Below are 288,358 nucleotides of genomic sequence, written 5' to 3'. Positions count from 1 at the left end.
CCCTTCCAACCCAAAGCATTCTATGATTTAATGCTCAGAGCAAATTAGATCTACAAGTCAGAGTCCCACCATGTCAATTGTACAGTAAAGCCTGTGCTGGAATTAAAAGAAAAGATCCTTTATAATTAATTCAAACTTACATCCAGGCGAAAGCATCTCTCTTGGCTTTGTGAATGCATATCACTGCTGAAAGCATAGGCAAAGCACACAGGATGGGAAGCTGTGGTCAGAGTGAATCAGCCTTGAGTGGTAAGGTTTGTAGAAGGGAAACTTCACACGTACAAGTTACACGGCAGAAAGAAAGTGTCTCTGCTTGTGGTGGCTGGTTTGGGAGTTTTGCTTGCTACTATTTTATGAAAATGTCTGTGCCTCTGAAATGGAGGCAGAAAGGCTCCAGAGCAGCTAGAGGAGGCAGCAGGAAAGCGCCAAGCACTGCCTCTGGGACAGACGAGACAAAATTTCCAACAAAAAAAGGCATTTCGGCACTGAGTGCCAGGGAGGGAATAAACACAGAGTGAGCAAAGATAGTCCCTGCCATTTGTGTCTTGCCTTGCCAGGGAAAATGGGAGTTTAACTACACAAATACACTGGATTGTGCCAATTTTACCTGGCTCTGTCATCAATGTCTTTTCCATCCTGAGTTTTGAATAACCACGTGTTTTGTATGAACTGAGCATTAGGTCATTTCAATCTCCCCACAGTGTTGCAGTTTACATGGTTCACCCTGTTTTCCTGTGGTGCAGATATGTTGATGCCCTGACTGGGAAAAAAAACAGGCCAATGTGCTTCAAAGTATTTAATGTATTTATCCATTCAGTATCCAGCAAGGTAGACAAATGGGTTTTCCATGTTACAGAGGGGCATGGAGTCCGGGGTGGGGGGAAGTGTTATTAAGTGGTACAGAACTGCATGCACAATATATATTTGTGTATTACTGTATGTGTGGGTTTTCCTAAATAGATGGAGTGGGCTTAGAAAATGTTAAAAAAACCCCACAGCCAGGAAGTCTAAAATTGTGGCTTAAAAATTACTGCAGCTGACAAAATTACCCTTTTAAGTAGAGGAGTCAGATTAGAGTGATGGAGGGAGCCCCTCAGCCCAGGATTGGCATGGACCTCAGTGGAGACAGCCTTTCTGCAGCACAAGGTGCCAAACCCCAAAGGTCTAAGAGCACTGTGAACCCCATCTTGCAAGAAAGTTTGTATTTCCTTCACCTCCTGGGCTTGGCAAAGCAGCTCCCACAGGCTGTGATGAGCCTCACCCAGGAAAGCCAGATGGGCACAACCCATCTTACTGACCTCACCGGAGGTTAAGGAAGGAGCCCTGACCTTGAGCATCCTTTCTCCAGCTGTGTGACCCGCCTTTGTTTGAGAACTTTATTGTTCAAGTCCTGGAGAAGAATAGGCTGTCGCTGGGAACAGATTGCAAGGAGAAAATTGCCACACAGGCAAAAACTGTCCTCATGTCCTGTTTCCAATAGAACCACATTTTTTTGACTGCCTGGTTTCAATAAAAAGTCCAGAAAGAAAGAATTGAAGGGGGCATTGCTTTTCATGGAGTGCCAGCAAATAACTGCAAAAAGTTGCTTGTTTTTAAAGAATTGCATGACTAGGGACAATGCAGGGTGCTTGGGGCTGCACAGACGTGCCAGATTCTGCACCAATTCCAGACTGATTTCTGCTTCTTACTCTTCTCCTTGAAAACGTCTGGCCTGGGCATTTATCTTCATCTTCTAAAGCTTCTCCTGATGCTGGCTATAGCAAGGACACAGTGAGCGGAAGCATTAGCTGCAGCTCGGCTGCTCGACAGGAGTGTTCAGTCACAACGGTATTTCTTTATGAAGATATCGATCCTGGCACTTGACAGACTGCACGCAGGCATGGAGGCTGGTGCCGTTTCCCTTTGGTCGCCGCAAGGTGACGGCGTGGTCAGATGGAATTGCACCAGCAACTCTACATCTTCCGCTTCAAATTTCACTGAATTTGGGCACGCTCTGTCTCTTCTAATAGCCTCAAAATAACCCCGAGACAAAACGTTGCCAGAACATTATACAAAGTCTTGTAGAATTTATGACTGTAAAAACGCCAAGCATACAGATCTATGCTATACATAAATCACATGTTAGGGTTTTTTTCTCATCATTTACCCTTTTCTCCAGTGAGTGCTCTTTGCTTTGTATTTAACTGCTGTATTTGTACAAAGTTAAAGCACTTCTGGGTTTTGTACTCTCCATCACTAAAATAGCGAGTCCCGCAAACATTTCTGCTTTGCACCCCATGGTAGCTCCTGCCAAACTCCCTTTGCACATCTATTCATGCCACAGAAAGTATCACACCTGTTGGCATCTGGAGTGTGTTCGTCATGCGGTCAAGGAGCTTAGGCTCCACTATATAGGAGCTCTTTGCATTTCAAATGCCACTCTTATTTGGAGCTTTTAGCCAAGACTTTACAATCTATTGACAATGTGCTGACACCAGAAGCATTGGCAGGGAGATGTTTTGCCTCTGTTGGGGTGCCAGGAGGCTCTTCTGGTAGATGCATGGTCCATGCTGGCTCCCTTCGAGACTCAGCAGGGAAGTCCCACAGACATAGGCAGTGCTGGGACAAGCCAGGATCCTGTACCCCACATCCCACTGTATGTTCTGCAGGATGCTTTTCCTCTGTGTAAATATGAGAGGACTTTGGAGGAAATTTCCATCAAATCTCTCTGTTTCATCCATCCTAGAGCAGCTCTTTTTTTGTGCTGTTCTGCCAGTTTGCTACAGAGGCATGGATGAGGAGTGACCGTCAGAGTGGTCTTCTGCATTATAAGCACAGAACAATACGGTTTGGTGTCTGTGGGATCAGTTGGGAGGCTCCTGAGGGCAATGACAGGAGAGGCTATAAATACTACAGGCATTTGCCCCAGTTTGGGGCCAGATGGGGTAATGCAAACACCCAGTGCCAGTGCGGTTCTTGTCCCTCTGAGTTCAAAAAGCTTTGCAAAAAGCCCTGGAAAAACTTTGCAGAAGCAGAAGAACAGACAGCAGAGGGATTGCTGCTGGGGGCCCTGCAAAACCACCGTTCCCACTTGGTGGGTTATTGCCACAAAACATACCAGAGAAGTCAGTTGTTTTGAGAAATCCATAGCCATAGGTGCCACTCGGCCTTTTAACTCCCTTGGCTCATGGTTTCCCACCCTCCATAGCCCATCTTGAACCACTGTATAAAACATACCCCCTCTTTAGTGTGTTGAACCACATGGAGGGAGTGGGAGGAAGACTCCTGCTGCATACCCTGGACCACAGATAAATGGAGATGATAATAATAGTGATAAATAGCAATAATAATAGTGATAAATAGCAGTAACAATAGTAATAAATAGCAAAGAAACAGAGCCATGGGTAGGTGGTAACAGGCAGCAGAAGATAACTCTGTGCTTGGCCTTTCTCAGTCCAGGACACAAGCAATGGGGAGAGCCTCAGAGGCAGCATTTTTTCATACACCATTAACAATGTGCAGCCTCGGGATGTTTTTAACCTCTGTGGTCAAAGAGGGGCAGAGTGTAGGAGCTCGGGCAAAATATTCAGGATGGCAAATTGCTGAACTTCTTAGAGGCAATGGTAAGCCTTAGGGATGGTGAGGCTCTTAGAGGAAGAGAAGACGACGCATGAGGGAGGTCGTGATTGGTTGGACCTCATCTTGCTGGGCTCCCAAAAATTCTGACTTTAGGGAATGGCGTGGGAAGGTGTCCTGCCATAATGGGAGAAATAAGACAGCTCTGCCTTGAAATGTCTGGGCAAAGATTAAATGCTACTTGCTGGAAAAAAAAAAAAATGCTGTGATACTGTGCCAACAGGCCACATAGCTGTTCATGTTAAGATTAATTCTTCTCTCTGTAAGCGGCATGGGGCCCTGTGCCTGCCAATTAGCAAGTTTGGGGAATGCATCTTGTGCTGCCTCTCCTCTCCTGCAGCAATGCAGGCCCTTGCTGTGCCACTGCCTCTGATTGGGCTGGAGCATGTTCTCTTCAAGAGGCCGAGAACTCATTGCTCCAATTTTTTTAACATGATTTTATTAGTTCAAAGCAAGCAATGCTTGTTTTAATTAATGAATATGTTTCTCTTTTCTTGCTTCTTGGCTTACTGCCTGGTACTGCGTTTTCATGCCTCGAGAATAAAATGTTTCATTCAAAACAGAATCCTCTTTGTCCCTGTGTGTGGCCACTGCTTGGAGAGGTGAGGGAGCTGGGGAGGCAGCAGCAGTTTCAATTTTGGGGGTGGAGGAGGAGGGAGGGAGAAATGGCCAGGATTACAGAAGATCTGCAAAGAAAAGGCAAGTTTTGTAGCACTCATTGCACTTAACTCTTCCAATTTTCCAAGAGCCATGCTAAATCCTATGTACGCAAATCCTCACCTTAGCAGCTTTTGAATATTCTTAGAGCCACTGGTGTGAATAGAAGTGGAAATTGGCAGGTATATAATCCTAGCCAAATGCTATGTACCTGCAGAGCTTGCTGCAAAATTTTTGAGTAATGATGTGGCACATTTAACTTGTGTTTGCTGACCGCTACTCCCCAGCATCAGCTGTTTTTCACAGTTCTGTCTTAGTTTATCAGCCCTCCTCAATATTGGGCTAAACTCCAAATAAAGCAGGGGAATCAGCTGGCAATTCATTTGATGTGTTACATTTTTTTCTCCACACTTAATTGAGCATTCCACTTCGAATAATCCTCAGCATTAGATTAAATCTCTATTGATCTCATTTTAATGAGCTCACCACTGTGACCAACAGCCCTTTCTCCCGTAGCAGATGGAGATGTGGCCATCTGAATGCGCGGCAGAAATACTTTTGTTTCAGAGGACTGACACCTTCTCCTCTGTATGACTGTCCTTGGCACCCCATTACCCCGACTCTGCAGACCCAAAGCCAACAGATATGTCCTGTTCTTTGCACCATGCCTTTGTGAAATTGCTATTGCGGTGAATTTCTGTTTAAACCGCTGCCAATAACGTCCTGCTTAGAGATTTCATTTCTAAGCAGGGAATATCCATGTTCATCAGTATGAAGGCAGGTAGCCGAAGGCTGTATGTGAGCTCTCTCCTGTGCCGCAGGGAAAGGAGGCGTGCTGGAGTGCTTGCAGCTCCCGACTGCCTGCTTAAGGGGATATATTACAAATTCAGGTCTGGGGCAAATCAATTTTGTGAGCTACAGAATTGATTCCACTCTTGCATTTCACCTTCAGACACCTGCATTTATATTTCCACTTGAGATTAAAATACAAAACGAAGGAAATCTCCCTCTCCTTCCTTATGAGGAAAAAAAAAGTGATTAATGAGGGTTTAAATCCTAGTGACAAACAAATCCTAATGACCCAGCACTTCTGATGTCAAATAATTTGCTGCACCGTGGCATTCTGTAGACTTCATGGACCAAAGGATCTTTAGGGTCAGCTAATCACACTTTCTACCTAACACAGGTCATGGGCATTTTCTTGGTGATTTTTGCATACAGCCTAACAGCTTGTATTTGAACAGAACAGTTTAACTCTTTTTGAAAGACCTTGATGTAAAGATAGCAGCATGGGCGTGTTCTTGGGGGAGAGGGGGAGCAGTGTAGTGCTACGGGAGAGACAACTAGTTTAATTGAAATCTCATTCCCACATGGTTAAGAACTTGTATTATCAAAAGATGTCATATACTAAATTATATTTTAAAGCTGTATGCCCAGTTTGGTAGTGTGTGGTTTTGTGACAAGTGGCATTGCTTAAACACAGTTGAGATGCAGCCACCGAGGCAGAGACGTTGGCTTACTTTTAGCATAAAGTTTGCAATGTGAATTTGCAGACGCTGCCCATGGTAATTTTCAAGTTTGGTTATTGCTTGCTTGCTTTTTTCCTCTTTCTTATCTACGAGAGACAATATGTCTTGCCTCAGCAGATTATGATTAATAGTCATGATGTGTAATGACATTAATTAGCAATAGCTATTGCTAATGATTAATAACAGCAGCTAAGTGAAACCTTGGATGTAATGATTTATTTCATTACTTTTATTGAGCTGTGCATCTGGCAATATTGTGATGCTCTAACGTTTTCAGGGAGGAATGTCTGTCTGGGGAAGTGAAGAGCTGAGAAATGCTTTGAGTGAAGCAAGTGTGTGGACTTGTCCCTCATTATTGCTGCACACAATGACCCACCGGGAAATTTGGTTGCTTCAGTGGGATGGAAGACAGGAGCTCGTCGTGCAATGCGCCATGCAGCTTCAGCACAGGTCCCCTATTGACCATGAGCTCCAGAAGGGTTTGGGAAGAAGGCTGTAATTACTCATGTTGGAACGAGAGATGGGATCCTCTGTTGTGAGGTGTCACAGGGTTCATAACACATAGAAACCTTGTCTGGAGTGTAGGAGCTTTTGTCCTGGTGCTTAATCTCTGTTTGTCCACCTGGAGAGGAATTGCTCTTTCCTTCCACGGGACATTGAGGCCTCACTTCAGAAATGGTGAACTGAAGCCATGTTTCAATTACCAAAGAAGTCCTGCCTTAGAGGCCAAAATGTAAGTTGTGTTGCATAGGTTTTATATAGCTCCTTCACAAGGAAACACTGTTTTAATGTCTGTAATATGTTTTGACATTGGATGGGAGACACGCCAGAAGCACAGAGCAATAATCTCCAACGTTGCGAGGAAGAACCTGAAACAAATTCCAGCTCTGAACATCCCTGCACTTTGGTAAAACTCATGTCAAATTGGAAATGAGAATTCGCAATATGGGCACGTAATTGTTGTTCATTACGCAGCTGAAAGGAACAGAAAGGGCCCCTCTTTAGCATGGCCTTAGTGCCAGTTCCACCTTCTGGGAGAACTGAACTTGCATTTAGATTAAAGTACAATTATTCCTTTTTCCTCCTGCTTCCTATTAATTATATGCAATTTACTCTAAAAAGATCTGTTACTGAGCTAATCTTAGCAATCACCATACTGCAGCAAAAACATTGCACAACACTCTATGTCTGTAAATGCTTCCAGAGATGAAATTTCAAATTTAAAAGCAGCAACAAAAATATCCTGGACCACTTTTACAATTTCCCTCTGTGGAACAAAGGTTTCTAAGAAGAGAAACATTTTCCTTTCCTTATTTATAGTCACTTCTCCTACCGCTGCAGTTGTTCTTGTGGTCTATTCTTTCTAATTTGAGTTGCAGGCAGCATGAGGCAGTACCCAGTTATTTGATTTGTCTTGAATGAGCCAAGCAAACGAATGATGCAGCTGTGTAATAATAGTCAACTTGTTCTGGGCAGGGACTTACAGTCTGGTTTATACAGAAATGTCCAACTAGCTTGAAGGAAGTGTTGGGCAACAGAAAGCTGAGTGGATGGAAACTTTTCAGTTAAGAACTAGTGGTTGGAGTGCACCCCCAGGTAATTGTAATGGAAAGATGGTTTCTGAGCATTGGGAGATCCCGTAGTGTTTAACATGCTACAGATGAGAAAATGAGTACATAAGGAGATGTGAAAAGGTGAAAACCACAGAAAGCACCACTGCCAAAGTTTGACTGACATGAGTCACAAGTTGCTCCTGTACCACAGGCTGGCTTTCTCTGCAGGCTTCATTGAAGCTCACAGACAAGGTTGTGAGAAGGAACCCTGACCTCCTGTGGCCCACATCATAGTTTCTTCAGGGGGACTGGGCTGGCAGCAGTCAGGTAACAGCCACCAAGCGTCACAAAGGACCAAGATGACCCTCTCCACTGACATCCAAGGAGCAAAGGCCTCAAGTATCCTACACTGGGCCCAGTAACTTGCAAACCAGTTCAATCAACTATTTTAGAACAAGGCACTTTTTAGTGATCTTTGTCAAGTGCTTTGAAGACAATTACAAGAAACATCAATTTTTATTGCCTTCACAGCTGGTGATAGCCTGTGACCTGAAAGGTCCAAAGGATAGAGCCAACAAATTCTTCTTGGTTAAAGAAATAATTCTGGTACAATTGCAGTCCAGCCAACCCTGCCTAAGCAGCTACCGCATCCTGAAAACCGGGCATGGGATTCATTTGACTATATGTGGATCTACAGTGTGGGTCCTGAGAACTCAATCAGGTCACCTTTGTAATCAGTAGAGTAAGAGGCACCAGTCAGTTGAACACAGGGTGTAATTAATCTCCCGAAGAAGTCACCTGCATTTGTTTGGGTGAATGGCACCTAGACTTAATGTCAATGATTAGACCTCTTCTAACCATGATAAGTACCCAGACCATTAGTTCAGATCTAGACTTCTTGGGTGACATTTAGTTGCCTTAACAAAGGCGACAAGAACGATGCTGGCTGCCATTGAAGAATGTGGAGGTCTCCTGTATGTTCAGTGTCACATCTGCCAGCCCTGTATAGAGGTCTTGGGAGACAAAGAATATCCCATATGGCACTAGGTATCTAGTACCTAGATAGGCAATTGAATCCCAACCCTGCATTTCGTGGACTAAGGTGATATGAATCATATCCTAAGTGTCATTGTCTGATCTGAAATAATCTTCTTCAAAATTCCTCCGAATGTCCCTAACTGAGGATCAGAGAGGGCACTTAGGGTGACAAACCAGCTAAGGATGGGTTTAGCGAATACTGCACTTCTCCCCACAGTGCTGAGTCCCAGAAGAAGCTTTTGAAAGCCAGGCTGACAGAAGGGGCCCATTTTGCAACTCATGGGCTGCACAGTGGGGAGATGTTCTGGCGCAGCCATGTGCTTTGCGTTTCCTGTTGGTTCATTCCATCCAACCCCCTGGCTGGTGTTTGTGGTGTCATGTTGTCCATACAAAATGCCTTGCTCTCCCCAGGGAATGCAGAAACACTTCAACATCCCTCACTGGGCTTTTGAATCAATGGTGGGACCAATTTTTCTGAAGGTTTTGTGAGTCTTTGCTCTGACACATAAAAATAGATTGTTTAGTGCCTGGAACATAGCTACAACTACAGAGCGAGAGTTTGTGGGGCTGCACATTCTCTGATCTGAGCTTGATGATAAATGAGTACATTAGACTTTGCACTGAATTTCCACACAACAATGCAGCTGGTTGACTCGCAAAAGTAATTTGAAACCAACTTTCAAATTTATTCCCTTTTGCTTTCGGTGCAGTGTGGTGTGCAATTTTTCAGTGGTAGCACTGAGCTAAGTAGACTCAACAAGGGTTAAAAGGGCTTTAAGAAAAAAAGGGAGTCATGTTTGGTCAGGTTGTTATTATCCCAGATCAATCCCTGTAGGATTTATTGGGCAGCCCATGGAAAGTTGTACTGGCACAACTAAGTGGGCAGCACGAGGAGATGTTGGGATTGCTCAAACTGGCATAGCAGCTAGAAAAACTGTTTGCCAGCCTACGGCATAAAGGGAAAGTACTCCTTTAAAGTGAAACCCAGTGGAGTGACTTATCTACTCACTGACTTATCAACTACTGACTTATCCACCCAGCGCACCGTCCCCAGTGCAGTAAAAAAAGACAAAAGATAGTAGAAGGCCAGGTCTTTTTTAGCTTTTGTTGAAAAGTACTTGATACATAGAGATGTTCATGGAAATGTGTTCAAGACTTTTCAGTAGATAGTATGGCCAACTGTTAGGAAACTCCTCAGTGTAATTCATGTGCACAGAGCCAGAAAATGAAAGCTAGAAATGAAAGTGAGGCAAAGCAGGACAAAAATAAATACCTTAATGATTAGTAAAGCTTCAGTATCAGAAAGGATATCGTAGCCTTAAATCTAGTGACTAATAAAAAAACAACTTTTGATCTGAATGTCCAAAAAATGCCTACAGATTTCATATGTGTAGTTTGTTAGATTCTCACCCTAAGATCACTGTGTGAGCCTGATTTTTAGAGATAGCGCAAGACTTGACTTCTCAGAGCTAAGCCCTTTCACACCATCTGAATTAGGTGATCCCCCGTCACTGGGGACTTCTGGAAACTTAGGAGTTCATGGCTGTGACTCTCAAGTGAACTAAGGTAGCCTGGCATCTCCTTTTCCACTGAACAAAGTGCTGAGCCCCACTAGCTGCCTGTAAAACCTCAGCCTGTGTTTCTTATTACCACTATATATGGAGTCTAGCCCCAGTTTAAGTGTAATACATTGAGCTTATTATCCTCATTTTCCAGCACGGCAGAACTGAACACAATTACAAAGCCTCTTAGAGGTGATTTGACTATGCAGACACTCTACAGCCTGCTGATTTTTCAGCCACATTTAGTGCCTGTTGAAGAACAGAAATCATTCTAGGCTGATATTGGAGCCATCTGGTGATGCCTTTTTCAGTCCAGTAAACACTTCTGGGTTCAGTTTAGAGGATGTCAGTATGTAACAGCTTATTTAAGAGCCAAAATGGATGAACATAGACTGGGTGACTATGAAAAACAGATACACCTTGGGAATGCTGTATGAGGGGAGACATGCAAGTGTGAAGCAATGATTATTCCTAACACTAATCCCTAACAGTAGACAGGAGAAACCTGAATAGTTTCTCTTCAAGCATGGGTTAGGGGGTTTAATGGAATTTCAGTGTCATCTCTGGAAATGACAGCAAGCCTCCTATTTTGTGGGATGACTTGAATGTAAAAGTGGATCTGCATTGAGTGGTCTCCTGCTGTACTGCTTGGAGCAGAATAACACCATTGATCAAGCAGGCTGTGGAGGGAGATGCAGCATTTAAAGGATGCACAATGTCTTTTATATATCATTAGGCCACATTGCTCCCCCACAGGTGTTCTTTATCACCACGCAAAGCCCCTGGATCAGCACCATGTCTGACGGAAGCAGGTCACCCAACGCACCTTCTTCCCACACCCCGGCTTTTCTTTAGTCCTTTCCCATCCGTGATGGGACCAGCCTAACTCCGTGGGACTGGCAGCCTCTCATAAGCTCATACCCGTGGCTGGCTTTGCTGTTGGCAGCTCCTGAACTTTCTGTTTCAGGCCAAACTAATTTATGTGAACAATACAACTCAGTGTGGGCAGCAATTTAGGAAAAAACCCTCTTCTGCCAGTGTTTCTAAAGAACAGGAAGGTCTTTTTGTTATTAGTTTTTCTCTTAATTGAAGTGCATCTCCGTAACTTGTATTGACACCGCGTGTAATTCTGACAGTTACAGAAACCCCTTCGCTAATCAATATGATACATGCTCACATATCCAGCTGCTCACATCCCTCCCTGTCCCTCCAGGTCAGTTTTTCAGGCAGCAGATGTGTCCCTGTCACCCCCTACTTCTGCACACTAATTTGGTACGCTTGCTTTCTGCATCAACGCCTGCAGCAGTGCAAGGCCATGCTGAGAGCGGGGAGAGCACTGCAGCCCCTCTTCCTTCAGATTCCTCCTTAACAACTGCCCTTTCCCCATATATCTCCAAGCGGTGAATCAATAGGAAAAACTTCCAGAAAACATTAAAACAGCATCGGCCAGATATTCCCCGTGTCCCTTCACTGCCAGACATTGGAGGCTCTCCCTCCTCCCTGTCTAGCAGACCACTACATTGTGCCTGCGACTAAGCCACATGCTGGTACTTGTTGCAGTCAAGAGCTTCACTTGGTGCCCTTCCATTTCTCTTTTACCGATGGTGGCCCTCGTGCTGTCAAGCACTAATTAGACTGCAAGTTCCCCAGGTCTGCAGTCCTGCCTCTCAGTCTGTGCTGTGAGGCATTCGCATACTTTCAGGTGATGTTAAGCCATAACTAATACTTTTAAAGTTAACTGCTAGAGGACAAGGTTTCAAGATGGTTCTCAGACATTTCATATTATGAGCCATATTTTATGGCAGAAATTAATTCTCACAGTCATTCATGACTGCATGTTTCTTCCCCTTACAGCCCTTTGCTTCTTCCCTGGCATCCACTGTTGTTCTCTGCATGGCATAGTGGTATTAGGAGGCTGAGAATGAGATTTTATTGTATTTTTGATTCTAATTAATGGGTAGCTGTTTTTGGAAAGGATGGTCAGGCTCACCAGGCTGCACATTTCCACTACATCCGTTGTGCTGATCCTGCTGCATGCTGGCACTGGGAACTACACCAGCAAAAACCCTTCTGTGGCATAAAAACTGGAGGGCTCCATGCTGGTTTAGCTCCCTGGACTGGCACAGTGTGGGTCAGGGACATAGTGGTGCGGTGAAATGAAGTTGCAGGATGCATGCCGGGGTCAGGGACAGCATCAGGGAGCCGGACATCCTTCTTGGCAGTGGTTAAAAGTAGGTTGGCTCCACTGTATAATAAAATCACAGTTACCTAGACCCCTACAGAGCTGTGTATCCTGTAACGGCTGCCCTTCAGTACCAGTGTGAGAAGTGATGTATTGAAATTTGTTCAACAAATGCAATCTCTTTCCTTCTTCAGAAGCTAACAGAGCAGGTTATTATTATTGTCACATTTATTTTGTATTTCTCACTTTTTTTTTTTTTCAGTAAGTCATGGCTTACCAATTATCTATTAGCAGCTCATGGCAGATGGGTTAAACTGAACTGTGCTGTCAGTTTTGACTGGACACATGAGTCACAAGTCAAATTTATCTTCTCTGGGTGGAGAAGTTATTCCAGAACTAGCTCTCCTTTGCAGATATTCACAAATGACCTCCACATGCGTTTCCATAGCAGGCAGCTACTCCCTAGGCATTTCCTTCAAATTTGTGTTTATATGAACATTCCTCACTGTGAACTGAGCAAAAGGCAAAAAGTAGCAAACATGAGCTGGAAGCAAGCAGAGACCGAGTGACTGCAGTTCAGGTATTCTTCATTGTGTACAGCTGTACAAGGTTTGCGAGAAGAGTCAGTGAAGCTCAGTATATTCCAGATTTTCCTACAGCAAACCCTGTGTAACTGAGATGAATCACAGCTTGATGATACAGGGATGTAAGTGGCAGCTCCAGCATTTTCCATCCATCCCCTGCTACTGCTGCTTGTTTTCGTATGGCCACTTATTTTCATCTCTGCATTGCTCCCATAGATGCGCAACCATCCCTATGCTGGACAGAAGCTGGGATCTTAAGACAACACTGTGAGTTTTCCACAGGAGAACTTCCTTTGCTGCCTCTGGCTTTCAGGGTAGATTTCCATGCATGAGTGAACAAGGACAGCTCTTTGCACTGCAAAGAGGAGAGACTGTTCTGCATATTGGAATTTATCTCAATAGATATCCGGAAGAACAGAGCAGGCTGGGCACAGGAGATCATCACAGCAGCTATATTTCAAATTCTCCTTTCTCCTTTGCTGTCAATATGCCGGTGCATACAATGTATGCTTTGTACAGGTCCAGCATAAACTGAGTAACACAGGAGTAGAAAAGTCTAAAATTGGAAACCAAATTAATCTAATATTCTCCTAAGTAGGACAGTCATGATTTACAACGCAGTTCGTTCATTTATCAAGCTCCTTATCAAAACTACCTAAGTTTTTACCTACTGGAAAGTTCTTCTAGGACATTTTGGAGGAAGTTGTCCTGCATGGGCATCTTCTTCCAGAATAAATGGGCAAGGCACCAATTTCTCTTAGGTGTCACTTTATAACTGGTACCTTCATACTAACTTTGGGATGATTGCTTGAGAAGAGTGCCTAGAAGAGACTAAAGACTTTGCATTGCTCCTGTTTCTCTGGCGGCAGAGTACAAATAAATTAGCAAAAGGAGATTTTGTATCATTGTTTTCAATGAAGGCGCAATTTTGCTGACAACTCACATTTCAGATTCCATGACCATTTATTGTGGCATTTTCATGGCAGCTATTCTGTGCCTCTGCTGGTATTTTAGACTGTGGTCTGTGTTATTTTAATGGCTTTTCCATTTATTCCAAACAACGCATGGAAATTACTTATTTTATTCTCATCATCATTCACCTACAGTCAAAGTTGTAGGTGGGTCTTGGTCTTCTGAATTCATAAGGCTTGGCATTTTGTTTAAGATTTTCCTAAGAAGTCCTTTATTTTCCCTTCATGGTCACTTCTTGATATATTGGGAAGGGGTTGAATCAAAACTCATCAGAGCCTTGTGTTCAAAACTTCCTACAGGATATGCATACTCCTTACTGAAGTTAATAGGAATGAGGTGTCCAAAGTCCTGGTGAATCAGATGATAGTATTTAGACTACCTCTGCCCTTCCTAAGGGAATGAGATAAGCAGCAAAGTGAATCCTGAGGTCTGCCAGCCTACAGATCCCATCTTCCTTCACAGCAGGTGAGCTCAGGAACCTTCTGAACAAAACCAGAGGCTTCTTGATCTGGTAATCTGAGAGCATCCCAGGGCTGCTGGGAGAGAGGCAGGAGGCATGGCAGGCAACCATGCCATGCTTCCCTTGGTGCAGGCAGGTAGAAGCTCTTCTCCATGACAGGGGACAGTGTGGTTCACATTCGAAGTACTGGGAAGCCGTAATATAGACTCCTGAGGTCATTTATATAAGGACACATTGGGTTACACAACCTTATGCATCACACCCAGCATGTACGTGCCTTCAGGTGTCGCGCTTGTGCTCACCTGAATTACTCAGTCTGACGAAGGTTTGCTTCCTGCACATCTGTGTTCCTGCCAGCAGTACTCTGTAACGTGAATCACTCTGCAGTGTGACAGCTGGTTCCTACCGGTGTCTGCTAAAACCTTTACACCTCTTCAACCTTCCCAGAGAGGTCAGCTTTGTGCTGTGAGCCCAGTGCAATATATGGGAATGGGTTTTGTGAAAAAAGTCAAAGCAATACATTCCTTGGGGTAGCTCAGGGCTCCAGAAAGATCTCTGCAGTCAATGTAAGTCTCAAAAGTGCTAGTGTTTCACTTAATTCAAAATTTTTTAAAACCTAGAAAGGGATGAAATGTACTCCTCATGAGAGGGAAGCATGCTTGTTTACCCTTCAGTGGTTTATTTTTGAGGAAATGACCACAAGGCCCTTCTTGAGCTGTTTAGCAGCTGCTCTTTTTCCATCATTTATTTTGCTTTCAATATTTTCCAAAATTTAAAGAAGAAGAAGTCATAACCCCACCACCCCAGGAAGAAGAGCAATGTGAGACTGGTTAGATGATTTAGCCAGTCCTCTGCTTTACCAGGCAATCAGTGCAGATAAATTGACTGATGAATCTGCACCCTCAAAACCAAAAACCATCATTGAAATGATCAGGAAATAATTCACGTTGGCTTATTCAATGAAACCAAATTGTCACCTGCATGAACTTCCCTCTTAAAAGGGAGGGGGAGGTTTGGCTGTCTAGGAGCTATAAATGTGTTCCTGATTCACTGCACAGAATCATTTCAGCACACACTAAATAACCGCTTTCCCTTGGGGACTGACTGCAACTGGCAGCTGGCAGCAACTAACTTGTCTGGTGCTTCCTCTCCTTGTTTGGCAGGACTCCCATCCCCAGGTTTTTAGGGGATGCGGTGGGAAAGAGGCATTTCCTGCCCCTTGGAGATGTAACCAAAGGGAGACCAGTGCTCATCTTGCAGTTCTAACAACATGGAGAGGACTGACTGCAGCAGGGAATTTTGCTTGTAACATTTTCGGGTAGCTAGAGGAATCCTGCATGGGGAAATGATGCTGCTTTCTGAGTATCGTGCACTCACTTGTATATCTGACTGCAAACAACAATAAACACTAAGAGGAAATTCTGGAAAAAATATCCCAACTCCTGCTCTTCCGGCACCTGAAAGTTGCAGTCTGGAAAATATAGATCCAGTGGGACCGCCTTTGTCCCAGCCTTTCATATTAACATGAGGTCTTATCTCTTCCAGCAGCACAAGAAGCTAAGTGCAGATTGGTATTCTACTGCTGCTTTGTAGAAACTAGTGAAAAATATTGAATTAGTGGGCACGTGGGTAAATGGTGATGTGCTGTGGAAAAGTCAGCATGGCTTTTATAAAGGGAAGTCCTGCCATATGGTCCCACTGGAGTTCTCTGAAGGTGTCAATGAGCCTTTGGATAAAGGATATCCTGTTGATATAACCAGCTTTTATTTCCTGAGACCTGCAGACAGCATCTCTCACTAAAGGCTTTTAAGGAAAGTCAAGGCGTAAATGGGAAGGTCCCTGGGTGAATAAAAAAGGAATGAATAAAAAACCTAGGAAACAGAGAGTGGGACCTCATGGTCAGGTCTTGTGGTAGAGGTTGATCAGCAGTGGTGTCCCCTGGAGATATGCGCTGTTTGCTCAGCAAACTCACACATGAGCTGGAAAGGAGTAGACAAACAGTGAAGTGACAAGGTTTAGTCATGATACAAAACTGCTCCAGATATTAAAGATGAGAATAGACTGTGAAGAATTGCAGAGTCTCAGTGACTGGACGGTGAAATGATGCACAAGGGGAAAAGCAGCCCTCAGGTCACATGTGTTCCTGAGCTGGCCATTACTGGCCAGGAGTGAAAACTTGGGGCTATAATAGACAGTTCCATGAAAATGTCAGCTAAGCATTTAGTAGCAGTCAATAAAGCAAATAAAATGTTAGGAATCACCAGGAAAGGGACAGAGAACAAAACAGAGAACGTTGTTACCCAACTGTATAAATCTATGGCTCTTCTAGCTTGAAGCCTGTGTGCAGCTCTGCTCTCACTTAAAAAGGAAACAATAGAACAAAAAAGATTCAGATGAGAGTAACAAGGATGATAGGAGTACAGAACTACTTGATATAAGGAAGAACTAAATAGGTTCACCTCTTAAATCTAAGAGATGACCAGGATAAATTTATAACATCATGAACATCATGGAGAAGGTGAAGAGATTGATTTTTCATTGCATTTTCCAATAAAAAAATAAGGAAGCAGCAATTTTAAGTAGGAGAGGACAAGCTCAAAGCAAAGGGAAGGAAGTGACTCTTCATGCCTGTAGTTAAACTTTGGAACTTCCTGCCACAGTGTTGTGGGAACTAAAAGCTGATGTGGCTTCAAAAGCATCCCTTCAAGCAGCCTCTTCAAGGAAGAGAGAGAGATTGAGGGTTATTAATATACCGAGCCCACCTTTTCAGGAAGTCCCCGAACTGCAAATGGTTGCAAACTGGGAGTCTGCTTTGTCCAATTCTTACTCTCTTCCTGAAGCATCTACTTTGGCTGATGTCAGAGAATAATTCTTAGAGACAACAGAGACTGGTTCTCGGGCTGCACTAAATCAGGGAATAAACTCATGCACTGACCATCAACACCTTCACAGTAGTTTGAGCATTGCACATTTTTCTCAGCGTTGCTGAGCATTTAAGACCTCAAGGATCTGGCCTAGGCAGCAGACAAAGCAATGATATCAGACATTTGGGTGCTTTTTTCTTTTTTTATCTTAATTCCTAGAGCCTGTGCTCGCCTCACTGTCCTTTGGCCTGTTATCTCCAAATTTTCCTTTCTCCTCTAACAGGAACACCATTTGCAGTCATTAGCAGTTTAAGGGTTTTGCTACTATCCACGCATAAAAAAGGTAGAATTACCACAAAAGACATGAATTCTTAGTATATTATTTCAAGTGCTATATTTAACTAAATTACCCCCTCTTTTGGAATTGTTTGTTATTCCTTTGGTGATAGAACAGCATCCTGTTTGCCTGCACACATTGCAGCTGCAGTTTAGTGAAATCCTCATGGGTTTCTTGAAATAGCTTTATAACTGAAATCTCCCAAACACTGCACTGTACTTCTAATTTATTTAGCCAGATCCTAGTATGAACCAAGACTGTTCCTATCACATTGTTGTTGTTCTTCACAACGCATGCCCATAGTGTTTGTTTAGTGCAAGTGCATTAAAATACCCTGAATTGTGCAACTTTATCTTTACCAAACTATGTGACTCAGATTGGGCAAATTCCAGAAGGTATGTTTGCTTCCATAACCTTAACTCAATTATGCCGCACATCCTATGTGAATAATCCATTGTCAACCACAGGAAATGTGGATCTCGTTGAACTACCACAACCTGATTACAGACAATGATCCATAAACTGGTAGTTCTGAGTAATATTAATCACTTTCCTGAACATTTGAGTTTAGATACATGGCTAGGTAATTAATTCAGCACTAATAAATTTGGAGAGTTTGTAAGTGTTAAATTGTGCCACTGTTATGGCAAACAGCTATGTGTTCTAGTAATATTCCTTGCTTTCTATATTCTACAAGTATTTATCTTCCTCACAAGGAGAGACTGGGAGCTAGGACTGCTTCTTGTTTTTCAGAGAGGTGACTTCACATTGAGGTTTTGTTTTGTAAACACAGAATAGGACTGTGGCCAACCTAAAGCAGGCTTATGGATTAATGATTCTGGTGTTAATTATACCTAATAAAAATTGGGTGGCTTTGGAAAATATCCAGAATCTGAACATCTGCTGCTACATAACAGCAGAAAGCAGAGTTGAAAAACTGGCTGGTAAAAAATCCAGATGAACTAGCCCCCAACTAATTCCTGGGAGATGAGAAACAGATTGGACAAACTGCCAGTGCCAGAGGTTTCACAGTCTTCCTAGGCATCTATCCACTGTCCTCTTCTCTATCAAACAGGTTTTTGTCATCTCTAAATTAACTCTTCTGTTTCAGTTTAAACTTGTTACACCTGACCCACCCACAGGGGACATGGAGAGCAGTTTACATTCTCCCTTTCTGCAGCTACCTTGCCCACTGTCATGTAAGATTCTCTGAGGAACTCTGGGCATGAGAACCTGCCTTCCCTATAAAAAGAGAAATGGGGATGAAGATGTTGGCTGCAATAGATTGATTGTCAAGCATGTTACACAGATATGCAGAGTGGCAGCTTGTTACTCTTTGGTTAATGGTGTAAGCCTAAAATTAAAAGCACAGGTATGGCATATCTTCAATCCAGACTAGTCTCCTCACCCAAGATGTTGTTTCTCAAAGGTATCTGGACAATGAAATCATCTTCATGCAGAGGCTTAAAATTGCATCAAGAATAAAATTAATAAAATAGCAACATCCGTCTGCAGTCCAAAGAAATGAACAGGGGCATTGTAATTTTGAAAGTTACCAAAGAAGAGTTTGCTCCATACTAACACCATCATGGCAAGTCAATGTGCTGGGGTAAGCAACAGTGTATGTCATCTAAGAGAGCAGAAGGACTTCTTAGAAAGGGAGCTAATGACCATGCCTTCTGCATGACAGACAATCTCACATATGGAATCCATTTGGCCACAGGCAGAACCACCCACCGAGCTGATTAGAATGATCCTCAGCTCTGCGGCTCTGTGAACTTCAGCCACTCTGCCAGGACAGATGGGTTTACACCTAGTACTTAAATCTTCATTACCTCTGTCCAGCAGATTAAAGAAAGAAGAAGAGCAAATTGTGGAGATACAAGACTTTAAAGCACGCAACAGCTGACAATACAGGAGATGCTTAGGTTTGTTTGGTATATCTGTTGCATGAACATACTGAGCAGCAGTGGCAGAAAAAGGAGTCACTTCCCAGATTATTAACTGTATTTTGGATCTTATCATTTCAGTGTAAAAAGATGCAGTCCCCAGCACCGATCTATGTATAAGGACAGGAAGCCCCTGTGTCAGCGTAAAACTCTGGACCTGCATGAAGATGAACAAGAGCACAAACTCAGAAAGTGCCATCTTAAGGGACCAGTCTTGGACTGTAAAACAGAAATTACATTGTGAAACGTCATCAGAAATTATCTTGGCTAAGATCTGGGCAAGAACCTTGGAGATCCTTGAAATACTCTAAGAGGGGAAAAAGACACAAGCAAATAAAATGCAGAAGGACTCTGACCATATGGACTGGGGAGTCAACTTTCTCCTTTGCCAGGTGAGAGCAGATGTTATGGATAAGGAGTTGTACTGCCGAGCCACAGCTTTTCTAGAAATTCTGTGTTGGAAGACATTTCCCATGTGACAGGCTCAAATCCTGCATCTCTTTCAGAGTATGTGGGAACTGCCCCTGTTCCTTCTGGCTCCCTTTTGAGCCTCCTTGCAGTGCTTAAAAGTACTGCTTGGGGAACAACAGTGGAAACCAGAAAGGCTGAGAAGGGTGCTAGGTTTCTGCCTGGAGTCGCCTTGCACTGTATATAGGATTAGGGCACTGTACCCAGCGGAGATGGGCTTCCATGTGTTTTCAAATATAAATCTCTTAACCTTATTGCTCATCCACCTCCATTTTTCTTTCCCAGCCCAATTGCAGGATTGGATGTGTGGTCCATGCTCTAGGGAAGAGGGGAACAGTCCTGGGTCTGCAGGCTTCCTGGCATTGAACAGTTTGTGGGTCAGAGAGAAGTGGAGCACCAAAAATCATCACCAATGAGCGGCATTTTGGTGAGTGTGAAACAAGGGAGCTGGGACTCAGTCTGGCAACCTGCAATTTGGTAGCAACTTGTGGGTGCAGTAAGTACATCCTCAGTGCTCACTTGTCTTGTTCCTGCCTCATCTTATCCTGCCCCTTGTTTTTCTCAGTGACATTGTGTTTAACTTTGTGCTTTTTGTGCAGCTAATACTTGGGTTTTTTCCCCATTTTGATGGTTATCACCACTGACACCAGAGTTGCAGAGCAAGAAACCCCAGTGAGTTCTGACTGAGCAGGATTAGGGGACACCAGTAAGTGGCTGGCAGAGACAAGGCTCAGACCAAACACATCTGCTCAACAACTTATCCCTCACACAAGTGCTGCCCTTGCCTCTGACTGAACTTCTAATGAACTGCAAATTGCAAACAAGGTTACCAGCAGCTTATCACTTGCTTAAAGTGCTGAGGATAAAGAAAGGTTGCAAGGAGTTGCTAAAAAATACAGGAAGAGGTAGGAAAAGCGTTCCATTAAAACAAATTAAGGGCAAGGAGAGACTGGTGGTTTCTAGGGTTATACTAAAGGGCTTTGATGAACGGCAGCTCCCAAAGGATGGTATCAATTATCTATTTCTAGCCTGGGTAAACTGGTTGCTGTGTCAGCATCAATGCACAGACAGTTTTTCTGATGTCATCCTCATCCACATTAGAACAGTCATCTCTTCCTTCTCTCCTTCTCCACGCCATTCCTCCCCTCCTCTCACCAGCTTAAAGCTTTATTTACACTCCATTTTTCTTCCTCTTCTTTAACATTTCTCTCTTTTCTGACCCTGCCCTCCCATAACCTCTGTGTACTCTCACTCTTTGCAACCATTTTCCTCCTGTCCTTCTCCTTTGGTTGTGCTGTCCCTGGAATCCTTCTTCTATTACGGACAAGATCACAGCTATCCAAGATCATTTGCCCACTCTTCGAGTCTTTAAGACCGCATCGCTTCAGGGAAATCTGCCATTTGTCAAAAAGGGAGAGGGCAGCGGAATGAAATTTAAGGGCTGTGCTATACAGGATGTCAAATCCAATGGTCACATCTGGCTCTATTTCTGGTATCTTTCTCCACCTTCTCACAGGTCTCGACCTCTTCATCTGGCAGTTTTTCTCTTACAGGGTGCTCCCTGCTGGTACTCCCATCTTGTATCAGAAAGAAAAACATCGAACTTTTTCTCTACCTGCTGCCTTTAACCCCATCCCACTTCCTCTTTCTACTCCTTCCTCTTTTGAACAGTTCCTTCATTTGATACTCTTCTCCCCTCACCTATCCATGCTACTGCTTATCTGTAACTGCCCAGCTTCCCTCCATTACCCTTCTTCTTTCATTTCAATTTCTTTCCTTTGTTTCTTTCTCCACAACCTCCCTACTTGGTTCTCAATGAATTTGTTAATCTAGATGGGAATTGGGCACCCAACTGGCTTTTAGGCCCAGACTTTTCAGGGATACCAAAACCAGGACTGTCACAATCTGTTTTTTCTTGTCGTGACTATTTGCAGAATAGATGTTCAGTTCACTATTTCCTCATATTGATTTCCTCAGCAGCTATTCACAGGGTTTATTCTGTGAATTGATTCAACATTAGGGCTGTGTTATTTCCACCTAGTTGGAGAAGTAATGTGATGCTGTTTCCATTCCCTGCATATTCAAGGGCATGAAAGAACAGGCATGGATATTTGTCTGCAAGTGAAACTCTTCTTAGCCATTCACTCTGAATGTGAAATGTGCTCCCTATCAATGCTTTTACCTGAAAAGAACTTTAAAATTTGCAGAGTTATGAACTTAGACATTAAATATAAACACTAACTTTTCCACTGTTATACCTAACATTGATTAAAATTGGAAAAAAATATTCAGAAGCAGTTATTTTTCATACTTTTCCCTTAACTGTAATTGCTTCTTTCTCTACCCAGACAATAAATCCACAGCAGAGCTGATGATAGTTTCATGATTTCTAGTCCACAGACACTTCCTTCCATGTATGTAAAAGAATTAATAGAAATGGAGGAAAAATGTGTGGCTTTCTTCCCTAAATCAGGTAGATATGGGCTACTGTTTGAACCTGTTTTATTCTTGATTTGTTTACCTCATACATAATAATCTTAAGTATGTTCCTGACATATGGACTGGTTACTAAGGAAAGAACTGGGAAGCCCATTTTGGGTTGGATAGCTTGAGAAAACAAAAATCTAAAGCCAAGCTTGTGTTTAGTCGTAATGGCTACTTAGCCTGAATGCATTTACCAGAAACATATCTGTGGAAACCTTGCCCACAGCCAACCTCAAAATCTACTTTGATTCTGGGTTGCCTCAAGCTGGTATGCCACCACTGTGGTCTGACAGCAAGTGTGGAGGACAGTTAAGCTTCTAGCTCTGGTGCTCTCCTCTACCTCTGTTTCCTCTATGGATGTCTTAGATACTTATATGGTCTCCAGCTTCTTCTAAGTTGAACATTCCATGATCTTGAATAGTATCTTCCTGCCGGTGAAACAGGATGTTCTTATTAATCTCATTCTATGAATATGGAAGTTAAAGGGCTGCTAAGTGACTTGCCCATAGTCATAGATACCACCTACTTCACAGAACATGGCCATCAATTAAACCAGTGCAGAAGCAGCTTGTGGAGATTCTCAAGTGAAAGGCACTCCACAGGGAACAGAAGGGTTTCCTGAAACGGGGAAACCTGAGGGGAGCAGAGAGACCCGGCAGGAGCCAGCGGCCCACCTCACAGCGGCTGAGACTTGGGCAGGGCCAGGAGCAATGGTGGGAGATTTAAACGCAGTGGAATGGAAACCAGCACTCAGTCACGGAAGTGATCAGCTCTGGTGCTGGCACGATCCACACCTATAAAAGAAACCTCTAGGGAGCGCTGCAAATAGGGCATGGCACTGCAGGGTGCTGTAACTCTACCAGGGAGCAATGGTATCCACCCGGCAGAAGGCCATGTCCTCCCTAAACTCTGCACCCGCCTCGACTGGCGCAGCTTCCCAGGCAGAGCTCCGATGGAGCGTGCTGCCGTCCGGGTGTCCGTCTGCAGGCCGTGCCCTGCTCTTACACCAGCGCAGGACGGCAGCAGTGAGCACACCTGCGGGAGGTGTGCCCAGGGAGAGGAGCTCCTCCGCTTACTGACAGAGCTCGGGGAGGGGGCGAGGAGGGCGAGGGGTGTCAGGGAGTCGGAGAGAGACGTAGACTACTGGAACTGCACCCTGCCTTCCCTGGGACTGACCTGTCGGGCAGACAGGACACAAGGTATGGAGGATTCCCTATCCTCTCCCCACCCGGCAGAAGGTGGTGACAAGGTCCTGCCGGCCGCAGCAGGCACATCTCCTCCGTGACTTCCCCACCTTCCCAGATGCCCTTGCATAATAAGTATGAGGCTCTGCAAGTGGAACCGAACAATGACAAGGACGATGGTTCATCTAGGTTGGAGGTGTCGCCAAGGTTAAGTCGGCCTATGCCCTGTGTCAAAACCGCTTCCATAAAGAAAAAAGGATGGGTCATTGTCATAGGAGACTCTCTTCTGAGGGAAAGAGAAGACCCAACATGCCAACCAGACCCACTTCTTAGGAAAGTCTGCTGCCTCCCTGGGACTGGGTTAAAGATGTGATGAGAAAACATCCTACCCTGGTATGGCCTTTGGATTATTATCCATTATTGCTTTTTCATGTAGGCAGTGATGAAGTTGCAATAAGATGCCCAAGGGCAATCAAGAGAGTTTTCAGGGCCTTGGGATGACTGGTTAAAGGTTCAGGCGCACAAGTAGTGTTTTCTTCTGTCCTTCCAGTTTTAGGGAATGATGAGGGAAGAAACAGGAGGACCCAACAGATCAATACCTGTCTCCATGACGGGTGTCACTGGAAGAATTTTGGTTTTTTTTTATCATGGATTGGTCTACACAACACCAGGCCTGCTGGTGACAGACAGGGTACACCTGTCTCAAAGGCATCTCTTTTGTGCAGAAGTTAGCAGGGCTCATTGAAAGAGCTTTAAACTAGATTTGAAGGGGAAAAGGAAAAAACCAGGCTCACTAGAGATAAGCCTGGGGCCAGCATGCCAGTGTTTGAGGGATGGTGTGCTAGCGAGGTCCTTCAGTCTGCTCCATGATGTGCTGAGTACACTGGAGCACATCTGAAATATCTCTGTACTAATGCGTGCAGCACCTTAGCTATCTCAGTGGAGGCAGGGGATAGAGATCCAGGCAACAGCAAAGATGTAAGGCTTGTTGGTGTGTTAGAAACCATGGAAGCACCCCAAAACAGTCCCATAGCAATTAGGGCTTCTCCCCCAGTAAAGGTGGCAGGGTCAATAGTGCAACTGAAGTGCATCTACACCAAGGCACGCAGCATGGGCAATAAACAGGAGGAGTTGGAAGCCATTGTGCAGATGGAAAACTATGATGTAGTTGCAATCACAGAAACATGGTGGGAGGACTCACGCAACTGAAGTGCTCCAATGGATGGCTATAAGCTCTTCAGAAGGGATAGACAGGGAAGGAAGAAGAGGCGGTAGAGGTAACCCTGTATGTTAGGGAGTGTTTTGACTGTCTAGAGCTTGACGCTGGTGATGAAAGGGTTGAGTGTTTATGGGTAAGAATCAGTGGAAAGGCCAACAAGGCAGATACCATGGTGGGGAGTCTGTTATAGACCACCTAACCAGGATGAAAAGGTAGATGAAATATTATACAAGCAGCTGGGAGAAGTCTTACGATCACTAACCCTTGTTCTCATGGGGGACTTCAACCTACCAGATATCTGCTGCAAATAGAATACAGCAGAGAGGAAACAGTCTAGGAGGTTCCCGGAGTGCGTGGAAGATGACTTCCTGACACAGCTGGTGAGTGAGCTGACTAGGGAAGGCACCTCACTGGACCTGTTGCTTGTGAACAGAGAAGGACTTGTGGGTGATGTGATGGTTGGAGGCCATCTTGGGAACAGCAATCATGAAATGAGAGTTTTCAGTTGGAGAAGTAAGGAGGGCGGTTAGCAGAACTGCTACCTTGGACTTCTGGAGGGCAAACTTTGGCCTGTTTAGGGGCCTGGTAGACAGAGTCCCTTGGGAGGCAGTCCTGAAGGGCAAAGGAGTCCAGGAAGGCTGGACATTCTTCAAGAAGACAATCTTAAAGGTGCAGGAGCAGGCCGTCCCTATGTGCCAAAAGAAAAGATGGTGGGGAAGAAGACTGGCCTGGCTGGACAGAGAGCTTTGGCTGGAACTCAGGGGAAAAAAAAAAAGAGTTTATGACCTATGGAAGAAGGGGCAGGCAACTCAGGAGGACTACAAAGACGTGAGGCTATGCAGGGAGAAAATTAGAAGGGCCAAAGCCTACCTAGAACTTAATCTGGCTACTGCAGTAAAAGACAATAAAAAATGTTTCTATAAATACATTCACAACAAAAGGAGGGCTAAGGAGAATCTCCATCCTTTATTGGATGCAGGGGGAAACATAGTGACAAAGGCTGAGGAAAAGGCTGAGGTACTTAATGCTTTCTACAAGAAAGACATTAAGGTGCTGGAGTGCATCCAAAGAAGAGCAATGAAGCTGGTGAAGGGTCTAGAGAGCAAGTCCTGTGAGGAGCGGCTGAGGGTGGTTTAGTCTGGAGAAAAGGAGACTGAGGGGAGACCTTATTGCTCTCTACAACTACCTGAAAGGAGGTTGTAGTGAGGTGGGTGTCAGTCTCTTCTCCCAAGTAACAAGTGATAGGATGAGAGAAAATGGCCTCAAGTTGTACCAGGGGAGGCTTAGATTGGATATTAAGAAAAATTTCTTCACCAAAAGGGTTGTCAAGCATTGGAACAGGCTTCCCAGGGAAGTGGTTGAGTGACCATCCCTGGAGGTATTTAAAAGATGTGTAGTTGTGGTGCTTAGGGACATGATTTAGTAGTGGACTTGGCAGCGTTAGGTTTATTGTTGGACTTGATGATCTTAAGGGTCTTTTCCAACCTAAGTGAATGCCCCATAGTCTAGGGATTTAGATCCTGGCTGCATAACTTTTTTATTAGAGTTTTGTAAAACCTTGGGATTGAGGGAGAAACTTGGCCACAAAATATCATCCTTTAGAGCAGAATAAAATAGGGTCCTGATCTGAGAGGCACTGAGCACACGTAACTCCTAATGAAATCTATAAATGCTGCAGTTTCTCAGCTTCATGTTGCACAGAGGCCAGGCAGCCGAGAAGATCAGTGGAAAACTGGTAACAGAGCCGAGAAGAATAGTCGGTCTGGCTCCTTCTCGCAATGCAACTGCAGAACAGCTGTGTGTTTGGAAGCAAACCGTGATACAGTGGCCAGAAATCTATTCACTGTTCACTTTCTTCTAGGATATGTTTGAACTGCCTGAGCTCCCTCTGCCGCTTTGTCAGGGCAAATAAAAGATATCATGTCTGCACCCGCATGGGGAAGTGAGTAACTCAAAGCCAGGAGCAGCTGCCATATGGCACAGATGTGCATTTGAACTAAGAAAACTCATCTCAAAAGGTCTGGGCTGGATGTGAACCAATATTAATTCCAGGAAGGAGCCATTTGACCCGCCCTACAGTTGCTGAGTGAAATTGATGCTCTTGTCGGTGTCTCGACAAGTGCTGCAGTGGCTGAGGCTCCTGGCGTCAACCAAACCCCTCAGACAAAGCTGCCCCGAGATGAGGTGTCTTCAGCATCCCAGTGTTTCCAGGGCAACCAGAGCTGGAATTCAGATCTGATGAAAGTTCACCAAATCTGAGCTCTTTCAGACATAATATTTTTCACTGGCTGAACTGGCATCTTTCAAAGTTGTTTCTGAACAATGGCTCTAGTGTGCACAGCCATGCTAAGTATCAGCAAGGGCACAATAGGCAGACGTTACACATTTCTGGAAATAAGAGGCAGCTCCTTTGCCTTCAGTGCTGTTATTGTTCCTTAGGAACACAGACATCACTGTACTGTTGGATGCATGGCCATTTGGTGGGATAGCTTGTTTCTGAGAGGGGTTAGTAATGGGGACATCAGTAGAGGGTGGAAACAAGTCCTGATATCCCTGTTTTCCTGATGGTGTAATATCAATCCCCTATATATAATAGATACCAAAGCACTTATCTCCCGTCTGGTTTTTTTTAGCTTTCAGTGTTGCAACTGTATATGTTCCTGTTACCACATCAAGATTTCTTATGTTTTGAGTTTTAAGTAGATTCCAGAGCTCCATGGTGTGTAATTATGTCAAGCAAGTGCTTCTGCTGTAAAATTGTAATTTGCTATTTCTCATCTCTTCAAATGACACTTTGCCATTTTATTATATGAAAGGGAAAACAGGCATTCTTAATCCACATGCCCTAGACTGTTCATTATTTATCACATCTTATCCTTCCCAGATAAATGGCTCCAATCCTTCTTTAGTTTTTTCGTTCATCACTGTAAGAACACTGCTTGTCCCTAAACTCCCCAGTCCTGTTATTTATTTCTGAAACAGTAACAAGCACTGAAGACAGTCTTCCCCAGACAGCAATCACATACATTGTGTAACTGAATTATATAACCCTTCATCCCATCCTTTATGTAGCCTCATATATGTTTGCTTTTTGGATGCAGCCACACAGTGAACACAGTTCTTAACTGACCCTTCTCCAGTAATAGCCAAGGACTTTTTCTGAGATAGTGCTTTCTGAGTTTGTGCGGCACAAAGGCACAGTGAACCATGACAGCTCAGTGGTATAACTCCCAGCTGTGCACATGTATGCTGCAGCAAGTCCTTCCACAGCGATGAGTTATCCCCAAATCTCTAGAAAAGTCTCCCATGTAGATAAGTCCTAATTTAGGGCCACATTCCAGTCTTGAGAGTCAGTTTGGGAAGAATCATGGAGATGCATAAAAGGAAAAATAAATGTACGAGCCTTGAACGTTGCCATGGATAGTGGAACAGAGAGTACCCAAGGCTGGTATGACAGGGTAGCTAAATAAAGTGGAAGTGACACAGTCAAGACCTTGAAACACATAACACAAAATAAAATATTTCCGCAAAAGACAGATCACTCAATTAAAAAAGAAAAAAGCCCAATTTCTAGGTAGAATGAGCTGTAAATCTCTGTAAGAATAGAGACAGCAATGTTCTTCTCAAGTTATGTTGAAGGGTAATAAATCTGCAGGTAATTCTCAGAGCGACTGTTCAGCGTGATGATGGACAAAGGTCTGCAGGGCTCTGCAGCATGGCTTGCAGCTTCTCCTGCTTGTAGCACAGAGATGTAACTTAGAGGAGTATACACCAAGCAAGGCTACTGGGATGCTTTTGGGCACTGCATGTTAGAGGCTGCTGCCTCGTCAGATGGGACCTATGTACTGAAGATAAAGGTGATGACAAATGCATGTGGCCTGCCAGTCCCAACAGACTGCTTATGAGAAAATTTAAGAACAGAAGGTTTCAGCTGAAGCATCTCTGGTGAAGCCCAACAGAGCTTTTACACGCACTGTAGCTGCTTTCATAGTATGTTTAATTATCTGACATCATTTAAATGGCTGGGGAGCTGCAGCTGGAGGGCAAATCAGTGCATCTCAGGCAGACAAGGGGGTGTGATTTCCTTGGGAGCTGCTCAGGACTTAATTTTTCTTAGCAATGTTGCTAAACATGCCCAGGACTGCTGGAATTTTGACTGTTACCACGCTCCTTTGTCCTGCCCTCAGACTGACAGCAGGACAACCCTTTCTTTCTGTTCTAATTAGGAGCCTGTGTGGAAATCGTTATTCTTCTAAGAAGGTGCGAGTGTCAGGGTTGCTCCCTTACGTTGCTGTATACCAGTGGTGGTCTCTGTGGTTGGGGAAACTCCTGCCTACTGTTTCTGAGTCTGGAGGCCATGCCAAAGAGGGAGGAGAGGAACCGATGAGCCTGGAGGGTTTCTCTATGCAATGTCTATGGCCTTGCTTATTGGGAAGCCGTGGATACAACAGCATTTTCTTTAGCAGCTGTGGTAATCCTGTCCCAGCCCATATCTCCAACACAATCTGGTCCTAAAATAGCCTGTTCCTCTGCACAGAAGTAGGAGATCTCATTTTCAAAGCATTTCCTCTGCTGGTAGTCTCCCAGCTTTTACTCATGGTGCTGGTATCCAGTACTGCTGCAGCGAACGGGCAGCGACGCCCATGCAGAGGGAGGAAGGGACCCAAGGAAAGGAAAAAATCCCCCTCCGCCTCAGTGCGGGAAGCAGGCAGAGGCCGCGTGTCAAAAGGCCACCACACAAAAGGCAAGAGGTCCGGTGCTGCCTGGAGAAGGATGGCAGGCGGGGGCCGGTGATCTGGAGGGTAGCTCGGCATAGCCCATACAGGGTGCTTCTGCACATCGTGCATCAGTTCACAACCAGAAGCATCAAGTGCTGCATCTTCCAGGGCCTGGCCAAAAGCCATGTGAGAGGTGACGCAGGGTGCTGCCGGCAGGGAATTGTTCATGGTGGATGGAAAGAAACACATTTGCAAAATAGGAATGAGCCACCGTGCTTACAGCAACAGCTCAGGTAGGAGACTGCCATCTCAGCTGCAGTGGAAAGGGTAACCATGCTTAGTCATATCTGACAGTCATATCTGGAGGAAGGAAATCTCCCAGGTTTTGTCCTGCTCCAGTGTCTTCTCAGGATCCCTAGCTCAAATCCTTACTTTCAGTCATCTTACTCAGACCCTTTGGTCCAGAGTCATTCATCCTTGTCCATCCCATTTCCCTCACCTCATATTTTCAGTTTACTTCACTATTAAGTTTAAGGAACTTAAAGCTATTACAGACAATGCTTGCCACCTCCCCAAAGTGTAAAACTTTACATATATATAGCTGTACATTCTTGTATGTATGACCACAGAGTTTCTGATTTCAGCCCTGAATTTCAGAAGCAAATTCCCCAGCACTGCACAAGACTTAGGTAGATGCACCCCAAATGGGATTTATCTCAAGCCCCTAAAGAGCACACACACATAAATTAATATTCATGCTCTTCCTCTGTAGTGATTTATCTTCATAGAACTGGTTTTGGCACTGTCCGTTTCCTCCACTCTCGGATCCGTCCCTTACTCTCCTCCTGACTAATGTGTTGATATGAAGCTTCGGGTAAACGGCCAAACTTTCATTTATCTGTCCTTTAAACTAATTGTTTCTTCATGGCTAATCAGCTCTGTCTTTACTATGAAAATCTTGTGGTATTCCGTGCTGTTGGGACATTACTGGTGGTGAAGTATTGCCTCTGTATACCATAACACCAAAGAATGTACCATCTTCCTTCTGAGTCTGAACTCCCATGTCCTGGTCCAGCAGAAGCTCACCTCCTCCTTTCCCATCCACCTCCACTGCATGTGATAGACAGGAATGGATTATTCTCCATGGGAAAGACAATATGAAACTCTGAGCTTGCCTTTTCTCTCACTTCCTCTGCTAGAATGATCATCTGAAATATTTTTATAAGAACCAGTCTACTTCCCCAGTGGGTTTTTCTTTTGTAGCAGAAATCACTTTGTAGTAAAGCATGTCTTTAAAACTGATGTAAGGTTTTGCCAGGCTGTTTAAATGCAGTCCAGCTGTCAGAAAACAAACTGCTACCTTTTATAAAAAAAAAAAAAAAATCCACCTCTTCCTTTCCTCCTTCAGAGTCCCTCTCTGGAAAACGTCTGGAAACAGAGTCTAATTACTGGTCCTGAACACAACTTGGTGAAATCCTTCCTTGGCAGAGTACTAGAGCTGGACCTTAAACCAAAGGCCCTACAATCTTGTTAGTGTAGCCAGATCCTTGCTCATCCCACAGATGCTGCTGCCTGGGCAAGGCTGATACAGTCGCCCAGCACACTTTGCTGTGACTATCTCCCTGTAAAATCTGAGAGCAGCCTCAGCAGCGAGGTAGCAGCTGCTGATGGTACAGGAGGGGGATGAGGAATTGCTTAGGAAGTGGTGGGACTTTCGCATCACACCTGAGCCATCTGCATACTAGGGGAAATCTCACCGGGGGTGAGGAGGTGACTTCTTTCCTGGCAAAATATCCTGATCCAGCTGCAGTGTGCAGCATGAGCAGTGAGAGGTGGACACGTCTGGCACTTGTGTGCATCCTTTCGACCTCATTTGCATTTTGTCTTGGCTGTGCCTTGGCTTACAGGGCCTCCTCACAACCTGCAAAAGGGACGTTTCCCTTTGGGTTCCCTTTTCTATTGTACCTCACAAGGTAAGAGTTTCATGGCAAGGACTTTACTGCAGACCCACACAGCAGGAAAATGTTTGTAATGAAACAAAAATAGACTGATGCAAAAAGAACATACCTCAGATTCTTGAAACCTCCCTACATTAGAGGTAGACATGGGCTTGAATTGAATTTTCCAGAAGAGAAGTGATTAGTGCAGAATCATGGAGAACAACTGGGGTGTGAAGCACTCAAGAGCTCCTGGCTGAAGGGAATATCCAGCAACTTTGGCTCTCAAAATGTAAATAGGAAACAGTCACAAAACCTTATCTGTATTTTGCAGCTAATGAAAACACTAGTCTCCCCTGGGAGCCAAATCTTTGCTCCAATTTTAATGCATTTTCTTAGGTTTTCCTTAGCTGTGACTAATTTGTGCTGTCAGGTGTGCCTTTTTTGAAGTTAAAAAGCATATCTGAAGTGCTACAACCTCTATCCAGAATATTGAAATTAGTGAGTACCCACTGAAACCACATCTCAAAGCCTGTCAAGTGAGGGGATGGTACTCACATAGCCTCATGCTCTGCTGAGTGATGGGTACAAGCAATCTCTGCTCCCATGGGAGCATGGAGGCAATTCTTCCCGGGTGGAGTGCTGTTTGGTGTGCTGGCCCCTTGCACTATTTAGGCTGTGCACAAACAGCACTTTGACTATGAAGCACAAAACATTTCAAAGCCAGACTCAGCAAGCAGTTTTATCAGTGAGGCATACAGTGGCCTTCCCCTCCCTGAATCCCAGAGTGCTGGTAATTGTACGTACAGTTTGGAAAACACACTGAATCACACCTACGTTTTGGGGTGCAGGGGGGCCTATATCCTAAAATGGGTCTAAATATATGTAATTACATATAATTAATTATAATTTTATTGTCATATATAACTTGAAAGACTTCACCCACCTGCTTACTATGGCTGTGTTCACATCATGTATTAAACCTGGGCCTGCTGATCACACTGTAAAACCTCTATCCCCAGGCCACACTGCCCTTTAGCCAAGGGTCGAAGGCTTTAGGAGACCCCAGGGTCAGAACTTGCTGGGGTGGGCTGGGATGGCACTGAGCTGCTCCTGATTGCTGTTCAGCTGCTACTTCCTCTGGTTGAGCTGATCCCTGAGCTCAGCTCTGCTCAATGATCCAGGAGACAGAGAAATGAGAGGGCTGGAGGAGCTCAAGCAGACACCAGCCTCAGCTGGGCAGCTTACCCTGCATGGCAGGCTTAATATATAGGGTGGACATACCTTATGGTGCCTGTGACAGATGGAATAACATGGCATACTGAGTTCACGAGAGCAATTCAGGCCACCTGCTACCCACGACTACTAGGCCATGGGGGCCAGGCTCTGCCAAGCCTGGGTAGGTCTCTGAACTGTTGTTAGAAGTCATTTAAGATGCTGTAGTAATATAGTAAGATGCTTAAGTGTGCTGCCTTCTGCATGTAATTTGGGACCAAGATGGCTGTTCCCACCTGTGTGCTGGCAAAGACCAAAAGGAGCTGCAGTCTGTTACCTCAGTAAAACTAAGGAGAGTTTTGATTTAGGTATTCAGTGCCATCTAATGTTGTATATTTGTATATGGGAGGGTAAGCAGGGATTTGGACAAGGGCCAGAGATTGCCAGTTTGCACATGACTTACACTTAATGTTAGGCATGTGACTTGCTGCCTACAAGGCGAGGTGGTGTTTGCATGTAACTGTGTCTGTATTGTCCGTGCAGCTGAGCATAAACAAACGATTGTGCATTTCTTTGCAAACGTTGACCCTGCAGAGTAGGGAGGCTAGTTCCACAAGGGCTGGATCTGTGGCAGCAACTATTAACTCCTTGAAAAGCACAAAAAGGTACAGATGTGTGACATAATTAGCATTATGACAATGAATGTTTTTCTACTGGGAATGTAGCCAGAGGAGGTTTCTTGCTGTCTCCAGAAAGCTGTCAGCCCTTTTCTCTGTGCCCCCTCGACAGAATTTATTTTCCCTAAACAGGGTAATAAAGAGCAGGTTTTGCAAATTTACCTATCTATTCTTGCTTTTTGTCATGGAGATCAGATAAAGACCTAGGTGCTTCCCGAGTACAGCAACAACATATGCAAGCTGAGCAAAAAATCCAGTCAGCGCTGGATTCCAGAGGAAAAGGTTGTTTGGATGTTCTGTGCTGCCTGGAAAGAGACCTTCACAGAGAGTGAAACAGTTGTTGTTTTTTACTGTCAGAGCATTTTCATTCTGTCTGACGAGGGCTGTGTCTTCCCATCTTTCTCTGATGCTGGCTGGAGTTTAATTGCTTATTTTCTGTTTGATTTCCTATGGAGACTTGCAGAACCATGGCACCTGACGGATTTCCCCCCATTCTTCCTTCTCTTGCTAATAATGTTTAAATCTGTTCTCAGTCAAATATGACAGAAAGGCAAAATGTTGAACAGAAGTTCATGCCACCTTTGTAAAAATAGGCAGATGTGTAGAAAATAAAGCACCCGTCAGCATACTTACTGAAGTAAAGGCTAGAAACTCATGCATCATTAGAGAATCCAGGTGGGAGGGACACCTTCTAGGTGGTGCTATTGTGGGAAAAGCTTCACTTGGTGATTTTGCCTCTTTAGGTATGGAAGTCAGCCAATCAGGGCAGAAGTCTCCAGGAAAACAGGATTTACTGGTGCTGGTGCTCAAAAAATTACTTGTGCAAGCTTTACAGGTTGCTAGAAAGACATCTCTGTGTAGCTAGTTTAAAAAAACCTTGCCCACAGCCATGACACTGCTTCCTTTTAGAAAAGGCTGTCAGTGTGTCAACATCACACGCTACAGATGCAGTCTGATCTTTGAAATAATTCATGTACTACTTAATAAAAAATCCAAATTTACCCCTTTAATCAGAGGTTCTCAAAGCACTTTGCATGTATTAGGAAGTGATCCCCATGGAAGCCTTCTCATTCTCATTTTACATAGGAGAAATGTGTGGCAGGCAGGTAGAATGGTTTGTTTAGGGTTACATGACAGGCTAGGAAAGGGGATCCAGCCCTGAAGACGCATGAGGATCATGCAGCAAACACAGTTGTTTGGCTAGTGTGCATCTATCGCATTGCTGCCACGCACTGTGGCCTGGTCCACCTATTCAGTTCTCATGGTTTGATTGCCCAACACAACAGTTTTCAAGCTCTGGCTCTGTAGTGTTTGCAGATGAAGAGCAGAGAACTGTTAAGTCATGTAGAACCAGCTTGTTTTATGTAGCTGTTACACTTCAGTAAAATACATGAAGGCTTGTGGTATGCCAAAGGCAGCAGGGTTAAGGCATGACGATTTCAGTAGCCACTAGCACACAAGAGAGAGATGTAGCTAGCAGCATATACAGCCAACTATGAGTCTTTAGCCTGATCAATCAGGTATAAATCGATACAGCTGACAGCTGAGCCAGCTGACTTTCAACTTTTTTGCCAAGCAAGATTCAAACCTATGTCCAAACTGTAACACACCGGTCACTCTGATGCTACACACTTCATTAAAGATGCCTTCAGTGCTGGTTCTTCTCATACGTGTAATTGTAACATGCGGTGTTTGGCTTATACCTGTTGAACTGTAAACCTCATGGGACCAAATTTCATCTGTAGATTATTTAGGTGTTTACTAAGTGCTTGTTCTTCATACAACAACCACACAGCACTGAAATCCTGTTGCATCACACAGAAGTTAAATACCCCTTAAAGCATCAACCAGTTAATCCTCCCCTCTCACATCTGTAGTAGGCTGGGAAATATGAGATTATGTGTTTCAGCCTCCAGGGAGGTGGCCAATGAAGTGAGGCTGTGGAATTTTCTATAATAAATCATGGACATAATATCTAAAAAATTGCATATGCATTTTTAAATGCAGATTTGTTTATTATTTACTTCCTTGCATAATGAAAAAGTGAACAAAAGGTTTGCTTTTTAAATAATTTTCTGAGCTTTTGAATTCTGTACAAGCTTGTGAATTTGTCCTACAAATGTATGTGTGCGAACTGGTTAGACTGGACAGAATTTGACTGAGAAAAGTGGCAAAGATCTGGATTTTTTGCATTAAGCTCCCCGTATTTTGAAGCCTGTTTGGTAAAACAGGCAGTGGATAGAGAGATTTCAGTCCTTCTGCAGCTGACAAGCACACTTTTCTAAAGGCATTTGTGATATCTGAGCTTTAAAATGGTGATTATCACAGGAGTGCAAAATCCCCAAAAGAGACATTTCAAGCTTTGCAAGAATTAATATTTAAAACAATCAAATGCCCAATGTCATCAGGTTTTCAGGCAAACTGAATGCAAAAAAGTGTATTAACCCATAGCAACTAACAATCCTAGCCAAGCCATGTTTGCCCCATTTCCAGACCTTTGTGGAGTCCAGAGCTTTGTGAAAAGTGGATGGGTCGTTAATGAGAATGGGCCCTTTAGCTGAAGTGACTTCCCGAGAAGTAGGAAATAGAGCTACAAACCCCTCCAGAATCAGAAAGACCTACAACCCTCTCTTTGCAAATTTTGCTGAAAGTTTTTGTGTAAGATTCAGTAGAACCACTTCCCCTCCCTCTAGCTCTGTCAATACTGGCTGTCTGTGCTGAGTGTGATGGGATCGCACTGGGACAGTGATGAAATCTAGACTGGAGGTACCTCTTTATGAGTTTGTGTTATGGAGCTTATGTTTCCCAGCTCAGGCTGGGACATGTCGAGCATTCCCAGGCATCTTGGGAGCCTGGCAATCCCAAACACAAGGATGGATGAGGTGTAGGTTATTGCAGCATCTGGCAGCCCTGGATGACAGAAGATCTTGACTATTCCCTTGACCTAAATGCTAAAATTTGCCAGGCGGGAGATGGTCTGAATACGGCTCCTAGTGGTTAAAAGCACCCATGACATGTTTTATGAGAGTTCGCTAGTGTTTTGAAGCTCTTGGAAAATTGGATGAGTAACTCTTCCCTTTCCCTAGAATTACACATTGTAATCTTCCTTCCTTTTTTTTAAATTTGATTTTTCATCCTTGCTAGAATGCTTGGACTTCCTCTGTAATGAGAAGGATGAAAACCGTGAAAAAAAAGATGCAAACACAGAAAGATGGATAGCACCCTGACTCTTAGCCATCACAGGATAATTTAGGGATGTCATTTAGCCTTTTCTTACCTGTCTCCCCATTTTTTCACTACTGTGCATGTTGCATGTTGGAATTTCAGTCACAGAAGACAATCCCATTGTGACTGAAGCAATAAAAATCTGAAATGAAAAGGTAATCCTGCCACAAATTGCTTTTGAGGTGTAAGACAAGAAACAACAGATGGATACAGTCACGGAGGGGAATTTGAGGCAACAGTAAAGCAATACTGATCAGTGTGATAGGCAGCCAGCACAGGGTATAAGCTGTTACCAAGGCTTCTGTATTGTGGCAAAAAAATTCTAATGACAGATTTGAGAAAAGCTAATGAGAAAGCTCTGTAAATATTTTTGCAAGCCCAAAGCATGAGAGAAAGCATGAAATTGATTGTTTGAACATCTAACAGTAACTAATTTGTGTAGTAAGTATGATACCCATGAATTCATAATGGAGGTTATGAAGGTTAATTCATGAGCATGTCTAAGTGTATTTAAATACCATTGAAGAGTAGAGTATTGTTAAATTAATCATTCCAGGGAAAAGTCTTAGAATCATTTTAAAGAAAGACAGCATGATTTTAAACAGGCAATGAGTGAAGAAATTGGAAGCCGCTAGGCCATAACCTTCTGATATGAGCAGAGGAGGTCATTAACATGAAAATTGCCAAAGGGATTTTTTAGCAATTGCAGACTCTGCTGTATCAGATTGGGTTTTATTTTCATTTGCAGTGGCTAAAATACTGGTTGTGGCTGCTCTGACTTCAGTACTAGTGTGTGTGTTGATTTCAGGAAGTAAAAGATATTTCACTGAGGGCGAGAGAGCTACTTACCTGTGTGTTGCCATAAAAGAACTAAAATACACAGCAAGACTTAGAGCCAGCACATTACTGTCAAAGCAGTTAGCCTATCTCAGCACAAGTGACGTTAACTATAATGAAGGAAGCATCGTATCTAAACCCCACATTTCTCTTAAGCATGTCTCAATGCCACATAAAATTTCATTTTGTTACTATTATTTGAAACAGAAATAACTTTTAAAGGACTCCAACTTTAATCTCACAAAGCTCCTCCAAGTCATCTCCTCACACAGCCCACAGAGGCTGAATAATCTTGGTCTGCTCTCTGCAGTGAAGACAACTGGGAGGACGACTGTGACAAAGATTTTGTATGAGGTTACAGTTATTCGTGACATTCAACAGCAGCTAAAATGTATTTCCTGAAACGCAGATCCTTTGGTTTTGTATCCTTTTGAATTACTGCAAAGATTTTTTTATTATTATTTTTTAAACTTAGGAGATTTTCTCTGTCCTAGTTATAAGAGTTGAATTTGAGATTGTAAAATCTGATCTTTTTCAAGAAGCCTTTAGAAAGATCTTTCTAGTGCAATTTGTGCAAGATGATTCAGGCCTGAGCAAATGTGACCCCTCTGTGCCCTATTCCTGACGAGACAAAAGCAGTCGCCTGCAGCTGTGTCCATCTTGCCCTCAAAGGATTTTTAAAATGCCACTTGACATGCTGAATGTATTGGAATGAATATTTTCTGTCATTACCAATTGAAATAACTCCTGCCTTCTCCTCATGACCTTCAGAGCTGGAGCCCCGTAGAAGAACAGTGTTCTTCCTCTTTCAGACAACTGTTAAGTCTGATCGCCCTATACCAAAAAGGAAGTTTATGACATGGGAAATATTTCCTTGTTCTTAAAGAGAGGTGGTGTGTTAGATGATCTGTGTAGATGTCCTAGGGAACTAATGTAACAAGTCCTAAGCTCTAGTTTCAGGCTATCATCTCAGACATGAGCTCACTCTGTGGCTGTGGACACATGTGTTGGGGTATTTTATCAAGTCCAAATTTTTTAAGTCTCTGTGAAACCTAAAGCAGGATTGTTGAGTCTCAGTGAAAATCAAATAGAAAGTTTTTCCAGGGAATCTGGAAATAGGCCTACTAAGAGTTAAGTGGCGGTGGACAAAAGGAGCTGGGGTTTTCTCAGCTGGAAGATACTGCACATAAAAAGGAAGATAAAAGGAGTACTTTGTGGTGGGAAACCCCGATCTCAGTTGTAAGAAACAGTTCACTCCAAGTAGGCCCTTTGGAGAAGACAGGACTTTTTATTTCAGTCTGTACACATGCTGGCAAGGAACAAATAATTATAGCTTTTTCTCCTCTGTTATGAGCAGTACTAGGGAAGGGAAGTCCACAGTTCACCAGCGTTTTATCTGACTTCTGTTTTTCAGAAAAAGGGTAAGTAATTTTCCCCCCAAGCTTCCTCAGAGATCTCTTTGGCTGCCAAGAAGCCGTGATGGCCATACACTTCCAGTTTATATTGAAAACAACTACGGTCAGAGAGACAGCATTTTTGAAAATTTCTCTTAAGCTACTTCAAACTTAGCATATAAAAACATAGTCAAAATCAGTAGCTACTTCTGAAATTCCTTGCCTCCGTTTAGGATGTGCTTACATTTCAAAGAAAAAATGAAAGAAGAAACTATGCTCTTCATTTCTGCTAAGATAAAGATAAGTCAGCCGGGGTTTTAATAGAGAGAAGAGGATTGGTTTTATCCTCAAGTTTCCCCTTTAAGTATTCTTTTACCACTAACCCAGGTTAAAAACCTCAGTTGCCATGCTCATAGCAGTTTTAGCTCAAATTGTCCAGCCCAAGTTAAGAATACACTCCCCCCCCCCCCCCCCCCCCAAGAACTGAGATATTTTGAGTTATCTTATTTGTGAAATGGTTGCTTCTTACCTGTTCTTTCATGGGTATGCTTATGAGTTAATGCTTGCACAGAGCTTGAAAGAAGTCCTTGTTTATTACATTTGAAGATCAGGAGTTGCACAAAATAGAACAGAGGTAACTGCCTCCATACTTCTAGCCCAGCCTCTTACTTGTCCTGTTCAAAATGTTTGCTTTGAACAGATGGAGCAAGGTAAATAAGCTGGTTAAAAATAAATCCTGCAGAGCTATTGTACCTGCTTTTCCTGCACAGAAGGTGAAACAAAGCAGACAGCTCAGATCCTCAATGTCAAGGCATGATGGCAGCTAACACTGCCTGATAGAGAAGAAACCAGTGCACTGATTTTTCCCATGTGAACTTACAGAAGTGAGTCATGGTGAACAGAGGTGTGGATGCAAGTATTTTATTTATAAACTAGAGGAACCAAATAACAGCATTACTATGCATCATATGGAAAATGCTGCCAGTACTATTCAACTCAAATGGGCTGGCAGGGAAGGGAAATAAATCCAGCTTGTTATTTTTCGTTCATCTGAACTATAAACTTTGTACTAATCTTTCAGGCAGAGTAATTTGCTAGTCTTAATAACTTTTGTTAGCAGTCAAAAACAGGTGAAAAAACCCTATATAATCTAGCATCTTTTTAACCATTCCAATGAGAGTTTAAGCACTGAATGCACAGATGACATCAAGCGTGGGATTTTTTCCTCCTCAGTTGTAACTGGAAAGATGCAGATGTGCAAATGCTTCTTGAGAAATTTGCAACTTCCTATATTTATTTATTAGTTATTCTTGTGTCTCTGTACTCTTGTTAGAACAATTAAGCTGAGGTTTATCACATGGGTCTTTAGGTACTAACTGAAGTACCTAAGCTGAAATCCACTCTAAGATGCTTCTGTTCTCAGTGGTGTCTTCATCCCACTCTCAGTTTGAATCCTGGTCTAAGTTGCTCGACAGTTGTTATGCACAAGAGGTACACTTTCAAAACCAACTGATTATCTTTATATACTGCTGTGTATAAGCAGTATCTACAAGCCTGAGGCAGGACAGGCTGGAGGGAAAAGACTTGCTCTGGTCTGCTAACATATAAAATTAATGGCAGTGGTGCTCAGAAATTCAAATGCTTGTGGAACATCCTTAACTGTCACCAGCTTTTGCAGAGTTGGTTACTTGTGGGTAGTCTCGGGAGACAGGGAACTTCTGGTTACAGAGCTACAATTATTTTCTCATGTCATGTTTGCCAACACCACTACTAGTCAAAAGCAGACCTTTCCGCCTCTGTTTACAGTTTCATGGTCTGCATCCAGGATGTTTGCACACACTTACAAAGACAGGTTCCTTCCAGTAGGACCTTGCATGTCTATGGTGTGTCACAAACAGCTGTCATATCTTTCATATTAAATACATCGATAATAATATAGCATTTCCCCTCTCTTCCCCAGGAAAAGTCATTTTTCCATCCAAGTTTTTTTTACCACCTCACCTCCTGATTTTTCCTATTCTTTATGTGCAGCTAGCGCTGGTGTATGTTGCAAGCAGTGGTGGCTAGATTTGATGTTGCGAATCTAATGTGACACACTTCATTTGGCATTGCTAATTCCTTAGCTGTCATCTGGGCCTGTAACTCTTCTGCAGCTGCTAAGTTTTTGGAGCTTTGCTTTTGTTTGATCTGCAAATGCCTAGTTTTGAAACATTCAAAGCAGGTTTTATCAACACATGCAGGATGAACGCTACACAGTACTCACTAGTAAATGTGTGCAGCCTTTTCCCAAGCTGGTACTTTCCTTATTCCTTCCACCCTCGGTGCTACCAGAAGTATTTTTTTTCCTCCTTCTGGAAAAAAGTAGACACTAGTGAGAGCAGAGGATTAAAAATTACAAAGAAAATAGCTGCAGTGGAGGAAGGGAGATAACAATGACTCCTCCTCACCTTTTTGTGTGAAGTCAATCAGTCCTTCAGTTTGAATTAACTCTGGTTTGCCATCACTTAGTATTGCCTTACTACTGGGTCTTCTTGTTTTTCTTATCCCTGTTAAGAAATAGTCTGTGTTACATTTATGTATCATGCTTGTATTTCTTTACCCAAAAGATCAGCTATGAAAGCAAAGAACTTAAATTGATAATTGAAAGTTGTATTGTTTCCTAATTAAATTAGGAAACTATTAAATGGTTGGAGTGATATTAAATGATTTAAGTAGCCTGTCTAACTGTAAATAGAAAAGCCTTGCTGCAAGATTTTCTTTCACTCATATTTTCCTCAACATTGTATACAAAAAATACTGACATTGAAATCTGTTAGCATCATTTCAATGGTTTCATAAAGAGGAATAGGTTTACAGTTGTAGCATATGACACGTGTATTTTTATGTGTCAGCATTTTATACTGTGAGCGCCAGAGTGCAACACTTTTTGAACTCTGCTGTGCACAGGCTCAAGGGATTTGGTAGTGTCATGACCCAGGCTGGACAGACCAGGGAGTCGTGTTTAATTTGGAATTCCCTTGGGCTAAATTAAGGTGAAACCACACCAAATGATCAGTTAAAGATTTTACTCATGCAGAAGTAAACTGAACTGGGGAGGCATGATAGTAGGTGGCGGGGGTTTCTCACAACAGGAATTGTAAACCGTGTAACCTGTGGTAACCATATACATCAATTCAGGGAATAAGGCGATCCCTCCTGTTGAGTCACGAGGTTCAGAGCAGACCCCCTTGCTTTCTGGACTCCTTCTCAGAGAAGGGCCCAGGGGCAGCTGGATCCACTCCTAGTCTCAGACTTGGTCAACAGTTTTATTTCTTAAAGGGAGGAGGTGTAGGGATTGTGGAAAAGGAAAGAGAGAAGAAGACTGAGAGAGCTAAAGGAAGAGAGAAAGATTTCACCGGTCCTGGGTCCAGTGTTGGTCCAGTCAGCTGAGGGGTCCAGTTCCCGTTGGCTTGCACCCTTGGGGCTTCAGTTTGTGTCCTTTTATCATCCTTGTCCCTCCTTCGGGTGGGCATTCAAACTCATTAGGCTAATTAGGTGTCATGAGTGGTTTGTGAGCCTTTGGGAAATGGGTTGGTGGGCTTGGGGGTCGTTTGGGGCGTAACTTCTCTTTCCCTGCAGACACTGCCATTGTTTGATCTTTGTATCAGAACAGGGAGCTGTGCACCTTCCAGCACGCCCTCCCCGCCCTGTTGCTGAAGTCTGAGCTGATGGGCTTTTCACCTGTGGTTCCTTGCTGGGCAGGGTTTGTTGTTATGCAGAGTTTGTCTTTAAACAGAACTTGCCCCACTGCAATGTTTGAGACATTAACTCTTTCAGTCTCTCACAGGTAGTGATGGAGATCTAGTACAATTGTTAAAGGGCATATCCTGATGCTTTTATGCACTTGAATAAATCCCACTATGAATTCTGTAGTGGTGTTCATGTGCTTAAAGTGATCAGGGCATGGCTGCAATTGCTTCCAAAGTTCAATACCTGCTGCAGTGGGTTTGACCTTGGCTGGCTGTGAAACCACCACCCAGCTGCTCTCTCACTACCCCTCCTCAACAGGATTGGGGGGAGGAATAAGATGAAAAAGCTCACAGGTCAAGATAAAGACAGGGAGATCGCTAACCAATTACCGTCATGGGCAAACCAGACTTGACTTAGGGAAAACTAATTTAATTTATTGCCAATTAAAAATAGAGCAGGATGATGAGAAACAGATAAAACAAAAACCACCTTTCTCCCACTCCCCCCTATTTCCCAGGATCAACTTCACTCCTTCCTTCCCAACTCTTCCACCTCTCCCCTCGCCGTTCAGTGCAGGGGGATGGGGAATCGGGGTTGTGGTCAGTCCATAACACTTCATCTCTGCTGCTCCTGCCTCCTCACGCTCTTCCCCTGCTCCTGCATGGGGTCCCTCCCACAAGATACAGTCCTTCATGAACTTCTCCAGGGTGGGTCCTTCCCGCAGGCTGTAGTTCTTCAAGAACTGCTCCTGCGTGGGTCCTTTTCACAAGGTATAGTCCTTCAGGAACAGACTGTTCCAACATGGGTCCCCCATGGGCCACAGGTCCTGCCAGAAAATCTGCTCCTGAATGGGCTCCTCTCCACAGGCCGCAGCTCCTGCCTGGAGTCTGCTCTGGTGTGGACTCTCCACGGGCCACAGCTTCCTTCAGGGCACATCCACCTGCTCTAGCAGCGTCCTCCATGGGCTACAGGTGGACAACCTGCATCACCATGGTCTTCTCCATGGGCTGATGGGCAATCCCTGCTCTGGCACCTGGACCACCTCCTCCCCCTCCTTCTTCACTGTCTGTGGTGTCTACAGTGTTGCTTCTCTCACATTTTTCTCACTCCTCTCAGCTGCTGCGCAGCTTTTTTGTCCTTTCTTAACTATGTTTTCCCAGAGGTGCCACCGGTGTAGCTGATTGTCTCAGCTGTGTCCTGTGGTGGGTCCATTCTGGAGGTGGCTGGAGCTGGCTCTGTCTGACGCAGGGGCATCACCCGGCCTGTTCTCACAGAGACCACCCCTGCAGCCCCCCCGCTGTCAACACCTGGACATGGACACCCAATACACCTGCTTTTATAAAATGTAGAATCAAAGACAAATTCAAGTTGGAAGGGATCTCTGGTGGTCTATAACCTAACCCCCTGCTCAAAGCAGGGCTAACACAGAAATTAAATTAGGTTGCCCAGGAATGGGAATTTCACCACCTCTCTTTGTCAATTAAAAGGAAGAAAAACTGGATGAGTAGATGACTGCAAGAGTGGAGACTAGAGCCTAATTTGCAATTCAGACTTAGCCATTACTGAGGGCAGCTGAATGCCATGAAATTAGTACTGTGTTTGAAGAGAAATCAGTATTGGCATCCACACAGTTTGCAGTGGAAAGTGTTCACATAACAGCAGTCATTGTTAGAGCTACCATTAACTGCTTCCATTCTGCCTTAGGGCAGAATATGCAATAAGGGTGAGGAAAGACAGAGAGTGAATGTTCCCTAGGGCAAAGACTACGAGTTTATACTGCATTTAGCAAAGTGTGGATCCTGATGGCTTTAGGTACCACTGGAGCACAAGTTCTAATGACTTCTGTAGGAACCATTTTGAGCTCCATTGCCAAAGGTAAGGGTCATGCAGTCTGTAGAGAAAACTACACGTAACTGAAAAAACTGATGACCTCAGCCTCCTTCCTGACACTTTTCTTTCATAGAAACCTTGCATGCTCCCCTGCTGCAAATCAGAAAATGTCCTGTAACCTAACAAAAGGAAAAAATGATTCACTGGGTATTTCCATGATGCTTTTGAGTGGCACTATAGCTGCAGGGTGAAAGCAACATTAACCAATGTTAAGCACTGAAACCAGAGGATACCTATAAACCCCCTGTTTTTCAGGTACAGATAGTTCAGGGTTACTGTCATTACAGGCAATCTGAATACCGTCATCCTAAGGAGTGAGGACAGATGCCTGTCTGAGACTAAACGCTTCCTGCCATGGGAAACAGGATGAATAGGTGAAAGAGAAGACCTGGGCTAGAAAACTCATGGGAAAGCTGTGAAGGGCTGGGCTTGCACTTTCTGCCTTGAACAGAATGGGAAAGTAGAAGTCAGTAGCTGTTGCTTATGCGCTGGCAACCTCTGAATCCATCTCACACTCCTTTTCCCTCTTCCTTGCTGGCAGCTGGAGGGGTAAGCACAGCTTTTCAGAGCTCTGTCATAGACTACAGAGGTAGCTGTGGATGTTTTGTTATCATAGAGTTGGCATGTGTCTGGAGCTGGCTTTGCTGTCTTAAATGAGAGTGGTAGTGAAAGACAATAAGGGGAAAACATTGCCTGATGATGTAAGTGAGATGCGGTTAGAATTAATACGAAAGCAATGCTGCAAAATCTGCATATTTATGCAATCACTTGTCTGGAGGATGTAGCTGTTATATTTAAGTTCTGATATTTATTTTAACTTAGCAGAGCTGAACACCATCTGTACTCAGAGAATAAAGACAAAACAAGCCCATGTTGCTTGGCTGTTGGTTCTGTAAGCTCTTCCGAGAAAAGACTATGGCATGGTTCTGCAGGGCACCAAGCATCAAGTGTTTCAAGCCCCCATGTGGTATCTAGGTGTTAGGAAAAATAAATCAGAGTACAAAAATATTGTATGGGGGATTCAATAGCTGGCTTAGTGCTGAATTACAGATTCTGCTTAGTGCTAAACCTTTTGTGCTGTTTACATTTAAGGTTTGCTTTTTGGCTGAGCTGAAAAACAGAAGGCTTGGCTCTTATTATTTCACAAGATTTGGAAGGTCCAGATCACTCAGAAACTCAATTTGAGGGTTGCCTTCTCCCAAACAAAATTTGTTGCTTTTTACAGATGTTAACTTTGAAATAAATGCAGCCTTTATAACCGTATATACTGTAAATATATACTGCAGCACAGTGCCACTTTTCTCGGCACTGCTTTATTAATAGCCTCTTTGATTCCTTTCTGGTTAACTCAGATCAGTCTCGTTGCAGTAACTCTAAAGATGTCCATATTGCGATTCAGGTTTTGCTCCACATCAAGAGACTGAATGTTTCTGGACAGTATGTAAATAAATTACCTTCTTTCCTTTGAAATCTTTATCATAATTACATGATTTGCAGGGGTAATCATGCATGGCATTATGAGGAGGTGATCGTATCTTGTTTAAGTCAGTCAGGTCTCTACTGGTGCTGCAATATATTGGCAGCAAATTGCTGTAAGAAAGCTTCCGTGAAAAATCTTGTTAAATCTGGTAGAAAACCCGTGGAAATATGAATTAAAGAATAGATTTGGCAGGTAAATCTGTTCATAGATTCATTTATAAACTCCACTAATGTGCTTTCTTAATTAAACAATGCTGCTTTCTTGTAAGTATAGCCAAGGAAAGACAGGAAAGACACAACAAATTTTGTTGAACCAGCTTTAACTGGAAGCATGTATGCTGGTCATTAAAGACACATGGATTCTATCAGTGTACGATCAACTTTTTGACCTATAAGCAACTTGCACTGCCTGAAGAAAGGCCCGAAAAGGAATGCCTCACATGGTTGTGCCAAACTACACATTCCTAGCATGCTTTAAAAATTACCTCTTTTTTGGTGCAATACGAGACAGTGCAGAATGATATATTTCACAATTTATATTAATGTCACTTCCTGCCATCTTTGGTGAAGGGGCCAAAATGCAATCTGCTGAAAGACGTAAACCAGTTTTCCTTCAAAACAATGGCAGAAGTTTAACAAAGAAATACCAGAAATCAATTAGTTATTGTTGTCATGCTGTTATTCGCATGCCTTGGATCAGTGCCCTGCTCTGTAGGATAACGGTACTACACTGAGAGAAATGCCTCCTACCCCGAGGCATTTACAGTCTAAGGTTACAATGCAATAATGAGTTGTGTGGGCTTGATCCTGAAGAACAAACTGAGGACTGAAGGCTTAATTTTAGAAAAGATAACAGCAAGTGAACTTGCCAATACATAAAATGTGGATGAGAACAGAACTAGTAAGAAAACATTGTTGTTTAAGCCTTCGGTCTGCATAACATGAGAACTCAAAAGAAGTCTGTCTCTTTTAGCCAGGACTTAAAAATAAATACTGTCCTCTGTGGAAGTACTAATAAATTTGTTTCCAACTCTAGCTTGGGCTATATTTATTTTTAGTTTTTCATACAAATGTACTTAATACAAGCTCTGAAAATTCTATATATTTTTATATTACATAATTTACCCTCAGTAGGTGAACAGCTTTGGTGACAATATTACAGAAGCTATGAGCACTGTTTTCTGAGTCACTGCTTCTCTTAAGAGGAAGCTTTCCCAAATCACATGTCAAACTCTTTTTCCACTCTAGAATTTAATAATTGCCTTTGCATTCACAACAACTCTTGATAAAATAAAAAGCTCTCTTTTTTCGCAATCACCACAAGCACTCCTGCAACGTATTGTAATAGTACTTGGCAGCTGACCAAACTGGGTTCCTGGTGTTGTGTGTGCACAAACACAGAAAACTAATAGCCACCCTTCAGAAGGATCACCTTACACTAGGAAGGCCACACTTGTCATAAATGGTTTGCTCCTTCTGACACTTGAAAATTGGACATAAGGTTAATGTTTGTGGAATATGAACCTACTTTTATAATTTTCAGTTATTTCCATTTATGTCAGGTTATGCTACTTCACCAAGTTGAAATGTTATATTTTGGTGGTTTTCTCCTACTAGAAGATTTGAAGATTTGAGGTAAATCAACTCTGAAAAATTCTCCAAACACCAAAGAAAGATAGACTGAAATAAGGAAAGATAGCATTAGATTCAGCTGTGCCAGAAAAGAAAGCCTGAATTGCTCTAAAAATGATTTCTTAAAATACCTTTGATCAATAATTCACCTTTGTAGATGAGATATTCTCTCTGCTCTTCAACAAACCAGATACCCAACAGAAAACTGAAATAGCTACTATGGAGGAATAAACAAGAACCATAGACAACAAGACAGTGGGGATACACTGTCAATTAAGTTTTCCAACTCCAAATTTGGCAATTCTTTTTTTAAATATTAGAAGAAGTGCAACATGGAAAACAAGCACAGACTATTGGGTGGTGTTTGTACTACTGCAATTTTTCTTTATATAGTCAGCTATGCAGAATCCACCGTGGCCTTGTGTTGTGGTTTAACACCAACAGGCAACTAAGCACCACACAGCTGCTCGCTCACTCCCCGCTGGTAGGATGGGGGAAAGAGAATTGGAAGGATAAAAGTGAGAAAACTCGTGGGCTGAGATAAGAACAGTTTAATAATTGAAAAAAAAAAAAAAAAAAAAAAATAATAGTAATGAAAAGGAAAATAACAAAGAGAGAGAAATAAAACCCAAGAAAGACAAGTGATGCAAATGAAAACAATTGCTTACCACCACTCCCCAAGCAGTGGCCCCACCGCCAACCTTCCCCCTAGTTTTATTACTGAGCGCGGTGTCATATGGTCTGGAATATCCCTTTGGTCAGTTGGGGTCAGCTGTCCCAGCTGTGTCCCCTCCCAGCTCCTTATGCATCCCCAGCCTACTTGCTGGTGGGGTGGTGTGAGGAACAGAAAAGGCCTTGACTCTGTGTAAGCACTGCTCAGCAATAACTAAAGCATCCCTGTATTATCAACACTGTTTCCAGCACAAATCCAAAACATAGCCCTATATTAACTACTGTGAAGAAAATTAACTCTACCCCAGCCAAAACCAGCACTTTCTGGCAGCACAGCAAGCCCACTCTCACAGTAGAAGTCGCCCCATGATGCCCTCATGCAAATCAGGGATTTTGAAGCAGTAAACAGGAGTTATTTACAAGAAGTTACGTTCTGTCCAGTTTTAGTCGTACGTGATACAGCAACATGTGTCTACTTGCTATATTTGATGTGTCAGGCAATATTTAAATATACTCCTTCTATAGTGATACAGAAGTACACCTAAAAGTGTATGATATGTTTAGCTATGCAAATGGTTGAACTTTGTTCTCTGTCTGCTGCACTTTTAAATCTCTAAGGACCCTTCGATGCAAATAAAACAATATGGGCTTAATTAATTATAGAATCAAAGACAAATGTTGTTTAGAAGGGACCTTTGGAGGTCTCTAGTCCAACTCTTTGCTCAAAGCAGCGATAACTTCAAAGTTAGATCTGGTTGCCCTGCTCCTCATCCAGCCATTTTGAAAACCTCTAAAGAAGATTACACTGCCTCCCTGGGGAACCTGCTCAAGTGCTTAATCACTCTCATGGCAAAAACCTTTTTCCTTATATTCAAACAGAATATCCCTTGCTGCAACTTTCAACTGTTGCCTCTTGTCCTCCCACTGTGTGTCTCTGAGAAGAGTTTGTGTTGCTCTTCTTTATAACTTCTCTTCAGGTAGATGGCAATTAGATCTCTCCTTAGCCTACTGTTATGGCAGCTCTGCCCTTCAGCCTTCCCCCATAGTGGCATTCACAGAACTTGCTGAGGATGCCTTTCACCCCATGGTGCACATTCATGATGAAGATGCTAAGTATTATTAGCCCCAGTATCAAACATTGAGGAATGCCAGCTGTTAGATTTCAAACTATTCACCCCAAACCTTTGAAAAGGATGGTCCAGCCAGTTTTCAACCACCTTGTGCTCCACCTATGTGCTCCGTATCTTCCCAGTTTGGCTACAAGGATGGGAGACTACGTCACGTCTTATGAGGAGGTAAATGACGTCCATTTCTCCCCTGTCTTCCACAGAGTTAGTCATCAAGGAAAGGCACACAGGTAGGTAAGGCATGATTGCCCTTGGTAAACCCATGCTCACCACTTCTAGGCACCTTCTGTCCTTTCTGTGCTTAGAAATGGTTTTCATGAGGTCTTGCTCCACAATGTTGCTCTGCCTGCTAGAGAACGAGGAGCATCAGCATGGAATGCTGTCAAATTACAATGGTCTCACATTATACATAACCATACTGGCTAACGCTCATGGATTCTCTTCTTTGTGTGTTTACATTAGACTGCTATAAAGGATACTCGCTGTATGCTGCCTTATCACTGATCTTCCTGATGCATTTTATATCTGAGGATAAACTAAGGGTCACTTGGAATCTAGTTATTTTATATGGAAAATACAACTGTTTGGTATTCTGGTTGGATCCAAACCTGGATTAATCTTCTTCAACAACCTTGTAATGTGAATATTTAAAAATGAACAACTTATCATATTTCAACAGTTCCCAAGCTTAGAGAAGATTGGTTTTTATACAACAAAGTTCATTTTACTCATGCTGTTTTTTCATAAAGAGAGTGATGTAGGGGCAGCTACAAAAACTTCAACAGGGAAAGTGTTTGGCTTTTAATATGTGTTTCACTAAGGTAACATTAATTACCAGTGAAGTTTACGATATTGTGCTTTTGTCAAGCTATGAACTGAGGATAAATCTTTTCTGAACACAGTGGAGCATCCCAAGAGATTCTTCAGATTCCAGGGACAAACCCAAGTTTACTTTATTAAAAAAAAAAAAAAAAAGGCAGTTCATAGTTATGAATTGTGATATCTGTGCTTATGTATATTAAGGTTTCTTACATTGATGTATACAAGAATCTATTACACAAAAGCTGTTCTACTTGAAATTTTATTTTCTGTATCTGCCTGTCTGTCTTTGTGCACTAATTGACCTCTCCTCTCTCTTGTTCCACTACTCCAGTAATTCCAAATCTGGACTTCTTTTACAGCACTGCAGTAAAAGGACGAATGTTATGAAGTCTTAATGCTACTATAAAAGCAGCTGCAAAATCTCTTTGGCTGCCTGAGATTGTGCCAGATGGTAAAGAACTGGAAGTATGATAAATGTCATGTTAAGCAAGTCAGATTTGAGGGACACATTATACATCCCACATAAATAAAACACTGCTAAACTGACCCTAGAGTGATTAGGTTCAGGAATAAGCTCTTCTGTAGTCTCAGGAATATCCCACAATATCTACAATGCAAAGTGTTTCTAATAGTCAGAGCACTCACATCAGTCTGGTTCTTTGCCAAGACCTGACAGCTTAGTGTTGCTACACTTCTCGAGATGCGGGGGCTTTGACAAAGCTCAGCTCTCCCCACCGCCCCCCATGACGTTCAACAGATATTTTTTTTTCTCAGAAAAATAAAACTACAGCCAGCCTCCTTATCAGAAATATAGAGACGATGAGGAATAAGCGTTGTATTGACACCCAAAGCTATTTCCTTGGGCCTCAGTTATCCCATCACAAAAAAATTATTTGTGTTAATTTGAAAGGTCATTGACGGTACAACAGGCTGAGGATCTTTCCTACTTGGTTGGCTGGAATTCTAACATTTTGTTTCTTTCATATAAAACTTTTTAACCCTCTTGCTGTATTTGTACACAGAGTCCCTGAGAATGACAGAATCATCCAGGTCAGAAGGGACCTCAGGAGATCTCTAGTCCAACCTCCTGCCCAAAGCCGGGTCAGCTGTCAGGTCAGACCAGTTTGCTCATGGCTTTATTCAGTCTCTTCCTGAAACCTCTGAAGACAGAGACGGCACATTTCTAGGCCTTTGCTCCAGTGCTCAACTACTCTCAGAATAAAAACTATTTTCCTCAGATGCAGTCAGTCCTTCCCCTGTTTCAGTTTATGACTGTTGTTTCTCCAGCTCTGGCTGTGCACCTTGGTAAAGAGCCTGGCTCTGTCTTCTTGATGATCTCCCTGTAGGTTCTGGGGCTGCTATTGGTTTCCCTGAAGCCATCTCTTTTCCAGCCCTGTTGCCTCAGACTCTTCTCACAGGGCAAGTGCTTCAGCCCTGACCATCTTGGCAGCTCTCCACTGAATTTGTTGCAGTTTACCTATGTCTTTATCCCAGTCTTGCATATGGTTGTCCTACAGTCCTTTGCAGAAGCTTTTATTAGGTTATGGGATGACAGTGGGGCTAAGGAAGGAGACTTTATTCTCCCCATTAGCACTCTCTCCCTCTCTGGTGGGGCACAAACACCAGGTCACACAACATAGCTGCCCCTGTGTGGTTGGTTATGGCACCCTTCTCTCCCTCCCACATCCTACCCTCATTCACAGTGTGGCTTGATCTATCTTTATGTTTAAAAGATGGCAGACATTAAGGTAATTAATTACAGCCATAATATAAACCAAAGAGTATTCTGCATACAGTCTATCAATCTGATATTTTTGCAGGTTAAAAAGACTGCTATTGACAGTTCTAGGATATGCCTATACTGCACACTGTAGTGCAGGGCAGAGGTACTAGCTCAGGTACTTTAAGAGCATTCCCGGGGTGAAATGGCAGACTCCATTGCTACCTGGTTTTAGTACTTGCAACTACCTTATTCAGAGGTGGCGGAGGAACACGACAAAGCCCTTCAGCATATGTGGACAAACCACAAGGATCTAAGCTTTAAGGGGTGTGTTTCCCTACAAAAGTTTGAATTGGGGGTAACTTTCCATAGCTTGAGGACTGAGGAAGTAGCAGACAGTGGCTGACTTCTCCAGCACACAGGCAGGTACAAGCTGTGGAAAATACAAATCCCATCTGGTGATATGTTGTAAAAACTGGTCTCGTGCTGGCGTTTTTCCATAATGTCAGTGAAACATATCTATGTATTATTAAAGAGATGCATGCTAAATGACAGTTAATGTTGCAGAAAATTTGTATTCTGTTATACCATAAATGGTGGCAGCACAAACCAGACAAGCCAAGTAAAAAAGAAAGAAGATGCAAATGGAACTATTAATAGACGCAGAGATCCCTGAACTGTCCTCCTTTCCCTCTGATACATTTATGCTGAACCTGGTGACCTTTTATAGAATAATATCGGGGTCAAAGTCACTGCACCTAGTTGGACGATACCTGGGACAATAAAGGATTCTCATAGTAGGTTTTTGTAGCATTATTAAGAATGGGAATAAATGTCCGAGAGAGAGGAATTTTAAGACTGTGCAGGGCTCTAGTTTGAAAATAATGATTCAATTTCCATAGTCAGTTACCAAGTGGTTGCTTGGTTGCTAATATCAGTGTAAATTTAGAAAGCGTATTGTCTTGGAATGAAAGAAATATTGTATCTGCCAATATAGATCTTTTTCTGCAGATTCATGGGATTCTCCTGCTTCATTATTCTGGAGGACAGAATATAAAATGAGAAATGCTAAAGCTGGAGAGAATATGTCAGGCTGACCTCCCTGAGTTTTGTTCAAAACAAATCCTTCCCCTGTAAATGATGTTGTTAATAAGAACTGATTTTGGAGACAAAGGGTTTAAAATCCTGAGATGCAACGTTTTTCACGGACTTCTAGACTGCAGAGAGTTGACTGATACATATTAGAGCAGCATACTTCATGCTGTACTTCCTGTCTTCTCTTTGGCTAAAGCACACAGTTCTTACCAGACAGAATAAAGACTTCTTATCTATGCAACCTTGCTTAACATAGACACAGACATATATATTCCTGTGAGCGAGGTAGTGGAAGGAAGCAGTGGTCCAACTTTCAGTTTTCACCTAAGATACTGCTGTGCAACAACCTTAATCATAAGACAAAGAGAGGATGTTGAACTGAATTTGTAGTCCTTACACACATCATGGTGAAACTCTGCCAGAGTTCATGTACAAAGTCCTGAATTAGCCTACATATGGTTCTCAGCACTATTTGAAAAGATGCACAAGCATGAATAAAAATCAGCACTAAAAGAACATGCCTAATAATAATAATAATAATAATAATAATAATAATATTTTGAAACTCCTTAAGTCACTTAGGCACCTTACAGCTTACAGTCCTAGAGCTTTTGGAGAGCAAATTCCTTTCTCAGCTTTACCGCAGAGCTGTTGTTATCAGGTGGTTTTATCATATCCATTGGGAGGGAACACATAAGGATTGAGGACTCAATCCTATATTATGGGTACCAAAGATAAAAGAAGACATGCATGTGAGAGAAGATGCTATAATGAAGATACATTGAATGGCTTTACTATGACACGGGCCAGGATTCATTTCACTAAATAGAATCACAGAATGGTTTGGGTTGGAAGGGACCTTTAAAGGTCATCTAGCCCAACCTCTCTGCCCTGGGCAGACACATCTTTCATCAGATCATGTTGCTCAAAGATCTAACCAGCCTGTCCCTGAACACTTCCAGGGATGGGGCATCCACAACTTCTCTGAAAAATCTGTTCCAGTGTCTCACCACCCTCATCGTAAAAAACCTCTTCCTTATGCCTAATCTAAACCTACCCTCTTTCCGTTTAAAACTGTTGCCCCTTGTCCTGTCACTACAGGCCCTGCTAAAAAGACTCTCTGTCTTTCTTATAAGCCCCCTTTCTATATTGAAAGGCCACAATAAGGTCTTCCTGGAGCCTTCTCCAGGCTGAACAACCCCAACTCTCTCAGCCTTTCTCCATAGCAGATGTGTTCCAGCCCTCTGATCATTTCTGTGGCCCTTGTCTGGACCTGCTCTAGCAGGTTCATGTCTTTCTTGTGCTGGGATTCCCAAAGCTGGATGCAGTACTGCAGGTGGGGTCTTATGAGAGTAGAGTAGAGGGGGAGAATCACCTCCCTCAACCTGCTGGCCACGCTTCTTTTGATGCAGCCCAGGATACTGTTGGCTTTCTGGGCTGTGAACGCACATTGCTGGCTCATGTCCAGCTTTTCATCCACCACTATCCCCAAGTCCTTCTCCACAAGGCTGCTCTCAATCCCTTCATCCCCCAGCTTGTATTGATACTGGGGGTTGCCCCGACTCAGCTGCAGGGCCTTGCACTTGGCCTTGCTGAACTTCATGAGGTTTGCAAGGGCCTACTCCTCAAGCCTGTCAAGGTCCCTCTGGTTGGCATCCCTTCCCTCAAGTGAATCAACTGCACCACTCAGCTTGGCATCTGTCATTCACAAATTTGCTGAGGGTGTACTCAATCCCACTGTCTATGTCGTTGATGAAGATATTAAATAGTACCGGTCCCAGTATGGACCCCTGAGGGACACCACTTGTTACTGATTTCCATTTGGACATTGAGCTATTGACTGCAACTCTCTGGATGCAACCATCCAACCAATTCTTTATCTGCCTAACAGCCCATCCATCAAACCCAAATCTCTCCAATTGAGAGGCAAGAATGCTGTATGGGACCATACTAAAAGCCTTACAGAAGTCCAGGTAGATGACATCTGTAGCTCTTCCCTTGTCCACTCATGCAGCAACTCCATCGTAGAAGGTCACCAGATTAGGTAGGCATAATTTGCCCTTGGTGAAGCCATGGTGGCTGTCTCAAATCACCTCCCCATCTTCCATATGTTTCAACATGTCTTCCAGGAGGATCTGCTCCATGATCTTACCAGACACAGAGGGGAGGCTGACTGGTTGGTAGTTCCCAGAGTCCTCCCTTTTAAAAATGAGCGTGATGTTTCCCTTTTTCCAGTGACTGGGGACTACACCTAACTGGCATGACTTTTCAAATATCATGGAGAGTGGTTTGGCAACTACATCAGCCCGTTCCCTCAGGACCCTGGGATGCATCTCGTTGGGTCCCATGGACTTATGTATTTTCACACCCCTCAGGTGGTCTTGAACCCAATCTTCAATTACAGTGGGAGGGATTTCATTCCCCAGGTCTCTGCCTTGAGGTTCAGGGGCTTGAGAGATGTAGGAAAAGAGATTAGTATTGCAAACTGAGGCAAACAAATTGTTGAGTACCTCAGCCTTCTCCAAGTTTGTTTTCACCAGTTCTCCTGTCTTATTTATCTGGCAGTGTGTGTGGGTGTGTGTGTACTCTTTCTTTAATCTTCCATTTTTGGCCAACGTACCTGTAGAAGCCCTTCTTAGTATTCTTTGCATCCCTTGACAAATTCAGCTCCAGCTGTGCCTTTAGCTTTCCTGATCCCATCCCTACACATCTGGGCAGCATCCCTATATTCTTGCCAGGATCTGTGTCCCTCGTTCCACTGCTTATGCATTTCCTCCTTACACTTTAGTTGGACCAGGAGGTCCTTACTGATGCATGCCAGTCTCCTACCTTCCTTGCTTGATTTCTTACACATGGGAACTGAGAGCTCTTGTGCTCTAAGAATAATGTCCTTAAAGAGCTGCCAGCTCTTTTCAGCTCCTTGAGAGCAGTTTCCCAGGGGGTCCCATGCACTAATTCCTTAAACAACCGAAAGTCTGCTCTCCTAAAATTCAGGGTCCTGACTCTACTCTTCACCTGGCCCATATCCCTCAAGACTGAGGTGTTCATGTCTCAGTATAGGCGTCTACAACTCAAGTCACTCAGAGCTACCTTAAGGGTTGATGGAGGGCAACTCAACCATTTCCATGCAGTCTACAGCATGACTGCCAGACAAATCCCATTCGCAATTCCTAATCTACAGCAGTAATTTGAAAAAGTGAGGGTAGAAGTTTGGAGATGATTTTGGAAGGTATTTCAACTGTAAGGCTGAACACAGAAGGCTGTATTATATCACCTATGAGTATGGGATTTTGAGGGTCGCCTTGTTAAAGCTAGAGCCAGCTCAAGGCTTCTCATCTGATTGGGTAGGTTACATTTTGTAAGCAAGATCGCATCAAAAAGACACAACTTGTAAAATTATTTTCTCCTCTTAACAGAGGCAGTCTAGCTAAAACATAAACACTGTATTTGGAAGATGAATTAGATCTCTATGTCAAGGGAATCTTTAATTATTCAGATGTGGCCCTCAGGTCTGATAAAGCCTTACCCATGCTGAGGATATATCAAGATCAGCAGTTTTTTCTGCATATCGCTCTAAGCAGCTGAGTACCACATCAGATACTTAACAAATAAACAAACATTTACTGTATTCGTGATCTCAGAAAAAGAAAACACATAATAAAAGCTGGCATTTCTTCCTCAGTTGACAATTTTTCTTAGGAAAAAAATGATATAACTACATGAATCTTTTCGTAGCACAGAGGGATTCTTCTCTATGTGAATTATTTTGTCTCTTACCAGTGACCCCATATAGAAGGTTTCCTACTTCCAGAGTTCTTGAGGTTTTATCAGATTTACATCAGTACCTTTCATCTTGTAGTTCTGTTTTGATAATAACTTCACTGTATCCTTGCTTTGAGGGCTACATTAATTATGAACAAGAATCATCCAGTATTTATCATTGCAGATGGCAGAGAAATCAGAAACTAATCATGATACAGATTAACTAACTACAGGGTGACCTGGATTGCTTAATAGCCTCAGTTCATTTGTAATTTTCTTTTAATGTGGTCAAATGCTAGGTCATAGTCATAGGTCAATGAATGTAAGATGTAGGACTGTCATGCTGGAAGTAATAACCCTAAGAAAACCGTACAGGGTTACAGTGGATAACGCATTAAACATTACACCCTTTTTGAATGATTCATATATCAGTCTTTCTCTTTTTTAATTAGGTGGAAATATCAGTTAGAAATAGCAATGTGATTTACTACTGTATATTCAGCAATAGTAAAGCTTATTTTTGGTGTTCATAATTCAAAAAGTACATTGCAAAAATCTGAAAAGGCTGAGAAAAGATGCACACAAGTGATGAGGAAAGAAGTTTAAAAACTGTGAGTTGTATAATCTCTTAAAAATAGACTGAGATTAACAATCTTGAACTCTGCAAGGAGAAATCTTTTCGTAGTAAAGAATCTGTTCAAACAGCAGGCAAACTGTAACATGATACCGTGGCAAAAAGCTAAGCTAAACAGTGAAACTAAAAATGAGATGCCTAACTTTTAACAGTGACTGTTAGTAATCCCTATTGCAGTAACTCATGGCGTCAGCCAGAAGTTACAAATTTAATACAGGAATCACTCTGATTCTGTGGCCTGGGTTACACAAGCTAAACAAGATGATTTTAACAATCCCTTATGACCTTAAAGGTCATTAACATAAATCTTTGAGCCTATGATCTTCTTCTATCACTTCTTCAAAGTGATCCCTGAATTTCCAGGTTTTCAAGAATTTCCTTCTTTTAGTCAGTGCTATAAGAACATAGTTTCCTACATTCTACATTTGTGACTTCCTCTAAATTTGAGAACGCTGGAGGCCATATAATTCTGAGCTTTAACACCACAAAAATTCAGACAATAAAATCCCCAGGAAGACCACACATTGTGTTTCTGACGTTCTTTGTCCTTGTTGAAGAAGTTTGTTCTGAACCCTGGACTGATAACAAACTCATGAAAGCCTGGAGCCATTTATACTGGGGTTTTTTGCATTTAAAATATGTGAACACTAGTCCGCAAAAGAAGTTTGTGGCTGTGATGAAACTTATCTCTCATACCTTCAGTTTCAGTGAGACTCCTCTCTACAGTTTGAGGTACTTTATGCACCGGTTCCAGAGGAAACACGTTTCTCTCAGTCAAGATCTACACAGAGCCAACACACACAGAGTGACTCATTGTCTATTTAGATTAAACAGCTCAAAAAGAAATCCCGGAATCCCCTATGTCGTTTCTCTACTGTGCAGGCAGCTCCACTGAGAACCCTGCTGCTCCGGAGGTGAAAGCACCACGCAGTCTGCCATCAGCTCTGTGCTTACAGTTCATTGATGATAAATTGATAAGATTTATAAATGATAAATTTAAGACTCTTACTTAGTGGCTGTCACATACCCCTGCTGAATCACCTGGAGCAAACAGGAGGGAATGGCACTACTTATCAAAGCACCAAGCCATGACTTCACCCACTTCTCTGACGCGCGGGCGACGGGCAGCCCTGAGGCACTTCAGCCCCTCTGGGCCAACAGCCCCACCGGGAAATAAGCCCGTAGCTGTCCGTGAGAAAAATGAACCCCCCTTGGGTCGGGAAGTGTCCTCCTCGGGGGGGGGGGGGTATCCCGGCGAGGCAGAGAGACGCGCTGAGGAGACAGGGACTAATGGAAACCCCGCACCGCCGCGCAGCGCCGAGGCGGGCGGTACCTCAGCCCTCGGCTCACGCGCCCCGCCTTCCAACGGGCGGTGGGGGCCGACGGCCCGCCGCGGCCACGCGCTGCCGTTCTGATTGGCCTTGGGTCCTCAGAGCGACGGGACAGACAACCAATCAGAGCGTGCGATACAGTGAGGGGAGGGCTGCTGTGTAACGCGCCTGCCTGTGGGAGGGAGCGGGCGCTTCGCTCCGCCCCCCCTTCCCCTGCCCCTCTGGAGCGCGGTCCGGCCCGCGGGGAGGGACCGAGCGGCCCTGCGGGAAGGAGTCGCCGCGTCCCGGCGTCCCGGCTGCCCCTGCCCCGCCGTGCCATGGAGGACGTGCTGCCCTCGGGCCTGCTGGAGATCTGCCTGCTGGTCGGTGTGCCCAGGGAGCGGGTGAGGGCGCTCCTCCAGGTGAGAGGGGGTTCGGTGCAGGGAAGGGAGAGCGGGGGGGGGGGCTCGGCTCGGCTCGGCTCGGCTCGGCTCGGCTCGGCTCGGCGGTGCCCGCCGGCTGGGTGACCCGGCTGGTCTGTGGGGCGGCTTCTGTCAGCGCGGTTCTCTCCTCGGAGGTCTGAACGGAGTCTGAGCCCGGTCAGCTCCTCCCTGGCCGGACCTCTCTTCCCCCCCGTACGGACTTGAGTAAAACTATTGGGTTGCGTTGCTGTTATCGTTGGATAGAGCTGACGTACTTTAAAGAAAACTTGTTTTGACAGGCGATCATCAGCAGAGTAGGGATAGTTTGGTAGTGGGGTTAAGTAATTGCACTTTTTCAAGGGTCTGAGCTTAGATGAAGAATGCAATGTAACTTTACATGAGCCGGAACAACAAAATGCTTGAACAATGCATATCCTTTACTGGATGATATCCCGTTTCCCATCTTCCGTTGGAGATAAAAGCTAAAGATAGGGGAATAAAGCCTGGTAATTTGTATCCTGAGGGTAACAAGAGGTCTAAATCCCTGTGAGCTTAGTGCTCTACTTTGGCACAACCTGAGCAATTCGGATACAGCAGAAGTTGATGGGTTGGTTTCTCTTTTGAATATGTGGTTTGTAATTTTCTTATGACTATAGCCGCTTTACATGTGAGTTAACAAAATCCTTTTCCTGATTTTGCTTTGTTAAAATGTGCTGATGGTTTTGTTAGATACCTGTGAGCTGCCCCGCTGTGGGAGTAGCTGTGGTGCCAGCACCTGCTGAAAAGCCAAGCTGCTCCCAGGGATCTCAGTTGTCTTGCTTGAACTTGAATTTGATTGTGCGCTCTAATAGCATTAGATAAAGAAGTCTTTGTTAAACTTGTTGCTGCTCACTTGCTCAGGAGATGGCTTTTGCTGATGTCAGCTTCTTAAGTAATATCAGCTAAGCAGAGGCTCAAATTCCAGCATCTCATTCATGTATACATTCAACTTGGGAAAAAGTTGTGCCATACGTGTCACCACCAGACTTTTGAAATCAGTGTGTATGTGTTGTTTCAGAATCTGTGTGAGAAGTAAACCCAAAAGAAGGTGAATTTCTTTTTCATTCCAGTCTGCTCAGTTGGATCTCATTGCTTCCAAAAAACCTGTAGAAGCCATTCCGATCACACTACAGGTTTTGAATTGTTTCTTTGCTCAAGGTATAAAATGGAGTGTCAGAAAGGAAAGTAGTCCCTACGCTTGTCAATATTAACTGTAGTAACGTTCCTGCAAGCTGTTAAACCACAGGGATTTCAATCACTGTCTTAGGGCAATTTTATAGATTTACTCCACTTCCTTTTCCTTCTGCAGAACTATCTACATGATGAAATGGTGGAATATGTTTTGTGTCTAATTTCAGTGAATGTAGAAAGAAGAGACCTTGTTGACAGAAAATAAGAACATTTCAATGGAAAGTAGCAGACCTCTGATGATATTTACAGATGAAACAGCAGGGTGAAAATCTTGATAGTGCTTCAAATCTTGGTCTTGAAAGTGTGTTTGTGCATTCTTAACTCTATTGCAATATGGAGTAATAAAGTCAATTAAGTCAGTGGGAACATATAACCCACTCTCAAAGTAGGGTGGGGATTCCAGGAAAAAAAGATACAGTTTTGCACTGAAGCTCATGAAACTGGAGTTCCTGTCATCCATCAATTGTCCTTATTGCCGAGATAATTGTCACTCCAAGATTTCAGTTTGAAGAGATAACAGGCCACTATTTTCGGCTAGAGATTACTTTTTCAGTGTTGGAAGTGTGTATTTTGTAAGAATGAGATGTATAATGGTGAGGATCATACAGCCACCTTTGCTAAGACTTCTTTCCCCTAAGTTATCTTCATTTATAAAGCTGGGGTTTGATATGGCAAGTATGATGTGCAAGCTGTCTGTGAGATGTCTCAGATCTTCCTGTTGGCTCCATCGCTGGGTTCTATATCTACCCACAGTCAGTGGTACAGATCTTGTCTCTTACAATGTCTGCATCATGCTTTCTGGCCCTGCTAATGCAGACATAACCACCAAACCAATTTTTCCTTCTTCTGTAATGCCCCCCTGGGTGTCAAGTTGTGTGAAAGAAATGAGGTGTGATCAAGTTAAGCATTAGTTAGCAGTGTGTACTTGTGGCAGTGAAAAATAACTGTGTAATGGCCTGCATTATCAGGACCATAGCTCACAGGCAAAGGGCAGAGGTTATTTCTATTATTGTAATTACTCAACACTCTCAAGGTCACATCTGGAATACTGTCCCACATTTGGGTACCTTGATACCAGAGAACTGCTGATAAATGGGAGCAAGACCAGAAGAAGCTAAGCTATATGAGTACTGGAGCACAAGGGGGGAAGAATCTCCTTCCTAAGGGGTTTCTGAAACTTTGCTGGATGAGACCCAGAGCAACCTGATCTAACTTAAAAGTTGCCATTGCTTTGAGCAAAGGGTTGCACTAGAACCTCCAGAGGTTCCTCCCAACCTAATTTTTCTAAGGCTTCATACTTTTCCCTGCCCAATTATTCCTTAAAGAAGCCAGTTCTTTCATGACATTCAAAATGAAATTAACTTCTTCAGTGATGGGAAGAGGAGAATGAGATCAAGCAAACAACAAATAGCTGAGGTCACACTCCGATCTGTGGTTTCAACACACTACTTCTTGTTTGTGTCTAAAATAGTGCAGTCGTTGTAAAAAGTCTGTCTCTTATCTGTGTCCTATACGGCACCATTGTTACAGGAATATAATCAGTAAATAGGGATGGAATAAATCCCTGATTTGTGGACTCTTGAAGAATTACAGGAAAGAAAATGCATTAGTGTTTATAAGAAGCTATGTATGATGCAAGGACATTTGATAGTAGAAAGCATCAGAAGAGAAGCATTTCAAATTGAAGAAGTAACAGGAGAAGCAGAGAACATAGATGTTCAAAGAATATTAGAAACAAGTGAATATTGTTGTGTTGCTGCTTATTCATTATCCCTGAACTGAAAGGGTAAGAAAATATGACTTTGGCCGTAGACATTAATATGAGCTGACTTGAATGCTGATGACTGGGTCAGTGACAGTGCTGACAGTGCTGTTCTGTGGAAAAAAAAAAAGGTGTTTAATGCCTCTGTTGTAGTTCAAGACATCAAGGACCTGGCAGTTTAGAGGCTGTTACACTGTGAGGCTATTAAATCACTGGCTGTCGTCCAGCACTTTGTAGCACAGAGATGCCTTCAGTTAAGTCAGGGATTGCCCTGTCAAAGCAACTTTGTGTGAAGACCTCTGCAGGGTAAATCTGCCAAGTTAAGATTGCTACTGTTTGAGTGGGTCTGTGTTTTTCTTGCATGACAGCCTCAGGGCTGAGCCTTAATTCTTAATTTCCTTCTGAAATGTTTAGCTGCATGTTATTTTGAGAGTAATTGTGTTTGATTTATCTGCATTTCCAGTTTCTTCACATGAAATGGATGTCAGCTTCCAGCTAAGGAAAATGACACTTGAAATTTTTAGCATGGCAGGATGTGGCACTCAGTACCCCAAACTGTAACGTGCTTTTTGAAGTCATTGCTATCTTTTGAATATCCCAGTGGATACTTATCTGAACTTTTATCTTTTTCACTCTGAGTTTTTTCTACTTCAGACACTGTGTTCATTAAAAGAGTGTTTTTTCACTTATTTTTATTGAAACACTTTCTTTCAAGTATGCTATTATAGAATATGGTGGAGCTTAAGGTACAGTAACTAATATGTCATGAAGGTAAGTATTCCTTCTCATTTTTCCTATGATGCTCAAATGTGAAGAAGACAACTGGTGGACTTATCTACTAGGAGAAATAAGCTGAGACTTTCCGTTCCAAAATTTGGACGGTGGAAGATTGGCTTCAGTAAAGCAATAGAGCTTTGTGTGTTGTAGCTACTTTAAAAAGTAGGGAAATGATGAGAGACGCCAGCATTGGTTCTCAAGGAATATCTTAAATACAAGTAATACTGATGCATCATGTCTGAAGGTAGAAGCAGCATGTATGCTTCATCTGTCTTTGAATCAGTTAGCAAAAAGTTGAAACAGCTTTTTAGCCACAGTGAGGCTCGGCTTTCCTGTTTCCAAATATCCGTTGACTAAACAAAGCTTTTACTTGCTGTTTTGACCTTGCAGGAAGAATTAAAATTGCAGTGAAGTAATTGAAAATGCAGCTGCTTGTCTCTACTATATGGTCAAGAATACAAAAAGGGTTCCCAAGTACAAGGAAATCTCCTCTTTTGATCACTTCCTCCACAGGTTTTTCATAGCAAGGCAGCAAGGGCTTTCAGTGCAGTAATACTTTACAAAGCTGCCTACTAAAAAAATGTAATTTTGTACATGCTCTTGGGATGCCTGTTCCACTTAGTCATCATTGTATGGAGAAATTTTCATGGCTTCATGTTGTACAGTGTCTTAAAATTGTGTTTATTGTAACAGTGATTGCTGTTTTTAGTTGTACTTTCCTAATTGCCTTATAAAGTTAAAAGTTGCCTTGTGAAAGCTTGTGTAGTGGTTTTTTTTTTCTTGTCGATATTATTTTGAGTAAAAATGTAGCTTTTCCTAAAGTTGAACAACGACTTATCTAGGGAGTTCAGCTGTTTTTCTTTGTTTTTATTTATTTGTTGCCTGGTTTCTCTTCCTACCAGTGTTTATTTTAAGTACAGCTTAAGTATATCCTAACGGTTCAATGGAGGAAATATTGTATTTGATGTTTGTTAGTTTTCTTATGCCAAAGGCATAATATTGAAACGGTGCATTTTGAATGATGAAGAATGATTCTTTGCTTACTGAAAATGCCCAGACTGTTCCCCTTGCATTAACATATGTAAAGCAAGAAATTAGAAGGAAAAAAACATTGTTTAAGAAGAGGAAAAAATGTATTCTAAACCCACAATTTTAGGGGTAGAGAGAAAACAGGGCTAAAAATGGTTTAAAAAAACTATCAGGAGGAGTGTCAACTTAGTGGTTGTTTGTTGTTTTTTTTTTGTTTTTGTTTTTTGGTTTTTTGTTTTTTTTAGGGTACTCAAAGAAAACCCAAAAGTCTTCCTCCCCTTGATCCAGAAGTTCTTTCTGTATTTGTGCCTCCATTTATCAGCAGAGATGATATTCAGGTGATTAATGCTGGTAATAACTCGAATAAAAGTAAACGCCGGTCTTTCCGAAAGAAAAAAGAGAGGCCAAAGATTGAAAATGTCAAAAGTCTCAATGGGGAGCAGAAAGCAACTGACACTGAAGATATTACAGTTCCAGTGGACATTGATCTTATTGGTTTGCCACAGCTATGCTTCCCAGGTATGGTAGGGTTCACACTTCGTAATGAGAACTGTTTTATTATATATTTGTTGATCCATAGTACAGCCAAATGTGTTTTGGTTTTTTTTTTTTTTTTAAGATCATCTTCTCTATCTCTTTATATTTCACAGTATAAAAAATGTGTCTGCTTGTGTGATGAAAGTAGCTGTTAACCTGAATGGGATGCCCTTACTCTGTATGGTTATGTTGTGTGAAACAGATCTATTAGCAACAGTAGCTGCAACACCTGCAAGAGTGGGAAGCTGAAAGTTACTTTAGCCCTTATTGGTAAATCTTGGTTTGAGTGAAGTGCACACACTTTTAAAATTCTTTTTTCCCCCAAGAATGACTAAGTACTCTTTCACTTTTTATTTGGTATTAAGATATACCTGAAGTAGTGACTGTCTCCTCCAGGTTTAGTTGCAGGAATTTTAACATGCCTGTCACTATTGCAGACCTTATAAATATCTTAAAAGAAAAAAAAAGTGAACAAATCTGATCTGTTTTATTTTGCTACTTAAAATGCAGAATAATTATATAATATTTTTGCTGCTTCAGTAATGTGCAGCTTACAGCCTTTGTAACAACCCTTAGATCAAATGGACTGTATATGTGCATTTTAATCCCTTTAAAATGAGTAATTTCTCTTGAAATTAAGTGGAAATGTGCAGTATTTGTCATGAATTGCTTTTCAAGCAGCTGTAGTTAAAAAAGAGGTTTCTGCCTTCATTGCAGGAGGACTTTATGTAACTTCTGAATCAAAAGAGGACCACATTCATTTCCTGGTCTTCACAGACGTTTGTGGTAACAGAACATACGGTGTTGTTGCACAGTACTACCAGCCTATGCAAGTATGTTGTTTAGCCTATGCTTTTATTAAAACGTATTAAAAGATATAAAATAAAACAAAACACTTTGAGAATAATGTCAGGTTTAATTTATGAAATTAGTTAACAGATGTGTTCTTATGTTGGTAGGAATACAGAACAAATCATACTTTATATTGCCATTGTAAATTAAGTCCATTGGAACAGCATTGCATAAGGAAAAACTGTTTCAGATTTCAGTTAGGAGTTTTGAATATTTAAGAGCAGACTTTTTCCCTTGGACGTTTTTTTTGGTGAAGATTGTACTCTGTGTTCTTTCTAAATATCTTCTGCGCTGAAATTCTTTTTAATACGTATGTCTAAGTCTTGTAGGCTGACATTTTTCTGAAGAGCTTAAGGGAGCTAGACATCCAAATACCCTTCAAATTTAGAGCGAATTGGATGTCACATCTCTTGGGTTCTCAAGAAAACATCAGCCATAAATTCATGATTAACATAAACGCATTAATCTGTAGTTTTCTTGCAGGATGGCTGTATTTCCTTGAATGGACAGGCCCATTGGGACTCTGCGCAGACTGGGAAGATGCCTGTCTGTTTTGTACCATTTGCTATTTGTGTTATATCCAGATATCCATATTTTAATGCCATTAAGGATTGTCTCTCTTGGTAAGACTTGCTATCCTGTGTGTTTCTCCTGGAAATAACTGTGCAGGTTTTAATACATTAATTTTCATTATGTGCTCAGGATAGTTATGGTGGTGTGAGATGTGTGGGAGAGGAAAAGGAGAAATGTAATGTGAATGTTACCCAGACAGTAAGCGCAAGTTCTAAATATCAAGTAAATTAGTTATGATGTGGTCTTCATTTTCTTTTAGGTTTTTGGTAAGTCTAGAAAATACTAATTTGCAGGGAACAGATTTTTCAAAGATTTTGGTTTTTTTTGGAAGAGGGTTAACTATAATTTTGCCATGCTGGTGAAAATCACTTTGAAAGCATGAAAACCTCTTTATAATGCACCAAATATATATTCATGTCCTTATTTGCATTAATAAGCAGTTAATTACACTTTATTCTTCAACTAAATAATCCAAGTCATTTGAGTGAGTCTAGTGGTTACTTGGCTGTCGTAGAACTAGGAGAGAAAATCTTAGGATACAGAGTACTTCACTGGTTAGAAACACTCAAATACTCCGCAGTGTAGATGAGTTAAAAGGTAAGTGATCATGGATCTGTCTTATTGTTTAGTAATTTAATTTATTTTGAGGTTGTGTGTTGCTTTATTGTTAAAGTGTGTATAACTGGCAGGAAAGGGAGAATGCAGTTGACAAAGCTGCATTTGGTGCTGGCATTTCTCACCATACTGGAAGCTCAACTGATTAAGTTTTCATGATATCTTCTTCTGGATTGTGGTTTTTTGGGGGTTTTTTTTGGTTTTTTTTTTTTTTTTTTTTTTTAAATCTCATAATCACCACATATTTTCCTTGATACTGTTTGATAGATAATTTCAGAATATCTGCCCTTCTGTTTTGGTTTGTTTTTTTTTTTATTTTTTTAGAAAAGGTATTTTACTGTGCCAGAGTATACTTAAGTGGGAGGAAAGGAAGGGGTGGAGAGGTACCATTTTTTCTTATTTTGGTTGTGTTACTGAAATTTTTCTATATGGCCTGAAACTGCTGCTGGGATGTGTGGCTGTTCTGAATGGAATATAAGCAATTACAGTAAAGACATCTATTCTATACTTGGAGCACAGTACCCTGTACAGCTGGGGATGTTTCAGCTGTTTGTAACATTATAAAACATTGACATTGTTTTCCTGTAAGCCAGAAAGGGAGTAATTTTCATTTCAGATGCCTTAGCTGTAATCAGGTGGCCAATGGGTTAAAAATCTAATTAAATGTTTTTGTTGACTGAGTGTACTCAAGTAGTAGTGCCTTCTATACTTAACAAATAATAACACATTCAACAGCGCACTTGTATCCTTGGTATGCTTCAGTGGTGGTTTGCAGGATGCTTCAACTGATTAATCATTCTGCAAGTCTGTGGATTTGAAAACACTTGCTGGTGGACCTCGAACCACCTATTTCTAGTGTGTAGTCCTTTTCTCATGAGAACTAGCAGAAAAATGCTATTTGTTAGTGCTAATGAAGGCCTGATGTTGAAGTAGGATCTAAAGGGGTTCTGTTTCCATTCAGGACCTTTTTGCAGCAAAACATTTCATTTTCCTCCAGAATACTGCTGTGTGTAGCTTATTTTCTCCAGGACCTGCAGTGCACAGGATTGCTTATAGGTGAGGTGGTACTTGTTTTAATTCAGAACAGTCCTCAAAGGTATTTTATCATCATAAGCATTCCCAGGTAAAACCTGGGTTCCTAAACTTTTTCAAATGGCAGAGTATAATAGAAATCATAACTGAAAACTGAGACCAAACTGAGGTATAAAGGCAACGTCAAACTATAAATCCACATAGGTGCTTTGAACTGCAAGGGAAACTTGCAAACTTTCATCATAGTAACGAAGGTCTTCATATTCTGTGCAAATAATTTTATAACTAATTCACATATTACTAATGTACAGTGCTTCCAAATCTGGAACAATTTGAATGGACCGTGTCTGTCTCTCTCCAAAGCGAGAAGATATGCATCTAGACTGTTTCACAACACTGTGGCTGTTGGATTGTTCTACATCATTATTTGAAAAGGTTCAGTTTTAAATTGAGAAGTTTTGGCACTTTGCACAGGTAGTTTTACCTCAATCTGTTACCCTACATGAAGAGTGAAATATTCCTGACAGTAATATCTTTCTGGATGAACTCCTGTCTTGGGTGGATGAATAGGCTCCATTCAAAGAGTAAATCTTCCAACCTGTTATTAGTCCTTTCAGGTGTCTTGAGAAAAGGTGGAAGCACACAAATAGCTCACAGCATTGAGGCAGTACAAAGGACCTATTCTTAGATGTTCTTGCTTTCTGAAACATCTGTCTGTGGACAGTTAATAGCGGTAATGGAAGGTTCATAAACTCCTTAGCTCTCCGCTTTAATGTTTCAGAGATTACTTCATTTATTTCAGCAGACATTTGCAGTGCAGAGCTGTCAGCTGCTATTAAGTTGCATTAATGGGCACAGTGTACTGATTAGGGAGCTCTTACTGTCCTTTCTGTACATCTGCTGCTTTTTCAGCATCCGGGTCAGGTTGTTTCTGTTGTTAACATTTACCAGATGTGTTGATATGTGCTTTTTGTCTCAACCCCCCCCCCCCCCCCCCCAAAACCCCACAAAACCAAAACAACAAAAAACCCCAGGTCTACCTATGCTGCTTAGGCCACATCTAAGGCATTACCAAGGGTGACAGCATATGTGTTTAAATTGATGACTCTACCGTCTGGTTTTCTTTGGTAATTCTTAAACTCCCCTCACCCTGCCTTCACTGTGCCCCTGAATAGCTGATGGGCTTTTTGGGGATATGGGCAACAGCCTAGTACACAGCCCAGGGTAGTTTCCAAATGTGAATTTAGTTAACTTAAATGCCTCATTAATGCAGTTAAAAGTTCAGTAATATATGACAGAATATTTTTATTCTGGAATCTAAATGCCATACATGAATATGATGTCCTGGATTCTAGTATATCTCTTGACCTATTAAGTTCCTTTCTAGACCACTTACTTCTTGAAGAGCAGCTATTATTCTGCAGGAAACCAGTAAAACTGCAAACTGAAATAAAACCTCAAGGGAGAATATAACCATATTAAGTTCCTGGTTTCTATATATATATAGTTTTGCAGACTTAAATTTCTGATTTTGTAAAGGTTTGGGTTTTGGTTTTTTTGCTATAAATAGGCACATGAATCTTACATTGAACAAAATGCCCTTTTTGACTACAAATATCTAACTTCTTAATTGTTACATTTCAGAAATGCTGTTGGACTTAACAGTTTGCAGTCTTAATAGTGTGTATGTTTAAATGTTCATCAATTGATCTGGCATACAATATAAACTGCATGACCTTTGTGGCTTTGACACAGCTACGGAATTGCAGTTCTCAAACAGAAACATTTGGCAAGTTTGCACAACTGTATTTGTTCTTCGTATGGGTAGGAACAATAGCAAAGAGCAGTGTTCGTGCATGCCTTACACTAAATATGGCTCTTGCTTCACATTCTTCTGCAGTTAAGCCCATGTCTACAACCTCTCTTTTCCTCTGATGCTGTTGTCCATCCCAGAGCTGATGTTTGGTGCTTGGGATGGGAGAAACACCATGGCACTATGTTGCAGCTGTGGGTGTTTAGTTCCTCAAGCAATCTCTGTGAGATACTTCCTTCAGCTGCATTTCACCTTTAGGTTTTCTTTGCCATCATGAGACCCAGTGTGCTATCTGTATCCTCTGATACATATGATACAGCAGTATTTTATGCATGGAAGTAAAAAAACCACCTGCTTCTGACACAGCAGTATCATTAAAATTAAATGGAGCTGCTAAAGTATCTAATAAACTAGAAATTAATTAGCTGGAATAATAGCTTCATTGCTCCTAATAATTTTTTTTAGTTCTTGGTTATCAGCAAAAAGGCTTTTTTTTCTGTTTGCATGTTACTATTTATAAGTTATTTTCTATAATTTAATTTCAGCTTGCTAGTGCAACTGCGACCTCTCAAGGATTTAGATGTTGAGGAGCACATAAAAGAATTTGCAGCAAAGTTATTTTTAATACCCAGCCCGCCACCAGGACCGCTCCACTTGGTAATTACTGATGCTGAATTTCATAATTACTTTAACATTATGTCTTATAAAGCACTAAGATGTTGTTTTCTATAAATTGGGGGCTGTTCACTGTCAGGTCAGAGATTGTACTTGCTGATATAAAACTGATGTCAATACCTGTGCTTTGAAAATAAGGCTATGCATTATTAGTACGTAAAATAACAGTGTGACCAAGGTGCAGGCTTGGGCACTGGCACGCCAGTTGGTTATGCTGTTTAATTTTTAATACTCTTCTGGGAAGGATTTGGCTCATGCCAACTATTTACTGTCTGAGATGATGCCTGGGTAGGTCTGGGGACAGCATAATCTAGCTTTTGGTTTCTTGAGGGGCAGCCCACATAATCTCTACTACAAGCAGTTGGAAGCTGCAGTCTGTAACTACTCTATAAGAATGGAAGCTTACCTTTCACCTGAACAGTATGGCATTGCCATCTCATTAAAAACACATGTATAAATTCCAGTAAATCATGTAACTATCACTCAACCAAAGTGTGGGAGTTCCCTTTCTTGTGTCTGATATCAAGACATGCTGCCCGATGTGGATGCTCATGGCTGTCATCCTGATTGTGTGATGGGTGGCCATGCAGCTGTGTGACTGAGAAGTAGTGCAGTCCCTGTGAGAGAAAAGAGGCCAAGGAAATCAGTTGCTGGAACAACACGTACAGCTCTGGACTTGTTCTTTTCTTCTGTCTGAATGACTCTGGGGAAGCAGAACAGTATGTAGTGGATTTCATGTTCTGGTGAGCAGATTAAATGTTCTGGATTGGCTGCTGCCTGCATAAGACCTAGCTGAGAGGAGAAACTCACATAAACATTTGTGTTTAGTGTAGAAGCTGAGGTGTGTGGGCTGTATTTTCTTCTTTATAACCCTTCCCAAGTCAAGCTAGATGTTAGCTGAGTCAGTGATTTCACCACACTCTTTTGTCTACTGAAATGGCTTCTAGGGAGGCAGTGCTTCAGCCATGGACTTCTCTTTAGCTGCTTTCCTTGACCTTGGTATGAGGGGTTAGGAGCAGAGGAAGAAATAGCGTAGCTGGAAAATTGTCTGAATGACTGGCTAAACCAGCTGCTAAGTGCTGGAATATGCAGCATGTGCAGGATCTGGCCCCCAGAGATTTGAGCTGGAGTATTTGAAACACTGAAATGGCTCATTCTTTTTGGCTTGTTCTATCTTCTTAACATGAGCACCTATGCTCAGTTATTTTGTTCATATCTTTTCTATTTCCTGTATGAGTTTTATCAATACTTTTGATTTCCCAGTAGTATCTACAAATATAAATTGCATTATTTGATTATGCTTATAACAAAGCAACTTTAATTCTCTTAAAAGAATATATATATATTTAAAGTTTTATTGCCTAAACAACCTATGAGAATCTTTTCCTATTTCCCTCTCTATTTCAGTTTTCTGCAGTATGCAAATACTTGTCTTCTTGTTCTCAGTGTTAGTATTTTATAGTTGGAACTGAAATCCCGAATTAAATGTGTTGTGGGAATGTTTTCATTAAGAAATAAATGGAAAACATCTGTTATTACAGGTATTTAATATGAAACCACTTCAAATAATAATTCCTTCACGAGAGGATCCAGACAGTCCAATTATTGACTTGGATCTTCATCTTCCGTTGCTGTGTTTCAAGCCAGAGCAGGTGCTGCAGGTAAAAATAACTGATGCTTTAAAATGTATTAGAGATTGACAGTACTGGTAATTTGTGGTTTAGAAAAAATCAAGATGTTTAGTTACCCAAAAAACATTATAAACCCAGGAATTCAAAATAGTGTTAGTTCTGCATATTAGAGATATGGCACAATAAGATACAGTTCTTATTAAGATATTTTGTTGTGTATAGACCAGATTAGATTAAGGCATATTGGATTTTTTTCTCCTGTGGTTCAGCAATAAGTGCTAAATTTCTTAAGAGTATATTTTAAAATATAAAGACCCAAGCTGATTGACAGATTTTGTTTTGAATTCTCATTACATGCCTTTCTACAAGATTCATAAGAACCTTTTTCATGTGTAAGAAAGGGACCTGCAGGATGGATTGATAACAGTTGGCACTCTCATATAAATAAAGTGTAAATGGTGTAGAAAGACAAGAAAATACAAAAAGCTATTTGCAAAGAATTTTTTCGGTGCTTCATAGCATCTTACAGTAATTTTGGCTTGGAGTGTCCTTTGTATGTTTACTGATCCAATTCCCTGCTCAAAGGCCACCTGTGAAGTTAAATTAGGTTGCTCAAGGTCATCAGTATTATTGGTGCCACTTCCTCTGAAAAGAGCACATTGGAGGCCTCTTTCCAGGGATGATTGTAAACCTCCTCAGTCCTAAGAGTAGGCAGTACTGGCTTATTTTTTTGGATTCTGCCCACATGTGTATGTTATGAATGAAATTATCTCAAATCCTAAATGGTCCTCTACAATTGGTGCATCTTGAGCACGGAGCTTTACATGTTAGTATCTCTGTGAGATGTCCCATGTATGCCGTAAGTCGTCTTGGCTTGAATTCATCCCACCTAACTTGAGGCATCTGAATTTGGTGCCTAGATACCATTGGGTCCTTTTCTATCAGTAGAAAACAGTGGATGTCTCCAGATAGCTTCCTGAATTGTTCTGTGAAAGTACTGCTCTCCAGTGGCACTATAAGGAACCTGACTAGCTATCATTTGGAATAGATGTTTGGCTGAGATGTCTAAAACCTAGATGGTCTTTGTGTTCGCCATCAAAGACAGGTTTGCTTATATTCTTCGTCTGGGTACTTTATACAGGCATTTTATGGTCTAATACTGTGGAAGAAAGGTGACAGGTCTTCTCAGTAATTCCAGCTAAATCCTGACTTAGTTGACATTAGTGGCAAAACTCTCACTGACTTCCACTGTTACTTAAATTTTCTCTCCTTTTCTGTTTTCTTCTCTTAGTTTTGTAAGAATCCTTAAGTGGACATTATTTCCATTTATAAACATGTAAGGTAGCTATTAAAAAACAACTTGTGAGGCTGAGTTTCACAAGCTGATTAAATATTTGTGCATATCTAGTATGTTCTAGATATAACTCTTTGTAAACATTTAGCGTTTTGGTTTTTTCCAGATTATGACCTGTATTTTGACTGAGCAGAGAATAGTTTTCTTCTCTTCTGACTGGGCTCTGTTGACACTCATTGCTGAATGCTTTATGTTGTACCTTCATCCCCTTCAGTGGCAACATACTTTTGTGCCTCTTCTGTCTCGTCAAATGCTGGACTTTGTAATGGCCCCAACATCTTTCCTTATGGGATGTCATATCGATCATTTTGAAGAAGTTAGCACGGTATGTTTTAGACTATTACTAGTCTTGCTGTTCACTTGCAGTGTATTTGACCCCTTACTTCTTTCAGATGCATCTAGAAACTTGCTTTTGTTATTTAGGTGTGTGAGAAGTGAAGAAATTAGAGGTAATGGAACCATACTGATGTAACCACTGGCTTATTGGAAAAAGCTTATTGTTGTATTCCTTACCTTTCTTTTCTTTGCAGGATAATATCGTGATTTTTGCGAGTTCAGGTTCCATTTGGGGAAAAATTCTACTTACGTGTCATTTGTAGAGTATAAATAGTTTCCCTTCAGACCGGTGAGGTTATTTTTTGTCCAGAGTTGTGTGGGATGAATCAGGTGTCTTTTCCAGGCATTTGGCTTAAGAATTGAGCATGCACTTGAAAATAGTCTAATGATGCTGCTGTTCCCCATAGTGGAGTTAAGTATTTAATAAAATAAGAAAAAGCAATGTAAAGAATATAATCTCACAATTTTTGTGAGGGTTTTTTGGTCTTCTTTTTTCAGAATCTTATTTAACTAAGCCTCTTTCAGTGGGTAACGTTAATCTCGGTTCCCAAAAAGATTTAAGAAAAACAGCTTCATAGTGGAGCTCTAATGTGAATATACTTTTGAGACTGTCACATAGGGTTTCTGTAAGTATTCAAAATCAAACACAGAAAAATTGTGTAAATTTATATTGGATGAATCCATCTGTTTATAAGCCAAAGTGAAACCAGTCCATCTAGGCAAGTCCAAAATTAAGCAGATAAATGTTTTATTTTAGTTAGCAGTAAGATGACGTCGCTATGAGAAATAAGTACAGATTAGAGAATGCATTTTGATATAATTTGAAAGATTTTATGTTTGCTTATATATACACTGTGTTGCAGACTCATCTTTAAGGTTATTAAAATTGCAAACTGAGAGATCAGCATGGGCTTTACCTGTATGTGACTTTTTGTGCATTAGGATGTGTTTTGGTGTTTGAGACTAATATATAAACCCTCCCTCTCCCTGTCATCCCATGGGCTAAGTAAGGAGTAAATGCTGAATGGAGAAAGCTTTCCAGGAGCTTCTTTGTGTACATATATATAGTTTTGTACATATCTTCATAATGTATAGCTTTTCAAGGATGGGCTTAGAGATCCAGTATTAATTTAATACCACATGAAGAGCATATTAGGTTCCTAAAAGTTTATGTACTGAGATTAATATATATTAATTTAGTGACATTTATTTTTCTTGAAAGTAATTGTTTAATTATCCATACAATGTTTTAGTTGTGGAAAAAAGTCAATCCTTTTCTGCTTTACCTCCTTGCTGAAATAATTCATTGTCTGAGGAGTACATAAAGGAGCAGTAAATGTTTTTGCAATGTAAGTGTATTTACAGTCATTCTATTTTCTTTTGTTAAAAGGAAACTGAAGATTTAATTCTAATTAACATAGATAATGGAGATATTACACATTCAAAAATGGCTGAAGAGGAACTTGAAATTCCAGATGTTCCAGCACAAGCAGCGGAAACTTTCATAAAAAGGTGAAAAGATGTTGAAGTTGTGTTTATCTTGGTGCCTAAATCATGCTTGACACTCTAAGTTTTTATTTTGTATTATTTATTATTATATTATTTCATTCATATAAAACCCATTGTATTTGATAAGGGCAAACTGAAAATTTCAATTAATTAATATACAGGTAACTTTAAGTAGTCATAATCATAACCATATTATTTTGCAACACCTAGAATGCTTGTTTCTTTTATATTACCGATATGGATTATTCTCTGAACTTTACTGTCCTTTACAAAGAAAACTGAGTGCACTGTGATTTACATGTACTAGTAGGACTTCCAGGAATCTTGTTAGCTTGTCAACACTTGCAAATCAAGCTTGCACTTGCTCTAACTGTAAGATGCGTGAGGCCTAAATGACTTGTTTCTTTAAAAGGTATGAAAAAATTGTTGGTGTTAGCATGTAACTTGATAATTTTCTTTTCTGTGTAGAGTGGAGAGTCTTCAGCTGCATTATGATCTAGAGCTCTGCCATCTCCGAGCCAGCACAGATCTTGGTGAACTCCAAATGCGTAGAAGGGCTTGGCAACAGAAACTGAATACCGAAGTTCAGCAAATGACTTTGCAGTTAATTGTTAATATCTTCAGGTGAGGGATAGAGTGTTTTTTATTATAAGAGCATATGGTACTGGTTAAGACACTTCCACTGTCACTGAAATATTCTTATTTTTGTCTTACTTTATAGATATTTAGTATATCTCTTAAGTTTTGTGAGGGAATATGAGAAGGAGGTCCTGCTAGCATATCAATAATTAATGTATTAAGTACATACACATTGCTCGGACATGTTAGATAAAACTGTTCTAATTTTGAACTTGTATGTCTTTTGTGTGAAGATTCCAGGAAGAGAATTGCAGTCCTCGTATTTCATAATTAGGAAAAGCTTTTAAGGCCCAGTAGGGATATCAAGTTTCTAACTGGACATAGTCTTGGTCACTGTTGTTAGAGGAAAATGAATTCAAACCGGGACAGAGTAGAAGAGCTGAAAACAGGATCAGAGTTCAGAACACCTGGGTGTGTTTTGGCTAACTGAACAAATGCTGAGAATGGATGAAATATTTGGAGAGTGCAACCACATGAGAATGAAGGGGAGAGGAGCTGTTTAAGCTCAAGGACAGAGTGTTGGCACAAGAAATGCTGGGTATTGGGTGTGGTTGAGACTGACATTTTAATAAGGATGTGGAGTAGGGTTTGTTGTTTTTTTTTTTTTTCTTTTCCTCTAGAAAAACATCCAACTGTGCTAATTTTCCTTGTTCTTAATCTAATGTAGTATGTTGATACCCACAGTTGCTTCGTCTTATCAGTCTGGGTACTGATTGCTATTAGTTGCTTATCAGTACTGGGTACTGGGTGCTATTATTTGCTTGTATTTGGGGAGGGAATGGAAGTGTGGTAGGTGATTTGTACAAAAAAGTGCAGCAAACAGGTGGCTGGTTTGCATATGCTTCATTGCTTTTTACATAGATACTAACATACTTGACCATAAAAATGAAACTGCCTGCCTGGCATTTCTAAATAATCTGATTATATGGACAAAGGTCTGCAAATAGTTATGCTGATAACCATCCCCACCTATTTCTTGCTGCCTCTTCCAGGAGACGGTGCTCCCTTTTGGATCAGCTACCAAATTACTCACACGAATGCTCCGTAACATTTTCAGTCAGAAGGTGCTGGGTTAATTTATATAGTCCAAATACCAGGTCTCCATCAACCTACTTGATTTTGTTGGATCAGCTTAGGGAGTGTTCATACAAGTGACTGGGCCCTCCAGGAAGACAATAGCTGCTGGGCGTGGAGGATAGAACAGACTTTATAGCTAGCTGGATGTGGAAACTGAAATGCATTTACAACCTGATGTGCTACCACTGGGATTTGGTGGATTTCAGTGTGTGGCAACAATATGTTCCAGATAAAGATGAGGAGAAATGCATTTTGCTGCTAACAGCTTGAACTATTTAATGCACTAAATGCTTGGCTACAAAAAAAGAACAGATGCTTTGCTCTCTAAGCAGTAATATGTTTTGTGAAGGGGTTGATTCTTGTCTTACTTTCTTTCTCCTTTCCTTCAAACTTTCTTTCTTTGTTCTTTTTTTCAGCCTTGTTTCTTCTATCTTCTAATGCTATATCTACCAGCATCCAGGAGTGAAGGAAAGTAAATCTCTGATGCAATTGTGCTGGCACTTGTTACTGTCTTCAGTGAAGCACTGTAGTATTTTTGTGCGCATGGAGGTTCCATGTTTAAAGCAAACAATGCTAAATTATGTAGAATTATATAGAACTATGTACTTTTACTAACCATCTTCTTTATGAACCCATATGGCTTGATAAACTGTTAATGGGCTTTTATCACTGATCTGTGAAAAGCAAGTGATGTAGAACCTGTCAGTTCTCTGCATGGGTATGAGATTCCCCTTTTGTGTTTATATTCAAATTTTAGCTCACCAACTTATTTTCTTCATTCATGTATTTTCATGGGAATTCCTTATTCCTCAATACCCAGCATGAGCAGATGAAATAAGATGTAATAATAAAAGGAGCCCTGATTTTAGCCACTTGCACAGATCTAGCTTAAATAACTTACCATTTCTTACTCACAGACTTCATTTCAGAGAACAGCTTGTTTCTGAAAAACGCCCATGTTCTGCTCCTGAAACAATTTTTTCTGGCTCACCTTTAGGGCACAGAAGTTACTATTGAGGTCTGGTTTTCCAAAGATAGTATAGGGCTTCTGCTGCCTGCTGTGACCATGCATATACTAAATATGCATCAGTTCCTTATCTCGCTTTCTCTTTTATTTCAGTAGTTCTGTCTCTTTAGTTTAACACAATTTCCAGTTATTGCTGGCTTTATGAGCCAAGTTTGAGAGTGCAGGAAAAAATTACCTAATCTATAATATTTCACATGCATGTTACAGATGCAATGTAATGGGACAGTGTGAGGTCAGATCACATCTTTCAAATTGCCTGTGTGGATAGGTACACTTGTCTTTTTAGTACTCCAGATGGGTTGTATGTGATTCAGGAGCTGTGTATGTAAATATAATTCGAGGGTTAGAGCCTAAGTCATGACTTAAATATATAGGTTCTCCTCTGTGGGTTACTAAAATTGATCCCACAGACTCTAAGTGAATTGCTGATTTGAAATGGCAGTCGCAGCAGGTAGCCCGTCTTACTTCTTGTAAGAATTTGCATTCTTTTTCTATGATTCAGTAACTCAGACTTGTTCATTAAAACTGAGTTTGCCTTCTGATACTGCAGCATATTTCTGTTTTCCCTTCTGATGCTGCAGCGTATTTCTAGTAGTAACAGTGGGCTGCTGCTACTGCAAAAGTGCGACTTGCTTACAAATCTCCAAGCATATTTATCTATGTATTTATTTTTGTCTCCAGGGAGGTAAAAGACCATCTAAATTATGAACATAGAGTGTTTAACAGTGAAGAATTTCTGAAAACAAGGGCAACCGGAGACCAGCCATTTTACAAAAAGGTAAATTCTGTGTTAAATATGTTGTGATTCTCTGTTATTAATCTGTATTTTAGGATTAATGCCAAATATTAATAGAACGGTCACAGTTCAGTCTGTGTGGTGGTGTTGAACCACCAACTTTCACAGAATGCTTTACTAAATTTATTTGATTTACTATAAACAGGTAAAATAGTAGACAGCATTTTGGAGAGCAAGGTACTATGTAATTCCAGAGCAAATTAAATGTAATTCCTCGGGGGTGAGATTAACCTATGGCAGATGGTCAGTAAAGCTACATCTAAATTGTATTTTAAGCACAGGCACTTGTCCAAACTGCTTGGACCGAAGCCCATGCGTAGACAGGAGTTTTCAGCAAGCCTGCGAGCACAGCAGAAGGGAGCTCACATGACACAAATTGAAGTACCTGCTCTATCTGCGGCCTGAGCAACAGGGCATGGAGTTGGTGGTGCCTGCTTGACGCCAGCCCATGAACCCATTTCTCACAATGCGCCACAGCGAACGCACGCTGCTGACTCTCAGCACGTGAGTGGCACTGGTGTCCTTGGGGCCTGCAGTGTGACAGGGCATACGGGACATAGGCTGATTTAGCTTACATGTGCTTTACCAGGTAGTATAACTGTAGCTTACTTTTATGTGCTGGTAAAGTCCATGAAGTAATACTCAAATAGTGCATAGCCTCAGGCCAGGCCCAATAGTGCCAGAGGCTAAAGGACAACCTGAAAACTTCACTTAGTTTTCCTTAGCCTTCCTGCTAACTCAGCTTATTAGGCACTTATCTGAGTTCGAAACCCTGGAGGGGTGTGGAGTTTTTCCGTACAATCCCTGAGTCCCTGTTACACCTGCCCTGGTAAGCTTTGTCCTTCTGTTAGTGTAAGCTTGATCTGCTGAAGCTCCAAAATGACTCAATTTTCAGCCAGTGTATACAGTGAACCAGGCTTTTATGAGGGAGGCAGGTCTGTTGTCCTCTGGAGCACAGACAGTACTGGTGCATGAGTCTGCCTTTTATGTAATGGCTTTGTATATCCTAAGGAAATGGTGTGGGTTTAATTTCTCATTAAAAGGAGAGTGTCTTGGTCACCAGGCTGTAGGATTTAGAGTGATTCTCTATGCCTTTGGTGTAGGACTGTCACTGACCATCAAAGGTTGGATATCCTTTGGGTGAGAAGGAAGGAGAAAGGAAGGGGGAACAGAAGGAAAGGAGCAGGGAGAGAAAGAGACTAAGAGTACACAGGTTCCTGTGAGAGTATCTTACAGTGTCAGGGTACTTTGCCTAGAAGTGGGAGGGTTGAGAGTTTCATCCTGGCAGTTGAGACTGTTATTTTACATTAAATCGTTTGCACCTGATTAAATTAATATTTGCCTTCAAAGAATTAAACTAAACTGTTGTGTATGTGAGAAACAGAATTTACATGTTTTAAGGGTTTGTGTCTAGCCACATACAGTGTTCTAGGAGAATTTGGTCTTGACACAGCAAGCCAAAGTCCAAAGTTATAAACTCCTGTGATATTTTTCAGTGCCATGATTATTAACCAAATAAAAAGTTTAGCTTAGTTAAACGAAAAAATAATTGTTTGCAAGATTGTTACCCTGAACTGGGAGTGTCTATGGTCAATACCTAATTTCTGAAGGGATGCCAGACATCTTTCTCAGCTTCTTGCACCCTTTGATGCAATTTACAGAGTAGTTTTTAACACATGCTTTATGAAGTAGCTTCTTATTTTAATCAACTGTAGGACATGTTGTGCTGTTATTTAAGCTTCTCAAAAGTAAAATATTATTGAGCGTGTTTTTGCTTTTTTTGGTAATACTATAGCTTGTTTAATAAACCTGTGGGTCAAAGCAAAGGTTTAACAAGGACTGTAAGAAAGTGCATCTGCCATTTTACATTTGCTTTTAATTATGTTCTATGGGCGCATATGAAAGTTACAGAGGTTTCCTTTGCCTCTAGAATTTGGCAGTTGGATCTCTGGAGTAACTGTTTTATATCTGGCAAAAAGATCTATTAATTAATATCAACAGGCTGTGGTTGATAACACCTTTTTTGTTTCCTGTTTTGTTTCCTACTTCAAACATGTAATAAGAAAAGTTTCTGAACATCCATTTAAAGGAGATGTCAGTGTGTGAAGGAAATGATCAGAAAAATATCTCATTTTACTTAAGTGGTAGTTGCCAAACTTTGCAGAATATCTGGCAATTCAAAGATAACAAACTGATGAATCCTCAATAGGAAGCAGTGTTTGTTGGATAAAACTTCCAACACTAGCAACCATTCTTAAAAACAAACAAATAAAAAGGAAAAATTAAAAAGAACCTATTAATATGTCATCAGGAAAGCAATTAATCGGAAATGTTCTGACCAGGATTTCAAATTAATAGAAATAATTAAAATATTTTCAGTAGCACTTTGTAATGTTATAAATTAAATAGTGGCAATTTTATGAATAGAAATTTAAAATTCATCTAAAATTCAGATGTGCACATTTAAGAAGAGCTTTGAGCAGCTGACTCACTTAAATACTATAACACATTGTGGCAGCTTTGCTTTCAAGTAAATCTTAGAAGATAACACAATATGGAGTAGTTACTAGTTGTATCTAGAATTATATTAAGAGAACTCCAGAAACTATTAGAAAGGACTCTTTCAGTTCCTGCAGCTTGTCATCTCCTGTACATAAAATTGCCAACAAAATATGCCATCTACTGGAGAAATACTTAAAAGCAGAAATCTTGATGCTTTTGCAGATGCCATTTTACAGGATGTGTTGCAAATGGATTGATAAGAGGCATCTTGAATAAGAATAACCTATTTGTGAAATATTTCCATTAATTTCAGAATACCTAGATTACTTATGAATCTTTCTCATTTGCTTTTTAAAAACATCGTAGAACTACACTGATGTCTGATCAGTGGGTATTTTGGGTTGTTGGCTTGGTTTTTTTTTTTTTCGGTCCTGTGATAAACTCCAAGACTAACAAGGGTACTTTAGGCAAGCTTCTGGGATATATCATTAATCAAAGTAATTTTTCATAGTTACATTCAAAGATACAACTGTCTTTCTGTTAGTAAGTTTGTAGAGGCTGGAGGTTGTATAAACATAAAGGCAGGATTCCTGGTTATAACAATGTTGTCTCCTGATGAAGTTTGCATTTGATTTGCTGAATGGATTAGTTTTCTGAATTGTTTATTGCAAACAATACTAAAAGCCCTGTGCTAGAACTAACATTTGTATAGTCCACATGTTGTATTGCCTCAAATCCTAGCTTTCATCTTGTTCTAATTTGTGGTGGTGGGAGATGGTAGCTTTCCACTCTTTTTAATTCACACTTGGCATTTTTTATGGTGTCCTCTATCCTAAAAGTAGCAATTTGACCTTTTAGAAATTATTTCTGGATGACACCACGATAATTATGTGAGCAGGGGACAATTTTGGGGGTTACCAGGAGAAAAGATGACTCACTTGTCTTTTCAGTTTGATGGCATAATGTTAATTTAGAGTGCCACAAACTTCTTATTCCAAACCATAGACAATATTATCAGCACTTAGTTGTAGGCAGAAAATATACTGTTAAACTTGTACCTAAAACTCTCTGTTTTGCTCAGTATTTCTCATTTTTGTTTGGTTTCATCTTTTGGAGGGCCATCTGAGATTACTGTTTGCCACTAAGCAAATATCATGAAAGTACAGAAGGTGAATGGAAACTGAGTTAGTCTTCTGTTGTTGAAGCTTTCAAATATTTTTGGTTTTGTGGTTGCTAAATTGGAAGTTCTCAGCTTTGCATATGTAAAGGTAATAAAAATGAGCAAAACATGATAATAAAAATGTAATTGTAAATGATCCACAGTTAACCAGTTTGTGTTTCACAGGTTTTAGAGAGCTACATGTTTCACTCTTTTCTTAAAGCTCGTCTGAACAGAAAGATGGATGCTTTCGCTCGACTTGAGTTGAGTACCCAGTCTGAAGAGGATGGGTAAATTTTTCTCATTCCTTTTTTCTGGTTTTGAACCTTCTGTTGATGTTGGTGATAAAAGTCCTTTTGACTCTATTGGTATGAGATCACGTCATCTATAAATAAGATTGACTAACTGATAGGCCATTTTATTAAGCTTACTGTAGAAGGGTGATATGAACATGTCCAGCCATGGCTGTTGAAATTGTAAATTGGTACTATAATTGTAATTTAACACTATTGTACAAAAAAAAAAAAAAAAAAAAAAAATCAGTAATTTAGTGTGTATGTATACTGAATTTTAAAACTAGTTATATATTATTTTTATTTTTCTCAGATTAAATTTGATGTTTCATACTCCAAGAAGACTGACTATGGAGAAAATGGCTTCTAAACGATTTAATCCACAGTACTTGATTAGTAGGCGTATGGTAATCAGTATGCCTAATCTACAAGATATCAAGCTGCCAGAAGGCCCTGCTAGAAATTCCTCACTTCGAAGAATAGAAACAAGTGTTGGTAAGGGAAGAATGTGTTGAACAAATACAGTGTCTTTTCTGTTGTCTTTATGGGTGACATCACTGAATAATTTTCACAGAAACAGTGTCAGATGCTGGAAAGAAATGGTGAGCTGAGTCATCTTGAGCTGGGGCTCATCTGTGCTTCTTCTTGCATGTTAACTCAGTCTGTAGCCTGCTCTGAGTTTTGCTGTACCAGAAAAGACTGATCGGTCACAATAGGATTGATATTGGAGAATTGCTTCCTGAGTCAGTAACCATGTTCAGTCCTCGCCCACCTTATGTCCAGTTCTCCACTACCTTTAAACATAGGTGTGGTGGGTTGACCCTGGCTGGACACCAGGTGCCCACCAAAGCTGCTCTGTCGCTCCCTCCCTCGCTGGACAGGGGAGAGAAAATATAATGAAGGGCTCATGGATCGAGATAAGGACACGGAGAGATCACTCGCCAATTACTGTCATGGGCAAAACAGACTTGACTTGGGGAAAATTAATTTAATTTATTACTAATCAGAGTAGGGTAATGAGAAATAAAGCCAAATCTTAAAACACTTTCCCTCCACCCCTCCCTTCTTCCCAGGCACAGCTTCACTTCTGAATTCTCTACCTCCTCCCCCCCGAGCAGCCCAGGGGGACAGGGAATGGAGGTTGGGGTCAGTTCATCACATGCCGTTTCTGCCGCTCCTTCCTCCTCAGGGGCAGGACTCCTCACGCTCTTCCCCTGCTCCAGCGTGGGGTCCCTCCTACAGGAGACAGTTCTCCATTAACTTCTCCAATGTGAGTGCTTCCCACAGGCTGCAGTTCTTCACGAACTGCTCCAGTGTGGGTCCCTTCCACAGGCTGCAGTCCTTCAGGCACAGACTGCTCCAGCGTGGGTCCCCCGTGGAGTCACAAGTCCTGCCAGCAAACCTGCTCCAGCACGGGCTCCTCTCTCCATGGGTCTTGCCAGGAATCTGCTCCAGCGCAGGCTTCCCACGGGGTCGCAGCCTCCTTCGGGCACCCACCTGCTCCGGTGTGGGGTCCTCCCCGGGCTGCAGGTGGAGATCTGCTCCCCCGTGGACCTCCCTGGGCTGCAGGGGGACAGCCTGCCTCACCGTGGTCTTCCCCACGGGCTGCAGGGGAATCTCTGCTCCGGCACCTGGAGGACCTCCTCCCCTCCTTCTTCACTGACCTGGGGGTCTGCAGGGCTGTTTCTCTCACATGTTCTCACTCGTCTCTCCTGCTGCAGTTTCTGTTCTGCAGCAGCTTTTTCCCCTTCTTAAATCTGTTATCCCAGAGGTGCTACCACCATCGCTGATGGGCTCAGCCTTGGCCAGTGGCAGGTCCATCTTGGAGCCGGCTGGCATTGGCTCTGTCGGACATAGGGGAGGCTTCTAGCAGCTTCTCACAGAAGCCACCCCTGCAACCCTGCTGCTACCAAAACCTTGCCATGCAAACCCAATCCAGTAGGCTTAGGCTTATCACTATTTAACAAAGCAAGTGCTATAGAAACTGCACAGGGGCGGGGGGTTCCCTTCTTTTTTAATTTTCCCCTTTTTTTTTTTTGTGGGGTTTTTTTGTTTGTTTGTTTGTTTTGGGTTTTTTTGTTTCCCAGAATTGATATTATCAGATTAGGGAATATTCTGATAATGAGGATGATGGACATAGAAATACATTTGTGTCCCTAGCACAACTGTAATCTTACTTGAATTTCATGCAATGGAATTACTTGTTGCTGTGATGGGGATTTTTTTTGTTTGTAGTATTGCTGGTTGTGAAGATACTTGCACTTTTACTCACTGCTTGTACTAATCAATGCAGTTTTTGTTTGTTTGTTTTTAGCTGTGAAAATGCCCTCCAAATCAGTCAGTACATTCAAAATCCCAGAAATTCACTTTCCTCTGATGTTCCAGTGTGTTCACTCCTACTATACAGACTTCTTCAACCATCTCAGCAAAGCTATAAATACCTTGCCACCTGATAACTCAGCATTGTTGGCAAGGTACTTCTACCTCCGGGGACTTATTAGCTTGATGCAAGGGAAACTACTAAATGCGCTTTCTGACTTCCAGAACCTAGATAAAACAGACTTAAGAATTTTTCCTACTGACCTTGTAAGAAAAATAGTGGAAACTATGCCTCCTTCTGAGCGTTTGCAAGCAGACCGCAAACCTGAGCTGAAAAAGCTGATAAGTCGAGTGATGGAAAAACAAAGAGAAGTTATGAAAATAGATGACCATGTAAAAAATTTTGAATTGCCAAAAACACACATGCAGCTGGATGATTTTGTGAAGCGAATCCAGGAATCTGGAATTGTCAAAGATATAGACACTATACATCGGTTATTTGATGCCCTAACAGTAGGTGAGTATAAGATATGTTTTTAGTGACCATCTACATTGGTGCAATGACAACTTCAAACTGTTTTTTTTATGAACCAAAATAAAATTTTTGTCTCCAGTTGTTTTTAATTATTATTCAATATTTTCTGGGCCTCTAAAAACTCACAATATGTGAGCTGTATGGACAATTTTATTTAATTAGGATAATTACAGAGAATAGATTTAATGTATACAAGAATGTCTATACTTGCATCCACAATAAAGACAAGGAATCTACTTAAATGTGGGCACACAATTTATAATTTTTCATATTGTGTAGGTGAGGTAGTTTTGTGATCTGATGGTGTGCGGTTCTGCTTTGGCTTAGATTATGAGTACAGTGAATACAAGACTGTCCTAATTGCTAATGGAAAATACCTCTGTGTTACAGAACCACGAGTTAACATGGCAAGGTGGCTGTCGGTTAAAAATAAACTAACAAAATCCAGAATTCAAGTAATTACAGTTAAATTCCTCTTGGATGGTCATCATAGCAAAAGGAGAGGTTACATTTATATTTGAGAGAACTTTCTTCTCTCCTGAATGAGGTCTGAATCTTGTGATTGATTTCTAAAAACATAGTTTGAGAGTGCTTTTATAACATGCAGTTCAGTTCTCTATCTGTGCCTAGTTACTCTAGTAGCTGTTATGTTTTGTGGCCATAAAGGATTAAACATTGGTTGAAATAGCAAAACTATAGCAAGACTTTCTGAAGCCAGAGGTAGCATACATCTCACAAGAATTTGTGTTTGTTTGAGATTCTGCTGTCTAAACACTTGAATTCTTAGAATAATTAATTACTCAGAATACCTGTTACTGAAGTCTTTAACTATTACAACTTTAGCTTTTATCGCAGGTTGGTAAGTATGTGATATAGTAGTATTCAACAGAATAAAGAACTGGAAAGTCATAATGAAAAGTATTCAGTTCAGTAGGGAAGTACAAATCCTTTCCCGTTGGCTGACTGGATTTTTGGCATTAATTTAAAAAAGCAAGACTGGCACAGTGTTTGCTCCCTCCCTCCGCAGAGCAGGGTGGAAGGGAGGATGCCAGATGCATGGGACCTGTGGCCTAGGCTAACTGCAGAGGAACCTTTCTATGTCAAGACAAGAATTTTGTCTCTTAACTGTTTTCCAGGCCTATTTGTTTGTAGTTTTTGCACCTTGCTTACCCATTATGCTGTTAGAGGCTCAATTAGAAAGTTAGTATCTTTTTAAAGCTATCTTTCTGTGTAAATCTGTATAATAGTTTCTCACAGTAAACAGGTTTTAAAAATTTTTTAGGACATCAGAAACAAATTGATCCTGAAACATTCAGAGATTTCTACAACTACTGGAAAGAAACTGAAGCAGAAGCTCAAGAGGTGAATCTGCCACCAACAGTTATAGAGCATCTAGATAAAAATGAATGTGTCTACAAATTATCCTCCTCAGTTAAAACTAACTATGGTGTAGGAAAAATAGCTCTGACCCAAAAGCGCTTGTTCCTTTTGACTGAAGGAGGACGTCCTGGCTATGTCCAGATTGCTGCTTTCAGGGATATAGAGGTGAGCATCAAGTAACGTCTTGTTCTCATGCATGCTTATGGATATAGGCCATGTTCCATTCTGCAAAAAGATCTGTCTCTCAACTTAAAGTTTCAGTAAGGAGTGTAGGAAACACCTCTGAAATCAGTAACTTATAAGTGATTAGATAAAAGTCTGGGTCTTTGCACCAAAAATTTCAGAGCGGATGTAGTACGGTTTGCTAGGTGCTAAGATGACATAGAATAAAAATCTAGAGATCATAACCTCTAGATGTACAGAAGTGTGTGAAGTGCAGCACATGGGATATAGAGCTAGAGAAGTTTAATAACATGAGCATTAAGTGTGCTTATTTGACTGTGGTGCCAGCGAGCCAGCTTGTATCCACTGTGGAGCAAAGGCTGTATGATGTTGTTTGGAACTTACATTTTCATAAAACCGTCTCTGCTTAATGGTGTGTATGGACAATTGAAATATTTAGTTGTAGTTAGAAATCGAGAAAGTTGCCCTGTAAGATGAGTGCTGCACCTTATTTGTGATTGCATGGTACACTCTCCTTGTTTTCTCTTTTTCATACCTTTCCAGGATGTTAAGAGTACAACTGTAGCTTTCCTTCTTTTGAGAATACCTACTCTGAGGATTAAAACATTATCTAAAAAAGAAGTCTTTGAAGCTAACCTTAAAACTGAGTGTGATCTCTGGTACCTGATAGTGAAAGAAATGTGGGCTGGAAAGAAAATGGCAGATGATCACAAGGTATAAATATGGGAATTTCTAACCAAATAAGTATGAAGTATGTGCTTTCTGTCTCTGTTCTAAATAATTCACGCACCAATCTTAGAATTTCTAGGTGTCAGCAAACAATAGCTAAGTAATAAACTTTTATTTTTGCTGTTACTTCTAAATATACTACTTCTGGAATAATAATAATGAAAAAGATTACATTTAAAAATATAGGATATTTTTTCTCATCCATTGGCATGGAACTTTTAGTTTAGTCAGTAGTTCTGTGAAATAGTTTCTGAAGTCCACAATGTATAAGAATAGTGATCTTAACGAACAGAAAATTTTCCCCACCTTGCTTCAAATATAATGCATAGAAAGAGTTTTGCCATGCTGGAACCCTGGTGACTATAGATCCTTTCAACGAATAGAGCAAAATATATTCTTCTGCCACAGAAACCTTGAGAAAAAGGATCATATGAGCAGGTTTTCCATTTAAACCACGTAATTCTTCATGACTGCTGAATTTAATAGTGAAAATGTAGCTTGGTGGTTCTTCAGGAAGGATTTGAATCGTTTTAGCCAAGATAAAGCATAATGCATACTTCCCTCCCATGAAGAAAGATCCAGCCTGAAAATGGGTATCCATCCTATGTCCGCTGTATGTTTTCCATCACTGCCATTCATATGGTTTTGTTTGCACATCCTGTATCAAGATTGTGTCAGATCTGAAGTATTCTTTCAGTGTAATGAATTCACACTGGCTCCTGGCTGTCTGCTCTGTGACCTTGCTTGAGAGTGGAACATGTGATGTGGGAGTGGGGTTTGACTACAAGTAGCATGTATTATGCTGCAGGGCAGCAACTGGCTAGTACTTGTGCTAGGCATGACGTGTTGTGATTGTTGAACATGGAGACTTGTAAGAATAAAGAGCAATAGATAAACTACAGTAAGACTTTTGTCTTCAGGATCCTCAGTATATTCAGCAAGCACTGACAAATGTTCTCCTGATGGATGCTGTGGTTGGTGCCCTGCAGTCCTCCAAAACCATATATGCAGCCTCTAAGCTGTCTTATTTTGACAGGATGAAAAATGAAGGTCAGTCACATAGCAATGCTACAAAGCCTGCTGTTGTTGCATCATCTGTGTCATCTCTTTCTGTTTATATTCTGGTTTTCAAACTGATTATCTGTAGAAATATAAAAACACGTTAGTCTGATTGCACTTTCACAGATGTAGCTTATTGAATAGTACTAGAAAGCTTAGGTTTTTGTTTTGTTGGGGGTTTTTTTGTTTGTTTCTTTTTGTTTTTTGCTTCTGTGCATCAGAACCTTAGTTGGTATGTCTGTCTCTGTGTTGGATACTGTGTTTTTGTTGTGGTTGTTTAGACTGCTTGGGTGTTGTATGCATGCTTCTGCTACCAAAATTCATACAAATGGTGTTTGGGCTCTCCTAGTCAGGCTAGAGGGAAAGAAAAGTGAGAAATGTGAATAAATGGTGCAGAATTCTTATTTTGTAAGAATTATAGATCTCTTTTCAGTTTAAGTGTGCACTTCATGACCTTTTAAAAATCTATTTTAGTGCCTATGATGGTCCCCAAAACAACTTCAGAGACGTTAAAGCACAAGATCAACCCCTCAGCTGGTGAGACATTTCCACAGGCAATAGATGTCTTGCTTTATACGCCAGGTAAGGTGATGTATTGCTTTCTGTATGTTAGCCCAGCTTTAATTAGCCTATAAAGCATGTTATCTCCTAACACCTGGTATTATGACTGCCTGATTTTGTTCACATTCTGACATGCTTTGGTAGTGTGTTGAATACTAAAACAGAAAATCATTAAAAAAGAACAGTAATATGGCATATTAAGATACTCCAAGGCATAGCTTTCACAGTCTTAATTTGTCTTCCTGTGTGTATATGCCTTATAATAGACTTCAATTATGTGTTAATGTGCCGATTTCCCATTAAGACTTCTGCCTCATTTATTGAGCAGGGTGGATGAATGATGCTCCACCATTGATCAATATTCATTGTTATTTTTTAATTTTTCAGTAGAGTCATATGGGGGTGTTTGGTTGAACCACAGTGCAGGGAATAGTGTATCACCTCTTGAAATCCCAGCCAGACCTATAAGCCCGTGACTCTCATTGTATAGTATGTGACCTAATGTACTATTCATTGCATGTAATTTAAGTCCATCCCTGAAGAAAGCATTATCAATTTCCGTGTGAGCTTTTCTGTGATACCTGGCACATTTATATCTCACTAATTCAAAAAGCATTGGAGGAAAAAAAAAAAGTTAAAGACTGTGTGCAATGGGCATGAATTTAGGTAGCAGATACGTTAGTTCTGGAAGTTCCTAACTCTTAACTTCATAACCTTACTAGTCTTCTGATGTAAGTTCATACGTAATTCCTAGTATTTGGGCAATTTGAGACAAAAGGGGAAAGTTAGTGGAATTCCAAAGTTAAGGAAGTGGGCAGGGGCAACTCTATGTGGGTGGGTGGTGGTGCTTTTCTTTCTTCGTAATATGAGGTTTCTAAGTGGAGCTCTAATGGAGCAGATAGAATCCATGGATTTATTAGTTGTATTTCATAGGGCTTAAAAGCCTTCCTGCAATGCCAGCTAGCTAAGTACTTAGTCATCAATGAAAAAGATTATCTCTGCTCTGTAAGATTAAATCATCAAGTGAGCTCAATAAATAGATGAGAATGAGCACAAATTCATTGTGAAAATTGTGTCATTCATTAACTGGTGATGTAAGTTCCAGAACACAGATGTGTTTTGGTAGAAAGCTGCTCCGCCTAATAATGGTTTTCCCATGTGTCTCCAAAAGTGGTTTATTTTCTTTTACCTCTCTCATCTTCTCTGCTTCATTTCTAGGGCATCTTGACCCTTCAGAAAGACCTGGCAATGCTCATCCGAAACTATGGTGTGCTTTAAATGAGGGGAAGGTGGTGGTCTTTGATGCATCTAGCTGGTCTATTCAACAACACTGTTTCAAAATGGGCCGCTCTAAGCTGGTAAGACTGACACACATACCGCAGTTGCTGCTTTAGCTTGATGTTTTTGTTGCTATAGCCTGTATGACCCTGCACTGCCATTCCCTAAAAGTTGTAGAAAGACACTGGAGTTGCTTGGGCTTCAGTTAACTTGGAGAAATGGAGATTTTTGAGAAAAAGGGAGAGGAGGGAAAATGAATTCATAATGCAACAAGTCAACTGGTGAGAAGTGATGGATTGGATGATGGGAGGGCCTGCTGGCCTAATAGTCTGGGTTCTTGGGGCAGGAAGTCAGGCTTGAAACAGTTGAGGAGAAAGAGTAAGAGAATCAATGTAAAGAGAAGATGAGAAGGGGAGCCCTAAGAATAGATGAAAAGTCACCTGTGCTGAAGAACTGGAAACTGGGGAAAGGTGTAAGGAAACCAGATGGATGATATTGAAAGAGAGAGAGCACTCTAAAAGAAGATGACTCAACCAGCAGGTTAAAGAGAGTTGTTGGCTGTTACACCTCTAAAGAGTAACTCACTTGATGAAAGGGGAAGCTGAACCAGAGCTGCAGACTGAATGAAAAACACACAGTACGGAGAACATGCAGGAAAACAGATTGGATAGGTCACTTGTGTGAAAGCTGAGAAACATTGCTGTGGATGAGTGTGGGAGAGAGTCCAAAAGGGAGAGGTAAAGCTGATGGTGAAGAGCTGGGTGGAGGGAAGATGGAAATCCATGAAGAGTCAGATACCAACTTATTCTAAAGAAGATAAAGAAAAGAGGAGGAAAGTTTGGAACTGATGGGACTCAGGAGGGAGAGAAATAAAGAGCTTCTGAACAAGGGAAGGATGTTCCAGAGACAGTAGAGAAGGCAATATTTTCTTAGACGCTACTTCTAGTTGAAGTAGGAAGTATGTTTGTATGAGACGACTGGGCTGGCTTCCAATCCGGAAGAGAGAACTACACTAACTTCTGTGGTTTCCCCTGATGACCTTTGTAACTTTTACTTTGTTTCGGCCAGGAAACACAGCTTTGAGTCAGTTACCAAGATATATTATTAATGCTATTTAACAAAGGATAAACTCGGCAAAGAGATCTGTCCTCTCTCATTATTTATAGAGCAAAGGATAGGATACTGGAGTGAGCACCAAGTCTTGATCTCGTACTGTAATCACAGAAAACTGCAGCATCTTAATATAGCCTTTTTCCATGTTACATTAAAGAGTGATTTTTTTCCTGGATTTTATTTAATCCTGCTTTTTCTCCCCAGACTTGTATGATCATGGTAGAACAGAGTCATGTGTGGATCGGTTCTCAAGACTCCATTATTTACATAATCAACACCCACAGTATGTCTTGTAATAAGCAACTAAATGATCATCGGTCTGATGTTACAGACATCATTGTGGAGAAGAAGAATGGAATACCCAGGTATATTTAATTACAATGTTTTTGTCTTAAAAATACATATAGAAGCAAACGTGAAGGACGTCTGTACCACCAGAAGAGTCATGGACATATAGAGAATCTTCCTGTGGTTAAACAGAAAGCCATTTTATGTAGCTAGAACAGTATTCACCAGCCTTAGAGAATTTGGCCCGCAGTGAGCAGATCCAAATTACATAGTATTATGCTTTAATTATTTGACTGAATCAAAGGTGAAAAGTTAACTTGTGCTCAAGGAAAAGGAGCCCATAGAGGAAATCAGTGAGTGATTTTCCTAGATGTTGGAAAGAATTTATTGTTTTAAATGGTGGCAAGGGGGGTTTATCCTGCTAACGTAAGCCTTCATTTAACTTGTTTTTGTAGCTCCCATATTGTATGTGGTAAACTAAGAATTTCGTTTTTAAAGAAAGAGCATTATGTACTTTGGAACAAAGAGGATAAAGGAATGCTTTTTTGGACAAGGATGAGAGCAGCGAGGAGTTGGCAGCATCCAATGATGAATCAATACAGATGCAGTCTAAAGACCACTTCATTTTTGCTTTGAGCACATCATCGACTAGATGTTTACAGCATGCTTCTGGATTTTTCTTGCCTGCTTGTAAAACAAATAACACATTTATTGTTTTGTTCAGACAAAATGCTTTTGATCTTTCGGTAGTACTAGGAAGAGTGTTGGCTGGAGGACTTAACCTGCTGTCTTCCCATGGGAGTAGCAGCTCCCAGGTCAGACCAGACATCAGCCATAGCTCTGCCAGTGGTGCAGCAGGTGTAACTGGGTTTCAGGAAGAATTTGCTGTGGTATTGTTGGAACCTTCTGAAAAAGGTTTTTCTCATCTGAAGACAACAGAAGTCAAAGGTTAAAAAAAAAAAAAAAAAGTACAATTTGTTTTCTCAGGTGCAGTAGCAAAGAAAAACAGTTTTGAGATATTTTTGTCATAACTTGAGAGGAAAACAGAGAAAATCCAACAGGCAACAACGTTCAGGAGAGTTATAGGGAAAGTTTTTGTTCTACTTAACTCCTCATGCATGATGTAACGCATGCTCTAGTTCACTTAGAGCTAGATCCTGCCCTAGGCGTCTTGGTGGGCACAGGATGGACATGCTCCTTTCCACTCAAGACTCTGGTCACCTTGTTTAAAAGAATTGAACCTGTCTGATTGTTTGCTATTAAAATAATGGTAGTATCTGGCCTTGAAGCCTTTTGGTCTTCAGTCCATTTTCTGTTGGAAATCATTACTGTGCTTTACTATTCCAGTCTCTGAGATGAAGGAACATTAATTTGGCTTACCATAAAATTGGTTATTTTGGAAGTCTCTTCTGTCTATGCACTCTGTTCTGAACATGAATGTATGCTATACTATTGTTACTATTTTTTTTTAATCTGTACCGACAGTGAAGCGTACTCAAGCAGTTTAGATGGAACAGTGATTGCTTGGAATATCAGCACTCTGAAAGTTAACCGTGTCTTTCAGCTGCCCTGCCAAAATCTCACTTCTATCAAGCTTCATAATGACCAACTGTGGTGCTGTAAGTTCATTCTTCAAATAATTTAAAAAAAAAAAAAAAGAACTTCACGTAATACGCTGTTTTATTAGACGAAACAATACATTGATCTCAAACTCAGACTTATGTGTACATGATGTTCTTCCCCCATTCTCGACTTCGTCTGTTTAAGCAGCCTTCCGTAGGTGAGGCCTCTAAAACTTTATATAGATGGCTAACTTGGATCACTCCTGGAGGCATTGCCTCTGCTGCAGGATGTGACTTGTGGCCACGCTGTATTTGTCTGACCTCCCCTGGCGATGCCTGTAAATAGGATTGGAAAACTTTGAGAAAGTCCTTTTAAAGTCTAGAGGGGCAATATTGGCTGCAAATTCTATTTGGTATTTCAGCCAGACTTTACAGTATTGGTCTGACCTGGTAATCCCCAGGCCTGCATTTTGGCTACTTCTAGAAATTTGTCATCCCCTCTGTAGGAGTTTAGATGAATAAAGTAAAGCTTTGTGTTAGGGTAAAGGGTCATCATGAAGTTGTTTCATGAATGGTGACCGATTCAAGAATTTTGCACTGATTCTCAGTATTGCCATACATAAGAGCCTGGATCCAAACATATCTTAGCAGAACAGCAGCTAAAGCCTTGGGAAATTCCTAGTCCTGCTGTGGGCAGTAGTGATGCTGCCATTGCTGTGGTGGGGTAAGGATTCAGCCCTGTTAACTTTGTAGCACAGACGCTTGGTCTCAGTTCTGTAAATTAAAGTAATTGTGTACTTGAGAACCTAAGTATGAGATGTCCTAATTTTAAGGAGTTTGGTTTTTTTCTCCTCTCATGATTTTTGGACTCTAACAGGTGTATGCACTGCAGAATAGCAACTAGCATCTGGAGAAAGAACAGATCTCAAAACTAGATACTGTGGGAAAACAGGAAGAAGTACCTCAAAGATTTCACTGTTGGTTGAGAAACAAGACAGTTGTTAGATGCATCACTTTTATTTTTTCTCTTTTCTCCATGGTTTATAGAGATGGAGGAAGTAGTAGACACTTCTGTTACTAACCCTTTATCTTTAATATTGAAGGTACTGGAAGTTGCATACTAGTAGTGTCAACTCATGAATTTCAACTGCAGATGAAAATTGAGCATCACCTGAAGGATGTATGTTCCTATTTTCTCTGCTTCCAGCTCTTTCCTGAGGTATTACATTTAAATTTTTTATAGAGTTTAAAGGAAGCATGACCATGTGGCATTACAAGCCATAGTTACTTAATGCAATATACTTCCTGTCAGCAGTGCTCATGTTAAACATATCTTTCTGTGCTTTAGAGAGATGAAGTGTGGGCATCTTATTCGGGGAGTAGTGACCTGTATATTTGGAACACCAAAGACTTTTCAAGTACACCTCAAAAGATTCATCTTCAAGATTGCTCCGAGATTACTTGTATGATAAGAGTTAAAAATCAGGTGAGTGAGACACATTGGGACTGTTTCTACCTGTTGTGGAATTCTTTACTAAAGTTTTGTTTGTTTGCAGCTCTCATGGACTGTCATTGGTTAGCTTCCTTACTGGGTGTTTGCATAGGTACTGGTTTGAAACACTGATTCTTCTTTGAAATCAGAGAAGCTAACGACTGCCCAGCACAACTGGCTGTTACAGGTATACCCCAAAATGCATGTCAAGGCAGGAGCCTCATCAGTAATTAAATGCGTGGTGACTTTTATTAGCCATTGACATTTTCAGGAAACTGTAGAAACTGAAAGTTTAGGTCCCTTGATATTTAGTCTCAGGGCTCCTTAGACTAAGCCTTGGAAAAGGTTAATAGACAAACAATAAATGCCAATTAGCTGGCCTATTTTTGTAGATGACCTTTTTATTGTTTAGTTACCACATTCCTAACTCAACAGAGACCAAAGGAGCCAATGGCTTCCTACCTTGGCATCTTGTGTCCCTGTCATTATTGGCCTCAAGCTGTGTACCTGCTCTTTCTGCATGGTGTTGGTAGCTGTGCAAATGATTGTAGTTGTGATACCACATGGACAGGCTTAGGGTTAATTTGCAAATAAATAGCTAATATATACCTATTGGGAAAGCAACTTTCTGAATCTTTTTCTCAGGTTTCCCCTCCTCCTTTCCTTCCTCAAAAATGACTTTTTTTTTCACGAAGTGCCTCATGAAATAGGGAAGCTTTCTGTGTACTCAGCTCTTGGTTAGATCTGTGAACTAAAATGGAAAAACTTTTTGAGATATCCTTCCCCAGAGTAGAGATGGATATATTTAACCCCTGTTTTAAGGGAATTAAAGGATTGTTTGGAAACCCCAAGGCATTAAGCTCTCTTTTGTTCTACTTAAGAACTTTGTTCCTTTTCTTTTCCACTTATTGCTTGCTCAGCTCCACATTAACTAACATCGTAGTTCAACTCATTGATACAAAAGGAACAATTGGAAAATATTCCTGTGTGATCCATCTCCTGAACCTGAGTGTTCAATTCAACTTCTTTCAGCCTGCCAACAGCTCAGCAGCCTTGGTTGTCCAAGGGGACTGTGGAGCCTATTGTAGTAGCTGGAGCACCCATACTCCTCTTCCACACAGCATTACAGTTACTGAGAATGAACTTGCAGCCTAGTAAAGGCTACCAACAACACTGGTAGAGTTGTCTGCCACTGGCTTGCTTTTAAGTGCTTTAATTAAAAACAAGCCATTGTTTGTCTTTAAGGAACCTGAGACAAAACCAATTGCATGTGTCTATCTGAAATAGGATGCTTTCTGGCTGGTTAAGTGTTACTGATACACAACAGTGAGTGCTTACCCAGTACAAAACTATGCACCAGAAGACCACAGCTGTTTTCTGCTGTGCTGGACCAGTGCATCTAACCCCATATTCTGACTCTTAACGGTGGCAATAGCAGTGGGATAGCATAGCATACACTCTCTATGTAGGGAGAGCGTGTGAACCTGGCCTGTATCTGCAGTCCATTCCCCTTGAGCTCCCTCACCATCTATGGTTCTTGTTTAGGGGTACTAAAGTGTGCACCTCTGCCTCAGTCTTTTATTATCATCTATTTTTGGACCCAATCTCTGTGGATCGCATCTCATTTTGAACTTGCTGGTGCCACAGTTTCCTGTAGCAGCAGTTTCCAGAAGTTCGCTGCCAGCCATGTACAGGGAAGTACATTTTTCTAAGTGAAACTGAACTCTTACTGGTTTCCACATGTGTCCCTTACTTCTCTAATTGCAGGATGTGTTGAACAGTGGTTCTACGTTCTGCTTATCTGCACTTTTGTGATTTTGTAAACCTTAACGTGATCCCTCCTTAGCTGTCTTCTCTCCAGCCTGAGGAGTCCTGGCTTTTTTTATCTTTGCTCATATGACAGCTGTTCCTTTCTCTTGATAGTTTTAGTTACTCTTCCCTGGATTTTCTCTACTCTTGCAGTGCAGAGAGCAGAACTGCACACAGCACTTGATACGGGCATGCTGTGGTTTATGCAGTGGTGAAGTGACACCTTCTGTCATATTCTCTTCATTGAGTCTGTGGAACCAAAGGCAAGTCGAGTTGCCAAGGCAAACAGTTCCAGTGCTGCCATGATCATAGAATCATAGAATCGTTTAGGTTGGAAAAGACCTTTAAGATCATTGAGTCCAACCATCAACTCAACACCACCATGCCCACTAAACCATGTCCTGAAGTGCCACGTCTATGTGGTTTTTTTTGAACACTTTCAGGGATGGTGACTCCACCACTTCCCTGGGCAGCCTGTTCCAATGCCTGACAACCCTTTCGGTAAAGAAATTTTTTTCTAATATCCAATCTAAACCTCCCTTGGTGCAACTTGAGGCCATTTCCTCTCATCCTATCACTAATTACTTGACAGAAGAGACCAGTACCCACCTCACTACAACCCCCTTTCGGGTAGTTGTAGAGAGCGATAAGGTCTCCCCTCAGCCTCCTTTTCTCCAGACTAAACAGCCCCAGCTCCCTCAGCCGCTCCTCATAAGACTTGTGCTCCAGGCCCCTCACCAACTCGGTTGCCCTTCTCTGGACACGCTCCAGCACCTCAATGTCTTCCCTGCAGTGAGGGGCCCAAAACTGAACACAGTACTCGAGGTGCGGCCTCACCAGTGCCGAGTACAAGGGGATGATCACCTCCCTGCTCCTGCTGGCCACACTATTTCTGATACAGGCCAGGATGCCGTTGGCCTTCTTGGCCACCTGGGCACACTGCTGGCTCATATTCAGCCGGCTGTCAACCAGCACCCCCAGGTCCTTTTCCACCGGGCAGCTTTCCAGCCACTCTTCCCCAAGCTTGTAGTGTTGCATGGGATGGTTGTGACCGAACTGCAGGACCCGGCACTTGGCCTTGTTGATCGGCAGCGGAGCGCTCCAGCGCGGGGCACGGCGGGGTTTCCTCAAGTGGGGAAACCTGAGGGGAGCGGGGAGACCCGCCAGGAGCCGGCAGCTCCTGCCACAGCAGCTGAGGAGACCGGGGTGAGGCCAGGAGCAATGGTGGCCAAGCCCCCCACACCTATCAAAGAAGCCTCTGGGGAGCGCTAGTAGCCAGAGGGGGCAAATGTGGCTTGGCGCGACAGTTGGTGCGCAGGGAGGATGCTCTAACTCTGCCGGTTTGACCAGGGAGCAATGGTATCCACCCGGCAGCAGGCCATGTTCTCTCTAAACTCTGCACCCGCCTCGACTGGCGCAGCTTCCCAGGCAGAGCTCCGATGGAGCGTGCTGCCATCGGGGGTGAGGAGTGTCAGGGAGTCGGAGAGAGATGTAGATGTGAACTCCAACAGATACATATGTATAGGAAATTTTCTGTGTTCCACTTTTCCAGCTTAGCAAGAGGGAACCCTCAGTGTATCAATGTGGCACATAAAACTTCTCGACTGTGTCCTAGACTGAAATGTAAAGTAGTGAAAATGATTGTGGTTTTGTTTTGGTTTGTTTGTATTCCAGATGTGGGTTGGCAGCAGTGGAAGATCGCAAGGCAAAAGCAAAGGGAAGATCTATGTGATCAGTGCTGAGAAGAAGACTGTGGAGAAAGAGTTGGTTGGTCATGCCGATACAGTAAAGGCACTGTGCTCAGCAGAGGACAGGTATGTCCTTAGCGGCTCTGGAAAGGAAGAAGGGAAGATTGCCATTTGGAAAGCTGAATAATTAAGCTATTCAACACATGTCTGCCTGTGCCAGAAAAAAGTGAAGACCTCAGGCTGTGTTTACTTCAGCATTTTGCATATATTTCAACCACCTGTCAGTGTTACTGTGTTGTATTTATCGAGTTATTTTAGTCCCTACATTGTTGTAGAAATCCAAAATAGAAGTGAATCTCTCCTTGCACCTTGTGCTGCTCCTGCAGTTTTGATAAAGAAACAGAAATGTGAATAGAGGGGTCACTGACTGTAAACCTGATGTGTGTTGTTGTGAAGGATCAGGGTTTAGGCCGGACTGTGTGGTGCAGATTGCATTGAGAGAACTGAAGTCAGCTCAGTAATTCCACTGGAGCGCTTTTTGGGCAGTGCATGGGTTGCCTGAAAAGCAGGATTCGATACTGTCTTTACAGCCTGTAACAACTGGAAATGGTAATTGAAAAAAAAGCTAAGTGCATTTGTTGGATTTATGGAGTTACTGTAAATGCTGAGAATCTTTCTGAACTAGCAGCTAGATTTAGCTGGGAAGACTGTCCATTACCCCTGTATGTATATCTATGGTGCTGTATTATTTAAAATGTAGACACAGACAGGCTCTCCCTGATAGCACTGAAAGCTCCCTGCTGGTGAAACAAGATACTTGGATATTCTTGATGACTGTTTGTTTTACTTTTTAAAATTGTCTTTTCCTTTAAAAACAATGCACAGCAGTTGACATTTGTAACGGTTTGTGAAACTGATTTTTTTTCCCCATCTGAAGCACTTAATTTATTTAATTTCTATATATATTATAATTGCTTTTGGAAGCAACCTTTCAGTTACTGTACAAGCAAACCTCTGCCACTCTTCCCTTCAGTCGCAGTTTCTGTAATCGGAGCAACTGCTGTTATTTTGTGTAGAACCTACTTTATTTTTAAGTACTGCAGAGTCATTAAACTACTCCATAATTACTGAAGTGAGCATCATCAGATTGCGGTCTAGAGGATTCTCTTGAGCAGCGTTTCCTAATCATTTCCTCATGTACATTGTTTTTTCCATTGATGACAATTATCTACAACTAAAACAATAAATCTATGCAGAGTAGTTTTATCTGTATCAGTGCTGAGTAAAGTGAAATACCATATTGAAAATATTGTAAATAGAAAGAAAAAATGGGCTGCTGCTTTTGTTAATAAATATAAAACAGTGTAGGCCTAACAGAAGTGTAGATTACTGGAAATATACTCCATGTAATATTTCTAACTCTTTCAATGTGCTGATGAAAGGTTTTATCATATGATAGTAACAGAAATTTTAACTTTTTTTTTTTTTCCAATTTAAAATATTAAACACTATATTGCTACTCTGGCCTCTTTGTACTTCGTTCTTTTTCCTGTGTAACTCGATATACAATACAAGAATGATGATTTTTAGCATTGACTTGCATCCTGTCTGTGTACTATGCAGAATAATTGCCTGGGATTTTCTCTTTACATATTCTTTCTAAAACCAGCTTCTGTGGATAATGTGTCCTCCTTTGAGCCCCTCATCTGTAACTTTCAGGTTCCTTATTTCCTCCCCTGACAGCTGTGTGGCTGGAGGTGGTAAGTGAAATGAATAATTTACTGAATTAAAGGATTTCTCTGTACAGAGACACACAAGTGCTGCTAATGAAACTTCACTTGCTGCAGAGATGAACCCAGCTACACCATCCTGCCACCTGTCTGTTGTTGCCTTCATTGATTTTTTTATTCCTGCCAGACTTTTTAAACCTGGTTTTGCGTTCTCAGCTGCTTTGTACCCAGCTTGTGAAAATGTCAGATGACAAAACTAGCAAATGTCTATTTTTACGCTTGTAAATTCTTTTATTGATAAGACTCCAAAGTAATTTATTGAATAGGAACATAATGTATTGAGTAGATGCCTCCTTTTTAAAAACACTGCTTTAATACCAGCTGTTGAACGCCAGTATATAGGAGAAGAGTTTAACGACATCAGAACAAACCATGAGATACAAAGATCCTTCAAGAAAACTAACCCATCCTCAAGAGCAGGACCAGCAATACCGGTTCAGCTGACTTGAGGAGCACAATGGCATGTTGGTTTGTCTCTCCTGGTGTGACGAGAAAGCTCAGGTATGCGTTCACTTACCATTTCAGCTTTGCTCCAGCATTACAGCTGTGGAAATGAGCCTGCAGGAACAGCGCTGCGGGATTTTGTTCAGTTTTCGGTGGATTTTCAGTTACTTCTCGTGGGCCCCCTTGGTGGTGGGAAGGCACAGGGGGAGGGATCCTCAGATCTCTAGTGGTCCTCAGAGCTCCTCTTTGCCACGATGCCTACTAACAGCTTGCCAGGTCTAGTTGCCAGTGTGCAGCCCGCACTGATCCTGCTGACTGATGCTGGCTCGTGACATCTGTGTACGTGTCTCTCTGTCCGGCTGCTGTTTCGTGCTGGGGTAAGCTGTTTGGGGCAGAGACCATTCTTCTGGCTGTGCTCATGTAATGCTTAGCACGACGCTGTGTTGGCCCAGAGCAAGGACTCCTGCAAATCACGACACTATAAATACTAGCGCTTGATGACTTGGATTTTGTAAACCTTTTGTTGAGCCTTTCAGTTAAAAAGGAGATTGTCAGGGCTCAAAACAGGCTGCCAAACAGTGGGGAAGTCTTATGCCCTACCTGAAACAGTCTCACTCTCAAAACAGTGTTTAGAGGTTGTTACCTGAATAGAAAACAGAAGTTTTATAAATATTTATAAATTTATTGATCAACCAGACAGAGCTCCTGCATCCTGCCAGCTTGTTCTCTTTTCTCTTGCTCAGAGATTTTGGTTCCTCTCTGCCTGTCTCCAAGTAATTGCCTCCCAGAGAAGGGATAAAGTCCTTCCAAGCAGTAGGATGCCCCTTGCAGAGAAGAGAGACAGTACAAGTAAGTGATGGGTCTGAGCACACTCCATCCCTCTCTTGTCCTAATGCTGAGCTGCTGTTGGGGTTAGTCAGCCTCCATGTGAGCCTCCGGCCAGATCTTCCCCGAGTCCAGCTTGGGCCATCGTCCCCATCTCCGCTGCGTCTGTGAAGTGTTGCCCATTTCGTGGAAGCCAGCTGAAGTTCAAGGCTAATGTTTGCTCAACTCCTTTTTGCTGTTGATTTTTCCCTGGTCTCCTCAAGCCGGGACACTTGAGGGGAGTGGAGAGACCCGCCAGGAGCCGGCAGCTCGCACCACAGCGGCTGAGGAGACCTGGGAGGGGCCAGGAGCAATGGTGGCCAAGCCCCCCACAACTATAAAAGAAGCCCCTGGGGAGCGCTAGTAGCCAAAGGGGGCAAATGTGGCTTGGCGCGACAGTTGGTGCGTGGGGAGGATGCTCTAACTCTCCCGGTTTGACCAAGGAGCAATGGTATCCACCCGGCAGCAGGCCATGGCCTCCCTAAACTCTGCACCCGCCTCGACTGGCGCAGCTTCCCAGGCAGAGCTCCGATGGAGCGTGCTGCCGTCCGGGTGTCCGTCTGCAGGCCGTGCCCTGCTCTTACACCAGCGCAGGACGGCAGCAGTGAGCACACCTGCGGGAGGTGTGCCCAGGGAGAGGAGCTCCTCCGCTTACTGACAGAGCTCGGGGAGGGGGCGAGGAGGGCGAGGGGTGTCAGGGAGTCGGAGAGAGACGTAGACTCCTGGAACTGCACCCTGCCTTCCCTGGGACTGACCTGTCGGGCAGACAGGACACATGACACAGAGGATTCCCTATCCTCTCCCCACCCGGCAGAAGGTGGTGACAAGTTCCTGCCGGCCGCAGCAGGCACATCTCCTCTGTGACTCCCCCACCTTCCCAGATGCCCTTGCACAATAGGTAGGAGGCTCTGCAAGTGGAACCAAACAATGACAAGGATGATGGTTCATCTAGGTTGGAGGTGTCGCCAAGGTTAAGTCAGTCAGCCTATGCCCTGCATCAAAACCACTTCCATAAAGAAGAAAGGGCAGGTCATTGGGAATCTGCTCTTGAATGGGGATCCATGAATGTTGGTCACTTTTTAAGAGCCAGGAGCAGACAATTCCAAAGTGTTGGAAGCCAAGCAAGTAGGGCAGAAGGCTGGCTTAGCTGAGCAGGGAATCTTCTTCTAGAACTTAGGTGGAAAAGGAAAGTGTACAGGCATTGGAAGCAAGGACAGGCAACATGGGAGAACTGCAGAGAGTAGCCCCGCAGGGAGAGATCTGGGGATTTGGGTTGATGGCAAGTTGAATATGAGTCAACAGTGTGCCCTGGCAGCCGAAAGGGCCAACCGTGCCCTGGGCTGCATCAAGCACCGCATAGCTAGCCGGACCAGGGAGGTGACTGTCCCACTCTACACAGCACCGGTCCCACCTCAATAACTCTATGCACTTTTGGGTGCCTCAATATAAGAAGGACATCAGACTATTAGAGTGTGTCCAGAGGAGGGTGACCAAGATGGTGAAGGGTCTTAAGGACAAGACTTAGGAGGAGTGGCTGAGGTCACTTGGTTTGTTCAGCTTGGAGAAGAGAAGGCTGAGGGGTGACCTCATCGCAGTCTTACAACTTCCTCAAGGGGGGCAGCGGAGGAGTGGGTGCTGATGTCTCGCTGGTGACCAGTGACAGGACATGAGGAAATGGAATGAAGTGGCATCAGGGGAAGTTCAGATTGGACATTAGGAAAAGATTCTTCACTGGGAGGGTGGTTGGTCACTGGAACAGGCTCCCCAGGGAAGTGGTCACAACACCAAGCCTGTCAGAGTTCAAGGAGCATCTGGGTGATGCTGTTAGTCATACAGTTTAGTTTTAGGTAGTCCTGTGAGGAGCAGGGAGTTGGACTCAGTGGTCCTTATGGGTCCCTTCCAACTTGAGATGTTCTGTTGATTCTATGATTCAAACCAAGGGATGGCAGTGTTTACTTCTAGAAATAACCCAGCTGCGGAAATGGAAGCTGCTTGGAAATTCGGGCTGTCTTGTGCTGGCTGTGATCTCCCTGATGGGCTCCTGCAGTGAGGTAGGAAACAACCCTTCCTCTGCCTTCCAGCCTCTGTTCATGAGTTACTTTGGGTCTATTTGTAGGACTAGGCCCCTTTTTCCACCAGTACCGATTGAATCCTGCCTTTTGCTGTCAGCCTTTTAGAGTGAACGAAGCAAAAAGCCAGCGTCACCCCCCCCCTCTGCCATCAATTACTTCCTTCTGTTGCTCTTTCTGCATCCATTTCAGCTGCTGCCGTTCCCAGCCCTCTCGCCACGACTGCCCAGGGATGCAGCACACCCCACGGCGGGGGGGGGGGGGGGCTGCTGTTTGCCGTCTGACATGGATGTGGGTCCTAGCTGAGGATGAGGTAGGATGTATAAACTGCAGGATTCCCCCTGGTGCCTGGCTTTCCCCTCCACGGCGCTTTACCCCAGTGCCTTGGTACAGGTCCCCCGCTCTCGGCAGCGGGTGGGTGGCCTCGGTGCCACCCCTGGTGCCAGGACGGGGAGAATGCTGCTCAAATGCCACTTGGTACCAAGTCCAGCCTCCCAGGCCCAAAAACAGAGGCAAATGCTACCTGCTCGGGGCTAGGAGCTGGATTGGCAGCTGCCCACCACCCTCGCCCCCAGGATTTGGGCCGCTGTCCTCCCGCAACGCCCCTTTCATCGCTGTGGTCCTCCAGGGCCGGTTCCCTTCTAGGTGGCTGCCCCTTTTCGGGGTGCGAAGGGCTGCCCACCCCACGGGACCCCGACTCGAGGGTGTGCGTGCCCTGTATCGCCACCTGGAAGGTGGTGACACCCTACAGGCACATCCCACGTCCCCCAGCGAGCTCTGTGCTCGCGCCTGCGTCGCGCAGCAAGGCTGGAGCTGCTGGGGAGCGGGCGGTAGCGGGTCCGGGAGCGCGCGAGGTCTCAGCTCTGCCTGGTGCCTGCGCGGGGGAAACCCCCGGCGGCAGGCGGCGTTACCGCCTTTTCCAGCGTTGAGGGCTGGCGATGGGCATGGGGACCATCTGCAACCCACCCCCCCTGGTATGGGAGAGGTGATACCCCGGCTGCTGCAAAGCCTGAGGGATGCAGGGACTGACCCCACTGGGGCAGATTGGGAGATACTGGTTTGCGGGTTGTTCCGTTCTCTGTCCAGACTGGAAAGCAGGGGCAGCGCTGGGGCAGGCTCCTCTCCGAGCTATTCCCAGCTGCTCCAAGGCCACTGCGAGCTATTTTTTTAAGTGACGCACCTCCTCTGTCCTCACCCCTTCCACAAAATGCTCCAGCCAGCCCAAACCTGGCACCCTGCTCCCACCCCGAGGAGGGACGCGGTGCCTCTGGCCAGGGATCACAGCGTCCGGGGGGACGAGTCACATCTCCTGAGCTGGGCAATGCGTTTTCTCACCTCTCCTCCTCGCTGGGGATCACCCCGCAGGAACAACAGCACCAGGGAGGTTTCTGCTTCTCGCTGCTCAACCCCGGCCGCATCCTGCCACGGCACTGGGAAGGATGAAGAGGGCTGCGCCGTCCTCCCCCTCTCTTGGCGCAGGGATAGGGCTGATACGCGGATACTCGGGAGGAGATGCGTGGGCAGAGCCGGGCTCAGTGTCATGCCTTGCGAGACCCAGCCCCAGGGAGGTTCAGGTTTATTTCTTTGCTGCTTTCACAGCCCTCTGGCCTCTTCGCTTTTAATTGTGCCAGGAGAGGATGGGGATGTAGGACAGTCCCTGCCACTTAATCCCCAACTTCATTTTGGGCTCTGCCAGGTGGCTGGAGTCTCCCAGGGCGAGGACAAGCAGCCAGGGTTCTGCTGAGTGAAGTGGGGTAAGAAGAGGAGGCTTTTGCCCTTTTCACGGTTTAAGCCCAGCACCACGCAGCCACTTGCTCACTCCCTCAGACTTCACAGTAGCCCTCTGCTAGCTACCGTGAAGAAAATTAACTCTGTCCCAGCCAAAACCAGCACAACCCTTTTCGGGGTCATCTGTAGGTATTTGGAGTGGCTCCTTCCCTGGTGAGGCAGGGTCCACGCTCTCCCCTTGGTGCTGGTCAAAAAGCAAGTTCATAGCCCAGGCCGAAAGTCACATTTATTGCATTTTATGTTTTCACTTCTTCCTTAACCTCCAGTCCAGTGAGAAAAGAGCACAGCTGAGCTGTGTTTAGTCAAAACTAACTTCTCTGAGCTGCTGCTACCGATTCTGAAATGCCTTCAGAAGTCACAGACCAAATCCATCAAGTAAACTGCTAGAAATCAAAGCAGGACAACCAAGTTCTTGACACTGCAAGTTTAACCCTGTCAGCTGGCCTTTGTAATCCGATACAGAGGTCCCTCCAGCTTTCCCCTCTCTTGTCACTCACGACGGCCCAAGCAGTTAATTAGTTTGGATGTGAACCCGTTTCTTCGGAAGCTGCTTATGGTTATGCTTATTTCCTCCTGAAATGCTCCCAGGCCCTCCCGTGCAGAGGGATCCCACCCCCCCGGTGAGGCAGAGGAGTGGGAAAAGGCTGATGTGCTGGCGAAGGAGGGACAAGACCCTCCCTGCTGCGACCGCAAGAGCCAGAGCCCCCTGCCACCCACCCGAAGGGAAGACCCCACATACAGCCCCTCAGCCCTGGTAGCGCTCCCGCGGACGGCATGAGAGATGATGGATTTTGGCAGCCACCTCCCCTTGCGTCCTCCTGGGAATGGGTCAGAGCAACCAGGGCAAGAGCGGAGTCTGCAGTGAGGGACATACACCTCTCCCAGACATCACCAGTTTGCGCTTCCATGTGTGCTCCCTCCTTTGTTACACCTGAACCCTGCGAGTGTCAGGTGAGTTGATCAAGCGTTTGCAAACTCTAACACTTGGGTTTTTTTTTTCCATCAGCTAACATTTGGTAGTAGCATTTTTAGAAATGTTAATTAAGCTTTGGGAGGCAGGTGAGTATTATTTGTCTTAGGGACAAGGAGAAGCGGCGGCAGTGTTCAGCCTGTAGCAGGGAGCCTGCATCGCTGCCAGCCCCGCAGGTGCACCGCAGAAAGGACGCGTGCCTCTACTCACGCTCCCTACAAACAACACAGGAACGCGAGCCACCAACTCTTACTGAAATGTTTATTAAGATCGAACTTCAGAACAACGGATCGGAACACAATGTTTTGTGGAGTAGAATATTTCTAAATTGATTTTTCTTTTCTATGCATAAATGAAAAAAAAATCAAGATTATACAAAAAGAACAGAAAGTGCAGAACACAATAAAACAGTTCTCATGCAACAAATCTTTTTTTTAACCTTAAAACAGAAAATAAGCTCAACAGTGTAGAAATAAAAATCATACATACATTATGCCGTCTACACACTCAAACATTCATCTGTGACATTACTTTTCTTTATCCCTTTTTCCTCAAAAAACAACATTATGTGTTTAACACATGCTTATAAACATTGCTAAACTCAGCAAGAGCTATTATAGTGCCCCAACTTAATAAGTTGATAAAAAAGTAGTTGTCATATGGCCAGTTCACAAAGGAACTAAATATTCTCTCTTTTTTTTTTCCGCTATGAGATGCCTATATGCAGCTTTCTATTAATATGAGGCATTTAAAATAAGCTGGTCATTTAGCTACCGAAAGGGCTTAGTGTTCATGTTACATCAGAAAGAAAAAGTAATATTGGGAACCGCCAATTTGTTGAGAGGAAAGTCTTTCTGGTTTGGGGGGCTATTTACTACAATTTGGCTATCACTAAGGATTGAATAGGTGCAGGCTAAATGAGGTGATGCCTAGTTTGGCTAAACGCTCCTAGAGCTTCACCCGCAACTTCAAAATTTAAGAAAAAATGTGTCAGAGCATGTCCAATTGAACCACGTCCTGGGTTTTCACTAAAGTTTTAGCAGGTCACGAGGGCATCGAAAGCCTTTTAATGTTAGCAGATGCTCTCTTCTGGGGGTGGAAGGTATTTGTCCCTCCTGGGCACCCCTTGCTGTCCCCTGTGCTCCCTGGGGTGAGGGAAGGTGAGGTTGAAAGACAGGTGAGCCGCAGGGCTGCTTGGGTTGAGGAACCAAACAAAAATCAGTTTTCCAGGAGGTGATCTTAATTTAAATTACAGGAAAAACTGGAACATCTTAATGAGCTGATGAATGAGCTTGGCAGATGTCAGCGCCACATTATGAAAAGGCAATTAAGCCTTTTTGTTATTACCTAACATAATTTCCTAACTGTCCGGGCTGCTGAGCCTCGAAATCAAAACACCAGTTGATATTTGAGCTTCTGCAACTTGCCACTGCCAATGGCTTGTTCTGGATGCAACATGAGAAACAGAAAACTTTGGGTAGCTCCACTTTTAAAAATGACCATTTTCGATGCACTTTACAAACGTTCAGCTTTGTCGTTTAAGGAAGAATAACAGCTAGAGGACTCTCTGTAACCATAAAGTTTCTGCAAAGAAAAATAAAATTTGGTATTTCTTCTACACAGTCATTAATAACATTTCTGTGCAACATTTGGTGTTCGTTACATTTATTTGGCCTATTAAAAGGAAACAAGGACAAAACAGCTGCAAATAAAACCAAATTCTCTTTCACAATAGATACTTCAGATGCCGAAGCTGCTACATGTGCTTGGAATATCATGCAGGAGTTTACTTATTCATTTAAATAGGATACATATTTATAGCTGAGCTCGTCTCACATCGGACTAAGATGAGGGAAACCTGGAAGAACTCAGTTGAAAACATTGTTGAGTACAGTGACGACGAGCACACAACCACCAAAGATATTTTGGCCCGAGCAGTGTGTATATAAATGTACATACACACAGATACATATACACACACATACGCACACACTTAAAAACCCCCAACTCTCAGTGATTGAACCACAGTTCGTCGCAGGGACCGAACAAGGGTGTTGCACAACCTGGCTACGTGTCTGGGCAAAATTGCTGAAAACGTGAGCAACCACCAAAACCAAACGCTGACCCTGCGACACGCCTCTGGGAAGGAAGCCCCCCTGAACTCTCCTCCTGCTCGGATGTGGAAGGAGCTCTCCCAGGAACAAACTGTGACTTTTTCCACCTTTATTTGTAAATGCGACCTCAACCCACACGGCTGCAAGACCCCGCTGGCAGCCATGAAAATCCTGCCGTTAATAGTGGACGTCAGAGGAAGGCCAAGCTCACCACAAACCAAGGGTGGGCAGATGCGTTTCTAACAATGAAACTGGGGTTTTAATGAGGTACCTGGCAATAATCACTGCTGTTGTCGCTGTCATTCCAAGCGCGGGGGGATTCTGATCAGACGGGAGAGGAATGAGAAAGGCTCAGCCCTCGCTTCCATGCCTCCGTGGAAAACCTCACGCAAGCCTGTTTCATCACAGGGTCAGCATGCCAGCATCAGCACTGGCAAGAAAACCAGGAGGCTAAATTTGCAGCTGCCTCCTTTTCAGCCCGCTGTGCTGGGAATATTTCATAGTCTAGAAAAAGGCTCCAAGTGAAAGGGGAAAAGGACATTGTGTGTTTCAAGGAGCACTAACCTCCGTTGGATTTACTGGCTTCCTCCCTCCTGATGATGAACAACCCACATCTTTCCGTAACTGCTTACTGCCAGCGCTAGCAAACGACCAGATTCATGTTATTAAAAGGCTATTTAGGTAATAAATCTCTATGAAAGTCATCTAACCAGCAGGAAGAGAAACATTCCTAAGAAATTATTGCTTCTGGAGTCTCAAATTGCCATCCATGAACAGCACAGATCCGACTGGACTCTTGCAATAACCCAACGGTGCCAAATCCATGCTATGCTTTTCCGAGCGGTTAAAGTTTGAGCTTCTCTGCTCTCATGTAAAATATTACTAGATGTGCAGCTTACTGACTACAGCACTCGAGAATCTGAGCACTAACGGTGTGTCATGACTGAGGTGTTACACGTCACCAGGACGACTGCAGCAGAGTATGTTAAAATTGTTTACAGTATAGAGCAACACAGAACGAAACCACTAAACCTTAAGACTACTGCAGTAAAGGTCCAAAGAGATGAAGCACGCAGGATGATTTTGACTATACAGTAATATTGACAAACAAAGTATTATGCTAATTGTCACCAGGAATAAAGCCCCTTCAACTCTCTCTTCCCACAACTTCTGCAATAAACACATAAAATCTTACTACTTTACCTTTTAGTCATGACATGAAAAAAAATTTCTATATCAAAAGATAAGGTAAGGGACACAAAGAAATAAATCAGTGCCCACTCTACCCTGAGAAGTGCCAGGGCTAGAAAGAAAACTCTCTCAAATTCAAGAAGAAGCATTACTATGAAAGATCTCGTGAGCCCTCGCTGGCAAGCACTGGAAGCCAGCACAGTGGTTTTACAGGCTGGCCAAGGTACAGAGGAGATACTTTGGCTGGGGCTCCCCCAAGTTAATTCTTCTGGCAATACTACAAATACTTCAGCGCGTTTACAATGGATAATTATTTCCTTCAGCTTTACAGGGGAGTGAAATAGAGCTTCCTGCTACAAGGCAGCGTGCATATTCATGCATTACAAATGGTAATTAAACAGCCCTATAAACAATTCCAAATACAGATTTTAACATCCCGTTCTTAGAAATAAGGCTACGCCAAATGCTGGCTGGGACAAAATGGGACCTGCCCCGCCTTCGACTGAAAACCTCTGGGTTCAAAACGTCCTTCCCCCTCCTCACCGTCCCCCTGACTGAGAAAGCTAAATAAGTGTTTGAGCTCATCCCCCCAAACCGTTTCAGATTCCCTCTGCTGGGCGTGAAGCGAGAAGGAACTTCAACTTCTTCTCCCTCTTTGCAGCTAGACTTTGGTCAGCTTGATGGTGCTCTGAAAGAAATCTTGGCTTACGAAGAAGGTGCTGTGTGGAATAATGGTGATTTGAAACCACACTGATCCATAAAATTCATGGGGAAATGGGTAATTATGGCTGGCACCAGCCAGAAGATGCAGATTTTTAAACCATAGAAGAACCTTTCCAGAAACAGAGATTAAAATAAGGAGTACTTGACAGCATTTGTTTAACCAAAAGCAGAATCTTCAAGGAGCTTTAAAGATAAAATATTAAAGCCACTTTAAAATGTCTAATTCAGTGTGTATTTTACATGAATGCCAGTTATAGGGTGAAATACAACTCATCTCTGTTATATACGAACATCACCAGAATATATTAAATATAATTGAGATGATAAAATTCATGGCAGAAGTTCAGTTAAAGTATTTCTCCCAACTGATTTCTTCAATAAGGTCTCATATTCTTCAGTAGTATTATTCCCCTGTCTGAACACAGTTCACAGTATGTGTTCTAAATAAAAAAATAGTCACCTTAAAGGAAAAAAAAAAAAAAAAAAAAGACTTTCTCAAGACACTTAAAAAAAAAAGAAACCAAAACCAAACCCTAAATCCGGTGTGATTACATGTACTTTAGTGCTTGGTGATTTCACCAGCCTAAAAACATTGTCACCCTTGATAGCATAGGACATCAGCACCGACTGAAAGCCTTCAGCTAAGAAACCCACATATGCCACCAGGAATTCGTCAATGATGCTGGCCAAGACTGCGCATTAACTTCAAATATACCAAAACATACATTTCTTAAATACATTGACAGTTCAAGTAATTTATTAAAAAAACTGCTTTTCATTTTGAAATATATATTCTTCTTTTGAATGACTATATTGCAGCATGATTTACACATGCATTTTAAAGTACTGTAGTATGAGAAGTTTGAGGCAGCAGAAATCTTACAACGAGCTGTGGTTTGTCTGTTTAAGCACACAGATTGACTGCAGCCCAGAGGCCCATGCGAAAATGAGTAAATAGCATCACAAACACTTCTTATAAGACGACAAATGGAAGTTCGGTTTCTAAAGTTGCTTTAAGTGGCTGCTGGATCTCTGAGCTGCCCATGGATTGGGGCACACTGCTCGTGATCCAAACGCTGTTCCAAATCAGATTAGCAGAACTCTTTTAAGCTCTTCACAAAAAAAAAAATGTCTTTGCACTGCAGCTATGTCCTGAATCAAGGAAGGGGGCATGGAGGTTGCGCTGATGACATTGGTACAGCAGCTCAGAAGAGCTCCAGCCTACAATTCCTCCAACACAGGGACTGGAACAGCAACACATACTAGTGGATTGAATTTTAAGGTCTAAAAACTGTTTCGGATGCAGATTTTGATATACCCAGACTGTGCCTTAAAGTGACGGAGGTAGGCCTTCGGTTTACCTTGTTGTACTGACACCGTGCCTTTACCTTGGCTGCTGTGTTCCCAGCCAGGAGGTTAAACGATCATAAAAAGTGCAATTAATCAACAACTTCCTTTCCCTATGAAAGAGAATCCACACGCCCCCTCCCACGAAGCTGACCCCAGAGATGCCCTTTCTCCATGGCAGCTTCATCCAGAGATGATCAGGTTTAAATGCCAAGAAAACCCCCAAGTTCACCAGCACGCAAAACTCTCAGCTAAAAATTGTCACAGCATATTCCAATGACATTCATAAAATGCAGCACTTGTGATAAAAACCTGCGAGTGCTGGTCACCTCTCCCAATTGCTGCTCTTTCCATCTACAGTTCGCATCATGCACCCGATGTCACCCTCTCTTGACAAGCAGCAGACTTGGGAGTAGTTGTTGAACAGTATGACTAAAAGGTTTCACAGCAGTTTCTTAGAAACCGCAGCAATTGCTTTTGTTTTCCTTGAAAATGATGGCAAATAAAACTATTCTGTAGTAATTGCACTAACAAAAACATGAAGTCTAAAATTAACGTTAAAGAACCGTAGCTGTCAGACCAATAATATCATGCTTATGAAAAAAATCGATCAAGATGTCTAAGCGTTTGATTCAGCTGTTACACTAGTGAAATCTGAAATGATCAGACAAAAAAAAGCAAGAGACTATAAGTCAAGATAGCTTCCATTTTCAGTTAGTTTAAAAACAGCCGAAAACTTAATTTTTCTAACTGCTAATTGTATACACTGTGAGTCTCATGCAGATTAATAAAACTTATTCGAAATCTAAATGTATTCTTAATAAAAAAGTGTTCAGAAATGACGTTTCTAAGTTGTAGAGAAAGCAATTAGCATCATAGCTACCTGTTCAAACCTATATTAAGGACTACAGAATTTCATTTACACTTTTCACGAAACTGCCTTTTCTTCTGCAATTTTAGCTACGAGTAGTGAAGATCCTAATTTGTTTTCCTGGAAAAAAAAAAAGTTCTTGATCCTGCACCTGCACTCCCTGGAATGTGGGTGAACAACAAGCAACAGCCTCACACAGCTGACTCACTCTCCAGCTCCGACACAGCAGCTCCTTTGCGCGTGAGCTTCAGCACAGTTGGCTTCTCTGCACTTGTGCCGTTGCCCTCGGTTGTCTCTGGAGGACCTAGTCCTTTCTGTTCTTCCTTTGGCTCTTCGTTGACTTCGGGATAAATCACCAAGAAGGTAGCTGTCAAAAAACCCAGGAAGGATCCCACTGAAGCCACCATGGGAATGACTCTGACTGTGCCAACCGCATCCACCACGCCACCAAGTGCAGAGGCCACGAGGATCTGGGAGATGTAAACCTGACACGACAGAATAGCGCAGTCTATGCCAAATCCTCGCTTTGAGTTCCCGGGGCTATGGTGAATGTACTGGAAAAAGACAAGCAGCGTGTTAGGAGGTAAAACGATGGATGAAATCAAATAATTAAACACTAGTATCTTCCTCAAATTTCTCAGCCACGTGGTCAACTTTACACCATCCTTGTGCATCACACAGGCTATACAAAGTCCAGAGCAACAGCCTCCTTATCTACTTATCAGTGGCCTCCTCGTCTTACACCAAGAGGCAGATATTTACTGGGGCACTCCTAGCGTGAATTAGCTCCAAGATATGGTTTTGTAAAAAAAAAATTTACATGAAACAGTGGAAATTATTTTTATGATTATACAAAGGAATCCCCCTCCCAATCCCAATGCAGAAATGTGCTAAAATAAATGATCCCACTGTAATTTGTAATCCAAATAGAACAGTGCCAAAGAGTGGAAAATAAATCTGTCCTTGTTTCCAGCAGAATCAGTTTGCCTTACATCTCCCCAGACTTATAGCTGCATTTCCAGACCCACCTCAATATCTAAGACTGTGAAGAACCTGAGTAATGCTAACATAACACATCAGAAACAGTAGTAACAACTAGGTATATAATAAAAACTCCAACAATTATTTCATCTCTCTTCATCTACCATATGCACCCACAAATCCTTTTATACCTCCTCAGCACGGGGTAAAGTAATCATGACCCCACTGAGCCAACTTGATGCTAATACCACCTGATTTAAGTAGCAGCTCTTGTTATTTACTATCAAGGATGAATTTGTGCTTTGGTAACAAAGCAGGTATCTCAAATAATGGGATTTAATAAATATACTTTGCCACTGTGATCTTCAGAGAAACGTGACCGCTCTGCCTTGATTAAAATACTCAAAATATTCCACGTACCTGTTTAATATCGTGGTATTGTCCCAAAAGCGCATAGGGGCAGTAGGAGATACTCATAGAGACTATTCCCATAGTGCTGATCATTATCATGGTGACATACACGTTGGGGAACATAGCCATCACTGCAGTCCCCAGAGAAAAACCCAACGTGCCCAGGATGTAGATCACTTTTATGCTAAGGTCATAGTTGTCCAAGTATTTCTGCAACAAGGCTGCACGGGTGAAGAATAAAACGTAAATATCAGTTTACTTGGTGAAGTTTTATGGTATTGATGCAGCCGTGACAGCTCAATACGCCGTTTAGGACTTGGATGCTCACTGCATATTTGGCTTAGCAGCATAGCTCAGCCCTCATTGGGAAAAGGATGTGTTGCTGCTCCAGAAACCAGGGAACAAATGAGCTCAGAGACTTGCCTAAACCACACTACAAGTCTAAGGCAGAATAAAATACTTTGAAACTCAAACGTATCATGGTCCACTCAGTCCATTCATTAATTCTACCTATTTATTAACTTTATCAATGCAGGTACACTCTGAGCACAGCGGAGATTCTGTTTCTAATGCAAGCACATTCGCTAAACAAAGTGATCAGATAATTGATGTTTATAGCCACGTTTCAGTTTGTGTTCGGAAACAAGCTGCCCACCTGAACTTCAGTTTGACATGTCTCAACAAAGAGGCTGTCCCCATGATACTGATCTGTGCAGACACGGCTGCACACGTGCTGTGCAAGGCAGAATTTAGGTTTGGCAAAAGCTCTCAATTTCAGAGTCTGTATTCCAAGCCTAAATTGTCTGCAGTTGGTTTATCTGTTATTAGAAAGCACAAGACTTTCAGAAATTTAGATTTATAATTTTGATTTTAAAAGCAGTTTTTGCAAAAACCCTCTTACATATGCTTGAATCTTCTAACAAGCATATTTTTAGTTTCCTGATGACTAGCTAAATGCCATTCAATATCATTGGATATCATTTTGTGCTTTACGCCACTTAACCAATCTGTTTGTACTCCCACATCTACATTTGGAAGAATTTTCTAATACCGATTCTTACAGAAGCCCCTCCCCTTATGACCATGTGAAATGCTTTTCCAAAATACCCTTCACTCCAAACAAGGAGGCAGATGCTAACTGAAGCAAAACTATTTTTACCTTGCAAATATATATATATATGAGGTGCATTCCACCGTCTAATTGTGCAGAATCTCTCACCTGAACAAACGGCAGCAGTAGCAGCATAGATTACCAGTCCCCAGCATCCCATCTGAACTCCAGCGTTATAGTCATGTAACTCAGTTGAATTAGAAGGGGCCTGCAACAAACACAAACGCAAAGCCATTTTCTTGTAATGAGCACATCTCAGAAATGAGTAACTATAAGCAGGTCTGCCAATGGTAACTGTTCTCTTACCTTTGGATCGCCCTGAAAGATGACCTGTCCCATGAAATCTGTATAGAACACAGCTTCAGCAATGATCGAAAACCAAGTTAAGAGGTGACAGACGCACAGTCGCAGCAGCTCCTTTGGCATCTTTAGCATTGACAACCACAAGAGTCTGACAGTAGTTTCAGTTTCCCCCTCTTCGCTCTCTGTGTCTCCACTTGAATTTGTTGTGCCACTCTGATTCCTGTGTCTGTACCTCTGTCGCTGCCGCTTCTGCATGTCGTAGATATCATTCATACTGCGTGAGGACTTTATCAAGACGATGGCATTGGCCCGACGAAAGCGATAGCGGTGAGAGCCAATTTTTCCATAGTATGAGAAGGTGTAAGATGGCTGACGGTAGAACATGTGCCTCCGCCTTCGCATGGAGTTTGAAGTACTAGATTGCTTCATGCCTATTCTAGCATGTCCATTGAGGAACTCTTTTGGTAGGGAGCCATTCACGTTTGGGACTTTATCTTCATTTAAGTGATTATCAAGCAACATTTCTTCCTCTTTCTCATTGTCCCTGAGGAAAGCAGAAAGGTGGTTGAGTTTGGACTTCATGATCTCTTGGCTTGTATTGTGGGGAGTGTTTGGATATGAAGCATCCTGAAAAATGGAGGGTTCGATGTCATGCAGAAAAAGCAGCTCCGATTCAATTTCCAACGTAGCATCGGGCATGTGCAGAACCGAGTCACTCTTACTTCTTACAATGTTCACCTCAAGGAACTCCATATTGAGATCATGCTCTGACTGAACCTCGTCATGGAACATAGAGGCTCCATACGGCTCTTCCTCACTAATTACATTCAGTCGATTCAGAGGGGGGAGACTACCACTGAATTTGACACTGGAAAGTGTGTCTCCTTCGTCATCAATCCTGTCCTGCTGAGGGTTATATTGCTCTTCTTCAATGCTAAAAAGGTGGAGAGCAACTGAAACAGAGAAAATAATGGCTGCAAAGAAGAAAAGGACTTGCTCTTGAGATTTAAAAATACCACCCAAGAAGGTCTGTGTCCAGTCCAGCCCTCCTAACATATAACCAATTGCTCCTCCGAGACCTGTGGAAGAGAAAAAATGAGAAGTGAGTTCAGGAAACATCAATTCAGTCACAACTTGGTCATCAGGAAGACTTGACAGCTGTGAAAAACGTATCCACTAACACCATACCAGCTGAAAACGCATGGATGTTAAGGGCCATGTCTTGCTCTTCACTGTCCACCACATCCAACAAGTAGGCCCGAATTGGTCCTTCTGTTGCATCAGCGCAAAAGTCCAACACCACAACACCAAGCACCGTGAGAACTATACCAATAGGCTGCTTGTCTGGGACATCACCAATAGCCAGACCTGAGGAAAAACAGAAGAGGAATCTGAGCATGTCAGTCAAAAAGGGAAAACTACTAAGCAAGGTTAAGCTCCTTAAGAGAAAGGTGGTCAACACACTTACTAGAAACATTCCTTTACAGAATAAAATGCCAATTTCAACTCTGGCACAACTTCATAGGTGGTCTGGGACAAAGGTTTTGTTTTTACGTTTGTTATTTTTCAAATTTTTTTTTTTTTAAAAGTATCTCTTAAACCTTTGAGACCATTTGATATTATTTCATGTTTCTCACATGCGTTTTCCTTCAAATGCTGAAGGCTGTTTTTATAAAAGACAGCCATGGTGAGAGAGGAGAGCCTCCAAAAACAAAATTACAAACTTCATCTGTCAGTTACAAACACAGGGAACTGCACTGCTGACAGCATTCCTGACATGGTGCCTAACATACAATGGTCACAGTACACCAGGATAAAGTGAAATTTAACCCCTTCACTTTTCTCTTTGATTTTCTTAAACATTCATATTTTCTAAATCACTTTTATAAGCAAAACTTTTAAGGATGAAGTAACATGAAGGTACTTTGCATTGCAAAAAGCATCAGTCAGCTTCTGTTGATAGCACAGGATGAAATGCTTTTTGTCTACAGAGTAGAAAGGCAGCATTAGTATATAGCTGGAGAATTTTTCATGAAACGAACCATTGACAAAAGCATGAATTACTTGAATCAGAGAGATTTAGAAGTTACACATGCAAGACTGATAAAACCATTAGCATAACTGATGAAAATGACTGTGGAAAGAGATGAACTGGCTAGGCCACCAAAAATCATCTAAATCTCAAGTGCTACGATTCCTGCATATTCAATCCTCACTTATACCAAGTCCTCTGAATGCTAAAGAAATTTATACATGTTCCACGCTCGGCTGAATCTTACAGCAGAAAACACCAACAATGTCAGCACTTTAGATTTGTTGGAAACCTGAACAGTGCATACAGTGCAGAGAACAAGAGTTGAGTAAGATCTATATACAGCTGTTCTCCCAGGACACCGCTGTATTACAATTAGGATTAGCAAACCTCTTTTTTAGCATGCTCTTGTGCTCCTTGTCGCCCTCCCTAAGACTGCTATTGCCAGAGGCCAGGTTATGAAAAAGGGTATGATACAATGACCACCTCAGTTTTTGTAGCATCCCCTATAGCCCCAAAGTGAAATTAGGATTGCAAGTAACTGGAAAGTAAGGATAGGAAAGTGTGAACATAAAATGGGAAGAAGACAAGACAATGAAAGCATACAGGGTCCATCTAGAAGAAAATCTGGTTACAAATGAGGTCTTTTCCTGCAAACCACCGGACACCCCCTTTTGCGAGAGACGGTAAGCAATGCCATTTCTCTCCGAAAAGTGACACAAGCCACCATTCCAAAAACATCAATTACAGAGAGACTAATACTGCTTTATCATATTGTGCATCTGCTCTAAATAGCGGCTCAAGCGCTGTCTTACGCTGATGTCAAGTGCTATCTTATGCTGATATAAATTGAATGTTAGTGGCAAATCTCTATCTTCTAGCATGGAACAGGTCTAGGGAAGAGCATGGAACAGGTCTCACTTCAGTTCAGTTCATTCCAGGCCCCCTTGGGAGAGGCACAGCAATGTTTAAAGTGCTTTTCAGAAGTGGGTTTTCATTCAAAATCTACCACAACCACATCCCAGGAACAGATGCATAAAGCACAGAGCTCACTTTTGCAGTGCGTTGCAACAACCTCTGTGTTTCAAAGAAGTTTCATTGCACAAAAGCACCACTGGAGTATCTGGAAAGCACAGGTTTTCCAGAAAGCTATGCAACAGACTGTATTACTGTGCAACAAAGAATTAGAGAAAAATCAAAACCAATCTTTTGTGCTGATTTATTAGAAGGCGAGATACTTCAAAATAACCCTATAGACCGCATATGAGGTTTGCTTGCCAGTAACAATGGTTACTGACCTAAACTACTGTGTGGAAGTAAGAGCTTCCTATCAATGAAAATCTTGTAAGAAGGCTGCAGCCTAACATCCTGCATACATCTGGAGGAGGAGGGATAAGTCTTGGAGACACAACGACAAAGTAGAATTGATACCATATGATAGCAATTCAAATAATTAATATTTATTGCTTGGGTAAATTAAAAAAGCATAAGCTAAATGTCATTCATCTGAACAGTTTGTCCACTGCAGTTTGCAGAAAACTGAAAACCATCATATGGCATCCCAATCTGGCTTTAAAAAGCTAACATGCTGAGCCAAGATAATGTTCCACTCATTTCCCTCAATTAGTAAAACTTTTTCACAATAGAGCTGCATCTAACCCAAAAAAAAGAGAGCCAAGAGGATATTATTAGGTGCTAAGTTCCTTTCATTTGCATCAGTCCAACCATGATGTAAACATTTCCCCAAATGTACTTGCTGTCACCTCTCCTACACTAAATTTACAAAGAGATTGTAGATTGTAGATTAAGTTCTGTAGTTAACTATGTTCAAGGGAAACTATTTTTACCAGCTTTGATGGGGGCTCAGGAAAAATTATTTTCCCACATAGTTTTTGATAAACAAATATTAACTGTGTTCTGGACTTTTTCAATACCAGGTCTAAGAAAAGCACAAGAAAAAGTGAAAAGATAATTTTTGAAATAATGCTGGAAACAGGATGTGTTGCCAGATATGCATTAAAGGGAAAATGGATCACAACAGGAAACATTTCCCTGTGAACAGGTTGCTACAATTTTCCCATGTCAAGGATCGACCAAATTCATCTCAGTGACTGCAAACATTATGCTGGCAACCATTGTATTAATAACACTGTATTACGAGTTACAGCTATGATTGCACAATACTTAGCACAGCACCGTAACTTTTGAATAAAAACATGCAAGATGGATAGCTCAAATGCAGTGTTGCAGAGATTTCTAATGATTTTAACACTAAACCTAAGTTAAATCAACTGCATATCATTATCTTTACTGCCTACATAAAAGTCTTAAAGCAAATATGTTAGCAGGAGATATACGCAGGTGATTTCCTCATTATTTACCTATAACAGAACCATTAAGGAAAAGTGCAACTCCAAAGAGGACACCAATGCAGAGAGCAAGAATAAAAGGCCGCCGGCGGCCCCAGCTCAGTGTGCAGCGATCACTAGCCGAACCTATAAGCGGAGTGAAGATCAAACCCAGGATAGGGCTAAGGAACCAAGTGAGGCTGTAGTATTGTTCAGGAAGACCTAAAACAAAGACAAAAATTATTTAAAGGTTATGTGGTACACATCAAACATTTCACTTTATACACGAAATTTTCTTATACCTTTGAAAACTCTAAATTGATCAGTAATTTATCTATGGTAAATTCTCTCCCAAATGAACAACTTAGTTAAGATTTCTTATAAACAGTTAAAAAAATCAGCTAAGGAAAGCACAGATCATTTATCTTTCAAATACCCAGGCAATGAGAAGGTAACAATAGGTATATTTAAGCTACTGAAATACAAGTTTAAAAAAAAAATATATATCTAACAGTGGAATCACTAGTCTAGATTAGTTACTACTGTCAAAAAAAAAAAAAATCACTTTTGCTGAAATTTGCTGAGTGTGCAGAATTCTTTTTCACAGGGGTTGGTGGGGATGGCCTCCATGAAGAAGTAGCAGCTGAGGTCTGCTGCGTAAAAGCCAAATAGCTTTGTTGCATCCTCTATCCATTTGTGGACTATAAAAACAAACATCTTTGGGATGCTTGGAAAGCTACCTGGTTGTCACAGACACATATCCCCTTCTCAACAAAACTTTTAACATTCAACAGCAGTTGAACATTATAGTGGTACTGTTCATTTAAGATCACCACCATAAAGAGTTATTAAGGATTTAATGGACTGAGAGTGATGGACAGAATTTGACTGTCATATTAAGTGTCCCATTTCTAAGCACAAATATGTTTACTTATAAAATTGAACAATGGACAATAAAAGAAAAAAAGCAATTATTCATTAACCTCTAGAGAAATCTAAGGAGGCTTGCTTATCTCTACTATCCTTGCTTTTTTTTTTTTTTGAGAACTAAGGTGACTATTCATAGGATCAGATGGAAACAAATTGGATTTATTATGTAATATTTACCTAGAAAAAACCCCCTTGTTACGAATAATAATTTCTGGAGAAGGAAAGAAACCCCCAAATCCCTGCTTCACACCTCTCCAGCACGGAGAGCATTGGCCTGCAGATGGCAGACTGGCTCAGAAGAGCTGCTACACTCGGGACCTTGGAGATCTGCCTCCCTCTGGGTTTATCAGTACAGGTCAGGTAACCACTTTGACATGTTTCTTAGCAAAGCATTAAAAACAAAACAATCAATTTCTTGCAGTCCAACTGATGCCAAGACTGAAAAACTCGGTGTCTTTACCCTAGGAAGGAAAACCATTTATTATTCAAAACCATATATTGTAAGCATCAGTAGTATTCGACATTTGCTGGTGAGATCAACCCGTACCTCGTGCTCCCTGTTCAGCACGCTGAGGCATCCATTATCCAGCAGGATTATACCAATCCCTGCCCAAAATAGCTTATGTTGCAAATTTGGAAGTCTAATCTCCTGCTGTTTAAAGTACCATCAAATCTTGACTAAGAATGCTGACTTCTTCCACGAGATAAATCAGATTTTCCTGAGACCGTTGCACGCTCTGCGGTGATACAGAGATTATATTACAGGAAAATAAGCTATTTTTTTGCCATAAATAACCAGTTTCATCATCAAGATTCAAAATCCAGGTCTGAAGCCAAGGTCTATGTGATTTGACTCACCTTTGGCTAACGAACAAGCTAACAGCCACAGCCACCTTGACAAGTACAGAGTTATTGGAAGAGGCTTGCCTCTTCTGAACTCACCCGACCTGTGTTTTTGGACAAAATATGCCCATGAACACCCTGCCCAGGGCGGATGGGTGGGTGAGCATCATGGTTTAGCTATCTTTCCTTGTTACAGGCAGCTGAAGGCCTACACCGGAGGCCAATACTCTACATCAGCACTTACCATATAACTATTGACTCCTTTCGCGGCAGGTTTTAGATCTCCAGGAAAGGGCTGTGTCTGTACAGATGCCACCTTGTTCACATCATGGTTCAAACCATTACCTCTTGCTTAGCTTTTCCAACTGTTTGGTGATGTCTTGGCTGACACGGAAGTTTTAGCTGAGACATACTTAGTGGGGGGGGGCATATTAGGTTTAAAGCTCTTGTTCAAGAAGCCATGGTTGTTAGCACCATTCCTCCAGACTGCAACATTTATTTGCGTCACCCAGCTTCTCTTAATGAGTTCTATCCTAACCATAGGTACAAGTCAGCAAGCCAGTAATCCAAATAAGAGTGCAGAGAAAACCTCCATCTCCCTGGGGTTTTAACATTCTCTTTCACTTCACCAAGTTCCACGGCCTTCCCAAGCACACAAGCAGGTTCAGGCACTGTGCGTTTTAACTGGCACCTCTCCTGCTCCAGGACACTAACGCTTATCAATGCCTGAGCTGGCACATAGATGAGGTGGGAGGGGAGGTGTCCGCTTAAAAAAACCCATTAATGATGGGAAAGAGGAAACATTTAGTTCAAGGCAACAAAACTAAATAAAAGGGAGGTTATGATTCATTTAGGGTGAATGATTTTTCTGCAAGACACTGAAGAAATGGCAACATGCAAATAGTCATCCCATTTTGCCTCCAGAGCCATCTTGTTGAGCAGCAGTTATGCATCAGAGGTTGTTATTGTGTGATGTCAAGTCAGTGCAGCGAGTCTGTTTTAAAGTTAGAAGCTATAGCTTAACCAACATCACTGATCTTCATCGTAGCGTTCACCAACATCTGAAATAATCTGATGTCATATCATTGCAAGAGGGCTGTATGTTGAGAACAGAAGTTTCTTTTCTGAATTATGTTGTGACTTGTGAGTTATGAGCTGGAACATCTCAATTGAGCTCATCCATCAGGAAACACTTGAGAGACATTGGGAAGGTTTTGCAGTAAATCATACAGTTGCTTTAAATAAACTCAGGGGATGAAGGCTAGCAAGAGCTCCATTACTAGCATTACAAGCATCATCCTATCTTATATGAATAAACAACCTTAAAGAGATAGATGTAAGTAAAATGGACACAATTAAGAGACTCTCTTTTAATTTTCCAATATCCATGAGACAACAAACTTGTTTTAATGGAGACTATGAGCAGAAACAACAAGAAAATGCTAGTACAGGAGGGACAAGCAATAGGGGTGTATATCCAGTGACACCAGGGGCTTGCACAGCTCACTGTCCCTCTGTCCTTGTGGCCGCCACTTTTTCTGTCTCCAGTCTACAATGGCACTTCTGTGGTATATACAAATTTTAACAAAAAAAGTTCTGGAAACACTTAACCATTCAAAATGATGACTCAGAATGACTTCTGCAGAGAATTAAAACCTGTTTACAAACATTTTTCCTCCAACTGTAAAAACTGCACATTTCTAAATTGGAAAGATAGTTATTTTTTATGCTTTATAGACACAGTTAACCAACTGTCATAAAAATGTCCTAAGATTATTTAAAAAACACAGTGATTTTTACTGCCAGCGTTACTTTGACTTCAGTACTTTCAAGATCAACTTTGCATGTAATAACTCAAAATCAGATTAAGGCCTGCATTCTGGTTTGATTTTACAGGCCAGTAAAAGAAAGGAAGAAAGGGTTTTTACCCAACCTCTGTTACATGCCTACAATTAAGGAGTCTTATCTTTCCATGTATGAGTTAGAGGAGAAATTGAAATGCTTTCTTGAGAAGGCTTTATTTTCACTGATTGAAAAGGGTGATCTTCCTAACATCTAAGTATTATAAATAAAAGCCTAAATCCAAATATTTACATTGAAAATGGCTTACTTTGCAAAAGACATGAATCTCAACGATTTCAGAACAGAGCTAGGGATGTAGGTTTTATGGAAGGACACTTAAAAAAACAAGAACATTATGTTTGGATATCCTTCTCGAGACAAACCACTTTGATCTTTTTTATTGAACTACTCTTTAGCAGCCAAAATATCTATCTTCAGAAAAAGAGGCCATGATAAAAATCTATACAAGAATTAATAGCCCCATACCAAGAAAAATGGAAGAATTTCTAAAAGCTTTCAGTGCTCCTCCAAGTAAACAGAAAAGGGATAACTTTCAAGAGAAACACAAGCAATTCCCACAGATTGTATAATGGTAGGAGCCATCAAGATGAGCACAACCTGCTTCTTCTCTTGCTGGAGAAATCATGCTATAGGACTACTTCGCAACCTAAGTGGCAGGGCTTTTATAAATTGCATTCCAAGTGTAACCTAGCAGTTTGTAAAATCATCATGTGTGTTTTATGTAGTTATGCAGAATTCAAAATAGTTATCATTTATTAGGTGAAGTGTATGACTTCTCTTTACTGTAAGTATGTAAACTGTGATATCATTACATTAGAATTTAGTTGGTTACTCAAGTGGAAAACTACTGAGTGGGGTTAGAGAAGATTCCTGGCGGGAAGCTGGTGCACATGCAAGCTAAAATACAACAGCACGGGAAAAATTTATTTGCTGGCTGGAGAATTCCCTCCTGAACCTGTCTGACAGACAGCAGACTCCTCACCTGAACAATGTACGGGCAGGCAAGCAAAGCAATCATTTTAGCAATGGGTAGTAGAGTTAGTTACCCAAAGCTTCCTTTTGCATTTGCTTTCTATATCTGAAAGTTGAGATGTGTTATTGATAAGCTGTAGTCTACCCAGTCAACCAGAACTCTGCGAGACAACAGTTCTGGTGCCTAGAAGAGCCTTTTCTCTCTGTAGAGATTTAGTTGTCACCTCTGATGTCTGCACTCAGCACTGTTGCTGGAAAGTCAGATTTTGTAAAGCTCGCAGCCACGTTCTACCATGGGTCTTCCAGGAAAGAGCTTTTTGAGACACTGAGCACTACCTCCACTGTCCCAGGAAGCAAGACTTCAAAACTTACCTTGCAGATGTTCTTCATAAAATTCATGCTTCATACTTGCAGAGTCTACAGGACCTTGATCATTTCAACAGTAGGTTTTCTTTAGCGCTAGGTATTTTCATATAAATGAGAAAGTTCTAGACAGACAAGGAGAACTCCAAACCCAAAATACTTTTTTTCCCCTTAAAAGATGCTGTTCTGGTTTTAGTATCTTGAATGTCTGCATACATAATATGCATATTTAGGTTGGCATGCATGATTTGGCAGTAGAAGCAAAATAAGACGACTGAAAACTGAAATACTTAAAGAGATTGTGTGTATATATATGTATATATATACACACACACATATACACACACAACACAACCCCCCAAGTCTTCCAGAGCTTTGCTGCCTCACAAGAATGAGCTCCAATAATGAAACTTTATAGAAGTTATATCTGCGAAGGGCACTAGGCCATTGAGGAAGGTAATTATATATCCTAATGATTCCTTTCTCTGTATAGACATATGCTGCTATACCTACAGAACTTCACCATTTTAGACAATATTTTAAAATGGGAAGACAGTTAAGAAGGCATCCAAGCCAGGACAAGACAATGATAAGCAGAAATGAAGAGATAAAGGGAACATTTTGACACCAAGAAGTTCCTTCTGATACTCCCATCTAGTGGCAAGGACTCACATGCAGCATGTATTTTAAATAAACTTGGCTACGGTGATGTGCCCAGCTACCAGCCCTGCAGCATCCAGTCTTTGATGTGCAGAACAGATGTACGGATGCTGGTTTTGACTAGATTTCAAGGCAGTACCGCACAGCAAGCTTGTCATCCATATGACTGCCTTGCCACAACCTCTTACAGCCAAATGTAAAACGTCCCAACCGCTGAGAGCTGCTATACCCACCTAGAACAGGCTATAACTAGGCTGGGACTGATTTTGTATGGCCAAGAGAAGTATCACACAGCATATGCCTTTACCAAAGGCTGCTGAAACTCACATGCAGACTCTAAGGCCAAAGCAGCTGCGTCCCATTACCAGTTTAATGCTGTTCCTTTATTTTGTCTGTAGTTTTCCACCACCATGCCTGCCTTGCCAGGTAGCAGCTCTAACAGCAAACTGCCATCCACCAACTTGGAAAAGTAACCTGGTGGCCTCTTGGGGGAGGAATAACAACTGGAGGATTATTATTTAGCCTTTAATGGACAGCTAATCTGAGGAAACACCAAAGAGGAAAAAAACATATTGGATAAACAAGGTTAGTATTTGTGCTGTGAACTGAATCTGGAGCAGGTCACAAGGCAGACTCAGAAGTCTCATACAAATCAGTGAGAAAAAAAGCAAAACACAACAACAGCTTCTGTTAGCAGCGACAACTGCCACTGAGACCCTTGTAATATGGCATTTCCCAGCCAGCTACAAACAAACAGGACACTGGCTTCTAGTAAATAAGGGTTTGTTTTTTCCCAGACAAAAAAAGTGCCCAACAATAGTGGGACCAGCACTGCTCACGGTTCACAGGAAATGCTCACTGTGTCACCATCAGTCTAAGGGCTGTGTGAGGTCACGAGTTACATGGAAGAAAGATTAAGTCACATGCAGCAGTTTCTATTCAAAACCTCTTTTTGATAAGTTCTATTGGGGGAAAAATAGTTCTTTATAAGCTTAACAATAAGATCTGATATGGGAATAGGATGCTAAGCTCCTATTTTCATTTGTCAGAAATCATCACCTACAGACTTGTTTATACACTTAAAGTAAACACCATACAAATTTCTGAACTAACATAAGCTGTCATGCCCTGCAAATACTTTGTATTCCACAATTTCATCCCTGTATAAAGTACTGCATGTTGCTAAAAATATTTCACATTGATCTGTTGAAAAATGCACTGCTTATACAAGCTGCTTTGTTTAGACTATCTTTTTAAAGGGTGTAGCAAGCAAAACCAATACTTGTCAAAAAGCTGTGAAAAAGTTAGAACCCCCAGTATCTGCTCTTCATTTTGTTACAACAGAATCGGAGAAACCACTGCAGACTCAACCATTTTAGCTTTGGAGTATCTGTATGAGGAATAGGGATTTCAGAATGCAGCTGCAATCATTTCATAAATGCACCCTGATATCCACTCCCTTATATTTAAAATAAAAATACAGAGTTGCCACACATTTGGGTCCCCCAGAAAAACTACAAACAAGCTGCATGCCTATTTTGACAACTGTATCACCACAAAACTTGAACCACAAATCCTTTTGCTTCTGGCTATCTCCCCTCAGATTTTAAGGCTTCCAATGGCTTAGAGCTCATGTGGGACTCCGAGCTGCCAAAAAAACCATACCTGAGCCAATGTATGTTGAACCAACGCACTGGAATAGGCTTGACTGGTGGTCTGAGTACTATTGCAGTACAGTCAGCACTTGTACATTGAGTTTATTGCACCCATGAGAAACCACCTTCTACCTTCTGGATTGAAACAGGAACTCTGACCAACAGGGAAGGGATATGAAAAAGCACAGTAATTTCTCTTGGTGCCCATTACCACTATTTGAGCAGCTTCCAAATGTGGGACTACAAGCTTTTAAGGAGCAAATAATTTTAAGTACTACTTGAAAACAAAGTCTGATATCACATGAGATGAAAGCACCTCTAATTTACACCTGTAATGCTACAGTATCTTACAGCTGCTGGTGTGAGAAGAAATGAAGCCTTATACTGGACTTCATTTTTATGTGAAAATTTTGCTCTTCATTAAGTTACACCTGCCCAGCCTGTATGACAAGACAACACCTGCTCAAGCCAAGCACTAGTTCAGAAGCCACTCTGAACAAGCAACAAAGAGCACAACAACACTGGAGAAAAATTATACTGACTAATATGTGTGATCACAAGACTCAATTTAGTTGCAGGAGCGCAGGTGGAAAGACTCAGAACAAAATTGGTACTGTGAGGTTTTTAATTGCTGCTAGCTTTCTGCAGAAAATGATAGCCTATCAAGTTGTCAGGCATCTTTATTCACTCAATACCTTAGAAATGACCTACTGCAATAAACACCACATAAAATAAGAGCAGCATCAAAACTGTGGCTTCAATCTTCCCACTGGTAGAATTCACATCCTGAAATTCTTCTTGTGCCTGTCAAATAAGAGCTCTTCTGCTTAGCCTGCAACATTCACAAGCTGTCAGCACATTATATACACCTTACAGGCAGGAATATGCGCGCTCTACAATCTGAACATACTTTTCTGGAGCACAAACTATCACCCACTTGCAAGAAGTCTATCTTCTCCTTCCCTCTCCTGTTTAGCTCTTGTCAGCAGGGATGTCTGCACAACGGCTGGGAGTGCTGGGCTCTGCCTCGCTCAGCTGGTCTGTTACTGCTCCAGATGGTATGAAGCAAGGATAGGACCTCCTCCTTGGTGCAAACGAGGAATCAGCTGTGGGACGCGAGAGTGGAGGGATACAGCACGATTCCTCCATTTGGATGGGGTTATTAGCACTGAGGGGAGCGACAATCAAGAGAACAAATTAACAGGAATATTACAAGGACATAAAAAGCATGGTGCTTCGAAGAACTGACGTCCAAGGGCAAAATGCAGAATATTCTTTCCAAAGCTACCAGCAAAAGTCAGCTGCAGCCCAACCTGAATGCATCAGGAAAAATCCACAGGACCAAAGAGACACTTTGCAGGGGAGAAGTCTAGAGCACTGTCTTGTCTTCCTCTTCCAGGACACGGATCCTCTACCTGCATTGCTGTGACATCCAAAACTTTTACAGCAGAATCATGTCTTTAAAAAGTGCCTACATTTCTGCTTTAGTCATTCCCTGTCTTAAGGACAAGATTATAGACGAAAGCTGGATCTAGATTCAAGATATATGAACAAATAATTAATAGGCATATTAAAAGGATGAAATTAGGTTAGAGATGCTGGAAAAACTGTTCCATATTTCCTTAAAACTTGTATTTCAAATTTTAAATTTCCTTAGTAGTTGGATGCAAACAAGTCACACTTTCACAGCAGAAAAAAATTCCAAAAATTTGGAAACTATTACAACTGTTACACACCATGCCTACAACTACAGCCACCCATTTTGAAAGAACAACTAAACTGGTAATAAAGCAATGCTCTTGCTCTTCAACAGCTTCAGTACAGAAATATTAGTGCAGTGTTTCACGTACAGAGTTCTGGAGGTGTTTTTAAGCTGTAGAAGAGTAATATCCCCTTCTGGCAAAGCCATTCTGCCTTTCGGTACAGCAATAGCTTTTGAAATTACCCAGGCAATAGCATGCCAGCAGCAATCACGTTGAGTTAAATAACACTTCTGAAAAATGGAATTAAGGAAATAAGTGACAGGCCTCAAAGGATTTCATCATCCAGTTTTCCCATTTTCTGTCTCTGCTCAATTACTGCTTCTCAACCTCCTACGACTGTCCTCCCCTTCTCATATTTGGCAACCATGGGAGTCATCAGTGTTTCATTAAGCTCTGCTGCTATACTGCCATTCTGCCAAAGTTGCAGAAAGGTTTATGTGGCTTCCCTGACAATTTCTAGTTTATAACCCAGTTTTATGGTGCTGTGTCAGGAAAGAGAAGCATATGTTAACAGAAGCGAGCCAAAGGTACGTGTGGAAGGGGGAGAGTGGGAGCAAAAGCCTGAGAACAGCTGAGGTCTGAGGCATCAGAGAAAGAACACATGCCCTGATCTGCAAGCAGGCAAATATGATTTTCCTTTTAGTGTGATCACAAATGCTGTCAAGTAAAGCGTTTAAAGCTTTAATTATTTATTTTAAAGTTTCTAACCCTCCTACTAACCTACCTCCATAGGAGTAACCTGTAGTAATTCAGGTAGAAGATTATTTCTAGGTTACTACCCTTATAGCAATCCAGTTTTCTACTTCCTTATCCAACATATCAAGCAGTTGCTCATAGACATATATGCCAACATCAGCTACTCCTGCTGCTGCTGAAGAGGAGGACTCAAAGGCAACACATATGACATACCCTGCTCAAGGAAAGACCAAAGAATCAATTGCTGTTGTAATTTTTTACTATAGTAAAAATGCTTAGCAATTCCTATAGGTTGCACAGAATCATATCTTTACCAAACCACGGTATTTATTTTTGCCAGGGTACATACATTCAGACCAGTGAAAAGTGCCAAGTTTACTTAAGCCAGAAGCCGAACCTTTTATACTCAAACACTGACAGTGCCAAACAAGCTTTCTCCATGCTGCAGAAGGTAAGCTCGCTCCAGAGAGAGCAGGGAACAGAACATTGCCAAGAGCTCCTATCAACTGCTGAAACTGATTCACTGGAGTTTTCTGGGTTATCTGTGCTGTCCTTTTTGGCTCTTGGGAAACTTGTTTTTAACTTTTCTTCCTCTCTCGCTTATTAACCAATATTTAGAAATATATCACTTTGACACTAATAAGAAATTTGCATCACAGTGCTTAACGAGCCGAAACTGAATATAAATTAAATCTGATGCAACTTCCAGTGTGCTGAACCAGCAGTAATAAAAGAATTTCCTTTTAACCTCCACCAAAGAGCAGTTTTAGGGATATAAGAAAGGTGTTTACATCAAATAAAAAGCTGAGAACTTTCCTCACGGTCCCAGAAAAACACAAGTTATATTCAACTATACATATGTATCGGTATAACCACCCAAGGCTAACTTCACAATGTCAGTGTATTTATTCCCAGGCTGTAAATGCTGTCTCCTGTTGCTGGCCAGTTAAGCAAGCTGCAGATACAGAAGGACTCAAAGGTCACACGCAACTACACTAGCGTCCATTTCCCATCACTCACAAGTGTCTAAATGTATGCAGACATATATGAATGCAGCAATCAATAAATTGTTTTGCCACACTAATCCTTCCCTTGCCTTTATGGGATGTAATTAAAATGCATCAGCTGTACACGATGCCCCACTTCGACGCCGTGTGCATTACGTAACACTGCAGCACTTCACCGCTCTGTCTCACTGCAAGATTAGACATCAATTACAGTGACATGTGTCGCCTGAAGATATGCAGCATCCCAGTTTATCCAAAGCTCAATAGGGTTTTTCGTCACCACTTCTAGAATATTGGCAAATTTATAAACAAAGGCACTTCAGCTCAAATGCACTTTAAAATCCCCATACTCAAGAGACTCTTACATATACAATAGAAAATCTTTCAGCACCAACTCGCAAGCCTGTTACTGTTAATCAACAGTGGAGCTTTTGTTGCAGCGATTAACACATTAATACCTCAGAATATGACTATCTACTTATACAGCTGAATCAAATCCTAACCAAAACCTGGTGTTAACACCTATTTACGTCCAAGTAGAGCCAAACCTGAACTGTTAACTCTGGGTGTTCAACCCAGACTGAACTGACCCCTTCCCACTCCCTAAAAAAATCTGCTTAACAAACAACTTTTCTGTTCTGCTTAAGAAGTTTTCAGTTAAAATCATACTTGCTTAATGGGGACCTATTCAATATGGGGCTGCCCAGGAGCATCACAAGGCAGCAGTAGGTGCAGCCTGACCCCTTGCTTGGGTGCTCTGGTCCTGTGCTGCTCTGCAGTGCAAGGATTTTGTGTGTCAGGGAAGCTCTGACTACCCTTCTGAACTGCTCTAACCAACCCTCGAGGGGAGGGAGAAGCATGATTAACATAACTAAGCAAGGGCAAGACGAAGAGCAAGAGCACGGCTAGGACATCCCAAATTTTATGAGACCCACTCAAGGTTAAGACTTTTGAAATACCATTCTAGCAAACAATGGGCTAGAAGGCATCACCTAAACTCCCATTCACTGCAGCAGAAGTTTATTCCTGATGTGTCCGTTCTACATCACCAACCCCCAAGCCCTAGGAAACCATAAAGGATCTGGTTCACACCGCCAAACAAATGATTGGCATATATGTAGCCCAGCTACATGGCATCTGGTCAGTGTATCCTGGAACAGAACTTGAAAAGGAAGGCAAACAGACTTGAAAGTAGCCAAAAAAGTATTTTTTGTTGAGCAGGCAGCCAGGCAGAGTATGGTCAGCACAACAGTCGCACCCTTGAATTGCAAGCAGCAAAGAAAACAGTTCATTTCCACCCTCAAGTTGTATAGATTAGAAAATACAGTAAGTGCACAGCAGAGTAAAATGCAAGGAGTTGGTCTTTGCACATTGATAAAAATCAACCTCTTCTTACCCAATTTTTAGGCTTGATTACACACTTGGAAGCCATGTGAAAACAGTGACTCAAGAAGGTGTTTTTTGGCCTGTGTACCCTTGCAGCTACCATCTGAGATCCTTCATCTTCCCAGGGATTACTGACCAGACAGTTGATCTTTAAATTTCAGCCGGGATCACATTTGCATAGTCCTTTTAAGGGTCAGTAAATGGTGCAGGCATCTGCTTCTATAATTACCCTAAGCTGACCTAATGCAAAAAAATATAATAGCTAATAAACATTATAGGTACCTCAAACTTCATATTCTAAAAGCCATTTTTTCCAGCTAGAAATGCTCAAACTAGTCAAAGGGGAAAAAAGCTGAATTGATCCTACCTACACTCCTTAGGCCATTCAAGTCATGCAGTCTCAAAGTGCTTTACTCCCCTTTTCAATACTCAAAGCCTCTCAAAAAGCCACCATTCCCATAACAGGCTTACAAAAAGTTTATTGTTAATTGTTACTACACTGCAAAATCAACCTTCTGGCCTTTCTAAAGTCTTTAGGACTATAGGTTTGTTTATGATAGGTATAAACACTCTGTCTGCAATCATTTTTGTCACAACTGTGCTACCGGGAAGCCCTACCAGCTAAACATCAGCAAAGAACAGTAACACTGCATTCACTTTTAAATTATTTGCTATTTTAAAAGTGTTGCTGAATTATACATAAACACACTGATTCTTCTAACTCATTATTCATTGTTTACTTTAAAAAAAGAGGAATTTTGAAAATAACCCATACTAAGCTCCTAAAGAGAAACTGCATGCCTCTACGCAGTTGCCTTTATTGAGGTTAATTCCTCATGTGGCTATATCAAGAGAAACATAAATCCTATTAGCGCTTTTCCTATTTGCTTCAACAAATCAGCTGCAGGTTGTAGTTTGCAGGCATGGTTTTCCATGTAGACCATTGCTCCAAGAAAAACCCTGCAGTTCACCAGTTGTTTTAACAATATGAATGCTGGTAACAGGACTATCACGGAGAGAATTTTAATCAACTGAGGGTTCCCCTGACACCCCCCCCCCCCCAAAAAAAAGTGGTCCTCCTCTATAGCTATTTGTGCTACCAACTGCCTGCCTTGTAGGTAAAGCATTACAGAAAACCATCCTCTCAGTTGAAATTATGGGGGCTGATTAAAAAGATGGTGTTGGTGTTTATGTAGCCTGCCTCAAACTTTCCTACACGCCTTCTCCTGTAAACTTGTATGTTTTGGCTTGAACATTCACTTACATGAAACACGTTCTACACGTGTACCAGAGAGATTTAAAAGCAGAGCTGTTCTCATATTGAAGTCTTCTATGCTTTAGCTATATAAAAATTTTGATCATAGTATTTTGAGCTTGCAGGATCACACTACAAAGTTGCAGACACAGGAAATTTTGGTAACTAGAGCAGAACTTCACCCCCAAGTCTCAGGCAGCACTCCAACTAACACACTGTGTCCCAGAGGAGCGGCTCCCCCACCCTTACTGAGCTGTTTAAAAATTATACAACTTCCATTTCTACATGACGGATAATGAGATCCATGGAGTCACTTTGCAGCAAATAACTGGAATTGATAGTTTAGAATAAAATGTAATCACACAAGATGAAAAAGACTTCTTACTGCAGACTTTTATATGCAATCTTTACTTGCACATGTTAAGTTTCACAATCAGTGAGGCTATGCATGGAAAGATAAATTTACCAATAAAATCTGAAGTTAAACAAGCAGAGCACACCAGCAAATAAGTCAGCAAACATTTGCTTTCCAAATGTGCAAATTATGAGAATTAGGCCCTCATGGGGACAAAGTAGAACAGAACTCTTCTCCAGACAACCAGACAAGTATTTTTATCGTATTGTGAAAAGCAGTTTTACATCACTCTGCTTGTAACCTTTTTCTTGTCATTTGAATTTATAAGAGAAATGAACGAGTTACATACGAGTTGCAGGTCTAGTCACCAATACAGCATTATTCAGTCATCCAACAAAAGAAACCTAAATAGTTTTTAAGATTGAAACCTAAATAATTTTCAAGATTGAATTTGGCGATCCTTTCATATCTGACGACAAGGAAGTTGTACCAAACCCCTCTCCTGAAGGTTACAGCTTAAAAACATTTGAAAACTTATTTTAAACACATTTGCCATGTCAATGAAGTAGGAATCTATAGTGCAGAAAAAATAACCTTCCCCTTCATTTATCTCAATAACCTCTCACAGACGGTGACTGCTATCCAAACCAATGGAGTCCCTGGCACAAGATTTATGACCCATGACTTTGACTACTTCAGAGAAGGGGGAAGCACTTGCTGGACTACTCCTTAATTAAATTACAGAGAAAGAGGCACCCTCAGCTTTTTAACTGATTATATAATCTTATTTTCTCATTCTATCCCCAAATATCCTGAAACGTTCCCCATGCACTTCTTGAGCTTCTCCACTGTTATACAGCGTGTCTGTATCTGGAGGGAACCAGCAAATCACTAGGGAAGGGATGTCAACACCGCTGCTCACCACAGGTCACTAGCAATAAATAACCTCTGAGATGCTAGGCAGTTCAGGTTTTAAAACTGTGTTTCTTGCCTACTGTTATTTGTTGAACCAAAAAAAGGAAAGAAAAAATTTTAAACTCAGTTTTCATTTCAGACAGATGACAGTTTCCTTCTGCTCTTATCTGAAGTCATATAAAGTAAGCATCATTCGATTTATGTTTCAAAGGCATTAATATTAGGAATATATCCCTTAGTGAAAAAACCCAAACCCTTCGAATAAGCACTTTTTCTAAAGAGGCAGATATAGTGCAGAACCACTACGGAAGTGATAAACTGACACCAAAGTCTAGCAACCAGAAACCTATTTTTGTAAAGTTTTTGGAATAATGATTCAAGGGGAAAAAGGAGCAGAACACAGTGCATCTGTTCTTCATTTCTGTTGTAGCTTGGAACAAAACACCAGATCAGATGTTTCCAAGGTTGCAGCAGCATCCCATCACTACATAAATTGTTTAATTTGCATCTGAGTACGATAAACAATCATTTAAGTCACCTGATATAGTCCATGTAAGACAGCAGGTATGCCTGTAATGACTCTTCCTTGCCAGAAAATGTCTGGCTTGGTAAGACACTATGCCTGACTTTCCAAATGAGGCAAGGAAAACACAGTGAATGCTGCAGCTGTATTCACTACAACTAATTAACCCTGGTAAACAATCATTTATCTGAATACCCAAGGCATTTTGTTGGGTTTAGATGTGTGAAGATTTCTCCTAAAGTGTCAAAGTTTAATACTAATTTTAGAATATGTAACTTAATATTAATTTTCCTGCCACCTACATGAACTCTGAAGTGTGTGAAATTGATCTCCATTCTCCAAATAAATACTTTAATTTCCAGAAGTGTCCAGATATAACATTTCTAAGAGGTATTAAAACACCTCCAGATCAAGAGCTCATTTAAAGTCAGCAGGATATTTTGGGAATTTACAGATTATCCTGGGGAGCCTCAATTCTGATAGACTGAATTATTGAAAGACCATTGTTTACAGAGCAGCACAACTGATAAAAGGAGGAAATTCATGTTTTTAAACAGTCTATACATGAGAACACATAGAAAATGATTCAGCTCAGTTTATCACTTGAGCCAGAAAGAACATAAATCAGGATCCAGAGGAGGATAGAAATTCAAGGTTAAGACGATCTGAGCAGAAGCTATACAAAATTTATCGGCATATTAAAAGAGATTGCACTGCCTCATGGTGGGACAGTTGCCAAAGACGAAACTGATACTGAGGACAGAACCAGGCCACTGTACGGACTGATCCTTTCTATTCATCACTCTCCATATCAGCACTTCCATGGGGAAAAGTAGTCTTGCTCTGGAAGTGTGGTAAGGCTTCTTGAGCTGAGTGTGGAAGCTGTTTCTGAAGACTGCCTGCCACAGTAACATCTATGTTTCGACATTACTTTATTGCCACCATTCTGGCTTCCAGGTAATTCAGTCTCTGTTTGCAAAAAGTTTGCTTCACTAAAACACTTTTTACTTCGTAAAGTAATCTGGAGGTAGATGACGAAGTTGCAATTCTGGCATTCAATTGGCTGTACCTGCGAAGTTTAAGCTCATCTGACTTTTCTCCAAAGTCTCCCTCCAGCTACTATGCAAAATGTTTGCAGGGTCACATGCAGGAGTGCCTGAGCAGTTCCAGCTGCCCAGGGCCTGTGTCTTCACAAAACATCAGCTCTGTCCTCACACGGAGCACTCCTCACAGCCCAGTGGGATGGCATCTGACTTTGCTGTAGAGCAGTGTAATGCAGCAGTCACCACTCCCTAGATATAACAAACTTAGACTCAAATCATTCTGTTTACCCAGTCCCAAGAAGGTATTTGCATCCAGATCTTTACTTTTCAGAACACTACATGGACACAGGACATTTCAAGGTTGAAACAACTTTATAAAGCACCTACTTTACAAAGTGATTCAATATAAATAGGGACAGCTGAGACGGATGCTACAGTGACAGCACAGTTATTTAGAAGACCTACTTTCATGAGCTTGTACGCTATTTTACACAAAGTGGAACAGTTTCCAATGACAGCAACTGGAAGGGGGAAACCTGGTTTGCTAGACATCCTCCCCAGCAGTGGGAATGTGGATAACACATTTTTCCCCAAATGAGGGGTGACGATAAAGGACTCTAATCTCTTCTCGGTTTCAAAGCACTAGTGGAATCACCTACCAGGTCTAGCAGCACTTGTTAAGTACTTCGGTGCTCTTGCCAGTAACTTCCTACCCATCACTGCCCCCAGCTAAAAGTCTTTCCCTCTCCTTTGCTACCTACTCACCCTATTCTTTGCAGAGTTTAGGCTCTCCGGTCATTCTGACTGTGGGCAAGTTATGCTTGCTTGTCTGATGAAAGCCTTTTAAATCCTATTTATTTCTGTAGAAAAACAAGTTGTATTCAATTTACATGCTCTGCATCTACTACACTGCAAAAAAATCCACCATGAGGCTCCCCAACTGAAGATCACCAAGTGTTAATACAGTATATTGCTGGGTTTATCTACTCATGGAAAAATCTGCATCTGTGCTGCTTTGTGCCCACCATTACTCAAGACTTCAGAGAGAATAATATGTTTATTGAGTGACATAGCTATTACAGATTTATCTAAACCAATGTAAATAAAATCTATGACCTGTTTTTCCCTGTTTAGTTAAATAGACTTGTATTAAATTTTATTGTCAAACTAAATCAGCAGCTCAAAACTTTTTCAATATTTTCTTGCAAAATAGCCTGCAGGAAGCATATCTGAAACCTTCTCAACTGTTGTTTGGTTCAAAGAGGATGATTAAAATGGAGTCCCAGAGGGTGCATCACAACAGAAATACTGTTGCAACAAGCACACAAGAGACTCTGATGAGAATAGAGCTTAAGGGGCTGCAGCTTTGACAATCCTCTAGAAGCAAGCTTTATTAAAGCATTACGTGATTTGGCAACAGCCTGTTGACATTCTTTTCATTTCAAAAGTGGCCTTAATTTTATTTCCTTGAAAAGTAAGACTCCTGTTCACTAAGGAGTTCTCAGCCATTCCCTTTTCATAACCTGTTTCACAATCCACGTTCAACAGAAAACCATTTATTTGAGTCTTGGCATTGCAAGTTTCAAAAGCTAGGTGCCCAAATCTTGGTTCTGCATCTGCAAGTCTCCACCACCAGAACCCCATCCAAAGAGCTGAAAGGTTTCTTTTTACAGTAAAGAAGAGGCAATTGCCTGCTGGAAAACTGCCCTGGTGGCAATTACTTCGTAATCAAGAGCATGGAAGCGCTATCGTGTTTCACCTGTTATCACTATGGCAAAGTTACCTCTCCGTCAGAGTTGAGGGTCAAACTCAAATTCTGAGCAGAAAACTGAAACGCAGCTGTTGTGCATGCACATACACTCACAGGTTCACCTGACATCTTGCTCTCCTAGAGGGTGTTTAGACAGAAGTATAAAAAGATGTGGGCTGTGTAAATTTGGCTGAGAGTATGTGGGTGGAAAGCAGATTAAGAGGAAGGGTTTTGGCTAGGAAAGAGGTTGTGTAAAGGTGCATATTTAAAACCACTCAATTTTAGCATATTTTCAGGAGGCTGAAGTCTGTTCCTACTTCTCCCATCCTTTCCCCACTACCCACAGGAAATCTTAGTAAGGAAGCACTAAAATTACAGGGATCCTGTAGTTCCTTCAGTCCTGTACCTGCCCCTTTCTACTCCAGAGCTGCCCTTCAAAGCAGAAGAAAACGTATAGGCTTGTCTTGGCTACAGCAAGGTGGGTCCAATATGTGTGAGAGGGAAGAACTGCAAGACAGTTCAGTGACCCAATGTTAAAAGAGAAGTAAAAAGCACATTTATAGTAGACTGAAAGAAAATTTAAAAGCTATTGGCTGATATGCAAGTTAGAAACAAAAAACCCTTCTTATAATTTAGTGGGCATGGTTGATGGTTGGACTCAATGATCTTGAAGGTCTTTTCCAACCTAAATGATTCTATGACTTAATATAGTCCCATAACCAGTTCACCACTATTAGCCTGTAGCAGCGTTATTAACTGGTCCTTATTTCTACTGCTGTACTAGATCTCCTTGGGGCAGAAGAGAACAAGAGATTTGGGAAAGAAGGGGAACACAGATGACAAAGTACTCCTAAGTCATACCAAAATGTTTAGCCTCTCAAACCTTGGCTACTCAAGATAAAAAGGAGACAGCATGCTGGACAGCAAAGATTTACTGGTAGAAAGAAGCATCTACGTAAGGGTAAAGATGTCCATTTCCTTCTTAGGGAGTGATTATTTTTGGAGGCCTCAAGCTCTTTCCACAAATCACAGACTAAAATGTCTATTGCTGCAGAAAACAAAAAAGAAGGATTTGAGCAGAGATTACAATGAAATAAAAAAATGCTTTTAAACCTCCATCCTTATATAAGAGCTGACAGTCTGCATTTTTATACACTTTGCTTTGTCTTGCAGCATGCCTTTTCTATTGATCCACAGTTCTCAGACCTGTTAGCGTTTCTTGCATGTCATATATGGTCACTCGCACTAACCTCAGATCACACAAGCTCTCAAAAGGAAAACTTCTGAGGATTCATAGTAGTGTTTTCACACACAGTTTTTACTGCGAACACTCTTTATGCTAGGGGGAAAAAAGGTATTAACATTCCCATAGTAAACAATTAAAAGATCAAGTACTTTTGTTAAAGATTTTGAATGGGAGAAAACAGCACCAGAGCAAGTATGAGACTTATTTTAGAAGTAGCTTCTTCAGCAGATCTTACTCAGCCAAAAAAAAAAAGGGAACAAAAAGTTACCTCCTGCTAAGTAATAGGAAACACGTTTTATGCCATGGGAGAAGCCTCTGAATTCCTTCGCACTCAACTTCCCTTTCCTAGTAAGGATATTTATCCAAAGTCACACAGTCTGTATAATCCCAAAGCCAGCATGAATCCTCATGTTACCCCAGCTGAAAATCTGCCATGTGTTATCAGTTGTGCCTCTGAAGGCCAGAGTCAGTGTTACTTAAACAAAAACAGAACATTGATATAAAAAAAGCCCTGTAAGTAACAGTTACTGCACAACTGCCAGACCACGTGGCATTTGCCTTGATATGAAAATAAAGCATGTGCTCCTACTGCCCCCAGGATTAGAAAAATCTTAATAGTTGCATAGCATCTTTCTTTTAAAAGTGCCTTAAACATATCCTTAACCAAACCTTCCACTAAGGACTACATGTGTTCAAAAACTGTGCTGCTAGTGATTTGAGGTCAAAAGATATTTTATGTAAGAGAACATAGATACATGATATGAAAGCCTTACTGACCTGCTGGTTGGTTAAAAAAAGAACAGTAAAATTAGTCTTACACAACCCCGTAGTGGGCATAAAACTAGTCAATAAATAAAAAAGGATGGGTGGGGAGGTTTTATAGGGCAATTAACACGTGCCTCAGGCACAATATTTGCAGTTTTATACATTCCACCACTGGAGATGTGAATACAAACTTTACATGATCTTAAAGACTAACTTCAAAGCTAACAAGGCTGAAAAATGTATTTAAGTGTTTTGTTCTTCTAGGTTTTCTGGATCCACCGTAAATTCAGTTCTTGTCCTTAGGTTAGCCACGTTACAGTCCCCTCTTGGGACAGGTCAGCTCTCAAGCCATTAATTCTTCCAAGGAGGAATTCAGATCCTGCAATTCACTCTCAGCATCAAATGCAGCTATGCCTGGGAGCCCAGATGCAGCTGGATTGTACAGGAATTTAACTTTGAGAGTCAAAGAGCAGGTTACAGCAACTCAAACAGTTTCTTCCTGGTTAGACAAGGTAAAGTAAGGCACAACTCAAACGGTAAGATGCAATTTTGTAGAAAGACAATTATAAATACATATAGCCTTCACATAAATGTAACCTCTGGCAGAGATGAGGAATAAACTTGACTACTTGAGCTGAGCTGAAATAAAGTCAGTGCTGCTTTATGTTGAAGAGCTTCCTTGCCTGTGACAGTTTTTCCAGCCAGTCAGCCTTTTTTTTCACTCGAATTATAGGCAGCCTCCAAAAGCTCATCCAGTCCCTTTGTTCCATTCTCCCCCACCACATCTTTAAGGTTTTTAGATTTCCTTTGATCTTGGGCTTAGCCTTAGGAAGGCTATCCCCTTCCACACTGCATTGAGTCAGCAATTGATACCTTAATTCCTTTGAAGAAACATACCTAGAAGCTAACTTATCTATAGCATTTCATGCTTGGTTTCTAAATACATCTCCATAATCTCCTCTTTACCTACATGCATTCTTCTCAGACAGGTATCAACACTAAATTTCAATGGGGAGATTCACTACTTCATACTAAAAGTTCACTCTATAATATTAAATCTCTTCAGCATAATGACTTCTCAGCTGCCACTTTGAGATTTCTCAGAATCAGCAGTTTGAATTACTGCTTAACACAATTTTTCCATACTGGCAATTTCACATGAACTAGATTTCAAGACCCTTTAAGCATGGGCTGCTAAGCTTTAGGCTGGAAGAATTTTGAATGTTAGATAATTTTTTTTTTCCTGATGTATTATGTCTAAATGCTTTGACTGAGAAATGACAGCCCAAACCACTGAACAGCTTTTCTACGTGTATGAGACACATAGGAAACGTGTCTCATGTGAGACATGAGCAACTACAGTATCTTGCTGATTGGAAAGCATATGAGAGAAGTAATTTCTTTTCCAAATAAAAATAACGTATGGTGTTCTGCTCTGCTTAGCTCAGCGTTTCTCTTTATTAAAATCTATTAATTAGCACTGAAATACACAGTTTCCAGAAATGCTATTCCTTGGTGTTATTGCCTAAAAAGTATACCATGCTCAGGGTTAAGCTTAAAATGACCAACTTCAATATTTAATGCTAGACTAGCTAATGTTTACTACAAGAGCCCATTAGCTCTCACAGCAAAACAGAGTAATGCCATCACAGATAGGCACTCAGATATGAAATGCATAAGAGTCAAGGCTATTCCTGTACTGTACCAGAGAAACATCCCCAAATTTAAGTGCCATTATAAAGGTAGGCAGCACATATGTTAACCGTTCATGTTTTTCCTTATTTAAATGTAAATAGTTTCTTTTTAAAAGCACTAGTGTAATATATTTAATTTATGCAGGAGAATGAGGAACAGTTCCGGTGCTGACAGTCACTTCTGTGCCTATTAACTATTCATAAAACACTCAATAGCTCTGGAAAGAGCCTTTGAAGCAACAGTAAAGGCTTGGCAAAGCTTTTATCATATTAAATATAAAACACGAAACTTCATGTTTACAGCTACCACTACTCATTAGTCAGACAGCAAGTTTTTCATGCTGAAAGCAGCAGCCACCCCAAGTCACAAGAGTACAGATTTTTTTCTTCCATAGTCCTAATGAAACAGGCACATGGATCCCACCTTTCAGAAGAACTAAAATGGATTTACTGGTTGTGTTACAACCCAAATTGTGCTTGCATTACAACTGAAATAATCTGAAATTACCAAATTATATTATTAATTGTTTAAAGTGTTAACAGAAGCCATGTATTCTAATTTCATTGGACAAGTTTCTTCAAAAAGCTAACAGTTTCTCTAAGTTTACACTATACCAGTCATCAGTTTCTCCTCACTTTTTTTCACTCAAAATCCCTTGCAAATTTAAAATGTATCCAAATTTTCCACAAACAGTTATGAACTGGAAGTAGTTTTAGAGATTTAATCCTTAAAAGCCAAGTGTAATGATGGAAGAAAATACACTGTCATTTATAAACAATAGCAGGGACTTTAATTCCCTCTCACAGATAAGCAGCATTAAGTACCAGATGGTTCAGAAGACAAAGGCCTCATCCTGCTCCTACGGAGTTTACAATACATGGCTGAAATGTGACAGGGGAAGCAAACAGTAGTGTTAATGCACAGAACATACTCAAGACTAACACGAAATCACTCAGTTTCTCAAAAACCTTGGATTGATGAACAAGTAAACCTAGAGTGCTGAAGGCGCTGACAGTTCATTTTCTAGTAAAGTTTTAATGCTGTCTGGGAGGAACTGCTGATTGAACAGGTCTCTAAAAAAGGTTAATGAAGATTTCTAGATATCAAAACTTGTGAAAGTGCCAACTAATATAATTTAATCTGGAGTCAGCCTGCCACTTCTTGTTTTTAGCATATTTTTATATCCTCCAAATTATTCTAAACAAGTTAGCTGCTTCATTTTGAATTCTTAAGCTGCAGATAGCAAGAAATCAAAGAGCAAGTTAGAATTAAAAAAACCCATGTAATATGTATTTGGCTTGTTCTTGTTGCTAAGCTACTAAAGCACAGTTATGACTACAAGGCTGTTACAGATTTGTAGCTGCATTTCTGACAACGCAATGTAACATAAATCTCAGCATGGCAATAAAGACAAAGATTAAAAGTCACAAATCAGAACTTATTTTGGTAGGGGCATAGCAACTCAGGCACTTCCAGACCTTTCCAATTCCCAGTATCCATCGATCCAAGCAGCTCTCACTGCTGCCTGTAGTTCTTAAGAATTTAAAACTTCAGGAAATTTAAACACATCAAGAATACAACCAGTGCTGAATTGGAAAGGGACTATCCAAAGGACTATCTCCTCCAGTTGCTGAAATCTCGTGGCTTACGGAACGAGTAGGACAGGTCGTTCATCTGCCATGTCATAACTACACCTCTGATCCAGGGTACACAAACAGCTAGGAAAGCCAAATACCTGCAAGCAGAAAGTGTGTAACATCAACATGCCTATGGTTTTAATGGTGGTCTCCGATAAGACTCTTGGATGATTTCAGTGACCAAAGTTTTCTCCAAGATATAGAACACAAGCACACACCGTAAAGCTTAGTTGTTAAAATTCAACATAGATCTGTAAAGGAAGTCTTTTTTGCATACCCAAAAGGCTTCTGGTTCTTCCATTTATTACAAGCAAAGTTAGCTGGTTGAGTCATCACACTTCCCCATGTGCCACTTCTCAAAAATAGTTTCTCAAGCCAATTTAATCTCACAGAAAACAACTGAACATTGCTTTTACCAAAACAAGCAGCAAAGGGAATATTACAGCAGTTCGACAGCTATATGCAACCCCCTCCAGTGAGGAATAAATATAGCTCATGTTGAGGCAGACAGATGTTGAGGTTGATAAAGGTAAACAGAACCATGTAAGAGGTAATTACCAAAGAGGCTAGATAAGTCACCCATGAATAACTTAACCCTTCAGTGAATCCAGCATTGTTTATTCCCCTGCAGAGGGAACATGAGCCAGAGCACAAAAGATTTCAATTAGTTCCCAAAGCACTAACATTCATAACCGGCTACCTCCATTTCTTATCTCTATGGCATGGAACATCATCATTGCAACCCGACAGCCTTTTGCATCGCTTCGTTGATTTGCCAGCTTTTCTAGAAGCGAGAGCTCTTTTCCTTCCTTCCCCCAAATCCCAATGTTATTTTGGTCACTGGGGTTAGGGAAGGAAGGGAAGAGATATTTCTCAATTATCTGGAGGAAACAGATCTGCTAGAAGAGATCACAAAAGAAATGTAAACTAGTAGACTGGTCAGTAATTAAAAGGATGGTTTATTTATACTGTCTGGCCTTACTCTATGGTAAGGTAAAGTCAGCTTAGCCAGCTATACATTTTAAACATCCAAGTGCCAGCACAAACAAGAAAGTCAACAAAAAAGGACAGGTCACTTACAAAACTGGGGGTCTTCCCCATGCAAAGCAGGATGCAAGTTTTTGCATTCATGGTAGACAGTAATTGAACAAATGCCACTAATTACTTGCATGTCTAAATCTCAACTTACCCAAAAGACAAAACCTCAAAATGAGTTATGGACATTATAAACATTCCTAGATGAAGTTGCATGTGTTTTACTAAGCAGGGCAGTTTGATCAGAAAGCTCCTATTTGGGAAACACTTACCTATTTTAACTATGCCACCAATAGATCCAAAAAGGACATCTGATTAGCTTTGAAAATGAAAATTTTCAGGAAAACTTGGAGGCATAACTCATCAGCATCTCTCATGGCACTAACTGCACTGATTGACCCCTCTGTTGATTCAAAATAAACCAACTAGTAACTTCACATGAAAACACATTTTTAACTATAGGAAGACTGCGTGAAAGAATTTGTACATTACATGCATACAAGTTCAATCTCTTATGCCCTTTTGTCATATCAAATATAAAAACACAGATGTTTCATTTGAGATGCTAACCTTGAAATTTTTGAACAATGTTGTAAATAGTATTCAATGAACATTATTTTAGAGTTGTTTTTGAGTGCTTCTGTTTGGCCACAACTGAGCATGCTGTAAGGCACAACTGCATGTATGAGCCAAAGCAAACATTAGCAAACATATAATATGCATATATTATATATACACTTATACAGTGCACACACATCATTGATTTATTCATTCATGGAAGCACACTCAGTCTGGTACTTCTATTCAGTTTCATGTAATATTTTCTGATATCTGATAGAGAGCATGATTTTTTGGATTTGATAAAGGTAATACCAGATACTGTTAATACTGTAAACAGTTTATCGGAAACCTAATTACAGTACTCACCATGAAATTTTAACACTGTCTACTCCTATTCTAAACCTCATTACCCCCCCCATTATTATCTAAAGCTACTGGTATCATGGTTTATTCATATCTATTCATGTGTTATAAGCTAGACAGATTAATCACATAAAATGAGACTCACTAGTGGTTTGAAATAAATGCAGTATTTCACTACTAGTTGGAAAAGCCAATTTATCTGTATATTCTAAAGTACTGTAACCTGAAGCATTTCTCCATAAAAAAAGCTTCACTGCAATCCTAATGCTGTTTATAGGACACTTAGCTTTTAGTAAAGAAGTTTAGACTTAAATCAGGTTAACCTTTTTACAGAGGGAAGCAATATTAGACAGAAGATGAATGCATATAGAAATCCTTCCCACTTAAACATGGTCATAAAATTGAACTTGTGGCACAGCCAATAACAAAAAAACCCCAAATCCTTTTTACCTTGTGTATTTTTAGTTGGCACTAAAAATCTTCCACTTCCCTCTTCCTCTGACTTCAATCAATGCAAAGATAGAGAAAGTTTTGATTAACAGAAATGAGAATCACTTACCAATTTGTAACAATACAGGTGTTACCAAAGCTGTCTCCATGGCATAACAAAATTCCCTGCCAAACATTACTGCACCATGCATCACCCACAGGCGTATTGGTATCCGGTCTATGGATCCTTCACTAATGGTCTCCTCCCTACTTTCATTCTCCTTGTTCTCTGGTTTCTGAAGCTGTGCCACAGGTAGATCTTGAACTTGCATAGATTCCGAGTCAGCATTCTGGGGAGCCATTTTCATTACCATAAAAAATATATATTTGTTATATCTATATAAATAATACTACCATAACTCCACAAACAAGTTAGGGTGTCTTCTCTTTCAGCTTCTGTTCCTCAGGCAAGTAATGCTTATATTCCTCTTGTACAAACAGGTATCTTGCAACTTCTTGTATATATATGAGACATTAAGAATGAAAAGCTATTTGGTAGGAATTTCAACATATGGCTTGCTGGTTTACTGTGAGTTAGAGTTAAAAATCCATAATTGCCATTCAGTTAATACCAGTTTCATAATTATTATTGAAGAAGTGCTGAAGTTGTTATTCTTGCTACAGAGAGGTGGAAAGGCGACACAAAGAGGTGCTCCACTGTTAATCCCCATCGAGTGGCTGATTAATCTGCAACAAAAAGCAAGCATTTAAAAATTTCAATAGTGTTTTCCAGGATATTGTGCCACCCCCCTTAACCATATACCCCATTTCCTGCTTAATGCTTTCCATTGTCCTTGCCTAGTGTAGGGTCTTTTATTGCACATTCCCTCCTACCTCAAGACTTTCCATTGAAATGCAGTTACTCCTCATATTTAAATGATGCCTTACTCCTAAGTTTCTCCAGTTTGTGGTCTTACATGAAGCCACAGAAGAATATATCAGTGTATTTGTCCGAGATCCTCAGAACATCGAGAACAAGACTAACAAATTCTGGGAAATTTAATGCAGGTTCCATTTCAGAAACAGCGTAGGATATTCCAGTACTATGCCAGGAAGATGATTCATCAATTACCATTTACTCACTGGCCACACAGACATCTCCGTTTAAACTTTTGGAAGTTGCCAGTTACTTTGCAGTAACCATCACACCATCTTATAATGAATATATTCCTCAAGCAAACATGAACAAAAATAAGCCATTAGGAATATAACTTTAAGGATTGATATTTAAACTTCTAATGAAGATATATACAGCATATGCATCCATCTTCACTTTCTGCACACAAGACCAGAGCATCTTACTCCCACATCCTATGACGCTTCTGAAGTCCACGAAAATAGAACGGTACAGTATCTTCCAACATACTTTAAAATTACTAAAATATATTCCAACCAGGTAAGACAAGCTTCTCCTGTATTTCCCCCTCCTTTGTGCCACAGAAAGTCTAAGCAGACATACATACTGTACCACGTCAATCAAAATGTGTTTAAGCACTTAGGAGAAAAAAAGAAAGCGTTTTATAAAAAGTCAGATTACATAATGTTTGTACTAGAAGTGTGACTGAACTCGTCTCCCAGGACAAAACCCCTCAGGGGTACGGTTCCACGACATGTTGGCTTTGGCAGCAAAGCTGGCCTAAGAAGTCCCCACGCTGCAGTTCCCTGCCCCTTCAGTTGTGGCAACAAAAACTCTTTGTGGGCTAGAGCATAAACCAGATCATTAAGCGGTGAACCTAAAAATGAGCCTTAAGAAAAAGATGACATATTTGGGGTTTAAAGCACATCACAATAGCAACTTTGTTTCAGCATGAGCCCAAACGCTGCTCTGGAAGTGCAGCACAGGAACATCACCTTGAGAACTCCCTCCAGCTGACACCTTCCTTTGAGCTGTACGCCCAGTGAGTTTATTGCATGTATTTTGTTCTTCCATTCAAAAGCTTCTTTTTGGGTCTGGGCTTTTTCTCCTCCCAGGCTCCCCAAGATTACTGGAGTTCTCTGATTTGATCACCTCAATAACAACTTAATACTATAATTTGCTTTTGAGCTAGTCAAACCTTTAAATCATGACAGAAGTTAAAATAACTTCCTGAACTCAAGTGCTATAAACTGAGGTTTAAGTTCAAAGTTTTAATCTATAAGCATTAAATAGCTCAGAACAGAAAGGACTTGAGAAAGCACTACTCCACCCTCTCAGAGTAACAGGAAGAATTGAGATGCACTGCCTGGGGTTATTGAATTACGGCACACACACAGGTACTTATTCAAGTTCTTCATAAGCACGTTGCTTTTATAGAGGTTTTTCTTTCCACCAGACAGGGTTTGGATTTGCTAAGCTCCTGCATGCAGCAGAGTTCATTTACCTCATTCCAGTAGTTAGTGCAGTACTGAACTCACATCAGGAGGCGAAAGGATGTGATTCTCTTACCTTGCTTTAGTGTCTGAGGTTTCAACTCAATCCTTCAAGGGCTATTAGTTTATCAAATATGAAGTTAAGTACTGTATGTATTAAAAAACACACATCCGCTTTTCATAACACAAGTTCTGGGTGAGTAAAACCTACAAAATACAGGTTCCAGAGTAGCAGCAATTATTTTAATTACAGACTAGTCATAAAATGTTTAATTGCTGGCAGACTCAGGCAAAATTACATTCAGTAGAATTTAAAAGTTTACATATCAGCTCTTATTATTCAGAAATCACTCAGAACGTGTGTTGTATTACAGACTAAAGGTCATAGATAACACTCCTGTACAAGATGGCTTTAAAGTCTCTAGCATTTTCTTATGCGTAATTTCCCCTCCTGTCACTGCCTGTGAAGTATTTAACTCAATTTCCCTAAACACCTCGTTTAATACGCAGTTACAGAGTAGCAGAATGAGGCAGGGAGAGGAAGGCAGTTCATCACACCAGAATGTTTTATGATGCATTGGGGCAGCCAGCATACGCAAGCAGGATGACACCAGGCTGGGAGCATTTGTTACTGGAAAGGATAAAGAGGCTATCTGAGATTTAGCCCAATTCAGCAAGACCCTTAAGGGATGACTGAAAAAGTTATTCTTAAAGTGGAAGATGATGGGGAGTGATCAGATAATTTAAGAGACAGGAATAATGGATGATAGATAGAGGTAGACTTTGAAGCTGTAATTGACGCAGATAAGAAGATCAGTATATTTTAAACATGCCAGAAAAAGCAGTTACAGTATTCAAGTGCAATAGCAAGACACACAATGGACAGGTTTTATCTAAAGGAACAGAGAATTACTGTTCCATTATGCCAATTTTGCGGTAAGCGTAACACTAGTCTTCCTACAGCACTTTCATCTGACTCCAAGTGCATGTCTAATACAAGAGCCAGAGATTAACAAGAGCCTCTCAGAAAGGTCTTCCAGTTCTTTTGTAAGTCCTGCTAGGTTGTGTTCATACTCATTTTAGACCAATCCAGATTCTGCTGCTGCTTTTTCCAAGTTCATTTTGAATTTGGCAAGTTTGAATAGTGGCATTCTTCCTTACCGAAAAGGGAGACAAATTCATTTACCTGCTAGAAGTAAACATTACAGAAGCTTTTATGCAGCAAAGAACTCCAAAGTAAATGGCATCTAAAGATGAGCTGGATTAAAATACCAAAGAGGGCATGTTCCCATGTCTGCATCTTACACAATTTTTTTTTTCCCCATGTTCGTTGGCTAGTAAAACCAAACCTTAAAATTGACAATATGTTTTTTTAATTGTAGTATTGAATATCCATGGTAATTTCCAATACAGTCCCTTTACTCGTGCAGTTCAAAGACTTTATTACATGGAGTCCACCTAAGAAATAGGGCAGCTTTATAACTATAATTTTTTAAGAAGTGATGCATTAGGCTGACATTTTATCTGTCATTCAAGCAGACTAGGTACTAAGAGAGCTGGCATCCCTTCCTCAAACAGACATTAAGAGGCATGGTGGCAAAAGATTTCAGAAAGACAGCCTCCCTTTCATCTTGTTGTTGTTTAACCCCAGCCAGCAACTAAGCACCATGCAGCTACTCACTCACTTCCCCCTCACCCAGTGGGATGGGGGAAGGAATTGGGGCAAAAAAGTAAAACTCATGGGTTGAGATAAGAACAGTTTAATAGGGCAGAAAGGAAGAAAATATTAATGATAATAATAACAATAAAACAACAACAATAATAAAAGAATTGGAATATACAAAACAAGTGATGCACAATGCAATTACCACTCACCAACTGATGCCGTTAGCTCCTAAGCAGCAATCCCTTCCCAGGCCAACTCCCCCCATTTTATATATTAGACATGACATCACATGGTGTGGAATACCCCTTTGGCCAGTTTGGGTCAGCTGTCCTGGCTGTGTCCCCCCCCAACTTCTTGTGCCCCTCCAGCCTTCTTGCTGGCTGGGCATGAGAAGCTGAACTCTTGGTATAAACACTACTTAGCAACAACTGAAAACATCAGTGTGTTATCAACATACTTCTCCTACTAAATCAAAAACATAACACTATACCAGCTACTAGAAAGAAAATTAACTCTATCCCAGCCAAAACCAGGACACACCTGCACCTTTCTGATCACGCAGCCATGTAGCAGCTAGACAAAGTAATTTGAAAATGTAAACTGGCACGAGACAGCATTTCTCAGGAAGCTGAGACCATGCCCCCCATTCTGCCATGCGCTCTCACTGTACTTTCCATAAAGTTTTAAAAGGCATTTTCATGACTAACAAAGAGTAAGGAAGTAGAATGAAGAATTTCAGCCGTGGAAAGAGGTTCATGTTGGGCATTGTACAGAGGTTGGGTATGAAGAGAAGTTTAGACACAGAAACATTCCTATCTTGCAAAGTGTTTATGGGAGGAGGGGACTGATTACACTCACTCTTCAACCTAATTGCACATTTTACTTTTACCTTTGGCCACATTGCAACAGTGACAAAACCTATAAAGCAGTAGTTAATATTTTAACAAAACAGGCAAGTAATACATTCTGAAAACTAATCTGTAAGCAAAATTTTATAAAAGCTGCTCAAATTGCTTGTAATCTTATCCATTATACTTTTACTATCTATCTACCATCTAGGCATAAGTCATAACATGACTATATGAAGCACAAAATATGTTACAGGCTGGGCAAGGCTATATCACAATAATCCTGTGCCTCAAATGGGTAGCATTCACAGACAAAGCACGTGAACCATTGAAGAACCAGAGGAAAATTACTGCCTTTCTTTAGGCTTTCCAAAGAGGAAGAGCTATATAGGTCATATTTGTGGCCCACAAAATTCAGTGGTTTTCTTTTCCCTAGCGAGCACCAAGATGCTAGAGATGCACAAAAAGCTCACACTAGATAATTATGCAACACAGTGCCTCTTGCAAATGACTTCTATCACACTTTTCGGTGTGTTTTGTAAGTTTAGGACTTAGATGTTCACAAGCAGTGTTTTTTGCATTTGTGGTACCATCATCTGGAGGTCAGAAAATTGGTAGTACACCCATCAATACCAAAATAAATGGGGTTAACAGTGATCCTGGCCAAATCTGTTAAGACTGAACTATTTTTAATGCATGTTTCCAGATATCTCTTGCTAACAAGGAATAGGAATGTAGTGTTCAACAAGCAACTAGATTTTCTGAACCAGTGCCAAAGCATATGACTTTAAGCTATGGAGTATGCAGCAAGTTACAGGTAATCACACATGTACTTTATTAAGCAGTATAAAACTTGGCAAGTAGATAACAGTTAAATGGCCCCAACTGGATACCATGAGAAAATTTAAAATCTTTAGGAGGGCTTTCTTCCTCTGAAGCCATTAGGCAATCCTTAAGGCATTTACTGGTGTAAGGAACAATTAATTTCAACACAGGAGGTGTGCACTAGTTACAAAATCCTAAGTCCTGAAGGGAAAAATAAGCACAGCCTAAGAAAACCTGGAATGAGCAAACTGAAAAGGATGGACACAGTTCTGTCCAAACACTATTGAATATCTAAGGGAACAAGGGCAGGATTGAGCAGAGGCAAACTACCCCCTTCTCTCATCCTGGTCTTCAAAGTTTATTGCGTTAACTTCCAATCACTTATCTAGCCATCTCTTATCTTCAAGATCTGCCTCTCACATTATCATTGCTTTCTTTTACATGCCAGTATACAGACTGATCAATGTCTCCTCAAATCATGGTGAAGAGCTGCATTCAGTTTTGCTTCACAGGAATTGTTTTCTAGTGGTGTAGGAAATAGTCTGGCTCAAACAATTCTACAGTTTAAGAGATTTCTACCTTCTTGACACTGAAAGGAAGAAGATACACCTTGAGCCATCATTGCATACAAATGTCTTTTCATTGTTTACCACTAATTTCATAAGGGAAAACAGCTAAGAACCAATTCTTACAGAATTTAACTAGGTTTTAATGATTCTTGTCACAGTTGTCATTGGATCACTAACAGACACTAATGTGACATTCTGCACAACACATGGAGAAAGCCATAAACAAAAACCCAAGGTAGGTATACTTCTACTTCATAGAATATTTAAATGTTTGACTGGAAAAAAGAAGTGTAAGAATCCAGAAGCTGCCAGTTGAATAGGACAAGATTTTTTTTTCCTCCCAGAGCCTTACACCTTACCCTCCTTCAAGTCTTCAGTGAGTACATCCCACAGACATACACATTAGTAACCATACTATTTCACCTGTGAATCACATTAGGCTGGCAAGCCTATAATTGCCCAGTCATTCCATTTATTTGTCAAATATTTAACTTTTCTGCCAAGTTGGTTTATGCTAAGGTTATCAAGTAATCTGGCCATCTCTTGAAAAGTTATCTAGACTGATTTAAGTATACTTTTAATATTAGCATTGGAAAGAAAGGCATTCTGAGTTTATCTGGCTTTTCCTCAGACTAAATAAATGTTTGGCTGAACACTTCTATTCGTGTGTTGCAGACTTATTATTCCTTCCATGATTAAATGTAAAAAGGATACTGGGTTCTGCTTCAGCATCTGACTGGCTTGCAAAACAATACATCATTTGGGACTTGTGCATCTTCAAGAGTAAAATGGCATTTGTCCAAGGATAATTACTAACATTTTGAGTTCAAATCCTCTGGTGCTCCACCACACCAATAGACGAATAGCATGTTGCTGTGAAAGAGCAGCTCTTAAAGGCAAGGCTGACCTTAATCCCTCTCCAAGCATGGCTACACCATCTTACAAAAACTTTCTTGGTTCTCAAAAGACATTAAAAATTATTCCCTAAGATGCCAATCCAACCGATTTTGTACAGATGACTCCCCCACAATTAACGTTGTTCTACAGATCTGCAATAGGGATAATAGCTTCCACTACAGAGGTAGTAGCAGCTGAAACCAGATAGACACTCCTTGCAGTACAAACCTGATTGCAGCTTCAAGTTGTAGCAGCAAACTATACTTGTGCTAGGACGGCCTGTTTTGCTAGCAAGGGTAGTTTTGTTTTACACTCAGCTGCTTGTACAGGAATACCACATAAAATACAGTACCAGATTATTATACTGCTTACACTATAGGTTTCTCAATCACTTTAAGCTGGCATAAACAAGTACTTCCTCTAAAAGCAGCAGTCTGTTCTTCCTTTTCTTTGCCCCAGGTTCCTTACTCCCACCCCTTCCTGCACAGCCACACATCATCATATGGTAGTGAACCAGACAGCGTAACCGATCTAAGTTGGAAAACTACTCTGACAAAAACACGTCCAAGAAGCTAGAAAAATCTTTTATAAAGTCAGGTTGGTTTTATCTGATTGCATGGCTGCATGGATCCATACCAACATAAAGGGGGAAGGGAGGAATAGGGGCAGCTACAAGTATTACTTTGGGTAGCAATACCCAAAGCAAGTGTAAAATTGCAGCTCACAGAGAAAAGTTGTCAGTGGATCCCTGCAGCTACAAGGTCAAAAAGCAGACTCACCTGCCCAGCTCAAGATGCCTCCTTTTCAGAAGGCAGAAGAAGGATCTTCAGTCATGCTGTGAGCGCTATCATGTATTCTGCCTCCTAGTACTTGCCAGATACAAGGCAGAATACCACTTGCTTAGCCAACAGGCAGCTATTTTCTCCCCGGTTGTTTTGCGGCTCTGTTGCTAATTATTAAAGCAGCTGTTTATAGTAACAGAACTGGCCACAGGGGAAGTTTCTTTGGCCCATGTCAAGACTCAAGTGTTCAGCCACTGCAGTAGGAAGAAAAGCATCTAGAAAACATACCTGGAGTTTTTGGCCCAGCTGCATAAATGTGCTCAACTAATCTACTTGAAGTTCAGCAAAGGCGCTGCATCCTTCCATGGTCTGATTAAGTTCCTTCATAAAAATTTAGACTCAAAAAATCCTGTGACTTTCTAGAAGCACCATCATATAAGTGAGTCATGCCTTTGGTTCAAAAAGGCAGCAATTACAAGCAGGTAGTTGTTTAAATTCCCATTAAGACTTCTCACATAGTTAAATGCAAACATAAGAGAGATTTTTAGCTACTGCTTTCTAAAACCAGAACTACATTAACCCTATGAGAAGGGGAAGACTATACTTGTTGAGGAATAGTTAAAAAAGGCAATTATACCACATACTACTGAACAGTCCCATCTGTATGTGAGCAACGTTACTCCAGATCCTGAGAGGAAAGTCAACCTCTAATTTTAAAATAGTCTTACATTAAACTGGACTAACCTGTTTTGAATCACTAAAAGCCTGCCAAAGGAAAAAGGTTAAGGCTAACTGGGTGCAATAAAGAACCACATTTGACATGTCCTAACATTTAATTCATCATTCAGGTGATCAAAGGCATTGAAACACAACAGCTTGTTCTACAAGGATACCATGCCTAAGCAACCCTAAGACTGATACCAAATGAAAGCTTAGATGAGACTTTTAACAACATCTTGAAATCTGAGATTGGAAAAAAAAAAAAAAAAAAAGCAGCCACTGGAACCAGCACGGTGCTTTTGCATCATGACCTACTTTTGAGGCTACCACACAACTTCGGCCACTGAAGCAAGGTCTGGGAACGGGGGAAGTAATTCTGCAGCACATTGCAAATGAAGATGATATGGAGCAATCCACCTCACATGGAGAAGCAGCATTTTTTCCACTTCTTGCAATGCAAACTTTTGCCTGCCCTCACAACTCTTCACACACTATAATCCAGTTAAACAACAGCAAGGCAGAGGTTGTACAAGCTGGGGTATAACTTTTGAAAAATATACTCATCTAAGAGAAGCAAATGGTTCTGGCAGCTCTCCTACCATTAAGGCTGAATGTCTGACATTCTCAACTCCCCCAACAAAGCCATAACAATATCCAAACAACAATCCTCCCCAAAATACAAGAGCAAGGGTGTGTGCCGCTTCATTTTGAAAGGGTTCATGAACACTTGTTGTACCCTTTCCTCAGTATGTATACAACATTCCAGAAATTATTAAAACCTGACATAAACAGGCTTCCAACTCCAGCCCTGCCAGTATTAAATCTTCCATAGGTTTTCCTGCCTACTTCTTTCCATAAAGCATGGCCTTGACTAGAAGCCCCCTTGCTTTCTTGGGACCCTCTTTCCACCCCCTTCCAGTTTACTTGGAAAGTGAGCAAGACTAAGATTTTGGCTCATGCTGGAAGATGTGGTGATGCAGTCACAGGTGGCAGTCTGCGCATGACAAACTCCCCTGATGGGCTTTTTCTTGCCCAGACACACAGGGAGGAATGAAAAGCTTAAGACATAAGGTGGAGAGATGAAGGTCCTCATGGCATCAGGGAGAACATCTTTGTAAGACAGCCCGATTTCCACCTTTATATTTTGGGGGCCAATGTCATTTCCCCAGCCTCATCATATTACTGGGAAAAAGATGTAGGAAACCATGGGACTTTATGAAATTACTGAAACAATTCTGGGAAGCCATCTTTTTAAAAGGGATCCAGAATTTAATGCAAGACAGACTTTATTCAGTGGATTGGATATTATACTGCTCCCTAAAGGCACAGGCTGTTACTAATATTAGATCAGATTACATTGTTAAATCACTGCTGCTGCTGTTTTTAGTAGGAAATGCTTAATTTTCTTAAACTGGGGAGGTAGCATTATCTGATTAAATTTATTTTTTGTTTTACTGCTAGGTAAAAAAGCTTCATATATGCTCCCATTATCCTCATGTTTATTAATACAGGTACATTAAACAAGGAAACAGCTAAGGTGATATGGGCATAAATAGCAATAGAGAAGCCTTCCCAGCTAGCAGAAAACATAACAGCTAGGATCAGTGATGCTGGTAAAACAGGCACTAAGAAGCAGTTTCACACTACACCAAAGACACAGGCATGCCTTATTCCTGACAGCTGGATCCCCAAGTAGCAGGTTCTAACCCCAAAACTAGACAAAGGTTAAGAGCAAGATAGCAAGCACTAACAGCTAAGTACTTTCAAAAACAAAAAATAACAACCTAGTCACCACATAAGCACAAAGAACTCAAACTTGTGGGGATGGAGATCCTTCAGGCCACTGTGTAAATACGCCGTTTTGGTCTGACACTGCTGCAAATAACTTTTACTAAGAAAATCCACTGATTTGGTCAGATTGTCACAGTCAAACTTCAGTCTGAAATGAGCTAAGTATGGCCCAGCCTACTAAAAGATCCTCATGTTTTTAAACCATGTTGAACATGAGAGATATCCCATCGGAATTAAACTGATTCATTCCCTCTGTCTTAATGAGGTAGGACAACAGGGGAAAACAAAATTAAGGCTATCATCACGGAACATCTTAATACATTACCATGTGGATTAACTGGAACAATCTTACTTTCCTGCAGAGGGAAGGCCTATGTCTAACCCAGTGGGGCTGGTGGTGCAAGAATAATCCTAACTATCAGTACATCGTTGCCACTAGCATTTTTTTTTTGCAAGTTCTTTCACCAAGGCTGTCCTTCTGATTGCACACTGTGGGAAGTGAAGTATACTAGCACAACCATTAGCAAATTACTCTCCAGAATAAGCAATACCTTCTATAGTAAGTTGAGACTAGTGTTTTGCATGAATATTCATCCATAAAAAAAATAGTCAAGCCAGGACCTATTACTTAGTCTGTATATGCAGAGTTAGATAGTCCTTGCAGATGTTACTGTACCTAGGATGAAGAGCGCAATACTTTATTTTCACATACTGGCATTTGAACTAATTATATTCACTACTCTGAAAATTTGCAGGCTGGTTTCTTCAGGCTGTAAATCCTTAAGAAACCCAAATACTGCCAGAATTTGTATTAGACAATTACAGAAGCTATTCAATAGATCAAGACAAAAAAGAGCACAGCATAGATCTTCTTAAGCTGACTTCCTCTAGCATATCATTAACATCTGCAAAGTGTAATTCATTAGAATTATCTCCAATTACCAGTCCCTAAACACATTACCATCATTCAATCTCAGAAAACTCTGTTAAAGTAAGCTTTTGAAAGCATCCATAGAATTTTGTTCACCCTCCAACAAAGATGGACAAGTTAGGTTTTGGCCGGATTTTACTAACTCTGAGGAAAAAATTACTCCCTCAGAGGAAAACCAAAACAACGCAGAAGAGCATTTCTCACATTTCAGATTCTCCGGAGGGTTTGTAAACAACTATATATAACTGGTTATATCATCTTGCACTAAATATTCTCATTTTGCCTTCTTTGAGTGGACTCACAGATCAAACTGGTACATCATCACTGTGATAGCTTGGTAATAAGCAGCCATTCACAGCCTAACCTGCAGTTTGAGCCCACTGATTCAGCACGATTGCTGGAAACTGTGTCTTGTTAGCGTAAAGGAGACAGATCTTTTCCCTTCCACCTCTTCCCCACCCCAGCTTGGCATAGCTTCCCTCCATCTGGGCCAAGCAAAATATTCTAACACCCCCTGATGACGTGTTAAATGGAGCTGACCACTACAGTATTGAAAGAAAGGAATAAAGGTGTTTAGAGATAATTTTTTATTTCTTAGTTCCTCCCTGGCATCCAAGGAAGCCTGCTGTCTCCTAATGCACTGCAAAGGGTGTGGTAAAATAGCTGCTTCTCAGCCATATGACCCCAAGCCTGTGATGCATTAGGTAGTGCTAATAGAGGAAACACCTATAAGTTAGAGCAGCAGTTTTATGGTGCAGAACCCTTGGTAAACATCTTCAGAGCCTCCCTTTTGAAGTACAAGTGATTACAAACAAGTGTTGAAAAAGCACACTCCATAAAAAGTATAGCTAGAGCACTTGAGCAGATCCCTGCTTCAGTTTTTCAGACTGTCCCAAATAGCAGCACAACAGACATGTTTACGTTCATTGCCATGAAGTATAGCTATTTACTTTCTCAATTATTTAAATAAACATTTGAACTGACCTAGCAGTGATGCATAGCCCATATATTTTAAGTAAGGTGTAAGATAAAGAATGAAAATTAAGAATCCCTTCTTAACACCAATAATTAATAAAATCAATAAATCTTATTGATAATTTGATAACAATTAATTAACAGATAAATACTGTTTGGCCAATAATAAGGATAAATCACTGCTTAGAAGGGTTGCATCACCACACTGATTTCAGACTGTATCTACAGCATTTAGGAACTTGTGCAAACAGTACTTTAAGAAGTATGTGAAATGTAGCATTTAAGAGTTACACCTTCTAGGAGAAAGAAATACAGGTAATGAACAGACAACACTTTGGCCAATATTGTGTATTTACAAACCATCCATTTTAGAAAATTTTAGCACAAGTAATACGATTTAGACAGCTGGTTTATAAACAGCTCTGTAGAAAGCTGGTGGCCACATTTAAGAGCAGCTTGATTTTGGAATATGAACAAATGCTATTTTAGTAATGTGTTTTGCCAAGCTGTAACCCTGTTAGAACTGGCAGGATAAGATATTTACTGACACACACAGTAAAATAATAAGAGGCTACAAGTGCTTGGCAGTTAGACTCGATACATAAAGACCTGCTAGCAGGGAAATATTTAGAGGACATAGACCTCTTCCATTTGTGACTTTGTAGATCTATGAAACATTTGGCAAAGGCTTGTCAGAATTCGGCATTTTTACCTAACTTGGGAGTGACTGTCAGCCACTCTCCTCTTACAGGATGCACAGGTTCCAGCGCCCATGCCACTTTAACAGCATACATCTGGACCACAACAGGATGAGACTTGCAGCAGTTCTGTACCAAAGCTGAAGTGCTTTTATAGTCTGCTGTCATATCAGTGCAATCACTACAGCAGTTCTTACAGCTGACAGTCACCTTCAGCAGGTGAAAATGAAAGTAAACATATCTCACAGTCTAGGCTTAGTCCTGTTGCATTCAGACAATTTGATCATGCTCTGACAGTTCATCAACTTTTCCTGTATGTTTGCTGCAAAAATATACAGCTACCATCCTTCAAGGGAAGTTTTACATATGACCTAAGGAATCCTTTAGGGCCAAAGCTGCACTGTGAGATGGGGCAGATCTCATCCATGCAACTGTAAGCATTATCATATGATCTACAGCATAGATCTTGTGCCCCTTTAAATTCCCACAGAGACATTTTCCAGGGGCAGAGTGGTTAAGAGGAATCAGCATAATGGTTTTGTCAGCTGCACTATAACTATTTGTTACAAGCCAGCTGGTGCTACCACAAGCAGGCCATGCAGGCAGTAGAGATGCTAACCTACATTTAACTAGCTTGAATGTTGGTTGGCCTTACAAACTACCCCCCCCCCCCCCAAAAAAAAATAATCAAAGCCACCAGCAAATGCTGTTTGAAAAGCATCTAGTCTCTCACAAGCATTTTCTGTTGGAGGTTACTGTCAGATATGCAGTCTTAGATTACCTAAAACATCCTCTGTGAATCAATCTTACATACGCTAAAGCAGCTTTTCTTGGATGTCCATAAGGACAAAATAGTGTTGCAATAGTTTCTACTGGACTAGGCAGGCTTCTTCTAATAGGAGAGTTTCTTTGCATAAAAAGGGTACTTAAAGTCAACAAATCATAGCTAACATTTAGTTGTAAGATTCAAAGTGATTGCACTTGAGTCATTTTCTAGATACAACATTGCTGGCATAAAGAACATAGCAGTGAGAAGTTCAGCCTATACAAGCATGATTGATTGTTTAGAAAACAAAGCTAATCTAGCGGTTGGTTGTTTTTGCACAGCTAATTACATACCAGCTAGAGTACCTTTCGAGATCATTCTCAGAGGCAGAATGAATTTGTGGTCAGATAATATCACAGGTATTTCTGTAGGTAGGTAGAGCTGCTTAAATACTTGCAGGCACTGAAAGCAGCCTATGAGAAGAGCAGGACAATGAGGGAAATGCCAGAATGTCAACATACAGAATAGCATGATCCTGAACTACAACTGAGTTAGCAGGTTATCCTACTAGACATCTAATATCCTCAGAAAGGCATCAGATCCTCTACTCAGAAATCCATTCACTAGAGTTAGAGAACAAGCAATAATTTTTCTCATTCTATTACCCTGGATAGATCCTGAAGTCTCAAGCCAAGTGGGAAATTCAGCTAGGAGATAGGGAAAGAAGTAGCAATCTGAACACCTGACAAAATAGGTTTGGTTTTGTGCCTTTATTGTTTAAAGAGACACCAAAATACAAATGCAGTTAGCGTAAGCCATCTTCAAGGAAGTAAAATGAAAGGGACTCCATAGTCTATATGAGTATACTTTCAATGTAAATAACAGCTACAACTTAAATTCAGGACCCCAGAACTGGTGAAGTGAATATAGATGAAGACTTGAGTATCTCCTTTACATTTTTTAAAATGCATACCAACTACAGCTTGGAGAGTAGCAAGTGAAATTTGTTGAGCAGTGATTTGAAGGATAAACAGGAACAGCAGCATCTTGCTCAGAGAAGTCTGAGATTAGTCTAATATCCACCTAACTTTAAGGGACCTTTTATCTCAGGGGCTGTATGGCTATTCACAGAACATATCAGAGGAAGAACTGACCAAAGTGAGAGCTGATCAATGAATGCTGCCTTTAATGCACTGAAGCTATCTGCTTACACATCTCAACAGTTTGACAGGAGCCTTCTCTAAACTATTAGACCATTCTTGAGTAATAACACTTAGCAATAGCATGGCCTTCATGAAGATAGTTAAATAGCTCTCCATCTTCTGTCATCCACACACATTTATGCTTCTTAAAGTTTGTGATTACACCACTGACTTTTCCTCATCTTTCTCCACTCGTGTTCAGTCTGGCTTCACCTCTGCCATTCTCCTTGTATGGTAGAAGAAATACTGGTACAAGATTTTTACCCTCTACTCTTTGCACTGGTTTAATAATCTTTGTGGTTCAGCAGAAGCTGTTGAGAACAAGCATAGCACAAGCTAAGGCATTCAGCTCTTTGCTTTGAACTTTCATTGCTTTCAGTTCTCTGATCCTAAAAGTAACAGATGCAGTCTTCTCACTGCTCCTCTGGAAAGTTGAGCCTGACCTTATAGTATTCTAGATGTTACATTTCCAGCTCCCTGATCTGTCACTCCTGATCAACTCTTGGTGGCTTCTACTTGCTATAATATACCAATTTCTCCATTTTCAAAACTGATTTGATGTTCATCTTCCAGGAGATGACAACTGCCCACATCAGCAATCCAAGCAAGGAGCATCACTAATCACATACAGAGGTCAGATAAAGTATGATGTGAACACACATACACCTGGTTGATGCTGCTAGGTGTTTTTGACTAGATAAATTTCAGAAACGGATGCTTTATTTCTGTGGTGCAGAGGAAATCACAGGCTTACATCTGGGGGGGGAAACAGGAGGACAGTCATAATTCCTACAAAGGGCTGAGTTGAAGTTGCAAAACCAAAGTCAAGTACTTGAATGAATACTGCATAATATTACCTAATATCATCTTTCCAAAAGACCTTTAGGTCTTCAGATTATTTCTTTAAAGAACTGCTCTACTTTTAACTGAATACTTTCTCTTATCAGTTTATTCTGCTACAAGATAGTGGCTTGGCTTCCAACCCAGTTCCCATGAAGATAGTTAACACTTACAGGATTCCTTTCTCTAACATCAGAACTAGCTAAATCCATTTATCACACATGGAGTTGATAAGGGATAGCACAGTTGCCCCTTAATTATTTCACTGCTTGGGCTGGTTCCCTCACTGTTTGCAAGGTGTTTATAGGCAACAGTTTGTTGGAATTAACAGACTTGTCATTCAGGTTAAGGAACAACTTTACCATGTCCTTAGCCAAGTCCCTGAAGAGCAGACAAAAAGTTGTTACCTTGATATAGTGAAGTACATATTAATCCTAAGTATTTGAAGTGTTACACCTGCTTAAAGTATATGGCTGTTAAGAGCAGGCAAACAAAAAATATTAAGTGAATGAGGCTTAGAGCAACTGTCAGAGTTATCCAGGTCAGACTGTGGTGACATTAATTTTGCCTAGAATTTCTAAAAAGCCTGTTGAAAGCACTTAGGCACTTTGGATGGCTTGTTATAGGCCTTCACTGGTTTCAGTTAGATACTTTTAGAATCAATTCAAGACAACTAGAATTGCCTGAATTTGGTCACTTAAGAAGTCTTCCAGAAAAAATCCTACTCTGAAACACAAGAAGGTTTTAATAAATTAGCAGTTATGTAGGATTTCAGAGGTCCTATTAATAAGCAGGAGTAAGTGCCATGCATCCCTATATTAAGGCTCTGGCAACCTTAGATGAAAACACCACAGAAGTGGGTAGGACACTCAGATGGACTTAGAGAACATTATAACAGCTTCCGCAACTTTTGCTATGAAGAGTAGCTGACTCCAAAAATAGTATTTCTAAGTAGGGTTTCAGGAGCTTTCTAGTGTTGGTCCAGAAGTACCACCAGCTCACGCACTGAGAGCAGGCTTACTGAACAGAGATATGCAAGGACTGCAAAGGACAGTCTGAAATAAAAACAAAAACCCTGGCAAGTATTTATTCAAACACTGCTTCTGCTGGTAGGTTACTAGAGAAGGGTTTACATATTTTTCAGGAAGACCTGTGGATTATAGTGGAGAAGCAGAACCAAGGTCAGTTTCCTGTTGAAAGCAGATATTCTTACTTTTGTCCTAGTGTTACACTAGAGGTGAGGATCACCTCACACAAGTAATGATTCCTCAAACACAACAACATTCAATCAGAACACTTCAGTGAGCAAAGCATGCTGTACGTAAACAGATTGAGCCAACTAGAAAAAGCTGGGGGAGGAAATAATAGAAAGGACAAGAGCCAGAAGACCCAAGTTGTAACCAGGATTATAGCATATTCTCTACATGCTATCTTTAACAGAAGTGTCACTATACATCATGAGAAAGACAAAAAGCAGGTTGACTCCCTCCTTGCCAAACTCATTGATAACTTTCTCATGGTTACAAGCTGAGGTTGCTCCTTGCAGTTCTTGCATCTTCAGCTGTGAGCACACACACACACAATTGCCTAGCTACCAGGTTCCACAAAGGCATAGACATTTACATGTGCTGCATGTGTAGTTATGCACCTTCAGTGATAACACAAGAAGCTGAAGGAGGAAACTATTTGGTGCTTGTTAAAAAGAAAGTACATTTAGTATTTGACTAACAAAGATCTTAAAGTTGGTGCAAGTTGCTGGTCAGCACATGAAGGTATTTGACTTTTTACATTTTAGTCACTTGTCAGAGTGAGGAAGCCCTTGGGGTGAAAAATTTCATGGTTGTTAAAGCTTATTTTAATGAAAAGCATAGATTGCCCTTCTGGGCTGTATTTTATTTTGGCAGCTTTACTAAGAACACTGCTTAGTCATTTTACTTTTCCAATTACAGTACCAGCTTATGCAATAAACTAATGTGTTTACTGTTTGAACAATCACTTGCCAGATTTTTGGGAGGAATAAGATTTGATTAAAGCAATGCGCAGTTAAGCATATATATACTTAAATGTTTTAGGTTTTAAGAGCCTAAATAGACTTGAAGTTTCTTAATATTGCTTTGTGTAGCAGCCAAAATTTAATAGACAAAACAGGGGCACCACAACCCTGTTATCTCATTTCAGCAAGATGCATTTATTATGCTTTAAGAGCTTTAAGTTTCTGTTCTTCCAGTAGCAAATGTCTAATGTCAACATATTTCCTCTATAAAAATTTCTAAAAAAAAAAAAAAAAAGCAGACTTTTGACCCATGAACTTCTCCAGAGAAGTACAGATCACCATGGAGTAAAACAGACATAGTTCAAAAGCTCACTCCCATTTTGTTTAAACCTTTATTTTTAAGCCAAAAGATACTTAAATTTCTAGGTTGCAATTCCACATTAAAACAGCCGTGATGTAACACATTGCTATCCTTAACTTGCGTTCTGGTTTTCAATCAAGTGTCAGTAAATTTAAGATAACTTAACTGGGGTAGACAGTTAGGGGACAACAAATTATTTACTAGCAAAAAAATAAACCCTGCAGTAAAATAACTAACATGGTGTCTGTAAAGTTCTTCCTACTTATACACACTGCAGTTTGCACTGACTGCAGATTGCCAAAAAGTTTTGGCTAGGAAAACTTTCTCAGCACACCTTCAAGAACTTACTATGCCCTTGCTCACCACTCATCATACATGAAGTCTGGAGAAACAAGATGAATATAGAATGTGCAACTCTATCCCATATTTCCCCGATGAAAGAATACTTGTCCTGTAAAAATAAGCTTCAACCAGGCTTAAACCTTCACTTACATGGAGTGCAAAACTCTGCAAATAGGACAAGAGGAAATGCCCTCAAGTAGCACCAGGGGAGGTTTAGATTGGGTATTAGAAAAAGGTTCTTTACTGAAAGGGTTGTCAGGCATTGGAACAGGCTGCCCAGGAAAGTGGTGGAGTCACCATCTCTGGAGGTGTTAAAAAAATGCATAGATGTGGCACTTCAGGACACGGTTTAGTGGGCATAGTGGTGTCGGGTTGACAGTTGGAGTCAATGATCTTGAAGGTCTTTTCCAACCTAAACAAGTCTATAATTCTATGAAATAAAGTGTTATCAGCCTTCAGAACATGGAACTGAAATTAGCATAGACAAGTTTCCCAGGTTCAGTATGAAATGTTAATTCTTACTGAAGAAACTAGTGCAATCCAAACAGACTCCAGTTTACTTTAGGACAGACATGGGGTAACATACCCAGCCACCTGGGTAGGATCTTGAGTGACCTGATCCCAGATTTCTTCACTATACAAAAATAAACTGAACACCTGTATGTGCCTTCTCACATGCTTTCTGTTAAACACTTCCTACCATGAGGAGCAGGTGTGACTACCATTTGCTATGATTAAGCTGATTTCAGAAGCATTGGCAGTTATACACTAAAGCCATACTCTGAATCCCACTAGATCACGAACAGTGACACTTGTCTGTCACTCTGGATACATCCTCCCCACATATGCCATGAGTGAAACTGCACACCTAACTGATGAGAAAAGCTACCCAGACTTTCAGGCTCTCCCTGCACAATCTGCAGTTTAAGTCTATGCCTAACCTTCTACTTAAAAGTCTGGGGAATGCAGATCTAACATGCAACTACCAGCTCAGATATAAACAATTTGAGATTTATTCATTGGTCATGTAAACATTCTGTATTTTCATTCTTTCCTGCAAGGTTGGAAGGGCAATAGCATTATTAGAAGCCTAAACCCTTTCATATGCAAAAAGACACACTTGTGTAGCTTTAGTCTTAGCTGCTCACATCAAACAACTTATAGAGCTACAGTTTGTCCAGTAAGGCTAACAAATTAATGAAGGAAAAGTTCGGGGTTCTTGCTTGCTTTATCAGATACGATGGAGCCTAGAAGTTTCCAGCCTTGGCTTCCTGGTTTGCTCTCAGTCTCGTCCAGTATTTTAAAAATTTCTTCAGTGAAAGCCAAGAATTAGCCAGTATTCTTATTTTTATTTGAAAAGATATCACTATTACTCAGACAATTAAAAAGTTATTTAATCCCTACATCAACAGTGAACAAGAAAATGAAGCATTATAATGGCACTAGTATAACCACACCAGGTAAGAATTAGAAGTTATGCTGGACAGTCATTGAAGCAAAAATAAGGCACCCATTTTTATTTAGTAGTTGTCACTGGCAGTCTTCCACTCATTTTCCAAGTTACAGGTAGATGCAATATTAATGTACTGAATGCTGTTACTGGAGATAAAGCATTGCTTTCATTTGCACAGTGCTTCCACCTCAACCACACTAATTTAGATGCAAGACGGACAGTATATCACATGGTGGAGATGTTATAAATACAGAGCTGAAGTATTTAAAGACATTAGCATTAGACTCTGGTCTTATTAGACAATATACCCTTAGTATTAAAGCTTCAGGAACTATTACCAACACCTCCTCTAGAACACCTCTCTAGTTCAGACTATTTTTTTAAAGTACAAAGCAATTTTACTGAGAATGTTTGAAGCTCAGAACTGCAGCAGCTTTCTTAACCCATTTCCTAGAGGAAAGATCTCCAAATCATTTGGACTGCAGCAAATTCTGCATGTAATGCTGAAATCTTATTCCCTAATTAAAAGAATTTGTCTTTTGTAAGCTATGGTGTATACATTCAGTCTTAATACAGTAATTGCTATGTACAGACTTAAAGCTTTCTCTAGTAGGGATGCTTGACCATGGGCTACTTACCAGTCTGTGGCTTTGTCAGTGGGAAAGCCCCTAAAACTTCAACAATTGGTGAAGGCCATCAGGGACACATCAATTGCTAAATTCCAAGTAGGCAGAATGAAGTTGTGATCCACAATCAAGGCAACTTGTTGTCAAGTTCACCGAAGGATCCTGCAAGTGAGATATTTAGAACTACCTACACAGACTCCTTAGAGCACCACACAGACAGCAAGTCTGTTGACCAAAAGCTTCTGAAAGAGGCTGAAGTTAAGGGAACAGTGTAGCTATTATTGTACCAGTGATAAATTTAGGCATTCATTACAACCAGTTATTCAGTAACCAGCCTTAACACAGAACTGGAACTGATCTGTTGGAAAGAGTGTTAATTTAGGAGTGTAGTTAATGAGGAAGAGAAAGCTCCTAAGTGCAGCTTAGGGAAATGCCGTGCCATGTTGGGCTGCTGGAGTGAGCTGGAAGTTTGTAGTCTGATAAACATGTATGTTTAGTATTTTGCAGTTACTGAGCACTGGGTTTTTTGTGTAAGTGTAGCTTACCATGAAGTGACTTGTGCAGAGGTGGTAAGATGCAAAGAAATCTGTTCAAGGAGTACAGAGTCAAGTTTATACTGAACATCCCTGAGACACATTAGGCTTTATGTAGACAGTGGTATTAATTCAATCTAGCCATGAACAGGCTAAGAATACCCTGAAACAAAGCAGTAAGACTATCTTAAGTCATCACACCAAAGACTATTACTTGCCCACAAGTACATCCTACTGTTCCTAACATGTAAAAGAATTGCTAACAATTTAGTATCACACCCACTAGATGAATGGGCATCTATGGAAGATGCTAGCATAAGATTCACTGGATGGGAACTCAAACCCCTTTTATATACAGCTTAGCTCGGGACTAACTACACTGTTGAAAGGCCATGATAGATACACTTTTATCTAGCACTCCAGTCCAGCTCATATGCATACAAAGAAGATTAGAGATCCCACTAGTACTACAGGGTCAAAAGGCTTATTTTCAAATGGCATCCTGAATTGTCACACAAACTATCCCAGAGTGACCATCTGGAAGAGGACACATGTTATCTGGTTCAATGCCATTTCTCCAGTAGACTGAGAGATCTGCTACTGTGCAGCTGCATATTGAGAGTTTTGAACAGACCATACCTGGAAGATGACGAATTGGAAAGGTGATTTGAAAGCAAAGCAGCAGGAAAAAAAGCTCCAACTGTAAGGCCAGCAATAATTGTAGGAGCACAAAGGGTACAGATAACTGTCAGATCACTCCCCTTTTCAGCCCATGTAAGTAGCTAAGTGTTTTGACTTTAAGGCTGTGACAAGCAATGTGAATGGCAGCCGGAGCCACAGAAGTGCTACGATGTTAGAAGCAGGATAACTCCTGCACTGAGAAGTGTAAGCCTTTTCCCTCTCTACACCAAAGTTAGGAGCAGAACAAGAGCCAAAAAAAAGAACAAGAACAAACCTACATCACAAGCTGATTCCCCCAGATACATTTTTAGACAGCAAACAGGACATGTGCACTAGATGTGTTAGTGTTAAAGCAAGCTGTACATTTGTTTTGGGTTATTTTTTGAACTCTTGGGAGTTAGCCGGCCAGCCACACTACTCTAAGGAGCAATAGTTCAGACTGTCAAATCACTCCTCTGGGAGTACCCAGAGCCAGACTGAACAGGCCAGTGTACTTGCTCAGATATTCCCCTCGTAAAAGGGGAGGAGTATTTTTACCCTGTATGCATGCCTTCTCCCTCCCCACAAATAAAACCCAAACCACAAAGCCTAAAGCTCTTTTGTTACCTGGAAGCAAAGATCCAGCATCAAGACTATTTGAATAGTTGATTCCTGTTCCTCTTATTTGTACTCCCACATGATTGATAAGCAAGTTGTAGGCTAAACAGCACTCAAAATCAAGTGTATTCTGGAAGACCATTTGCTGTATGTAAGTGATGATAGCAAATTAAGTGGCACAGAAATCTGACTGTTCTGTAGTCATTGCTTGTTGGGTTAAGCCACTGGTTTCTGGATATGGTCCAGGAAGACTGATCATACATTCAAGGACAGAATGAAGATGATAAGTGTGACATGCAGTTGTGCTTTTGTAAAAGAGCACTTTGGGTTCAGCCACCAGTTAGATCATTTATTTATCTAGCACCAAAGGGTGATAATGGCTTGTTTTCAAGTCTCCAAAATAAATGAACTATACTGCATGCAGAAGTAGTCCAGGCCAGCCAGCAGAGGATAGAAAATATGCAGGGTCAGCATAACACTGGTTTCAATTTCAGTTACAAAAACATTAGCGCTCTCATTTAAAACAAGATGAGGAAGCTAGGTTCTCTCTCTGCTCTGCTAGGAGCGCCAGTCTTGCTCTCCCAGAACATTGATAAAATCCACCTCAGATACAGTTTAACAAAACAATTCAGGGGTAATGCTTTCCTGCTGCTGTTTACACACCAAGATTTTAAAAAAGCATCTTCAGTCTATTCCTTTGAGCTAAGTTTTGTTCACCTCCTCCTACCCTTTTATGCCTTGCTACATGAATAGCAGCTGTTGACTGACAATTTCAGTCTTACAAGGAAAGTAGGTCTCAGTCCACTCCCAGAGCACCTCAGGCCCCCAGATTAATCAGTCTTCATGTAACACTGCAAGAGCCTGCCAGTCAAGCCTAAAGTGTCAAGGCAGCCAGGTGTCCTAAAGCTAAAGAGAATAGTTTAATAGCCTATATCCTTCATAGATGGGAGTCCTGGAAAGCAAGTCCTCCCCAGGTCTAAGTGGGTTTTAAGAGTTTTATTAGTTGTCCACATTGTGGAGACCAACTTCCCATCACCTATATGTTGAGATTCATGTTTGAGCAGACTATGTGCCAGTAAGAATGAAACCAAGGGCAGAAGCAGCTCCTATGCCAAACCAAATCATTACCCAAGGAAAGCCTTGTGTCCTGATGCTTGCCAGGAGCAAGTTTGATGAGAAAACCTGGCTGCTTCTCCTGAGTTGTTATAATGCAGTATGCCAGTTGCAGCCTAAATGACTTCACAGTACTTGTTGGAAATACCAGTACTAAGGGGCTTTAGTCAAGCTACTGTGAGCCAGTCTCACTAAGATGGCAGTTCACAGCACACAAACCACTAACTCAGACTCCGCAGTGCTCCAAAGCCATTGCTGAGATGCCTAAAGTTCAGCTTTTAACTTTAGAGGCAAATTCAGTCTCCAGCAACTCTATCGGAGGTCTAGATTTAATAGTATGAACTCAGCTCTTTTTCACGCAGAGTATCTTATTCCACTTGGAGGAGTGAACTGTGATACAGAAGTATAATAGAATAACCAGTTTATTCAGGATAGCAATAATTATTCAGTGCTTGGATTCAAGAGACCCTCACAGTCCCAGCTGGAGGACATAATACCCTTTACCAGTGGAAGGTCTGGGTGGTTACTCCAAGTAGGGCTGTGACCCAAGTGCAAGATGTGTGGGTAACTGATAAGCTGCTGACCATAAAAGTCACCTGACCAGCAGAAGCTTACCAAAAACATGTAAAGTCTTTAGTTCACAGCACAGAGCTCCACAGTTTAACACTGTCTGCTTCCAGGCTTGGTTTCTGGACTGTCCAGGATCTCCTGTCTGGAAGGAAACTCTCAAACTGAAACACCAGCTATCTGTCAAGCTAACAAATGGTGTCACTCATCCTGACAGCAGGCATTCTGCTTCAACTTTCTGGCAACTGGATTTGCCAGAATCATTTGTATTTTCAGCTTCCGTATGGCAACTTAAATACACAGCTCTGCTCGAAAGTTATTGGACTTGTTAAATAGCAGGAGTAATGCTCTACTTAGGGAAGTATTGTTTCAAACACTCGTATCATTTTAGCACTGGTATATTAAGCCAAGTGACAATCATTGCTCTCTGTATTCCCCAAATTAACCACACTGTTGAATGGAAGCTGTTTAGTAAGGCTGACAGTGTGCCACAAATTGAAAGACCAGGAGCTCTAACAGAATAGATATCAAATCGGTTAAGCCTTCTCTAGTGGCAACAACTGCACACAAGGCTATGCCACTGTCAGCACAGTTTTGCTGAATCTTATGGCTACAGCTGGAATAGGTCACAGGCTGGGATCTTGCAAGTATTACAGGTAAAGGTCATGGGACCAACCCTTGCAAAACTAAAATGCAGCACAAAGTTCTTCATGTTACCAGTTCACTCTGCAAGCTGCTGAAGCTTTCCCCTCCATCACATGACAGCCTCATCGCTTCCACAGCAGCTCTCCCGGCAGATCGACTGGAAAGCCCCATTCAACTCAAGTAGCTTTGCCTTTGTTCAGCAGGCTTTTACACTAGCCATCACATTAAAGTCAGTTTGAAGTGCAAGTGAAGCTTGTTTTTATCTCAGTCATGACACCACCACATGTGCTCAGTTGCTCAACACACACTGCTTGATCATTTGATGCAAGTATTTTAGTGTGGCTTTTACTGGTAGGAGTAACACTAGAGGTATAGACTGCTAGTTAAACTCAAAAAGAGTTTCTCATGACGGGCAGTGTGAAAGGATTTCATTGTTTTTGCCTAACATGCAAGTAGAGGTGCCCACATACTGTGAGTGAAACTGGCTACCTACTCTAGGAGTTGAAGCTTGAAGTCATGAGGTGTTCAACTAAGAACAACAGCAGTACATCACAGGCAGATTTTACAGATTAAGTGAGACAAGATCACATGCTACCATGTAAAGGAAATGTTTATTGCTTAAAATCAGTGTCTGCTGAAAGTACAGAAGTGTTACATGCAACTGTATTCACAACTGCAAGCATTATCTAGCAGCTAGCAGGTCATTTCAGCCACCAGCTTCCCACCTAGGCATTTAACATGCCTCTCAAAGCTTAAGCATCTTTTCTACGCTACTCAGCTGGCAGCACATTTTTACTTCACGAAGGTTTTTTGAATGTAAGATACACTCTCACTGGTGAAATACACTGCAAGTACCATCCAATGTTAATATTCTCACAGCTTTTAGAAACGATCCATTTAAAACAAGTTTATACAAGGATAGAGGCAGAGTCCACACATTCCAGCCTTAGCACACAAGCAGAGCAATATTAAATTACCAAGACCTAACTTTCTAGCTGTCAGTGAATCCCAGGACTGGAGTGAGTTTAAAGGTAATTAACCTCTGATGTCACAGTCCTGCGAGATGGGTCCAAATTCAGCCTGCTTTCTCTAAGCTCCTCAGAGCCTGTATTTCCACATGGCAGAATAAAGGCCACTGGTTCAGAAGGGCCCTCAGATAGGCCACACATTTGCTTCAGTGTGAAAAATTAAGGTCACATGTTCTCAGACATACAAGCATGTGCATTGTTTCAGAGTTATACCATGCTCCATTGGAAGCCAGGTAAATATTTCACTTGTGTTGCCCCACTGAAAAGGCACATGAACAAAGTTGCACTTCATGAATTTTGTTGTAACATGACACAGAAGGAGTAGCAAGTTCACCAGCTATGTCAGTCTTCTAACCACCTTCTCACCGCTAATCAAGTACACCTCCAGCAGAAGACATCCTCCCTTGTCAGCTTAAGGCAGTACAATACAAGTGTATTTAGAACAGACTGAATTGCTAAGTCACATTTCAGCTTTGAGGGAGAGGATTGCTTTCATTTGCAAGCAGTCCCCATAGCATCCAAACATGATCAAGTCAGCAGATACTGCTCATTCCTTTCGGTGACAAACTCCCAGAGAACAGCAGGTTCCGGCAGGAGTTAACACACATTACGCAAGAGGGTTATCTATAGAACCATATGTTTTCAGTTTTACTGAAGGTGCCTCAGTTGTACATAATTGAGTGCAAGAACTGCTATCATTTCCTTGCTCAGAGAGGCATGAGCCAACCCATGTAAATTGGCCTGACATTACAAATAGCAAACTAAAATAGAAGTTGTTCCACTGATCCCATCCATTACATCATGGAAATTGTTATTTTGTCATGAAAACTCCCTTAAATACCCAATTTAATCTCATTGATACGGGAATGAAGCTCTCATTTCCAAGACAGCAGCTGCCACTACCTCTGACAGACACAGGAGCTCACAGATGTTTTTGGATGCCTCAGAGACTACTGGATGCACTTTTAAGAGCTTAAGGTAGTGTCAGCTTTTCAAACTTACAGTAAAAAGTACTTCTGGAAGCATTTATAGCCAGAGTGTCAACTAAATACCTTAATCTCTTGTCTGAAACTCCTTTATTTAGGAAGGGAAAAATTAGGCCAGTTGAACATTTCAACAATCCAGTATGATCATTAAACAAACCAAGCAAGGAAGACCTTATCTTTTGCAATACTGCTGTGGGGGAAAAAGGCATACACAAGCTATGTCAGTGCAATCACATCAGCAACCACTTCTGCCAGATATTTATGAAAAAGCCTGACTTCTAGAGGAAAACAAAGTATTCACCTGCTCACTCTTTGAGCTCAAACACCTGCTCAAGCCATATTTGATTAAATATTTTAGTAGTACTATCTGATCAAGGCAGTGGAACATAACACAGATCACAGTGGAACGGTTTTTACAGAGCAGTAAGAATATATGCTGTAACAGCACAATTTCTTCTCCTAAATCCTCATAACATTGCAGTTATCTGTCTGTGCTCTGCACTCACAGTGCTGCCTATCCCTGTAGGTCCACTTCTTGCAACGTCTCTCCTTTCCTGAAGGAGAAATCACCTCTTTTGTCCAACATTCAACATCCTGCAATATCTTCCCTATCCTTTCCCATTTGTAATTCGCTGCATTAGCCAAGTTCTAGCAACATTGATTCACTCACTGCTCCCAGTGCCAAGTCAGAGCCTTGGCTAGATCTTTTCCTCCCCTCCTTTTTTCCTCTATACATAGAGGATACTGGAGGCCAATCACTACAACACAAAACTGCCCCACAGGGAGAGAGTATTTTTCAAGGTCAAACACAGTTTCTGCACCTGCTGAAGGTGCTAAATTAGGGCATCTTAGAGTTGCAAATCACTGATAACATGATCTTTAGGAAAACTGCAGCTTTCATGGGAGATTTAAGTGCTAAGTAATTTCTTCCCCCAGTACTCTCCCACCATCATATCAGACTAGGTGAGGGTGAGACTCAACTGTTTTATGGTAAAACACTAAGATCAAGTTACAGATTAAGTGTGGAATTATTCACATTGCAGACTAGTGAAGTTTAAGTCTGAAAAGCTACACTAATTTCCCTCTTTGACCCCTCTGTCAAGTCCTCTTCCAGCATACTCACCACCCAACTTAATCCCAAAGGGGCACTCGGCCACCTTTCTCATCCCATCTTCACCTCATTAGGATTCACTATCAGAGACACCCCAATCAAGCCTCTCTAACCCCACCTTACTCATCATAGCATTCCTCCCTCATCCCTTCCCAACCTCTGCAGCCCCACACCTCCTCTGGCCCAATCCCTCACCACAGAGCTCAATCCTTTCCAATTTCCACCTCTACAGCCCTATGTCTCTCTCACCTCACTCTCTCCTTATTTCTCACCCCAAACCCTTCCTCGCCTTCCCCAGCCCCTCACCCCAAACCCTTCCTCGCCTTCCCCAGCCCCTCACCCCAAACCCTTCCTCGCCTTCCCCAGCCCCTCACCCCAAACCCTTCCTCGCCTTCCCCAGCCCCTCACCCCAAACCCTTCCTCGCCTTCCCCAGCCCCTCACCCCACACCCTTCCTCGCCTTCCCCAGCCCCTCACCCCAAACCCTTCCTCGCCTTCCCCAGCCCCTCACCCCAAACCCTTCCTCGCCTTCCCCAGCCCCTCACCCAAACCCTTCCTCGCCTTCCCCAGCCCCTCACCCCAAACCCTCCTCGCCTTCCCCAGCCCCTCACCTCCTCACCCCAAACCCTTCCTCGCCTTCCCCAGCCCCTCACCCCCCTCACCCCAAACCCTTCCTCGCTTCCCCAGCCCCTCACCTCCCTCACCCCCCAAACCCTTCCTCGCCTTCCCCAGCCCCTCACCTCCCTCACCCCAAACCCTTCCTCGCCTTCCCCAGCCCCTCACCTCCCTCACCCCAAACCCTTCCTCGCCTTCCCCAGCCCCTCACCTCCCTCACCCCAAACCCTTCTCGCCTTCCCCAGCCCCTCACCTCCCTCACCCCAAACCCTTCCTCGCCTTCCCAGCCCCTCACCTCCCTCACCCCAAACCCTTCCTCGCCTTCCCCAGCCCCTCACCTCCCTCACCCCAAACCCTCCTCGCCTTCCCCAGCCCCTCACCCCCCTCACCCCAAACCCTTCCCTCGCCTTCCCCAGCCCCTCACCCCCCTCACCCCAAACCCTTCCTCGCCTTCCCCAGCCCCTCACCCCCCTCACCCCAAACCCTTCCTCGCCTTCCCCAGCCCCTCACCTCCCTCACCCCAAACCCTTCCTCGCCTTCCCCAGCCCCTCACCTCCCTCACCCCAAACCCTTCCTCGCCTTCCCCAGCCCCTCACCTCCCTCACCCCAAACCCTTCCTCGCCTTCCCCAAGCCCTCACCTCCCTCACCCCCAAACCCTTCCTCGCCTTCCCAGCCCCTCACCTCCCTCACCCCAAACCCTTCCTCGCCTTCCCCAGCCCCTCACCTCCCTCACCCCAAACCCTTCCTCGCCTTCCCCAGCCCCTCACCCCAAACCCTTCCCTCGCCTTCCCCAGCCCCTCACCCCCAAACCCTTCCTCGCCTTCCCCAGCCCCTCACCCCAAACCCTTCCTCGCCTTCCCCAGCCCCTCACCCCAAACCCTTCCTCGCCTTCCCCAGCCCCTCACCCCAAACCCTTCCTCGCCTTCCCCAGCCCCTCACCCCAAACCCTTCCTCGCCTTCCCCAGCCCCTCACCCCAAACCCTTCCTCGCCTTCCCCAGCCCCTCACCTCCCTCACCCCAAACCCTTCCTCGCCTTCCCCAGCCCCTCACCTCCCTCACCCCAAACCCTTCCTCGCCTTCCCCAGCCCCTCACCTCCCTCACCCCAAACCCTTCCTCGCCTTCCCCAGCCCCTCACCTCCCTCACCCCAAACCCCTTCCTCGCCTTCCCCAGCCCCTCACCCCCCTCACCCCAAACCCTTCCTCGCCTTCCCCAGCCCCTCACCTCCCTCACCCCAAACCCTTCCTCGCCTTCCCCAGCCCCTCACCTCCCTCACCCCAAACCCTTCCTCGCCTTCCCCAGCCCCTCACCTCCCTCACCCCAAACCCTTCCTCGCCTTCCCCAGCCCCTCACCTCCCTCACCCCAAACCCTTCCTCGCCTTCCCCAGCCCCTCACCTCCCTCACCCCAAACCCTTCCTCGCCTTCCCCAGCCCCTCACCTCCCTCACCCCAAACCCTTCCTCGCCTTCCCCAGCCCCTCACCTCCCTCACCCCAAACCCTTCCTCGCCTTCCCCAGCCCCTCACCTCCCTCACCCCAAACCCTTCCTCGCCTTCCCCAGCCCCTCACCTCCCTCACCCCAAACCCTTCCTCGCCTTCCCCAGCCCCTCACCTCCCTCACCCCAAACCCTTCCTCGCCTTCCCCAGCCCCTCACCTCCCTCACCCCAAACCCTTCCTCGCCTTCCCCAGCCCCTCACCTCCCTCACCCCAAACCCTTCCTCGCCTTCCCCAGCCCCTCACCTCCCTCACCCCAAACCCTTCCTCGCCTTCCCCAGCCCCTCACCTCCCTCACCCCAAACCCTTCCTCGCCTTCCCCAGCCCCTCACCTCCCTCACCCCAAACCCTTCCTCGCCTTCCCCAGCCCCTCACCCCAAACCCTTCCTCGCCTTCCCCAGCCCCTCACCCCAAACCTCCCCAACCGCTCCTTACCTTCACCCCCCGCCCCGGGCACCTCTCACACCTCAGCCGCCCCCCACCCCCGAGGCCCACTCGCCCCCTCCCGCCCCCCGAAGCCCCTCGCCCACCGGCCCCCTTACCTGCCCCCGGGTCTCCCCCTGCACCCGGGACCTGCTCCGTGCGGCGGGGGAGGCGGCGGTGCCGGGAGGTGGCCGCGGCGGCCGGCGGGGAGGGTGGGGGGGGGAAGGGGGGAAGGAGGAGGAAGAGGAGGAGGGAGGGGCGAGGTCACTCACGGCGGCACGAGCGCGGCGGGCGACACCGGGCACCAGCGGCCGCTTTATACCGGGCTCCTCGGAAACCGTCTCTCGCTTCCGCTTCCGCCCCCCCCTCCCCGCGCCGGGGGTCATGAATATGCAGCGAGGGGGCGTGGCCGGCGGGGGGTAGGGGCGGTGGCGGGCCGGGGGCGTTGCTAAGGCGACGGGGCGGGCGGGCTACGGGGGCGCCCGGGCATCCCCCCCAGGGCGCGGCCGGCGGCGCTCGCACCTGAGGCGAGGGGAGGCGAGGCGAGGCGGGGAGGGCGGCGGGCGGCTGCCGGGGGCCGGTCAGGTGTAGCGGTCGTTCCCGCTGTCCGGGGTGGGGGGAAGGACGATCCCGCCGGCACCTCTTCCCGGGGCCGAAGGGGAGCTCCTGGGCAGAAAGGGAGCCCCTTTTCCGCCCCGAGGGCGGTTGGAGGCCGCCACCCGATCTGCCCCCACCGAGTTTGCGTGCGTTTTCCACAGAAACTCGGCGGCGACGTGGCGCTGAGCCCCTCTTCCCATCCGAAAAAGTTGCGTCAAGTACAGCTCAAAACTAACAACTTGGAAAGTGCAGGAACGGACGCCCTTCCCTACCTGAGATACCCCAAACGCGTTGGCCCCAAATTACCAAAATTTTCCTTCGTCGTGAGGAAAAATAACACCTTTTCCTCAGGTTTGGCCACACGCGAGGTCCCATCCTGCCTCCCCACCTCGCCTCTGCTGAGGCCGCGAGAGACGACTCTCCGCACATCCAGCCCAGCGCTTCAACGGGGTGTGCCGTGCCAGGCAACCCATCGCACTCATCGCGTCTGCAATGTGCAACGCTCAGTATACAACGTGCAGCGACCTCCAGGAAATTACAACGCTTCGGTCCTGATTGCAGCCACGGTCCTGCTGCATTGTAAGCACCCCCTGCAAACTTGCCATAAAAGACTGCGTTTTTTTAGCTCAGACGTGTGGGTTTTTATTCCCAATTACTTACGTCTCCTAGCCTTAATTGTGCTGACAGCATTGGGCAGGGTAGCGTAGTATTTAATTTTCATTACTTACATAAACTGGGGATGCATAAAGTAGTCTGTGAGTGGCATGTAAAAATGCACATTACGTTACGTAAGTGTAATTGTTTTCTGTTTCTTGACACGCCGTTAACTGTATATTCCAAAACAATTTTTTATTATTGTGAACTTCTTTCTCTGCAGCTCATGAATAAATAAACCACGAAGCATACCAGACTTAAGAAAAAGGAAAACCACAGAAGGCAAAATGGAAGAACTGTAGACGTCTATGCACTATTAAAAAGCAATATGAATCTTGAGTCTAACAAAAATACTGCAACTGAAGTCCTAAAGAAACAAAAAAAAGGCATTAATCTTTTATTCTAGAATGCTGTTATCAATATGTATTTATTTTTAGGCTAATTCAGACCAAGGACTGAAAAGTGTGCATGACCACAATCATGCACAACCCACTAAATTAACCATCCTCTGGTGAGGATTCCCAAAGTCTATTCAAAGAATGACGGGTTTTTTTACATACTACTGATGTTTATAAATACTGTAATGATATTGCTAGCTTTTTGGAAAAAAAAAAAAAGTGGCAAAATAATTCTCTTAATTAGCCAAATGGTGAAGATAAAGGTACCATACCGACAATAGCTCAGTGTAACACCTACTCTTGACAGTAAAACAACATCCATTGTACCACAACTGAATGTATGTAGTATAGCTTAATAAAACATTAAAGTTTGTTCCACAGAAGGAACAAAATATACCTATATTTATAGTAGTAGAAAAGTCTAATGACTTGTGGTAACAGAAAAGATTTTAGTGGAAATTATATGAGACTCTAACACAACTGAAAACACTGAGAAGAGATCTCAGGAACTTCTAAGATGTGCTTCTTGTTATCCATAGATTTGTGGCAGCCTGGGCTACCTGCTGTTTTGACACCTCGCTTTAAAGTAACTGAAAAAGATTACTATTTTTTTGTCCTTTTGTTGCCTGCTGTTGTGGTGAAGCGTGGTCCTTACCTCACCGTGACATTTTAGACCTGTTCTGGCAATGTCCAGACATGTCCAGGCATGTCCAGATATTTCTCCATTGTATTTCTTCATGTGATTTTCGCTTGAGAGTTGTTAACTGTCAGCCCTTAGCTGAGCCTAGAGTCAGAAAGGGTAATTTTCCATAAACCAAACATTTTAGTTTAAAAAATCCAATTTTTTATAACGAGAGCGAGGGGGTGGAAAACATAAATCCAAGGAAACAGACCCACCTTTTCCCTCTGAGGTTCTTACTCAACTCCAAATATTTAACCCATAATAAATAAACGCATCCTCAAGTCTTGGCAGGGGAGAAATGAGTGTCAGTCAAGAGACTAATGTGCTGTCCAGACGTGTGCTGCGTTTGCCTGGGAGAGGGACTGATGTTTGTGGGACTGGGAGAAAAGCCCCTAAACTGTGGTTGGGAGTGAGGTTGGAGACACGCTTTGCTTCCCAGCTTTTGTGAGGGTCAACCTTTAGCAGGTCTCTCCTTGGCAGGGTGGTGGTTGTGAGTCCTGTTCCTTGGTGCGTCCCTAGGCAATGTGTAGCGAGTTGAGGCACTTCAGCGAGAGCTTTCCCTAACGAAAGCATTCAGAAGTCACCTTAAAATCTCTCTGTGACTCTTATTATGCATGTTTCCATTTTGTGAGTCACGTAGTTGGAGAAACCCCCAAGGTACTGATCCCTCACTTATCCTTGCTTCCACTGGTTTGTTTGGCATGCAGTACCAAGGACTTTAAAAAAAATAAATCTACGGGACCTCTGAACACTGGAGAGCAATATCCTGCTCTAAAAGCCTTGCCCTTTGTCTTGGCATAGAAATCGGAGCAAGGGGTCTTCCCTATTTAATGAGATATGTTAATTAACCAGACGGCAGGATCATCAACAAGCTGCCGTGAGTTCTCTCTACTCCATTTCACAGGTACTTGGCTTACAAAATTGTTATGAAAATTTACCATCCAGCCAAGCCAAACAAACAACACCCCCAACGTTATTTTACATGCGTGTCAAAAGAAATAACTTGCCGCAGGCAAAGCGGGTGAAGGAATTTTACAAGGCTGCGTCTGATCCTCCCTCTCCCCTCCCTCAGACAGTTAAAGAAATGTTTGTATGATGAAAGGGGTAAGGGAGCAGAGGACAGCTGGTTAGGAATTAATGAAATGTTTGAGCATTATCATGCGATAATGGATTTAGCTGACTGTTTGCCAGTGTTCAGATGTAGTGTGAATTGCTTTATATGAAACGCGGGGATTCCTAGATTATCCAAACCTCATGAGACTGTTGCTGTTCCTAAACTCTTGAAACTGTGACTTTAAAAAAAGGTAGTTCTTCATCGGGATGGACAAAAGCCCATGGGATTGTTTTGACTTGCTTTCAGACTTAATGATGTTTGACACAGCCAACTCTTAGAGGTGTCTCCTAATGGGGAGTGGCCATGGGTTTGGGAAGCCTGAGGCCAGACTTGAAGCAAATCTGAGCACCCATAAGCCCAGGTGAGGTCTCCCAACCAGGACACTTGTAAACAGGACATGAAAAATGAGTCTCAACTTTTACACATTTCGCCTGTAACTTATCCCCAGGGTATCTCTCACAAAGGGTGAGATATCTGATGGGAAACCTGTGCTCTGGGCTTGAAACTGCTGTCTATCCTTCTTCCCAACCTCCCCCAATATATGCTGTCATTAAGCTGGAACTTTAATGGCTGTGTAAAATGGCCCATGTCCCTTGATGCTTCCCGCCTGACCCCCCCCCCCCCCCAAAAAAAAAAAAAAAACCAAACCCAAAACATTGGGATGCTTCTGGTTTCTGCCTGCCAGATGAGAGCTGTAGACTTGCCGCAAGCCAACCAAAGATATTTTGTCTGGACGCAGACGACTCTTAAGAAAGCCTTATGGACAGCAGGATACTGTGTGTGAGTTTGTGACTGGGACCCAGACAGGCAGATTTGCTGGTCAATTTAGGTTGCCTGTGGTAGCCAAAATTGACTTTGAATTCCGAGAGCCAAATGGCTTCAGGCAGGACCTGCAGATATGGAGTGTGACAGCCCTTTGCCTTGTCTCGTGCTCAAAGTTTACCTCTCTGGAGCCAGTTGGCTTGTGTCACCCTAGAGCAATGTCAACAGTCCTAAGCAAACTGGGTGGTGCAGGCGTAGGGTCTCTTTGCCTTTCCCCTGGGCTGAAACCTGGAGTAAAAGCAGTAGCTATACCTTCCCACACCATCCCCATATGGAAAAGAAATAGCTCATGGTGGAGACTCAAGCTGATAGCAGTTATGTTGGCAAGATGCTAATACAGACTGTAAGATGTGTTTGCTGCTGCTGCCACTTGTGAGGTCTCATCATGAGTTAATGCCTTGAAGAATGAGAGTTCCCTATCATTATTTTCCTGGTTTGCACAGCTAAAAAGTGGTATTAACAGCTGCAAAAATTATCCTGCCTCTTGAATTTATGTGGTCTATAATTATCTTCACAATAAAACTGCGAGGAATTAAGCTCCAGTGCAGTTTATAGTTGACAAGGGATGACTTGACAGGCCTTCAAGAACTGTGGCTTTCAGTCCACACGTAAGTGCCAAAAGCAGTTAAAATGCTGGTAGACAGCATTTGAGAACAGCAGGGCTTGTTCATCTCAGTCACGTCTTCCCTTGCAATGGAGAGACCAGAACCTCTTTTTTTAATGCTATTTACTCTTTCTGTTTCTCTCCGCTTGGCCAATGAGTTGAGATTAGTCACTTTTCCTTCCGAGCTGCCTCATACTAAACCATGACTATGATGTTTATGAGGTTTCCATTGCTGCACAGGGATATTTGTACTTTGGTCTCTCTGTTTTTACTCAAAGTCAAATTGAAAAATGGATACATATTCATCGTATTGGGTTTGCAAAGAACCAAAATCCTGAACCAAAGCCTGAAGTACAGGAGGCTGTTTAAGTCTGAGATGATTTTCAAGTGACTTCATTCACTTTAGCCTTACCCTGGTGAAAGCTGGCCAGTATTATTGCCAATTTACACTGCTGAATACAGAAAAAAGACCAGTTAGTTTTCTGGCTGTACAGGCTCCCGCAGCCTTTCGGAAAGGCAACTTTACTGAAGTTTCACCGGAGAGATCTTGGTTCCTTAATGCTTTCTCATAACAACACAACATTTCATGGATTAATTCATAGATGATAACCAGTTGGGCTAGTCCAGTGCAGAATAAAATATCGTATTTTATCTGGTCACAACACAAATGCTTAGTCTGTAGCTCTAGACACTGAAACATGACCTCTAGTTAACTGAGCATTTATCCCTGTTCACACTGCCTTCTTGTTTTGCAGCCTTTTAGCTACAGCTGGATTCAAACTATGCAGGTGTTATTGGGCACGTCTGTTTTGATCACCCAGGTGGGACCTGAAGCCTCTATAGCCTTGCTGGAGGACTTGCTTTACTCTTTGCTCTGCTAAGGCCTGTTACAACCACGTGTTGCGATTTATCTCATCTCTCCCCTTGCCTAATCGGTCACATACCTAATCGATGTTTGCAATATTCTGGGTCCCAGCATAGACAGGATTTCAAATTGTTTAGCCCTGTGTCATCAACACTGCATCTGCAAAACCAGCAGCATTCTCTGTATTTTTGGAAAATCCTAGGAAACAACTCAGAAGGAGCTACACCTAAGCTAGTGACTTCTGCAGCTATGACTCAGTGTTAGCAGAGGTCCATGAGCAGTCACAAAAATAGAGACTGTTGTGCTGACTATTTTCAGGGTTTTTTTACATTCCCTTGAAAACATGAGTAACACTCACCTGGGTGATGGAAAAGTGAGTTGGATTGGCACTGGTTGGCAATGGGATGGAAAATTAGTATGTAAAGAACCTAGTGATTAAGATAAGGAAAACAATGTTAAGAGTCTTAGGTAAAGCCAAGTTTTATAGCCCTCGAGCTTTTAATTGTGAAATTGTTGGCTCTCATTTTGTTTCTGAAATAGAAATCTATTTAAATGACTTAAGCAACCCAAGTTTCAAGAATAACCACGAGCAGACTGTTGTTGTAGTTGTGACCGAGAAACTGAAATTAATTGGGTGAATACTTTTTATTCTAGTTGCTTGAATTTCCAAACACAACCAAACAACTGCAGACCCCAAAGTGTTTCATATAAAAGTAATTTTAAACTTTGAGGAAAAAATCAAATGCATTTACAAAGTCCAAAGTTGATTGGAGTGGAAATAAAAATCCCCAGCAAAATACCGAGATTTTTTTAGGGTTCTTTTAATCGCTCCCCCCAATAAGAATTGGATGAAAACTGACAAATTCAGTTTTTGGAATTAACTTAGCACAGTTGTGTTCAACAATTTTTCCCTTTTCCTAGAACTAGAATTTTTCCAGAATATCAGCCCAGTTGTCAGTTTTCATGCAGTGTTTGATTTGGGGAATTCCCTCTACCTGAAGCACAGTGCAGATACTGCACACTGCTGTTCTTGGGGTCTAGTTTCACTTCACAGCTAAAATGATTTAAAAGCTAGTTTCTCCCAAAAGGAGAAACTTTTCCTTTTTCATCTGCTGATTGTATATGCTCAGGATGAGTCAGTTCATCTATCTGATTTGGTGGGAAACCCTACATAAAAAAAGGAGTAGTTTTCTGCTGGATAAACCACATTGACTCATGTGACAGTCCTAAACCTTGTTTCAGCTTGCAGAGGCTGGCAGATAATGGTCAGGCCCTTTCACATAATATTGTCTCTCCCAGGGTCTCATAGAATCGTAGAATCATAGAATGGTTTGGGTTGGAAGGGACCTTTAAAGGTCATCTATTCCAACCCCCCTGCAATGAGCAGGGACACCTTCAACTAGATCAGGTTGCTCAGAGCCCCGTCCAACCTGACCTTGAATGTTTCCAGGGATGGGGCATCGACCACCTCTCTGGGCAACCTGTTCCAGTGTTTCACCACCCTCATCATAAAAAATTTCTTCCTTAGATCTAGTCTAGATCTGGCCTCTTTTAGTTTAAATCCATTACCCCTTGTCCAACAGACCCTGCTAAAAAGTTTGTCCCCATCTTTCTTGTAAGCCCCCTTTAAGTATTGAAAGGCTGCAATAAGGTCTCCCCTTCTCTCCCTTCTCTTCTCCAGGCTGAACTACCCCAACTCTCTCAGCCTTTCTTCACAGGAGAGGTGCTCCAACCCTCTGATCATTTTTGTGGCCTCCTCTGCATCCGCTCCAACAGGACCATGTCTTTCCTGTGCTGCGGACTCCAGAGCTGGATGCAGTACTCAAGGGTAAGTCACCCTCCAGTTCTCACTTCTGACTTCTATAAAACCAGCGGCACTTTCCAGTTCCTTCTCAAGCAATTTCACAATCTTCCTCAAACACTTCCCAGATCTTCTCAAGGCTACAACTCAACCTGCTGGAGGGGGACCCAGAGGTGGCACTGCTCTTTTGTAGAGCCATGTGTGTGAACACTGTGCCAACAGCAAAGAAACCTGGAATGTAATAGAGACGTGCTTTCCTGCTGCTTTTCTCACTTGGACAATACTATCGGTTCAGCGGCTTCTTTCCTTACTTATAAAGGGAGCCTGGCGACTAAGCTCCTAAGTACCTCAAAGACCCAGGGCTCCTTTTGTAGGACCAGAAGTTCTGTATTACTGTTTTTTTTTCTCCTATTATTAGTGAATAAAATGCAGCAGGGAATATTTTCTGAATATGTCAGAATAGGAAGAGATCCTTTCTCCTTGAATGGGTGTCAGCCCATTTTTCTGGACTGGCAATGCATCTATGCTGGGTGCAGATGGATGCTCTCCATAAGGATGTCTTAGCACTGACCTGGGCTGGAGCACAGAAGGACAACAGAAGCTCAGAAGGTGACTATTTGGAGATTATTTACACCCTTGAGAAGAGACTCGAGAGGTTATGGCTTAAGATAAAGAACTTAATAAAACTGAGAGGAGAGAAAGTTCCTAGCAATAAGGTTATTTGGGAGGTTTAACAAGCTCCCCAGGGAAGCACTGTTGCTGCAGAGAACTTTGAGAAGAGACCAGAAGAAATGTTTTTGGGAGTTTGGATTTTTCCTGTCAAGTAATCAGTTGTATTTCTGCCAAAAAAAGGCCCTCCCCAGTCCCATTTAAACAAGAACTGGCCTGAGTGGATTGGTCCAAATTTGAACGAAATATTTTTTTTCCAGCTAGCAAAAGTTTCATGTATTTTCCTCACTCTTTTTTTTTTCCCTGTTAGTGGTTTTGGTCAGACCAGAAGCATATGTTGCAGAATCTGCCAGAAAAAACATTTTCACAATTGATATTTTCTTAAATGCCTTTCAAAAATTGCCAGTCAGTGCCCTTGGAGACAGAAATCCTCTCTTCAACAATACAACAGGTACAGAGCAGGCATCAGCCACGTCCCATTTTTCTTATCATCTATCAGACCCAAACTGGAGACCTGCTGGTGTTGGCTCTGTACTTCACTCTGTTTTTCACCTCCCTTCTGAGATGCCCAACAAGGCCATGATGTTGCCTTTAGAGGTTTATTTTTTGACCCTTGACGAGCCACAGTGATCTCCACGACCTCTCGGTGTGGTCTGGTGAGGCTGTGGTTGGAGCGTGGCTGGAGAAATTCAGAAGAGTATTTGAGGACTGTGGGACATTGAACTGAGCTGAAATTTATTTTGTTTCCTCCTAATAGAAAGTCCTAGAAATCACCTGTCAGATGGCCTGGTCCTTTCGTATTGATCTTCAATCACCCTGCTGCAGAAACTCTTCTGAGAGTGGCAAGTGTGTTTTGTAGGGGATGTCAGCTTTATGTCATCCCTTCTGGCTTGTTTTGAACTTCACTTCCCAGAAATGAGAGATGCTGCTGCACTGCTTCTCTTTCACTCCATTCCACCCACCCTGCTCTGCTTACTGCTAATGAAGTATTCCCCCAAACTTTTTCTTCCTACAGGTCTGTGCCTTGCTAATGAATTCAACCAGAAGTTTTCTTGTGGTTTAAGCAGATACAAGGTCTCTCCACAAAGTGGTTTTACTCATACCAAATACCACAAAATCCATATTCCAGATGAGCCACTTGCAAATATCCTCCTCTAAGCACTTATTTTAACAAATTTGAAGCATTTCATCCACTCTGTGATTTTGGTCTCCCTTTGAAATGCAGCTGAAGCCAAGATGTTTAAAAGTTGTCAGGAAAGGGGGCATACTGTTGGCCCAACCTCACGTCCTTAGAAAACTGGCATAAAATTCAGAGACGGGGACAAGCCTATAAATTGGAGTCCCCAGTATTTCCACGGCTTCAAGGCAGAGGCTGCATTTGCACACCTGGCATTGTGTTTTGCCCCAGCCTTCTGAGCTCCATCTGGATTCTGCACTTGAAGCCAGCCCCTGGAAAACTTAGAGCTGTTCAGACCTTTGCTTTCGATCTGTACGTGACAAAAAATACAGAGCTGGTTGTAGCAGACCTCTGGCAACCGTGCTGTTAATGACAGGAAGAAAGTGAAGCTGTTCAGTTGATCCATGACCATTTCCAACTCAGCCTGCGATATATTATTTGAACTGCAAAAAACTTCAAAAAGATTTCACGCATTGCAGGGATGGATATACCACCACCTGTCTCACTGGCAGTTTGCGTGATTTACCTTTTTATAGATCAGAAATAGTGTGCAGGTGCAGAAATTCCCATTATTTTCAGAGTACAAGATGGGGGGAGGGGTGTGGGGGGTGTGTGTGTATGTTTTTTCCATTAATTGACTTTACTTTCTCTCTAATGACCTATGAGTATCTCTTGTCTCGTGGAATTGAGTGTTGTTTGCTTGTTCACAGTTTCCTTTCCTTCCGTTATCCAGCAAAGAAAGTTTGCTTAAGTGGCTTTTGTGAACTCTTTCAAGATCCCCACAAGGATGATACAGGAAACAGAGAGTTTCCTTTCTATACAAACTTCTAGGGTGTTCCCATAATAGCCTGAAATTTATCTGCATTCAACAGCCTGCAATTGGACAAAAAATTAATGAACTGTCAAGGGATCAGGCAAAACACAATTAACATATCAGAGAGAGGAGAGCTTGCAATAAAAAAGAATCCTCCACTTACATAGCACCTTTTATCCCATGTTGCCAAACTCTTTCCTTTCTACGTTTCCAATTACTTTACAAGTTGGCCATGCTTTGACCATTCAGCCTGAAATTTTCCATAATTGCTCCCTGCCTCAAGTTGAATACATTTTTGGAGAGAAGGGGGAAAAGTTGCACAAAAAAACCCTCTTAAAAAGGTCCAGTCATATTTCACTGAGATTAAAGCTAAAGAATTAATTTTATGAATGTTTAAGCTTTCTCCCTCTTTATTTTGAAGAGCACTTGTGCACCGCAGGAGGCTGGAACAGGAATGAGATACTTGGCACAGAAGCAGTGCTGGGGATCAGTCTGTTGCCGTCTCTGTGAAAACGCATTTGGATTTGTCCAAATAATAAACCACAGACAAACATCTATTTGAATGTATTAGAGGCAGGCTTGCAACTCATTTTTTATGTCTTCTGACTGCCATGCCCGTAGTTTCTGCAGCCCCCTAAACGCAGCCCCCATAAGCAGAACATCTGGACAGGGCACCAACAAAATGGATTCTCATCTTTCACGATTTCACCCTGGGTGACCTGGCACAGTGGGTGAGATCTGGGAGGATTGTAGTACTGGGAGGGAGGGCAGGGCCTGTGTTGAAAGCTGACAAGGTAGAAATGTGAGTCATTAAAAGGCAAAGACCAAACAGTAAAGAAACAATTACTTACATATTTAAAAAAAAAAAAAAAAGAATCAGATCTGGAAGGCACGTTCGCCTGGTGGTTGACACTCCCTACAAAAGCACTGTGTTATTGCAGAAGTCTCCCATGAGATGAATAAACCTTGCCAGGAATAATCACAGATCTGGAATCGTATAATTGCTCAACTAAACGCAGGCAGAGAACAGATAGGGAACCTGTGCTTTTCTTTTCCTGCCCACTTCCTTGATGTCAGGGCTGTGCAGTGCTCAGGAGCGCTGTGGCTTATATTGGCCAGAGCAGTCAGGACACCAGAAAAAAAAAAGCTTCTTAGCAACAGCTTCACAGCATCTGTTGTTTTTAACTCCATTCATAAAAGCAGTTAGCTGTGCTGTAGTGAGGCAGGCCGGTACGCTTAGCATACTCATGTCTGCAAGAGGCAGAAAGCTCTTGACTTGCTTTGAGCCGAGCTCCGGCAGAATTCATACCCTCCCAGCACTAATCTAGCAATAAAAAAAGTCGCTTTAAGCCACTTCAGACTCTAGTGCTCCCATTAGTATTCTCCGTTTATGGAGATCAAAGGACTACAAAGGGCAGTGCAGTGAGGGGAACAAGAAGATGCAGGCAACAGCTTTGCCTTCTCTCTTAGAGGGGTTTGGTCCATTTTCTCAAGCAGCAGAGACCAAGTTTGCGGAGCAGATGCTGTGGCAGCATGGCTTAGACACTTCAGCCACACACTGGCACTCCTACGTCATGGGAGTCTGGGCATTGCATCAGACAGTGTTAATGGCAGGGCTGTGGTGCCTTTATTTTAGCGATAGTTCACGGCTAACCAAAAATCAGATACTTAATCTACTGTAGCCTGGAATGGCAAGTCCGTATGCAGAACGACCTGTATCTGTGTGGCCACAGGCAGGAGCTGATGTGAAAATTGTTTGGGTAATAGCAATTAGTACAGCAAAAGTTTTTATTAATTTTCTAAAATGGCTTGGGGAAATTAATTTTTTTTTAAACTAAAAACCCAACATTTGTCACTTTTAAAATCAAAAGCCTTATGTTTACTAAGAAAGTGTTGTCTTTAGTGATGAGAACCTATATTTTATTCAAGCCAAAAATTTCCTGTGAAACAGTACTATTTAAAAGAGTCTCTGAGAAAAAGTAAAGACGTTCTACTATAAAACCTCACGATGCAGAGAAAGAAACTGAGGAGGACGGTTGATCTGGGACTTTACATACTTGGAAGGTTTGGAAACAAGAGTGTGGTGGAGCTCCAGTGTGTATGCCTTGCAGAAGGGAAGGTTAAAAGGGATTTCATCAGTCCCCAGAAATACCTGCGGCAGAAGAAGGTGCCAGGTTTGAGCAGGCTGCTAATCTATTTAGGCAAAGTGCTACAAGAGCTATTTGCTAGAGACAGAAACAAGAGATGTTCCCACTGGAAATAAGGATCAGAGGTTAATTAACTATAGGAACATCCTACCAAGGAAGCCATCCTGTGAATTCCTATATGACAGCTCGGGGGCATTACCATGAGATGTTTTAGGTGTCCAACTAAGCTGTTTGCCATGTTGTCGTGGAGATAACCTGCTTTTCTGCTTGTTACAGAGGGATGCCAGAGCTCCTGCCTCAGTTACCCAAACCTGAGCCAGGGCTGTGAACATGTCCTGGGTGCCTGCTGGAGGACTGTGCCCTACTTTTGTGTTCCTCAGTGAAAAAGCCACCTCAAGTCTCTGGAAAAAAGCAAAACAAGGACGAATTTGTGCACTTCCACTACTCTGTTTTCATTTACAGCCAAATTCTGCCAAACTTTGAGTGTCTATTTAAAACTTCTATTTCCTCCCCACTGGCCTGTTTCCGTGCTGGGGTGCGTGTTCCTTTTTTTTTTCTTTTTCTTTTAATAACAGTTTTGCAGTTGTTTCACAGTCCACCTGATGATATACTCATCACTCCGGATACAACAGGACTCTGAGCTGAGCACAGTCTATGTGCAAACATTGCTACGTGAGGTTTTGGAGCCTGCCTCATGTCCAGGGGAGAAGGCAGAAGACTGCGACAGACTTTCCTTGGCTGCAATACTATGGCTCAGCCTGTAACTGGTGGCTGTGGAAAATTAATTGATGGGCCCTGCTTCCAAGGAATAGCCGGCAAGGTCACGGTTTTGAGGCTGTAAGGGCACAGCCTTTTCCTACTTGCAGCCAGTACACATGCCAACTTTGCTTGTCCCTTCTTCGGTTGTCACCAGATCGCTGTCATATGAGCACACCGTGGGTGGGGAATGCCCTGGCTGCTCTGAGCACAGTGCCATTGGCTGCCCAGCCTGTTTTCTTGCGTGGTAAATCTATGAATACAGCCTGACGATTGCTTGAGGTGTAACTTAAACCCACTCTTCAGAGACACAGCTCCTGGCTGAACTCTTCTTGTCCCTTGCGATGCTGAGCAAAGAAGTTTGTTTAAACCAGCCTTGAAGGCAGCATTGTCCCGTGTAGCAGTGTGCAGGGAGGTGCATGATGCTGCATCTCTGCTGAGGGTACGGGCTTCTTTAGCTGCCCTTCTGCATCTTCTTGGTGGTCAGGCCAGTGGAATGGAGACAATTTGCATGCAAAGAAATGAATTTTTCCCAGGCACAGGAGCCAGAGCTGATTCCTTTTGGACATGGAGGGCTTGGCATACATTGAGCCCTGTCCCTGGGCAGTTTAATCTCGCCAGCCAGAAACCTGTATGGATTTACACTTCCATATGCAACTGTTTGATAATCACGTTGCCATGGCTACATTTGAATCTTGCAATAAATGTGTAATTTCACACATTTACATCAAAAGGAACTCCAAGACATACAACTGCGTAACAAAGCAAGCTGATCCCTCTCCATAAGCACTTTCCATTTTAACACCATATTATTGTACTCATTGGGGTTTTTTTGGAGGGGGGGTGAGGGCTACAGGGCAGGTTTGACTGCCTGGAGGTCAAGTTCTTGAGGTCTTTTCTACACTAAGGCTTCCCCAATTCTGGCATCAGGGCAGTTGCCCTGCTGGAGTCTAAGCATCCATTTCCAGGGCAGCACTGGTTCAGTAGCCACTCCTGCTGCCAGTCTGCCTGGGAACTGCAGGGTACTGAGATCTTTTGTAATTATAAAAAGACAAAGTTGACCACAAGGTCCTGGTGTGCCCAAAATGCAGGGAGGACTGAGAAAGATGCCCACCTCTCTTCCCAGTTTGGTCCCTTCATCCCCCTTTCAGCCCAGTCCTCTCATATCTTCCTCCCTGGCTCCTTGTCTCTTCTCTTCCACCCTCTGCCATCAGGACTGCTCCTTATCTCACCAGCCACCTTGGCCCAGTCTCTTTGCCCCACTGCCTCCCGGCTACCTGCCCATCTGTCCCTCAGGTGCCTTCTCCCAAGCGCTTTCCTACTTCTGATGTCTCCTTGTCCCACAGACACGCTCCCTTAATCCCATGGGCAGCTCTTGTCTTGGTCCTTGCCTTCTTCTCTGCCTCTGACAAGAGGCAATGGGCAAATAAGGGTTATTTAGAGAGGGGCAGGTAGCAGGGGTAGCAGAGAAGAGGCTGTACCCAGGGTACAACTTCAACCAGCAGCAGCTGAATGCAGTGGTGGATGGCAGAGATGCACCCACTGAGCATCAGATCTAGAGAGAAGTTTGCATCCAGACTCTATCCCTGCTGATTTAAACAGAATTTTCAGGAACTCATAACTTGGACAGTTCTGTCTTTGGTTTTATTCCCTGTAGCAACGGCAGCTGGAACAGTGTCAGCACCAAGGCAGGGCTGCAGCTGGGCTCCTCCTTGCTCAGAAGCAAAGAGGTGCTAGAGAGTCTTTAGCACTAACAGAATATGGGCAAAACAAACATTTCGCCTGACTCTATGAATTTACTGTTGCGTAGAGAGGAAATTTGACTGAGATGGGTGCCCGATACTGACAATTTCTGTGTGAGAAACTGGAAAAGTAAAAAATATTGGAAAAGCTTAAGAACTTTTTTTTTTCTTTCCAGTTGTTTATACAATTGGAAAAGTTAAGTAAGCCTAATTATTGAGGTTATTGGTTTTAATGAGTCACCACCTTGCTATTATTATTCCTAGTTTCTGTTGCCATAGGACGAGAAGCTGCAGCTGGGCTAAGCTGTGCTACGCAACAAACCCTACGTTTGCTATTCCAAGATTGAGACATAGGAAAATGGGTGGGCTCAGGCAAACAGGAACATGGGGAAGGTTTGCCAGTATGTTGTGTGGCAACCTGACCACTGTGCAGATACTGGGGCCAAAGATGGATTTCTACCAGGGACTGGGGAGGGGGCTGTCATGGGGTTGATTTTTGGATGTTTCGAAGTAGCCCTTTCAACGACGTGGTAGAAGGTACAAGGAGGTTGGCCACAGAGGTTGCCATAATGGATTGGTGGTTGGTGGGAATGGCCATGGTCAGAGAAGTCACAGGGCTTTGGGAGTGAAGACCTGAGTTTGATGTTATGGGAAGGGAGGAGCCAGCAGAAGGATACAGACTGGGAAGCAAGACAAAAAGGAGAGGTTAGAAGAAAAATCTCCATGGTAGCATCCTGAATGGGTAAGAGCGAAGCATGATCAGGGCGCTTGGAAGGTACTTCAGTAACAGAGGAAGGAAGAGGTATGCAAGAGATTTACCTGCAGGGCTGGAGAAGCTGGGCTTGAAAAAATCCACAAGGTTTAACTGCAGGCTAAATTCATGGACCTTGAAAGAGAGTTATGAGGTGGCATTCAGGAGCTGTGTCTGCATGGCAGATAACACATCGTGTTGCCCACTGTGTTTTTAGAAGATCTAGGGAGAATGCTTCGGAGGAAAGGGATGTCAAAAACTCTGTTTTATCCAGGCTGAGCTTTAGATAATAATTAGACATCCATGAGACATCCCGTCACCCGGGATGATTGCTTTGAACTGGCCTTTCTGTACTGAGAGCCAAAACAAGCCTGCAGGAGGACTTGGGATCTCACTGGAGGAGAGTGTGCTTATGCATGTGTTAGCATGTGTGCTAACTCTTATCTCCTGTTCAGATCAGGTGGCACCACGAGCCCACGAGGTGGAGGCAGGAACATGCTAACCCGCAGTGTTTCATTGATTGGTTTCAATTGATCAGTTGTCTAGAAACAAAGCAAATGAAGTTTCTGGCCTCTTGAATGTTGCAGAGGGTGTCGGGTTTGCTTACAGCAAGTTCATCTTTTCCAGCTGATCCTGCACTTTCAGTTCTCTCTCCAGGGTGGCAGAGAAAAGTATTTTTTGAGATCCCCAGCTGGCCTCAGAAACAAAAGGGAAGATCTGCTAGAAAAATGGACTATCAGACAGATTTTCTTTCCTTCTCAAATGCATACAAGGACATCTACTAAAAATGCCATGGGAGCAAGCACAGGAGGGTTATGCACAGAAGCGAGCTGCCCCATGAATGTGAAAGTCGTCCTTGAGCCATTGTGTTTTCTCCAGTGCAGTCCCTCCCTGTTAGCCTGACTAGAAGAGTGGCACAGTCTTTCATCTTCCAGTCTGCTGACCCACGTACCTTAGTGTCCAAAGCCTGGGGAAATGCTCACCTTTCTCTCTATGCATGGGTAATGCGTGCCTCTCCTTTTCACAGCTACCAAAATCTGGCCTTTCTTGCTCAATTATCCATTTCCCAATACTTCCCAGAGCTTGAATGCTGGACTCCACCAAGGCTCCAGAGAAAGATTAGTATGGACTTGTGTTGGCCATGGATGACCTTCATTCTCTTTTGCATTTATTCCTCCTAGAGGAACAAGGAGGAGAAGGAAGGGGAGGGTAAGCTACAGCTAAATCCTGTTCTTGGATCTCCCTTCAGCCAGTGAAGCATGAGCTGTGTGCCTAAATGAACCCAAAAGGCACCGTGGTGTGAGGCACATCACATCCAAGGAAGACGTGGTGGCCTCTTCCCAAGTGCCTGAGCCGCCACACGCTCCGGCCATGCTCCAGCAGGCAGCACAGTCCAGGGACTCCGGGGACAGTGGCAGGGCTACTGCCAAGGCACCGAGCTCCCCTCCGGGCAACTGAAAGATGGCAAAAATGCAGGTCATGAATGCTGTCTGGAGCGAGTGACCTGGATGTGTCTGCCCAGACTTCATACAAAGAGGCAACGTGGTCCCGGCTCCATTGCTCACAGGGCTTTGTGCCGGAGGCCGAAGCGGATACTGTACAACGTGTGGAGAGCCACAGCTCTTGCCCAGTCGCAGAAGAGGCTACTGTTCTCCGTGGTACCCAGCGCAGCTCTGCGAACCCGTCTGCACAATAGACTTGTCAAAATGGATGCCAAGAGCATCCAGCCTCTCTGCCGTTACTGCCAAAGCTTCCTGATAGCAGGCTGCTCTGCAGCCTAATGCAGCTCACTAAGGGGGAAATTCAGATGCTTAGGATGTTCAGATGAGACCTGCATAATATATTAGCAGTTGTCAATGTTTTTTCAGTCTTGGGGCCACTTAATTTTTGGACGTAAGCATGCCAAGCCCTGCTTGTGCTGCACCGCCGTTGTGGTTTTCATAGGTCACTGAAGCAAAGTTAAGCTGTGTTTTCCTTTGTGTGTTTATCATTGTTTTCTCTGTTGGCTTGTGCATGTGAGAATTGTTATCTGAAACTCCCTCTCCTCTCTTCCAAAGCACAATGAATCCTCTGGCAGTGGTGAGTGGCCCACAGACCACAAACTGAGAAGAACCTGGCTCATCCTCTCCCTCTCCTAACAGGTATTTGCTTGATGTTCATGAACACAGGAATCAAACACAGGAGTCCCCAGCTAATGACACAGTCCTGATCCCAGCCAGAAGCTACTCTTGTGCTGGACAATTAGCTAAGAATTATCTCAAATACCCTGAAATAGGTCTGACAGGACAAGTGCAGGAGACCTGGAAGGTTACTCACTCTGCCTCCAGCATTTCACAGGGACGGGGCTCAATCCACCTTTGCATGATAATAGGAACTGCTTCTTCTCTCCCTTGTAAAACTGTATGATAAAACAATTTTCCCTAGGCATTTGCCACTTCTGAGCATTGTTTAGTGCATCACATTACAAATAAAGGAAAATGCTCAATTTCTCCTCAAATTTTTGTTTGTTTGGGGCTCAAGTTTTATACCCCCCCAGTCCTTTTTTGGCAGGTTAAAATTAATGGACTTCTCAAGGTGGTCAAGATCAAGGAAGAACTAGAATATCAGTCTTTGACTGAATGAGACAACACAGGGGAAATTTTCGTTAGATCATCTTGGATAAATACCTTTTTTCCCCTGGTCTTCAAATCAGGCCAATGTACAGGGTACCAAGAGGCACACTAGGGGGAAAGGCAGCGCTGCTTTTCCTTTCTTCTCCCCCCCTGCATACCGAAATGAGGGACTTGATGAGATTACAAGCTTGGATCAAAATGGAGGGGATGCCAAGGAGCAGAGCTGCTCCCCTAGAAACATCCCTCCAGCTCTCCCACGTGGGAAGGGAGAGACTCTGGCCATTTCATTCTCTTAGTTAGGAACAAAGAGCACATGTCCATCACTCACCACTAACCAAGAAGTACACTTAATGTATCTGGTGATACATCCTGGCTGCCCCAAGGTACTGTTACGCAGTGGAAGTTGATAAATTGCGTCAAATAATGCCTTAAAAATTCCCTGTTTTCACAGTAGCTCAAACTCCAGGTCAGGGTGGGCACAGGCTGCGGTGGGCCAGAATTGTGTGGGATGTCACCCCTGACTTTACAGACACTATCCCTTTTCCCTCCACGTCCCTTTTTTACCACCAAGAATTCAGCTAATTTAGCAAAGTATCACAGACACCAATAGCTAGTGCCAGGGTTGAAGGATCAACGCCAGTTCTGCAGTGCAACCCGCTGCGTGCAAACTGGGAAGAGTCAACGTGCCCTTCACGGGAAGGCTGTTGCAGTGATGAGAAGACAAAGGACGTGTTATTAGACTGGTATATATGTGCCAGGTCGAAGGCCTCAGATTTCTGCGGAAAGGTGGGGTCTTGTCTGACTTCAGCAGAACTGGTCACATGAAATGGTTTAGTGCTGGATTTTGTGTCTGTGAGGATACACTGCTCAGACTCCGTGCTCACCAGCATAGAGACACTAAGTGATACGTGAGAGCCGTCCCACCCCTTACAACTAGAAAAAAAAAAAAAAAGCTGGCATGAGATGGTAAATGCTGCCGTGTGGTGTTCAAGGAAAACCTGTTTGCGTGGGATGTGCTGGAAAAATTGCTCAAGAATGGTGCATTCTCATAAAAAATTATCTGGCTGCCGTTCAGGTCAGTGTTTTTGTATTGGAGCTGCGGGCTGTGTGGTTGCTTCAGCATACGTGTGCAGCCGCTGGCAAGGTGTTTGCTTTGCGTGTGATCTAATCGCCCTTGCTCTGGGGTGTTGGAGGTCTTTGCCCTCACCTAGTTTTGGGTCTGGATCCGTCTTCTCAGAGCAGCTTGCGCTGACACACGACTTCATGGCAGAGGGAGGCACCCTGTGGGTGTCAGTCCAGGAGAGCAGCTCAGCCAAGATCAGTTTGCTAGTGGTGCTTGGTCCCTTCACGGTGGGAAGGTGGGAGGGCAAAAATGCTACACGCAGTTCAATAGCAGATTATAACTTCATTTCCGATCCCTGCCAAGCAAAGCAGTGACCATGCTTCAGAGGTGGACGAAGAGCTTCCAGGAGATCCACATCGTGAATCAACATTAGGTGCTGGAGGAAATAAATGACAGGAATGCCCAGGTGTTAGCTGGAGCCTCCTTCCAACCCCCGCTTGACAAACTATCAACAAGCCGTGAAGGCACAGCCCTCACTCCATCTCCTTTTCCACCTTAGGTGAAGGCTGAAGGTAGAAGACATCTGGAAGGTCTCCTGCAAGCCAGAGAGCTGTAAGCCTTCCCTCATGCACTGTTCTTGCTCTCCTACCACCAGATCTCCAGCCTTTCTGACAAGAGCGAGGTTGTTCTATGCTCGGTTCCTGTAATCTTCAAGACTAGAAACACATGACTCCCACTAAAGTCTGCAGCAGTCAGCCCCTGTGGTTTCACGGGGTGAGGTTTAATAGGCATGTTTTAATATGGTTGCTCGGTACAGAGGGCCCTTTGTCCTCAACAGCATTAAACAAAATAATACAGACTATAAATTTAGTGCAAAAACTGTAGTGAAAGAAAATGAAGTAGCGATCCATGGCAGACTGCTGCTTCTGCAGAGGAAGTGCCCTCACACTGCTGAATAGTTTGGTTATGATCAGTCCTGAAGCAGCCACTGGGAATTAGAACAGAGTAAAGTTATGTAGGAGGAAGGTTGTGCTTTAGGTTCCTTGTGCTACTGCTTTTAAAAAATCAGCCTTCACAGCAACTGCTCTTTTCCCTCTGGAAGGTGAGCTCGAGCAGAGTTTGCAGTGTGAAGTTTGATAGAGAAATGGGGAAGGAGCAAAGGTCCCTTTTCTTGCAAGTGCACAAAATCTCTCATTTGTGGCTTTGTGCACTCGCTGCCGAGCGCAGACAGTGATGAGTTAGTGTAGGGAGCAGTCCCTGCCATCACACGCGTATGTACTTACATACCTTCACCCCCTCCACACCCCAGGAACTGTCCCAGCACATACAAATGCCATCTTTCCTGTTTGATCCCTGGTCACCTCCTCTCCAGGAGGATTCACTGCTATTTGCCCTCCTTTCCGATCTCCATCCTGTCCAAATCAACACCGCCATGTCTCCCTCCTTGGCATTTTCACTACGTCACTCCAGCCGGAGTTGCTTATCAACTCGGACCTCACGCCCTTGCTGCAACCACACAGAAAGTGCCCTGGTAGCACTGGGCATTTGACACCAGCTTTTGAGAAACAGGCACCAGTTTTAGCTATGAGATGCCCAAGACTGTGAGCACTGAAAGCATCAGGAATGATCATCACGTTAAACCCAGCTGGGGCTCTCCTTTTAAAAGCACAGCCCTGCGTAATACCCGTCATCGCAACTACAGTAATACGATGGATGCAAAGTCAGACTCGGGGTATAACAAACAGTTCAAGCCTCCTCACCCCAAACACAGACACACATACGCACCCACCCACAAAACCGGGGCGTTAAAAAACTCCCCTGCGATTGAGCCGTTTTGCTTGCACAAACAGCGTTTCTGGAAAGGCCTGGCATTCAGATGGCAGGCAAGACAGCTGGCTGCAGCAGTGCCCATCATCGTGGTGTCTGGGCTTTGCAAAACAGGCTCTGTCTTTGAAAATCTTTTTTTTTTTTTTTAATTAAGACAAAAGGAGCCCTCTAAGCTAAGGTCTCTCCCCTCCTGATTATCTCAGAAGGTAAATCATACTGAACCATGTTCCCTTGGCTTGAGATTATTATATCGTTTCGAAACACCAGCCTGGTCTGGTAATTCTGCATCTTACCCAGTCTCCCAGGCTGCCTCCTTTAGCTGCCAGCAAACACCCTCTTCCCAAATTAACCTGACCAAAACGAGCTGCAGCAGAATCCGCATAATTGCTCTTCTTGCTCCAAACAGCACGATTTACAAAGGGGACATTTCCGGCAGTAGCCAGACCTGCAATATTCATTATTCTTAAGCTAGGGGTTGCTGCGGTATCTTTATTCTCAGATACCGCCTTTAATCTCACATACTGCCTTTAGCAGCACCCACTGGCTGCAGCAATCCCGCAACATGCCCTCTTTCCATCCTCTCCCAGGCAAGCAAGGCAAGAGGCTCCAGAGAGAGCAGGCAGAGCAGGGGTGTTTTTCGGCAGTCACCCGGCAAGAGCTGCATCCCCCCTTGGAGACAGGCATGCAACTTCCACCTGCACTGGCACGCGTGGAGCACTCACGTTGGCGGCAGCGTGGATCCCTTTGAACAGCTTAGCTGCGATTCATTTTTAACCCCGGCCAGCGGATCTAAGCTGCTCTCCCCAGGGCTGAAACGGAGGTGCCTGCGTGACACCGAGGCATCCAGGCGCCGGCTTGCCAGCTGACATGTCAAAGCAATGTCGTAGTTAGCAAATATATCAACAAACCAACCGACCAACCGAGCAGCCCACACATCGGTGCAAACAGCTCGCTCTGCGGTGTGTGGGATCTCCGCTACACGGGCGGGCAGCTCATGCCTCTGTCGCTGCTCTTGGCTTTGTGCAGCCCCGTCGAATTCAGTGTTGCTAGCTCGCGTTTTCTGCCGATGTTTAAAATAGCATCAGGAACGTTCCCTGCTGATTTCCTCAGCAGTGCTTGCTGAGCCATGCCGGGTACCACAGCTCTTGCAACCTGCCTCCATGCAGCACATCATTAAAAACATTTGCTTGCTTTCTCCCTCAAGGGGAGGTGGTGGGGAGAAAGCCCTGCAGACGTTTCTCGCCCAGCTACCAGCAAATCCCGACCTGAGCTAATTCTGCCACGGCTGAAAGCAGAGGATGTTTGCAGTGCATGAAGCTGATTTGCTGACTTACCCTTCATCTCTCTCAAGAATGCCAGGTGAAGAAGCCGGCCTCTCGCTCAAGAAATAAACCACAAGAAGCCCGGCAGCAGCCACTGCAGAGCTTGCTCAGAAGTTCGCTCCCTCTGTCACAGTGTATGCAGCTTGCCAGGTATAGCCTGGATGAGAACACCCTGTGCTTTTCCCAAGATGAATGAGATCAGCACATATTCAGGCAAGGAAAAAAATAAAAAATAAAAATCCCCTCCTAATATATGTGATGGTTTATGACCCAGAGGTAAAGTGTTGGTCTACAAGTTCCTCTGCTTTACGACTCAGGATTTTCTGGAGTGAATTTCTCAGGGAGAGGAAGTTTCTCTTCTACCTTTGGTGGTGTTAGATGCATGTTAAAAAGCAAGCAAATGGTATATCCACGGGGTAGGCAGGAACCCCGTCCTCAGCAGCGTGAGATGGAGGGCACGTGAAGGGTACCATTATGAGCAGCAGAGATGCCTTTATAACGTGCACGCTGATGCTTTTTCACTCAAGCCAGTACCTTGCTGTTATAGACTCCACATGGTTTAAGCAGATCCTGACTCCGCAGGTCCTGGCTCTTCTGAGCAAGGTTTTTCAGATTAAGCTCTCTTCTGGCTGGCTGCTTCGCAACTCCCCAGGTCGACAAAGTGCCTTTCTGCTGCCAGGTCCTTCGCATCAAGCGTTTCTCAAGACTCATCTTCTGCCTGTCGGGGATGGGGGGTGTCACTGTGCTGAAACTCTGGAGTGACAGGGAGGCAGGGAGGGGGCATGAGCTGCTTGGAGAACTCAGATGGGCTACAATCTTTTGGTGGCAGGGAATCAAACAGCGTCACGTACCTCTGGGGTCTCTGTCCTTGTGCTGGGGGGATCCTGTACTCTTTAGTGCAAGAGGACCACGGCACAGCCGGGAGTTTTAATGTCTGCCTTGGCCTTAGCTAACGGTTGGGAACCTGCGTGGCACAAGGATGTGGCAGTTTCCTTTAGTCTCAGCTAGGTGAAAAATGACTGCGTTAGAGGAAAAAGGGAAAGGTTAGATTATTTGCTCAGGATCAGGCCCCAAGACTTGCGTGGCTGGGAACCCAGCTCAGCTCTCCCAGTCTCCACCCATAGCTTTAGCCATGGCAAACCTCCTCCCTTTCCCTCTCCTGAAGCCCAGGGCTAGGAGTCACCTAGGTACTGACTTCTGCCACTGACTCTGTGTAACCTTGGGTGCATCCCTGCCTCTCCCCAGCCCGCTCATCTGCACAAAGCTCCTGTACAGTTTTTCCACGCAGGGAAGCGGGTTCCCTGCCTCCCACGCCTGGCCTCGTTCCCCGCTGACAGCCGAGACTGGGACGTGGGTTTTGATGTGGTTGAGACAGCCTGTGTGAATAGCCTTAATACGGCAGGCTGCGGGGAAAGCCTGGCTCCTTTTGGGTGGCACTGAAGCAGGATCCAGGAGGGCAGTGTGCTGTGCTCTCCTGTCACCGTCCTGAAGGCCAGGTTTGTTCTCCTGCATCTGCAGGGCTCGTGGCTGGCTGCCAGCGGGACCCAGGGGAAGGTTTTTTCCCACCTGTGCTCGAGGTCTGGCAGAGCCTCAGGCAGCTCGTTGCTTGTCCGAGCAAGTTGGCTTCAGGTGTTGGATGTGCGGGGTGCCCCGCTGGTGGTGGGAGAGCCAGGGAATGAAGCAACCGTGCAGTGCCAGAGAAGATGGAGGAGAAAAGCCCATTCAAGGGCAAGCTTTGCAAGAGTCCTGGGCTGGGGACATGGTCCCCTGGGCCCAGTGACCTTTGAAGTCGCAGCAGGTCCTACGACGCAGAGGGACGGTGCTGCACGGGTCCCTTGGAGGTGTGGGCAATGGGGATGGTGGACCTCCTATCGCTTCTGCAGACGTGCCTCTGCCTTCGACCCACGAGGCAGCCATGGGCATGTTTGGAAGCTACATGCAAGACTGAACTAACCTACCTCAGATAGGTGCTTGGATTAATTAGTCAATACATGTTAAGTGCTGCAAAGATGTGAGGCTTTGCTTAATTGTTAAGTAACTCAATCATCAGCGGCTGCGTGGGTTGCCTGAGGCAGATAGTGCATGAATCAGCCAGTATCTGGCAAGTGCAAGGTAAGGAGGGAGAAAACTTTCCAAGACTGGGTGACAGGACAGTGGGTTGGTTAGGGGACAGCAGCAATTACTGAGGTCGCTGGGACTGGGAGCATTAGAAATACCTACAAGAGAGGTCAGATCCTGCACAGAGCAGCCTGCTCTGTGGGGAGCAGGGCTCTCTTAGGCGATGGAGGGGAAGGCAATGAATTCAGAGCAGAAAGAGCTAAAAAGACCATGAGGAACTTCTCTGAGCTCTTCAGCCTCGTTATGGCCAAGCCACTCTCAAAGAGGTGGGTTTGGGACTGAACTGAAATGCTTTAGGGGATGTGGGACTGATTTGGGTAAAATGGGGAGTACTTACACACCCTGGACTCACCTGTCCTCCCTGCAGGGACTGGCCCCGTGTTGTAGGCTTGGGTGGGCCATGAAGCTGCTGACAAGGGACCAGGTTGCACCCTGGAGGTCAGTTCTCCAGGCAGTGATACAAGCTGAGAGGCCAAGGGCTCCCAACAGGAACATTGGTGCAGTACGGTCCAGCCACCAGCCTGAGACGTCTCTTCTCCTGCCACCACACAGCGTGTCCCATCACTCGGGGATGGGTTTCAGGCCTGGACCCATGTCCTTGTTTCTGTCCTACTAGATTCCAGCTTTCGCAGTCTCTCCATTTGCCCCTAGCCCTCTGCTTCTCTCCATGTGAGAGCTACCTGCGTATGCCGTTGACTCTGCTCCCCGAGACCTCTGCACAAGCGGAGGAATGGCTGCAGGGTCACCTACGGTTTTCTCCACCTTCTTCTGAATAAGTGTCCCCCCTGAAAGTGATACTCACTGATACTGAGGCTTTAATCCCAGGGTTAAACCCTGTGTAGAGGTGACTTCCAGCCATCTACGACCACGGCTCCTCCAGCCAGGTAAGACGGGTGACTTTTTGGCACTGTGCCTCATCCGCAGACACGTTCCCAGGGCTTTCTGTTAGGCTGGATCTGGGAAGGACCTACCTGCCTGGCATCTGTCTGGCTGGATAAAGCCTCTGAGCTCTGCCCTGGTGAAACATTCACATTTTGGGAAATGGGGAGCGGGCTGCAATGGCCTGCACTGTTGTGACAGAGCTGCCAGGGCTGGGACGGTTGCATGCGGCTCGTGCGGGATGAAGGTGTGAGCTCTGGAAGGGGCAAACACAAGCCCCGGGAAGGGCCAGCAGGACAGCACGGAGGCCTTGGAGGAATGCCATAACCATTGCTCGCTCTCTTACCAGCAGCATAAACGCTTCCTTGCAGGCTCCTATACCATCGTCCCATCCTTGCCCTGGAGCTCTCCTTACAGAGCAACGCTACAAGAGGCAAGCAGCCCGGATAAGTTGCCTGGGTCTCAGATTAGACCTGCCTTAGTCTTGGAGAAGCTGGCATCACCAGCAGACAGCCCACTGTCCCAGCACCAGCTGTGGGGCTTGGCGTAGGTTTGCAAGGCACCCCCTGACCTCAGCTGTCGCCCACGTCCTTACAGCCTGCTTTAATCCTTTTTTAATTAAATGCGGAGGGGTGTGATGGTATCAGCAAGGTGGGAGGGGGCTGGCCTGGGGTGTTTTGGGCTTGGTGTGTGTGCCAGCCAGCTGGGTTTGTTATGAGCCTGTCAGATCTCACACGCTAGCTTTCCCTCTCTTGCTCCTCTTGAGATCCGGCTGCAGCTCAGGCATTACGTGGATCATCCCTGCGGCTCTTCCATTGCTCAGGGATCCCGCGGTGTCCCACCTGGCAGGAGCTGGCATATCAAAGACATCCACAAAATTGGCAGCTGAAAGGCAAAGTGGCTTTTCTGACGGCACTGAATACTGGGGAGGAGGTTCAACTTAAATCAGAAAACAGCATTGGTGAGATAACCAGACTAGAGATGAAATGGCCAAGGAGAAGTGCGAGACAGAAACTGGGGGTAAGGTCTCCAGCTGGTGGGTCACTGAGGTCATGCAAATGAGGTCTTAATGGGGTTTGGGTTTACCAGCGCTTGTGGCAGGGTTGTCACAGGGATTCAACAACCTGCTTGCCTGGGGTTTGGACTCGAGAACAAGACAGACCCAGGCTTTCCCCCCCGCCACGTACCTCCAACATGGGGAATTGCAGATGCCCACAGTGTCCCCAGGGATCTGACGCTCCTGGAGAGAACAAGCTGCACGCTGGCCCTGAATGCAATGAAAATGTCTGCCTCCAGGCTGAAAGCAGTCTGTTGCTGGAAGGTTGAGATGCTCTGGGGACAGATTACCTGCCTCTACCCATGGGCCAGCAAGAAGTCAGGATGGCTGGAACTGAGGTTGCAGGCTGCTGGCACTACCAGGATCACTGAAAATGTGTGTGCTGGGGTTCACTGGAGACTCTGACAGCACGTGATGCTGAGTTCTAGTAAAAATGCACCCACATATTAGCATCCACAGGACCTGTGTGTCCGTTCTGCACCCCCACTCGGATTTCTTTTAGAGAAACCTGCCTGGCAGAGGCAGGATGCTGGTTTGGCCTTTCCCAGCCCTGGGGAGGCTCTTCTGTTGTTTGAACATCTGAGAGGATCTTGTGTAACATGTGGCCTTGAGGGAAATCAAGGGGATCGGAGCAGGGAACAGAGCACAGCTCTTCTTAGCCACTGCGGATGACCAGACACAGCTGCGTCCAAAGCAGTGGCGAAGTGCAATAGCGACGGAGCTGACCTGGACGAGGTCGATGCAAAGAGGTGCCAAGGGGTGAACAACACTGCAGCCAAACTGAGAAAACTGAACCACGTCCAATGATCTGGAGCAGAGGCCCCATATGTTCAGACTCATTCACATGCCCTCCTGTTTTTAACTGGTGGAAGCGGTGAACCACTGTGACCAGCCACCTGGTGTAGCTGGTGGACAGTAGGTTCTCCATTGCTGGAAACCTCCAAATCAACACAGCAAAGTTATTGCTCAAAGGGAAATTGTGGGCTTGGCAGAGGTCGTTAGCGCTGGGTTTTGCAAGAGGGCAGATTGCTTAGCACTGTGTACCCCATGTACCTTAAACCTCATGACTCTGTGAAACAGCAGCTGGTCACCGGTCCCTCTTAGCCAGAGTCACTTGAGAAATACAAATACATACAAATACAAATCCCATACAAATAAATGTGGGGAGAATTTGATACAGAGGGGGCCATCCTTGTGCCTTGACTTTGAGCTGGCCACAAACCGCTGAGCAAAAGAGATGCTTGAAAGGAGGGAGACCTGTAGATGTGCAATGTCTCAGTCTGCAGCACACCTGTTTTCCTGCAAGAAAATCTTGCAGCGGTCCTGTGCTTAGCCCATCCCCGTGTTTCCTGGACCCCTTCCCGAGCTGCTCCCTTGGCACTCGGATACGCATACGCAAAGCAGAGCAGGGCCCGGCAGAAACGCCAGAGAGGTGCTTGGTGAGGGGAGCCTGGTCTTCGGGAAGCCGATGCTTAATCCTAATCAGCCCAGAAATTTTCCTACTTTGCAGTGCCATGACAACCGCTCCCATGCTAACTAGCAAGCTGTGGCCAGGCACCAGGGTGCGTTGCAGAAACTCTTTTCCTCTTAAAAGCAGGAACCCGATTTACTGCTTGACTCAGTGGTGCGACCAGGGTGTACTGCTGTGCCTCTTGGATGGGCTTGGGCTGTGATGCTGGAGGGCAGGTCTCTGTTCATGAAAGGTGGATGCGTTCTGCATAAATTCTCCTTGATGCCTCGTGCTGTCCTCTGTTGAAGCTGGGAAGTTTGGCAACAGCAGGAGACTTGCCTCAGCAGAAGCTCCAGGGTAGAGAGAGGCTGCTCACAGCTGGGTCATCCCAGAAGCTACCTCATGGGAAAGATTTCAGGACTGTTTGAAAGCTTGGCCGGATGAAAGCCTCCTCAACTGCTGAGATTCCTGTCTCCTGGCTGTCCTCTTTTTGGTTATGTTAAAGGACAAGGTTTAAAAAAATCCTGTGGGTCAAGGCCTCATGAAACTTCCCCATGCGACTACGGGAATGCTTCACTTTGGGCTTTTTTTGTTAGGTTGCTTTTTTTTTTTTCCTCAACATCTGCTGGTTCTGGGGTTGGCATCAAGTCAAATGCTGTTCACTGAAGTCAGCCTTTAGCTGGAAGCGAAGTGCATTTATTCATCCCCTTTTCCCCGCTGCAGCCAGATGTGTGTTGCTCTCCTAAAGCAATGCTGCTGGTTTCGTATCCCTGTCCTCTGTCTGCTCTTGGGGCACCCCTGCCCCACAGCTATGTTGATCTGCAATGCAGAAAAGCCTCAGAGACAGGCTCAGCACTCAGGATCAGCTGGTAGTAATGTGGATTTTTGCAGGCAGCAGGCTGTGTGAGAGAGCAGAGCTAGTTCAGAGCTAACCTGCCTCTTGTTCCTGGGGATGAATCCATCGCAACGCTTACGCTCCAGGCAGTGAAGAGGGAGCGGAGCAGAGCACATGCAGGGTCACATAAAATGGGATTTCTTTCTTCATTCCTCAAATAGTAGTTCAGCTGTGCAGACCCGTGATGCTGCTCGGCTGCTGCTTTTCTGCATTCACGGTGGCTATTGCCCATGGGGCTCATGAAAACCGCGGTGTTTGCCACCGTGGCAGTGTTGGCTTGGAAAAATGGCCACAGCTCTCTTGAGAGGCAGCGTGGAGCAGAGCAGCATGTGCTTTCTTTAGGCCGTGGCTAGAGAAAGGGTTAGAACAAAGAGAAACACGAAGGGATGTCAGCTGGGGAGAAGATCAGGACATGGTGGGAAGAAGTGATGGTCTGCCTAGCATAGGACATGGCCACAAAAGCAGAGCTCCTGACATACCCAGCCTCATGGAGCTGCAGGAGCGACCAGCTTGGCCACACTTGGTCTGTCTGGTGCTTCCTACAAGCTGTGCATGTGTTATACCCCGATCTGTGCCCAGACAGCAGAAGGGACCTGCGGGACGCAGCAGCCCAGCTGCAGACTGCCTCGCAGCTTGGACTGGACTTTGAGGCATAAGGAGATGCTCAATGGATGCAGGCAGTCCTCGGAACGGAGAACGAAAAACCCAGCGGGACCATAGCTGAAACAAATGGGATGTCCCTGCCAGAGGCAGGTCCTGGCTTGGCTTCATGCTTTTGAACTAGAGTAGCTCTTGGCTGGCCACCCACAGAAAAAGGCTGCTGCACTGCAGACTGTGCACAGAGCGAGCAGCAGCCAGGCTGAACTGCAGCCTGTTGCGGTAGCACTGTGGCGTGTGTCACCTCTGTAGTGGTATGTCACCACTTTTAATTCCCCCAGCTTTGGGGACAGGGGTGTTTCTCAGCTTGTCCAGAGTGGAGCTCAGGGACACAAAAGCAAGGTGTGAGAAAGAAGGGCTTTTTAAGAGCCCTGATTTTTCCCGTGAGAAGGTTCCTGCTGTGCTGGGTGGAGGGGCTGTGCTCTGGGACCTTGGTCTGCAAGGGCCACCAGCAGGGAGGAGGCGAAGGCAAACACAGGGGTCCTGGCAAGGCTTTAAAACATCATGAGAGAGAATTGCATTTGCTCAGTGAGAAGGAAGAGCTGGCAGGGGATCCTTCCCCTCTCCTCACATCTGTCCAGTGCTGAGCAAACATCAACTAATCTTCCCGACACTTCTGTAAGACAAAGAAGCATTACAGTGCCATAATGGTAAGCGCAGTGGAAACCACAGCTGCAGTGATGCAGGCTGCATAAAACCGCTGCTCAGGCAGACTTGGCCTCGACATCTGCAAATGTGGCCCATCAGGAGCAGGGCTGAGCTGTGTTTCCCACAGGAGGTCAGGGACAGACTTCAGAAGGGAACCCAGACATCCTGTCTTGCAGCCTCCTACTCTCACTTCTGGACCACAATGAGGTCAATCAGCCAGAAGAATAACTTGCCAATGAAGGCTGTAGGGGTGAGGAAATAATTAAAAGCTGATCTGGGCTCCTGCTTTGGAACAAGAAAAAAACCCCAAACATATTTTCTTAATGATTTAAAAGCACCCTTTCATCTCCAAACTGGCAGGAACCTTCTATTGTTCATTTCTCTTAGGTTTGCTCCTAATCAGTTTTTGCTCAGCAGACATGAAGATGTGGGAAGCCAATTTATCAGGCAGAGTGGAGTAGACACACAAAGTGGAGCGGGGAATGTTAGTTCACATCAGCAAATACTTAAAGATTTGCCGCCAAAGGTGCAAGAGCTTGTTCTTGCTCCTCACGCAGATACTTGGCAAGTAACAAGAGGTATCTGTCGGCTCATTCTCAGATGAGATTTCTGAAGACATGGTGCAGGGAGGGAAAGCAGGACTATCAGGCTCTTCTGAGATGACTTTGATTCACCTGCCACTGAATTTAGTGGGAGTTGGTGTCCTCCTGTATGTGCCTTGCAGGTTTCTTGCATAGTCAGCAAGTTGAGGAAAGTGATAATTCCCCTCTGATTAGAGCACTGTGTTCAATTTTGGGTCCCCCAGTACAAGGGAGAGACCAACAAACTGGACCAAGTCCAGCGGAGAGCACAAGACATGACAAAAGGCTGAGGGAGCTGGGTTTGCCCAGCCTGGGAAAGAAGATGCTCAGGGGAATGTAACTACTGTCTTCTGCTACTTAAGTCGAGGTTATAGAGAAGACAGTCAGTCTCTTCTCCGAGGTGCGCTGTGAAAGGATGAGGCAACACACACAAGTTGCGACTGTGGGATATGACGCTGGGGACAATGTAGTAATGCATGATGTGAGACCTTATAGGGGAGGAGTTGACTACATTTTAAACCAAAACCAAAACTTTGTCACTCATTGCATTCAGACCTTCATGCCCACAAGCACCAATAAGTGTGTATGCACCAGTTTGGCACCAAAACATTTGTGTCCAAGTTGTCTGTCCAGGGTTGCCTGCAAAGCCATGGAGGACAAGGGATGCCACCTGTTGAATGTCTCCATCCTGTCCCATGTCTGTGAGTCACCGGGATTTACTCACTGGCCTTTGTCTCCTATCCCGAGTGTCCTGAGATGGTGCGTGGAGATGTGCTGGGATCTTGCTGACTTGTTCTTCTAAGTGCCTTCTGCATGCATGGTTTGTGTAATCCTTCCCCTGCCATTTGTTCCTTCTAGTATGTCCATGCAAAACATCCCCATTCACACCAGTCTGAACATTTCTGTTATGGTGCCCTGCACAGCAAAGGAAACGTTTTTCACTCTGATAATGGGTAAGTGCTGGGACAGGTGCACAAGGACGCGGTGCTATCTCCACACCTGGAGATACTCAGAAGTCACCAGGGCAAGATCCGGATCAAACTGTGAAGATAACCCTTCTTAGAGTAGGAGACTGGACTGGAGATGCCCCGAGGTCCTTTCTAACCTAAATTATTCTGTGGTTCTCAGCACAGGAAGGAGAAGATCTTTGTTTTGACATGGAGAGGAAAGGAAAGAGAAGGGGGAAGTGATGACTTCAATGTCCTTCATTAACCTTACTCACATACTTTGAATCATCAGCAGCTGATTTACGTGGCACTGCTAACTGCTGCCTGCAGGAGAGACCGTGCACTTTCCCTTTTCAAGGGTTACAAGGATAGGATTGTGATGGCTAACACAAATACCCTGCCTCCTTCAGAGGATTTCAGAGGACAACATGGAGACAGATCTGTATCCTAGTTTTTGCCAGAACTGGAGGCATAAGAGAATGGGCAGCTTGCCCAGCTCTGCAGTGATGCACTGGCAGAAGCCAGATTCCTGTCTCCCAGCCCTCTTCGTCTTCAGCCAAGTTATCTCCTATGACAGTCCTGTGCCAGACCACAGATGTGGTACTCTCCAGGTTTCTCCTCTGTGCACAGCCTTAGTGTGTTCACCAGGGTCTCAGAGCAGATCCAGCCCCAGCTGCAGGTGGGCAGAGATGGTCCCCACCAGATGGGAATGCTCTCCATCGCCTGTCCGTCTCCACAATCTGATATGTATTTGAGGGTGGGCATCCTCCAGCTTTTCTACAGAGACTGGTCGCCTCCCCTGGTGTTATGGAGGGGACAGAGGGACTGCGACCTCATGATGCTTTGCTCCAACCCTTTGATTCCAAACACCTCGCTCTCCTTGACCATCTATTTTCACAGCATGTGTAGGAAAAACCTTTCCTTGGGCTTCTGAAAGCCTTGGGTTAGTGGGGTAAAAATTGTTGGGCAGGGGAGAGCTACAGACACGCACAGTGATTGCATAAGGGGATTTCCTAGCCACTTAGGAAACCTGGCTGAAAAACAAACCTAAGCAAAAAAAACCCTTCTTGAAATCAGCTTCTTCAAGGAGTTTGGGGATGCGGTAGCTGGGCAGGACAGACCCTGCTCCTGCCCCAGCTCAGCCACCCAGGTTTCCTCAGACACCCTCCCAGCCTAACCCACAGCCCCAGCTGAGTCTTCGGTTTGCAGCAGTGATTTATCCCCCACCTGCCTCAGAAAATTTTAGTCATCACCCGGCTGCTGAATAACCCTTTTGTCTGAATTCCCCCGAAGGCCCAAAAAGACTCTCTGCTTATCTAACACTCATTTGACTGGATAATTTGAAGGCAGTTTGCAAGTTCTGTGGAAGTGACCTGCTTTAAGTCAGTTGGGCTTTTCAATCCCCTTGGCTGCAACATCAGCAGTTTTCCTTGTATTTTTTCTTCTGCCTGGTGCAGGCTCTGATATTTCTGCTGTCCCAGCATCATGTTTACCCTGCTGAGGATGGAGAGGTGCCCCCAGTTCCCACCACAACCTGTATGTTACCTTCCCTGGACCCATGGAAACTCGATTGCAGGGGATCAATTTGCAAAGACTAATTGATCTTAAAAGCCTTTTTTTGCCTCATCCTAGAGTATTTGAAAGTGGCTTCCTAGAGCAGGTCTGTCCTCTGAGGACAGTATTAACAGCTTGTTCCTGCACTTTCTCTTCTTTGAGCGCTATTGATTAATCCCGCTGCTGTTTTGCTGGCGGGGTTGGGTTGCTTTCTCGCTGCTGGGGAGATAAGCTGCAGCCTTCCCATGGGCAGAGCACAACAGGTATTTAGTTCCAGTGCTAATGCTTTCCAACAAAAACTTTGTTTTCTGCATCCAATCTCGTGCCTGGGTTTGAAACACACTTTCAATGAGTCTATTCACTGCATAACCGCCCACGTGGATGTATGTGAAAAATTAGTCAGACAATCGCCTTGTGTTTACTCTTCTCCTCTCAGTGTGTGGCCAGCTTTTCCTGAAAATACTAACTGGAAGTGGCAAAATCATCTTGAACCTCTGAAATGACTGAGCTATCTTTTCAGAGCTTTTCAAGGCCAAATCCTGCAATAGCTAATGAATATCACAGTCAATAGCTAAGGATGTTGATTTCTGATATACTAGAGATAAAAAGCTAATATTGCCTTGCTTTCTCTTGATGTGCTTTTTCCCCTTCACTCTTCAATACCTTTGAATCCTTTACCCATTTCAGCCAAGTCTGGTGAAGCGCCAAAGATCATAGATATCAAAATTCCTACCACTTTTGCAAATACTGGTTGCTGGATAGAGGAAAAGTCTCTTTCAGTGCCTCCACTAATGGAAATACAATGCTATGAGTACACTACCTATTACCCCAGAGCAGAAGTATCTAAAAATCTCCAAAATCTCTCTAAAACCCCCTCCGATCTCTAAAAAAACAGGTTTCATTGTTCCACTTCTCCAAGGACAGCTTGTCCACTGCAGTGAATGATTTGCAAGGGTTTGCTACGTCCTCAAGTTTGGTAGGTCCTCTCCCATATCTTCTTGGGCTTGTAGTTCCCCACTCTAAGTACTGGATTGGATGAGCTGATATAGCACCGAACCTGTGCCATTGCAGGAGGTGATGTGGTGATAGGACGGAGGACCACAGCAGTATCCTCCAGCCTTGGTACGTGTCTCTGTGCTGGTTCTATCAACTCCTTTTGCCACTCATGAGAACCAGCTGCAGCTTCAGAGGCAGGAATTTATTTGCTGGAGGAAAGTATTGAAGTTGGATGGGTCGTGGTGGGGGACATTGCATTGTTTTAGCCTTGAAATCTAAGGGGACTGAATTGAAGCCAGAGAAATGGCAGTGAAGGATAACATGGGACTTTCAGATCACAAGTGGATCAGCCTGAATATAAGGTGGGGTCTTTTCAGAAATAAAGATTTAAACAAAATCCATCTGGTTCCACATTTTTTCTCTGTAGGGGAGATGTCCCTTTAGGAGGCCCAGACACATTAGCAGGTCACAGCTGTGTTGTATGTCAGGACTCTTCCAGTTCTGCACCTGGTGGGAACTCTCTGGGAATACCCACCTCCTGCCCCTCCTTCCCTGTGCCATTTCTTCCTTGCTCCATCTCTTCTTCCTTGTTTTCACTTCCCTTCCCTTTCCAGCTCACAACTCTGCCCCAAGCTGTCTCGCAGACTTTGACCTCCTTCCTAGCGACCTTGCTGTCGTGGCCTCCTTCTCTTTGCTTCCCATTGCCTTTAGCCAATTATCATGTTGCCTTCTGCTCTCTTAGAGGAACTCTGCCAAAAATCCCCCCTCTGTGCTGTTTGCTTGCCAGGTCTGAGCAGGAAAATACTGTTTCCTGCTATTTCATTAGCAGCAGTCAGGAAGGTCTCTCCTGCTGAGGGAAGGCACTTCAGTGAATTACATCCCTCACTCAGCTGCCTTAGAGGAGATCGTGTGTGTTAAATCCGGTCCTTTACGTCCCTTATTTTCCCCTTGCAAATGCACCATGAAAGGCAGTAAGAAGAACAGACATGTGAGGCCCATCTCAAACCCAGATGGGTGTCCTCAGGGCCCCTGCATAATTTGGCCTTATCTCCCTTGAGGACAATATATGTGTCCTAATCTGAGCCACCATGTCAAGGAGAAGCCCCAGTGAGAGCAAGAGATCCCATGGCTTTCCTGTGAGCCAACAAACTGTGTCAGAGCCCATGGTCTCCCAGGGGCTCCTGTTAGTAACACAGCAGAGATCTTTTGTAACAGGTTAGTTAGCATATTTGATGGTTTTATAACTGGACATGGTTCTTTGGGACACGTATATGGCTCTTGATGTCATTTTTCCTGAGACAGCTGCTGATCAGGAGCTGGTGCCAACGGCGCCCGTAGCTGTATCTGTTCACAGAACTGATGCAGAGAAGTAGCTGGGGTGTTGCAGATTGTGGCAGATTCACCCTTCATAGTCAGTTGAGAGAAATGGGCATGACTAGGACATTTCATCCTAGGTGACGTCTCCCCATGGACGTTACAGAATCTACATGACAAGCTCACGTGCAGACACCTGCTTCTGTCTGCAGTGACCTTAAGATACAGGCAGTAATTGCCCTAATTTGCAGATCTCATTGCAGCTTAGGATAAACTAGGAACTAAGGGACCCTCTGGCAGAGGGAGCAGCAGAACTACTAGCTCTTAAGGGAGCTTGGCTGAGCAGGACGGTGTCTTAGTTCTTCAAAGTTTTGGCAAGCATCAGGTGAGGTTTCTTTGGCAGTTCTGCACCTGCAGATCTTTCAGCCAGAGTCTTGCTCTGACCCCTTCTCCTTTGCAAGCACAATCCTCGTCTTTTATAAAGAAGGACGGGGCATGTGCGACTCTGTAAACACAGTGCCTTGCATGTTGGGGACCATGATTCATCAGTCAAAGAGTCTTGGTGCACTCCTTCAAACATACCCTTGGAACTGGAGATAAAAATTAACAAAAGAAAATCACAAGCAGAGATGAGTCATTAAACTGTTAAAATCCTCTTTCCAGGTTAGTCAGGCGATGCAGTCCAGCTACCTTCCCTTCCTTCCCATTTGATGTGCCCTTGTGCGCTTACACCAGAGCATCTTGTTTAATGAAAAGGATTGCTTTTGATAGATGAAAGCTTCTGATTATGTAATTGCCCTTGTAAGGAAGCACAGAGGAGAATTTTAGCAATATCGCTGGCTCTTATGCAAGACTGTTGCCAGTGTTTACTCTGCAGAGATGTGAATCTCCTCTGTCATTTGGGCAGAAAAATGATGCCTTAATCTTTTAAGACATTTATGAAACATTGGATTATGCCAGGATCAGTGTGCTATCATCTGTAAGAAATTTACTGGCTGATTGGATTGCACAGAACTTTTCAAGGCAGGTTTTATATTTAAACTTTGCATTTCCATGCCGGAAGAACAGCAGATATCAAGCTCTTAAGAGCCTTGGATAAATCATGAGGTCCTAGTTTTCAGCAATTACTATCAATGGAAAGTTGGGCTTGTACATCTGTCAAATATAGAAGCTGTATGGCTGGTCACTGGTCTCCTAGATACATTTTCATCATCTTTCTCAGGTAACAGGAATTAAACGGAGCTAAATTGCACAGTAATGCCAAGAGGCCATTCTGAGTCTTAACTGTTCCTTGGAGGACTGTGAGATGATTTAATGACACAGGTTTAGTGTTCTAAGTAGTAACTGGAGCAGTGACGTAAGAGCCACATTACTAACGTAATAAGTTATCAGACACAGAACCAACTTCAGCTAAGTTTGCTCTGGTCTTCTGGCAGGTGCCAAAACTATTGTCCAAATTTGAGAAAAAAATCCTACTTGTCTTTGCTTTTTTTCCCGTGCTCCTTTGGCAAATTGGAGTCACTGGAGGTTTCTGGGATGTATGTTTGAATGCTCATTACAGTGCAGGAGAGCATCTGGGCTTAAAAGCCTGGTTTTCAGCCTCGCTTTGTTTGTGGCTCCCCACGTCCTCCAGTGGAGGTGCAGCCCATCGCATAGTGATTTCAGCCAGCTGAAACAGGCTTGTGCCTCTGAATGAGCCCCAGCACCCAAAGGACTCTATGAACCACAGCCTGTGTTGTAGCCTTCACCACCTCCTGTCTCCAGAGAGGCTCTTTTCTTGATTTTAGTTACATCTAACATAGTTTTTGAGGCATTGGCTCAAGCTGACAGGTCCTACTGGAGAGATAGTGTCCATTTCCCTGTCTGTCACCCGGCTGGGTAGGAAACGGTACGTGAGGGAAGCAAGGTAAATGCTTGCTTGCACAGGGATAAGCCGTAATGTTTAATATGGGGCACTGGAGAATCACACCGAGAACCTGTAGGTCCTGGGCAGATCCCGCAATATCTCTCCGCAGTGATCAGGAAGGGCTGGTAGACATCTGTGAGGCTCTCTGAGATGTCTGCTGCACACAGAGCCTGTCTGAAGCCTGCCTTGATGCAATATGAATATTCAAGCCCAAAGTGGTAGCATGACTTTGCACAGGATTGAGAATTATTGATTCAGGCAAAAGGTTGATTTGGTCTTGACCAGAGACCTGGACCCACATTAACCAGCTTTGGAGGCTCAGGATGTCATCCAAAGAAATAAAGTTCAGAGTTTGAGGGTATCACAGTTATTGCCATAAAAATGCTGCCCTTTTTAAAACACCCTTTTAAGTGTACTTGCAATCGTGTGCTCACATGAGCGTCAGATATATGCAGTATTGGACACAATAATAATCTTCTTGCTGCTCTCCTTGCTGAAGATGGATGCTGGCCCAATCTACCAAATGTAGACCTTTTTTAGGAAGTCCAGCCCTGTGATTTCCATACTTTTCCATGCGCAATGGAATAAAAAAGCAAAGCTTGCTACAAATTACAGTTAAAAGGAGATACCTGGTAACCCTTGGAAATCTGGTCACAGTCCCTGCGCTAGGAACTCCTCTGCAAGGCAAATGTCCATCTTATGCTCGGAGGAGCACAAGAAGAACCTAACGTGCACATGCGTGCACGCCTGGATCATCTTGCGTAAGACACTGAGAGCACTTTGTAGCTGTATCAAGCTCACATCAGCAGATGTAAACACCCATATGTACACAGTACTCCATGCTTATTTCTTGCTTTTTATCAGATGTTTGCAAATCATCAACCGTCAGCCAAAGGCTCCCCTCCCCCCCCCTTCCTTCCTCTCCAGTAACCCAGTAATGGATCAACTTGTTCTGGTTGTTCCTCCTTGTATGGGTAGGGAAACTGAGGCAGGGACTTGGCAGAGCTGGCGGCAAATGTTGTGGACCTAGATGTTCCAAGGGCAGGTTATACTGAGAGCTCTCAGGACTGGTTCAGGCATGCTTGATCTTGCCTTGGGGCAGAGGGAAGGATGAGGTCACCTCTTCATGTCCTTCCCAGTCCTGCTCTAAGTGGTTTGGAGATCCACCCCGTTACTTTGGAAACAAGGCCCTCCCATCGGTGACACACAAATTTCTCTTAGTCTTCCTGTTTATGTCTTACCGATGCTCTTGTTCCCACAGTGTTTACAGTGCTTGGGGCTCTGGGGCTGTGAGCGGATGATTCAGTGAATGACAGGCACAGAACTCCTTGAACTGTGTCAACGGTACACGTTGCAAATAGATCCCTAGATCAAGTCCCGCTGCTGGTTCTTGCTTCTGCACAAAATACTGATGGGTTAATGTTGTATCAGCTCTCTGCCACATCAGGTGTTTGCTCTGCACGCCATGCTAACTCTTTATTATACCAGGTACTATCTCTCCTCCTGCAAAGCTCTCTTGAGAGCACAAGGGCAGGGGCTCACCCACCAGAAATGTGAATACCCTCAATGCACGGCACTGGGGATGGGGCGGGCAGAGATGTGCTCCTGACCCCAGGGGAGGGACCAGGACGCCTACTGGCACCTTTCAGGGCTCAGAGAGAGTGTCAGCATTGTGGAACGGAGATTGAGTTTGTTAGCAGGTCACCGGGTAACGGCCGGAGCTCCGTGGGTGTGACAGGGAGTCTCGCCGTGGGTGAGAAGGAGTTAATTTCTCCTTGGGTGGGGAGGGCAAGGAACTGGGTGTGGGTCAAGTAGGCACATAGTGTGAAGCACAGGAATGACATTACCCTGGGAGATCTGTGGCTAGATGTGGACTTAACAGGGGTTTGAAACCCCCTCCAAATAACCCAGCCTTCCAGAAGGACTCTGCCGCGGCAGGGGTGAGTCCCCGGGTCAGCCTGGTGTGGGTTGCAGAAGCAGGATGGGCAGGCTGGGAGTCCCGGCACTGAGGTCATGGGAACACGGTGTCTATCCCACCTTGACTTCGCGCTGGCGTAAATGATTAAACAGGGCGCTGAGTAACACAGAGGCCTTCCCGTGGCCCTGGGCCAAGAGGAGATCATGAACTCCGTCTAACAAGCATCACTAATGTTAACAGGGAGGAGCTTTGTTTCTTATACCTCTTACCTCTCACACACCGCTCATGGTCCTGTGGAAAGTTGGGTCTGTCCGTGGTATGGGCAGACCAGCTGGGCAGAGGGAGGTTGTCTTATGAGATACGGTGAACAGAGGACCTGGATGCAGAAAAAGTCAAAGCATCCTGGAGTGGAGAGCCAGACTGGTTGTGTAGCCATAGTCCGGGCTCAAAGTCATCATCCTCGCGAAGTACTTAAGGAAAGGTGACTATAATAGCAGCGGGTTAACTGCTGTTATCTGCCCGGCTTGCAAATAAATACTGATCATGTGTTTCGTTGGCAAAAGCCCTGTTCAGAAGCGGGAAGGTCGGTCACCTGCTGGAGAGGGTCCAAAGACAACACTCTGGCCCTGCTGTGCTGTTGCCCAGAGTTGGTCAGAGGCAGTGGTGTGGCCCAGCCACCTTGCCTTGGCACGCTTTCCATGGCCAGGTCTGCCCAGGCCAACCTGGGCTTTGCTGTCAGGGCAGAGCCCCCCAGGCCTCCTGGCACAGCGGAGATGTGAGCAAAGGACAAATGGCACCAATGCTGTTATTCTGGAATCAACAAAAAACTGGCCCTTAAAGTGTCCTTCCTGACATGAGGCCACGCTGGTGGGCAGAATGTTCACATGGGGGCATCCATGCCTTGTTGCAGGAGCCTACAATTGCAGGATAATTCAGGTTGGAGTGGACACTGGGAGGTCTCTAGTGAAACCTGCTTCATAACTGGGGGCAGGACAAGGAGTCCCTTTTCTCATGTGTCACTCCTGGAGAGCAGAGGGTGGCCTGCAGGACCAACACTGGTTTCTGCAAAGTTCCTGACTGGTTGGTGGTGAATTACACTTAGAGATGTGGTCAGCACATAGAGCTGGACTGTCTTCTCATCCACAGATGTCGTAGGCTACCAGGATGGGTTGAAGTGTGCAAATATGTGCAAAATATATATGTAGTGTTTGGCTCATCTTGAGATCTTGCATCCAGACATGAGATTCATATGGGAGCCCAGCACTGTGAGTTAAATCAGGTGCTGAGCATTGTGGCTTTACCGCAAAACAAAACTCTTACGTTGTTAGTGATATAATTGATGTCTGTCTGTCAGTCAAGCGCAGAGCTCTGGACTCCTCTTATCATGGAGCATGGCATGTCAGAACACACAGTTATAGAGGACTGAGCTGTAACATCTCCGTAGAACTGATGGGGAGCTGTGTCATCGAGAGATTCAGTGGGTTTCAGTCAGAGGTACGTCCGAGCATCTCCAATAACATCTGGTGCTTATGTTTAGGCAAGTGTGTTAGCTGTACACTCAGTCAGTTAAATTGCTTATTAGTGTCCACTGACCGTGCTCCTTGGTGGCTGTAATGTGAGATCAGGCACCTAACGCCCAGGGAGACAAACACAATTAATCATTGTAACCTGCAGCTGCCTCCTGTCCCCAATGGCTTTCCAAATGCCTGCTCGGAGGTCATGCGGGAAGATTGTGGTGGAGATGGGGAACGCCTCTGGATCTCCTGACTCCCCGACTGGCACGCTAGCACCCGTTCACTCATGCCAGGGTGCTGACACTGATGTCTCATGTCCCCACCTCCTTCACCTCCATTTCAGCATCTCCCCAAGCTGCCTCTTGGCTTGTGCTTTGGGGCTCGGGCCATCATGGTTGGCTCAGTTCGTAGAAAGCCTAGAACAGGGGTGTCCTCACCCATGACCAGCACTCTGAGGTGCTTCAGGTTTACAGGTCAATGACAACAGCATATAATAACAGCAATAACATTATTACTATTCTAATTGCCAGAGGAATAATTACTATTATTAATATTAATAACTGTCAGTAAAAATAGGCATTAATGTCTACTGGTATTTACTGTTACTCCTCCATCATATTAATTATCATCTCTGCTATTAGTCCTCCTGAAATTGGAGGGCAGTGATTCAGCATTGTGAGACATGTTACTTTCAAAAGACCACAAAGAAAAGGCTGAGCCTGGGTCAGACCCTAGGAAAAGAGGTAGAAGTGACTTGCTGCACACCTGTCTGTGAAGGTGCTCGAGGCTATTCCTGAGAGGAGAAAATACCCACAGAATGGGCAAATTCTAGAAGTGGAAGAGATGTGCAAATGTGTAATTTCCAGGGTTGGGAATTATAGCAGAAGTATAGGGAATATTTGGAGTGCAGAGGAGTTGGTGATATACAGGAGGTGGTCAGGGGTTGGCTTCTGGCAGTACGTCAGAAGGACACTGCTCAGAACTTCAAGGGTGGCACTTGTCATGTTCACTCTGAAGGTTTCCCACCTGAATTTCCGACCCTGTGTTTGGATGACAGCTTTGTGTGCATCACTGCCTGTAGCCACAGATCACCCTGATCACGCAGCAATAGATGTACAGGTAGGAGAATATTCTCCTGGGAAGCAAATGCGCCTCCACTGCGAAGTAGGGGGTTCCTGGAGCTGGGGGGATTTCCCCCACTTTCTAATGATAAGAGAAAAGCTGAGTTTTAGTATTTCTGAAAGGTATTTTTTGAATCTGTGTTTTGAGAATACTGTTTCCACCTTGTGAAATAATGATAGCACAAAGTTAACACATCAAAACCGAACACCAATTAGAAAAAAAAGAAATTCCCCTTCCCTCCTCCTCTCTATCACATGTCACGTAATTTTCTTCTGTGGGAAAAAACCCAAGCCCCAAAACATTTGGTATATTGTTTTGATGTTGAACAAAGCCAGATTCTGAAAACTAAAACCTGGGACCAACAGCACCTCCTGTCCACATGGTTTTCAGAGATGGCAGGCTCAGTCTGGCCCAGGTCTCTGTGTTCCCATGGTATGCAGTATGGATGATGTTCCTTGTTTTGCAGAAGCAGAGACAGATGTGGGGTCCTGCACTTGGGTCACAACAACCCCATGCAACACTACAGGCTTGGGGAAGAGTGGCTGGAAAGCTGCCTGGTGGAAAAAGACCTGGGGGTGCTGGTTGACAGCCGGCTGAATATGAGCCAGCAGTGTGCCCAGGTGGCCAAGAAGGCCAACGGCATCCTGGCCTGTATCAGAAATAGTGTGGCCAGCAGGAGCAGGGAAGTGATCACCCCTTGTACTCGGCACTGGTGAGGCTGCACCTCGAGTACTGTGTCCAGTTTCGGGCCCCTCACTACAAAAAGATGCATTGAGGTGCTGGAGCATGTCCAAAGAAGGGCAACGAAGCTGGTGAAGGGTCTAGAGAAGAAGTCTTATGAGGAGCAGCTGAGGGAACTGGGGTTGTTTAGCCTGGAGAAAATGAGGCTGAGAGGAGACTTATCGCTGTCTACAACTACTTGAAAGGAGGTTGTAGTGAGGTGGGTTTTAGTCTCTTCTTCTGAGTAACAAGCAATAGGATAAGAGGAAATGGCCTCAAGTTGCACCAGGGGAGGTTTAGATTGGATATTAAGAAAAATTTCTTCACCGAAAGGGTTGTCAAGCACCGGAACAGGCTGCCCAGGGAAGTGGCTGAGTCACCATCCCAGGAGGTATTTAAAAGATGTGTAGATGTGGTGCTTAAGGACATGGTTTAGTGGTGGAATTGGCAGTGCTAGGTTAACGGTTGGAGTCAATGATCTTAAGGGTCTTTTCCAACCTAAACAATTCTGTGATTCTATGTGGAGAGCTAGCAGGGATGTGATAACAGGGGCAGCTTTACCCACAATGGAGGACAAGGGCTCTCTAGGTCTCCATTAGCAGGTGGGTCCTGCAGGTGCAGGGGAGTCACTGCTGTGGCCATATACCACCCTGCTTGATGTTCTGTCACCAGTAATTAATATCCAGGGTGCTTTGGAAACTGAGCGCTCAAGATCCATTTTCAATTGTTTGGGGATTATGCCAGCTCTGGGATTGTATCAGACGCTCGGCAACGTTGCAGCTTGCAAGCTACTCTACTGACATCTGCCGCTTACTGCTTTATTTTCTGAATGGGCTTTGGGTAGCGCTGCGGGAAGGACTAGATGTGAAGGGGAACAGTCTCAATTCTGATTACCCTGATGGAGCTTGAGCACTCGTTATTGCCAGGCTGGGTGCTCGCTGTGGCTAATTCATCGCTGCAGCCTAAGGATGCTCTTACCATGCTCCTGCTGCACATGCTGACCTTGGCCGTTTGCACCAGTGGTGCCATGTGCTGCAAAAGTGGTGGACATGCTGTATCCTCAGAGGTGACACACAGGAGGCCAACATCTGTCTCTGGTGATGCAACACAGAAACTTGTTTCCAAAGGGAATACGGGCTAGTTGGGCTTTTGAGGAGTGGAAGAGATAGTTTCATGCCAGGGCTGCATGTGGCCGCAGGGCTGACAGGAGGCGACAGCATGTTACAGACCTCCCCAGGATGGGGCAAAGAGAGCTTGTGCTCTGCTGAATGGTGCTGGAGGGGAGGAAGGGAGGCTTACTGTTGTCTTAGCCCTCCCTGAGATAAATTCACACCAATGCACGACCAGCAAAGAGAAATGATCCCCTAGGGACAGGTCTGTGTGAACATATAACCCTGGCTCAGGGTATGTTTCTTGGCTGATTACACCATAGTGGCTAAAACTTTACAGCTGTTTCTAGTGAACGGATTTGAAGAGCAATAGCCTGAATTTGCTGATCCTGCAATATTTCCCACAGGAGCTTGGGACTGTGTTTGAAATGTCTCGGATGTACTTTGCTGCTGAGTATAGATGGACATGTCTTTCTAAGCTACCATCAAGCAGTCAGCAAACCTTCACCTGTCCGGATAGCTGAATAGCACTGCTCCAAGGCAGTGCCATTCCCCTGTGTTTTCCTATATTTTAATTGGTTGGTGGGAGGCACAAAAGTGTATATTGGTCCCAGATTTGCTCTTTGTGGGCCTGAAAGGACAAGGGACAAGGTTCAGACTAGGCTGGTTCAGCTGCGGTCTATGTGTGCAGGTTCCAGTGTGGCAACATCTTTCCCCATTGTGAAGATGTTGTTATGCTGTCAGTGGGAGAAGGGATTTTGCATGTGTTGGGGAGTTATAATGGAAATGTTGAGACTGGCAAGAATGAAGACTGGATGAAGATTGGTGTAGAAGCACCAGAAGGGACAAACAGCAGAAGGGTTGCAAAAATGGCAGGTGTAAATGGCCCCTAGTTGAGCAAATCAGCAAGGTGCCAGCACATCTACGTGCACTGTCTCAGGACACCCAGCATGGGAGACAAAAGCCAGTGAGTAAATCCTGTTGACTCACAAAGGTAGGACAGGATGGAGAGACCCATTACTGGCAGCTCCTCCAGGGGAAAAAAGGGTACATCCAAACCCAGTTACACACTGTCACCCACCTGGGAGAAACCCAAGAAATGTGCTGAGGACTTGGTAGTCATTGCCCCTTGTGCCTGAAGCAGAGAAAAGCTGAAGGGCGATGGACTGCCCATGGCTTAAGATGTGACATTCAACAAGATCCCAAGAGGGTGCTGTGGCGGGAATAAGCCTCATTCGTTCATATTTCTGTAACTAGTGAAAAGCTGTCCTTGGATATAAAATTAGATGTGAAATTGCCTTTGCCTCTGAGTCATTCCTGAAATCTCTCCCATTGCTATTTGTCAGATGCAATCACTCCACAAATAGCAAGTAGTGGCAGAAGCAGCAGCTGTGGCCCAGGGAATACACTGTAGACTTCAGGAAAATGGTGTCTGTAATGTGCCCAACTGATGCAGAATTAATCAGGTTTGAAAAAAGAACACGGCTCTTGCACCCTGGGGGACTGTAGCTAAAAATTTCTGCCTATGCGGATCTTCCTGTAGCGCTCCTTGACATAACTTCTAAGAGAAATAAATGAGTTTCTCCCACATTGCCCACAGACCTTTCACATGGAAATAGTGGGATTAAGGAGATTAAGATTTAGCTTCAACTTGGATAAAGAACAACAAAGAAGAATGATTAACACTTGAAATGGTTCCCAGTCATTAGATCTGAAGTCCAGTCTCCGTATATTGCCTGTAGTGACAGCTTTTCTGTTGTGTTCATTGCTGTCACATCTGATCCCATAAGAGAGGAGGAGTAAACCAAATGGCTCCCTACATTGGGGAGGGCTGGCTCTAAAACACCTGTGGTTTGGGTCATGGAGGATGTAGAAGGCATGGAAGAGAAAAAGGAGGCTGGTATTTTGGAATGGATGTAGGGAAGGGTCCTCTTGAGAAGGACAGGGAATCAGGGAGACCAGGGTAAAGGAGGTGGAGAGCAGAGGCTAAGGACTGGGGTCTTCGTATGAGGTGAGCAGGAAGGAGAAGGTAGGAGGCCATAGGCTTGGAGGCGATCTAGCTTGGGATGGAGGACAAGACCACAGGAGGAGTTTGGTGTGAAGTCAGCTGCATCTTGGTAGTGGTGGGCAACACATGGGAGGGAGAAGTGGCCATAGACCATGTGCCTTGTTATGGGTCTGGTCCAGACAGCAGGTGGGGCTGGACTTAAGGACGCAGAGTGTAAGTCTGTAGTGATGCAGGTGAGAGGGTGTGTGTTGGGAGAGACAGTGGTGCAAGGTCCAAGAAGACTGCCTGAGACTTTGGGCAGCGGTTGTGTGGCTGGCTGGGAGGGAGGAAAGGAGATTTCTCCATGTCTCTGATTTTTGTTCAAGCTCTTTGACCTTGGCTTTGATGTCAGGGGAGCATTCGAACGCCCAAATTTACTTTAAATGAAAGAATAACTCTTCTGAACTGTTCCCCTCCTCAATGGATCTGAAACTGAACAAGGGATTTTGCAATGATATCTGAGATATTTGGGTCATTTTCCCACTTTAAGAATACACTTTTAATACACGTGGCCACGTGTTTGGACATCCCAGGCTGAAGACTCCAAAGCGAGGTTTTCAGCAGCAGCAGCTGGGAGTTGAGGCTGAAATGCTCTGTTGGGTTTTTGGAAGTCCTTAGGTTGCCTGGGGCCATGAGTCTCAATACCAAACCCAACCCAACCTCCAACAGTCTGGGGAGCTTCTGCTTTTCTCACTTGGAGCACCCCGCATAAACTGGGCCTTGCTAGTGCTAGAGAAGCGAACATCACCTGGTTCACTGGAAATATGTTCCTTTTCCCCTCAGTGTCCATCAGACTGCCCGAGGGAGACCCTTGGCTATGTTTTGCCTCTGTGTATCCATGTTGACCTGCAAGTGAAGGACACAAGCCACCACGTGACACTGGTGTGTGAAAGCAGAAGTGTCCAGCCCCACACAGACTCCAACACTGCAACCAGAAAGTGGTTTCTCCTTTAGTCCAGGCTGTCTTTTCCCAGCAGCAGTATTTGAGACGGCCTCCCAGATCCCTTTGAAGGCTGAGGCAATTCACTGTCACCGAGATCCTTCTGCTGCCAGTGTGCCAGAGGCACCTTTTGAAGCAGGAGTTTCTGCTCCTGCATTATCCTTCCCTCAAGGCCTGGATAGTGAGGCCAAGCCACCAAGAGATGACATCCTTTGGGATGGCAATTCTTATTTCATCTGCAGTGTTGTGGCTGTGGCTGACTCAAAGAGCAAGTAGATCCTCTGCTAGTAAAAGCAGGGAACCAAGCAGGGTATTAGAGCTCTTGGAAAGGCAGGGGGACAGGCTGGCAATGAGCAGAGGCAGCAAGTACAACTCTGGACTATTTTAGCAAGTTCAACAATGGACTTTTAACGTTGTGCATGGTTTGTCTCTAGAGCGTTTCCCCATGTCCACAGGCATATGTCAGTCTTCCTTGGTCCTGGAGGTGTTACAGGCTCAGATCGAGTGGATGTGTAGGCTCCATGTTCAACAGAGTAGGTGTACCCATGGCTTCATTACCTGGGCTGATGCGGGGAAGGAGGTGGGTGTTTGCTCAGTGGGACCCCCAGATCAGCTCTTTGCCTGGATGGACAGGGCAGGGCAAGGTTGTGTGGTCTCTGTCCTTTGAGGTTTTCAAGACCAGGCCGAGTAAAGCCCTGAAGAACCTGGTCTGACTCCCATAGCAGACCTTGCTTTGAGTAGGAGGTTGGGCTAGACATGACCTCATAGGTAACATGCTGGTGACAATGCAGCAGGATACTTCTGGGCTTAGTTTTCCCAACAGATGCCAGTCATTGACTCTGGTGACATTGCTAACCTGAAGCCAGCTGGCCTCCTTGCCTGCTGCAAAGCCAGGACCCTGACCAGAGGTACCCAAAGGCTAAATAACCATGTTTAGCATGATATCCAGGCTCCCAGACTCCAGAGTGGCTCAAGTGTCCCCCAGCATGGCATTTTGCAGTCAACTGGGCCATAACTGAGTCCAGCTTCCAGGCTCACCCCCAAAGCTGGCATGACTGGAGCCATGTTGGAGGCTGGGCTTTCATGGCCAGCATGGGAGAGCTGGCTTGTGTACAGGGTCCTTCTGAATGGCACCCCACAGTGCAGTTGTTCAAATCGTGTCCGAGGGTACATGGAGTCCCCACTACCACCAGTGGCTTTTTGAGGACAGCCCTTCCCAGTGTGACCCACAACATCACTTAGCTCTAAGGACATGGAGCAGGATCTCAGTGGGCTATGGTAGCTCTGCCTGCTCATCCTGCTTTCTCCAACTGAGAGAGCAAACACACCACTCTGCACACATCCAACAAGTGTCACTGCTGTTTCTACTGGTAGGTTAAAAGTAGAAGACATTCTTGCTGGCAGAATTAGGTGTGCAAAGCTTCCTGGACTCCTTGCAGGCGTGGCACAGTGACTGTTGGGAATTTTACCTTTCAGAGGAGATCCTACTCCTGCCCTGCAGGATTCAATCCTTCCTACCAAATTCAGGCTTGCTTCCCAAGCAGCTGGCTGCTCACAAGTTGTGGTGCTCAGTGTCTTTAACTGGATGCAGCATATGAGGTTTGAAAAGGGTATGTGATCCCTGTTCCAGGTCTTGCATATGCTTGTATGTTTAAATAGGACTCTAGAGACTGCAGAGCAGTGCAAACCAGCTTGAAGCCTTCCTCTTCTTGGCCTGACCAGCAGGTTCTTGTTGGTTTCTTTACAGAATAACTTGGTCCCTTTTTGTGCTGCACCACATGTTAGATGAGACACAGATGTTTGCTCTGACAATGAATCATTACCACAGTTGTAACTGGCAAGAAAGCTGGTGTTTTTTGCAGCTGGATCAGGGAAAGTCAAAGCCTTTAGCATACTAGCATACTTAAAAACACCGAAGTTCATGTGCTTTTTTGGGAGTCTAGGGTCAGCCAGACTGATCAGTACCAGCAAAGGAATCCCTTTCTGTGGCCAGTGCAATAATAAATTTATAGTGAAGGGGCTTTGAATCCCTTCTTCCCCTGCCCAGTAGGGGAACACTTTGCCTGTCCCTGCTCTTCCCTCTCTGTCCTGCCTGTTTACCCTACTTGGGGTCAGGGACTTACCACGTGTCTCCATATGACAGCACAACAGGGCCTTGCTGGCTTCTGAGGTCTCCAGGTGTCACTGCAATAGCGGTTCTAGGTTCACCCCTTGTGTGTGTGAGTTGCATTTTCAAGTACATGAGGGGAAAGGGACTGGGATTCTTACTAGAAAGACAATTTGCGCTAATGGCTTTTATGAGATATGGTGGCTTATCTGCAGGACTTGACCTTCACAAAGGTCCCTGGATACACTTCTTGCTGACTCTCAACCCGACTGGATTCTCATATCCCATTCCTATCTATCTCCTCTGACACTCACTGCAGTTCTGGAGTTTACAAGTATGTCAAAAACAAATAGTGTTTGCAGACAATCGAAGATAATTCATCAGCTTTTAAGCAGAGCAGACCCTGCCAGTGCAGAAAGACAGTCTCTGCATTTGCCACTCAGAGCCAAAGCCAGGCGAAGGCTGGGAAGAAATGGGAAAAGTGGTAGGAAGAAGCAAAAAAATCTAGATCGCTTGAGCAGAAGTAATTTCCCTGGTCCATTGCTGTCATGCTGTCTAGCAGTTGCAGATGTGATTGCTCTTAGGGAAGAAATGGAGGTCCTGGAGCACTTTCTTCTCTTGCCCTAAAAACAGGTAGGAAAGAGCCTCTGGGACTTTTGGGGGTCGTGCATGTTTCATTTAGAGGAACAACAGAGGACACAAGCAATATTACTGTTCTCTGCTATGGGCATGCACTGAGAGCTCACACTCTCACACAAGTATTAGGAGCCCTATAGTAAGAAGATAAGGCTGAAGATGTTGGAAAAAAGACAGAAAGGGAGAAATGTTGAGTTAAAGCTGTGTATGCCTAAGTAGGAGTCTGAGAAGTGAGAGAGTGATTTTCTGCCATTGTAAGGAGGGCATGGAGATCTCCAGGGTGAGAGCACTTCTGCAGAGCACAGGGGAAAACGGCACATGCCTCCAAGGGATATTTGTGTTCAGGTCTCCTGGACAAATAGCCACCACGAACCTAAAGAAGGGAAGTTATCCATAACCTAGAAAATACAGGGAAATATTTTTCATGCCACTCTGGGAGACCAGGAAGTTATTTTTGGTTTCTGTAGCACAGTGAGTGTCGTCGGGAGCATGTGCAACAACAGAGTTTTCAGCAGCTCCCATTGTATTTGCTCCCATTGACCTTATCGCTAATAAGGGCAGGATGTGAATTATAACGACAAAGATGTAATCGGAGAGGCCTGGAGACAGCTCGTCTGCTGGGGACGAGCAGTTGCCATGACAGAGGCTCTCGCGTTGCTCCTTCTCAAGTGGAACGTCAGGTAAAACAAGGACTTTGCCGCTTCTGTTGACTTCAGTATAATTTAGGGGATAAGTGACTTCACTGTTTCCCTGGATGTGGGAGGTGAAGACATTTTTATGATTGTGAAGGACAGAGAAAGTCATGTTATTGCACTCCTGGTGAAATATGTTGATATTCTGCACAGCACTTAGGCTGGGAGAATAAATGTTATTCTTAGCTATTGCTTATTAAGTCACAACACATGCAAGGATGCACCAGAGGCAAAGGATCCAGATCCTTCCTGATTTACAGCAGCTTAAACAACTTTGGTGGTGCTATACCCATTTATACCAGCTCAGAGTCTGGCCCAAAGTTTCCATGAGGTGTAGCACCAGGGGTTTAAACCCTACAGGTATTATTAAAGCTGATATGATTATGTTGGTTTTACAGAGGAAAAACAAGCAGCCTATATGACTAATGGCACAATACTGGCGTCTTCCCTGTGCTGAGTAGCCCGGCCAAGTGAGCGAGGACTGCCTGACACTGACATCCTTTCTTATAAACAGGCCAAGGGAAAAAGATCTGGCGCTCAGCAACATGTGCTCTATGTTTGATAGAGAACCAGTACGTCAATGCAGTCCCTCATGGCTCAAGGTGCGATGGGAGAGCTCAGCCAGGCAGAGATGTTGCAGAGGGCTTCTGAAGGGCTTGGAGATACAGATGTCTTCCAGATGCCTCTGCTTGACTGTCACGCTGGTTATAAGGGCTGTGGTCTGGGAAGGTGTTAGAGAAAGGAATCTCTGAAAGTTTCTATGAGTGTGTCCTTTTCTTCCATCCTGTTTTGTCTTTGCTGTGAAATCATCTTTGAAACAGGGACTGCTACTGGCTGTGGGGCCATATAGCAGGCTAGGGGAACAGGCCTGGGCTGGTGGCAGTCTCCGGTCTCTAGAGACAGCTGAGGAAGATGGTCTGAAATTTAGCAGCAGTGATGGATGTAGAAATTGTTCCAGGACATAATGGTTTAAAAGGAAAAAAGAGGCAGAAAACATACCTTGCAATGATATATGTGGGTAACTAACTGTCTGCAGGAGGATTTATCAGAAGATGGGAAAACAGCTGGATAATCTGCAAGTGTCTGTGTGTCCAGAAGGACAGTGGGAAAGGGGACAGATTGAAGGGGCATGGGACCAGCAGGCAGTAATATTGTTATTGTCAAATGTATCAATACCAATGACTCTTGTTTTAAAAGCAAAGGACCCATTGTCATTTTAACGGGACAGATTGTTATTCTTTGACAGTATCTGATTCACATTGCAGGACCTGGACCCAAGAGTGAAGACTTTCAGATGGAAACGAGAATCAGCTCAGAGGAGGATTTTTCCAAAGTGCTAAAGAAACAGAAATGATGAAGTGAACTGGGGATTTCAGGCCTTGTGCACTTGAAAAAACCCCTAGCGTCTCCTTTTGACCTGAGAAATGCAGTTCAATTACCAGATGCATGGACCAGGTAAGCAAGTCCCAGGCATCTCACTGTCTTTTGCCAAGACTCCACAGTATTTCACAAGATCTTGAGATGGATCTGGCTGTTGTTTTGTAAGGGGAGAGACAAAAGAGGATTTTGTCTGGCTGGTGTCTAAGCAGACATCTGCTACAGCTCAGCCTGTGCTCTTCTCTGAGCCAGATTTCTGCCACCTCCTCCAGCCATCGTTCAGTTTGTATTACTTTTATGGACTACTCAAATTTGCACAGTGGGTGTTATCCCCAAAAGAGGAAAATGAAGGCTAGTATCTCCCAGCAGAACTTGTTCTCCGTGTAAACAACCTTCCACTTTTGGCCTGTGTCTGAGTTCCTCTAGCCAGATCCCAAGGAGCCTTGTCACTTTTTGAAGATTTGTAACACATCACTGGTGATAGCAAGGCTGTCCTTCTGCAGAGCTTTGCGGGGTGGAGCACAGTGTGTTGTGTAGAACGACATCCTAGAGATACGGGAAGGCACAGGGCACGTGTCTGGCTGCTTTAAGGCTCTGTGATTTTCTGTGTGTATTTTCTTACATGTGCACATCTGCATATCTCAGCAAAGTATTGCTGCCAGTTTTAGAGCACTGTGGAAGTGTTGTGGCCATGATACACCCATAGCTGTATTTTGCAAGAATAAAGAGTTGTTGACACTGCTATTTACACCCCCGCCCTCGAACATTAACCATTAATTCATTTCTTTGCATGATCTGCCCTCCCCAATGCATCCAATGCCAGAAGCACCATCAGGCCAGTGTTTGTGTTGCTGGATCAAGCTGCTTTATGGCTTGTGATAACAGGATGGTTCATTGCCCGTGGAATGTAAAAGGCCTCATCATAGTCCAGTAATAAGTACAAGAATGGATGACCTGCTGGATGGGTTCTCACTCCATTCCCCATTTACACTGAGAAAGGATGCTCCTTCACAGCTACAGTGATCACAATGGCAAAGATTTAATTCATGGTCTTCAGTACTGGAAACAGGCACTTAGAGGAGACCTCTTTTTGCTTAATGAGGGCAAGGTCTACAGAGCAAACTCCAGTGATCTAGTGACCTTCAGCAGACCTCCATTCTTTGCAGCACAGAGCAAGAGTTATTCTGTGCTTTGGCTAGTCTTAGCTGTCTCTAGGGACCTGCTGTTGGGTCAAGCTATGCAACTTAGAGTGGTGTTTGCACCTGCTAATACAATGGCTATGCTCCCCATAGAGCCCAACTCACCCTTGAGCACCAAAAATTACCTTCAAATGGCTTGTGTTGATCTGCATAAAACTCAAGGTATTTGAAAACTTCAGTGTTTGAGATCTGATATAGCAGTCCACTTGGGTCATCAAGCTCTCCTCAACATGATGGTGCAACACGGGACAATCGCAGGAGCAAAGTTTGTATAAATCTGCATCGCCAGCTCCTGCCCTGCACCTGGTTGCAAAGAGCCAAACTCCCAGGTTCTCCAGAGCACCACTGATTTTTCCATCTACTTGTTTCTCCCAGTGGGGAAGGCAGTGGGACTCAGTGGCTGAAGCTAGATCCAGGAACGCAACCGAAGTGACCTCTGTGCCTCAAAAAGCTGGGAATGGTGAGGGTGAAGGGGACAATTTGCAAGTATTGTAGCTCGTCGCCTATAGTGACCATGTGTCACGTGAATACAATCTCTATGCACAGATAAGGCCTTGTGCTGTGCATGGAGGAGCTTGCAAACAGCATGATTTAATGTAGACTGAATCTGAGCTTTGCAGCAATGTAGCAGACTCTTATTTTTATTCCTATAACCTTAGTACTCTATAAATACTGTACCTATATATTTTGACCATTTACGCTTTAAAAGGCTGTCAGAAGCACTCCTCAGCAATTTGCTGTAGAAATAGGAAGAAGGAAGGGAAGCTGATCATAAATGCTCATATATGCTTGTTGTCTGGATACACTTTATGTGCAGTGTGAGCTAAAACTCAAATGCAAATTCATTGTGCTTGATCCAGTGCCAAAGGAAAGCTTGAGTTCAATTGCTTCAAGGCGCGTGTGTGTAGACATAGGAAATTTGAGGTTAACTGAGATAAAGCCACTGCTAATTTCACTTATTGGTTTGTCGTGGTTTAAGCCCAGCTGGCAACAAAGCACCACGAAGCTGCTCTCTCACTCCTCCTCCCGCCCCGGTGGGATGAGAAGGAGAAAATATAAAGAAACGCTTGTGGGTTATAACCTTGGGCAGACGCAAACCTTCTCCCAGAACCAGAATGTCAGCTGAAACACAGTGGCTGCCTGTACTGCAGCAGAAAGGTGAACTCTCCAAGCAAATTGCCCCAGCTGGGGGGATTTCGGAGAAGTTAGTGTTTTGAGTGCACAAAGGCTTCCTTCGAATGATGAAGCACTTGCTTGGTTTAATGAAGACTAGGCTTTTATGGAGATACAGATCAGCTTGGATGTTCCTGAAAATGCAAAGTTTCCAATCCATGGGAAATCTGATCTATATGTACAAGCAGAGGCATAATTTACACTTAAAAAAATTCAGTAGGTCCTTTCATCTTCCTGTGAGCTTCCCTTCACGCCCTTGATAGTCCTCCTGAAGACATCCATCATGTTCTGTTTTGGTAGTGATCTACATGCAATACAGCCAAGCTTTGCTGGCTCCTGTACTGTCAGCAAGCAAGATTATTTAGGATGCAGCTGGGCCTCTTCACAAAAGCCACTAGTGCCTTTTCCTCTTCCTTGTCTTTGGCTGGGGTCATCCTCTGCCGATGAGGTTGACTTGGGTGTTGCCTCCTCTGGGAGAGAAGGGGGACCCGCTACCACCCCAGTTCTGTGTGTACAAATGATGGGCTAAGAGTTTTGAATGAAGTCTGAGCTAGGATGTCCTACACTACTGCTGTCTGAGCTATTAGTACTCTCCTTCTCTTGTCAACCACCATGGCCTGAGACTTGCCAAAAACCCCATAGCCTCAGGGGGACACCCTGTCTACCTAACACCCTTGCCCCCTTCATTCTACTCCTGCCAGCTTGTGCCAGCTCCTCTCCCTGGATGAGTGTAGCTGTGTTTGCCCCGCTCTGCATGTCTCCCATGCTATGGCTTTGGTATCAACTCCGATTTAAAGGGCTAGGCTCAGCTCACCAGATGGGCATGACTGGAAAGGGGACTAGGTAGATCTTATGTTAGCAAATGCAGGGAAGAGTAGATACGGTCAACGCTTATGTTGAAATCATCTCCAGCTAGGATGTAGATAGCACCCTACAAATACTAGCCAGGTTAATCTTTCCTGCTGGGGTTTTCAGAGCTTCCACTTCCAAAACCAGACTAAACTGAAGTGCAGAGAAGCCTGTGATATGTAACAAAGAAGTAGCATGGAGCAGTTACAGGGGAGCTCATGTCTGCAGAGGCATCTTTGCAAGTTAAACTGGACTACCCAAAGGAGTGAATTTAAAGTGTGCTCATTAAACCAGGTCAAAGTGGATGAAGCTATGTAGAAATAAAGTCACTTTAATTCTCGCAGTGTCATCACAGAGGTTTAATGTGGTCTAAGCAAGAATGTGTCAGTAAACTGAGAAAACTGTAAGATCTGCATGGGTAGGGTAATATTTTAGGGTAGAGGGTGCAAAGGGCCCCAGGGCCCTGGTGGACAAAAGTGCCAAGGTAGTTTCATTTCTCCATATGGATATTTAGCCAGATGTAGCTGTTCACTGTGCTTCCTCCATGGAGTCTACATTTCATCTGCAAGGCTGGGGACTCCCCTGCCTTTGATATGGCAGCAACCCTTGGGATGCAACACTGCTTTGCTAAAAGGGAAAAGGGGAAAGAGGGCAGTTTCTGGAGTTGCCTGGCTGCTGCGCACAACCATTTCTGACTGTGATGCATCACCACATTTTTCTGCATTGACGTCACTCAGAAACAGATCAAATCCCCAGCCAGATGAGCTCCCTGCCTCTGTAGGTTGGGTTGTAAAAGAGGCTGCCTATGTCAGAGCCTTGCTCTGTTTTGGGCTTGTGCGAAATGCTGCGTCACTGTTTCATCGTGGCTCTGTGTTTTGAAACAGGCTCTGCAGCTGCCGCTCCTTCTATATTTGAAGCGGAGGAGTGGAGAGTCATCGTGGGCCATTTTGAATGTTCTTCCTTTGTGGCAGTTTGCCCAAGAATGAGATGAGTCACAAGCAGGTTACGTGCCCTGTCCGCGTGAGTGTGAATTAGAGGGAAGGCTCCAGGATTACTGGTGATTGTCTCCCTGAGCGGCCCACCAAATTGTGCATTTCACAGGCCTGGAGGCTGCGATGGCCTCCTAGTCCTTTGGGTCCTACTTAAAGGGGGATGAGCTATTCGGTTCTGCTTCACCAGCTGGTAGCAAAACCTGTTAGGTCTGCCTGACCTGTCAAATTGTTAGGGTTCAAATGGATTAGGAAAGGAACGTCAAAAAATGTTCCCAGCACATGGATGCCTCATGGCCTTGCAGCAGGCTATGTGTCATGGAGAGAGGTATGTGCAATCAGGGATAGAAGGGAGAGAATAGAAATATTGGCTCCCTTGCTGCATTTCGAGCCATTAAAGTTTCTGTGCCTAAGTAAAACCAAGGAGGAATTAAGCATTGGGTGTTACAAGCCAGTCCCCAGTGTGCTGCACACAGTCTCAGGGAGTTTAGACTATCCTTTGGATGATCAGGGAAAGGGGGGATGTATTTTGTGGGAACAGCATATGGATCATTTAGTCAGCCAAGGTCTGAAAGATGCTCTTTGTAAGCTAAGCAAAAGAAGTTTGGAGGCAAAAGAAGTATTTATGTTAAGTATGTTGGGGCAAAAGAGGTATTTATGTTAAAAGATAGTACTCATGGAGGATCAAGTGGGAAAAATTGGACATGGGCATCTTCGGCTTGGGAAGGAGAATAATATTGCTGAGCTCAGAGACGTTTTAGGAAGCCTTTCCAAAGAAAGGCACCAAAACTGTTTCAGTGTGCAACAGGTAAAGTTGAGGAAGGCATTGCACAGGAGAGGTGCCATCCTGTAGGCAGAGGTGAAAAGTGCCTGGATGAGGGTGTGGGATTTGTTGATATCCTCAGGAGGTCATTGGAAGATGAGCATTGCTGTTTGCAGTTTGTTACGTGCCATTTTGACTGTGTTGAATTATTCCCATGTTTCAGGGTTTCTGCCAGGAGGAAAGAAACAGTTCCTCCTTGATGCAGAACTTGGCTTTGGGTTTGATTTGTTCGGGGGGCTTTTTTCTCTCCTTTCCCAGTTAGCACTGGACTGGCCTAAGTAAAAATAGGCTTGGGGCAGGGGCAAGCACTCCACTTGTGCTTTTAGAAGGAGAAAGAAATGTTTTGAGTACCCGTCTCATCCACACCCCCCAAATTTATCCCAGAGTCAGACCTAACGTCAGAGAGGAACTGGGCTGGGTCCTTCCTTCTCTGTAACGCAGAGGGTGGGTGACATCATTTGACATGGACCCATGACCTTGGCAACACACTTGCTGTCTCCTGCCTTTTTGCAATGGCACATTGTCATTGGAGGCTTTTAAATCCTTCGTATTTCAAGCCTCTCCTTGACTGTGAACTGCTTGGGATGCACATGGAGGGCAGTGGTCGAGCAAGACTCCGAACAGGGATTCTTGGGGGTTCTTTCAGACATGCAGCTAATGCCTGGGGAAGATGCATAAGGTGACCGTGGTGGTCTGGTCTGGAGCTCTGCACTCCAAAGTGGGTAGTTCACAGGATTGTTGTGTAGTGACTTATTTCCACCAGGACCTTTTCCTTCTGTAGTGACTTAGTAACCCAAAGGAAATTCCTTATGCGGGCATTGCCTAACCAGGAGCATTTTGTGTTTGAGAATGGAAGGGATAAGTCATAGCTTTCCCCCCTGCTCTGATTTAGAAGCAATCTGAGAAAATGACAAATAAAACACAGTTTCAGACAGGAAACTGTTAGAGTCCTGTGAAGCGTGTAACTGAGCAGGTTTGTACTGGAGCTGCAGCATTCCCATACATGCTGTCTGTGATACGGCTGACCCAGAGCATTTCCAAGTCCTGGATCCAGCAGTGCACCCAGGCCAGATACTGACCGTGGTTCATCTGGAGACCTGGACTTGGACCAGTTGTCCCTGGGGTGGATGAGTTGAAGACCATTACAACAGCTCTGGCCAGGTGTGTCTAGGACACTGAATACAGCCTGGCAAACAAGTCAAGACACAGACAGTGACCCCCCCATCGTGTATTTACAGGATGAAAGGGGTCATTTAGACTGAACCAGGGCTACAGCAAGTACAGAGGAAGGACTTGTAGTGGGAAAGGTTATCCCAGGGCTACCCCAGGGTCATTTATGCAACAGTTTGGCAAGGCAAGAACAGGGGAAACCTTCTTGTAAAGATGCCAGCACCACCCAAAGACAAGCAGGGTCTGTAGCAAGCTGACATCCCTTCCGTGTGCTTAGCTAGAGGAGCTGCCCCGACATCCAAAGACAATTTCCAGCCACGACCTTGTCCCATGCCTGGCTGCAGCTGGGTTTGGTAGCCTTTGGGCACTTCAATGCCCAGAGCAGCTGAGTGGATGGGGCCAAACCTCAGCTACATTATGTGCCGGGGTGGGCGAAAGAGAGGACATGCCCCCTTTCCTCACCTCACAGACTGAGGGAAGCAGGGGGTGCCTGGAGCAATCTTTGGGCTCCCTCCATTGCCGAGTCCGGGCCCTTTACTACAGCCACGGTCCCAGCAGTCTTTCCCTTGCCCACGGCAGTCAATCCCTTGCCCGGGCCCCTCTCCCAGCCGCAGGCAGCTGGAGCATTGTCCGAAAAGCTGCAACACCCTGGCCCCTGTCATGGAGGGTACGGAGCTGGGGGGGGGGGGGGGGTCCTGCCTCTGAGGGGACGAGGTCGGAGCCCCGCCGCCGAGGGACAGAGCGGGGGTCCTGTCCCTGAGGGGACGAGGTCGGAGCCCCGCCGCCGAGGGACAGAGCGGGGGTCCTGTCCCTGAGGGGACGAGGTCGGAGCCCCGCCGCCGAGGGACAGAGCGGGGGTCCTGTCCCTGAGGGGACGAGGTCGGAGACCCGCCGCCGAGGGACAGAGCGGGGGTCCTGTCACTGGGGGGACGAGGTCGGAGCCCCGCCGCCGAGGGGCCGGGGGTTCTGTCACTGACGGGACGCGGAGCCCGCCCAAACCCGGCGGGGCCATCGGCTTTTCCCGGAGCGCCATCTAGCGGCGGCCCGCGGTGCGCGGGGCGGCCATGGCGGGCGGCGGCGCCTCTCCCTTCTCCCTTCTCCCTTCTCCCTTCTCCCTTCTTCTCTCAGCCTCTCTCGCGGCCGTCCGCGTTACCCCTTCGGCCCAGTGAGGCCCGGCGGTGGAGGCAGAAATCAGATCTGAGCTCGCAGCTCGGGCGAGGGCTGAGGAGAATGAGGAGAGAGAAGAGTCGAGCCCGTGTTTGGGGCTCTGACAGGGGTGCTGAGGAGCCCCAGGGGAGGACGTGCAGCTCTCTGCCACCACCCTCCTCCTAGACAAGGGCAAACATCAACTCCCTCCCGAGGTGCTGCCCTAAAGATGCTATGTCGTGAGCTCCGAGACAGTTTTTTTTGCTCGTCTTCAGCTAAAAGCAGCACTGGGGACCATCGCCAGCCATCTTGTGGGGGTGAAGCTCCAGGGCCAGAGGGCCTGAAGCAGGGGCTACCCTGGGGGCACTGGTGCCTGACCCTCAGAGATTTGGGGATAGGTGTGCAACGAGCTCTGAGGGGGACAAGAAATCCTTACTGTCCCGGGCTATGCACAAGCTACGCTGTCCGTTGCTAGCAGTGGGCCAGGAGACACCAGCAGGGATTTCTGTGGGATCCAGCACACCAAGACGTGCATGAGGTAACCCTCAGGGCTCCTTGGGCTCTCCCTGTGAGGGAAACTGAGCCCAAACTGCCTTGGTCAAGAGAGCAATTAATGTTCAGAAGTTGAAGGAGATCTGGTCTTCACCCAAACAGGGTCTAGAGACTTCACCTCCTGCCCGTGCCTGCACGCTGGTGTGCCTTTGAGGAGGGCACCCAGGCTTGTTTTCTTGTGATGGAGACTCCACAAGGTCCCTTAGAAATCGATTTCTGTGGGTGATCCCCTTCAAATGTAATACGTTCCCCATGTCTTTGCCTATTTAGATGTACTCCTGTGATAATTCTCATCAGAAACTGTTCTCTCTTTCTTACACATTTGCCCAAATCCTTAACCAAGGTGGCTGGTGGACTAGCCAGATGTAAACACAAAGCGTGCTTGATGGTTAGCACAAAATAGCAGCCTTGTGCAGCAATGCATACTTAAATGTACTTCAGAGATGCAATGGTGTTGCAGAGACGCAACATGGAAGCCACAAAATACAGGACTTTGGCAGCTGACCTGAAGGAAAGATTCATTATCTAGGATAGGGAGGAGTTTGAGTTTACCCATCCGCCCAGCAAAATAGGATTTCAGCCATAGTTTTCTGGACCCTTGGGAGCTCCGTGGGGATTTCGGGCTGCGTTCAGCAGAGGGCAGTGGTTGGTTTGGTCACTGCTTGGCAGGCAGTGTCAGACCTCTTAAACCACTGCCACGGACTTCGCTATTTGCTGAAATCATTCTGCTGCAGAATATCCGAAAAAGCTGTAGGAAAGGATGGTGCAAGCAGATGCTCCCTGCTTTGCATCAGTGCAGTGCAGAGGTAATGGTGGGTCAGTCAAGTCTCTTGGGGAAATTCAGCAAACCTCCCTCATCCCACCCTGTGCCAGTTTACAAAACCAAACACAAGTTTCCAAGGAAAAAAATTATAATTCCTTGACCTGGTTTAAATCTGCTGATTTACTGCTGGTTTTCAAGAACTTTGGCATTTTGTTATCCGCAAGTGTTTAACTGAAATAAAAAAACCCCAAACTTAAACCTGCTGTATGTGTTTATAAAATTTCCCTAAACAGTATATGTAACCAGTACTGCTCATGTGAGCAAAGAATACCATGCAGCCTCTCATCATCCGGGCATCCTGTTCCCGTGGGAAGGGAAGGGATGCGGGAAAGTGGAAAAATTCCTGCAACACCAGGAGACCAGCCACCTGGACCAAGCAGTGAGTCCTAGGTGGCCTTGGGAAAGTTACTTAAACAGCAAAATTGACGTGGGGCTGCTCTGAGCTGCTCCAGAAAGCCTGGGAGGGGAACGCTGGGGGACAACTCCTGTGGTGGTCCCCCTGCGGCTGCTGGCATGCCAGATGCTGCTGTGGGAAGGAGGCCAAGGCTGGGGATTCCCAGCCTGTTGCTCTGTACAGCTGACATGGAACTTGTCAGTGCAGAGCAGCCTTGGGGTTGCTGGAGTAGCCCAGCTTTAGGATCCCACCTCTGTACAGGAAGTGCTGGGTTCTAGTTCACTGACACTGGGTGCACTGGTGTGAATAAGGGTGGATGAGAGGAGAGGGGAGAATGATTGTAACACAAGAGTAAAAGCAGAGCAAAGCTTGTGAGGAACGGGACAGACTAGGAGGGCTGGGAGTAAAGTTCAAAAATAAAATCGAGCGCTTAGCCATGACCTGCCTGCCCAGCTAGGGCCCTTCATCAAATTGTGTGTCTGCCGTGGCCCTGTGCCTTTCCCCACACAGATATATAGGTTTTTAAAATGTGAAACCTGGGTCAAAATCCTATTTCACATTCAGCGCTGACTGCTCTGGGACCAGGCACAGCCCAACAGGGCTACTCTTAGGGCACAGAGGGGATATGTCCTGATGGCGCAAGTGATGGTCTCACTTTGGCTTGCAGGGATGAGCCGGAAAACAGCAACTGTTTGAGCAATTCCTTGCTCCCGCACTTCTGCTCTCAGAATCGGTCTTTGGAGAGAGGGATCCCGGTTGATGAGTGGCTCAGGAAAAATTTACTGTATATGTTTATTATAATTAATATGTTATATGTCACATATATTCCATCTGGGAAGAGCTGTGAAAGCCTGGAAAGATGGAGGGGCCCAGGGCAAATGGGAGGCCTGTGCTGGTGTAACACCCAGAACAGGTGTAACACCAGTCCTGCCTGGTGCTGAGCATCCTCTGTTCCTGGTGCTGAGCGTCCTCTGTTCCTGCTGCAGGCAAAAGGGATGACCCACTTCCTAGGGTGAGGCCCAAGTCTAAAAAGAGCCAGTAGGATATTTACGCCTGCATCCCAGCAGCTTTATCTTTTCTCCAGTTCCTGGAAAGACCTCAGGCAGGCTGTTTCCTGTGATTTTATGCACTGCTAGCTGGGCAAAGAGGCCCCCCTGGAGAGCCATTAAAACATATTTAATCTGTGAAAGATTTTTGCTGATGGTGGGGGAAAAAAAAAAATTGCACCTTGCCATGTGTGGGAAAGAAATTTTGTCCTTGAGGGGACTGGTGAGAGAATGAAGGGATCTCCCTCCCCTTTGAGCTGGTATTAAAAAGCTAACCCTTACAAAAGCTGTCTTGTGTTTTTTGATCTGCTCATGTTGTCTGGTGGTGCCCATGTTGCCGGCTGCTCTCCCACCACAAACACAGCTTATGGGAAGGGGAAACTACACAGACTCTTTAAGGTGACCCTTGGACGTGGTGTAGATAAGCTTCTGACATCTTCCACTAGAGACTGCATGCAGACATTGTGCCTCAGTTTCCCTTTTGCTTTCACCCCACACCTCCCTGCTGTACCTGTGTCCTCTCTCTCATCTCCCTGTCTCTTCACGGTTTGTACCCTTGTGGTAGAGGTCTGCAAGTCCTCTCCCCATCCACAATGAAGCGTGCATTTCTCTCATCACACGCACACACGCATGAACACATCATTGCACAGACTTGTCCCTTTTGGATTTATGGTGCATTTGTTTTCACTGCTTCTTAGGGTGTTTGTGTCCTTGGGTATTCAGCTGGGTGCTTAGCTTGCTCAGACCCCAGGGCAGGGGATCAAGTGTGCTTTTTCTTGCAAAGTCACTAACTGCACCACACCGCTGGAGCTGCAAGTGAGAAGGACTTCCAGGAATAGCCCAGAACAGACCCCAAACCCTCCACTGAAATCCTCCCTGGCTGCTAATGTGTGCTGGATTGGGATTTGATCTCAGATTTGCATCACATAGCAGGAATTTGCTGGTGTATTAAACAGCCCACAGGCTCCTGCTGCCTGCCGCAGACGAGGGGACTTCCCTGCCTGCAGCTGTCTCTGCCAGGCTCCTTGCCCTGTTTTTCCATCACACAGTTATAACTGCAAACGCACAGTCTGCATTGCCACCCATACTTGTTCCGTGTGGCTCTGCATGCCTATGACTCTATGCAGGTGTCCTACCCTGTTCTGTGTGGCTTTCCCTTCGGACTCTTCTGCTCCGTTGTTCATCATTGCTGACAAATGACCCTCCATGATACTCTTGGCAGAAGCAATTGATTTTTCTTTCCCCCCAGGAGCTTGCAGGACAAACAGCTGCTCTATTGATCGTGAATGTTAAGTTGCAAATAGCACATCCGCATCCCCTGTACTGGCAGCTGCTGCTGCTGGTATTAAACATGGCAGCTGTAGAGACAATGTGCAGAGAACACCGCTCCCTCCTCCAGTCCTCGTGGGCTTGGAAGAGCTACACACATGGCTGCCAAACGCAGAGTACCTGGGCTTTGCAAAGCAGGTCTGGCCAGATAGCGGAGGGGCTGAAAGGATGCCAAAAATGTTAAGGATACACATTGGTGCTGGCAGACCTGGAGCTCTGGGTGGTGGGTAGAGAAGCAGCATGCTCCCATGGCCCTTGAGCATCAGCCGTGTCCTTCAGTCCATTTGTATCACCCCCCATCTGCCCTAGTGTAAAGGGATTTAACCTACATTAAATCAATTAATGGACTAAGACCCCTCTGTCCCCCATCCCCATCTTTCTCTGATGCCCCTACCTGAAAAAGACAGCTGAAACATATGAAGAAGCTCAGCAAATAACCACCAGAAAGTCTGACCCTGGAAACGTGCCTTATAGGAAGAGACAGAGCAATTTAATTTTTGCAAAGTGCAAGAATGGAGAGTTGTTTACAAATACCTTTGCTGGGAGAAAAAAAATCTGGCATTGGAGTGTGTAGTAATGTGTTAGACAAAGACAGAACAAATATCTGTGGCTTGGAACGCAATACTGCAAAGACAAAGAAAGTGCTTTATCTTCTCTAAACCTCAGAGAGACATTAGAGGAAAACTGCAGGTTTTTCTGAAAAAGGGGCTCCAGTTTAAATGGGTTGATGCTGGGATGACGGGGTGAGGCTTTCTCGTCTCTGTTAGGCATGCAGTAACCTTAGAAAGAAGTCCTGCCAGCTTCCAATTCCTTCCAGCCTTGGGAGGCAGCGGGGTCATTGTGCCTGGTTTGATATTGCATGGGTTAATATACCCTACAGCGGCTTGCTAAACCTCTGCAGGCCAGGTAAAGCATTAGCAGTGGCAGAACTGTTAGGATTGTACAGATAAACCATCCAATAGTTTGCTCTAATTATGACAATACAAATCTGTTTGCTTTATGCAGTGTTTGTCATAAGATGAAGCATGGTTACCAAAATTATCATGTAGACTAGTCTGTATATAATAGCAGGCCAAGAGGTTAGAAGAGGAAGGGTTTCCGGGTTGGGTAGGAGGCACAAAGTAAAGCTACCACATAAACAAGCCATAACTTCTGTCAAGAACCTATCAACAGATTCCCACCACTTGCACTGCAAATGGGCAGCTGTGCAGAGAAGTCCGTCTGAACCGGCGTCTTGAGCACCGCCGTGTTTTCCAAGCGATGCTGGCAGGTCGGCATTTCCAACTCTAAATAATATCAATCAAGAGGAGGCCTGCCCTGGGAAGCCAGGATTTGGGCAGTCTCTGAGCTATCCAAAATGTCAAGGGGTTGGATACTGGACTTTGGTCTAGGTTCCTGTCTAATGAGCTTCACGAATGAATTTATAGGGGTCCTTCTCTGGCTGGAGAGGTGCTGCCTGTGAGATCAAAGAAAGGATGAGCCGATGGCTGGGCTCTGGCCCAAGGCTTTCATGCTGTGCCCTACCCCAATATGGACTTCCCCTGGGCAAGTCTCTTGGGGGAATCTGTTTAACTGACCTGCAGCAATCTTCACTTTTCTCCATCTGTAGAGACAAACAAGCACTTCTAGGCCTGTTTTAGAGGCCTCTTTTGGAGGAGATGGAAGTAAAGCTGCTCTGAGAAAAACCTTGGCTGTTATTTTGCTCCTGGGTGCTTGAACCACGTAGAGGGAATTTTGTTTGGTTGCTTTAAGGTCACGTTGGGAAAGTCCTGTTAGGGTCCACTGAGGGACAAAAGAGAAGCCAAGGGGTATTCTGCAAGGGAAAGAGGCAAGGCCTTCAGGGCACTCCCTGGAATACCTCTTCTGGGGCTGGAGCTCAGACTAGTGCTTGCTCTTTGGCTGTTCCTACTGAGAAGAGCAAAGGTGACGTGATTGGAGAAGGAGATATGTTTGGATCAGAGCTCTTGATTGATGTTTTGAAAAATAAAAAACCTATTCTGGCAGATCTACACATTCATGGAGCATTGTTCATCTCTACGTGGCAGTCTGAGAGTCAGTTGGTGCTCGAATATACTTCCCTCCATGACCCATATGAGAACCAAACATTTGCCTACTGATGCATGGCACTGCAACCCATCCTGACCTCTACCCACATTTATCTTTCAATAAGCAGCTTCAAGTCAGGTCTTCAGAAAGCGCTCCTGAAGTGACCCCTTTCCCACCTTACAAGAAGCCTACATACTGTACCACACCTCCTCAATCACATCTTGTAGTCAGGAGCAGAGCGCTTGAGGAAAATCAACTCTTCATGTCCCATTCAGCCCTTTTACAGCAGCTGCAAGTCAGATGCGTTACCTGAGAGAACTGGACTGAGTGGGTGATAGGGCTGGAAGGAGGCAGCTAAAGAGATTTCTTTGTCCAGCTCAAACTGTGTCAGAAGAACATAACATCAAGAGTGATGGGGGACATGCTTGTTCACATTATCCCTTTGTTTCATCTCTCCTTGTGGTCCTAAGCATGCTTCATTGTTTTGGTGGCTGTTGCCAAGATGGCCTTATATTGTCAAGTCAGTGAAGAAAGTAGACCAGCAAGGGCTGCCAGTTGTTTAATTTCCTGCTATTAATGGAGCTTAAACTGAACATCTATGATAAATATTTACCTTTGCTTTTCTGTGGCCTGGTGTTGACAGGTGATGGACAGCAGTCTTCCCTTCTCGATGTGAAGACTTGGGTTTATTAAGGCAAATACAAGAAGGGGAATGGAGCTGGGAGAGGGCTACTTACCTTCTCACTGGGATGGCAGAAGCTCCTCCCTGTGAGCTTTCACTGAAGTTGCCATGAGGTGAACAAGGACTTTCTCCTACATGTAAACTCAGCTTTATTTCATCTGCCAGGCTCTTTCTTGTTGCATGGGCAGCTGGAAAGGAGAACGTCAGTTCTGAGTTGGGCTTTTAGCTCTACATACAGCCATGAGGGAAAAGCAAAATGGCTTGTGTTAGAACTCAAACCCATACCTAAATTAATCTGATCTCTGACGCTACAGTCAAGCATCCTGAAGGATAGTTTCATGAACTAAGACCTTGATATACTGCCAGCACTGGCAGATTATAAAAACACTTAGAGAATCTCACATCCCTGCCAGGGAAGTTTTGGTGCTTTTTGCAGTGTCTGCTGGGTATACAGGAGGGATGGAGCCAGGTCCAAGCAAAACTAGTTCTTTGCCCAGGATAAAGCACTCTGCTGGTCCAATGTCCTCTTCTCAGCTTGGTATCTACACTGTTGTGTAGATGATTATATGGACAGCCAGCAGTCAGGAGAGGAAAACATCAGGCTGCATGTCTCAGAGAGCAGCTGACTTGTGGCTACACACCCTGTGATGGCAAAAACCCCAGGATGGTAGGACTTGGGACTTCTCTTCACATAAGGGCTGGAGACCTGGGAACATACAGGGACAGGTTCTTGCAGGAAAGGGAACAGGAATAGAGCAGACTGGGGACATGAAGAAAAGGAACTGCATGTGGGAAAGAAGGGATCAGAGAGATGGGAAGTAGGTGAGTATTGCAGTGGGTATTCCCCCCTGCATCCCTATTAGGTCTTAATAGCTGAACAGTACCCACCACAAAGCACTGAAATACTGCAGTGAAGTAATCAATCATTTCTTGTGCTTGGGGACATGCTGCAATCTCCCAGTCTGCATCTGCTTGCGATGCCCTGCAGAGCATGGGACGTGTGCTGTGATGTGACATTTCAGGTGGCACCATCTAGCGTAAGCATCACCCAGCACTTCCCATGACAATCCTGCTCATCACGTAGCCAACATACACAATGGATACTGCTACTAGCCCATGAGCACACGCACTGCACCAGATCCTCTCCTGTACCCCCTGCACCCTCTTCCCAAGGGTCATTGGACAAAGGCCCTCTTCCTCTTTCCCAGCATGCAGGAGACTTTCTTGTCTTCTACCCCAATACCACAAAAGCTCAGACAGCTGTGGGGAAATCACTCTTGTCCCTTTCCTGGGCCTCACCATGGGAAGGGGATAAAGTGCTCTGCTTTTAGTCTTTTTCTTCCTAAAATGGGAGTCTTCCAGCTCTGATCCAAGCACTGGAATCCTCCCCAGAGCTCCTGTTTTGGGACTAATGATGCCCAGAAGGGGAAAGGCAAGCCAAGCCCTCACTTGTTTTCCTGTGTCATCCTTTGCTGGATATCAGGTCCCTGTGTTCCCTGGCTGCTTTCCCCTGTATTAGCTTCCTTATCCTTGGTCTCACCAGCCCTCCCCTCCATGGATCTCCACTTGTTGTTTAACCCATTGTTTCCCTCTCCTTTCCTTCCTCTGTTACTACTTTGTCTGGGGCTCTGATTCCTCTGCAATGTCTTTCTTATCTTCCCCTGCCCCAGAGCAACTCTGGGGATCAGACCTGCTGCCTTCTCCCAAATCCTTGCCCAGAGCCACTCCTGCCCTTACACCTGGCAGGAGGCAGCTGACACGTACAGAATAGGCAGGGTGGCAGGCCAGTGTTTCTTCAATGCTAATGCAGGTGACCTGTGCTGATAGCCCTAACATGGGCAATTCCACTTTCCTCAGCCTTTCTGCAAGTCGAGCCTACACCTGCTAAGAGTACTTATCAATACTGATTAGGCTGACCAATGAGACTGTTGTGCACACATCTGAGGGACAGCAAAATCCAGAGGGACAAGGAAGGAAGAAATTGCCTTTGCTCATAGCTGTGCTGTTTCATTTTTGCCATTATCAAGACTGTTGTGGAGGGAGGGCAGAGCTTGCTCAGAGCCCAGGAGGAAGCTACTCTGGCAGATAACCCCATGCGTGGAGTCAGGGCCTCCTTTTCTGGTGCAGAATTGGAGATTTGCAGCTTTGGTGGGCCCAGATGTGTTTGCTGTATGACTGAGGGCTGGCTGTTCTGCACCTCTGCCTTGCTACAGGTTTCTGGGCTGTAACAGGAAAAGCCTTGCAAAGACAGAAGTACTTTGAAATGTGGGCTGTGCTGGATGCAACGCAGGTGAGACACACAGCAGGGAGAGAAAGAGGCAAAACTTTTTTTCCTGGATACCCATCCTCTGGCATGCCAAAAGACTACAGACATCTGTGTGTTGTGACTCAGGCAGGCGAGCTGATGGTTAGCAGAGATCTCTTGTCACAGGAATGGCTGAGATCCCAAGAAATACATGTGAGATTTTTCATGATCTTTTTTTGCTAGCCTCTGGGCAGCTGGTAGAAGGGGATGTTTCTAATTCGCTTTATAGGATTTTGGATGCACAAGAGAACCACAACACATCAAAGAGGAATGAATGCTGTAATTCCCCTGAAAGGTCGGGGCTTTTTGCAGAGCTCTTTATTGCTATTAAGCTCTTTAGGGAACGCTGTAGTCTGTCTACCGCAGACTTGGTGGTGGTAGTAGTATATGCAATGCCCATCCCTCCCTATTACTATTTCAGCCTCTGGGGTATGATCCAGATCATCAAAGGCTGTTAAATGCCTGATTTCATTTGAAATCATTGGGAATTTGGCATCTAAATCTTTAAATACTCTGCATAAAAGACTGCCCCTGCAAAAGATGACTTGTATGTGCTTTACCTTAGCAGTCTCTGCATGTATTTAATGATGCATGGGGTTACTCACATTGCCCTCGGAGGCTTCCCTGCTGTGTCGTGTGTGGCTGTTCTCATCAGAGAAAGGGCAGGCTGGGGTAGGAACAGGACTATTGCAATCCCTGTTGGTGATCACTAAAAGGCAACCCAAGAAGATACCCTGAACAGAGGGATGGTGCAGATCAAGGAGTAAGAGACCTCACCCCAATCTCCAGATACACAGAGAACTGAGGGAGGCTTCAGCAGCAATGAGAACTGGCAGGTGGAAGGTGCCCACCAAAACTGTGCCATTTGGGAGAGTACATCTGACGATAGTGAGTTTTCAGTTCTGATTTTCAACTTTGTGCCCTGAGCAGAAATGGGTGACTTTAAATAGGACAGAAGTTTAGCAAGTGCTGCACCCTGAGGAAAAGCAAGATGTGTAAACAATATGGATTAAACAGAGAGCACAAAAAGTCACTGAAAGAATAGGCTAGTTTGTGAATGATTTAGCCTCTTTCCAATTTTTGGAGACTGTGTCCTTGATAAGGGACCAGACCCTGCTTTCGAGCTGATATAAAATGAAGAAGGACCGCTGAAAACTCTGGATAAGGCAATAGGCATTACCAAATAAAGAGAATTATCTAGTCTGAGGTGGCTTTTATGGGGACTGAATAATACACTGACAGTAAAGCGCATTCAGACTACTACAAGTTAAGTTTACAGCAGAAAGACAGAGCTTCAACCGAGACCCTGTTTGGGAACTTAATAATCTAAGCAAATAATCTTAGAGATTTTATACTGACCTCAAATGAGCAACTACACTGAGAAAGATGTTAAGACATTTCTGTATATGGCAAAAATACTATTGATAACAAAAGAAAGGGAGGTGTGAAGATGTAGCTTGTTGGAACAAAGAAACTAAAATAAGCTATGCACTGAGCCTGCACTTTTCTTCCTGTTTCTCTGAAGTAGTTTGGCAAAAGACAGTACTGTTAACAGCCCTGTATATGTGACACACATTTTCATTACAAACAGCTTAGATGCCATGGAAAAGTCTGAGAGTGTGTTGTGGGTTGGTGGGCATGAGTTTTTGGGGTTTGCAGGGAAATGCAGACCTTTGAGGCATAAAATACTCTCTCCAAGTGAGGGGTTGGTGGAAAACGGTGGCAGAAATGTGAAGTAGCCAGCCTGGCCGAGAAGTCAGAGCCTAATCTGTGTGTGCTGATGCATCATTTACCAGAGACTTGCCAAGAAGGTGGCTTTGGCTGTTAGATGCCTATGTCAGTGATATACAGATGAATAAAGGAATAGATGAGGCAGAAGGAAAACACATTACAGTTGGGCCCTGGAAAGGCTCACCGTGTTCATTGCCATGTCTAGAATGGGAAATAATGACCAGGACAACAGTCTTATATCCCATGGGATAATGCCACAGTGTTGGTGGCCCTCATCACAGCCTTTTGAAAGGAAAATACTCTTCAAAGGAATAGAGCTCCCAGCGGAAGGGCACCGAGTCAGCTGTATTTCTTGGGAAAGCCTCAAAGAGGTCACACACCTAGCAATGGCAATTGCTGTGCCCCAGGACAATCAAGAACCTGAGTTAGTGGACCAACTGCAGCTGACAGCATCATGCTGATGTTCTGGGTGAGACCTGCAGGTCCCTGCACTAGCCGACTGAACACTGCCCATTTGTAGATTTCAAATACATAATTTTATTTCAGGCACAGGACTCAGCTGCCCAAGTAGCAGTGAATGCTATGGGATACCTGAGGGTAGGGCCATCGGGACAGTGCAGGACTTGCAGGACAACCACAGCCTTGTGCAGCAGGAGCTAGAGGTGCGGTGACACCCCATCATGCCTACGACGGCACTAGGCATTGGTCTACTGGCAACTGAGTCCTTCCCTTGGGGGACTTTGGTGCCGGATGAAGATGCATGCATTAAAGTGTCTCCATGTGCAGGTGGTGTCTGGGATCTTGTTATATCCCTGGAGATCTAGGCAACATGGAGGTCAGGGTCACTCAGCTGGGAAGTCTCAGCTTCCATGAGCTGAATCACTCTCCATGGACTCCACTGCCTGGAACAGGAACTGGGACACTGGGTGCTCCGAGGGACAACTATACTCATCTTTGCATAGTTCCCTGTATTGCAGCGATGTTGGCTGTTCAATTTTTATTATTATTGGATTGGTCAGGGAAACAGGTTAGGAGAAACATATATGTGTCGTAAGAGGCAAACTCTTGCAAACTCAGTTGCAAGAGGCAGTCTGAAGCATTGGTTATGTTGTGTTCTTGTGAAATGGAGATGGCTGTCCCACAGTCAGACGCTGGGGAAGCAGAGTGTTCTAGGATGCCCTAGCTTGGACCAGCCATAAAGCCTCCTGTTCTGAATGGTGACACCAGTGACTGCCAGGAAAAGCTGTTCACTAGACTTGATGAATTCATAGTAGCCTTCCAGCTGGAGGGGCAATAGGCATGTGAGTGAGGAGACGTGGAGCAATAACAACAGTTATTGCTGTTCATGCTGCAGGTTTTGCTGTTTTCCTGGGATAATTTTTTACACTCACATTGCTACAATGTAATCTAAGACATTTACCCACCATTGTGGACAGAATTTTGCGGCATCCTTAGCCTCACGTACCTTTTAAACATGGCTCTTAAATCATCCTAGTGACTTTTTACTGGGGTGAATTTCAACCTAGATGCCTGAGATGACAGATTCTTTTTCTGTCCTTGGAAGCACCAGCATTTAAGTGACTGAGTGGATGGACTGATAGTGGGAATTAGGACAACAAGCCCTGACTTTACAACATGCCAGGAAGAAAAATCAAAAAAGAATAGTATAGCATCATAGTCTGGTTCTGCTTTTCATCTTGGCTGTTCTTCAGGGAGAGAGAGCAGAACAGCAGAATTTGCTGGAAAGCATGTTCATTTTCACAGCTTTTTTGTATGCTTGTCTGCATTTTAGGAGATTTAGTGATCTATATGAAGGTGGAACGCATCCTTAACCTCTCCCCAAGCCCAGACAATGTGTATGAAAACATATACACCCACATGTATTTTTTTCTTACAGCTGAAATAGTGAGAGGAGACTTTACAGCTTGACTTCATCTTCTCTTCCCTGAGAAGGTTCAGACTTTTTCAGAAACAAATGAGTAGTTACTAGTGACAGGTGGGTTAGAATACTTTCTTTCCCACTCCATTGGCATCTAAAATCTTTGTAGTGGATAGCTCTGGAAACATCCTTCTTATCCTTTACTCTTAAGCGCATGCCCAGGGCCCAAAGCCTTTCACAGAAAACAGAGATTTCCTGCTTTCTAAGTCATCCTAGGAGTGTTGCATTGCGATATCAAACACAAAAAGAAAACCACAGTAAAGAATTTGTTGCTAGTAAAATGTCTGTATTAAAATACAAAGAAAACTTTCCTGTTGGGAGCAGTAATTAATAGACTCTCTTTTGGATTGGTACTAACAGCACTGCAAGTTCCATTTTCCAAACGGACCACAGTGTTCTTGAGGAATAAATTCCACCACTGTCATTCTGAACATCAGCCTAAAAACCAAAGAGGTCAAAGACAATAGTACTGTGCATCCTAGCAATATTCCAGCATCATTACACTGGCTTACTGCAGTGTGTGCCATCAGATGTGGGTTATATCTGGACACTGCTTGGTGATGGCAAACTCACAGGGCTTCCTATTGTGTTTGAGAAGGCAGTGATTGCATTGGAGCCCTTGGAGTTCTTGTTCATACCCAGGATGTCCACATTGGTTTGCTCTGGCTCGGTTTTCCTGAAGATGTTTTTCATGGTTGACTGGAAGTTATTGGTGACAAAGCAGTAGACAATGGGGTCCATGCAGCTGTTGAGGCTACTCAGAGTCACTGTCACATGGTAGACGAGGAGGCTGACATCATGGGGCATGTCTGGGTTGACGGAGATTGCTACCTGTCGCACGTGAAAAGGAGTGAAGCAGATCATGAAGATGATGAGGACGGTGATGAGGAGTTGCACAGCCCTCATTCTCCTCTCCCGACTCTGGTGCATGAGGCTGGGCTTGGACAGAGCACACATAATCCTGGTAGTGAAGAAGATGATTATGATGAGGGGGAAGAAGTACTCACAGACCATCAGGACCAGAATCTTTGAGAGACAGCATGCAGCAAACTGTATTGCCATGGTCAGAATGGAGAAAGTCACCACAGTGGCAAAGATCCAAATGAAGACGCAGATCCCCTTGGCACAGGTGGGGTTCCTCCATTTACGTGAGGCCTCCACCTGTACGATTGCCAGGTAACGGTCAACGCAGATGCATGTCAAGAAGAGGATGCTGCAGTACATGTTGACAAAGTAGCCAAAGATATGAACCAAGGAACAATTCAGGCAGTCCCCTGCACTGTAGAACATGATGATCCGGACAGGCAAGGAAAAGCCCACCAAGAGATCAGTAACAATCAGGTTGATGGTGTAAATAACAGAGGTGGTTTTTGTCTTGGTACGGAAGCAGAAGACGTACAGCGCCAAGCTGTTTAGCACAACACCCACCAGGAAAATGATGGCATTGACTACCATCAGGGCAATCCACAGGCTGTAAAATTCTGTGTACAGTTCTTTGTCGGGGTGGATGAACTTGGAGAACAAGTAAATGCTGGAGTTGGGTTGCTGGGTGGAGTTGATAGAGTCAAGGGCTGGCAGTTGGGTGGAGGAGGTCGGCATGGTCACTGGCTTCCCAGCGATCTGGAAGAAAAGAAACAGAGGTATATTGATGGATATGTCAGCATTCCTTAGGGCTCAAAATTTTGTCACCTAAGAACATTTTAACCAATGTATTTGTACATCCTCAGCAGTTATATATATTGCTGTACTCTTTTGAGGATCTCATCTGCCAATGTGGGATTACCAATAATCGCTAGGAAAATACCTGGGTTTATAATTAGTGTTTTCCAGTGTTTCCAGATGCGTGTTTTGGAGAAGACACACAATCCCCACTTCAAGTTTCTCTTCCTCTGCCCTGTGCAAAAGTGGTTTTAAGGCCTGAGCAAGAGCAGAGATGTGAACTATGCCAAGGGGAGCAAAGGAGAAGGGGAAGTTGGGGGACCTACACATGGTAATGTTTGAGCCAGCCATATGGCAAATGGCCCAGAGAAATAGATGGGGTTGCTGAGCCCAAGCAGGGTGCCTTGATGCTCATGGAGGGCACAGGCCATTTTCTGCTGTGACAGGGAGGGTCAGGCCAATATGAGGCTCCTACCAAGTCTTGTTTCCAGAACATGGTACTTATTCTTTTTAGTCCTTCCTCCATTGGAGCAGCTTCTTCCAAACCGGAGGCTCTTCCTGCCCTGCCATGGGAGCAGGATAGTGCTGGCAGCCAGAAGACATTTGCCTAACCTATTGGCACAACCATAGCCCCAGAATCTGACTCCTAAAATATCACATTCCTTCCCTGGGCTAGGTGATCCCATTAGAAAGATACATGCAGCAGCATTTTTAGGAACTGTAAGACTTTTGTGAAATCAAAGGATGGCTGAATTTTCCAGGAAAGCACAAGCAGGTTGTGTGGCATCTTCCAGAGATCTGCACTCACAGCAACAGCAGCCGGGAGATTTCAAACCAAGGGCGTCAGCCGCTAGTCCTGCCAGGGTTTGACAGTTTAATTTGCAAATCATTCCTGACTTATACACTATTTTAAACTGATTTGTATATTAAAAAGATAAAAAAAAGCCCAATATATACAGAGACTTGGCTGGTTTCAATAAAAATAAATGGTTGAAAAATGTCTGGAATATCTCAAAGTGGCTGAGCAGGACTTTGAGGTTAAAAAAATCAGCTTGAATCAGCAGAGAATGATGCTGAAAGACTTGAGTTATGAGGGTTTGAAATCCCTGCTACCAAAGAGCCAAGTGCGGAAGAGCTAGGAGACAAGGAGCTGCAAACACATCTTCCAGCGCTCACAGGAACCGCAGTATGCCTAGGCTGCGTGTCTCAATGAGGAAGGCTTGAATTGCTAAAGGAATCTGGATATCTAGCTCCCCCAGGCATGTCCCATCCTCTGCAGCTGGCTTTCTGCCTGCACTAATCCTTTTTGCTGCTTGTGGGGCTTGGAATAGACTGAAGGTGTCCCATTTCCTGTGAGAAGCTTCGAGACATTTGTGGCCATGTACAAAGCGGAGGAGGAAACTACCTAGGTCAGAAGCCTTCCAGTGAAAAGTGGATCTTAAGGAGAGTTCCTGCTGGCCAAAAGCAAATGTTTTGCAGGGACGGTCCTAACTGGGTCCAGAGAGCATCACAGCAGCTCTGGGCCTGCCTGACAAGTGCCAAAGCCTTATCCTGCCCAGCCATCAAAACCTTGCTTATTGCGCTAATGAACTACAAATCCCTGCTAGCTGTAACTCTCAAGCTCTTGAGCTCCAACACATCTCCTGACAAAAATAGTCAGGCTTCCAGGTCTCTGGGATAAAGAGCTGGGGAACTGAGATTTAGAAGAGATTCCCAAGTCTCTGTGCATTTGCTGGACACGGCACTCCTGATGTGTCTCACCAGGGCTGAGCAAAGGGGAAGGAGGAAGGCTCCTTTGGCCTGTTGGCAATGTACCTCCTCATGCAACCAGGAGGCTGTTTGCCTTCTTTCTCACAAGGGTGGATTGCTGGCTCATGTGCAGCTTGGTGTCCACCAGGACCCCGAAGTCCTTTGCAAAGACACTTTCCAGCTGGTTAGCCTCAGGCTGTACGGGTGCATTCCTCCCATCCTGGTAAAGCCTCTGCTAGACCCTCTCCTGCCTTTCAACATTCCCCTGAACAGCATTGTCCCAAACTGGACAATTCACCAATGATGAATTGATGGAGGTAATAACTCCCCTCCATCTGCTGACACAAACCTCCTAATGTAGAACAGTATGTGCTTTGCCTTGTCTGCAGTGAGTGCACACTGCTTGCTGGTTCTTTTTCAGTCTAAGGTCCACCGTAACACCTGTGTCCTTTTCAGTAGAGCAGTCCCCAGCCTGTACTGGTGAATGGGATCATAGGATATGGCCAGGCAGGCTTCTGTGGAGGACCAAGTGATCAAAGTGTGGGTTCCTTCCTGCCCCTTCTTACTTTGGAGAGGTCTGGGAATTAAGTATGTTTGGTAAATGGTCAACATTCAAGATCAAGAGTCCTCATGGGATGCTACAGCCTAGTCACGGTTATTCTGTATAGTTCATTCAAGCCAGGTGAGCATGAAGCAGGACATTTGTTGAACAAAAGCAGAAATTAGGACTGAGAATTTAGAAGACTAGATGTGAAGTTCCCTCTGGAAATTCTTGGAGACGTGACTTTGCCATCATGATGGAGCTTAGGTCTGTTGGCCTGCAGTCTGGTGATTGCTCTAGTTTCTTCTTGCCTCTCATATAGTCTATGGAAGTGCTGTTAAAGAAAAAGCTGGTTTTTAATATCCTTGAACTTGGACGGATATTTATAATCAAATGGCAATTTGTTCTGTTTAGGTAGCCACTCAAGCCCAGGTAGTTGAATTGTCCATTGGAATGGCTGGTGCTCAACCATAAAGCCCTCCTGAGATCAAAGCCAGTGCCAGATTATGCTGCAGGACTGAAATCCTGAAGCCTGGGGACAGAACAACTGAAATGTTCCAAAGAACTGCTGGGCAACGAGGAGCAATCCTAATTTCTGTCCACTTTTACACTTAGGCCGTATCCAGCAGCAACCGGACGTTGGAACATCTTGTGTTTCAGGAATGTCCAGATTACCTCACCCTGCTCTGAACTCTGGTGGCAGCCAAAGTAGCACACATGTTCACGTTATTTTGTCTGGGTCTGATTGAGCCTGCAGTCTCCTGGGGGAGAGTCTTGTCTCTTTACATTTTGTGCCAAGCACGCTGTCAGTGAATAACAGGAAAAACTGGACCCAAGTCTGGCTGAAGGTAGTGGAGTTGCAAAGTCTGGCACCTGAGAAAGATGCATGGGGAGGATGCAGAACACTGGCCCATTTTCTAATGATTTTCTAATATTCTCACCGTCTGATCTTCTGTTTGTTTACTTCACTCCTTAATTACAAAAACTGAAACGAGCAGATACCAGGATCTGCTTCCAGATTTCTCTTTGCAGATGCTGTCAAGAGGAGCACTGCGGAAGCCACTGCACCAGTGCAAACCAAGGAATAAAGACTTTGTTGCCCCTCGAGTGCAGCATGAGCTTGTATATCTATGTTCATACACATAGTTGAGCAAGGGGAGAAGACAAAATCACCCATCCCATCCCTGGGAGTGTATTGTGTTGTGTACGCATTTGTCTTACTGTAATTCTAAGGCACTGGCTGTTTGTTCTGAATTTACATCTTGTTAGTAGCTTGCCTCCTCTGGGAGATTTTTCTTCAGTCTCAGATCCTTTATCACAAACACCTGATATTTATCTTACATTTTTCCTTTCCTGCCTCAGTGAAATCAGTAACTCAAAATGCATTCAAGTGTTCCGCATCCTCACAATCCTATTGAGGTTATGTAGGGCACTTTACAGACTAATAGAAAAGGATCCACTATGAGTACTGTCCATGCACAGAAGTTAAAATCATCAGCATATACAGTGTGCTGGCTTACATAGTCACCTCTTCCACTGAGGCCCATGTGCAGTGAAATAAAGTCCAGATATTATAAACTGCTAAAAAACAACAGGTAACATTTTGTTTGCCAAGTTGAATATGCAAAGGAAGAGCTGAATTAGAGTCTTTTCCCAGTCCATTGCTGCCCTGTCTGAACTCAAAATCCAAGCCACTACATGAAAGAAGTACCAACAAATTTAATTAATTCTGAAGATTTCCTCACTGACAGCCTGTGGAAAAGCTGCCTTTTGGGCTGCAGTGGGAAAAGTCTTCCTCTAATCAAATCATTACTGATGGATGTTTGGGTGAACGGCCTTTTCCTTTCTTTGTGGGACTGTTCTCATCCCATGGCTCACAAGCAGAAGGGACGGAGAGCTGGACTGGCAAAGCAACAGCATTCCTCTAAGTGCTTTTAATGAGATGGAGCTGGACCAAACCCCTGGTTAACAGCTACTAAGTATTTTTCCATTGTGAGTCTCCAAGCACTTTACAAAGGTACGTTGCCCCATTTTGCAGCAGGCTGAACAAGGCACAGAATGGCAGCGTGACCTCGCGTCTGAGGAAAAGCAAACATTTCCAAAGATTTCCAATTCTGCCTCACCCCCACCCCCCGTCAAAAAATTACAGCAACCAGGTCTCTCTCTCTGCCATCAGAAATCATCATGCAGGTGTCAAAGTGAGTCAGTTCAGCTACCCATCACCATGGAGTGGTGGCATATAGCAGCCACTGGGGGTCATGGCTAAATACATGAGAATCTTTGCAGCCTCTGCAAACCTTTATTTTGCTATTTTTCATACTATTTATTGCTTGCAGCTCTGGCATGAGCTCATGAAGAGCTACAAGAACCACAATCACCTTTGCTTACAGAGTAAATAACTCTTGTGCTAACCCCCTTCCTAAAATCTTCAAAGAGTTTGGAGCTCAGCCTTCTTCAGGCCTAATTTAGCTCTCAGCCCCCCAGATTTCCATGCAATCCCTGTTTCTTGGAGCTGCCAGTCTGCAAAGCCCAAGATGGGTAAACACACATCCTTCTGAGTGCTGTCTGACCGCGCCAGTTGGCCTATGCTGTTATATTATACCTCTCAGGCTGGATTTTGTCTGTCTGGCTGTAAGACTGTGGGTAGCATTTCCTTAAAAGTACAGCAGGCATCTGGGTAGAAATGGGATAAGGGGAGGGACAGAGACTGGAAGTTGACCTGGTTTCACTCGTTCTGATAAAGGTCCCTGCTCAGCACTGGGAGAGGGGGACTTGCTCTGAAATACTTTCTCATTGTTGTGTGACACGACCAATTCCATCATTCTTGGGCCAAATAGGAAACAGATGGTAGCTGTGCTGAAACCAGGTCCTTCAGCCTCTTCCCTCACTGCTTGGTATCACACTCGTTCATTTAGCATGTGCAGCTCAGTGCTATGTCTGCCCCAGGAGGATATCCTTGACCATTCTGTATTTTGTTCCACCCAACTTTTTTCTTGGTGTCAGCCTTAAGCTTCACCCTCCTCTTGCTGAAGTTAATGGGGTTCATGTCCTTGACCCAGGGGACTTCTGGATCTGGCTCAGCAATTCAAGTAATGGGATACAAAAGAAAAGGCAGGTCAGGCAACTAAGCTTTGTCCTAACTGCTCTCCAAAAGGGTTATTTATTGGTGTGTTGAGATAGGATCTCTGCGTGCAGACCCAGAGACAGAGAACGAGAGAGCCATGCACTGGGATCGGAAAGATGAAAAGGACATTAACAAGCATGAACGCTTGTTATTTAGTATAAACAGCTTCAGCTTTTCTCATCTCCCTGTCCTGAATCAGAACATCTAATATGGCAACCTGGCTCCTCTATCATCCCTCCTGTCTGGGATGGCAGCAGCTTGTGTTTAGTTTTGCAGCCTTTCCGTGTTTAAAGTTCCCTGGGTGATTTATCATCATATTTATAAATGAAGGGTTAAACTCACTCTCTTTCAGTTTAAATTGTATGATTCTCCTTCTGGCAAGCTCTCACTCAACTCTGGCTCAAACTGGCCAAATATGGTGTTTTTGTGCATGTCGAGGACCTTGCCCTATACGTGATAGAGCTTGTTCTGTGTGTGCCTCATGCTCAGCCTGGGGAGGGTGGGTTTGCTGACAGTGGGAGCTGAGGGAGAAAGAGAGAGAAAGGGAATGAATCCAGCTGCTGAAAGGGAAAACCTGGTGCCCATCTAGTCCTCAGGCTGTGAGAAGGGAGCTGATGTCCAGGGGAAAAATATCCTACACTGAAGCAGAAATGGGGCTATTCCCAGGGCGGGGAAGATCCCATATTTGTGGGCATCAGATCTCTGCTCTCACTTGATTCCTGGGCACTGATGTCTCCTAGAAGCCTCCAGGTCTGAGGGTGTTCGGAAAGAGTGTGTGAAACACCCACTGCTGGGGAATTGCAGTTGGAAATAGCAAAACCCAGTCCGGAGTTGGATTATTCCTTCCCCTCCAATGCCATGGAAATAAAAGGTGCTTTGGAGACACAAAACACATAGTTCTGTGACTGTCAGATTAAATGTCACCTGCTTTCTTATGTTTTCATGACTTGCAGTGGCTCGCTGGATGAATGCTTTGCCCTGATTGAGATGCTTATTATAACTTTTTCCCATGTGGACACTTGGCTGCCTTAATGAGCACTCACGTTCCAGTTCTTCCCTTGGCTCCGACACTTGTTTGACTTTCTCTTCTCTTTGCTGTCTAATTTCCTGAAAATTGAGGTGATCTTTCCCTTCTGCCAAATTTTGTTTGAAATTAGTCAACAGATTGAAAAACATTAAAAGGAGAGAGGGAATCAGAGCTGATGAACACACAAATAGGGACTGAGAGTGATCCTTGTTTCCTTTAATATGAACCTGCAAGGAGTTTGCAGCACTCTCCACCACACATGTTTTCATTTAGGACTTATTCCCTGCAAATTGACAATTGCTTTGGCATTGAAACACTGCAAACAGGGCTGGATGGTTCTTCGCAAAGAGAGAGCATTGACTGCCTCTCATTGTTTTCCTGAACAGAAATAATTTCAAATTTACACCAAATCATGTCTTCCTCATGGCAGAATCATAGAATCATAGAATCATTTAGGTTGGAAAAGACCTTTAAGATCATCGAGTCCAACCGTCAACCATGCCCACTAAACCATGTCCTGAAGTGCCTTGTCTATGTGGTTTTTTAATACCTTCAGGGATGGTGACTCAGCCACTGCCCTGGGCAGCCTGTTCCAATGCCTGACAACCCTTTCAGTAAAGAAATTTTTCCTAATATCCAATCTAAATCTCCCCTGCTGCAACTTGAGGCCATTTCCTCTCGTCCTATCTCCAGCCACCTGACAGAAGAGACCAGCACCCACCTCACTACAACCCCCCTTCAGGTAGTTGTATACAGAGAGCGATAAGGTCTCCCCTCAGCCTCCTTTTCTCCAGTCTAAACAACCCCAGCTCCCTCAGCCGCTCCTCATAAGACTTGTGCTCCAGGCCCCTCACCAACTCGGTTGCCCTTCTCTGGACACGCTCCAGCACCTCCATGTCTTTCCTGTAGTGAGGGGCCCAAAACTGAACACAGGACTCGAGGTGCGGCCTCACCAGTGCCGAGCACGGGGGAACAACCACCTCCCTGCTCCTGCTGGCCACACTATTTCTGATACAGGCCAGGATGCCGTTGGCCTTCTTGGCCACCTGGGCACACTGCTGGCTCATATTCAGCCGGCTGTCAACCAACACCCCCAGGTCTTTCTCTGCCAGGCAGCTTTCCAGCCACTCTTCCCCAAGCCTGTAGCGCTGCATGGGGTTGTTGTGACCCAAGTGCAGGACCCGGCACTTGGCCTTGTTGAACCTCATACAGTTGGCCTCGGCCCATCGAACCAGCCTGTCCAGATCCCTCTGTAGAGCCTTCCTACCCTGAAGCAGATCAACCCTCCCGCCCAACTTGGTGTCATCCGCAAACTTACTGAGGGTGCACTCGATCCCCTCGTCCAGATCATTGATAAAGATATTAAACAGAACTGGCCCCAATACTGAGCCCTGGGGAACACCACTTGTGACCCGCTGCCAACTGGATTTCACCCCATTCACCACAACCCTCTGGGCTCGTCCATCCAGCCAGATTTTTACCCAGCGAAGAGTACACTTGTCTAAGCCATGAGCCGTCAGCTTGTCAAGGAGTATGCCATGAGACACAGCGTCAAAGGCCTTACTGAAGTCCAGGTAGACAACATCCACAGCCTTCCCCTCATCCACTAGGTGGGTCACCCGGTCATAGAAGGAGATCAGGTTGGTCAAGCAGGACCTGCCTTTCATGAACCCATGCTGGCTGGGCCTCATCCCCTGGTTGTCCTGCACATGCCATGTGAGCGCACTCAAGATGAACTGCTCCATAATCTTCTCCAGTACCGAGGTCAGGCTGACAGGCGTGTAGTTCCCCGGATCCTCCCTCTGACCCTTCTTGCAAATGGGCGTCCCATTGGCAAGCCTCCAATCGTCTGGGACCAACCCTGGATTGCTGATAAATGATGGAGAGTGGCTTGGCAAGCTCCTCTGCCAGCTCCCTCAGTACTCTTGGATGGATCCCACATGGTCCCATAGACTTGTGAGTGTCCAGACGGTGTAGTTGGTCACTATTTCCTCCTGGATTATGGGGGCACATTCTGCTCTCCGTCCTTGCCTTCCAGCTCAGGGGGCAGAGTACCCTGAGGATAGCTGGTTCTCTCAGAACCAGCCTGACTGGGGACAGATGATTGATAGCTAATTGCCTGGTGTCTGCACTAGTTAGCCATGGTATGCTTGCCTATGTGTAATGAAGAGTGTGATGGCCAGCAACTCCTACTTTGTCCGGTGGTTTGAATGGTCATGTGCTGAATTACAGCCTTTGTCTGAAAGGAGAAAGGTGTGAACCTACTTTGTACAACAGCAAGAGGGATTAACCCCCCGCTACTGACGTTTGCATCTCTAAAGTTGCCCATGAGAATCAGATTTCCCACATGGCCAGAGGAAAAACTTGTACGTCCAGTCCCAGGCATAGCCAGGTGTTGTTCTTGAAGTCACATAAGCAATCACAGACTAAGGATGTGTGGAAGCTAATGCAATGTTGGTTGTTGGGCTGGTGTTGCTGATGTGCTATTGAGCCATTGGCCTCTAGCCTGATATGCCCAGTTAGCCTACATGTGGTCCTTCATGTCTAAGGCCCTGCTGTGGATGGGCAATGGGTATTGGTGTGAGTTGTGGTCTGAGCTCCACCCACCATGCTGTGTTTTCAATGCTGTGTGTGCACATGGGCGGACCCCATGCCGCCCAGCAAGCCTAAGGCCAAAATCAGGTCCTCTGGGAGTAAGGGACCCAGATGCCTGGTTCAGTTTGGGACAAGCAATAGCCTGTGGGTGTCCAAGCAATGATTTAGTCCAACAGGTCATCCTAGGCCATGAGGGATCACTGCCAGTTTGAAGAGGGAGAGCACAACTCTCCAAACTGCATTCCTCTTCTTCATGGAGCAAAGTGACCCAGATGGCAGGAGGGCCACTGGGTTTAGCCCAGATGCCCACTCTCTGCATCTAGGCTTGAACCTGCTGCTTAATACTGGGTGATGGATCACCAGTCCTGGACACCCCAGAGACAATCTATTTAAAACTTGGGAAGATCTGCATGGTCCTCCCCCAGCCCTGTCCTAAGCATGCATGGCAAATATGGAATAAAGCTCCCAAAGATACACAGAGCAGGAAATTCATGTGTTGGCAGATTTCTTATGAGCTTATACCTTCTCTATGCCCATTTGCAACAGTAATGCCTCAGCCTTTGGACGAAGGAACACAGATGTACATGTACAAGTGAGCAAATAAGTGGTATTATACATACATTGCCTCTCCAGACCTGCAAATGTGCACCCAGAGGTCCTTCAGCACATGTCTAATGAGGATTGCTAGTATTGGTCACCTTAAAGTGCTAATAAAGGGTTTACACTTCCACTTGCTTGTTTATACCACACTCTGTAGAAAAGTCCCTTCTGAAACGTTTAGACATCTACAATGCTTTATTGATACCGTTGCATTTTTTGTGCCCCTCTTTTCTACATTACCAGATCTTGGCCTTGGAGTGACAGAAATATTAAGTGTCTTGGTGAATGCTCTATAAATCATACTGTTAGCATTTAAAAGACCAATATGTCATAGCCTGTCAGGGCTAGTACCAAGTGCCATCTGTCACAAGGGAGCATGGAGTGACATCTCTGCAGTAGGTGCTGTGTATTTCTAGCTCTGATACTTTAAGAGAAATCAGAGCATGACTTCCTGCATGTATCTCTCTCTGTCCTGTGTGGACCATTATAATGTGAGGGGAAAGCACATATTTTTGGGGGAAATTTTTTTCCAAGAAGGTTTAAATTTTTTTTTAAAGCTAGATCTGGAAAGAAACATGTGGATTTGGAGTCTTATAGGTCCAGCCAGCAGAGATGGATTTGTGCCTGTCTTCTTGGGAGGTTGTAACAGTACAAGAGAAATGCATTTGATTTTATTGGGATTACAGTAATCAATCTAGCATTTCAAGGGTGCCTGGGACAAAGTGCTAGAAATGTCAGTCTGGAGTAACAGCTATCATGGCTGTGTACAAGGAGAACCCTGCAGTGAAAATTACCATATAGGCACATACAGGAACTTCACAGGCAAGTGCAAAAAACATCTCGGAAGATTAAACTGAGTGACATCTGGCCTGTGCATTGCTGCTTGCTTTTGAAAAGGAAACTTTTAATTGCAATCTTTGAGCACTTTTCCCTCTTTCTGCCTTCAGCTGCTTGCTTGCTCTGTCCCTTGGCAAAAAGCCTGAGAAGGACAGCGAGGGAAGAGCAGCAACAGAGGTTTGCTGTTGAGGAATACCTGCAGTCCTGCATGGCCCAGGGATGCAGGACAGAAGCAGCAATGCTCGTACCCCAGGGAGCACAGGGAATGGAGGTGACACAAATGCAAGAAGGTATGAAGGGGTGATGTAGTGGGGAGAGGGGTCAGGTGCACCATGAGCAGCAGACCAGCCCATTATGGATGCAGCTCTGCAGCCCAGCACTCACTTCAAGTTGTGCTGCTCTCTTGGCTGCAGAGGGAAACTGAGGCACGGAGCCATGCCTGGGCTTGGCCCAGGGAAGGCAGTGAGATGGTAGACCTGGTCAGGGAGCAGACATTTTTTGAGGCATCCCAGGATGGATAACCAGATCTTAACCCTTTGGGAGACTGATTTCTGTGGTTTCCTTTGCTAGGCACTGTGCTCACAGTGCTTTCAGGGATTTGCAAGTTTTGGATTTTCCAGGTTAATCTGGAAAAACTTTAAGCTGTTAGTGAGTGTGTTGCTATGAAAGCAGGGGGCATTTCTGAAGCAGCCTGGTTAAGGACGTTGGAAAGGATCTGTTTCTCCTTAGACTGACCCAGCAAGTGGACTTAGAGAAAGAAAACAGCATCTTTCCTAGAGCTGAGCTCGCACCCTGCTGCACGGCCAAACAGAGGTAAAACATCCCCAGTTGCAGCTGACCCCATGCCAGGCAGTGCACTGTCTCCTCTCCTGGCTACCAAAACCTGCCTGAATGCATTTCCCCCAAATTTCATTATTCCTGGGAATACACAGATACAAACAAGACATCGCCCCACCCCTCACAAGAGCTGGCATAGTACTTTTCAATGGGGGAAAGCCAGTACCTTCACACGCTTTTCAACACTCCTCATCTCCTTGGGAAACAACCAAATATCATGGTAGTGCTCCAAACCCCAAAAGCAGGGAAGCTCACGGTGGGACAATCCCCTCGCAGTCACTCATAGCTGCCGGCACAGCCTGGCTTTCCAGGTCGGACACCTCCTGATGAACTTCTACACCTGCCATACGGGCAGAGCCAGGGGCTTTGCGAGCTGCTCATCCACGTGTTCAACGCACAACCCTCTCTGCCACCATCCCTGCCGCAATAGCCATACTTTCCACTCCGGACTTGGGGTCCGGTCTCCAGCAATTCCCCCTTGGCCTCCCGCTGTCAACTGTCCGATCCCATGCCCCCCGCTTTCTCTCTGACCAATATCCCAAAGCATTCACTGCAATGGTTCCTGTAGTATATTCCTCCACGATGCACTGACTTACCTCTGGCCCGATCTCCCTTCTACGTTAGAGGAGCTGCCGGTAAGAAAATTTCCTTGTGGACCTGAATGCTATCACCCCAGGAAAGAGACATCTGTTCTTACAAGCAGAACAACTGGAGTGACTACAGAATATGAAGAAATGCCTAATCTCTCTCTCTCTCTCCCCCCGCCCCCCCCCTCTTCTAAATATAGCCTTGCAACTAATGGGAAAAAATACACACTACCAAAAAAAAAAAAATTTCCACTTGTCTTTAGTGTTCAGAATTTCTCCCCAAACATCTGGCTCCTTGCCCTAAATCTCTCTGAAATTTATGAAGTGCTGGAAACGCTAAAGAGGGCTCCAGCCTTCCTCACGGTGCTAATGACTGAACATCTCTAGTAAACTAAAACTGATGTTGCTGCCCCCCTCTTGTCCCCTCCCCGGGTCAATTTTCCTGTGTCTCTGTGGGAACAAAATCTCCTTGCTGAGAATTCCCCAGCTTAAGGCCACCGCAATGCCACTGAACCACCACCGTGTGACACGAGAGGAAAATACCTCTCTTTTCATCTTCCTGATATGAACTGGGATTAGACAGAAGCATCCCTGGCAGTTGCAGAAAGGTGCTGGACCAAATGCCACTAAGCCTGTGACATGCTTTGAACCAATCCAGCTGTCCAGACCCTGAGAAAAAACCTGGCATGGGGAGACAAAGGGTGACCCTACATGCTTCGGTGATGCTCTGGCTGCAGTCATTTGGGAGAGTGGTTAATAAAATGTATCCAAGGACTGGGCTGAAGTGGCTGACCGTAGATAAGCTGAAGGTAGAAAGAGAGAGTCTGAGATTCCACTGAGGACCCCCCCAACATGTTCCTCCATCCTCACACAGCCCTTCCCTACTGGTGGTAGAGTCATTGTGGGTATAAGGTCCCTCCCAGAGCGAGGATTTAAGAATCCCTTCACCCTTGGCTACATAAGAGACTGAGATTGGACAAAGCATAACGATCTATCCAATTGTTGAGGTGAGTTCAAAGCACATGGACAGATCAGCTTTCAAGATGTCTCTGCTGGCCAATGCTGTAAGGACCCAAATCTCCGAAATCCTCTGAAGTCCCACCTCATGATGGGATACCTCCTGCTCTAAATTGGGTACCAAACCCCCCATCCTGGGGGGTTTGCACAGATGTGTAGGGCTTGCACAGATGTTCTCTCCAGGAGGGTTTACAGTAGCTTTAGAGGTCCCTTCTGGGAAAAAGGACAGAAAAAAATAAAGTAGGGAGTTGCATCAAATTTAGTTGTTTAGAAGGACAGGGAGGATGGATGCTGGATTTTAGTGTCAGCCCTGGACTGCTCTTTTCCCTCACCCTTTAGAAAAAGACAACACTGGTGCCAATGCAATAAACATGCAGAATATGGCCCGTCACAACACGACAGGATCAACTGAGAGGCATTGAATTCCAGGTCAAGAGGCCAAATCCATAAATAGAGGAGAGGTAAACTCCACACATGCATGTCTCACTGGAGCACAAACAGTAGCTATGGTTATTAGAGAAGGTTGACCTCATTTTCTGGAATTAGTTTTTCACTCTTGGACCTTTCCCAGGAAGACTGAGCTGATCTTTTTTGTCTGGTTATTTTATTGATTTTCTATTTTGAGTTTTCTCACATCGAGGGGCAGTTTCTTCCCCCAATTTCAGGAACACCCTCCTTGACTTTATGTGCCCCCGACCCAGGCATCCAGCCTTTCACAAGTGACCTCCAGCTCAGGCACGTGCCTGGGCTCTCATCTGCTTTTCACTTCCTTATGACTTGGAAACGAGTGTGATTGGAAGGCCTCCATGAGTCCTGTCTGGCTAGTGATCTCGCCTTCACTTCCTTACATTTTGGGAGTTGGACAGGGGGAAGAACAAAAGAGAAGAAACCACCCTATAGTCCAATGTTGGGCAGGGTGCATGAACTGGGACCCTATCATTCTTACTGTCTATGGTGCAAATGCTTCAGTTTCTCCCAGCCTGTCAACAAAACTTTTGTAGTTAGAGAATAGCTCTATGGACTTACAAATGCAAGACTGAAAGAAAGAGGAGACTTTTCTCCAGGATGAGATATTGGTACCTACGCTCTGTTCACCTGCTCAGGGACCGCCTGGCCCTTCCTGTGCAAGGACTGGCTTGGTTTTGTACTTCTGCGTGATGCATGAGAACTTTGTTCCCATCCCCGTGCACAGGATAATGAGTGCCCTGCACTCCCCCACTATCCCAGCCTCTCCCTCCTTGCTGGATTTAGAGCTAGACTTGGAGTGGCAACAGCTGCGAAGTTTCAAGTTGTGCCTGAGATAGTGCAGAGCATGCCATATTGGGAAGCAGATGCTGCTGTTAAGGTGGAGAAGGCACATCTGGGCTCAGGGCCATGCTTTGTCCCAGACGTGGTTCCCACACTCGACTTCAGGAGGAGTTGCAACCGTAGCTGATGAATGAAGAGCTTCTATCATCTCTTGATTTTCAGTCATTTATCACCCTCCCAGAGGGAGGGGGAAAGGAAGGAAAAAAAGTGAAGCGTTAGTAAGTGGAAAATTTTCAAGCTTGTTCGCTGAATAGGCAACAGTATTAAATCTTGCAGTGAATATCTTGAGATTGTAGGTGGAAGAAGGTATTGACTCAGCCGAAATTAGCATGTAGGAGAAGGAATAATAGTTACGTAAGGGATAGGTGCTACTGTCCCATAACAATTCCTAGCAATCCCTTAACCGAGCCATGTAAAATAGGGATGGGACAGGGCTCTCTTTAAAAGTCTTCTGTGGCACAGAGCAGCAAAGCAGGATGCCAGACAGCTCTAAAGGAGGTTGTCAGAATTGTGATACCACACACCACCCTGAGGAGATGTCTTCTCAGTTTTTGTTAGGAGAAGGGTATACTTTTCCAGTCCTATTCAAAAATCATAGAACCATAGAATAGTTTGGGTTGGAAGGGACCTTTAAGGTCATCTAGTTCAACCCCCCTGCCATGAGCAGGGACACCTTCAACTAGATCAGGTTGCTCAGAGCCCCGTCCAACCTGACCTGGAATGTTTCCAGGGATGGGGCATCTACCACCTCTCTGGGCAACCTGTTCCAGTGTTTCACCGCTCTCATCATAAAAAAATGTCTTCCTTATAGCTAGTCTGAATCTACCCTCTTTTAGTTTAAAACCATTATGCCTTGTCCTATCGCTACAGGCCCTATTAAAAAGTCTGTTCCCATCTTTCTTATAAGCCCCCTTTAAGTACTGAAAGCCTGCAATAAGGTCTCCCCAGAGCCTTCTCTTCTCCAGGCTAAACAACCTCAACTACTCTCAGCCTTTCCTCATAGGAGAGGTGTTCCATCTTTCTGATCATTTTCGTGGCTCTAAAAAGGGGAATTGAGTGTCTTTTCATCCCCTGCTGCAGGTCTATTGCACTGCTGAGATGGGCTCAAGGCACATGGCTGGATCAGCTTTTAAGATGTCTCTCTTCGTGAACTCTGTAAGGACCTAAACCAGAGTCCGGTGTCTGAACATGCCTGCTTTTTTTTTAGGAAATTGAATTTAGGCTCTGTTATACTGAACAGCTGCTCACAAATGAATTATCTTCAGTGGCGAAGGAGAGCTTCTACCCAAGAAGGTCTTGGACCCAGACCTGACGGAATCAGGGCTCAGAAAATTGAGGAGCCTTTACGATGACTGTGTGGAGGACACCAAAGAGTGGGATCCTCACTACACGGAGGACACAGAAGGGTGGGATCTTCACTGAGCTGTCTGGGAAACCTCTTTTTATCAGCAACTTCAGAGAAAGTGAACTCACATGCCCATAGAACACCTCCATTGAACATTCTCCCATTTTCCCTCCAACACACGATCCTAAGACATTTTTCCACTGTCTTGCTCCTGCACCAGGAAGCAGGAGTACCAGAAGTAGAAATGGAGCAAGTAATGCCCACAGTCACAACAAACACACACAAACACGAGCCTGTCATCAGAAGAGTGCTTGCAGGGGAGGTTGCCCAGCTGATGTAGCTGCAGGGCTGATGAAGAGGCAACAGTAGATGGGCTCTGCTCGCTGCCATGTGAGTAAACCCTCTGCCATGGCAGATAAAGTTAATGGCATGGAGGAGAGTCTACATGCATTTTGCCCTCCCCAACTACTCTTCCTTCTAGAAAAACCTGCCCTGGAAGATCCCCAGGCCTTAACAAGTGCTGGAAAACACTCATGTATGTCCCTATGATGTGCACTGCCCATGAGTCCTAAATTCTTGATTCTCTACAGTCTCCAGGGCTGTCGTGGGATGCTGTGGATCAGATGCAGAATTGACCCAGAGAACTGGGTTGGTTCTCACAGATGGACCAAGGGTGGAGAAGTTGCTGTGCTGGACCCCCTTCCAGGAGTCACCTTTTACAGAGGGTAAGTGCCAGGAAAGCACCACATGGCATTTGATTTAGGGGGAAATCTGTGGACACTGAGACTCTCCCCAAATGTGTAGGAATTTTCCTCCTTGCAGAGGGGCTTGTGCTTCAATCCCATCACGCTTCCTTTTCATTAATGTGTGGGATGTACGTTGCCTTCCCCCGGAAGGAAAGCCTTGGACAGCACTGTGGGAATGTTGTCAAAGGACGAGGAACAAAACACTGGCTTCTGTCCCAGCCCTGCCGCAGACCATAGTGGAGCAGAGCAGGGATCTGGCAGGTGCTGCCTGATGGATGAAATCACCTGCCCTAGCTTTTACAGCCCCCTGCCAACAGTGAGGAGAGGGGAGAGAAGCTGATATTTGGTGGGAACAACTTGTAGCTATTCTGATTTGGTGGAGCTGAGAAGGGCCAGGGAAAACCCCTGACTCCTTATCCTACATCCAGCTTGGGTCCTGCTCATGCTGTGGGTGGCAATGTCCTTGCCACTGAGACGTAAGGGTAGGAGGCCTTGTGGACAGGAAGGAGCTCAAGGGCTGGATTTGACCCTGCAGAACTCCATTTACTCAAGCCGAGTCAAAATTGGCTCCTGCAGGGATGCCTGAATTCAGGTGGGTGCAGCAACCCCGTGGCAGAGAGAGAGGCTTTGGTGGCCACAACAGGGTCTGCAGGGAAAAGGGAGTTCACAGGGGATCAGGGCTGGGGGTTGCTCCTTGTCCCTCACTCAGTCCTGCTCCGTCGCTGGCGCAGGAAGGGGTTTTAGCTGCTGGGCTATCGAGACGTCATTCTCTGCTGTTCTCGTGGTGATCCAGGCATGCCGTGCTGGGATGTCTGGGAGATCAGAGACTTCTTTGGGATCTGAACCCTGAAACATTCATGATGGCTATGCCTAAGGTGGTAGCTGGAGGGGCTGTTGGGAAAGATCAGAGCTCTCTGCACTGAGCCTTAGGCAGAATCTGTGTCCCTCTCCTGCAATGCTGGGGCAGAAACACCAAAGAGGCAAAGAAACATGAGGTGCTTCTGCCTGGAGAAGGAGGGCTTGGACCACTGCCCCAGTCATGTTCAACACGCCCAGGGCTGATTGCCTGACTCTCAGCATGAGCAACAGAGGCTGTGGTGAGCCCTAAAAGATGGTCCAGCTGCCTCTGTAATGGCATTTATCAGGGTCCAGAGGCAGCTGCACCTACTTGACATAAGAAGCTCAGCAGAGAGCAGTTGGTGTTCCCTGCCAACTGCTCGAGTTCACAGGTGCTTCCCAGCTCACCATCCTCAGAAAACTGCAAAGGGCAGAGGCCACCACTAGCATGTGGCCCTGCCTCTGAACAGGCTCCCAATCTGCGTGTTTACACAAGGAGGGAGATCAGACAGTTGCCATATGGGGGCCTCTGCTGATGGGATCCAGCCGTGATTTGTCTGTTTGATGAGGAACAGGGAAAGACAAGTGGTTCCCAAATGATGGTCATGGATCCTGTTGGGTGAGTCAGGCACGGGGGAGAAAGTGTGTAGGAGCCAGTTTCCTGCCTGCCCGCCTGCCTGCTGCATATTTGGGAACTGACTTTTCTGACCATTGCCTCCCCCTCCATTTTTCTCCACAGGCCATGGCATTTTTGCTGACGGACCTGCTGAGCTGAAAGAAAAATGAAGACGTCTACAGTGCCCGAAGAGCAAGCTGCTCCTCTGGGTGACCCTGAGGTCTCTCCCTGGTGACTGGTTTGGAGTATGTTGATCCTGCCTTTCTACAGTTCTTGCACGACAAGGGGTGTGCTCTGTCCTGGTATAAATGTACTCTGGGGGGGTGAGTCAGGATCGCTCCCTCCATCCCAGTCTGCCTAGTTCACCACAGCTCTCACAACAGTGAGGTTTCTGACAAGGTTCCTCAGTCAAGGCACCAACAAAATGAGCCACAGAGACTCTTTGGCCACCCAACAAGGCATGTTGTGTGTCGGCTGCCCCTTGTGATCCAACTCGTATTGGGATCCCTTGCAGGGTCCTGCTCTGACCTTTCTGGCCCCCCGAACCAGCTCTGGCCAGCAGCCACCTCTTGTTCTTTTCCTGATATTTTTTTCAAATTTTCAGGAGCTAATTGCCAAGAACACAGCGTCCAGCGTCACAACCTCACCGCAGAGCTCTCCCCATTCCCAGAAAAATATTTCCTGCCGGATTTGTTTGTCACTGGGCACGTAGGGACACTGGTGCTTGGAGGGGAAAGCTACACAGGCAGCCAGGGCTTTGGCATTTCTTGGGCACATGTGCCCCAGGGAGGTCAGAGCTGGGTGGAGCAGGTCTTGCCCAGCTCTGGCTCAAGGGCTGCAAAGCAGGAATTGGCAGGACGCTTGGCGTGGCTGTACTGGGATGTGGCTCGAGGGTGGTCGAGAGAGCCCCCAGGCAGCTCTCAGCGCTCTGCTCTTGCATTTGGGGAGGTGGGAAGCACAGCGTGGCAGGGCTGAGCCAGAAAACCTCGAACGCAAGATGCTCTGTGCCCTGCGAGGCTGCGTTAAGACAGAAGGGGGATTCACAAACACATGGCAAAGAAGTGGTGAGGACCTTAGGGGACCAGTCTGGTATCTTCACCTGCTGTGATTTAGCAACAAGCACAAACCTGGTAAGGGGCAGTGGGGTGCTTCCACGGCCATCTGTTCAATGGCCCGTGTCCTTTGCCATACAAGCAGCCTAGCCCAGGAGGAAGGATGTCTGCAACTCAGAAAATCTGGTCTTTCGACCCACGCTCCTCAAATGGCTTTAGAGAAAGACATCCCCTTCCTGCTCTCTCTCTGCAAACATGCTAATCCTTCTCTCCCGTTGCCTTTGTTCGCCTGGTTTGTAGAGATTGCGAATGGCTCAGGGCAAGGCTGTCTTTTGTTAGACGTGCACAGAGCTCAGCGATGCTCTGATCTGGAACAGGGCAGCATAAATCTGATGGATTATAGTAGGAAATGCCACAGTGATGAAAAACCCTATAGGAACAGGAAGAAAAGAAAGGGCCCCATTTGGGGAGAAAAAAACCACACAACCACCCTGCTGCCTGGTTAAAAGTGATTCCTAAAATTGCTGCCTCTGGAAGAGGCTGGTACGTTTGCTGACTTTTTTTGCCTGTTATTTTGGAGGGGGTGCTTTCTTTTGTGTTTTCAGCTGTTTGGAATTACAGCTCCTGTCCCTGCAGGCAGTCCCTGCTCCCACGGTGAGCTCTGCATGAGGGGCCTCATCAGGGACAAAAAGCCACTTTCTGGGGAGGTGCCTCAGTTTCCCTATTGTTGAAACAACTCCTCTAAGCACAAGGTGCAGACATGCCCCAGGAAGTTTCCAGGAAGGGAAGGAGGGAATCATACATGTGATTTAAAGGGGTTTCTTACTGGAAATTGCAGTGCCAGAATAATCAGTTTTCTCTTGAAGACAAATGGGTGAGCAGCAGAAGCCAGCAGGCACTGTTTGTGGTGTTGGTGGGTTTTGCTATAGGATTGCAAGCCCTTTCTTCTCTCACATGGGGCAAAGGGGACCTGCTGCGAACCCAAGTCAGGTGGAAATGTGCCAATTCAAAAATCCTGAGGAATATTTTCTCTGATTGGGATGAGGTTATAGACAGGAACAGATTGTCACCACCGGTTATCAAGCAGCTTCCCTGGGAATGGTGCAAGTCTGGTTCATCTCGCAGGGCTTAGTTCATTAATACAAATGTGTACTAAATGACCAGCCCAGTTAGTGGTGGTCCCCGTGTAGAGACTTCCTTTGGGTAAGAGGAATCCTATTGCTTGTGTCTTCTAGGGCAGGGATGCTGATTGCACATCTGCCCTAGAAGACATTGCACATCCCTGCCCTCTGTAATACAGGGTTAAAGCCACAGCAGCAGCTGGGGCAGCTGGAGTATCCCCCCATGGTGCCAGAGCCGCAGGTTAATCCCATGGCTGTAACACAACCTAAGTGGCACCTTCTTTTGGGCAAATTCTCCTGGCTTCTTTAAAGCAAAAATCCAGCCTGCTGTGGTTGCTAAACTGGGCTCTGCTTCTTTGGGTGTCTTTCCATTTTCCAAGAAAAATAAACCGCAGGCTCTGTATTTTTAGATATGCCATCTGATCACAGCTAGTCATATATCAGTCCCAATACTGTGAGTCAAGATGCTGAGCTCCACTGCTTGAACTCCCTTGGGCAAGAACTAGTGGCTTGAGCCATCCTGAGTGTATTAATAAATCAGTGTGTTTAAAATAATCATGCACTTGCCTAGGTAAGCTGCTCACGAGGAATCATACCATTGGGATTTATTACTGCTAGTGTCTTAGTAGCTCTGATTCTCTGCATGAACTTAATACTGTTGTGAGTGGGAGATGAACAGCCCTGGTATGAGACAGATCTAATCTAGGCAGGGGCCAGAGGCATCACGACTCCCCTTCCTTTCCCTCTCCCACCAGTGACTCTGATTCCTGATGTCTGCCCCTTGCTATTTCAGTCCTGGGTATCCTCCGAGGTGGCTGCTGGTCGGAGTGAACTTTATGGTGGCTTCACGCAACAGTGGGGTGTGACGACCGTCTCTCTTTGTGCTGCTGACCTGAACCTGCGTTGCTGAGACACAGGTGGGAAATGCATATTCACTACTCCCAGCATTGCCAAACCCCTTTGTGGGTGGTGGGAGAAGGGGTAACTTGGGGGCAGCATATTTCCCTGGGCTGTGTCTAGTGCAACCCTGCCCTGTGCCACCCTGCTGCGCAACTCAGCCCTGGACCCCTTCAGAAAGAATCTGCTTAACCTGCCTTGCACAACAGTGTACAAACATGGAGTTATTGGTGTATTATAAATCTCTGTCCCTCACTAGCTTGCTCCAGCCTTCACAAGTCTGTGTCTCTAACACCACCGCAGCCCGGAGAAAATTTCCTGTGCGTTCGATCAAAGCAGCAGGAAGCCTTGAGGCTGGTGTGTGAAAAATGGGCTGCCTTGTTCCTGAAAGTTTATTTGTTGAGCTACTTCATCACTCTAATGACAATCAATTTATCCGCATAATTGGTAGCTGGAGACAGCATAACATGGCTTGGCAGCCTGAATTTTTCTCAGAGACGTATTGCTTGGCATATTCAACCGAGGCAAAAGGAGTCAGTCTGGCTGCTGGGGAACTGCAAATCCGTGAGTGCCAAGCAGGTGAAACCCGGCATGACAACCCACCTTTCTCTCTCCATCCTGCCAGAAAAGGATCCTCAGGATGATGATGAAATTGCACCTGGCTAAATGTCCTGCTAATAAGCCTGCTAATGCATTGGCCTCCCTGCTGAGATGGGTAATGACAAATGAGGCCATGCTGATTAGAGGGGAAGGCATGCTCCACATGTTCAGTTCACACTGCCTGTTAGCCAGCTCCTGGAAAGCGGGCAGACCGGCAAGATGGTGCTCATACGCCCCACTGAGTGCAGAGGCTGGTTGCACAATAGTGGCTTTGTGCAGTGGAGATCTGTGCCCACCACTCTGCCAGGCAAGCCATCCACCAGCAATCTCCTGTCCTCCACGCATGAATGCTAGAAATCCCCTTCGTGTCATACAAGAAGCTGGTTGCCCTGCTGAGCCTGCCTCCATGTCCTCCGCTGCTGTTCCCACGTACCCACTTCACTACATCCTGGGTTTGTCACTCTGAGAGGACCCTCGTGGGTTACGAACGCCTGCTGTGGTCTCTGCGTGGGTCCCCGTGCTCAGAGCTCAGTGCTATTTCACCTTGCTAATGCCTACCTGTGGTGAACGAGCTACTCTAATGTTGGTCTTTGCAGCTGTTTGTAGCTCTGGATGAAACAGAATTTCGGCAAACCTCCACAGCATCCTCAACCTCATACATGAGGCCAAAGCCTACTTATGATAGCTTCACTATGGGGCAGCTCCCCAAAGAGACCCAAATCCATCTCTCCAGGTGTCCCATAGAAAGGGCTGACAACCTCAGTGCATGCAAAGATGGGAAGCTGTCTGCTGGACCACCACACCAGGAGCCATACCCCATGTTTGTTAGCCTTAGGGACATTTCCCAGAGCCCCATCTTTTTGGTGGGTATTTGTAGAGAAGGTGGCCAGAGCCATGAAGAGGAGAGGACATTTGACAGTAAATCTTTTTGCACCAATGTGGAAGCAGTCATCCTTTCTGTTGTGCGATAATGGCTGTAGTGGTGCTTTTCAGGCTGTGATAGATGAGATGCACATCTTTTATGGCTTACGCATAAGAGGTAATAAAGAATTCAGTTCCTCTGTGTCTATACACTAATGGCGTATCGATCCCAGTAAATATCACACTGAGATTGAACAGCAGCATCCCCGGTTAATGTCATCCTGATGGGTGACATCATTTCTTTGGGTGTCGCAGCCAGCTAAGCCTAGTCCCATCTGACCCCCACAGCTTTACTGATCCATGTTTCTTTGGCCCCGGGCCTCACTTTTCTATTCCCCCAATTCACCCTTCACCTCAGCACAACTACTTCTGTCTCTGGACTTTGTCATGCTTAGCTGGACTCTGCCATGCCTCTCTAGGACTTGCTGGATGGTACTTGTTTCTCTGCTAAGTTGTCAATAGGATTTGCTCAGCTATCCATAATCAGTTGTTTTGAGTGGGAGCAAAATCTACAGCTAAAAGGTACAAATTAAAATGCAAGTATAAAAACTGGAGGAGAGGTAAAAGAGAGAGCAAGAAGGGATGGCAGGGTCTTTACAATATTTACAGATGGGCTTGCTAAGAAGCAGCAGACATTCCTCAGAGCGGGCTGTAGACTTTACCTTAGATCTCACAGGAGGTTCGCTAACGTGCACATTTAGGTAATATATTGTCTCACCTCCCCCTAAACCTAGCAACTTGGCATTTATAGAAACCTGCTATAACAGTCCATGGTGTAAAGGAAAGTCCAAACAATGTGCGTTTTTTGTTTTTGTTAGAGTGTTACTCCCACGCGGGATTTTTGGCTCCCACTTTAAAAAGGGCTCAGGAATTTGGATGTCTCCGTTTTTAGATGTCAGGACTCACATCTCCTTAAAGGGTGAGGTTTCCCTGAATGTGCTGAGCACCTGCCTGCTAAACACCCCTGTTTACGTGTCTCCAGCCTGTTAGAATGCGGGCAGCCAAAATCCCACAGCCCTTCTGACAAGTTGGAGTGCAGGGTTTGGTCTTCCCCCCTGAAAGGGGAAGTAGGGGCAGGACGGTCCACATCCCTACGGGAACCACGTCATCCCCAGGGCATGATACACGTAAGGGGGAGCGGAGCTGCGGTGGTGTTGTACGTGCGCGTGGTGGGATTTATTGCTCTGTTCAGCAGCCTCCCCCATTCTGCTTGCTCTGCCTCTGGGAGAACGTGCTGTGAGAGATGTTTCATGTACAATTCCTTCCTTGGCCTTTGCCTCCTTCTCCAAAACAGGGGAAGGAAGACTTGTAGGGTGCTTTTGGCACCTTTACAGTCTGTGGGGAGGGAAGAAATGGATCCCTGTGTGTGTTTTATCTCAACGCACTGGGGATATGGAGAAGGAGGCTCGAGCAGAGTGAAACAAAATGTGCTGAAATCAATTGATTAATAAAGTAGCTGCCCAGTTGCATTGTTAAGTTGCCATGTGTCCTTTTAAGAAAGGAGGGGGAAGAAGGAGATTTTCTTTCTAGTTGTGGGTTGGCAGAGATTTCTATGCACAAATGAGATAGAAAAGTTTCTTAGTAAAGAGGCTTCCACCAAAGGCAGGCTTCTGCCCTCACTTGTGCTGGTAGATGCTATAACACGGAGGTGATGGGCATTTCTGCCTCCTTTTTTCTGTGGCTGCCCAGCTTTTCCCTGCTCAGGAAGGGATTTACAGAGTGAGCTGAGATGCAGCATTGCATCTAATCATGGGTGACAGAGGCATTTGCCCCGGTGGTTTTCAATTGGGATTGTCACGCACACGTAATAGGGATTAAACTTGTATGCCCGCTCTCTTTTATTTCTGAATGGGGGAGTTTTAGCTTTGCTGAAGGAGCTGCCATTTCAGGAAAAGGACAGGCTTTTTGCTGAAGAAGACAAACTGGCCCTGGCATGTGAGAAATGTTTGAAGAGAAGGCGCCTCATGTTACCAAAACAGCTGAAATGAGTCCGAAGAGCCGCATTGCCAATTCATCACACTGCCACCGAGTATAGTTTGTGTAAATGACAGGAGATGCTCTCTCTATGATGTACTGCGGCCAGACACATCTCAGTTGGCAGCGACTTGCCAATGGACCTACTGGGGCCATTCATCCCTCTCAGCCACCCCAGCTCTGGCCCAGCCGCTTCCCTCATCCACACAGCACCCAAAGTAAGGACATTTCCATACCGTTTCCCTGGGGAAAGCTTTCTGCTTCCTAACTCTGTATTATAAAGTTAATTTTGAGCCCTCTCAGACCACTTTTTCATGGCCTAAGTCTAAAAGCCTTGTGTCTAGCTCTGCATCTATATACAGGGACACTTGCAGGATGCATATATGTATATGTAGCTCGACTTGACAGAGGTAGTCAGTATATGGAGGTATACCAGAAATACTCAAGTTTTCATGCAGAATCCCTCAGATGGCTCTGCCCAGAGCCTGCTTTTTATGTATAGACATTTGCGTGTCCTCACATGCACGTCACAGACTGAGATAATGGACCGGCACAAATGCACTTTGGCATGCAAATGGACCAGTTCAGCATCCAGAAAACCCCACATTTCCCTCGATGAGGCGTTTGCACCAGCCCTAAACTCCCTGACCCTCCTTCTACCCCTGCAGCACCTGGTGTAGGAGACTTTCCTCTCCAGCGCTCTTCCCACCCACGTGGAGCCAAACCGCATCCAAACCCACGTGCTTCGCTCTCGACCTGGCTTGCGAGGACTCCCATCCCCATCCGCATGTCTCCAAACTCTTAGCTCAGCTGGGACCGCAGCACGCTGCCTTCCTGACCTGCAGCTGGTGAATCTCCCTCCCTCTCCCCCCTCGCTCCCAGCCCGAAGCATGCCGCAGCCGGTACTTACACAGCCTGAATGAGAAAGCTCAGCTGCTGATCCCTGAGCTTGCTCCCAGATTCCTCGACTGAGCGACCGTGCGCTCGCTCCCCAGCGCTCAGCCCGGCGCAGTGATGATACAGGAACCAGACCTCTTTGGTTTACTTTTACATTGACGTCAGTGCCTTTTCTAGCCTCCACAGCTCGTTTTGGTAAAAGGATGTCTTCGGCGTGGAGGGGAGGGGTCGGAAAGGGAGAGGAGCGAGGATGAGCTGGAGATGAGTTTTTGCGACGTGGGCAGCCAGCGGTGGGAGGTTTTAGTGGCTAATGCTGAAAAAAAGGGTGCTTATGGAGCCCGCCTTGACCCTGGGTGTAGGTCATCACCTGGATATGGGTACGCTGGAGGCCTGACCCTCACATCGGCACAGAGAGCTGCTTTCCCACTTGCACCAGCACCCTGACGGGGAGCACGAGCCCTGCCTTCCCCCACCTTCGGCGGCTGTTTGTACCTGGGTGCTGGTTCAACGGGAGAGGGCATGTTGAGGGACCAAGGGAGGTCTATTGCCCCTACACAATGCCACATGGACACAGCTGCCCAGCTGTGCTGCCTCTGTGCCCAGGCCAGAGCCAGAGTCTGTCTCCAAGGGAATAGGGAGATGCCAATTTGAGTTGCTTTTACCATCTCAAAGGTTGGCCTCAACGACATTGGCTCCACGGGCCATGCAGTTGTAGATAAGTGTGTGCCTGAATATGCCTGTCTATGCATATAGATCAGCCTTTTACAGGCTTACAGGTCACAGCATCCAGCATTCGGATTCATGAATAACTCGCCTCTCCCTAGACCCTTGTAAAATTGGAAAGTACTTGTCTCCTGTGGAGATCCTGCTCTGTCGGTGTAAGGCTCGGACTTTATCCTGGGATTTTTGCTGCATGGTGTGCACATCCATCCCCCAGTCCTGTGCACCCACTGAGCAGCGGACATGTGCATGGGCACATTTCTGGGTCATGTAAAGGGCTAACGCTTGTGAGGGATTTGGAGAACACCGTCAGAAAGTGGAACCTGCAAGTGCGATCGTTAATGCTGAATTATTCACAGCAGTTTAATCACACCTAAGTTTAAGGCTTCTTTCTGGCTGGGAGCAAAGCCAGATTTCTTTGCGTGGCCAAACAACTTCCAGGAATTCCAACGTAAGGCTTTCATGCCCTAAATACTGATAGTTTTCTATTAGGTGCATGAGTACTCATTCACTTAGGTAGTGTGATGCAAACGCTTGAGCGCTCAGATCTTAGAGCCTCGTAAGGGCAAATATGGAGCTTGTCCCAGTGCTGTTGCACAACTGCGATTAAACCTGTGCTCTTTCTGGGTCATGGATCACCTTTCTATGATGCATTTGTCCAGCTCTTCACACAACTGGTCTGTCATCTGTTATTAGACCATCTGTATGATACCTTGATGCAAACCATTCATTGTAAGCTCTTAGGAGCAAGAACTGAGATTAGTCTGTATGAATCCAGGCAGCAGCACTCATAAACAGCCCCAGCCACCTGGTGACATTGATGTAATTGGGTTGGTTGACCCTTGGAACCTGTAGTAATAAAACCTTGCAGGGAGCAGGGATTATTGACAAGGAAGCATCATCTGGTACCACCTGTATCAGTTTATTTGAAAACCAGTAGTGAGAAAATAGTTTTTGACCCCAGTGTACCATCACTACAGAGAAGAGACACAGGAAGGGAAAGCTCTTAGGTTGTTCAGCATGTCCATGGCAGAGCTAAGTAATAAGTCCAGTTTCTTGGCCATTGGATCACGCACTCTCCATCATAAATAATGCTGAAGTTTCAAAGATTCCTGGTGTCCTTGTCAGAACCAATACATTGTTCATGGTTGAAGAAAGACAGAGTCTTATAAAAACCAGAAAAAGAGGTCCTTGTAAATCACCATGTCTATACTTAGAAATGCGTTAAACCTTCTAAGCTCCATTTCAGAGCACATAAATTTTTTTTTCTTTTTCCGAGTTGAGAAATACATCCAAAGGTCAGTCAGAAACAGGAATAAAACTGTCTTTGAAATCTCAAGCTGCTGTAATAGCATTTTTGGCAGTGAATGATAAACTTGAACAGTTAAGGTTTACATGGCAGATGAAGTGAACATATATTTGTCTATACATTAAATGACCCAGCAGTGGCCCTTTTTCACTTCTCCCAATGTATTGGACTATTTATAGATTTTTACTACAAATGGACCTCCTGAACAGAAGAAGGCAGACCAACTAGTTCTGAAGAAACCATCACAGTGGAGCTGTGCCCATAAGCCATCATTCCTGGGCAGGAGTACAATTTTAGTGATAACCTCCCAGGTAGCAGGAGTATTAACTCTTCATTTACCTGGCAGGAATTTTTACAGTATTTCACAGCTTTTGGAGGGTGTGAAGCATTGTTCAGGGACATCTTATGATCGTGAGGGTGTTGGATTGAAAGGGAATTGTGGCATATCCTGGCTAGGGCTCTTAGAGATGTCTGGGGAATGAGGTCTACTAACCACTACACAGACTACGCCTAGCTGAACGGACTTAAAAGCCACGTATTCAGAGCTTTCAATTTGAATGAAAAGCCTAGACAGTCCTTGATGGGTGGATGGTGATAACACCCAAGGATGGCAGAGATTTGGGGGTCTCTTCTCTGTCATTCCTCATAGATAGGAAGCTCTTGCTGGTGACCTGCATTGCAGTCCTTGCTCTGTTAACTCTGGAGAAGTATATTCAGGGTCTGATTTTTTGGAAACATCTTAATGTTCATTAGAGCAGGGACAGTCATGGCATCTCTTCCATGACCCTGGCTATGCAGCTGCACAACAATGTGCCCTGTCTGTACATGAAGTCCTAGTGTAAACTGGAATATCTTCTATGGAGGTGAATACTTGGCCCTCATCCCTGGATATTTTAACTTGGTAACTGGGAATCAGGTGATGTGGATTTGAACCCCCCCAGTGTGCAGGAGGGACTTTAACTGAGAGATTTGCAGTGAGAAGAAGAATTCTCTCCCTATTTTGAGTAAGTTTCCGAGCTATTGGATAAAAAAATCTGAAAAAGCAGGTCTTCATCCTTTGGTTGCTCTTATGTAGGGCTGGTTGTGCTGAGGTGCCTCCTGGGCTGAACTGCTGCTCATCTCAGCAAGGCTCAATGGTGACATGGGTCTGGTGAGCAGACCAGATCTCAAAACACATGTATTTCTAGGCTCAAGCAGGTATCTTGAGGCTCCCAGTGAAAAACTAGCAAAAAAGCCCTAGATACACTGGGGACTTCAGGCTCCAGTGTAGCTGGTGGAGGAGAGGTTTAGGACCACAGTTTTAGACATCTGGACTTGAGGTGGGAGCTAGGGAGGCTGTAGGCTCGCAAACCCTCCATGACGATGGGGTCCCATAGGTCCTCTGCTGGGTGGCTGCAGCCTGTGGGACGTTTTCTTCTTCAAAGATGAATGACAGCTCTCCAGTCCCTGCAGGGTAGACTTGGCTGCTCCTTGCCTTTAGGGTGTCCTGGTGTGTATTCAGCTGCTCATGGCTCCAAGTGAGAAGCCCCTTTCCCCAGCTTCCCCCTTCTCCCAGGCCAGGGACCCCAGGCAGTGTCAGACTCATAAGGCTTCAAGCTGCTGGGGAGCCTTTTTAGGTACTTAGGTGAGCTGATGCACTGGCTTTCCAAGCCCACACTCTGTAGAGGAGCACAGACCAGCTGGGACAGTGTAGATTTTAGCTTGGCATATATCTGAGGAGCTTTCTAGGGTGGAAGAAAATATTCCCTGCGGTTCCCAGTGCTGGGAGTGAAAGTGGTGCTGGGAGGCTGCCGGAGCATGGCTCTGTGCTTTGAAGACACGAACATCCAAGGTATCCTGGGGAGAGCAAGAGCAGAGTGGGATCTCTCTGCTCCAACAGCTGCTTCCAAACCATCTCTGCAGGCAGGCAAATCTGCACCACTCCAGAAACAGCAGAGGACTCTCCAAAAGCAAACATGCAGAGGCGGAGTCCAACAAGGGTTCAGCACCTCATGCTGTCAGAAAAATCCCTTTCTCCCAGCACAGGAGGACACAACACTCTCAGACTCCTTGTAAGAATGGTGGGAGCTCTTTTCTACAGTAGCATTTGCAAAAGACATCTCCTTCCCAGCCAGCCTGCTGTGTTCTTCTGCAGAGCCAGGCTGGGCTGTGGGATGCAACGGCATCAGAACCAGTTGTGGTACACAGGACCATGTGGTCATGTCCTCATGTCTGGTTCCCCTGACTGCATGCCTGCAGCTAGCTCTGCCTGGCACCATGAGTTCCGCATGTAAGTGCATTTCATGGTACAGATCTGCATGGCTTGGCTTAGAGGAGGAAACAGAGAAGAAAAGCTTGGGGCTGGACTCAAGCTGTCTGTATGAAGGTATCTAGTCCCACTTGAGATGCTGAAGCATAGCCACTGAGCTCACAGGTCGCCAGTAGGACCCGTGTCTTGTGTCCCAGCCCTGCGAGGAGTGTAGGATTTACTAAACCATCTCAGACATCACTGGATATCTGACCCTGTCATAGCACAGACAGCTAGATTCAGTCTGTTGTGAAGAATCCAAAGTGCTGGTGTTTTCCTGTCCTCTGGGTGTCCAGATTCCTGCTCCAGTTGCTGGACATCTAGTCAATACAGTTGGGTATCTAGACAGAGACTCAGTCACAAGCCAGGAGGGTCTCGAGTCTGTTGCCCACACGCAGATGCCATTTTAGAGGTGCTAACTTGGCCTCTGCTCGCTATTCTTTAATTGCATGGGCTGCCACATGCCTTAACTGGGTGCCGAAGGACAACTCCAATGGCTCGAAGTGCCGCCAAGTGCACAACCAAATTGAGCCCCAGCACCCTCTCCCAAGCCGGGTGGCCAGTGGTCTTGTCATTTGGCCAACTGATCAACTGAGGGATGAAACAGGTCAGATTTCAGCCTCTTTCACCTTCGTTTATGCCCTTAAGCAATGCCTTATCTGTGTGATTGGTGGAGTGTGTGTTGGCGGGAGGGAAGGCAAGAGAAACTGCTAGAGGTCCTTTAGCTGAAATGCTGCCCCAAACATGAGCCCTGCAGGGAAAACTCCACAGCAAAGTTTACAGGCGTAAGGGACCGAAACAGACAGCGAGCGGATTTGTCTATGAAGATGTTTCAACACTGTCCATGCAGCTGCCCAGGGTAAATAACAGCTGGGTTCTGACAACGCTCCCATGGTGCCCTAACCACGCGGGGCCTCACTTCTGTGTTTTCAAATGTGTTTTTTCCTCTTGCCTTGCAAAAGCAGCTTTTTGTGAATGAGAGCTGGTCCATCAATGAGGGAAACAATGGCTCATAAAGACATAATGGTTCATTTGGGGCCCTGCCAGGGGTTATTATTTCTCCCAGTGCACTTTCGGCTGAGCTGAAGGTTGCATTCAGAGGCTGCGTTTTCCTTGCTTTGGTCCTTACACACCTCTGTGAAAGGGGCTTCAGGGTGAGGATGGTGGGAACTCAGGCTAGGCTCATTTTCCTGAGCTTTTCCTTTCCCTCCTTTCCCGTTTTGCAGAAATTTAGGTATCAGACCAGACCCAGGGAAACGCGAAACCATATCCAGTGAGTTTACTTACAAAATGAAGATGTGGCAGCAGTTACTTGGATATTTTTTTCCCTTTCTCAGTGACAAATGAAGAAGCAGATTGCAACCGATCTGCATCTTTACCCTTCCTCTCCTCAAAGTAATAAGCCTGTGATCTGAGCAAATCTCTAGAAATCTTTACATCTACAAAAGCATTTTGCTATATGAACATACAGGACTGCAATGCCACTATCTAAACAGCATATATGGTGGAGCAGCCTGGTCTCATGTGCTGTCTGGTTGTGTAATGGCACGTCTCCTGCTTTCTGTTGTGTAGGAATATGTGTTCCCTCCCTTCTAGGCTTGCCACAGTAAACAGAGCCCTGAGAAATCACCCTTCTAACACCAATAAAATCTGTTATTTTAAATTTTTTAAAGCAGTCTGTTTTGGAGCTATTTCTGGGAGCTCTGTCCTGTGTAAAATTCCATGCCCATTTCAAATACCCTTACTACATTTCTTCCATCGTCTTGCTCTTCCATTCTGGCTAAAATTAAGATTAAAAATAAAAATAAAAACCCAACAACAATGTCCTGTACTGCCCAAAGTGTCTCAGACAAACTGGCAAAGCACAGCGATTTTAAGGCTCAGTGGCCCAATCTTCAGAGCCCTTAAGACTTAACTTTCCATTAGTCAAGAGGACAACTCATATAAATCCTAGTTCAATTGGTCAGAGAAGGAGACACATAACTAACTGCCTGATTTGCAAATGGCAGATCATCTGGTACTTGGGAATTTTCCATGGTTTAACCTTTGATGGAGGAGGTCAGGTTCTTGAGGGAACCACCTGCTCTTGTCCTCGCAGTGCAATGGGACGGGTGCCCTACAGCACAGCAGCAATGCCAGCGTCAGTCGGGCTGGTGTGCAGAGCTCTTCCCAACCTTGACAAGAGTTAGCATAAGCTGTTTACCATGGAACACCAGTTTGATGCAAAGCTGGCCATTTATATACTTGCACCTTGGCTACTTGAAGTGAGTTTGACAGGTAAAACGCATTTCATATGTGGGCATGTAGTCAGTGTTGACCATCTCTGGTAATACAAGAACTTTGACGTTACAGGGATTTATCTATCCCAGAGCAGAAAAAGGGGGAAAAAAAAATAGCTCTTCCCTTTAATTTCCAGCTTCACTGACTCAAGCGCTGCCTGCCCTGATCTCATTAAGTGTGTCCTCACTGTCTCTTGGCCAGTTTGCTCTGAGGGTATTGTGAACTCAAAGATTTGTGGCTGGAATGAGCTGAGCTGTTTGGAAAGAAAATAACACATTTGTTTTATGTAAAGTAGTACAGCCAATGGAGGAATAGCCAGGACTTTATTGGGCCAAAGTCAGCCTGCTGGTAGTAGACTCCTAGGCATCTCGCCTTGTTGATGAGTAACAATGTAAACAATTTGAACATTAATAATCTGATCAAAGAAGTTAATCTTTTGTAGCTAATTCTACTCCTGTTGAAATCAGTGGGAGTTTTGCCTTTGGGTCCTTTGCCTTCTAGGCAGGACATTCAAAAGGAATTATGGTAGGGAGTGTGTCATACACTGTAACATGAATAGAGGAGCTGTCACAGGACTTTATGTGTCACAGGACATGAGATGTAGTAGCTTTTCCTTGGCTTCTCCAGAATAGTAATTTTGGGTAAAAGAGTTTCCCAAAACAATCTGTGAAAAAAACAACCAACCAAAACCTGAGCTGGAGCTCAAATGATTTTGATTCATCTTCTGCATAAGCATCAGGTCACTCATGGCCAAGTCCTCCTCCTCCCATGAGCAGGGATATGCGTATCTACTGAGTGGCCTTGTTTACACCCAGATCAGGGGGTGGCAGCAACCCGCCTTGGGAAGGAAGCTTTCTGGGCTGTCCCTGAACTACAATTTAAAATGGTCTCTCAAGCTCTCGTATGAATATGCCAAACCATTAACACGCTATATGGTATGTGCAAGTGATACGTTCCTAGAGACAAATTAACTTTTGAGCCCAATTCTGAATCATGCATCATTTCCTCCGATGATGCAAAGGAGCCTAAAAGAGGATACCAATGTAAATCTTTTTCATGTCTGCTCTGGCATGGAGCAAGTAAAGATATGAACAAAGAAGGTCAAAAGGATCTGGTAGTAGTGCCAAAGTTACCACTCTCAGGTGACTGTTCTCCAGGCTGGAGGCCACATCCTCCAGAGAAAACCTGGCAGAACCCACTTTTGCTGGCTTTTAGGCTGAGCTGCAGGACCTTGCAGTGAAATGGATGGGGCAGGTTGCCACGAGAGGCTGCTGTGTGGGAACACCTTGCAGAGGGTGGTGACAAACATCCGCCCTCTCTGAAATTGCCTCTGTCGTCTATGGGTGAGCAGGAGTCATGCCTGAGGATGAGGCACTGTTGGTTTCCTCAGCTCTTGACAGAGCTCTGCAGCCATTGCACCCTCCCATCCCATGCAGCCGCGCATTTCTCCTGCCCTATCTGCACCAGGCAAATGCTGGAGTCATTTCCTGGGAACTGACTCAGAGAAGTGATGTGAAAGGGTCTTGGAAAAATGAAACATTACTTAATCCCATGCTGGACCAGTTCCCCGACAAGCCTTTCTGCACAAAAGGAGCGTGGGAGCTCATGTGTGCTAGGAAGGTCATGGTGGGTGAAGCAGGACTAGTCCTTGCTGAAACAGCGTGGACTTAGCGTTGGTTGGAGATGACCGCAGTGCTACACTCAGTCAGTTGTCGGTAAGGACACGGTCCCATGAGTCATTACTCTTCTGAGCTCAGAAAACGCTTCTTTTCTGATGTGCACTTGGCCTCTAACATCACCATCTGCACAGTTGTACCAGCCTGTTGGAGGGGCTGTGTTGTGTCATCTTGGCGGATCTGCGCTAAAGAGAAAGTGTCAAGCTCCCTCCATCTACTTACATAACTGGTGGTATCCATCAAACTGCCTTCAGCCTCAAGCCCATCAAGAAGACGTATTAACACAAAAGGAAGCAGTAAAATGTTTAAGGACTATCTAGTTCATTGGTATATTTTATAGCTTGTTAATTTGCACTCTATGAAGCCTTTCTGTGTGCTTGAGCAATGAGGCCAAGGTCTTTCCTTTAGGAGTTTACCAGAAACCGGCACACATTTCATTCCTGGAAGTGATTATAGACCTGTTATTGATTTGTTCCTATTGATGGCTTTAGGAGCTTTTGGCAAAGGACAGTGGATGTAAAAACAGGGGAAAGAAGTAGATCTCAGAAACATATTGTTTTGCTTCCATGCACCCAATTGCTGTGTGGGCCACAGATTAATGGGAAAGTGATGTTCATTATCTTTGGCTGCCAGCGCAGCTCTGAGGCAAAGCCATATCAAGTGTTGATGAACAAATGTGGGTTGTGCGGCCGCTCTGTGCTGTTATCGGAAATGGCCTCCGGTTTTGAGGTCTTCCAAGGTTACTTCTGAGCACTTTGTGTGGGACATGATGCCATAAGCATGCCCTCCCATTTAGATTATATTTGCTATGACCTGCTGTTTATGTGTTTGATCTAATTAGGATTATTCTGACACCCTGTTATTTGGGAAGAGCCTGTATTTGCAAGTGATGTTCTGATCTGCTTTGTTCTTAGTTTCAGTTCATTACTCAGTCAAAAGGACTCCTAAATCTTCCAAGATATTCTTGGTCTTAAAAGTGCTATAACTACGCCTGTGAACCCTGCCTATGATAGTTTAGTAAATGCATCTGGCACGCAAACCAGCAGGTCCCCTTCAAGCAGCTGCCTTCTTGGCAGCTCCTCAAGACACGACCACCTGAAGAGATGCATCTTCCACCCAAGAGGTGGACATGTGTCTGGAGATGTGGATGGACTGTCATGTAATAGCTTGCTAGGTAGAACCACATTGATGTCGGCTCTATCTAAACTCACCTTCCCTCCTGAAGGGCAGAGACTACAGCCAATTTGTTTTTGATGTGCAATTTCTGTTCTTCTGAAGAGTCAGCCAGCCTGCAGTGGACAGGATACATGGGAATTGTGAGGCATCTTCTGCCAGTCCTGGGCAGGAGGATGTGCACGTGGCAGAGCAAGGCTGAAGTTTTTCAGAGGAAGGAAAATCTCTGGAGACCTTCACCTGAAACCAGGCTGGAAAGACCAAATGCTGGATGCACAGAATCTGAGCAGCTACTGGATCGCCTTTTGAACAGGGACAAAAGAAAGGAGGGACTGAGGTACAACCTTCCCCGGGGTGCCTGCAAGGGCAAATGTGTGCTCAGTCGAAGAGGAGACAGTCTAGAGGGATAACCAAATGTGGAACCTGGTGGTGCTGGGTGTGTTTGCTGCAGAACCAGCTCTCCCTAGTCCTTTCCAACTATCTCTGCTGCTCTTCCCATCTCCCTCCTACAGGGTCCCTATAGTTATTTACCAGTCCTAACATTAGCAGAAGACACACTGACATGGCTGCATGACCGGCGAGGGAGATCCTAGCCATCTGAGAGCGTGCAGATGAGGATCCTGCTTGCTCCAAGGGAGGATGGAAGGGAGCAGTGACTACCTGTGGCTTGATGCTTATTGTCTCCTCTCCTGGCTTTGGTGGTTCAGCAGAGATAAGGAGTTCTCGCCCAGATTTCTCCAGAGCCTAGAAACCAGCATGATCTTGGGGGTGTCCGTGGAAAGGAGAGTGTGACGTTCCCAGCTCTAGGCTGCGCTTGCACTGGACACACTGTTTCTTTGACTGGGTTTTGTGCTCTGGCCAATGCATTTACTGCAGAGTGCTGCTGCGAGGGCAGCATACCGAATGCTTGACTCACCACTTGCTTTGCTTTTTAACAGGGTCCCCGTGCAGTAGAGTCGGGGTGCTTGGGTAGCCTGAAGTCATCTCCTGAGGCAGTCAGATACTAAAGAGAAATGCAAAGCCATTCATTTCACGTGTGGAAAATGGGTTTCTGTGGAGAGCAAGTGACTAGCCGGTCCCAAATCACACATCTCTATCTGCCTTCCACAGATAAAGTCCTCTTCTCTGAAGGAGGCCAAGTGTGCGTGTTGCCTTCTCCCCCCATCCATCAGTCCTGCTCTGCCCTGAAGGAAGACAACTGATAACCTTTTCCAAAGTACTAAAGAGAACAAGCTGAATCGCTTGAGGATGAGTCAGGTTTGGATGGTTTCCCCACAGGCAGGCTTGGCAGCTGGCCTAGCACCCTTGTGAAAGGATTGATTAACCAGCTCTATTCAATCACAGCTAGCGGGAGGAGCTCTTCTCAGAGTGGCTCGCGTTTCCAGACTGGAGCCAACCATGTTTTGCACAGCTGAAGGTATCTGGGGGAGGCATATCAGGTGCCAAGTGTAATGTCCCTGACAGTTTCACTCATGGATGAGGGTCTATGTGCTTGAGGACAAGGCTGAGGTGAAGGGGGGCATGACAGTGTCTTGGGAGAGCTTTGGGTAAGCTGTTCTCTGTGATTTCCCTCCTCATCACTTGTCTGTGCATTCTCCACCACTGAGGGCTGTGACTTCTGGCCCTCTCCTCTGAGGTCAGTAAGAATTCTGCTATGGACACCAAAGGAAGAAAGACCTGCCCATTTCTGGACTCTGAACAATCAGATGTTGCAAGCTGAACCTGCAAATCAGATGGAGATGCTGGGTTTGGGTGTATGAGAAGCTGGTCAGGCATGGCCAGGCACCAGTTGCCTGAACAGGGGCATTTAGTGGTATTTGAGATACCCTTGGGAATATTGCCTGATCGATTGGTTCAGAAGGTGATGGACCTCTAGCTCCTCGGGGACCAACTCTTCCATCCCCAGATGGACCTCTCAGACACCCTGGCATGAGATACTTTTGTATGGGCAGTGGTTGGAGCCTGCAGAGGCTGTGGGATGGAAGGCAGTGGCATGAGTAAAGGGAGACAGTGGTTTTGACATGGCAAGTAGATTTCGGTCCTGTTTGCAAAGACTGAACTAATGCACAGACTCATCCTCTGAGACTGGGTGTCCTGATGTCTCAGCATGTCCCTCCTGGTCACTCCTTGTAGCTCTGTCAGGGAATCTGGGGCAGGATACTCTAGTTTTCCATGGGTAGGGGATCTATTTGGGGAACGCCAGCTGTATCTTTTCAGCATGTATATCCTCCAGCTTAACACCCCTCCTGACTGGAAGGCAAGTACTAGATGCTCACATCATGTGTCAGTACTCGCTCATTGGACTTCTCTTTTCTTGCTTAAGCTCTTCCACCTTCAAAGGGATTGAACCTTCCAGTTTAAAGATCAACTTTCCAGGAACTGTGTCAGGTTGGTCCTGCAGCAAACCCAAGCTACAAAATCTGCTTTTCCCCACTCAACCCTTGCTGTGTAATTTCCATGGTCCCCATAACCATGAAACCCTTTGGCCGTGTGGGTGGGAATTAATCTCACCAGCTCCAGGGTGGCATTCAGGTCTGGATGGAGACCCAGACATGTAGGAGTCTCCATGTCCATGTACCCACGTGTGCTAGGTGTCTGAGCTCCCATTATACCCTATGGAGAACTAGTTAGCAGAGACCAGCCAGAAAGATCTTGATTCAGTTGCAAATGTGCAGGCTCCTAGCACTGTGTGAGATGATCTCCAGCATCTCACTTGGCCTCCAGCTGCTCACAGGGCATGGGTTTTCCAAAGCCCTGCTGCATGTTGTCCTAAACTTTCCACCTCTCTAAAACATTCCCATCCCTAAGAAGCAGGGCTGCCCCCCCACACCCCCCCACCAGGTCTCTCCAACTTTCCTCCACCTCTGAGAAGCAAAGGGACAGAACAGCCTGATCCACTTGTCTCCCCATTTCTCCAGCTCTTCCAAGGGAACGCCGTGGCCTGTCCTTCTGCGGTGCTTTGTGACACCAGTTTCTCCGAAGGCAGCACAACCGCAGGGCAGAGGCGAGGCACATTCCTGATAGGACCAAGATAGCTTTTTCCCATAGCTCCCAGGCAGTGGGAACGGGGCACTTTTTCAAAGGACTGCTATGCCTAAAGTTAAAATAACAGGAGGAACAGAGTGGGAGATCCAAGATGGATTATAGTACTTGGGGCTCGATTCCTTCAAATTAAAAAAGAAAAGAGAAGATGACAAAAGGATGCACTTGGGGAGCTTCCAAAATACTTCTGCGACTACTTTGATATCTCTTTGGTCTCACAGCACCACGGGAATAAATTTGCCTGATTCCAGCTTGTACATACAATCTGAGCTGCAGCTTTGTTTTTATTAACAGGGATTACCCAGGCCTGTGGTTTTGTTGTTGTTTCCAAAAGATTTCTCCTGCTGTTGGGGTAGATGAGTCCCTCTTTCTACCCCCCCGATGCAAGAACAATATTGATATAAGGTCTAAAGCACTTAAAATCAGATGGGCTGAGTGTTGATTTACAGCTTCGAAGCCCCGAGCTGTCTTTGTCCCTCTGATTTTTCCACAAGTTTACAAGCCATGGAAAATCTTGTCTGTTTTCAACTTACAAATCTCCATCGGCTACAGAATTGCCTCTCATGAGAAAATAAATAGAGTACTCTGGGGTCATTTTGGTGTTGTAGGTGACAATCTTTGAAGCTTTCACAATGAAGCCCATGCTGCCTGTAAAAGCAAGGAAAGGGGAAAATTGCTCCTTATTATTTTAAAGCTATATCTTGAAAAACAGGAACTTGTGCCAGAACAGTTTATTTTGGTTAAAGCCAAGTTGTGCTGCAATTCCCCTGAGGCAGGACTGAACTTGAGGGCATGGAGCAGAAGAGAGACACGCTCAGGGGGAGACTGAGCGTTTAATCAGTGCTGAGTGATCGTCGATGCTAGGGAGCATCAGCAACAGGGTTGGATCAGGTGGAAGATGTTATCTTCTCCACACATGTCCAAACAGCTATAGGCAATAAGGAACTTTGGTAAGTCACAGCTGAACTCACCTTGTCCAACACCTTGATGTCACTGGAGCTCAGCCTTGGTGCTGATTTGGCTTCACCTGTCCCACCATGGCTGTGGCTGAGAGGATGCACAGGCTATGTCTACACCAGTAAATTATACAGGAGCATCCCTGAATGTGATCTATACAGTTAATTGGATGGACAGCAAGGCAGGGACCAGGGGGGCAAAGTCCCTCCCGCTGTAAGAGAAGATCAGGTTTGTGACCGCCTGAGGAACTTGAATATGCATAAGTCTATGGGACCAGATGAGATGCATCCCAGCGTCCTGAGGAAACTGGCTGATGTAGTTGCCAAGCCACTCTCCGTGATATCTGAAAAGTCACGGCAGTCAGGTGAAGTCCCCGGTGACTGGAAAAAGGGAAATATTGCTCCCATTTTTAAAAAGGGTAGAAAGGAGGACCCTGGGAACTACCGACCTGTCAGCCTCACCTCTGTGCCTGGGAAGATCATGGAACAGATCCTCCTAGAAGCTATGCT

General features: G+C 44.3%; 3 protein-coding genes and 1 long non-coding RNA gene across 11 annotated transcripts; 2 read left to right on the top strand and 2 right to left on the bottom strand.

Annotated features, from left to right (window-relative positions):
• Positions 1–58,765: 58,765 nt before the first annotated feature.
• Positions 58,766–99,687, top strand: DENND3 (DENN domain containing 3). 3 transcript variants are annotated; one of them, XM_030012462.2, is made up of 23 exons: positions 58,766–58,954; positions 63,998–64,271; positions 65,007–65,122; positions 65,625–65,764; positions 69,720–69,831; positions 71,391–71,510; positions 72,941–73,159; positions 74,561–74,682; positions 75,148–75,303; positions 78,104–78,200; positions 82,066–82,169; positions 82,486–82,667; positions 84,487–85,008; positions 86,309–86,571; positions 87,133–87,303; positions 88,239–88,368; positions 88,852–88,959; positions 90,157–90,296; positions 91,534–91,694; positions 93,103–93,236; positions 94,283–94,398; positions 94,528–94,665; positions 98,155–99,687. In XM_030012462.2, exons 1-23 carry the CDS (start codon positions 58,871–58,873, stop codon positions 98,353–98,355), a joined length of 3,810 nt encoding a protein of 1,269 aa, XP_029868322.1. In that variant the 5' UTR covers positions 58,766–58,870; the 3' UTR covers positions 98,356–99,687. The 3 variants fall into 3 exon arrangements, with proteins under 3 accessions (XP_029868322.1, XP_040979056.1, XP_040979057.1); XM_041123122.1 differs by lacking the exons at positions 58,766–58,954; positions 63,998–64,271 and having other exon boundaries at positions 65,040–65,122; positions 65,614–65,764; XM_041123123.1 differs by lacking the exons at positions 58,766–58,954; positions 63,998–64,271; positions 65,007–65,122; positions 69,720–69,831 and having other exon boundaries at positions 65,694–65,764.
• Positions 99,688–103,139: 3,452 nt separating this feature from the next.
• Positions 103,140–106,900, top strand: LOC115340201. The gene is made up of 2 exons (XR_003922979.1): positions 103,140–103,317; positions 105,712–106,900. It is a non-coding gene; the product is annotated as an uncharacterized LOC115340201 (long non-coding RNA).
• SLC45A4 (solute carrier family 45 member 4) lies at positions 106,341–198,312 on the bottom strand. 5 transcript variants are annotated; one of them, XM_030011379.2, is made up of 9 exons: positions 175,841–175,920; positions 165,942–166,091; positions 145,366–145,982; positions 119,559–119,747; positions 116,334–116,513; positions 115,149–116,224; positions 114,951–115,050; positions 113,741–113,952; positions 106,341–112,893 (listed from the first exon to the last, which is right to left on the bottom strand). In XM_030011379.2, the coding sequence occupies exons 3-9, from the start codon at positions 145,607–145,609 to the stop codon at positions 112,531–112,533; spliced, it is 2,364 nt and encodes a 787-aa protein (XP_029867239.1). In that variant the 5' UTR covers positions 145,610–145,982; positions 165,942–166,091; positions 175,841–175,920; the 3' UTR covers positions 106,341–112,530. The 5 variants fall into 5 exon arrangements, with proteins under 5 accessions (XP_029867239.1, XP_029867241.1, XP_029867240.1 ...); XM_030011381.2 differs by lacking the exons at positions 165,942–166,091; positions 175,841–175,920 and adding an exon at positions 198,151–198,312; XM_030011380.2 differs by lacking the exons at positions 165,942–166,091; positions 175,841–175,920 and adding an exon at positions 197,539–197,786.
• A 49,511-nt stretch (positions 198,313–247,823) lies between these two features.
• On the bottom strand, positions 247,824–274,490 carry GPR20 (G protein-coupled receptor 20). Of its 2 annotated transcripts, none has more exons than XM_030012118.2 (2): positions 274,419–274,490; positions 247,824–249,138 (listed from the first exon to the last, which is right to left on the bottom strand). In XM_030012118.2, exon 2 carries the CDS (start codon positions 249,115–249,117, stop codon positions 248,056–248,058), a length of 1,062 nt encoding a protein of 353 aa, XP_029867978.1. In that variant the 5' UTR covers positions 249,118–249,138; positions 274,419–274,490; the 3' UTR covers positions 247,824–248,055. The 2 variants fall into 2 exon arrangements, with proteins under 2 accessions (XP_029867978.1, XP_029867977.1); XM_030012117.2 differs by lacking the exon at positions 274,419–274,490 and adding an exon at positions 261,084–261,219.
• Between the last annotated feature and the right edge of the window lie 13,868 nt (positions 274,491–288,358).

This window comes from Aquila chrysaetos, chromosome 4 (assembly GCF_900496995.4).
Source record: "Aquila chrysaetos chrysaetos chromosome 4, bAquChr1.4, whole genome shotgun sequence".
Classification (NCBI taxonomy): Eukaryota; Metazoa; Chordata; class Aves; order Accipitriformes; family Accipitridae; genus Aquila; species Aquila chrysaetos.
The sequence above is the reverse complement of the archived record's forward strand: the minus strand, read 5'-3'. Positions and strand labels throughout refer to the sequence as shown.

Bases quoted from the DNA above. Each gene is read 5' to 3' on its own strand.
- SLC45A4 (XM_030011381.2), bottom strand. From the start codon at position 145,609: ATGGTAATGAAAATGGCTCCCCAGAATGCTGACTCGGAATCTATGCAA. The intron at 116,514-119,558 runs GTAAATAATGAG...GTTTTTCCTCAG, and splicing joins CCTTAATGGTTCTGTTATAG to GTCTGGCTATTGGTGATGTC. The intron at 112,894-113,740 runs GTACGTGGAATA...GTCTTTTTCCAG, and splicing joins AATACCACGATATTAAACAG to TACATTCACCATAGCCCCGG.
- DENND3 (XM_030012462.2), top strand. From the start codon at position 58,871: ATGGAGGACGTGCTGCCCTCGGGCCTGCTGGAGATCTGCCTGCTGGTC. The intron at 74,683-75,147 runs GTGAAAAGATGT...TTTTCTGTGTAG, and splicing joins GCGGAAACTTTCATAAAAAG to AGTGGAGAGTCTTCAGCTGC. The intron at 88,369-88,851 runs GTCAGTCACATA...AATCTATTTTAG, and splicing joins TGACAGGATGAAAAATGAAG to TGCCTATGATGGTCCCCAAA.
- GPR20 (XM_030012118.2), bottom strand. From the start codon at position 249,117: ATGCCGACCTCCTCCACCCAACTGCCAGCCCTTGACTCTATCAACTCC.